Source organism: Eutrigla gurnardus, assembly GCF_963514095.1.
Source record: "Eutrigla gurnardus genome assembly, chromosome: 18".
NCBI classification, from domain to species: domain Eukaryota; kingdom Metazoa; phylum Chordata; class Actinopteri; order Perciformes; family Triglidae; genus Eutrigla; species Eutrigla gurnardus.
In genome coordinates, this window is record NC_139929.1 from 15,825,007 (window position 1) to 16,113,364 (window position 288,358).

General features: G+C 42.1%; 11 protein-coding genes across 14 annotated transcripts; 5 read left to right on the forward strand and 6 right to left on the reverse strand.

Annotated features, from left to right (window-relative positions):
- Positions 1-18,605: 18,605 nt before the first annotated feature.
- On the reverse strand, positions 18,606-103,427 carry vav3 (vav guanine nucleotide exchange factor 3). Of its 2 annotated transcripts, XM_084034079.1 has the most exons (28): positions 103,118-103,427; positions 89,666-89,782; positions 66,860-66,918; positions 66,656-66,721; positions 64,293-64,401; positions 63,381-63,482; positions 62,013-62,081; positions 60,754-60,857; positions 60,513-60,612; positions 60,112-60,207; positions 57,018-57,086; positions 56,152-56,238; positions 55,934-56,019; positions 53,898-54,030; positions 49,150-49,259; positions 46,234-46,335; positions 44,385-44,476; positions 42,331-42,353; positions 41,211-41,229; positions 37,991-38,121; positions 35,927-35,992; positions 35,218-35,252; positions 34,809-34,925; positions 31,690-31,777; positions 30,971-31,100; positions 25,628-25,708; positions 23,987-24,138; positions 18,606-22,445 (listed from the first exon to the last, which is right to left on the reverse strand). In XM_084034079.1, the coding sequence occupies exons 1-28, from the start codon at positions 103,322-103,324 to the stop codon at positions 22,401-22,403; spliced, it is 2,595 nt and encodes an 864-aa protein (XP_083890205.1). In that variant the 5' UTR covers positions 103,325-103,427; the 3' UTR covers positions 18,606-22,400. The 2 variants fall into 2 exon arrangements, with proteins under 2 accessions (XP_083890205.1, XP_083890206.1); XM_084034080.1 differs by lacking the exon at positions 25,628-25,708.
- A 6,104-nt stretch (positions 103,428-109,531) lies between these two features.
- LOC311029131 (crystallin J1B-like) lies at positions 109,532-114,829 on the forward strand. The gene is made up of 9 exons (XM_084034092.1): positions 109,532-109,618; positions 110,499-110,678; positions 111,438-111,536; positions 112,105-112,197; positions 112,283-112,439; positions 112,550-112,665; positions 113,449-113,526; positions 113,938-114,077; positions 114,442-114,829. The coding sequence occupies exons 1-9, from the start codon at positions 109,552-109,554 to the stop codon at positions 114,544-114,546; spliced, it is 1,035 nt and encodes a 344-aa protein (XP_083890218.1). The 5' UTR covers positions 109,532-109,551; the 3' UTR covers positions 114,547-114,829.
- Positions 114,830-116,524: 1,695 nt separating this feature from the next.
- On the forward strand, positions 116,525-125,551 carry sh3glb1a (SH3-domain GRB2-like endophilin B1a). The gene is made up of 9 exons (XM_084034091.1): positions 116,525-116,761; positions 117,202-117,343; positions 118,106-118,234; positions 118,525-118,658; positions 119,587-119,679; positions 122,409-122,498; positions 122,872-122,972; positions 123,388-123,622; positions 124,250-125,551. The coding sequence occupies exons 1-9, from the start codon at positions 116,699-116,701 to the stop codon at positions 124,355-124,357; spliced, it is 1,095 nt and encodes a 364-aa protein (XP_083890217.1). The 5' UTR covers positions 116,525-116,698; the 3' UTR covers positions 124,358-125,551.
- Positions 125,552-129,572: 4,021 nt separating this feature from the next.
- On the reverse strand, positions 129,573-135,679 carry nrros (negative regulator of reactive oxygen species). The gene is made up of 3 exons (XM_084034081.1): positions 135,333-135,679; positions 134,088-134,202; positions 129,573-133,179 (listed from the first exon to the last, which is right to left on the reverse strand). The coding sequence occupies exons 2-3, from the start codon at positions 134,187-134,189 to the stop codon at positions 131,227-131,229; spliced, it is 2,055 nt and encodes a 684-aa protein (XP_083890207.1). The 5' UTR covers positions 134,190-134,202; positions 135,333-135,679; the 3' UTR covers positions 129,573-131,226.
- A 4,372-nt stretch (positions 135,680-140,051) lies between these two features.
- On the reverse strand, positions 140,052-143,064 carry fbxo45 (F-box protein 45). Its single transcript, XM_084033541.1, has 3 exons — positions 142,580-143,064; positions 141,413-141,769; positions 140,052-141,233 (listed from the first exon to the last, which is right to left on the reverse strand). The coding sequence occupies exons 1-3, from the start codon at positions 142,904-142,906 to the stop codon at positions 141,048-141,050; spliced, it is 870 nt and encodes a 289-aa protein (XP_083889667.1). The 5' UTR covers positions 142,907-143,064; the 3' UTR covers positions 140,052-141,047.
- A 544-nt stretch (positions 143,065-143,608) lies between these two features.
- Positions 143,609-148,095, forward strand: fam168b (family with sequence similarity 168 member B). The gene is made up of 7 exons (XM_084034284.1): positions 143,609-143,744; positions 145,245-145,336; positions 145,457-145,534; positions 145,775-145,911; positions 146,127-146,325; positions 146,551-146,675; positions 146,819-148,095. Exons 2-6 carry the CDS (start codon positions 145,267-145,269, stop codon positions 146,661-146,663), a joined length of 597 nt encoding a protein of 198 aa, XP_083890410.1. The 5' UTR covers positions 143,609-143,744; positions 145,245-145,266; the 3' UTR covers positions 146,664-146,675; positions 146,819-148,095.
- Positions 148,096-148,769: 674 nt separating this feature from the next.
- rbbp8 (retinoblastoma binding protein 8) lies at positions 148,770-156,095 on the forward strand. The gene is made up of 19 exons (XM_084033160.1): positions 148,770-148,889; positions 149,310-149,430; positions 150,706-150,748; positions 150,877-150,972; positions 151,042-151,133; positions 151,807-151,879; positions 152,180-152,361; positions 152,448-152,543; positions 153,050-153,111; positions 153,249-153,316; positions 153,633-153,897; positions 153,984-154,134; positions 154,258-154,346; positions 154,575-154,692; positions 154,770-154,910; positions 155,030-155,075; positions 155,203-155,290; positions 155,369-155,510; positions 155,695-156,095. The coding sequence occupies exons 2-19, from the start codon at positions 149,331-149,333 to the stop codon at positions 155,790-155,792; spliced, it is 1,950 nt and encodes a 649-aa protein (XP_083889286.1). The 5' UTR covers positions 148,770-148,889; positions 149,310-149,330; the 3' UTR covers positions 155,793-156,095.
- Positions 156,096-156,209: 114 nt separating this feature from the next.
- tmem241 (transmembrane protein 241) lies at positions 156,210-159,811 on the reverse strand. 2 transcript variants are annotated; one of them, XM_084033162.1, is made up of 15 exons: positions 159,588-159,807; positions 159,115-159,161; positions 158,858-158,935; positions 158,704-158,785; positions 158,509-158,586; positions 158,341-158,366; positions 158,119-158,170; positions 157,938-157,986; positions 157,756-157,801; positions 157,614-157,649; positions 157,160-157,194; positions 156,993-157,062; positions 156,730-156,823; positions 156,519-156,583; positions 156,210-156,431 (listed from the first exon to the last, which is right to left on the reverse strand). In XM_084033162.1, the coding sequence occupies exons 1-15, from the start codon at positions 159,657-159,659 to the stop codon at positions 156,371-156,373; spliced, it is 891 nt and encodes a 296-aa protein (XP_083889288.1). In that variant the 5' UTR covers positions 159,660-159,807; the 3' UTR covers positions 156,210-156,370. The 2 variants fall into 2 exon arrangements, with proteins under 2 accessions (XP_083889288.1, XP_083889287.1); XM_084033161.1 differs by having other exon boundaries at positions 158,704-158,935; positions 159,588-159,811.
- A 732-nt stretch (positions 159,812-160,543) lies between these two features.
- On the forward strand, positions 160,544-173,613 carry nsmaf (neutral sphingomyelinase (N-SMase) activation associated factor). Its single transcript, XM_084033174.1, has 31 exons — positions 160,544-160,659; positions 162,331-162,417; positions 163,034-163,112; positions 163,355-163,416; positions 164,056-164,092; positions 164,234-164,284; positions 164,714-164,785; positions 164,951-164,998; positions 165,186-165,238; positions 165,341-165,470; positions 165,558-165,629; positions 165,727-165,835; positions 166,100-166,276; positions 166,404-166,483; positions 166,589-166,679; positions 167,257-167,320; positions 167,630-167,681; positions 168,101-168,221; positions 168,344-168,475; positions 168,555-168,597; positions 168,676-168,842; positions 169,309-169,414; positions 169,734-169,792; positions 170,183-170,250; positions 170,339-170,406; positions 170,489-170,612; positions 170,990-171,073; positions 171,187-171,337; positions 172,067-172,169; positions 172,804-172,913; positions 173,076-173,613. Exons 1-31 carry the CDS (start codon positions 160,622-160,624, stop codon positions 173,168-173,170), a joined length of 2,733 nt encoding a protein of 910 aa, XP_083889300.1. The 5' UTR covers positions 160,544-160,621; the 3' UTR covers positions 173,171-173,613.
- Positions 173,614-173,746: 133 nt separating this feature from the next.
- cngb3.1 (cyclic nucleotide gated channel subunit beta 3, tandem duplicate 1) lies at positions 173,747-187,671 on the reverse strand. Of its 2 annotated transcripts, none has more exons than XM_084033176.1 (19): positions 187,447-187,671; positions 186,736-186,829; positions 185,866-186,055; positions 184,881-185,041; positions 184,490-184,786; positions 184,202-184,410; positions 184,031-184,081; positions 182,721-182,807; positions 182,540-182,604; positions 182,062-182,184; positions 175,905-176,046; positions 175,631-175,790; positions 175,403-175,500; positions 175,247-175,330; positions 175,008-175,126; positions 174,530-174,682; positions 174,297-174,420; positions 174,062-174,124; positions 173,747-173,886 (listed from the first exon to the last, which is right to left on the reverse strand). In XM_084033176.1, exons 1-18 carry the CDS (start codon positions 187,537-187,539, stop codon positions 174,113-174,115), a joined length of 2,262 nt encoding a protein of 753 aa, XP_083889302.1. In that variant the 5' UTR covers positions 187,540-187,671; the 3' UTR covers positions 173,747-173,886; positions 174,062-174,112. The 2 variants fall into 2 exon arrangements, with proteins under 2 accessions (XP_083889302.1, XP_083889301.1); XM_084033175.1 differs by having other exon boundaries at positions 185,866-186,097.
- An 860-nt stretch (positions 187,672-188,531) lies between these two features.
- Positions 188,532-196,402, reverse strand: LOC311028548 (cyclic nucleotide-gated channel beta-3-like). Its single transcript, XM_084033177.1, has 17 exons — positions 196,295-196,402; positions 195,790-195,844; positions 194,835-195,012; positions 192,959-193,119; positions 192,281-192,804; positions 192,144-192,194; positions 191,981-192,067; positions 191,828-191,892; positions 191,523-191,645; positions 190,667-190,808; positions 190,196-190,355; positions 189,936-190,033; positions 189,763-189,846; positions 189,498-189,616; positions 189,198-189,350; positions 188,800-188,944; positions 188,532-188,707 (listed from the first exon to the last, which is right to left on the reverse strand). The coding sequence occupies exons 1-17, from the start codon at positions 196,373-196,375 to the stop codon at positions 188,687-188,689; spliced, it is 2,247 nt and encodes a 748-aa protein (XP_083889303.1). The 5' UTR covers positions 196,376-196,402; the 3' UTR covers positions 188,532-188,686.
- Positions 196,403-288,358: the final 91,956 nt, after the last annotated feature.

Consider the following 288,358-nt stretch of genomic DNA (forward strand, 5'->3'; position numbering starts at 1 on the left):
GCCAAAGGACAAATACTGATGAAACACATTGTAAAAGGAGAAGTCAATGCAATTCAAAGCGAGTAGTATAGTAATAGTAGTACTTATAATATCACAGACCTGTGAAATAATCCCTTTAGAGGACATCATATGGAAATATAGTGGAATAAACAATGTATTTGTTGTTAACTTCTTTTCATCCTACAGCTGCATGCTGAGGCTAAATTATGATTTAATGTGTTTGATGTTTTACGTACACATAATATAAAGTATTTTCTCTAGTTTGTTGTGCAGAGGAGGGTCAGCGTGGATCTGCTGCGGCAGCTCTTCAGAAACCTTATTTTATGGCTTTTAATAAAAAAACACTCCAGGTACTTGGAGAGCCTTTGCATTCTTTGACTAATTAAAAAGTGCACATATAATATGTGACAAACACTTGAGGTGCTGCTTAAGAAGTGCTGACACGTCGGATAACCTAACACGCAACCCGTGGAACAGAAGCCCCCAACAAGGCCCGGCTGACAAAACAACGGCATGGAAATCTGTGTATCAGCTTTGGTGATATTTCCGTGCTATTTATCTTGAATTCAATCTGGTAAAGATTTGTTTCAGTGGCATGCATTGTCGGGGGGCACCGAATTAAATATTTACAACTATCGATGTCTCCTGGAGAGCCTGTGTTCAAAGTTTATATAGTGGGTATCGTCAGACTCGACAGTTCATCCATAACCTGAAATATTCAAGTGGCTGCTTCGGCTAAACAGACTGCATTCTGTCTGGGGGTTTTATTAAGTTTGACTCAGAAAAAAAATTACGTATTTAGGACTATTTATTACACTAAAAGCTAATTTGTTCTAAACAGGACTGTATTAAGCTGCTGAGATCACCTTTTCCTTCCCCTAATGTACCCAGTTCTAGTGTCACAAAGAGAAGGCAATGAAACTTGATCTGGAAGATAAACACGTTCATGTAAGTTTGCTTCCTTCCCAGAACAGTTGACTAAATAAAATATATATTGTTGCAATTAGAACTGTCCTCATTATTATGTCATGGAATCAAATCTGGCAACCTGTTATCAAATGTCTTGAATAATTGTGCATATAGCTGCCCAAAATATGAAAATACCTCCACAGCTGATGACGCCCACAGGTTTGGCCCAAATTGATTGCTTTCCATTTTCCATATTTGTGTTTGTGTCTGATCCAGAGGCACCAAATCCCCAAATCCAAATACATTCAAAACATCAAAATCATCAGTGAGCTGCAGCACCTTTAATTGAAATCTGTTTTATTTCACTGGATTTAGAGATTGGCTTCTAAATGCTGGGATTTCTTTTCAAAAGTTATTTATTAAAAACAAGTTTCAAACATGTATTATCTATATTATTATATATAATCTTTATTCATATATTGTCAATATATGGTATTGACATAAAGATGACAATACTGATTATTCCATTGCATACAGTACTGAAGCAGATGGCTCACATCATTCTTCCGAAAACTGCTTTATAAATGCCACCATTGACCCTTTGCATTACATGCAACGACATTTAAAACAGACAACTCAAAGATAACACACACTAAAACAAAACTCCTGCACCATTGCTGTGTGACAAGTGTTTGACTCCAGAGACGTCCTGATACTTTCAGTTAAAGTCACTTGTTTGTCAAGGTCCCCTGCAGTGGCCCTAATTTTAACCATGTGTTCAGCCCAGGTGTCAACGCACCATGCTGCGTGGAGAATTAAAATAGAGTTGGTGCCGTTTGGGGAGAGGACTTCATCCCAGATATCTCACCTCCAGCAGCTGTTGACTGACCCAACCATGAAGCATCACTGAAATACCTCAGAGCAAACCCTCCGCCACCACGCGATTATCTCCCCCCACGTAATGTGCTTGGAAATGACTTTTTTTTATTTTTTTTATTCCTGCCCTTTGGCAAAAACAGTGTGGCGGGGGGGAATCAAAGACTCAACAAAGGCATTTCAGCGACGGAGGCAGTGAATGTTTCTTTGGCTCTACGCTGTAATTAGCTCAAATTCTCCAAAGCAACAACTGTTTGTGTCACTCACAAGCCACCGTAGCTTAAGGGGACAATGCAGACAAAAGGTGAGCGTCAAACCCAGGAGCACAACTTCTCTAGAAAACACGAACCTCACACGTCGAGGTGGACTTTGTTGTTGTTCGTTCTGTCGCCTAACATGCAAAGCACTCCGAGTTCTCGTGTATCTCCGTCGCTAGAGGAAACCTAATGCCTCACTCTTGCAGGGACTTGAGGCTATTTCCATTAGCTTGTGAGGAAAACTTCCATCTGATGCTTCCTTGGTTCTCAAGAATGAGAACGGCAGCCGTTATGCTAGCTCAGCTAGCCATCTGCCAGCCGTAGCAGCTGCGTAGAGAGGAGGAGGCCTGCAGGGTCGGGGCTGATTCTCTGCAGGTTCCTCAGTGCGCCCTTTCACAGATGTAGTCACGTGAAAGTTAAAAGAAGGATATTGATTATAGACGCTTTAAAGATATACAAACTCAATGTGACTCACCCTGGAATTTAATCAAGACTAACAGTACCTGACCTGGCAAGTCATCCTACCGTTTTGTAATTTTTTGTTTTTTTTACTTCAATTATTCTAAAAGCACTTGCGATGTTCTATGAAATGTGTTTTAAACTATTATTAGTATGTCCTTGTTTGGCAGAAGGAATGTCTTAACTTCTTAACGTCTGTTTTCTAACCCTGAGATAAAATAATATATAAAATACTGTTCAAATTCTATCATTCCTATCTAGGATGTGTCATCATGTGAATTAACAGAAAGTCATAATGTCACAGTGTGTCATGTGAAGCGTAAAGCTGTCGAAGAATACATCAAAATCAATTCATTGGACTTTTATCCTCAGTTGCTAAAACAAATAAAACCACTATAAACAGACATCAGACATGTGTCACATGTTGGACATTCTCTTCACATGGCTGCTCCTGGGATCGAGGGCAAGCCTGAAAACACTTCCATTTGCTCGGGTTGAGAGGTATTGACCTTGCCCAGCACTCTTATTCCCGCTACGGTTGTGATGTGTTTGTTTGTGTGATGATCAATGCACTTATTGAGCCGCACACAGCACTTATTGATCAGTGTTTCTTTTTCCTACAGTGGGCGCTGAGTGGTCTGTCCATACTAAAACCAGACGTACAGTATGTCCATTAATGGATACTAAAGCTGTGACTCAGCAAGACGCCTTCACAGAGCTGGACTGAATAAATGTTTGATTTCCCTTTGGAAGTGGTTCTTTTGAGGATGGAAAAGGTATTTTCTTTCTCATCTGTCCCACATCTTCCCCTTTTAAATCACACCAGCATTAGCAGGGTAATCTCAATGCTTGGCTTACTAATGAATACTTTCAAGGCTTCATTTTTCAAAGGTACAGATTCCTTTGGAGACCAGGACACGTGAGAGTTTCCACGGCGATGTTACCAGGGTAATATGTCTCCCTGCTGGTGATTAAGTATTTCACGTCCAGGATCCTTACCTGCTGGAACATATTGCTGTTATATCCCTTTTTCATGGAGGAAATGTCAAATAGTCCGTTCCGGTATAGCGTTTGGAAACACAGCTTATTCTTTAAGGTGGAGCGCCTTTATTATTGCCATGAAGAAGAAATATTCAGACGATGACATTAATGTTTTTTCCGCAAGTTTTACAATATCAAGTAGTCTTTTGGCTTCACGGATGAATTGTGTTATACTGTGTAGATGATATTGTTACTCTTACTAGAAAAAGAGTCTTTTTCTGTAAGAGGAACCATATCAGTGTCGACTCCTTCGCGATCTTGTGGTTCACGTCATATCAGCAGTGTGTTGCCTCGTCGCTGGGCTCAGTGAGACAACACATGGGAGACAAAGTGATTGAGAAGTGAGACTGAGGGCTGACATCTTGTTGTGGTATAGAGTTGAGCAATCGGGGCTCAAGCTTCTTCCCAGTGCTCACGATGACTCTCCGGCTGGGAGCGGGGAAAGTTTGAGATATAAAACGAGTGAAATTCCATCGAGCCGCCATCACATTGGTAGAGAAGGTTTGTTGTGACAGTTTCCTGGGCTGTGGCTTGATGTACCTGTAACTGGGATCCACAGTCAACAGTCACTGGTTATTCTGTGAATGGGATTACAATAGGATGGAAGATTAATTCTAGGAGGATAAACCAGAAACATTCTTAATAAATAGCAAAGATCATTTAATATTATTTGATATATTGATTTGTGCAGTCCCGAAATCTGGCGATATGAGACATAAATATTTTACTTTTTTAGGAGTAATCCTGATATAGATCATCTTCCCTATAGACTTTGATAAGAGACCAAACATTCTTGTGAAATTAAATTTGAAAACAGCGCTTCTTTAAGTGCACCAGTGTGGTTTTATGTTTATGTTTTATGTAGACTAGAACTATCGACTGTATGCAGTCTATGAGGAATATCTGTAATATATTTAGGCTACTTAATGTATTCAAAGTTTTGCACTCAGTTTGGCCCATTTGTAAATATATAAAATAAATAAATACATTGGCTCCAAGTGTTTTAGAGAGAGAATCACTGTTAGTGTTACGGGATTCAGAAAAAAGTTAATTGTGACTTTAAAGACTCTTAGAACATAAAGGTTTTACTGACAGGCATTTTAATGGATTTCTATTAGTGTAGTGATCAGTGTTTGGACCGTGGCCATCTCACTAATCAACCTCCTTCCTAATGACCTCCACCTGTGTGTCAGTCAACGAGGTCGGCGTGGGAAGAGGTCTAATCAGGTAAGAGTGGAAACACCTGTGTGGGCGGAGCATATGATTCAAACAGGAGGCGTTGTGGTGCACGGCCCTTTTCATGCGTGTCATGGTAATGCACACCTCTGTGAGGTGTGCTGGTTTCAGTCAGCCGTGACAAAGTCAAAAATCAAAGACTGAATATACATTAGAAGTTCTGAGATTGGAAGTAACAGATTGTGTTTGTTTTCCTGTGTCACTGCAGTGTGTGTGTGGCATCAACCTGAGTACACACTGGCCGTTTTCCACAGACTGTGTGCAGTGGACAAACGGCATGTGCGTCCGCAGTGTCAACACTCTGATGGGCTGATAGACTGAACAAATGCAGGGTCAAAGAAAAAGTCCTACAGCTTCCATGCCCCAAAAAGGATCCTGGGAAACCAGACTTAGTTTTCTATCTTTAGTTCGATGCATTCTCCCTCATCTGTCTTCTGGTCCGATCTAATCATAAGTTAAAGTAATCCTCTTATCTCCGATGTGGTTGTCATGCGCACTACACCGCTAATTAAATGAATCAAAGATGTAATGAAAGTCATCTCTGTCATCTTATTGTCTCTGAGGATGGATTTGTTTTGACAGTAATTTGTCAGCGCACAAGGTATTTATTCATATGTTCCCTTTTAAAGGCACTTTCATCAACGCTCACTGTTGTCTGTGTTGCACTAATCAGACCAGAGACAGCTGTCTCGTCAGAAATAGAATTGATTCAGTGCCATGCCCATGGCAAAACACCTGATGTGCAAAAACGCTTTCAGACATGTGAGACTTTGCAGCTTTGGCTTGTGTTAACCACGCGGGGAGAAGAAGACAACAGCGCCCGGACTGGTGGTTTGAGTGACACACGAGAAATCCGTCAGTGATGGAGTTCTTGATATGTGGGACCACGCTCGCTAAGTAATCCCCTCCTTTAGGCCCACTGTTTATTTTTCTCTCTTTTTATTTGTGAGAAAACTGAGGCCACACTTGACAGACAGTCATCCAGTTCATTTGATGTTTCTCTGGCTTTAAAGAGAAGGAGGTGGAGGTTAGAGATTTAGCATTGTTCACCTTCAAAGAGCCAGGCTAATTCCTGCTGTCTTTGATGGTCCTGCAGGTACACCATGTAGTGGGAGATGGGAGTAAAAGGGTGACGGTCTGAGGGAGAGAATGATGCTTCATGCTGCCTGCTTACTACAAATTAGGGCTAAGATGGCCACCTGTACCATCATTAGCCAATATTCCTGTATTTTCCCTTTTATTGGGAGAATAAAAGAGCATCTCTGGGTGGTGTAAATACAGTTCCCTCCACTGCTGGCATCCCTGCAGCTCTAATAAGGATGGGATAATCAGCCTTATTATGGTCCAGCCAAACGAATGGGAATATCTCAGCAAAGGCTCTGGCAGGCAATCAAGGAAAGGACTTTTATTGGATGGTAAAGAGACAAATATGGCTAAAAGTCCTGTTGGCCTGGCAACTTGACCACTGGGCAACCTCCAGGGTTTGGATAGCACATTGTGTCTGGTTGGCAGCTCAGTGGCGGCAACCAGAGAAAGTAAATAAAAACCTCCCTCTTTGCCTCTCATCTGCTGGAATTAAAGTGCCCTTGAGCAAGTCACATCCACGCTGCTTCATTGTGTCTGAGGGGGGGCATACTGAAAAAGATGCACAAGTAAAACGGTCTCATGTATGAGGATTAAACAATTTAAGAGAGGCTTGTCTTACTGACACAATGCAGGGTGTCTTGACACCGGGGTGACATTTTTTTATCTTTGAAGCCCAGAGAGAAACACGATAATGAGAGAATACGTGAGACATTTCAGAGAATCCCTCCTCCGTCTGGTTTGCTCTGATGAGTAAATACGGTCGGTAACCTAGATTGTTACCAAGGAAGACCTTCAATAAGGAGCCGTCTCCGAGCAGCAGAAAATACCTTTTTTTTGCTTTCGCGAATCCCCAAGGACACAAAACAGGTGTGTGAGCGGAATAATTATGCATGGGATGTTTGCTGTAAAGTCTCCTGTACGGCTTTGGTTTGCTGTGACTTAAGTGATGAAGATATAAATACATCTGCGCTAATCATGGTGTTATCATTTCCTGTTTAAGGCAGTGTCAAAATGAAGTATTCCAGCTTGTGTGCTAGAAACGATCTCAGTTCTGGCCAACCAATTAACAATGACTGGTATTATATGTATGTTGGTGGTAAAAAAAAATGGCCTCTTTTTTTGAGCTTTTTGACAAAGATCCAACCATCTTCATTGACCAGGTCAACATTCAAAATTTGCTATTTTAAATATAATTTTCAAGTTCTTATACAGCAAAATGAGAGGTTTTCTAAAGGGACCCTGGTGCTCAGAAACACTACCTTGTTACCAGGATTATACGATGTAATGTGTTCGTGACACCAGTGAAATGTGACTAACTTGGTAATGTTGCCTTTGAACAGCAGAAGTCAAACAGGAAAGAGGAAAGTTGGCCTCTCACTCAAATGTTATTGTAGTACAGAGCAGCAAAGCGGCAGGATTTAAGAAGAGTCAACTGACACGTTCCACATGCTTTCACATCCATTAAAGTGGCAGTCCATTACATTTCCATCTATTTAATCGTCTTTTAAGTTACTATCTACCAAAGAGTGAGTTAAAACAATGGTGATTGATCATGTGACCCACTAATGATAACGTTTGTTGCTGCTTTGCCCAGAAATAGGATCTCTGTGTCTGTGGCGACAATCCCACGCAAAATTCAAAATAAGTGACATTTTTTCTGTCAGTCAGCAGCGTTTGGTCTCCCAGGTGGAGCTACTCACGGAAGTATGCTGCGTTTCTTTGTAATCAGAAATCAGTAACTTCCAACTGCTGAGTCATGCTCCCTCTAGTCTAAAGTGTTTGACCAGGTACATTTCATTACTGCTGACTCACAATGGAGGATCAACAGGCATGAAAGAAGACAATTCAACTTCCAGTCCCAAGAAAAAGAAACAACAAACTAATGGAAGTGAAGAAGGAAAGTCATCAACAAAGCAAAACCACAGACCTCCTTTCAATGTGGAGCATTTGAAGGCATCACGCAGATGAGAGACAGTCGACACTATTGGGTGTGGAAGATGAGTCCCAGAGGCTCGCCTGCAGTTCCGTCTACCGCCAAAGAGGCCGCTAGCTCATCCAGCATCGGATCAAATGTGTCCAATACTTTGGTTTATGATCAAATACCTGCTGAACTAATGGCTTTCCCATCAGCCCCAGCTTTACCATGCTGACACGCTAAACTGAGCCGAACATAAACATTATATCAACATTATACAGTGGAAACGTCTTGGTGATCCAATGCAGATACCCATCCCATCCCATATTTCTCACATGAATACAAAGTAATGAAAGAGGCAGCTTCAATATTACAGATTTGTATTTACTGTTTCAAAATAGATTGCAGCTCTTTTAAATGCTTTCCAGATGCATTGTTACTCACCGAGGGCCTGCTCAAGGGCCGTTATGTGACCGCCCTTTAGCAATTAGCAACCGTTTCTGTTTCTCGTTGTTTGAGTAGACGACAAAAGGTAGCCTGAGGAACAGCGAGTTTTGCTGCTGCATCTCGTTGGCTGAGTTTTTGGCAGCTTGTCATAAGCCTCGAGGAGACTACAGTTTTCATTCCGAGAAAATTACTCTTTTTCCAGTGATTTCAATGTGCATGCAGCACCAGCCTCAGGAAGCAGACAGGTTACCGTGAGGTTGAGAATTACTGTAGCTTTATTTATTTTGTTGTTGAGTATGAAAATGCCCAGAATGAACAAGAAACTGCTAGTATATGTGAATTATTTGGGTAGAAATGATTCCTAATGAGCCCAGGGACCTTAACGCCAAGGGGCCCTCCACGATTGGAGGAAACTACCATGTTTTTGAGACACTGCCTAAACAACGGCTTGCAAATCATCGGACATCGCCCTTATGATCGCTGTGCACCTGTTTTGATTCGCTGCTCAGTTACATTGCATCACCACTTCGAGGCATCTGTGTGACACGGACCTGATACAGCCCTGCATGTGCTCAAAAGAATGGTTCTAGCCTGACCTGCCCCGTATAGACCTAGCCAGGCTCCAGCCCAACAAAGGCTCCAATCTAGTTTAGGCTCCCAGTGGCCCCTGGGGGTGCTAATCCAGTCTCAGTCCCAATCTTTTTCATCCATATTTGCAGGTAAACTGCTAAATGTGAGCATTGAGCTCAAATCACTGTTATCGCAGGTTCAGAGAGCCGGTATTATGAAACGCTTTTATTATGGAAACTATCACTAACTATATATTTGTATCAATGCACACTTCGCTTTGCCACGTGAATAAAAATGCAAAGCAAACAAATCGTTCACGGTCCTTTTTGTGGATCTCAAGAGCAGCGAGAAGTCAAACAAAAAGTACAGGGAAAATAGATCCTAAGAGACGGCAATGTAACAGTACAACACCGAGGGTGGAACTGAACCAACATGTGCATTGTTATCCTGATAATGGATCTATATTACCTGCCGCACCAAAAATGGTTCCATTAATTCACAATAACCTTGAACATGGAAAGCAATAGATGTTTAAAATAAAAACACATTTATCCTCTGGGAGCCACAGAGCAAAAACAACAATGACTGCCGAGCACCACGCATTATAAAAAATACATATAACTCACATTAACACTAGAAAGAGTTTTAGACGGCGGCGATGCCATTTGCATATGACCTTGTGGAGTGTTTGGTTGTAAGACAGAAAGGTGCTTCTCTGTGCACGCATCTAATCAGATGGCGTGATTAAACCCGTGCAGACCCCCCTGGTGCATGGCGGCCTTGCAGCTCACGCGTGTGAGCGTGCACTCATTTAGGAATCACTTGTAAATGAGTGTCAGTCCAGGTCTGAGATGAACTGCGTGGGGATCTGTCACACTGTCTCTTCACTGATCCGTCCTCAAGTTTCCACCAAGCATTTTCTGTGTCTGGGTGGATATCCGGGTTGAACATAAGGAGGAAAAAGAGTTTAGTGTTTAGTTTTATTATCAAGGTGACAAAAAAAAAGCTACTTTCAAGTTTTTTCCACAAAGAAAAAGTAAGGAAAAAGTAATAAACATGTCAAATATTTAGACTCCATTGTTGAATAGGTGTCTATGATGACATGAAGAATTAGCTAATGGGGTGAAAAAGTGTTTTTCCATTTCAGTGTGTCACTAATGCTCCAGATCAGCCCCTCAGTGTATACAATATCAGCTAATTAACTTCTTTTTCTGGCCTCACTCATGCTCCCACTCCTTGTCAGGCTCGTCTTTCTGCTCTCTCTCCTTTCTCCCAGCTCTCTCTCCCTCTCTCCCTCTCTCTCTCTCTCTCTCTGGCTTCCTGCTTCGCTCCCATTTTCCATTTTTGGTAATTTGGCCCAAGTTCATCTTGTCACCTAACAGATTCCTCTGCAAAGTGAAAAATGACATTTTGGGTCGGGGACTTCAAGGATGGTCAAGTTAATGAATGGCCACCAGATGGCCCTTATTAGGCTAATGTGTTCCCCCTCAGCTCTCGCCTGGGGACTTAACTCGCTGGCAGCCTGTGTGTGTGTGCGTGTATATATGTGTGTGTGTGTGTGTGTGTGCGCTCCCATGTGACGTGTAGTAAAAAGGAAGGGTTTAACATCGTAAGGAACTGTGTGTTTGTTTGTTGTTTCGGTCGTTGAGTTAAATCTTGTTAACCCGAGCGGATGGAAGGACGCTGCATGTCCACTTTAACTCAGCCGTCCTGTTTTGATGGGGTCAACTGTCCACCGCTGTCCCGGTGACTCCGGCAACCAGCTGACCCTCGGTACTCCCCCGCTGGCAGCCTGACACCAGCCGCCATCGCTGCACTCAAGTCTGAAGTTTACATGCAAAAATAAAAAAAACCTCAAAGGATGAGCAGTGAGGCTTTTTCCTCTCCTATCTGACAGTTTGTTAATTGCCTCATTTATAATCCCTACTCATCAAAATGAATAATTGTTGTAATCCATACTTCTACCACAAAGACCTTTGTTAAACTCCAGAAATATGCTAAACGTAGTAATTAATTGAGTTTTATTTATTAGCTCGTCATCAGTGTGTTGCGTAGGTGGATGTTGTAGCTACGAGCTGTCGAGGCTGTTTGAAATGAGGGCTGCTGTTTAACTGCTCAACAAGTTACTGGGGCCTCGACATCTTCTCTCATCAGCTGATGGGATTCTTCGTTTTTGGTCAGAATGTAATCGACAGAACAAAGACAACAATGTGATAATTTAACAATGCCTCTTTTTTGTTGTATATTGTAGGCTGTTCCCTTCCCACATGAATTACAGGCAGATGTGTTTAAGCATAAGGTAACGCTGCTCATGCACACACCTCTAATGAATGTTGGATGTGCTAATGCATGCAGTGTTGCTCCTCAGGTTCCTTCCTTTACGCATTTGTACAGCGAGCCACTTGTGTCAGGACAATGTGTAGAATAATGTCACGGCTTTGTCACCTCAGCATTTAAAAGTTCATGCTGTTAACCATTCCAAGCCATCTTGACAGTGCTGACCTTTGAAGGGACAGAAAGCCAAGGAGTGAAATAGAGGAAGCTATCATGGCTTATTAGCATATTAGTTGCTACATTCACTTTAATGTAACCCCTCTGTCGGAGTAGTAAACCCAGTGAAGTTATTGTACTGCAACGACCGAGCTAAGCTAACGATCTAAAAATCTAACAATCTCTTTAATTACTTTTTATTGAACAAAACGGTGTTCAAATGGAGAACAAACTGTCACAGGGAAGAGGATGAGTAAGCCTCCCGGTGCTGTTTAGAAAAGACAAAGGTAAAAGCGTAGTGACAGGTTCTGTCAGAAAGCCACAAACAGCCTTGAAAACTCATTTACACACAAACAAGTCAGTTTTGAATAGACCTGTGCTGTTTTTTTTTTTTTAAATATTGGGTGAAGTAAAAATGAGTGAGACAGAACATGATAATTGTGCTCAAAACAAGTTCATTATATGTTTTATTGTGTTGAAAACGAGGACAGTTTGGTTGTGAATGTATAGGACATTTTACTGATTTTCAGATATTTGAAGCTTGAAACAAAGCGAGGTGTCTGGTCAGCATATTTTAGACAATATTTGTCAATTTGACAAGCGAATGTTGGTGTCACTGCCTCCTTACTCAGTCAGTCGTTGTAGCTGGCTTACTGCTGTTACAGTTAATCAAGTCCTAATTATATAGAATATGCCAATTATCTTATTACAAGGAAGAGCTTACAAGTTTGATTCCTTTTCTTTTCTGTTTGGTTTTCTTAGTGTTTTGATTTTGGAACCAGAAGTGGGAAGTAACGAAGTACAAATACTTAGTTACTGTAGAATTTTCCGGTATCTGTAATTTACTTGAGTATTTAATTTTCTGACAACTTATTATGTAGCAAATATTAATGTATTGTTCAGTTTCAGCTGAAATCAGTTTCATGGTCTGGGTATTATGCGTGTTGTTTCTGTCACAAATTACAGGGACACAATAGAACAGATATTAATGTTTTTTCTACTATAAGAGTCATATTGTTGTGTGAAAGTCTCTTCTAGTCAAGCATTACACTTCACTCTTTCTCAGTTATGTTTTCATGCAGCAATCACTGATAATCTGTGCAGGAAATCCAGGTGTGGCATTGAATGTACGAGTGTAGCTAACAGATATATGAGAAGTGAGCCGGCGCATAAATGAAATGCAACCAAATGAGCAGTTGATGCGTGAGCGTGGTTGCCACGGTGGGCTAAATAGGGCAACAACATCATCATTATCCATCACGCTGAAGGTATAAAACTGTAATAAGGGAGTAGAGTGACCTCAGGCGGGGCTGAAACTCCTCGTAGTGGTGGTGTGGTGCCATCAGTGGAGGTTGGGACATAACTGCTGACGCAACCACATTCCCAGGAATGACAAATGGGAGCTGAATACATCTGGAGGTGCTTCGGGGGACACTGGGGAATGGGCACATTGCGAATGGCAGGATTGCCAGTTGAGGTGAGGAGGAAAAGAGAAGGGAAAGGAAAGAGTGAACCCAACTCAAAGACCCCGAAATAGAAGCTCTGCCTCCCACAACTCCATCATCCCGCTGCTACGCGGTAGGAAATAGGGGTCTGCATACTTAATAGAGAGAACTGGGTTCAGCTAAACAACCAACCAATAGCTTTTGGAAGAGCTACAGCTCTACAGTATGCTACAGTATGGAGGGAGAGTATAATCAAAGGCTGCAGCCATGCATTACATACAGCAAATAGTTGAGCTTGTGTTTCAGAGCAATTATTGCTTTTATACAGTATGTGTTGCACTTTCAGCAACGTCCAGGAAGCCAAAATGCTGGAAGTACATATTTGGTCAAAATGAGTTAAGACCAGAAAATGACGTGTGAAATAGTGAAGGAATGTAAAAACAGACACAGTTTTGCTGGTGAGTTAGCCCGAGCTACAGCTAATTTACTGACCTTTTTGTTTCCTGTAATTGAAATATTAATTTTGATGCCATCCTGCTCATCCTCTTTGTAATTGAGTTTGTTACCACTTAAAGTAAATAATATTGCAGTAACTCAATCACACGGAGAAAAACAACAACCCCAAATGAAGTAGTCCTGCATAGGACGTAGCTTAGCAGTAACTGCAGCCTCTGACTGACCTCTTCAATCACATGGTTTTCAATAAAGATTATTAAAATTGCTCAAATCCACAACAAAGCTTAAGAAGAAATAGACTAATTGTTTGGAGATGTGTTTACCCGTGTACAAGCATAGTCATGTTTTTAAGGTCTTATGTAGGGTTGTGATTATAATCAGCCTAAAAGGGGGAAAGAAAGTTGCACAGCTTCAATATCTGTGAAATAGTTTGACTTTAAAGCCTTTGCCTTGCACCAGAGATAAACACACATGAACACAAATGTACTGTAAACAGCAATTTCTATGCATTGCACAAAGAGTCTGGATAAATAATGGATGTGAAGCTTCCCAGCAGCACGTAAAATAAACTCAACTTAAAAAAGATGCACTGGGGAATGTGTTGAGCTCACACCGTACGAGCCCATATCAGAGGAGTTCACTTGGACAGGACCAAATGTTTATACAGGAGCAGACTTTCAGGCAGTTAACATAGTAAATTAGAGATTACATAGATCATTAATTTGGCAGGCAAACGGCATGGCAAATTGTCTGTCTGTGGTAGTTTTTTCACGAGTGACGATTCTGTAGGAGTTGAATCCTTCCAGTCCCACTTCAATAACACAAGGACTGATGAGCTTTTTGGAACAGAGGGGCAAATTAAATCTAACCGAGACAGTAGCTTACCACAGTGATGGTTTCCCTCATTTCCTCTTCTATACTGGAGTGGATCCGCATCCCGACTCCCGTACAAACCACAGCGGAGGGAAGACTTCCAGGATCTCCTGGACAGAGATTGTGGAAGCACCTCGACTGTGTTGAAATTCCACGTCAGAACAAATCAAAATACTAATCTAAAAATAAAAGGGCAGTTGAAGTTCATTTGCCCAATTTAAACTTAACGCGCCCAATTATTCAGTTAAATTTCAACTAAGGTTCCTTCAAAGTCAAATAACACATTTCCACATTGTTAACCATATGTCTGCCCATATGTTTATCCTGCTTAATACAGTTCTCCAAGCTACTATAGCTCTGTTCTGTCTTCTCAGTATGCATTTCTTTGTGATACAAACTACCAGTTATTAGCCTTTAATCAGTATTACTTATCTACGCTGAACAATCACTGTCTCCGTGGATGAACAAGCAAACTAGTAGCCTTAAAAGAACCTGAAGAAAAGTTGAACGCAGGTGAAAGTGCCATAAATTGCAGGTTCGATAGTATTATAAGTACTTAAACACGTTCCACATGCTTCATAGCACAAATTTGTTTAGCAAACCGGAATGTGGTTGTTTCTGTTGCAGAATTTACCTCACAAACTGCTCAGACCTAACATGGAATACCGCACGGATCAATCTTGGGACCTGTTCTGTTTACTTGTTCCCCTTGGGATGGATCATCACAACATCTCCTTCCAGCTATGTGGATGATACGCAGCTATACCTTAAACCTTCTGATACCAGTAAATTGGCTCAAATACATAACTGCCAATATTATATTAAAAGCTGGATGTCTCAAAACTTCTTAATATTTACATCTGACAAAAGGAGAAGAATGGCTTGGTCACTTGGCTTAACAATGGGGCAACAGAGCAGCTCCAAAAAGTTCTGCAGCTACACTATTGACCACAACAAAGTGATTCTCACATCACACAGTAGTACTCGAGTCTGGAACAACCTTCCCCTGATATCAGAGCAGCGGAATCTGTTGCTGCTTTTATATCTTGTCTCCAAAATAACAGGTATACATGTGATGTATAAGATTGTGTATGTACATCTATGATAAATATATATATATATGCATATATTTAACCATTTTCCTCTATTATTTACTTCCATTGCTTATGATTTATGCTCTTTAGAAAACACTTGAAAACGCTCTAAAAAAAAAGTTATCCTCTTGTAACTTTGGTCCTCTCTCTTATTATCCACAGATTGTTGTTTTTTGTTGTTGTTTTTTTTGCCTCCTTATAGCTCCACCTTCCACCCACACCCACACACAAACACACACAGACACACACACACACACACACACACACACACACACACACACACACACACACACACACACACACACACATATTGTCTTTCGAGAATAAATAAAGGTTATAATAATAATAATAATAATAATAATATTATTATTACATGAAACAATGTTGAACAAGGTCTGACAAGGCCGTGATTTTCTGTTTGTGTTTGTGTGTGTTTCGTGATTTACGTAAAAATTGCCAGGTGAATCGCTTACAGAAGTCATGGTACACGATTCCAGATCATTCCGCGCGTTTTGATGTATTTTTTGCGTTGGTGCTGGCAACGCTGCGGGACTAGATACGCATCAAACCTTCACGAAGAAGATGGAGAAAAAGACAAAGCCGATGAAGAGACGCATCAAATACTATACAGAGTGCTTTTCACAAGGTTTATCCTTGTTCCATCGACCGCACTGAATAATATCAAAAATGAACTTAATTTACAATGTGCATCACTGTAACTCCAGTATTACTAGGTCACAGGTAAATGTTATGCACACACCTACGATCTCCTGGTTTTTCCTCAATTCATTCACAGAGAAAAAGGAGTGTGGAACAAGGTGTCATCTCACCCAAGTATGTATTTTCAACAAGGGCTGAATATCGCAGCATCAACATGTGACTCCCTTCGGGGTGTTTTTGTCAAGCCTGTGGTGTTTTTCAGGAGGAAATGAACATGGTTCTGAGCTTCAGCAGGTTTGCAGCTGGCGACTGTTGACCTTGAAGGTGAATTGAAAGAACGAGACGGTAAAGTCTATATGTTCACTCTCAAGAAGATACGTGTTAAATATTGCAAGTACGATGTGACTAAATAAAACTTGGAGCGCATGAACGAATTCATATTTAAGTGTTTTATGATGCTGATTATTATTGAAGGCAATGTTTGTGCCGCCATCTGTCACCGATGTGTGCGAATGCTAAAGTGTGCGTGCGTGGATATTGTGTGCAGCTTGCGTGTGTTTGTGTAAATGTGTGATTTTTTTTTTTTTTTTTTTTCAAAAAAGTGGTTTCGACCGAGAACTGCACCTCCAGAAAAGTGCACTAGAGTATGCATGAGTGTATATGCCTTCATCTCATGCCGGTGCCAGTTGGAATAAATGCAATCATCCTGCACACACACTTTGCTGCTGAGAAATGCCAAGACATGTCAACATGCACGCAAGGATGCAGAGGACATGCGCTCCCTAGAATCAACACTTTGGGACTGCATCACTATGCATGAGAACAAACTAAAGGCGAGAATAATGTATCTCCAACCTGTAAAGAAGGACGCCGATGCAGGAGTGTGTGTGTGTGTGTTTTATGATGATGAGCTGTCTCGGTGTGTTCTGTAGACAGCACCTCAGTGTTTATGCAGTGCTGATCGTCTCCAGGAAAACAAGGGGGAACGAGTGCTGCTTGATATTTACACACAGCAACCATACCGTCTGGCAATGATGATGGCTCCCTCATGGCCCCAAAAGGCAGCAATAAACCCGGAGAAACCACGAGCGAGACTGGAGTGAGAAATAGACCAGAATATATGGAGTGCAGTCGAAGAAGTAAAAACATGACAGATTAGATGACAAGCGGGGGGTTCGTGAAGAGGGAGAGTTGCAGGGGCAAATAGACAAATGACGACAGGGTTTAACTGAAACAAGAGGTGTTGAGTTAACAGAGCAGGTCATTTAGTTTCAATGGTCCTCTGATGTTTCAGCACGTTCTGGATGGTTAACTACAGTATGAATCATATTTATACATCAGGATCAACAGTTCTGTATATGGTACCATGCACAAAATTACTTCATGTTGTGTCACTATAAGAACAACTGTTCTCATTGTGGATACTTTCAGAGTAATGTGCCGCATTTTCACACCATTTCATGTTTCCATCTGTAGCCAAGCACTTTTCAGAATTAACATAAATGATCGGATGTGATCTGAAATGACGACCTAAAGGGTGTAAAATCGGTATAAAAATGTCTCCTTTCTTATGTATTTATTTGTAGAGTTCAGTCGACAAAGTTCTCCATTTGAACTTGTATTTTGGTCTCAAATATCCATGTGAGTTGCGTAGGACACAATCAAAGACAAACATATTGAACTGACACTTTCACAGCTACTGGGAGATGGCGCTCATGAGCCACTAAACCGACACGACGCAATCCGTCACATAGGCAGAGTTTAAGTGTGTACTTTGAAGTGTGGGGCCACACTGAGGAGCTCTCTGTGATTTGGGAGCAACCTCCCTACAACTATCAGCCACCCCGGCTCTTATATTATCAGTGACAAGAGCTCCTCGTCCTATCGGCTTCACCAACGCAGAACTCTTTGCTCATCTTCAAAATCCATTTCATATCAGAGAGGACTGCAGCAGTCCAGAAAGTTATCTGTGAGTGCTGTGTAGAGGGCTGATGTCACCACTTCTCACCATCCATCTGTCACACTGGTGGTCCGCCCTCAGCTGGAAGTGGACTGGCGGTGGATCCAGACTTGTCGGGCCAAGGCGAAAAGCCCGCCTGGTGGTTATTTAGTGCAGCGTTTCGGTGTCCGAGCCTCAGTCCAGCTTCGGCAACGGCAGGTAACCGGGGGCAGCAGATGGCCGAGGAGACCACCACCCACACAAACACACACAAACACACACACACGACTTGCACATGCATGCGCAATTATTTTTTTTTATGAGAAACCAACAGTAAGCATCAACATATGGTATGCTGTTTTGCACACTCTTATACGCTCCTTCACACACCCACTGATAGCATTCACCTTTTTTTTGGGCTTCATTTGAACAGGCTATATTTAGAAGGATGGTTAACTTGGTCCATCATTATCAGCAAGATAACGGTGAAGAGACCCGCCGTTTATCCCCACATTCATTCACACCTATTAGCCAATAAGCTAGTGAGAAACAGCACCCCACTGGCTGCAGGTTATTTAGGTCCTGTGGAGGGAACAGCAACAAGAAAGACGGCAGTAACACCACGGCAGCCATTTAATGAGCACTACTATACTTCAAGGACTCCTAATTTTAGCCAGAGGGTCACTTCTGAGCATGCTGAGCGAACAGAGATGAGACGGACCACAAAAAAAGGCCAGAGACTGACTTACACTCTTTTGGATCGACTAACAAGAGTTGGCAACAATATGCAGCGCTCCCTTTAGCCACTTAGCTGTTACTTTGGTTGAACATATTATATGAAACGACGACACATTAGAAGAAGCAATGTATATCTTTATTATGTGCTATGTACATATTTTACAGTATGGTACAGCAACAATACACGGTAACGCTACACAGTCCAGATTGCACAGTTTTAGAGTTAGGCCACAGAGGTCGGGTACCGTGGTGATGAGACAAAACACTGTACAGTAAGTACAGCACACATCTTTGGCTTCGTGGGGACAACAGGAGCAGCCTTCAGTCGAGAGGGAGCGCTGATAGCGATGCAACGCAGAGAGCTGGGGGTTGATTTGTCAACGGATTAGGGGTTGCTTTTCAGCCCAGAGAGAAGCATTACATGACATGTTTTCTTCAGGTATGCGTGGTATTATGTTTCTGTCCGGGTGACTTCAGAATTGTCCTCTTATGTCCGTTAAGAAGATTGTATCCTGAGACCCCCTGCTGGGCTAAGACTTGCCCGGCCCCTAAATCCTGTCAAAATGTTTCCCAACACGTACGCGGTGTGTGCCTCTGCATATGGACATGATCTGTGCACACACGGCACATTACACCAGGAGATAACAGAGGTGATAATTGGCAGCGTTTCTCTCCTCGACTTAGTCCTCACTTTGCTGTGGTTGCTCTCTCTCTCTCTCTCTATTCTATCCTCCTCCCGCCAACATACAGCAGTTACAGCCTACAGAGCATCGCGTGAGGGACAGAATACAGAGAGGAACAGGGAAGACAGAGATTGGATGAAAGATAGATGGCGAGAGAGAGAGAGAGGGAGCAGTAGGGAGGGAGAAGGGAAGCGACAAGGTGAGAGAGGAACCGACAGAGAGATGGATGCAGCGAGGTCGCCGGGGTGAGGAGATGGTGTAATGATTAGATCACAGATACCCTTGAGCCTTCCTCCCGTCCCTCCTGCACACAAAAAAAACCCTGCAAGCGCGCTCGGAGTGGAGGAAGGCCTGCAGTTGTAAACGGCCCCGCTGTCAGAGTTCATCTGGGCGGAGGAGCAGCGCGGGAGTGGATTACCGGAGTCCGCGATTACAGAAAGCCTACTGTGCCTCTCCGGTTCTCCCAAGACGGGAGAGGCGCTTGTGCTGGATCGTCTTCACTGCCTCACCGCAGATTTCCTTAATACGTTACTTATAATATTTGACTGGTCAGAGACTGCAGACGTATTAGGAAGCAGGAAGGGAGGTTCCTCCCTGGAATATCAAGAGATTTTGAAAGAAAGGGAATCTGATAACATCTGGTAGAATTCGTAAGATACTTGACGAACATTACACCTGCATTAAACCTTGTGTGATGTATTCACACTTATATAGACGTATTTGTCTAAAAGGCCTCCCTCTCACTCACAGCAACAAGTGTGAGGCCTTAAATATTGTCCTCCTCCTAATCAGATGACATCATCTCCAAACTTGAGCAAGTCGGAGGTGAGCGGCTTGGAGAGGAGGAGATGTGTTTAGGATGCTTCCATCTAGTGGTCACTTAATGACAGTGTTGATCATTTGGATAAAGAGGGACGTCACAATGCAAAAAGTACAGGAATATGAGCATGTTTGACACATTTCCTCAGTCCAGTATCACACAGTTTGACTGAGAACTAACACATCTTTTGTCAAACATATAATAATGGTATGGAGTGGCGGGGCTGGCAGGGGACTATTGAGGATTTTTACACATAATGGTTCCATTAAGTGCACACAAAAGCATTGCAATAATTCTTTACTTAGATCCGTAATGGCGTGTGCACAATGAAGACATGACAGGGGAGGACAGGGGAAGCAATGCCCCGAGGGCTGCTCCCAGAGGCAGGATCCACGATGTAGTCACATGACGCCTTTCTGCTTATACTTCTCCATTAGCTCTTAAAGTTCCGTCTTTATTCAATGTCTGACACATGTTCTCACTTATGTTGTCACGGAGAGTAAACGGCCTCCATGCATGTTTCAGCGACGGATATTGCATTATTAGTTTCCCTTAACAGAAAAGAGATGGGCGGTTTTTAAGATGTCATGCTCCGGCGTGTGTGAAGGTTTGTATTTGAGGAGTGGGGGGGAATATATGACATATAGAACAGCTTTAAAGACAGAAGACTGGTTCAAAGAGTTTGCCTGCCTTATGCTCATGTGTGAACACAAATCAACTGTGATTTAAATAAAAGATCCCATATTTACATATACCAAACCCCTTTGGTTTGTTGTCTTGTTATTCTCCGTCTGTGAAAGACAAGAATCAACATCCTGTCTGAGATTAAAACATCGCTGCACAAAATCATGTGCTGGGGGTTTTCAGGTCTCACCTCCAGACAAAATGGATCATTCAGATTCTTTGTACGCCACCTTCTTTGTCCGTCTGAGACTCGGTGTTGGAGTTAACATTAGGAGTGTGTTGCATGGCATATTTTATTGTAAAGGTATTTATTCCCTCAAATGTGGGAAAATCCTCTTTCACTGTGGATTAAGGAGAGAAGGTGAGAGGGAGGATAGTGTGTGTTTTAATGTGTGTTTTAAAATAAATAAATCCACTAAATTGTAATTGTTTCTGCACATATTACATTCTCGAGTGAGGAAGGACAAACCTCTAAAAGCTCCAGTCTCAATGAACACTTGGTGAAAATGTTGCAGAAGTACAAACCTGGCTAGACAACTATCAGCACAGTATTACTGCATTCTGCTGAATGCAATCAACTGCATCCTATTCATCATGTCAGAAGATGACGACAAACCAATTCAAGACATGAACAAAGCGGAGACAATGAGAGGGAGAGAGGAACAAATTTGGGCTGTGTTCGCGTTGCGTCCAGGGGACGGGAGGCTTCTAGGTAGTGTGGCTCGTTCCCCGACAAGCTGCTAATGCCTCCGATAAGATAAACCCTCGGCGAATGGGCTCCTGTCGACAGAGCTGCCACCGATAAGAGCAGAGGATCGCTAACGGCCAAGACAACTAAAAACATGAGAGGCTGGAGATAAAGAATGTAGGAGGTGGGAGGAAAATAGGAACAACAGCGATCAATTGCTGGCACTGTGCAGCGATGCTATCCGACGCCATCCCTCTCTCTTACATCTCCTGTAAGAGCGAGCGTGAGGCGATCGTAATCTGAAGGGGAGGAGAGGTGGGTGGTGTGTGTGTGTGTGTGTGTGAATCTGGGTCATCAAGTCATCAATAACCACCTGCATTAGTGGAAGAAACTCACAGGCAAGGTCAAAACTAAGCGAAATCCTTTCACAGAGAGAGATTAAAGGATTTTTTTAAATAAAAAAAATAAAAAGAGAGAATCTAGTGTGGGTCTTTTTCCAGCTCAGATGACTCTATTCTCCCAGGCAGGATGGGTGGCTGCATGAATGGAGAAGTGGCATCACAGTATCTACTTTTGACGGACTGGCGGCGGCCGACTTGGCAAGCAGAGACAGGTGGGAGTTTGGGGGGCTGGCTGGTGCAGAGAGGGGAAGGGAGCACAGGGTGAATTATGGATGGACGCATGAAGGTGGGGAGGGAGGAGGGGATGTCTGGCGAGGGCTCGTGCCCCGCTGACAGGCAAGCTGCTACTTGCTGGAGTCACTTAGCCACACAGGGTCAACCAGAAATGATGGGGCGTCTTCGCATCTGCAATGTACTGTCACCCCTTTTCTCTCCCAAAGGATTCTGGGATGGTGTGTCGGCAACAGGACTCCACGGAGGAGAGTGACAACGCCTGCATCACTCTGAAAAGTAACACTCGGGGTAAGCAGCGGTGCAGAAGCTGGCTCTGGTGCTCACTGTTATGTTCACAGGTTGCTTCCTCCACTGCTGCCGTTCTTCCTTTATCTGAATCGTCTTCCCTTGTTGGACTTTTCACTCCTCACCCTCCTCTACGTATGTGGACGGGAACCAGCCCACCTGATGGGGGGACACATCAGTCATTAGTGGTGGACTCACAGGTTACAACGTGACAGTTACTGCAAATGTTTTCCATCTTTTCACACATTTATTTTGATAAATAAAGCATGGAGATTGATTTTTGGGAACACAAATTCAACGTTTCACATCGCCCAAATCTTTACCAACAGTGAAGTCTGATTAAATGTTTCACAGACTGTCATTCAATGTGTGAATAATTATGTTATGAAATATTATGTGTGAATAAAATAAAAATAATATGAATAATTCATTATTATCTTCACCAGGGGATTATGTTTGTGTGTGTGTGTGTCCAAGGCTAATCTCATATACTACTGGACCCATTAGCCTAATATGTTTGTGCTCATTTGAGCTCTCGTGGCTGCAGTGATTCATTTATTGATTGTTTTATGACGTCATTGATTGCTGACTTGACTGCGACTCTCAACTGGCCAGTAGGGGGCGCAAGTGATCAACTTCAGTTTGAACTCCTTTCTATTCGATTAGTCAAACATTACAGCAGTGGCCTATTGACATATATCATGATATTTCATGCATGCTGGCAGCCAGTTTGTGTGACTGCAATAAACCAACTTATGAAACACATATTTGGAGGCTAGGTTAAAGTGATAAAATCCTGTGTTTATCGTAATTGACAGTCAGACAGTTTTCTTTCCCCCAGCCAGCAGTAGTTTGTTTTTACTGGTTGAAGGCTCTAAAGAGAGTCTAACAGCTCTGGACAGACTCTAGGCGATACACACTTTAGTTTTCACCACAGCAGCATCAACAAACACATCAGGCTTAGTAGAAGAGAAAGGCTTCTTCATTTACAACAGCTGTTTGAGATGAAACACACTCGCGGCACAGACACATTACTGAGGGCTACACACACACACACACACACACACACACACACACACACACACACACACACACAGACTGAATTTGTCACTCAGTCTATCACTCCCCACCAAGCTAAAATGCAGTGCTTGTGAGTGGGAGTCAGAGCGTATATTTCGCTGCATTTAGAAGCAGGATTTTCTTAATTCTGCATGCCTGATCATGAAATGCTCTTGGTATTGGATGGGAAAATGTGTGCAATTAAGTAGCAAATTAACTCTTCCAAGCGACGATACTGGGGAAACAGAAATGTTGGAATGGTGTACATGTCACACTAAAGATGAAACAGGCTAAATCTGAATAGTCCCTTCCAGGTACCAGTAGACAAGGATATCTGCCAAATCTTCCTGAATCAAAGAGCCAGTTTTTAGCGCTACCTCAAATTGGATTTGAGGATTTAACAGCCAGAAAGAATAAACAAAACTATGAGTTACCACAGTCAATGTGGGTTCTGAAACTTCTCTGATATAGCAAAGCTATATATATCAAATGAAAAATACATTTCGGCAGAAAAAGTTTTTCAGGCTGTTGGCAGAAGTAGATAAACTGGAAGCCAGTATCAGCCCTCAGAAAAGCTTATTTTCCTGTGGATTTAGTCATGGCAGGCTGTGTTTTACTGGCGTCTTAAGGCTGCCACTTACCCTGCCATTGACCTCGCCCCTCCACCAGCCGTTGGCTCCCGACTTTGTGTAGATCTTAACCACGTCACCCTCCTGCAGCGAGAGCTCACGGGTGTCACGCGAGCTAAAGTCGTACCTAGCGATCGCCACACCAATCACCTTTGGAGTAAACACTAGAAAGAGAGAGAGGAAAGAGAGGTGGCGATTAAAAAAAAGAAGAAGACATTTAGTTTATTCAACGTTCTAGGAGATACACACACACACACACACACACACACACACACACACAGACACACACACACACACACACACATACAGATGATATGGGTGATATTTTTCCATTCATTCAAAAACCTCTCATTCTTTCTCTTCTCTTTTCTCTCTTTTTTAAAATAATCTAAACACGTCAACCTATTTATAGTTATAGAAGTTATGGAATTTAAAATGATTATTTTAGTATAGAAGTATTTCATTGGCATACTGTAAATTCACAAATAGTCGTATTTAAAGTATTTGAGTCAGTCACAGCTGCTCTGTGTAAGTTTGAATTAAGTACACACTAACTGCTTCATACATAGAAGCTGGTTCTTGCTAAATGTTTGCAGCCGGTAACATCCAGGTGTTACTGTTGCGTCGCCAATTGAACTGACAAAGATAACTTTAACTTGCTGACATATGAAATGTAAGAGTAGAGAATAAGAGATAATATGGAAAGCCTGTGGAATGTTGTTAAATATTGATATCATATTTTAAATTGCAAACATCTTGTCTCACCAAGAGGTTACAACTTTAATGATTGCTTTTATACAATTTTCTCAGAGAAACCTATTTACTATTTACTAACGGTGTAGCAAGATTTAGGAACTGGAATGAAACTAGAAAGGACGAATGTGAACGATGTGTGTCTGGACTACCAGTGGGTGATTCAAGGTACGTTGCCAAACTAAAAAAGAAGTGTGGCAAAGTCCTCGTAGTTGTGGAGTGCAGTTCTTTAGTTTCTTTAGAGTGGAAAGGGTTGGCAGCCGTGTGTGTGTGTGTCTGTGTGTGTGTGTCGGGGAGGCAGCAGGATGAGAGACAGCTGTGGAGACGGTTAGCTAGTTACCTCTGCTCCATCCCAACCTGCCGGCTTTCTACCTTCTCCAGACACTGACTGGTGGGTCAGACTGGGCTAAGCTGACAGGTGGAAATGGAATGTCAGACCTCTACAACCTGGCCGTGGGGAGAGAATATCTAATATAGAGGAGCTCTGTGTATTTGGACACCTCCACCTTTTCTTTGATGGACAGACGCACACGAGCAAACACACGCCAACTCAGCCACACATGCCTCTGAAAACACCTAAAACACTACTCCTGTCTGCCTCACGCACACGCACACACACACACACACACACACACACACACACACACAATGACATGCACAACTTTAACACTAGAACAGTCCCTCTCCTCCACACAGAATGGCATGTTTGTGCACACAACTATGGACGAGATGAAATGGTGCGATGGGAAGGTGGAAGGCAGACGTAAAGGCAGAGATTCAGACGATGATGTGAACGCACTGAGCAGCAGCCAGCATGCTCGGCAGCCTTCCACATGAAAGGCAAGAGAATGTAACAGTGTTAGAGGCGGACAGAGAGAGAGAGAGAAGCGATACCTGTACCTGACCAGAAGGGAGCAGAGGAAGGAGGTACAAAGCTGTAGCCGGCAGGAGTTACAAAAGAGAGGCCGCAGAGCAATGGGGCTATGGCGGGGCAGGCCAGGCAGGGAGCGGAGAGATGTGAGAGGGGAGGGGGGGAGAGGAGGGATGGTAGAAGGAGAGAGAAGCAAAGAAGAAAAAATAAAAGCCAACTCTGAGGTTCAAAGAACACAGTTGCAGTTTGATTAAAAAATAAATGACAACCGGCACAAGACGGGCTCTAGCGGCTGGTACTTTGTCTACACTGCCTCTGGGAACAGTTCTTTCTCTGATGGTTCATTTGTACCCCGAAACGTATGTTCAGTATTAATCACGGCTCTGTAATAAATAGAAAATGTTAACTCCAAGGGATCAGACTCTTGGTCTGAAATGTCAACACTCGTGACAGCAAAATAATTTTAAAGCTACAAAACCTGACTGATTATAAATGGACACTTGAAGGCATGACGTTCTGCTCTGATTTAACACACACGTTTTATAAAACACAAATTTTTTGCATTCTGGTTATGGAAAATGTAAAGATCACGCTGACTGAAACAAACAACGATCCAAAACAAACACACATCAGTGATGACACATGTTGTTTCCAGTTTGCCTGCATCATTCATGGGGGACGACAGCTTCACTGGTATTTACATGCGGTGTACTCACAATCGCAGCATAGGGGAATATATTTCTATTTGCATATTTATAAAGACAATCATCATGCAGATACACATTTTCACAAACAGGCAAGTTAAACTTGACGACTTATCAGACTATCATGTTGCTTTATTACTAGTACTTTCTTGTGGTATCCTGACAGGATTTATGTACTCTTTCTGAAGCCCACATGTCAACAATGGAGAATTCTCTAGGTTTGAAGGACTAAATGTGTCTTTATCTAGCAAGCAACTTGAACAATTACCCACCAGAGGCCCACTGCTTTTGGATTTCCAGACATTGATCTGATTCCAACACTTAGAGTTGGCAAGTATTAGTACCTTAGGCTTTATGGATAGATTTGAGTCCAATGGGTTATTTTGGAATATCAACATGCAGGTACAGTCAGGAGAAAGTTCTGATGTTTTTCTCAGTTAAAAAAGATTTTACAGTATAAATTCAATAAAAGTAGTTGGAAGCCAATGAATGATTTTGTCCAGAAAAGTTTAGGTGGGTTAAACAAAATATCTGATTCCTGATAGAGGAATCATTTGTACTGTCCGTGTAATGGAAAACTCTCATTCAAAATCCAATCCAGTATAGAGACAGAAGCCAGGAGGTACGAGGTAGAATGGATTACCAAATGAGCCTACTGGACACAGGCCCAGGGATCCACGGACCAGAACCTCTTTGTGAAGTGACTATTAACATCTCTGTTTGCAGATCAATCGAACAACTAGACAAGCCAAATTACTACAAAATGACAAGAAAGAGACACAAGACGACTATAAAGAGACACAAAAACAACCACAAAGACATTCAAAATGACCAAAAAGGGATGCCAAACAACTACAGAGACACAAAATGACCTCAAAATGGTGCAAAACGACTGCATATAGAAGCAACTACAACGAGACATTAAACAAGTCCAAAGTGAAAAAAGATGTAGGACTCCTTTTACATGTGTACAATCTCATTCTTTTACAACCTTTCTATAGGTGGAGACTATTTGGAGTTATAAATAGCAGCTTATATTTATTAGAGTAAATAAACCATGTGATTATTAATAATGTACAGTTTATTATTAAGAACCTTGGCTTCAAACCTAAGTCATAACACATTTTCCCTCCTTTTATAAATGTGCATGCCTTCTTTATTTCTGCGACCAGGAATAGAAACTCTAATCCCCATAATGCCTGACGAATGCCCAAACTTTATGAAAAATGTGCCGCTCGCAACCACACTGCTGGCAAGTTAACTGGCCTGGGTTATTGATATGCTGTAAGGAGAGCAGAGCTCCAGTGGTTTTTAAAATGAATACTAATCAGAGCACTGAGAGACAGCTCAGCAACCTCTAATGGTGTCTAGGTACAAGCAATATGAAGAGGGATCACCCTCCACTTCAAACAGTCACCACAACACCAGCTGCATTTCACATGCTTCATCTTTGCAATCTGATTTGAGGAACACACCGGAATACACAATACGGGCCGGTTGTCTAACAGCAGAGACGGAGAGTGAGAGTACACACACACACACACACACACACACACACACACACACACACACGCTGTATCACTTCACAAGAGAGTGAAGATGAGCTGAAATCCAATCAGCCGTCCAGAGTCCGACGCACGCTGCCAGCTGAGATAGTTCCATGGACGCATATTCATTTATATTTTGGATTAGCACTGCTATTGTTGCTGTAGTTAGCATATTGGTTAAAAAAAACAACAACAATCCATCAATCAGGTTGCCTTCTGTAAAGCTGTCAAAAAAAAAAACAAAAAAAAAACTCAAACAAAGCATTAACATTAATTAGCATTCTTCCGACAGTGCTCGAGGAGGATGGAAATCAAAACAAAAGTCATTTAGAAGTGAAAGAGAGGAAGATAATGAAGTCTGCACACCAGGAGGAGGCTGCTTACAAGATAGAAGACCACACCGGAGCAAAACTAATTTGGACTGAAGCTGTCTCGACTTGTGTTCTGAAGCGGAGTTTGAACAACAGGCCGTCTCCAGAACAACCAAACAGCTTTGTACAATCTGTTCACAATTCTCCCGCGTGGAACGTGATCGCAAGCAAGCCGTTGCATGCAGTGGCATTCGGGGTTCAAATGGAATCCCATTTTGCCACTGATTGTGATAAGTCATACATTTTCCATTAACCAACTGATGGGCAATGTTGCCTTGGCCGGCTCACACGCTGTTTAATACCTTATCTCCTGGCATTGCTTGAAACAATCAGCTCGTGTGGGGTGACCACGGATGTTTTACAGGGCGAACACCACTTTCTACTTCAGTGCCTACAGCTCTCTTGATGGTTTTTCAAACGTATTCCCACCTGGCGTTATCTGACAAGCCAGTAAAACCAAGGAAAAGGAGTCATGTTTACGTTTCTCCTCCCTCGCCAAAAAACCTCCAGTGTTTTTGCTCTTTGAAACACTTCTTTAAACATTCTTCATAACCAAACTACACTAGATAAACTAGGTTTTGTCACAGAAACGTCTATGTTAACTCTGCAGTTGGCACTTTGACAATGCTCTGAAGTTTCATCTGTTGCTTCATTTCAAACCCAAACATCGTCTCATTAAAATCCCTGTTCAAAGTTACACACCCTACATCTGTTACATTCCAAGTCAGAAAGGGAAAACATCACGATGGATGGCATGTTCTCTATTACTCAGCCCTGATAAATAACATATCTAACACCTGAATGCTGCAAGCTAGCGGGTTAGTGAGGGTAATGACTAACAAAGCAGCAGCCGCACGCTTAAATAATCATCAGTACAGCTTTGCTACAACAGCTGTTTTGTCATGATCTGTTTGTTCATACAGAACAAACAGCTCATTCTTACAGGGGTAGGCGGCAACACAACAAAAACAACTGCCAGACAGCACACCACTACATCCACAAGAGCAAAAGTTTGCCGACAACTTCTTGAGGCATCAATGAGGAACCTATTCTGAGCTGTCTGAAGTGTAAAACGATGTTTGCAGCATTGACAGCAGAAATACAACAATAATCTGCTGCTGAGCTTCCAATTTAATATCACAAATAACTATAACACATGCGTAGTAGATGTATTGGTTCAAGAAGAATATCATCAATCAGTGACTATCACTTAGTTTAGACGTATCTTCAGGTGGTGATGTAATAACTACGAGAATGTAGTTTTATTATGTTACAAATTCCTAATCTTGTTTTATTTTCAAATTATTTGAAACACTATTTCGATTAACAATTATTATTAAAAATTCATATATTTATAGAAGAAATATTATCTGATGTAAAAATGAATTAAAAACTGAGTAACCAGATATCTTTAAAATAAACTATATATCTATATAGTTTATTTTTTATATATATAATATATATTATATATATACACACGATATGCATAATTACTGTAGTTACTCTTAAAATAACCAATTTTACTTTCGCATTATCTGCATTCATCATATGTCCATGACATTATGACTTATAAATAAAACATGGAAAAGTAAAAAACATATTAAACAATTTAAATATGAATGGATGCTATTATAATTTGACTTTCCTGTAACAGCCATTAGGTATATAAGTCTTTAATAATAATAATAATTATTATTATTATTACATTAAATTATAAATGTTGCAGGCTCTCACTCGTTGGAGGTTCAACCGGATTCTCTCTCTCTCCGCTGACACTCAAAACGATTTGATCTTCAGTCAACGTCCAGAGAGTGTTATCAAATCTAATAACATGCTTAGTGGGTTCTCCAACCACCATTTGACAGTTGGGTCAAAAGCAATTAACGTCAGAACAAGGCCGGACTGGTGTTTTAACAACAAACAGCTCCCGAGCTCTTTTAAGTCTGTGGAGATGCTGCCAAGTGAATTAAAGCAGCGTGTGAGGGAGCTGAGACGGACTGGAGGAGCGGTGGAAGAAATCAGCAGAGCCAGTGGCAGCAGCATGTTACAGGTTGAAACAAAACGATTAACAATGAAAAGGAGCGTGGAAGATCAGCGGAGTGACGGCGTCAGATCACACAGACTGCTTTTACTGTTTAAAATGTGTCTCTCAGCATCTTACATGTAATGTCTGGGTTTTATATGATAATAAACTAAATATCTGTGGGTTTTAGACTGTTGGTCACACAAATAAATCAACACTACTTTGGCTTCTGGTAAGTTGTAACATGCATTTTTAAGAATGTTCAAAATTGAGTCAAAATAATAGTCAAACTTAGAATTTTTTTTTTTTTTTATCATTATCATCTAATGCTGAAATTAGTCATAGATTTTTTTTTTTTCAGAAACGTGTTTTCTACCATTAGCAAATCTTGCCCTCCTCGCCTTGGCCTACCCGCATAAACGGATGCTTTTGACACATGAAGTCTGATGAACAATAAAGTTTTCTGAATCACAATCTCACTATCAGAAAAACTTCACCGGGTGCCTTTAATGGCTGCAAGTCAATAACTGACATAACAAAGTCTGGTCTGGTATAAACATGAAATATCTGCACTTCAATTGTATATGTAGAAATAAATCTAATTTTAGAGGAACGTGTTTAATCATTTGTCGGTAGTTTTTACAGTTCTTGCATCATCAGTTGGAACCATTACTGTATACTGTTGATGTACTGTTTCTATTCTCAGTGACTCTACAGATCTACTCACTGTTGCTACCCGGCCGGTTGAAGCGGTGCATAGCAGCGTTCTCCGATTCCCGATAAGGAAACTTCAGTGTTGTGTCCAGACTCCTAAAACCTTCCCTCAGGGAGTGGTGCTTGTAGTACTCAATCAGCTCCTGGACACACACACACACACACACACACACACACACACACACACACACACACACACACACACACACACGCAATTAGTAAGCATACTAATGGATATGCAGTCATTTGCATTGGTGCTTACTGAATGCCACATATATCTTTTAAAGTCAGTTTGTAAAACCAGCTGAATCAACCGTGTTTTTTCAGCTCTTATTAGAAACATACATGTCGTTGTTCAAATGATTCTTATTATTTCCACAGTTCCTACTGCGTTTAACCTGCAGTAGAAGTGGAATACATTGGACTGATTGATCACGGTTTCTGAATCTATGAAATATGGTGAAATTTCAAATATTACACTCCAACACCTGTTATCAGCAAATCCCAGAAAATACAGTGCTGGCATAAAAAAAATCTTTCCAATATGCACTGGACTTCTCTTTAATACTGAAGCCCTCAGGCCAGTATAAACACTTCGCGAATCACCACTATTTTTGTGCACACTGCTAAAATAAAAATTCGGGTTTTGACACTTCATTAAGGGAACATGATGATTTATTTATGAATTGCAGTGGTGGAATTTAAAAAATAAGAGAGGCTGAAAAGACTCACTAATAGGCTCCTGAACTTCTTGTTCTCTGCGATGTGGAAGCAGCCCTCCTTGGTCAGGATCTTTATGTGCTTCACGTCGTTGTTGTACCTGTGGGCCATTGAATAAGTTATGAGTCTAATTTCCGTCTCTGATCACCGCCATCGATCGGCAGCCGGCCCCTGGCCTATGTGGAGAGCACGGCCGTCGCTGTAATGCATAGGGTCCCACAGGTTTGTGACACATGAATGATGGGTGGTCAGGAAAATGTGCGCATGTGTGTAACCGCACCCCCTTTCCCCACCGCCCGCATGCTTGTGTTGGCATTCACCGGGGGGCTGAGAGTCCTGATTCAGAAAGGCACCAGAGGACAATTAAACCCAATTCCAAACTCCAAGGCCAACAGACCCAACAGAAAGATCCCACTTACCCTCTCAAGAACCAACTTTTGCCATTAAGAATATATACTCGACTCTGGTCCTGGGTCAGGTCTCAGTTACGAGTTTTAATTTGCATGCATTTCTATTGCCTCTCAACCACAGACTGATAATTCCGTGATGTCACCCATTGGTTTCTGATGAATTCTGTAAAATTCAAAGTGGGCGGGTCCGGCAGTGGCCACCTTGATCGTGACAACACCTGTCAACCAAGGTGGCCACACCTTTAATTATGCCTAAATTTAATTTTTAATATCATTTAAATGGGTGAGTTATATAGAAAAGTGTGCTGTTGTGTGTTGTCATGAATGGGGAAATTAGCTATAGAGACAGTTTTTTTTGTTCCAGGTTGTAAACATGTTTATTACACTTTTGGAGGCATCCTCAAGTGTCCGTTGGTCAGGACGGTGTTATCACCTGGAACCGCTGTATGAGTGCAGAGGGGCGACCATGATCTCAGATGTGGGGCACGTCATATACACGAACATGCACTTTAGTGGCACTAGTTGCTTGCTGCTATATAAATGCCCTGAATCCCGTGTACTGCACCTTTTTAAATATAACACTACAGCCAGCAGCAGGCTAGCTTAGCAGAATGTCTGCAAACTGGCCTTCGTCCAAAGCCACAAAACCAGTCGACTGTCTTTTGTTTGTTTGAACTATTTAAAACTGACAAAACTGACAAATTACATTTAAACAACTTCTGAAACGTATTATTAGTGAGCATTATAGGTGTTTGTATTTGGCAGTCTTGTTTTCTCTCTCTCTCTCTCTCTCTTTCCTCCTGTTTCCAGCTTTATGCTAAGCTAAGCTATGCTAGCTAGATAGCCGCCTCCTGGATTTATATTGAGGCGCGATTCTAGGAACATTGCTTTAGGGTTGCTGAGCACCCATTGATCTAAAAAAAATGTCTTCTTTAAATGAAAAACTGTACATTTTAACGTTATTTTGGACTATCATTCCAACATTTGTGAATGAAGAACATTAGACTTTTGGGGTAGGGGAAATCACTGTGACTGGAAATCTTACTTTAATGCTGAGCTAAAAAGTCATCACTTGGTTTTACAAAGTACTACAAATGAAATCGTATTAAAATAAAAATATAATGAGGTATAACAGGATTGAATGGGGCAGGTGGGAGAAAAAGAAAGTGGATCCTACCATACCATGATGCGGTTGAGTGGGTCTGTTGTATTTCGTTGGTAAAATATTATAAGTAAATATAAAATAAGTTTAAAGTAAGCACTGTCTATGGTTTTTTGACCATGTGGAAGCTTCAAACACTGGCTTGCGTTTAAAAGACAACATGACTGTTATTTTAAAATTGCATTTATCTATGCAATATTTTTTAGGGGTGCTGGGACTCAATTTAGTGATGCTAACCCTAAAAATGGGATAAATACGCCTATGTATTGAGTTATCAATCTCACGTTCTGCAAGACACCAAATATAACATATTTCTCAAAAACGTTGAACGGTTCCTTGAACTCAACAAAACAATTTGAAAAGTAATTGGCGAATCTCAGCTAGTTCTCCATGTTGAAAGTAAACTTGTATTGACAATATTTCCTCAAGGTTTTATTGGTGCTCTAAAGAGCCAGAGGTGCTCTCTACTATGTGCGGCCAGTTTGCCCAGACACTTTGGGAATACAGTGATTTAAGAAGCTAGAGCTTAACTCATACAGAACTGGGGTCTCTTGGTTATTTGGAGACAAAATCAAAAAACTCTCTTGCCAGCACTACTTAGAGAAACAGACATTGAAAGAGTGCAGAGGGTATTTCCATTTGTGAGTAATTCTTTTTAAATGTCCTTCCCACAATGAAGGCTTCTCTGTCAGTTCTCTCTTTCACGGCGGAGGTTTTATAACCTTGAAGAGTCTCACACGCAGTACCACTGCCGTCTGTGTGCTCACAGGCAATTAAGACTTCAGCACAGACGGAAGTGGAAGGGACTGGAAGGTATCCATTCCAGAGAAAAGAAGGATGCTAAGAAAAAGTTCTCACAGAGGAGCATGCTGGCTCGTCTCTTCGTTGATGGCGTTTATCTTATGCAAAGAGTTTAGTTACAAACAATAGGGTCACTGACATCCCGCGGTTCTGAAATGCGCTTTGTTATTTTCTGATTACCCAGATGAACATGGCTCTGTGATTCTAATTATAAGCTAATAAGATTGTTTTTGTGGGTTATGAGGTCAAATCATAATGAATACTCCTACGTGCCTTCACTCCTTGGATGCTGCTCCATGATTAGCATCTGGTTTGGTCAGTTTCACACACCTCTCTGTGGTTAACCAAAGTCTCAAAGGACATCATCCTGCATCGTAGAACTATACATGGGTGCTTCAAATTGTGTTGTATAGCCGTGAGTTACATCTGGTCAGTACTGTGGTCATGCTTAAGGCATCTGATGGATCTAGCAGCCAGAACAGCAGCAGACACAGAAAACACTGTCGCCTTAAAGAGAAACAATAAAATATGATGATTGTTGGAAGCCAGACCCACGGCAAGGCCAGAAATATGATATTATAAATAGCAATCACAGATATTACTTTTTAAATGCACTCCAATTATGAGTACAAATTGTGCATAATTTTCATTTATTTTTAATTAAAGTCAATGAAATGCAAGAATCTAGTTTCAACTAGAGATGGTGACGCTTCCTGAATGTGAGGGTGTTGAACACTTGATAGGACCGTCACACTTACTTTATGCTGATGGCGTACTCCGTGTACTCTCTGCTGCGATGGCGGACCAAGTAGGTGCTGTTGACCCTGTTGATGAGTTCGGCCTCTGCCTGGAGCCTCTCCATGGGCCCCGCGAACCTACAACAGCCAAAAAGAGAAGAAGTTATCGACTCTCTGCATACCATTGGTTGACTGTGGATTGTCAGCTGGTTACATTTCGTACACATCCAGGTGAGAGCTGCATAGTGTAATTGCTTTGATTATTGTGGAAAAAAAGGTATAACATTTTGTCATTATCTGGGTTAAATGACGTATTACTTATCAGCCTGTGTACAGGTTTGGTTTGATCTTCCAACACATTTACATCTGTGTTGCAATGATTTTCACACTTTTATCCTTATTTGCGCATTACATTCAGAGTGAGACGTACCAAGCTTGAGAGGAATAATCGGCGGGCTTCGGGACCTGGAGCAAAGAGCAAAAGAGGACATTTGTTGTTGTGCATCGTATTGCGGTTGGATGAAAATAACACCTCTTCATAAAATACGTCACGCCAGTTCCACTGTTTTCAAGCTGATGCTTTACCCCTTCCATAAAACATTACAATCCCAATAAAACAGCATAATGCTCTTCTTATCTTCACAAAAGTGTAGACATGATGATAATGGTTTGTTATCTACAGGAAGGCTCATGTTCCTGAAGCAGCTGGAATGTTATATTATCAAATAGAATATGACTACCCAGTGGTGGAGAGATTTATAGACGGGAGCACAAAAACAACTGAAACACAGTTAAGTCAGTGATGGCAATGCAAACCATTTTTCCTCCCTCTCAGCTTTTCAAGCTTAGTTTCTACATATAAAGTATAGCTTGTTCCTTATAAGACACCAGCTTCTTTTTTGCTTCTTAATGATGAAGTGAATTAGACAGTAAACCGCATTTATCTCATAAGACAACACGAGTTCCTTGTGCTCAGAACATAAAAAACCCACGGGCAGGCTTGTCTTCTCATGCCAGGTAAAATAGCTTACCTCCCCTCACAAATCCCCAACCACCCTCACATCACTGCTAGTAAGCACACTTAGCAAGATGACCACGTCCCCCAATAGAGCGAAGGACTAGAAGGAAATGCTGCTTACACATGGGCAAGGCTTCACAGCGTCGCTTGGAAAGAAGCCAACCTCTTTCGTCGTCAGGATTTTGCCCTGAAACCACAAAGTGATAATTGTGTTATGTACATCTGGCTGACTCTGTCTCCATTATTCAGAAACAATTAGCCTGCAACACAGAGCGGTGTAGATTTACAGCCCTAGTTAACTATTGTAGAAATAATGGCTGGCAGGAAGAAGGAAAGAGGATGAGTTCCTTATTCCTCCCATGGTGATGACTCTTTAAGCTCAGTGCCTTGATTTATCAACACTGGGGAGGCTCCGTCTGTATAAATAGGGAGGCCGTGGTGCATCTTCTCCCGACTGACTCAGGCGCTGTGGGTTGATCGTGCTGCTTTTGTTCTGTTCACTGACAGAACATTTGATTTATGTGGGACAATAATCCAGTCATGGTTTCCATAGCTGAAAGGAAGTTGAGGCTCAAAAATGATTCCCATTAAGAGTGCGTATGCTTTCTGCTGTTGCAGTTCTGAACTGAGCCGGGGTCCACTCCCTTTCCTGCTGTTACCTGCAATTTAGCTCTAAATCACTTCTGGTCTTTGCCCTGTTAATTGATGTATTAAGAGACATGAGTCAGTCTTGCTGCCAATTTGTCCCAAATATTATTTTTTTATATTATAACCTTTTAATACATTTTCATAAACATTTGTACAATGTTTCCAAAGATATTTGTATTTACATTACATTATTACAGAGTAAAGTCTGCGGGCTGCGTGGACATTGCATCGCCAATTTCAAATATGAAGAAAAGTTTAAATATGATTTTGTTTATGTTTACTTTATAGTTGGCAGATCTCTAACCACAACAGTATCTGCAGCACCAATACACAATACAATACGCTGCCTGTTGACAGTGTATGTTGGTTTAGATTTTAGATAAAAATGCAAATTTTACATTTTCATTGATTATAGGGGTTCATTAGGGTACTGAGAGGATCATAATTGTGTTAACTTGGGTGTTACATCAGAGGGAATAGTGAATAAGGGATTGCTTTGTGCCATCATGCGAGAGGCAGCCCATCGGTCTATTTTGATGGGTTTGTGGCCGCCACCTGTCGCATCCCTGCTATAGCTCAGGACATGTTCTCAGTCCTTGTACAAAACCTTGCTTTCTACAGTGTGATCATGATTATAGCTGCTAACACTGACAGAGTAAACAGATGGTTGCTGCTGAATGAAATTACAGTGATCGATTCTATTTTTCCACGCATCCCAGAACAGAAATGATTACGGTCCACTGACTTCAAAGGTGATGGATATTGAATGTTTGCTGACTGTGGGGCTGTAGCTGCCTCCAGTTAAGCTTTCACACAGGGTTAATTGAATTCTTTATCAATTTCATCTGTTTTGTATTAAGTGCTATGAGATCGGTTGGTTTCCTCATTGCGTGTCTGATTATAAAACAATAGTACTGTAGTCCATGTCAATACACGGAGGCCTTTTCAGGACTTCTAATTATTACGATGACTTTGATTCTAAAAACACACTTGCAGTGAGTAAAGGTACACAACAATGTGTGGAGATTTCCAGAAACTAGCTCTTCTCCCCCTCCAGTGAAGTGTAAATGACATGTTTTGTCAACAACGGTAATTACATGCATGAAATGATTAAAACATTTTCCAGTGCGTGGGAGTTTGACTTCCTTATAGTAAGTGCTCTGCTGAATAGATAATTACCTCTGGGTAAATACACAAAGTAGATTTACACATGCAGCCTGTTCAGCCAAACTCAGTCCAAATGACCTGACTTGGCCCAGGTTAAAAGCGTCCGACCTACACGCCGATGTCGACATATCTTTAACCGATGAGGAAGTTGGTGCACAGGACATTAGTGGAAAATCCATTTCATAAAAACCGGTCCATGCTGTCTTTACCAGATCTAGCTAAAGGCAGAACTGACTGAAATCATTGGAAACCTATCACAGAATATGAGGTCAGTATGAGGGTTAGATGGTCTGACAGTGGAGGAAATTAGAGATTTAAATGCACTAGGTCTATTTTTCAGTGTGAAGTGATTAAGAGTGTGATCTCTGACCTGCCACCATGGACTGTGAAGGTCGGCGCAGATTAATTCGATGATGTCACCAGTCTGGATGCTGAGTGCTGGACCAGATGTCGGGCTCGGCACGCCAAAGTAGTTCCTGATTACCAGCATTTTAGGCAGACCTGGAAGAGGGGGACACAGTTAGTTCCTCCATACGGTTTGATTTCAAACAAATCTGCCTCATCAATGTTCACTGTAACAAAAACTACACAAAAGCAAAAAAATATACCACTTTTTATCCTTGTTTTCTTTAATTTATTGTTCATGAGAATGAATTTAATGTTCTTAAACTAAGAAGTGGTGCTGATGGTTTTATACGGATTAATTATTTGTTTTTGGTTTATTTTTAAGGGAGAAAATACATGCAATAGCATTGTATCCATGCACTGGTCAATTTTGAGCTATTTTGCTTCCATAACATGTCTTCGTTCAGACTAGTGGAAAGGAAACATTGGAAAATACAATTTGTTTTTAATCACTTGATGACAGTATTTTTGTGATACAAAGAGATTCGCAAAAACAGCACATACTTGATAAGCCAATGCCTCATTTGCATATTTCAACATAGAATCTCAGATAGTTTGCCACAGTTAGTGGCTTTATTTTTTTATTTATTTATTTGTATTTAGGTAATACAAAAAAATAATTGCCTGAGTGAGTAATCATCTGGGGAGGTTTCATGGTGATATCAATTGTTTACTTTATTTACATGGGGTGTCTGCCATACATATTTGCATTTTGTCTTTTTTAGGACCATAAAAATATGTAAAACTATGGACCACGAGTTTTAAAAAAAAGTGTATTTAATTGAACTGAAATTCTTCATATATTCCAATTCAACATGTGAACCATGGATGTATGGTGATTGTTTAACAGACAAACTAGGGCAGGATTTCTTTGGTCATCAATGCAAGGCTACATATGAGACTGCCTCTGTGTGTGTGTGTGTGTGTGTGTGCCTGCATGTACTATATGACCTCAGGTCTAAAAGGACATGTTTGCCATTCTAAAAGTGCATCTTTGCTCTACTAAACTATTCATGATCTCATTACAGGTGGTAATGAGAGGGAGTGTACAACTACACACACACACACACACACACACACACACACACACACACACACACACACACACACACACACACACACACCCCTTGTCACCAGTGTACTGCCCTTGCTAATCATTTGGACCCATTATCATATTACAGATAACCAACAGTGCACGGCTGGTTATCGGGCTCGTAGATAAGAGATAAGTGGGAGTGACGCTGTTTACTGTTGCACGATGTATTCTGGCCTCCTGAGGGACCATGATTTAAAAACATGTTACATATACTGTTTTCAGTATGCTTGGTAATGGTCATGTCTTGGAATGGACCACCATTTCCCTCCTTTTTCTTGGCTACATTCAAGCTCATATTATGCATAACTTTCCCTCACCTGATAGATTATTAACTGAAGCATACTAACCCGTAGATATTCCATAATATTATTGCAGTAAGTATTTGCACTGGCTGACCTGTTACTTGTTGAAATGACCTCAGTCACAGTCTGCACTGTTTGATTTTGCACAATGGCCCACTTTGATCCCATTATTCACCGAGATATCAGTGGAATTGAATGGTAACATGTCTGTTACAAAGCAGCCACCCATGCCAAACAAATCCCAAGTTCATATCGCACGCCAAATGAAGAGTGCATATCTGGCCCTGCATTGTGTGGCGATAAGTGTTGTGCAGGAATACAATGGGAGAAAAAGAAATTCAAGTGAGCGCATGGAGAAAAGGGTAAAGCTTAAGGCAAATAATAGAGACGTCAACAACATTGTATTGACAGCTCATATGTCTGTATCGGGCTTTCTTCTCTTTCAGGGTCGGTTCCAGTGTTGTAGCACTGAGGCTGGCAGCCTGACATGTACTAGCTCGCCTGAATAGGACTTCTAAAGACACCGGGCCATGGAGAATTGAGTCTTGGGGGCACGAATTGCATTCCTATCCACACAAGGACAGGCCAAGTGCTAGAGCACCTTTGAAAACAGACAAAGAGAGCAGCGTCGAAATATTATGAAACGCCAAGAGCTGGGGCAATCAAATGCCTATTGATTTTAATGCGTCTTCAGTCAGAAATGATTTTCTGCAGCATAATGGATGGAGGGGTGGAAAAATGAGTGTTGAAGCCAGGTTTATGAGAGATTAAAGGCCCTCGGTGCAGCGTAGGCACACACACACACACACACACACACACACACACACACACACACACACACACACACACGCACACGCACACACAGGATGCTGCATGTTATTCATTTTCTATTGGAGAGAGATTGAGGGACATAAAACCACAGAGGAGGGCAGCAGAAATGCAATGGCATGGAAATACAGTATTTACTTTTCCTTTACACATACTTCCAAGTGATTTTATTCTAGTTTGCTTTTATTCGACTTCAACTCTTTACATGAGCCGTTCGGTCATAGCTGCAATAATGAAATCAGTTAATAGCTACCAGGTACGCCTTCCTCTGTGTTTGAGCCAAGTTACCTCAATACCTCAGGTTCCCTCAGCTGAAAATTATTATTATGACATCATGCCAGTGGCACTTCATGCAAACCTGTTGCCCTTCCAGACAAACAGCCTGATGGAGACAAATTGTTCATGTTTGGTCTTGTTTATAAACTGCATGTTTCAGGGCTTGAGACCATAAAAAAACAGCTAAAGTGAATTACCACAAAAGGATTTGATAGTAATCCTAGTAACATGGAAAAGGTGTAGGACTGAAACATGTGTATGAAGAGATTTTTTGCCAATGTGAGAAGCAGGAAACTTTGAATTTTGGACTGATGTTCTGACAAAATAAGCAATGCAAAGAAGTCACCGGAACCTGTGAGGGACATTTATCAGATATTTCTAAAATCCATATAAAAATGAATTAGAACTATATTCAATAGATTGATCTATAATTAAAATAAGTGTTAATAATCCCTGAAATGGTGTACAACTTTAAAGTATTAGTTTTGAAAGCTGATACCAGCAGTAGTTCATATCAATAGGGGCCTGGATTACATTCCAAAATCTGGTTATTTGTTTATGGAGCAACTGTCTCTATGCACATAAACACGTCTCGGGAAGGAGAACGTTCCAGTGGAAGGAAGACAAGGCTGCGTGCGAGGTGGGAGGATGTCTGGCGTTGTGTTGTGCTCTGAATTTCTCACCTGGATCTCGATCTTTGCACTGAAAAAATACAAAGAGAGAATTACACAGTGAAACAGGCACAAGCACATTTAGACACATAGTTTTTCATCTTGTCCTCCACTGATCACAAGATAATTTACAAGCAGACACACCACCGCCATGTGAGTGTGAATATCTCAAGTCAACCAAGCGCAACCTGCATCCCTTTACTCCATTATTACCAGCTAAATCAATTATTAGCTACACTCAGTGAGGTTAACATGTTCATAGCTCCCAATACCCCTCTACTGCTGCACACACACAATTCATAATTCAACCCAGCCTGCTATCTCCCTTATGAGGGCCAAATGCATCGGGCCTGGCATGGGCGACTCCATAGTAAAACCCATATGCACTGACGGTGACTACTGTGTCTCACTGCAGCAGAAACATTTCAAAGTTAATATACACACAAAATACTACTACTGCTGCTACTACTACTACTGCTGCTACTGCTGCTACTACTACTACTACTACTACTACTACTACTACTACTACTTCTACAACAACAACAAACCAAAACCCTGCACTGATGCATTTTTGTGTGCAGTCGTTGGTGGGAAAGTTCCTGCTTAGTTAAAAAGTTTGGCCCTTTGCATTTGTGCTGAGCACCTTTTCTGCACAAAGCACACTTTTCATCACTACACATCTGACACCAGAAATAAAATCAACTAACAAGGACACTTCACCCCAGTACTATTATTATTTTTTTGTTGATGATGTTGGATTTCTCCTTTTTTTTTTCTTTTTTTTTTACATAAAAATCTTACCTGCACATTTTTTTTAGCCACAGTAATGTGCATGCTTGTTGTAAGCCCAGTCTAATGCCCTGCTTTGGGATACTTTGGAGCATTGAAGCAGTGAAGCACACAGCGGTTTCAGAAACAGCAGGGACAACGCGGATTAAAATCTGCAAAAAACATTCTCGTTTATGGCGTCAGGAAAGCTCCAGCAGGTAAAGTCAATTGGAGTCTCCTTGGGAAATAGCTGCAGGAGAGAGCAGTCTTCAAAGTGCAGCAAAGCTTCGGAGAGGGAGGCGAACGGCACACACAGACAGTATACACATCAACACACACACGCACACACACAGCGGAGGCTCACCTGAGTTCTGACGCAGCCGGGATCTGAAAGAAGTTTGAGAACAGGCATGGTGAATGACGGGTTAGCAGGTGCAAGCACCACACACTTGCACACACTCGTCGGTACAAGGCAACACTCCCTCATTAGTGGAGAAGGCGGACGCTCGTGTCTGACCGTGGTTCGCTTTGTTTTGCTGTGCTTCCACTACCTGACAGCAAGGATAGAGGAGGTAACGAGGTGGGGGTGGAGAGGAGGGATGGGAGGGGGGGGGGGGGGACCTGAGGTTTTTGCTCCACCAGTTTCTTTCATTGGCTCCCTGAGGGACGGGCTACACCCCCTAGACACACACCAACACACACCTTTGCACGCACACACTCCTGTACCTGTACAAACAGAGCAATTGCATAAACACACATGTAGCTTCGTAGACACAAACACACACACACACACACACAAGCTGGCAGAAAGCCACATATGGACTGTATACTAACACACATACACACACTTCTCACTAGACCTTTGACCTCTTACGCAAACACCTGGAGAGGCAGCTGATAACAGAGACAAATTCAGGTAAACAATGGCCTATCTTTGACGCACACACACACACACACACTATAACCCTGTACTGTGATGCCGTGAGTGTGTTTCTGCAGCCCTGCCTGTGTATTGACAATATTTGTGCATGCAGACATTGTGGTGGCTTTCTCGAGAGCAAGTTCAATAATGTGGTCAAATGCATATCAGTAAAAAGTGGTGCATACCACAGATTGAAAAGCCTCCCATCACTGCAACCGAGTAGCTTTTTTTATGTCCTTTCTACTTTTAGGAGTTTCAGACTTACTTTTTCTTACTTTTTCTATTAATATGTTCCTAAGGTATTGGTCGTCACCCCCTGTGCCAGCAGAGGGCGGGGATACTGTGTGGAGTAATGAGAGTGGGAATTCAAACCGACATCCCCGTCTTCACCAGCTCTCCTGCCGCCGGTGTTGCCCACATCGACACACTGTTGCAGTGCGGGCCTGGCAGTGGCGTTATTGCCTCTGCGACCTGCTGGCACCGTGACAGATGCCAAGTCCAACAGGAACGGGCAGCTTGCCACAGGGATTACAGACAGAAACACGCAACTGTGACACGCAGTGTTACGGGTTGTAACAGTAAGACCAGCGCGCTCACTTGGTTTAAAAAAACAAAACAAGATTGTGCAGAGTTTTGGTGCATTGAGAACACGTGTGCACTTTCAAAACCTGAAGAAAAAACTTCCACAAATACAGAAAGTGTGAATTTTTCACCTCTTCACACCCTCATGGAGAGAGAGAGAGAGAGAGAGAGAGAGAGAGAGAGAGAGAGAGAGAGAGAGAGAGAGAGAGAGAGAGAGGCATGCTAAGCTGGTTTCAGAAGGCCTTCTGTTCATTCCACGTGTCTGAAGTTTTCCCACCATTTCTTTCCGAGCTGTCAGCGCTCCTGCACAGGGAGCTGAGTGACAGATACACAACAGGGGCATAATAAAAAAGTCAAGAGTTTCATAAAACTCCACGGCAAAACTACTATTAAGCTTTGGGGATCGCTCCGACGTTACACGGTGACATTGCCTTTAAGGTGCTCTGAAGTGTCAAACCCGTCCAGGGATGCGGGGGAGCTTTTAAGTGAATGTCTGCAATTCTGATCCAATACTTGGCTGACCTTGCTTGGTAGAAATAAGGGCACTTATTTAGTTCCTAGTTATTTCGAGTAAACCCTCTAATTCCCACAATCCTTTTCAGAATGTCACGGTGTGGCTTTTTTTTAAAGTCGCCGTGCAACAGATCTCCCTCTTACCCATAATTAGCCTCATGAGGCACTCATACATCAGGTTTTATGTGTGTCAAGTGTCATTGTGCTCATGCTGCTACAGTATAAAGGTGCAGTTGTGTTCATGCGATTAAATTTAATGTGTCCCTTGGAATCATTTTGTGCAGTGACGGATTGTTAACTGGAGACTTATTGCAGAGGAGATGTGACCGATATATATGAGATTGCGCAACAAAGTGAGACACTTTGGTTTTATTTGCGTGTGTGAAGCCGTTGTGTCTTACCTGTTTTTCCACAGCAGCCAAAGCGGCCCAGACATTCCTTATGTGCACCTAGACCACATTTGGAGCACATGTAGCCCTGGTTGAAGATCCCCCTGCAGACAGGAGAACAGGACAAGGGAACGCATGGATAGCTTAATAGTACACTGGAATGAGGGGGTATCAATTCAAAGAATAACAACATTAATGTAATGTTTATAGAAACGTATGGGTCCAAGTTGCAGTCAGAAGATTTAATGTTATATTGAAATCTACGTTTTCTAACAATGGACAGGTCAAATGATCTTGTGTCTTCAGCCACTAGAGGCCACTCTCCCCTGAAACAGCTCTACCACTCATGAATCAATTCCCATGACATTTTCTACAGACATTCATGGTCCCAAGATGGTGAACCCTGATGACTTTGGTGATCTACTGACTCCCTCTTGTGCCACTATAAGGTTGAAATGTGTCGTTTTTATTGAATTTACCTCCAAAAATATTCTAGAAGAATTTTAACGACTTTAGTGACATTTGGTTATTTCAACCTAGCATGCTAAACTCAGAACTATTTATAGCATTGTCATTTTGAGCATGTTCGGATGCTGATGTTAACATTCAGGAAAAAGCACAGTTGTGCTTTCCTGCTTCAGGTAAGTAAGTCCGTGAGGTCTTCGAGGTCCTGGGCTGAATTCAAAATCCAGCCTGTTCCACTTTAGCCAACCCAGCAGCCGGAGGAGACCGGCCAGGGTCATTACTTTCTACCAAAGCCATAACCAGATGTGGTAGGGAGATGGTTTACAAGTGAATCAAATAAGTTTCACCTTAAACTATTTTTAAACTGCATGCACTCATATCAAATGAATAGTGAAAGGAAGACAGTGACATTCTTGGTGTAAACACACACACAGAGACTGTAGCAGCAGCAGTGTGTACTTCTGTTTCTATCAACCATCTCAGAGGCCCTAATTAAAATGATATGAAAGTAAAGGCTGCTTTGCTCTGCTCTCCAGCTAAGTGTCTGTTTAGCCTCTTTGAGAAAACTAGCATGGCGTTTATGTGCAGTTACACTATTAGTATTAGTATTTTGGTGCAGTTCAGAGCTGCAGGGTGTGTGCTGCTTTGCTTTTTAGTTGATTTTCATTTCAAATTCAAACGAAAAGTAAACTTTCTGATTAAACCTCGGCCTGTGCTCTTAATATAAATAATCCTAAAACATTATACGTCTTTTGAGTGCCGGTATGTTGCACTTCATCTCAGATTCATGAGAGTAACTCATTAGACTCATGATTGATGCCTGTTCATGATTTGATATTTGGTGCCTGTTAGATAAGATGTTATGCCTTGAGACCTTGCCTGCTTTTCTCAAACCATATCCTCAGAAAATGTTGGTGAATTCAGTGTCTGGCTCTGTATATTCAAAGCACAATAATCCTGTCCCCTTTCTCCGAATCCTCGCCTTGAAAAAGGTGCTGAAGTGTGACAGACATTTTTTTTTTCTTTGCCGGCCTCGGTAGGTGAAACCACTCAGTCGTCCCCGCTGCGAGAAAGACCATGAGGCGCAGTCCTCTTGGCGCCGATACCATTCAGCGAATTCAAAAGGCACTTTGTGTAACTAAGGCACATGTGCAGAGGAAGAGAGGAGTAAAAGGAAAAGAGACGGATAGATTGTTAGGGCACATTGGAGAGGAACAGGGGGAGTGGAGGTCTTTCAAAGGACTCCCAACGGTTGTTTGAAGGGAAAGGGTCCATGTCTCGCCCTCAGAATTTATGTCTGACTATAGCCTTGAAGAAGGTTTTGTGCTGCTTTCACTGTGTGTGTGTGTATGTGCGTGTGTGTGTGTGTCTGTGCGAATAACAAATGGTCTCTTACCTCAGCAGCATGTGGCAGGAGTTGCAGGAGGTGATCCTTTCAAAGGTGTGCATATTGAACTCATGGAGGTTGTTGGTGGCGTTCTCAGGACGAATGTTGGATCTGAACAAGTCACAACAAACGTTAGATATTGATGGGTTACTATGACGGATGCTGAACAATATTCCGCAAAAAGATGGTTGGACTGTTATGTTTTGTATTCATGGTGATTTACATTTCTCATGAATATGTATGCATTCATTAAGAGTAAATGTCATTTTGTGTAAAAACAAGTATCTAAAAAGAAAATAGGACCGGAGAAGAGGAGTGTGAGCTGTTTTGATTTTGATGGACTCGCACCAGTCTGTACCTCCCTGTGTTCAATCTCAAAAACGTTGTAAATCTAAATACACCATTCGTTTTTACACTGATTTCATAAAAAATAACTTCCAGGAGTTTGGAGCTCAGCAGACATAAGTAGTGCATCAGAGTTAAGCACCTTTAAGAAAATAACATGCAATTCAAGCAGGGACTTTTTCAAGGTGACTCCTTTTGATTTGATTGACTTGACATCAACAAATATAAATACACCTATATCACACACTGCAACAAATACATATTCATTGAAAATGTTGAGAATAACACAATGAAGTTAAAGGATAACTTCTTTCCATTGTGGTCTGACATCTGGGATTTGAGAGTGAGCTGCCAAAAACAATCGCGTTCATCGACTATGATGTCAGAAAATCAAACGCAGAGGACACAAGATTTTAAATGAATTATGCAAATCGGTTCGTTTCTTGCATTCAAAATGCAGTGTCAGTTCAATCTCAAGCGTTGGTGTCCATGAATGCACCGCTGAGTTTTCAATATAGTCTCCGCTCATGTGCCTGCCTTACATGGTGATAATGTATGACATACCTTGATAGGCATTACATTAAAACCTTGACAGGATGTCTGGATATCTCGGGTTCAGGTTAAATATGAAACATCTCTGTATCATATGTGACGCTGACGATATTGAACTTGCCAAATTACAGATGAGCCCACATTAATGAATCAAAAGTTTGTGCTTTTTGCCCGTTTTGACGGTTTTAAAACTGCTTTTTGTCTTTGATGAAAACGTGAATCTCAAAGCAAAAACAAAAAGAAAAGAATCTGTTCACTTATAATTGCAGTAAACATTCTTCCAAGGCAACAGTAACATTTCACTGACACGGCTCTTTGAAGTGGGAAGGAGAGAATTGCAAATAGACAGGCAAGGTCCGCTTGAAGTGAACACAGAAGTATTCTTGGCCCCTTGAGGCATGGACGGTGTGTGTGTGTGTGTGTGTGTGTGTGTGTGTGTGTGTGTGTGTGTGTGTGTGTGTGTTTGTGTGTGTGGTGGGGGACTGGATTTGGCCAAGTTTGCCTGTAGCAAAAATGCCTGTTTATTTCAAATGTAAGATGTCTCCCCTTTGTTTTGTCAGTGTTTTAATAGCTAGACATGATGGCATTGTTGCGTAAGCGTTTTATTTAACAGGCACAGGTGCTACTTTTGAAACACAACTAATTAGTCAAACTGAAGGATGCACCATGTTCTCTGAACAAAAAGGACAAACACAAAAGGTCTCTGTGTTCTAGAGGACACAGAGACCTTCGGTGGTGTCCTCTCCTCTGAGCTCGGACCATCCAGTAGATATATATACACTTTGTAGGGAAGATTGTAAACTATAAATTGCATACAGCTGACAAGAAAGAGTGCATTTTACCATAAAAATAATTGCACAAAAGATATTGAATATGTTGCAGTGGGATATGACTAAAAAAACAACTCATAAAACCCCCTAAGCTTTCTTTTTCCTTGCGACTTCTCTGTGTGTGGAAGCTTTTAAAGACCTCTGATGCAACTTTGTGCAGGCCGCTGGGAGGTAGCCGCTTGAATTTTAAAGGCTTCCCTCCTCTGTCTTCTTCTTCTGACTCTCTGGGATGGAGCACTCACTCACTGCTGTTTAAGTGAGTCTTAATTTGTGGCTTTGTGTCTGTGGAGCAGCGTGTCAGGCAGCCCCTCGTGGCTGCTGAATCTTAGTCAAGCTGCAAACAGTGGGATGTAAAAAGCGGCACATGAGAAAACAACTGTTCACAGATCAGCTATTAAGCATCGCTGTGGGAGCATGTGATTGTCTGGCAACGCCTTTCTGTTCTCGCAGTTAAATCGGCTCCAAAAGTTAATCAACCAGGTCCCCTGTTTCCTCCGTGTCACATGACACCATGCACTGACTTCCTCTTCTTCAGTTCCTGTTAAAGCCTGTTGCTTTCATGTGTTTCTTGGAACTGTTACTTCACAGATATTTCTTGTCATTACTCTTTATTTCTGCATTTTTTCAGTGAAACTGCTCTTAATTGTCACTCCTTCTGTTGTATGCATTGTGCTTTATACTTCAGTTAAACTATCTAGATATGTAGATACTGGTTTTGTACCCCTAATACAACTTGTCTGGCCTGCTAATGCTGAAAGACAAAACGGTTTGTCTTCTTGGCTCTACACGTGAAATGCCATGGTTCAGTTTGTCACTCTTGGCACCAGCTTGTGGGTCTTTTTAGGTGAATGTGGATCCGGTTCAAGTCAGGACTAGTTGATCCAGTTTAATTATGTACTCCTGCTACTGCGATTAAATGTAACAACTTGAGTTCTATGCTAAATGTTCATAAACTGGATTCAGAATTCTGCTCTCGTTTATGTTCAGTCAAGTTGTGCTTTTAAAGTTTGCGATTTATAACCAGCTCATCTTTTTTGTCACAGTGTCGCATGCCTCATAAATCATCAAGTAGCTAAACTTGAATAACAGGACGGGCTGCGTGTGCGTTTTGATGCGTCTGAGACAAAGACACTCTTATCACGCTGTGACGCGAACGCACACGCATTCACAGAAGAAGAAAGAAGAAAAGCACACTCACATGGCCATGCCAAACTGCTCCAGCCACTTCTTTTTCAGCTCTTTGGTCTTGAAGAAGAACTCAAAGCCGCTCTGACCCTGGTTATGAGTGAGGTAGAATCCGTAGGACCACTGTGACGGAAAAAGAAGGAGAAAAAAAAACACATTTCAGACAGAAAATGAGAGAACAGCGAATAAATAAATTGGGGGTTTCAAGTGAAAGACAAATGGAGCAGGAGGGGGCAGGAGCTGAAGGAGACAGATGGAGACAAAGAGATGCAAAATGAAAGAGGGATGCTTCAGGGAGAGCAAACACAAAGGCTGAAGGGTTGGAGGGTGGCAGAATTGACAGACAGAGAAAAAGGAAGCACATGAAGGAGAGATGGAGAGTTGATATAAAACCGTGCCATATAACTGCTGGGCATCCGACAGCATGCAGACCCAAGTCGTGAGTGTGCCTGCAGTCAGCCCCCATTACCTAATTCAAAAGCTAAATATAAGTCTATTGGCCTCTGTATTTGGGATGACATCACTAAACAGGTGCTTATGAGATGCACTTTTTATTGATCGTCGTGGGGTTCTGAACTTCTAGCACCGAACTCTGACAGCTAAAGCATGCCAAGCTCACGGTGCTGTCAGGGAAGCGCAAAGGCTCATCTTTTCTATTGAACGAACAGAGAAAAGGAAAGCAGCGCTCCACAGAGGCATTCCAAGTGGACACCAAGACTCACGCTCAGCAAAGATATCTCAACAACCAATTTGTGAAGAGAAGGCGAAGTCGTGTCTCTGCCAGTTTAGGTCTTTTTTGCTCGGTGTATCTTTGTAATGTAACAATGACACATCCAGGCTGAGAATGTAAAACATTTCTTCATTGATATTCCTCAAATAGAATTAATATGGTCTTTGCTCACGTCTTCACCATTTTGATTTATGTGCCTAAATTAACCCTGCAGTAACATGTCTTGGCCACACGAAGGAAGCGGGTGCATTTGTTAGCATTGAGCTGCCTATTTACTCACCCAGCAGACATTGAACAACATTAGCTATCATTTGTATTCGTCTAAATGGTGAATATTAGTCCCTCACTCTCCTCTTAGCTCTGTTTTGGTCTTCCACAATTGGGGGAAATATATCTGGCTCTTTAGGTGCTAAATGCTCTGCATGTTCACTAGCTAGTGGCTAACTAACATTTGGGGCTGTGCAGCATACTGTGACTTTTTTCTTTTGTTTGCTGTAAACAGCTGCCTCAATGAGATAAGAGTAAACCAAAACCGAAAGTATAGTTGCGGGCTGGATAACCAAAACAAAGAGCTGAAAGATGCTAAAAGGCTTTGTTTAGCTGAGGGCAACTTCAGATAAGATGATAGTTGTCATTATTACAGATTATACATGGCAATTTGATCTTTTGTTATTATTACAATAGCGATTATTGGAAAGCTGCAACAGGGCTGCACGGTGGTGTAGTGGGTAGCACTGTCGCCTCACAGCGAGAGGATCCCGGGTTCGATTCCCGGGTCGGTTTGGGTTCCTTCTGTGTGGAGTTTGCATGTTCTCCCCGTGTTAGCGTGGGTTCTCTCCGGGTTCTCCGGCTTCCTCCCACAGTCCAAAGACATGCAGGATGGAGATAGGTTCATTGGTGACTCTAAATTGCCCGTAGGTGTGAATGTGAGTGTGAATGGTTGTCTGTCTCTACATGTCGGCCCTGCGATCTGTCCGACCTGTCCAGAGTGTACCCTGCCTTCGCCCAATGACAGCTGGGATCGGCTCCAGCCCCCCCGCGACCCTAAATACAGGATAAGCGGTAGACAGTGGATGGATGGATGGATGGATGGATGGAAAGCTGCAACAACCCATCCCATCAGCTTTAGCACGGAAAATATCCAGTGGTCGTACAAAAGTGTCCTACTGCTGTGTACAATGATTAGACTTTAAAATTAAGAATGATTTGGTTTGAACAGATGACCTGCATTTAAATGTGATTATTTTGCTTCTATGATGAAGGTTTCTTATTGTTGCTCCCCTCCGACAGCCACTGTCATCTTTGGCATTCCCATAATGTAATCAAACAAACTGCATCATATCCATCATGTTAGAGGTGAGTGATAGTGAGGTAGCTGAATAAATAAAAATGTAAAGAACCCATATGGGTGTGAGCCACTAATGTATGCTATTTACAACATCATTATTACCCAAATTACTGTTTCCTGGCACGCCTTAGATGTCATCCCTCATTATGATTGGCAATATTTTTCACCACTTGGCACTTTGGAATTCACTGTGTGTGTGTGTGTGTGTGTGTGTGTGTGTGTGTGTGTGTGTGTGTGTGTGTGTGTGTGTGTGTGTGTGTGTGTGTGTGTGCGTGTGTGTGTGTGTTGTCAGGCTCACAGCGAGGTTTAATAATAATACCATCTGGGAGGAGGCAGACTGTTCTAGTCTGACACTTTCAGTATTCTGCTGGTGAATAAACAAGACAATGTAAAACATGTGCTGGAACAAGAACATATCAAATTATTTAAGACTCTTTTCTGGTGGCTATGTTGTTGTTGCTGTAATGAGCTGTACATATTTTTTCATGTAGTTCGTTTCAGCTGCACATTAGGCGATTCAGGGCACACAAGACAGCAGTGGTGTTGTCGATGTTGGCACAGGTGCTTATAAGATACTTTTTATTTTTACTCAATTTTATGTTTTTATCTGATACATTGTTATGGCTGCTCATTATGCTGAAGTAGCACTGTTAATTGGTTTGTCAGGGATCCAACATGGTTTCTGAGCTTTGCTGACTCAGTCATAAACAGGCAATAATGGACTTAACAGTGCAAGACTTCCCTCCATTATAGCTGATTTGTTGTTGTATGAGATGCTTGTTCGGTTCTTTTTATTTTACAGAACGTTAAGAAGTGTGAGCTGCTATTATTGTTTCACTTCTACATGCTGTATATTACAGTGAAGGAATGAAAATACGCTCACACTACATTGTCCTCGTCCTAATAGGATGGACATGGCATATAGACCGGGGGTGACATTACATTTCATAAAATGCTGCTCTAGCTGTTAAAAATATCCCTTTAAAGCATTGTGTAAAGTAGGTCATTTCTTTTTTTAAATGGTGATTACACCATGTTTAAAGCTTAATATGTAATTATACTGCCAGTTGCTGTTTGCAAACACAGCATTCAAACGTCCTCCCTCCTCTCCAGCTCAATGGGAGAGAGAGAGAGAGAGAGAGAGAGAGAGAGAGAGAGAGAGAGAGAGAGAGAGAGAGAGAGAATCAGAAGAAGGTAATGTTATTTCCGTGTTTATTTGTTGCCTTCTAAAGCACAAGTTAACACATTAAGACCTCCTCATAGACCTGCGGGAAGGTGCCGAACGCATGCTTCATCCTGCTGTAGCCTGCCTGCTCTCTCTGTGTCTGAGTCTTGGTGAGCCTTGTTACCCTGAGGAGCGTGACAGAGCGGCAGTGTTTGACCTGCCATTGAGAAGGGGCTGCATATCCTTCTTATTTCACATGTAAAAACAGTACAATTAGACTAGTGCTTCACACTTTGCTCTAGGCTGTGATGTATTTGGACTAACAAGTGTTAACTGTAGAATTAAATGATTTGGCTGATTTTTTCATTGGATTAAAATTCAAGAGCATGTTTCGTTGCTGAAATTCCTTATTTCAGTTTGAAGTAGAAAAATATGTTAGAATATTTTGTGCCAATGTGAGCAATACATATACAGATAGAAAAACGGCTTCTTTTTTACTTCAGCTTGATTTAATTGAGAGCAATATTTCTGCATGTCTGGTGAAACATCATCACTTTGGTCTCGCCAAAAGTGGGATTGAGTTACTTCTCTTGGAACTGAGAGTGAAAATGCTCACAAAGAGATGTGCTGGGAAGAAGAAAAGCTGAAAGGACTGAAAGATGTGCCGACATTTCTTCCCAGGTGAAGGCAAGAGCTGTAACATGACAAATAATAACCTTGGCATGTAAATGACGGAGGGGAAATTGATCGTATACTCATGTGCAGTCTGGGAAAATTCAAACCAAGATCTCCAGAAGTAGGAGGTACAAGAATCAACGTGGTTGAGCATCAACATGGGCTGTAACATACACTTGTGACGCATAGCGTCTTCTCAAAATCAACTTCTGTCTGTCTTCACTGGATAATTATTATATATCTCAGTCAATCTAATCTACCGAAAACAATAATTTTGTCAGTGTAGTCAAATTTATTTCTCATTAGATGTGATCATTATCTGATGGATAACGTAGGTTGAATTAAGCATTTCAAGCAACCAACCGAAATCAACCAGGCAAACCCAAACGTTGTGCATTTTACAGGACTGTGACAAGAAGTGAGACAAGAAGCATTAAGATGCAGTGTGTGTGTGTGTGTGTGAGAGAGAGAGAGTGTGAGAGAGTGTGTGTTTGAGACGCAGAGAGATCGATTGAGAGGGAGGAAGAGAAGGTGGAGGGTGACGGAAAATCAAGAGACATTTTGCCGACGTATAGTCTCGCCTTTTTTGTCAATGATACTGCATGTTTGATATCATGTCCGTTAGTTAGCTGGTACTGTCTACTCAGGGTCTTGTCTTGAAAAAGGGGTAGGGGTTGATGAACATATCCAACAATATCATCGCTGGCCAAACACAGGACGTTCACACAGGAGAGCGCTGTTCATGTTGTGGGCCGTTGTTGTTTAGACCGAGATGATGCCACAATAAGATAACTCAACAGGGCTGTGTCTCAATAGAATCCGTATCTGTGAGTGTGTGCGGACCTTTCGGTTCTCCTTGTCTGATGTGGGGTTGTTGGTGATCTTGAAGAGGTGCAGGTCGATCGCTTCTTTCATCTCGTAGTTGTCTCCTCGCCGCTTGCAAACGATCACTGCGGCGTCAAACAGGAAGATGTGCCTGTTCAAAGAGCATCATGTTTTATTAATGATGTTGAAACGATTCCAAGTGCTGTCAATGATAATTTTCTCTTTAGGAACTATCATCTAACTCTGATACTCCCTCATATCCCCCACCTGTTTCTTCTAATACATCCCATACGTTCTTTCTCTGAGATCTCACAGAATGATCTTTCAATCTTGTGATATGTGTGGTTTAAATCGGCAGTTTTTTAAAGACTCATGCTAACAGCCTTATGTCTCTTCTCCACCATCTGATCAATGTCCATATTAGAATTTCGATCTTTTCCTCTGGCCAGAAAACTTCTCAGATTTAAAAAAGATGGCTTTGTCTGTTTGTTTCAAACTACAGGCCATTATCCATTCCCCCAGCAATATCAAAATTACTGGCAAAAGCCTCTCTAACCAATTTAACATTCTCTTGAAAGCAATAACCTCCAATACGCTTTCCCGCTCTACCCAATCAACTATGTTTGCATTATTAATATTTACTGAAAAAATACAAACCTCAATCAACAAAAGTTGCATCACTGGAGCCATTTTTATTGATCTAAAAAAAGCCTTTGATCGAGTGAATCAGCAGATCCTGCTGAACAAATTTAGTTTATTTGAACTTTCCTCCTCTTTGATGATGACGTTCTCCTCAAATACACCTCACAGGTTTAAAGTGGTCAAAATCAGTGGTGTAACATCTTCCCCTATGACTTGTATCATGGGAGTTCCGCAAGGCAACATGTTGGGTCTTTTAATCTTTCCTGTGTATATTAATGATCTTCCTAATGTGTGTAAAAAATTAATTGTCTAATATATGCCGACGACACAGTACTTTTTCTTTCTGATTCAAACCCTGAAAATTCTCCACTGGTTGATGACATAACTGGTTGAAATGTAATCATCTAACTATCAATATGATGAAAATGAATGATAACAATGGGGATCCATGGTAACCTGTCTCCTGGGACTCACCCCTTTACTGCATTCATATTCAAACGCCTTTCAGAACTACACAAATAATATAACCATTCAATTTTACTTTCATATCAAATACAGTAACTCCCCTCAGGTACAGCTCTACGTCCAAGACACAACAAATGGCGGGAACATATTTGTAGATTAATGCCACATGCAATGACTCCAGTACCACACTATCAAGAAATTATGGTCAGAGCAAATTTTCATCACAAAAACATTATAACCTGGAATGAGATCCCATATCACATTAGAACAATAACCTCTACTACACATTTCAAACACGCATATAGATATAACTTTATGGAGAGGGACATACCGGCAAACACTGACTCAAATCTCATATACCATCTCGCTCACTCCACTTAGCTCCTCTCATCTGTAATGTCTGTTTATGACTGTTTATGTCTCGTTGCCTTGTTAGTGCTTCTATTTTGTATTGTAATCTGATTCTGGCTTTTATGTGCTGCAGAACAGGAACCTGCTGTGAACCAGTTTGAAGTGAATCAGGCCAGTGTAACTGTAACACATTCACTGTCATTCCTAACTGTTTCCTTTATAATAATATACGTGAAATGAATAAATAAGATGTCAAAATCATTGAAAGAATATAATCATGTTACTCTGCTGATTGCACTTTGGAAAATGATTGGGTCACTTACATTATTACAAACTTAAAGCTGCAATATATTTTAGTTTGACATATTAATAGCAATGGATAACATTTATTAATACTTATCAGTCGGTTTGACTAGAAGTCTGTGTGGTCATAACTGTATAGCCTTGGTTTCTTTGACATACGACACGCAGGTTCAGTTTCTAACAGCACTTTAAAGCGACACATTCTCTGGCAGTTTCCCAACCACAGCACCTGATTAAGCTTCAGTCAGTCAGTCAGTGTTTGAGCCAGCCAGCATGTCAACCTGACATCTCACCTGTCCTGTTTAGCTCGTTTGTCCACCGAGGCCACCCGTACCTCGCCGTCACCTTTGGGTCTCCCGTAGTTACTCAGAGGCTGATTCTACAAGCAAAAGGAGACAGAGAAAGATTGGGGATATGTTTTTTTATCTAACAGAAATAAAAGCCATTTCCAAAGAAAGCTCTGTGAAAATGAGATCAGTATCTAATTATATGGAAGATGCAGGTGGCTTACCAGGTTTTCGATGGATTTCTGATACTGATCTATTTCTCGCAACGTCTCATTGTCTCGCTTGACTTCGTTGACGTACTGAGCCAAGTCCTGTCAACAAATTATCAGAAAACAAAGTCTTTCCCTTTTCCATTTTCATTCCCCAGTATGTGCAGGATTTTCATTCTCTAGCTGTTTTTCCTCTCTTCAAATGAGACACTGTACATGACAATGGGGCAGCCTTAAGGGCTACAAAATGAGCAGGACTATATTATAAAGTACAGTTTGTGAGTCAACACAAGCTTTCATAGCAGGTTGAGAACAAGTCACTAGGTAGAGGAAATTATAATTTAACACACATAATGATGTTAATGATGCTGGTTATAATGGCTGATGATAATTAGAGCCTACATTTAAGGACTTCGGTAATTAGTTTCATTTTTTTTTCAATTAAATCTGAAGGCGGTTGTGGGGTTGTTGGCTTAAGTTTCCAGTCTGCTGTCAATCAAGTCGGATGACACCACACCCACACAGTCCTAATGAATCAAAGCCGTTTCCAAGAGGTTAAGGGAACACAACATAAACTGTGTACTCTAAATTGTTCATTCTGTTAGAGTGACTGGATAAGGTTGATGTAGCATTTGGATTGCTTGTAAGAAAATATAGATGTTTAAGTATCCCTATATGATATTTTGTAATACTGTATAGATTCTAAAAAAAAAACATTTAGATTTTATGAATATGGAAGTGTGTCCTATGACTGTTTTACTAAAATAATATAATATAACAATTAATGAATTGTAATCCCTGTATCATGATATATATCGTATAGCTGTGATTCTTGCCAATGCCCACAGTCCTAGTTGAAATAACATAAACTGATGATGTACCTTCATTGCATCCAATGCTGTCCGTAGATTACTTTTGTCAGTGCAATCATGAGTGTGTTTCACCAGCTCCTAGTGGACAGAAAAGGAATCACACAAACAAAATATCGGTAAGCAAATGATAACACCTCATTCATATCCTAAAAGTGATTTGAAGAATCTTAACCACTTGCTAATTTATTTTTAAAAACATTCCCAAAATAAGAAATGAAAGGAGAAAAACATGACTAGCTGTCAATCATCACAAAATTCATAATAAAAATGTGCTGCTTACATACATTACAGCCACATTCCACGCATGAGAGCGTAATGCTTTAGCTCTAGATAGGAAATGGAAGAGGTTACTGCGAAAAAGAATCCTTTCCTGAAATAAATCAGATATGGTGTGTGTGTGTGCATTCATCTATTGCAGGTGTGTGTGTGTGTGTGCGTGTGTGTGTGTGTGTGTGTGTGTGTGTGTGTGTGTGTGTGTGCGTGTAGGTGCAAGTGTGTATCTGAAATTGCTTGCCAGTGCCTGGCTGCAGTGTAAACAAGACATCTAGACCTCAGCCATGGAGGATAAGGAAGGTTGCCATGCATGTCCTTCATACAGACCCATACAAACTGTGTCCCATCTTATACACACATACACACACAATCACACGCACACACACACACACACACACACACACTGAGCCGCTAAGGGAGATATATATGTCTGCTTGGTACTGCTCAAATCCCTGGTGTCAGTCAAGCTCAACCTGGGCATTATTATCACTAGCAAGACGACAGAGTCCTATTTATCAAGCCTTGTTCCCACCTCCACACATCCACAGAGATACGGGGGAAGGGAGTGGTCACACTGATAGCCGGGACCCTACATGACGGACTCATTGAGGGAAAGTGCGGCGGGGTGTTCAGGGGGGAAGAGAAATGATGAGCGGGAGGCAGTGAGGGAGGAAGAAAGAAAGATTGATGACAAAAAGAGAGAAAGAAAGAAGCAGCAAGAGGGAGAAGCTCGAGGACATTTGTTGTAAAGATTTCTGGCTGTCCCCGTGTGGGGAAGTAACACAGGTTGCTGCACCTTTTTTCTTTTCTTTTGTTGGCAATTTGTGTGGCATGACAATGTGACACTAGGGTTTCAGAGAGTCAGAAAAGGTTTTAGATTTAAAACCCTGGTGGGATCAGCTCCTTTCTCACTGAACACAACAAAAAAGATGAGAAACTTTGGATCAACATTCTAGATACTATTGAACTTACACGTTTAAAATACTTTATTTTATTACACATTTATAGTCATTTTGACAAATTCTTGGTTTTCTCTTCTGAAGAATTGACTGTTTATAATCAGAGGTCCAAATGTTCAAGTTGGAATTTTTCATCTTGAATTTGTTAGATATGAAAATGGCAAATTCAACTTGAGCAACTCAACAATACTATTTGAGTGTTGGATAAGACTAAATACATAAAATTAAGTGTTGTAACATTGCACAACTTCAAACTAACCAGTGGAAATGCACAAGAGGGGAAACCACATTTAGTCAAATGGGTGTTTCTCCAAGTAAAATATTTTGCTAATTAAAATGTCAACATTAAGTATTCAGTAGTAAATGAAAAGTAGGCTTTCAGTTGCTTTAAAGTTTCAAATCCTTACTTGTTTTTTGTTTTTTTTGTTTGTTTTCCATATAAAGTCTCCCAAATCAGAGTGATTAAGTGCCCATTGCTCTGGCGAGGTTCAACATTAGCATAAGCAATAAATAAAAAAATAAATAAAATGGGAAGAAAACATATTCTGAGACCATATGGATGAAGAGGAGGAAGACGTGTTCCTTCACCTCCACACACCCACCTGCACACATGCAGTACATACACATCTATTCATCAGGACACAAGCTGCTGCTTGTCTTTTGTCATTAATGTACCATACATAACAACAAACCTGCATGGACATGATACACACACACACACACACACACACACACACACACACACACACACACACACACACACACACACACACACACACACACTACTATATAAGATATATGTCTACTGACACATATGTGTGTACACATGATGTACTTTGAGCAAATGGAGCTCCAGTTAAAGCTATATAATGTAGCTTTATTGCAAATGCATGTAAATCTTTCAATGTTTTAATCACAACAACATATCAATTCATTCATTTCATCATAGAATTTAAGGCCTCCGAGACATTTTGCTTCATTAAAATGTTCCAGTGACACGTTAATAACTTCTCCCTGACTTTGTTTTGAGTTTCCACAGCCTCAGCTCGGCTTCACATGCACATTCAGATTCTCACCTCTCCGTCTGTCTAGTTGTTTGTCTGGTTCTGTCTGCTGCTCTCTCTTTTCACTCATCACTTCACTCTATCTGTTTTCTCTCTTCTACTCCTTGATTGTCTCGATCAGATGACAATTATGTGCGGGTCATTTCAGACTGGGACTCACAAAGAAGCTACAGAAATAGACGCGAGGAGCCTGAAGGACGAAAGCAGGGGGCGGGAACCAAACATGGTCAACAGCACCACCTAGTGGCAGTGAGTCCTCTTGTCTATTAAATCAGATTGGCAATGATGAGTCTCTGATTAATCAAAAACTCTCCGATGGGATCTGTAACTATATTACAGTCATCTATAAAGTCAGTGAAGACTTTTGTCTTTAAGTTTCTGTCCAGCTTTGATCATGTTATAACAGTGAATGAAGAAAAATGACACAAATGCCATCAGAAATGTAATAATGACTCTAAATATATTGTTTGCCTTTTTATACACACAGCAGACAAATAAGGAATACAACTATAATACAGTTTTATCTACGTGTCAAGCTATTTCATCCAAATGTATCGTTGTTTCTATTTTAATTGAAAATCCATGTATGCCGGTATATCATATATTAATAATTCAACGTTTTAATACATTTTAAAAAGTTTTGCTATGCTCCTCAGATATAAATGAAATATGAATCGTGTGTGGAGGGCTTGAAACATTTGAACTATTCACAGCACTAATTGGAAGACCAGCACTTTACACCATGATGACATGATGATTTTTAGGACTCTATTAAGAAATGGTAACGTATAGATTAGAGGGTTGTACCTGCAGGAGGAGGGGATATTTCAAGACTCGCTGCATAGGAACCACCAGCAGATCCCTCAGTGTGAACTTGCCGTAGTTGGCTCTCTTTGAACATTCCTGGAAGAAGAAAACAAAGAAAAGATCATCTTATGTATATAAATATACATAAACCAGCCTGCGAATGCAGTGTTTCTCACATGTAACCTGAATGGGCCCAAACTCATAAAAGTAGTATAAAAGAGCAAGCTGTTCGAGCTGAAAACTTTACAAAAGGATCGTGTTATCAGCCGAGGTGTCGTCAGCTGCAGTGCCTCCGACTCACACTGGAGGGCATTCTCTGACCATTCTGAGGTGATGAGAAATCAACACTTGTCACTGTTCCTTTAAATAATCATTTACCGACACAAAAAAAAGGTTTTTACCTCCAGCTTCAAGCGCACGTCCTCTCTGTCTTTGCAAATGTCGTCCAGACTGGCGATGGCTGTTTCCACTTGGCTGCAGTATTTCCCGTAGATCAGCAACCTGGGACCGAGCAGACGCATGCAATGGGAGGCTTAGAGAGGAAGCTCTTAAAGGACACTTCAAAATGACTTGACAGAAAAGTGAACAGTTTGTGTAGACACCAGAAGATTAGAAATAGAGGAGACAAAGTCCACAGCGTACCGCTCTTTGAATGTGATGAAGATCTGGTAGAGATTCTGGGCACTTCTGTGGTGGACCGACTCTTGGATTTCCAGCAGTAAACATTTGTGAACTTTAACCAGTTCCTGAAACACAACATCCTTTCATGTTGATGTACATCACATTTCTGTTACTTTCATTTATGGCTGCAACTAATGACTATTATCATTAGTAATTATTCAACATATTCTTGATTAATCCATTTATCATTTGGTGTATTAAAGTAAGCATTTTTCAGAAACCAAAAGCAATGCTTTTAAATTGTATAAACAGCACCAAACCCAAATAGTTGGTTTTAATATCACATACGACAAAAAAGCATCATGTCCTCACAATTAAATTTGAATTAGGAAATGTTTGGATTATTCAAAAGTGTATGATAAAAATGGTTATTTCCTGCTAACCACCTCGTTGATGGAGCGTCGGGGTTCCGGAAGGGAACAAGGAGGGAAAAAAGATGTACTTTTGTGAGATCTGGCAAAAGTTTTACTTTTCATTTAGGTCAATATAAAAAATGTAAAAAGCTGGCAACATAAAAACAACCACAACAATGTAGTGTACAAACCCGTGGGAGAGAATAGATTATATTTGTGATTGGCCTAGAATTATCTAGCTACTCCATGTCGCAAGGAGACAACTTCACCGGGAGCTACAGCTCGCTCTCCTTTTAGCGGTCTGATAAACAGAACAAGTTCAATTAAATTCAGTAACAAATGCGGTGCCCCATATCACTGTTTTCTAAGGTACGAGCTTTCATAGGGACCCGGAATGAAAATCACAAACATTTCTCTTCCATCAATATGAATTCTCCCTCTCTGTCCTCTCAGGGTCTCCGTACATTCCAGCTCAACAATCTGAAACTACATTTTAACGGTGGCTGTAATCAAACTGTATTATGTGGCTTATTTTTTATTTAATTTGTGCTTCTCCTTTAACAGTAACTGCTCCTTTTACCAGGCAAACAATGTGCCCTGAGCATATCTGCCATCCCTTCCTCTCATCTTTTATTCTAAATGGATTTAATACACATTTAATGCCGTATGAACAGTTGCGTTTCAGTTTGGAAGATAAAACAGCCATTACAGTGTGAGAAATTGACTGTGGAATTTATTAACTGTGTTATTCACACCAGGGCCTTTCGTGCTGAGACGTGTCAACATGTGTTCAGTGAAAAAGGCCTCAGTAAAGAGTGTTGGTTGACCACCCAGTCGGATCATTACAGTGTAAAGACAAGGACTCACCGGGATATTCACGAACACCTTTTCCATCTCGACCGTGCACAGAAACATGGTGAGGGGCGTCATAAAGTGCTGCAGCAGAGAGAGGGAGAGAGAGAATGTGAGAGAATGCAGCTCGTCCCCTCCAGAGTAAGAGTGGGAAAGTCATTTTGCGAGGAGCTATTATATTATGGGGCCAAGTTGCAAAGAGCTGCAGTCAGCAGAAACAAGGAGGACTGTCTGGGTCACGACAATAATCTCATTTTCAGAGTTTGCAATTTAATGATTTCCTCTCAGAAAAAAAAAAAACTCCCGCCACATAGTCACCCCTGCATCTCAAAGGAGCGGGCGAGCACAAACTAACTTCCACTATCCACTTCACAATGAAAATCATCTACTCGGCGCTCCGCTGGGAACCGAACGGCAACGTCTTTTTCCAGACGTGAACGTACACGAGAGGGAGAAGACAAGTAGCCGTGGCCGGGGGGTTGAGAGACGACGGGCCTCCCACCCACAGGCCTGTGAAAGTGCAGGGTAAGGTGGAAAACATCCACGACAAAAGGGTTTGGTCTGAGCAGTGCTGGAAATACTTATTAATTTCAAAAATAGAAATATATTCTTTCCCTCATGCCTCTCTGGGAATACCGATTTGTTACACTACTCATTATTTTTTCCATTATACCCCAAATTACAGTCAGTCAGTTTCACAGTTTCTTATATCGCAAGTGATAAGGAGGGCAAATTTGATTTCTAGATTTCTGTCATGCTTTCACTGCATAAACTCAATGGAGTGGACTATTTCCACTCCATGGAAGTTTACTTTACTTACATTTTGGCCCTCTGTACTTAAGTTAGGGCTCATATTAACTTGAAGAATAATTTGATTTATGTCAGATATTAATATGTCCTCTATTCAGACATAGTTCATTTGGAGAGCTGGTAAAACAATTTGTGCAATCATACATTGTTATTTTTTCTCATTTGGAGTAGTTCTTGTATGTCTTCATGTTCGTAATTATCACTCTTTGCTAAGACCGGTTTAACATCTGCAGAGGGTCCACTTCAAATTACCTCAAGACTGATGATCTTGGACCGTGTTTCCCAGCCTGAGGGTAGAATCTCTTAAAGGGATTCATCTAACGGATGGATGGTTATTAATGCGACAGGGGAAAGGAGAAGTATTTTCCCACTTCTCTAATTTACATTATGTTGTTTTCTGTCTTTATTTTTTCTCTCTCAATGTGAAGTACTGAATAGTTTGCCTCTTCAGGCCTTTGAGTCACCAAAGCAGAACACGTATTTATACAAAGAAAAAAAAGAAACACGTTTTACACTTTTTAAGCAACAGTGTCACTATAACGTGACGCCAACAAGCCCTGGGTTAGTCACTACCTTCTCTATGGACTCCAGAGTCTCAGTGTATTTCTCCTCCGTCTGCTTGATCTCTGTTAAACAGCAACTCCTGATGTCAGTCTCTGCTTGCTTCTGGAACGCCTACACACACACACACACACACACACACACACACACACATACACACACACAGGACTGTTACTATGTGTCGGTGCTGTGGGCTGACACACTGTTGAGTCTTCAACCAGATGTGCTGTGTGCAACCCTTTGAGCAAGGTCAGAGTCACACATGTTGGCTAGATTGTCTGCCAAATATGATATTGGGACAACGTACCAACCTTTTTTTCACATTTTCAATAAACATACATAATAACTTTTGTATCTATACAATGATTCTGAGGGTGTTAAATGTGGAATGACTTTGAGTAAATAGCAATAGTTCATGAACTTGGTACCTGAGAGCTTCACAAGACAATTTCACACACAAGCAGTGTACGCTAATGTTAAATATGAGGCTACGGTCAGCATCTTAGCCTAGCTTAGCTTAGCACAAAGACTGGAAGGTAGGAGGAAAAAGATGAGACTATGATGACAAGACTTAGGAAGTCACTACGCCTGAACAAGAAAAAGTTCAGCTTAACTAAAAACCTATTTTCAGATTTGGTGTGGATTCAACAAACAATATATGATGTATTTTGTTAATTAGTGAGCTTTAGTGGGCAGATAATGTTACCTTTGTGCAGTTATGCTAGCTTCCAACTGTTATGCTAAGCTAAGCTAATTGGCTCTAGTTTCCCATTTGGTCAACGTAAGCTACAGTCATTTTTATCAAACAAGGAAGCAAATGAGCAAACTTCATGAAACATGAACTTCATGACATGAAATGTCAAATGCTTTCTTCAATGTGCCAAACTGAGAGGAATGGAAGTGAAGTTAGAGAGGAGGCCTGACCGGAGGAGGGATGGCTTCTGTCTTCATCAGGTCCTCATAGATCTCCCCCCCATCTTCATCATCGTACACGCAGTCATACAGATCCTCCTCGTCCTCCACGCCGTTCTCACTGAAGCACACACGACACAGAACATCACACAGCTGTTTGATCCCGGGGTTTAACTGTGAGCGGGTAATGGTTTTTACTTGAACACATGCTCATTCTGGTTTTACAGAAGTGGCTTTTAATACTATACTACAAATCTTGTAAGCCGGGGACAACACTTAATCCATGGCTGTGAAAGTGCTTCAGAAACACTCGCAGGCAAAGACTGTTATGTGTGACGCCACAGGCCTGTATGACTGCTCACATCTGAGCCAATTACAGCACCTTAGACAGCAGGACAACGTGACACGACTGTGTGTGTGTGTGTGTGTTCTTTTAGGTCTTTTAGTCCGAATCCGGCCTGTCAAGCACTTAGACTAAGTGGGCAGGTAGTCCTATATTAGGGTGAATAAATGAGGGTGAGGATGAAGTTTGGACTGTGGAGTGTAAAATGTTGTGCAGATTGATGACAATTTGTATTTGGTTATTGTTATTTGCATAGAAAGAACAAGTATACGACATAAGTTAACAGCAAATACCCCACAAATGAATACAAGAACAACCTTGACTACATTTTCTAAAATATAATGCTGTGTTAATTGTTAGATGAGGTAAATGTTACAGAAGATAAAGACGCTCTAAATGTTGAACTCTGAACTCTAAAGCTCTGGAAATTCACTTTGGAGTGTGAAGGTTCAACACAAATGCAAAGGCGTCAAAAACGGCTGTGGGTTATTTTACATGACACATTTCTGTTATATTAGTTCTGTTCCTCCTCTCGGAGTGGGCGTGGTTTCAGTTTCAAGGTGACGCTATCGGCACCGGTGGATTGTTGTTGATATTGTTACATAATACTAACGTTGCTTTAGCCATTAAGATGTTATCGAGAACGTTTTTAAAGGTTTTGTAGTACTTTTGTAGGTACTTTAACATGATATTATAATAACCACACCAAACAGTGCCAGCCAGGATAATTTCCCTGCATGTACAAAGAAAAAAGGTGAGGCAAGCATCGCTATATTTGTAAAATGCAGAATGTACTCCTTATTCTAACTTAAACTTTACTCTGTTATACACATAATGGGCCTAAATACGTATATGTTGGTCCTGACTTTTCTCCGTGTTGGTATTAGAGCTCAGCCAGTTGGCTCTTAATGGTCAGTGGTAGTGAAGCTCTCCTGCTGGTTGAGTCTGTATGTTTCTATGTCGTGTCCCTTCGCTGCTGAACACTGAGCAGATGGGAGTTGAGAGGTGAACGCGGCCTTGTTCAGTGTGATCCAGGCTGCCACTTCCACCTCCCATCCACTGCTGGCTGCTGTCAGACTGCTGTTTTCCTCTGTCACGACTGACTAGTGGGCTGTTTCCGACGCCAGGAGCTGTCAGCGCCGAACACAGACCAGAGCACCGAGTCAGTGTGAGCCTTCCCAACAGTTTGTACTGTAAGATTATCCGTCTCCACTGACTTACATTACGGCACAAGCTACGGTAGCTCTGCCCTTAAAACCCAACTTAAAGCCAAGCCCATATTTTTCCATATGTGTTAATGGTTTCTGCTTGGAACAGACATACGTCTTATTAATCAGAAGGCGACTACATTGGCAGGAAATATCATCAACTGGTTTACATTCAGGTTTTAATGCTGCATTGTATTTAAGTAAAGGGCTGAGTTCTGCTTGCAACGTGTATTATGTTTTATTTTATTCCTCATTCACTACTAAAAGTGAAAAAATATATATTATGTGTTGTTTATTATATAATCAAATGATCAGAAACATCAATCAGAAGATGGTTTAGTAGCTTTTTCTCTAGCTTCTTTTCCTCTCAATTGTTCAGATTCATTTGATGTCCCCTAAACAATTCCCTCAAGTTCAAACAGCTTTCAGGGTTTTTGTATACGTGCAAATCTGTCATATAAATCTGTGACATTTTCATAAGTGTGTGGGCAATAGAGTGCGAAAACAAGCTAAAAAAAACATGGCCGAGCCCACACGACCTGCGTTAAATTCATCTGAGAGGTGGGCGAGCACATGCAGAAAGTCTGGGAGGTGGTGGCTGCCTTCCAGTCACCACCCAGGGAACAAAAGTTGCCTGCGCCCACAAAACAGACTGTGTGTGTGGTAGGGACACTGGGGACTAAATTAACAAATTACTCATTTAAAAATGAGTTGTTGCGCCAATCCTCCCAAGAGGGTAGCTGATGGTATGTGTGTGTGTGTGTGTGTGTGTGTGTGTGTGTGTGTGTGTGTGTGTGTGGGTGTGTGTAGGAGAGGAGACGTACTCGATCAGGTCCTCCAGGTGGTTGTAGGTAACCTCGTCTTCAACGCTCTCCTCGGATGGAAAGGCCCTTTGAAGGGAAACAGAGCTTTCTCTTAAAATCTCATCGTTATATAACCTGGCATATAGCACGATTGCTTCATGTCATTCTGTATCATATTGCATCACATTAAACATTTTGGGTTTATGTCGTTTCACTTCAACATACCTGATTCCAGTTTGTTGTGCAATCGCTGTGTGGGAAAGTTTAGACAGTGTGTCCATAACCTGCAATGGAAATACAGATGAGTTTTTTTATCAGTATTATTAATATTATAAAGAATATTTACAGTCTGGAACGCAACACTTGTGACTGATGGGGTTTGTAGTTTGGGTCTTGTTGCTGCATTTCTAAGGGGAGACACATGAGGGCAGCATTCTCAAACCCTCCACTGACACATATTGCTGTAATGTATTTCTCTAGTGGAGAGCTGATTAAGTCGCACACACAAGTACTTCATATATAATCATACAGTATTACGTTGGTTGATAAATAGAATGGAAGTGGGACAATGAGAGAGAAGGAATGACACACAGTCGACAGTAACAAACTAGTCCCGTGGACAGATCAGTAGACGACGGTACTGTGAAGTTAACCGCCTGCTGTTGCCGGCTGACATGGCTGCTGTTAGTATGACATGTAATTTCACGCTGCTGTGCTCAATGCCGGTGCCCTTGACCCTCCGTGTGTGTGACCTGCTTGACTAATCACCGTTGAACTCACCCGCTTAATGAAAGATACAACTTTGAGTAGCCGAGTGGACGCTCGAGGCGGAGCTTACAGAAAATGCGGATGTACTGATGAAAACCGATCTAGCCTGCAGCATCAGCTCTCAGAGATCAATACTGATCACACAACTGGCCTTTACCCTTTACCCACATTACAATAGAAATACACAAAGCAGTAACATGTGTTCCTGTAACACTGTGTGTGCACCACGTGTCACAGATTTTAAATGAATGTTCGCCCGATGTAGGACACTGAAGACTGATGGACTGGAGCTGCTTTAGGATCAGTATTCGGTGACTTCAACCTCAAGGGTCTCTGAATTAAGGATCTCTAATAGATGAGCAGACAAGTGTTGATCAATTGCTCAATATGTGATCAATCAAAGTGTGTCACATCCATCAAACAGAAGGTGGGCGACACCGGCTGACGCTCCATATTCCATAAATCTGTCAAAGTGACTTTGACGAAGCGCTCCGTCACCACAGACATCAGAGGCAGTGGAGCGTTGATAACGCCATGAAACACAAACTCTGTCGTTGCTCTGATGAAACGGAAACATGAGCAGCGAGCAGCTGAACGGTGGGAGTGTTTGTGACAGAAGCACAGTGATCACGAGTGATTACGAGAGCAGCGCAAATGTGTCAGACCTGCAGTTATATACACTTAATTTGTTGATGTGCTTTCCAGAGCCATTCACTTTTGTTGTTTTGATGTTGGACATATACTTTGATGCATCATTCTGGATCATGGCTGACTGTAATTAGGACGCAGCATCAAAGTGATTATTTTCAACCCTAAGTGTGTGCAGTTACTGCTTTCTGGCTCCATACAGCCCCAACATCAGACCGTCCCTCATTCCATCCATTATCTGTAGAGAAGGAGGGGGAGTTAGAATGAAGACCTTCGTAGCCTCTGGACTACCAGCATCACACACCCACATCTCAGATTTGACTGTTTGAAGTCACGGTGCATTGTGGGTAGCCGCCATGTTTTGATATGAAGAAGAATGTGTAAATGCTGCATCACTTGAAGACCTTTCGTTAGGTTAGGTGTATTGCTCTGAGCCATCAGTAGGAAGGCAACAAACAGCTTTTTCTCAAAATGTTTAAGTGTTAAGTTGTGCTGTGCAATACAGAAACTTTTGCTCTACATGTTAGAAACAAAAACCAAAGCTTACAGGTACAATCTAAAGCCTATTCAGAGCCGTAGCTCTCTGCTAAGCTCCGATTGAAGTCCTGAAACAGCAGCTTACAACTCAGCATGTGCTCAGGAAAAAAGGACAATGTACACCCAAACAAAGACATGGACTGTGTGCATCCTCTAAAATCTTCATCCTTCCAGATATTAATCCCCACACGGTTATCAGACAGTCGATCGAGTTCTCCTCCCAATAATAAATGAAGGGCTTGACATCCGGAAGGTCAGCTGGCAGGTACAGCTTGTCCAAAAGCTGACTATCTGCTGTGTGCTGAGCAGAGCGTTGGAGCCTCTCCAGCTGTAGCTGGCAGGCGGTTTTTGAGGGGACGAGTCGTGTGCTTTTTGGCTTCGTTGAGTACATGAGTCACACATTCATTCGCAGCAGGACTGACCATCTGCAGACAACCGAGAGGAGTCTCTGAAGACTCACATCCATCAGCGGTCGCATCACTGTTAATAGAAATGTCATGAAAATGACCACAGAGGAAAAGTGGTTTTAATTCCAAGAGGCAATAACTTTAGCTGCAGAGCAAAAAGTACAGATGATTACATATTCTTCATAGAGCTGCAGAAACACATCGTGAGGATCAGTTCTGTTATATGAAATAGGAAAAAAGCAGCAGTAAGACGTCCTCTCAGATTTCATAATGCATTAGCTTGTGTGAATAAAGCAGAGGTCGCAGGTTCAGCAGCCATGAAGCAGATGAGTTGTTGACGGCGGGGCCACTGGTCCTGATGGAGGCTAATAAACCTGCACCGTCTGACCACGGCTGCACCGCTGGATCTAATGATTCACACCAGCAATTAAAGCAGGATGAGGGATGTGTCTGGCCAGAGGAAAGGGAGACGAGTGTGTGTGTGTGTGTGTACGTGTGCGTGTGTGTGTGTGTGTGTCCTGCCAGTAGCACTCGTCCATTTCTCAGCGAATTTTCTAAAACGATCACTTCTGCGTTTATGTCTCAATTGAAAAACACATGGCGGAGGCGGACTCGTCAGCGTGATGAAGTGTTGTCGTCTCATTTAGACGCTTGTTTGAAACCGCCTTTTACTTTTCAAGACACGTAAAACCTTCAACATCCAAGAGAGACGTAATTACTGACTAACCGAAAATACATTCAGAAGACACACATCCAGACGAGGGTCCTGGAAGTGCGAAAATGCTGACTCATTTCCAGATTCCTGTCCACGTAACATTTTATCCTCAGGAAGCAAACAAATACAGTTAGATCTGATCAGCTCGTCTGTCTATTCTGAGACTCAGTGTGTCATGACGCAAGGAAGAGAATGGGTGATGTGTTTAGATGTTCAACATGCCAACAGTTCTGTTGGTTTCACATAAAACCCAGCACGCTGTCCCAGTTCCCTGTACTCATTTCATTCCTCCTTTCTGCGGCTTTGCCTTCCAAAGCAAGAAAGAGAACACTTCCCTCCTGTTTACACATTGTAATTGAGGTCATATTCCCACTTCTGTAATCGGCGCCGAAAATGATTCTTAACTGCAGCGTTTCACAGAAAAGCAAACCGAGCGGCGGTGTCGAAATGACAGAGACCCACTCGGCTTTATTACTTTTTATCAGGGACGTTCTGTGAAACCTTAAATGAAAAGCAGTTTTGTCATTGACAACTGCAAAAAAAATGATTTGCCAAATATGATTTAGATTAAAGCTGCAGCCAATAATCAGTCATTGTCCATACCTGTGCTGTTGCAGATGATGACAATCCGCTGACCTGGGATCAGCTGTTTGCTTTAGGGTTTTTCTCACCACCACATATGAGACAAACCGGGTGGGCAACGCTCCAGGGTGTGCGTGGGTTGACCCGACCGCACCGGGCAAGCAGGTGTGAGAGCAGCTTCACAAAGCGTCAGCATCAGCGGCAGCCCTCGCCGACTGGCATTTCAGAGGGTTTTCCCACCTGATGCTTTAGAGGAGCACTTCCTCACGCTGGATCCACTTTTCAGTTTGTTAAAAATCTGGACAGATTTACTGATTTAGTTCCCTGCACGCGTCAACTCCAAGAATATGTGTTTTTTCACCAGTGAACGACTTAAACGCTCCAGCTGCGCTTTTGTAAGTCTATGTTCTTTGCCCTTTAAAAAAGGTACAGAAAATGAAACAGAAACATGAGGCTGATCATCTGTTTCTGTTCAATCAACAGCCTTTGAAAATATTCACACACCTTTTAACACCATTTTTCTGCCACAAAACCGTTCTGAAAAGCAGGAAAGGAAGTCAGGAAATATGTGTTTGTGTTTCAGGGAGAAAACCAAAAGGCTCTTCTCTCACATGTTTCACATCAGAATCGTTGCTGCTGAAACAGTTTGGAACGAAAGGACATGTGAACGTTTAACGGCTTCCTCGTTCTCTGTGCGCCTGGTGGCAACCGAGGGATGTTGACAACACGTTAAAAACACATCATTTACATAAGAACACCCAACGGAGAGAGAAGATACGATGCAGGTGGGTGTAAAATGTGCGTGGCCGTGATTTCATTTGTTTGGCACGTGCGGTTGATTATTGTTATTTGTGCTTACAGGCAAACAAAAGTGTGTGTGTGTGTGTGTGTGTGTGTGTGTGTGTGTGTGTGTGCTCTGACAGATGCAGCCGGTGTATAAAATTCAATCCACACACAGAGGAGCCAATAAAAGACTGATTGGCTCGGAGAGGGAGACTAGCTAATGTTTGGCAATCAGTGCCACGGCTCATTAACGACCATAATACATAATTAGTGTGTTTGGATTATAGAGACGTGGAGCTGATTGGGATGCGACGCACGCTTGCCATTTTCTCCTCGGTCTTCGTCGCCTGCATCATTTAGTCCACCGCTCTGCTCATTAAACACTGCTTTCCGTGCATTAACTCTACGTGCATATAGTGAAGACGGCAGAGCTTCCTCAAAAACCCTCTTCATCTCTGAAAGAAAAGATTTGAAAGGCCAGGATGTGTTTTCCTTGGCCCTGCGACCGCAAACAGAGCACACCCCAGAGAGAACTAAATCTGTAGACGCGGGCCTCGTGTCTTAGCGTGGATGAGAAGGACTTTTGGAAAATAATGAAACAAGCTCAGATACAGTCAGAAGCCAACTTTCTGTCACATCGAACTTTCTCTGTGATTACTCGTTTTTAACGTAAGTAGAGGGACAAGCTGTACATACACTACTCACAAAAAGTAAGGGATTTTTGGCTTTCAGGTGAAATTTATGGGACGTGTAAAGAGTTCACACTACAGTGATATTATATCATGAAAGTAGGGCATTTAAGTAGAAGCATGCAATGGTGATTTCCTCATCTCAAACAATTGGACCAAAAGCCAGCAACAGTGGAGGGTATACCACAACAAAACATGTCAATGTCTCCATAACTTGTCATGTGACCGAAGGACGTCCACGTCTCTGCCTTTCTGGGACTCTTCCAGTCTCTCTGTGTCTCCGTAGCAACCTGCTGACACTCTGTGACACTCTAAGCTCAGTGGTCACTTCCCTCTGACAACATCCTGTTTGAAGCCTCACAATGGTGATTTTGATCACGTGTTAGGTGTTCAACATGTGAAGAGGGATGAAGACAAATTTTAAATACAGATTCTTATTGAACCAGGACATTGATTGGTCGATTCAAGGATCAAACTGTCTGCATTTTGCCGTTCAGCTCTGTGTTAGAGAACAGCAAGTTGTGCAAAAAGTATTGAAACATTGAACAGTTGGACATGTGCATTCAAACGTTTAGAGAAGGTCAAATTAAGTTCACCTGTAATACCTAATACACTATAACCTTTATAGTGTATTAGGTTCATCCTGAAATTTCACCTGAAAGTCGAATATCCCCAACTTTTTGTGAGAAGTGAATGTTTGCGCTGTCATGTGACAAATTGGACATCGTCTGCTAGAAATGCGAGGCCAGTTTTAAGTCAAAGATCCTTTCTTCCAACCATTGTCATCATAAGTAACGTGGGATCAGCTATGGGGGTTTCTTGCAGTGTCTTGAAGATAACTAAACTAGAAGTACAAGTTTTTCTTCAAAAACACAAACTTTGGAACAGAATCTGCCCCAGATGGGAGACACTCCCGCTCCTCCTAACTACGTCACACTCTTACTCCATCGATTAAACTTCAGTTCATTTCGGTTCAATAATGGGCTCCCCTAGAAGGACAGCGTTTGTGTGTTTGAGTCCCAGAATGATCCTTTATCTCCCTCCCTCCTAATAACTCCATCTCAGCAGGGTGAGGTCAAAAGCAAGGACAGCATTGCTGTCCAGGTAAATCACATCAACCTCCACAGCGTACATCTCCTCGGGATAAACACACACACACACACACACAGAGAGAGAGACACATCCCCACTGTCCTCGAAGCAGATCCTTGAAGTCCATCCCTCCTGCGCCCCCTGAATGTGTCATGTCCACATTAACGGGGCAACACATCACCCAAGTGATCACACATTTGCCTGGTTTTTCACACCCAAACACACAAACACTCCGCAAGCGCACCGATGCTCCCACGCGGCCGGAGGCCTTGACGCACAAAGATCTGAAAGAATCCTCACTTTGCTGACAGGTGAGGTAACTCCGGCTGAATTTCCCACCGTGTGAATGAGCAGGCGGCTCACAGCTGAGCAGCAGCATCAACACACGCGTGAACAGACTCGGCTGCATGGACCAGATAAAACACAGCAGACATGCTTTTATTTTATTAGTGCTTATGAGCAAAAAGAATGCAACGTGAAGAGTGACAATTATCAAAATTACCCAAAACTATGGGTCAACAATAGATTAAAATGGATCCTACATTTCCCATAATGCAAATTAACAGCCTTTTCTCACCTCTCTGCCTCTTAAATGTCTACATCTTACAAACGCCACATCTTGCACTTCACACTTCGCAATGAAAGCTTTTAGAACCAATAAGAGGAAAAAAAGAGACATCTCAAGGCCGATGATGTCATACTGATGTCATCAGGGGCTACTTTCTCAGACTTGAGAAAAATCATTTCAGAACCACACAGGACATTATACAGCTATTTCACAATTTGAGACATTTATAATGCCCCATGAGGAGTTCATGGTCGAGAGTTGCCTCTCGACCATATTTTAAAGTAGAAATTACAGCAAACGATCTCCCAACGCAGCTTTAAGAGAGTCAAATAGAAAGACAAGAGAAAAAATCACGCACCTGTGTGTGTGTGTGTGTGTGTGGCTGGTAATAACTTCAGCGTTATATATCATCATCAGATAGGATCTATGATTTTGTTTTTCGATATCAGCCTGCTGATAACTCGGAGCCAGCATGAGGCTTCACCCAGCGCCGTGCTGTTGTGTTCACTGCTGTTATTATCGTTGAATTCATCGTGGCAGCCGCGCTAAAGACATAACCTCATCCCTCCACCCACTCCCAAACCAATCGACAATACAACCTCCATTGTTTCATCACGCTGACACGACGATCTCATTCCCTCGCTGCTGAAACACTATCCTGCAGTTAACTGAGGAGGAACTGAAGCAAACGGGGGGAAAGGAGACTCCCACGGGGGTCTTTCACTTCCAAAACATAAACTCTTTCTTTAAGAGTCCCTCAAACAACCGCTGTGGTGAAGTTATCAGGACGCCGTTTAAAAAGCTGCAGATTCCTGCTCCTCAGAGACTCATTTGGGGAGCCAGGAGTTGAAAGACTTGCCAAAAAAACGTAACCAAGTGTAAGAGTGAGTTTGAGTGGGCTGCCTGCGTTGTAAACGATGTCCTCGGGCGCTTAGTGAAAATCCATATGGACATTCCTCCGGATTTGTTTTTCCTCTTCCTTTGATGCTGCTGTCAGTCATGTTCCCTACACTTTTAGTTTCACTCGGCCCTGCCTCGGCCCCACAGGACCCGAGGATTCACAGAGGGGACACCTGAACGCTGAAATCAGTGATGAGGGATTTACAGCTCTGCAGTGTGGCGACACTGTGAGTGGTGGTGAGAGGGAAAAAATAAAAACAAGCATTACGTTTTTGGACACATTTCTAAATTCATCTTAGTTCAGTTTAATTGGGATTCACTGGCTGACGCTTGCCAGCGCATGTATGACATCATTTCCTTATTGTACTAAAAGTATGTTGGGGATTTTATAACTACTTATGATTGCTTAAAACAGCTGCATGATGACAGTGACACTGTTGGAATCACTCTAAATAAGGGACTATTTCTGCACAGCCCTAAAATACAATAATGTACATTTCAGTGAACAGATATTTAACTTTAAACTATTTATATGAAGTGATATCATAATAGTACCTTTTTTTTACTGCAGTGTTTTTGCAGCAGCCATCTAATCAGGAACTGCTTTACACCGCGGGCACCAGGTGAAGGAATCTTCTTTATGAAAGGAAAGGAGATTACGTCGACCCACAATTCCTTGCGTGAAGTGCCACACTGTTATGCGCTCCCTCTTTTTGTGTTAATGCTGTACTAACTTGTGTTTCTGCTCTATTAGTACCTCATGTTGCCTGGCTGTTTCTGGACCCTGATTGGCTGATTGAAGGCTCCTGGCCCAAGCTGGACCATGTTGGCCTAATGAGGCCTCAGATTATAAAAAGAGCTGTGCCCTGTTTCTCTCTCACTCCCCTCTAAGACTGGTGGCAGCACTCTGGTGTTTTGGTTTGGTTTGATACATTACATAGTTTTCTTTATGTAGTTTTTCATTTAATCTTACTTTGTTTGGGAAGGATGGGCAGGTATTACTGTTTTCGTGGCTTTGTTTCAAGTTTAGTTCATCATTTAGGTAGTTTAGAGTCTCTGGTCTGAAGGCCCACTGTGTGGTTGGCCAGAGCACCCGTTATTCTTATTTTCACCAGCCCATCTGACCCTTTTGTTGTTTTCGTCCAGGTTTAGTTTGAAGCTGGTTGTGTCCTTATGTTATTGGCCTTTGTGGAGTTTTGATTTGGTGGCCGTAACACGCACACCTCGGCCGTTCATGAAAACAAACCATATGCCTATTTGTATGTTTAACAATGCCTTTAATGCAGACATATAGTCAGAATAGTGTTGATAAATGTGTGTGGACAGTGATAATAATTTAATTGTATTATTTATTTCAATCATGTTACAAATGTTTGACAAAAGCTAAACTAAAACCACAAATGAAAATACAGCAAACGATCAAACAGGAAGGAGGAGCTGCTGGACCTGAAGCCGGTCAGTGAACCAGCTGCTTATAAAACCAACAACATGGGGAGAAGTGGACGATGTGCTTTTTGAAGTCCATTATTATAGTTTCTCCAGCGGAGACTCGCGTCATCAGCTGTCAATCATCAGCAGCAATTTCTTCCGGTCGTATTCTCTGAGCACCGCGGTCGTCTTTTCATAAATCCTTCCAAGTTCTCCTTCCAATTTTCCTTAACCCCGTGACGTTTTCCCCCCCGAAGTCAAGGAAAAGGAGTTAGGACCTGATTTTTTGACTATTCCACCGCAGCCACAGACAGAGTAGCAGAAGAGATGCTCCTCACGTAAACTAGATCCGTCAGTTAGACTTTGTTGCTTCAATTAGCGGGAAAAATAACACGTCTAATATATTTAGCCAAAACGCTAAAAGGGCCTCACGTTTATTATCCCCAGCAGCTCAAACACTGTAGATCTCTGTCCAACAGATGACACAGAGAGCATCTTTGGCTCGACTGTACTTACAGTATGATTTACCACCAGGCCGTCTGTAGGTAAACAAAGGCTGAAGCGGGGGTTATCCATCTTGTTGCACCTCGCGCCGCTATACATCACGGTAGTTTACATGTCAGAGGTTTTATTGCTTTCCTCCGTCGACTCTGTTGACCAGAGCCACAATAGGCAGACACTCTAAGACACGGTGCCATAAATCCAAATCTCCATGGGGGGGGAAAGTAAACATAACGTCGTCTGCATTATTGGCTCCAGACATTAAAAGCCTGGAAAGCCAATGAACAAGTCCAAGATTCCAATCCTGTGGATGCTGGCTGACAGTCCAGTGGTGCTCTTTTACATTTCAGGTCATCTAACATTTCATTTATAGTAGTTTGATTTATTATCTGGTTTCAAGATGCAATAGGCAGGATTAATATGTGAAAAGCTGTTCCTCTAATGACTAGATCAAGAAGTAGGGCAGCGACAGAGACGAGCGTCCACGTCTCATTGAAGTTCGTCCCATTTGTTAAAATTCTGATGTAAGTGTGGGAAATCATCTTGAGATACATAACGTGACATGTCAAAAGCAAGTGATGAAATCTCAAACTGGCTCCAAAAAACAGCAGGAACGAGCACAGAGAGAGAGAGAGACACTAACCACATAGGCTTCACTTCTGCTGTAACGCAACAAATGGGTTTCTCACTCCTGTGCTGTTGCAGCTCTGGCCACAAATAGCCGGCTTGTCACATCTCTATGGCGTAAGTGGGTTAGCATCGCTATGCATCCCCCCGAGGAGTTCCCATTCTAATCACGAACAATTAAATACGCACTGTTTCAATCTCACTGTGCAGATTCTTCACATTAGTCATGCGGCTGTGAGCAATCTGGTTGTAGTATTTCTCAGTGACTCTTCGCTTCAATTATTTAATATCTTAGAGTAAAAAATGGCACTTTGGAAACACTCTGTAACCATTGAAATAGCTAACATGAAGCAAAAGCATGGAACAGTGATTGATTCAGTTTCACCAATTCGGGAAAATGTTGAACTTAAGGCTACAATTTTATCATTTTTTGTTTTATCTTTCTGATAATTGCATGGACTCCACATGTTTTATATCTCATGGAAACTAACAATTAAGGAAGAATGTATTTCAATGTGTTATTCCAAAACGACATATCTATAATCTTTCTCTATGGTCTGGTCTCTCTACTTCCAGGATGACTTACAACCAGTGCAGTGCTTGTGTCACTTCTTTTTGGCCATTCTAGCAGCAAATTCCATTATCTTTAGGTAAAGACCTTCATAACCCCAGAGGATCAAGCCTAGACTTTGGTGGTCCCCTGAATCCTCCCTTGCGTCGCACCATACAATTGTGTTTTACTGAACTCACTAAACTACTTAGTGAACTATTGGATGGACTGCCATGAAATTTAGTTGACATATTCATTCATTCATGTATTCATGTTGCATTTTTGGTGATCTTCTGACTTCTAGCACCAAAGTTAGATTAAACTTTGCAGTTTAGTTTTTGACCTGAAATACCTGCAAAACTAATGATATTCCCGTCAGCCTCAGCTTTTTGAATAGAACTGAATGTTGGACATGTTAAATGTCATTGTAGGCATTTTTAGCGTGATTTATTGTCTATTTTGCTATAACTGGGACCACAATTTACTCAATGAACATGAAGCTGTAAAGACAACTTGAAACTAGGGATCATAAACTTGTGTTTACAATGTTTACTGAAGAAATCAATCATGTGCGAAGTGAGGTGATTTTCTTATTCTCACACTTCTTTCTGCAACCAGAGGAGTCGTGCCTTGATGGCCAGCAGAATGGAGGAAAGTTTAAGTCATTTCAGCGGTTGTCTGACTTTTCAGACCCCGGTGTCGCTGGCTGGGAGCAGCAGTGGATATCCAGGCCAGGAATTCCTTTACCATTCACTGCTTATTGTTTTCACTCTGGTTAGCAACTCAAGAATTAGCCAGTCAACAAATTTTAAAACAATAAACAGCTAAATAATTGTTAGATGATAGCTGGTGAGTTCCCAAACTGCATTTCGGCCCTACTATTGTTGCCTACAGAGTTGTCATGCATATGAATGCAGAATCTGTTCATAGAGATTTTGCATTAAATAATAATTATGCAAGGCAGCTCTGAATTTCAGATTTCTATTATTTAAAGGCAGAATGAGAAGAATTTTCCAAAAAAAAAAACAATAAATAGATTCACAGTTCCCTTAAATCCATGTCAGCACTCCAGTAAAAAGCAGACTGATCTCATTTTAGCTTGCTCTCTTGTTAAATCTTGTTACAGTGGCCATTTGTGAATTCATTGTCCTTGGACAACATACTGAACCCCCAGTCGCTCCCAAAGGCTGCATCACCGTGCATGAGATTAGATCCTGAAGGGCAGATGGCACCTTATACGGCAGCCTCGGTTATTAGTGTATGAATGTGTGTGTGAATGGGTGGAATAAAGCTCTCTGAGTGGTCGGAAGACGAGAAAGGCGCTATATATAGATGATCTACTGCATGAATCTAAAACTTTTGTTTCCCAGCAGCCCCATGTGATTCCAGCCAAACTGCTTCCAATCTTTTTGGGTATCACACAACACAGAGCAGTTGATACAGTGTCATGAGGGATCAGACTTTCAGAGTGTGGAGGACGGAGATTAGCTTTTAGAAACTCCCCCACTTTGAATGACAGCGCATCCGCCCACTCCACCTCCACCTCTGGAAAGCTATACAGAGAAGAAAAGACCCCCCCTCACTCATGGTTGGTGCCTGGAGCATCTGGAAAAAGCGTCGTTGACATACATACGGTCTTCTGCATGCATGGCTTCTGAAGGATTTTAATATTACAGAAAAACATCTCAGCGAGATCAGAAGAACATAAATGTCCCTGTGAAATCCCTTTCGTCGCCGTTAGCGCAGATAAGTTGGAGAGATGACAGATGCTGCCTCCAGCACCTCATGAAAGATTTAGAAAGTTTTTAAAGATGTGTAATTTTGCACTTGTTGAAAATGAAAACTCCTTCTTCCCTAGACTTTGAGATAAAGGGAGACTTACCTCTCAGTGGGGAGAGAGTGGACTGAAGAGAGTGAAATAAACTTGCTCTCAACACTGACCAATGGCAATTCATGTTCTGAATCGCAATGCACCTTATACAGTCATCAGTAAGCAGGATCAATTCAATCAATGTCATGTATTAGTGTTAGTCAGCTAAAAAACTGAAAGCTTGTGTAACTTTTCTGCTGTTTTAGAGGCTTTAACTCTTGGACTAGCCCTGATCCAGGGACTTCACAGATCCATAAATTTGACTTGCAAAATCAACATCACACACAAAACCATGATTTATTCCGCTTGAGTAAAGGAATAGTAAACTCCACTTGCATGGAGCATAGTATTATTATTATTATCCTTGGCCTGGTGCAGTAATCTTCTTCAGTAGGTCCATGCAACTGTCTGGTGCATAAGCCACGTAACACAGCAAAGTGTCGTTTTTACACGTGGATTTTACATGATTTGTATCGACTTTTATGAGGCCTTTCGCTAACTGAATAAATCATGTTGTTTTTGCTGGCTCTACGTCCACCTAAAGTTATTTACCAGCTTATAGTTACAGAAGATTCCCACCATCCAGTGAGCTTGTATGTTCAGCGCTCTTCCCGTAAAAAGACTTTTATGAGTTGATGACATGTGCAAGGTTCTGGATCAGGGTTATGAGCGAACCTCAGGGAAACAAACATTCAGTTGAGATTCTGAGGCCTTTTCAAGCCCCCAATGTTTTCTTCTGGTCAAGGTGGATAAACAACATCTAGACCAAAGAAGACAATAAAAAATGACAATAAATCTGTGATATATTGATACCTATTTCAGTGGAAACCAATTTGTTGACAAATTTGAAAGAGTTCAGTTTAAGGTCATCCCATAGACAGATATTGTAGAAGTAATAAATGATCTGCCATTTGATGATGAATTGCTGTGTTTTCTCTTAATCAAACAGCATCGTATCCATCAATGACAGGCCAACAACACTGATAAGATCCTCCCAATAAAAGGCTAGTATCCACTTTTAATAAATGAAGTTTATTTATGGATAACCTCTTGAGATGAACAGTCATCTCGTTTTCAAGGGGGTCCAACATACAATACAAGACAAGACATTGTTACAGCAACAGACATAACATACATAAATACATAGATACATAGAGGCTCTCATCAACCCACCTATCCAGACACCAATCCCAAAACTTTGCCAACCAATACATCAGTCTAACCCTATTCTGTATGATTAGTCACAGTGAGATGTAGGTCTGTAGTTCTAGGTAGCTCAGTATTGAAGCTTTGGGGGGGGGGGAGCTGACAGAAAGTAGGGCAGCGAGGGGAGGAGGGCTAGTTTGTAGACCTACACTCAAGACTTTGTCGTCTTTGATCCTGACCACGGTGGCTTAGCTTCACATGCTCTCCGGCTGGCCCAGAATCAGCAGTGGCCTATAAATACCTGGCATGTCTGAATGGCCAGGTAACCTCAATTTCCAGCAGCACACACTTAGGTCCCTGCAAGCAGAGTTAGCCTTGCACTATTTGTGACTACAGCTTTCAATCAATGAGAAAGTGGGACATGTTTTTAAACATGAAGCCCTTTATGGAATCAATGTTTAACTGAAACATATGTTTTCTGCTTTTTTTATTCTTCTTGGTTATTTGCAGTTGAAATATTCAAAATCCCTTTTACATTTTTAAAAGAGGCACATTTCGCTCTTGGCTCTTTTCACTTTAGGACTACCTGCAGTGTTTATGTGTTAACCACTCAATGGGAGGCTCCCTTTGAACTGGTATGGGGCAAGGATGTACACACTTGCTCGCTAAACGAGCTAAACTTTTAAAGTACTCTAATATGAGTGAATATTTAGCAACTTGATTGGCAATTTCTTGCCTCAAATTCAATCAGAAACCAATTTTGATGGAATGCTGAGGTGAAATAATGAAGGTTGACAAGCATATTTTCAAAGTGAGCATAGAATTGTGGGTGTTTTAGGAGTGCATCGGATATACACATGCATCCCTGAAAATCCTCTGAACGAAGGACTTGGTCCTTGGTAGGATTCGCTGATGCCCTTAAAATGTAGCAGTTTTAATGTTCCTTCCTTGACTTTGAGAAACACCCTCTGTGTTGCACATATTCACACACACTTCCAGGGGCCGAGGCCCGGTCACAGGAAGAGCGGGTGCTTGACAGAGCCTCTGACAGGACAACACGGGACTTTAGGGGAAGTCCAGTTGTGAAAGACACTTGCGCACACACAGAAAAATATATAGGTCTTGTTGGCCCCATGAGGACTCGAGTGGGAAATACAACCTACCAGGGGCGATAGTTTTGATTTTGACAGCATGAGGAGGAATGGAGCACATCTGCCAGTGTGTCCAATGAACGGATCCAGCTTACACGGGTCTAAATGCACCGTGACACCCGAAGCTGAATTAGAAGACAGCGTATCCACACACTCAAACTGAGAGGAACAACTCCAGAGGGGCTCTGTGGTGACCGTTTCCTCTTCCTGCTTCCTGCTGCTTACTGAGACTTTAGATGAGTCAGTCCTCAGGGGAGTCGCTGCTAGCTCTCAGCGCACACACATGAAAACACCCCCACGTAGCATTACGGACACTACTCATTTGCAAACCACATTTCCACATTTGTGTTTAAAAGGTCCGTGTGGCATTTTAAATGTCAGAGAATCCCTGTCACAAGTATTGTTATACCTTTTTGGTAAGACGTGTAAACACAAAGGGAAATTATTTGTAAGCTCTGTCTCACACCAGCCACACCGGTGCCAGTACTTCTCTAATTTCAACTAATTTCCCAGAATCTCTGTTACACTAGAGGGAGGTTGATGCAGAATGTTTCGATTTTTGCCTTAAGTCTTTTTTTCCAGTCCTGAAGTCCTCCTATTTGACATCACAAAGAAGATTGCATTTCTGCTTCTTCTTTTTTTTTTAAAGCTGGGTGCAACAGAGAACCCCTCCATGTAATCAAGGTGGTCTTAAAACAGATCCATGGGGAGTTGGACCACAATCTCAACTCCCACTGGAAGGAAATCCATGTGTGCGACCTCGTTAATTTAACTGGCATTGTTAGCAAGAAAACATGAGAGATAAAATGCCCCCCAGAACCATAGAGGTGATCCAAACACACATGCTAACACCTTTCCACTGCTCCTTATGCTATTCATTAAAATGGGCACATGGGATGAATGACTAATTGATGTCCTATTGAAAGTGCAGCTTTTTAAAGAGCTGTAGCAAGTAAATGTTTATGCCACAAACCGTTGATCTCATCACCAGCTTTGTCAGCAGATTTGACTGCAAAAAAAAAAAAAAACACAAGACTATTGTTGCTGAATATCACCTCTGTGAAGTAGTAAAGGTTATCTTTATAAAATACAATGTCGACGTCTGTGAAAGCAACAGATGTTGCCACAAAACAACATATTTTGTCTGCATGTCGCAATGTTGGATGGGAATTAGCTGTTATATTCATAACCAAACCCACATGTTCCCTTTGTAGAAGAGAGAGAGAGAGAGAGAGAGAGAGAGAGACCTTTGGTTTCCATATGAAATAGCTCTACAACCAGCAACCTATGTGATGATTGCCACAGCTAAGACATCCAGCGTGCTCACACAGGGAACAACCAGATGTCCAAAATCATCAAAGACGTTTCTCTCTGAAACCCTGAAACAATCAAAGACACAATCCATCTCAGCTGCAGCTGGAAAGCAGGGAAGCACAGAGCCCTCGGCCGAGCAATCTTCAGTCAGCGTGTGTGTGTGTGTGTGTGTGTGTGTTGTTGCACAGGTGCGCGTGCATTCACGCTCGAGTAAAGCCAGTTGATATGAGTGTGATTCCAGTGGAAGCTGATGTCATGCAGACAGTCACTGGGAGTCTATGGATTATACATAGAGCTTTCAGCACAATAGTTTTAAAGCAGGTTCCATCAAATTGCTTTGGACTCAACCATTCTTCCAAATGCATTGACTGGAAGTAAGCGAAGCATGGGGACTTTTTCAGACGCAGCACAGTCTTTGGAAGTCAAGGTAAAAGCACTGTGATGTTAAGGCAAACCTTTCTACAGCAACCACACATTGGAGATTTGCTGGTATGAAGCACATGGGTTTGACTCTGAGCTGTGAATCTTTCTTTTCACTGTCCAAGATGGACAGATGGATTACAGCCTCAGAGGTATGAATGTGAGCGTCCGCTAGCCTGACAAAACCCCTCTTGTGTGACTTCCTCCGTCAAGCTACACATGTTTACAGACGACACCTCAGTATTACTGATCAGAAATTCTACTTCAGCAACCAGAAATAATCAAGACTGCCAAGTACACAGGGCTTCGTCATGGCAGACAGTATACCTATGTTAGTGCTTAGCCTGCATTTGGTCAAATGCCGGTCAGAGAAAGGTCTGTTGAACAGCTGACATTTGTGTGTCAAAAACACCACATAATTTCAGTACTTCCTGTGTATTTGTACCTTTTTTTGTTCTCACGGAATAGAAAAGCAATTGCAATAGCATATAGACGATGGGACAGTAAGGCTCTGCGCTACAAAGCAGACAAAAGACTCTACAGTTCACAGCCTCTCTGAATGTTTAATTGCAGGTTTAATGGATTGACACCTATGACGTTATAATGTAAAACCTTCTCCATCCTACACTAGAAAGACTTCTCTGGTAAACCACTTGGGGATAGAGCTGGTCTGGAAAGAATATTTAAAGGTCACTATATGATTTTTAATTAAAGACCAATATCATCCCGATATATTGACCATCCACTGCACTGTTTGAGTCCTAATGGCAGCAGCTATCAAATCCTGTCTCCAAAGCCAATGTGGGCCACTGTTACTGCAGCTTAGTCATGCAGTACAAAGATACACAAGTATCTATTAGCATGTAGCAGACATTTGATATCTGACCGCACAGATCCGCTGGAGAGAACACAGCTGAAGGACAAAGGACAGACAAAGAGGGAGAGATGGTGAGAGGGCTGGTCGGGAGATGCATCGGCCTTTAGTGGGTTTCCGGGGTTAAATTTATCACAGTCAACTGAGGGAGAAGATACTAATCAATAAACCGCTGTGTCGGTCTTCCTTTGCTTTCCCCTCCCCCAGGGTCGCCATTTTCCACCCCCCGCCAAAATAATCAGTATATTCGTGCAAGTAAAAATGTTAGAGACCCAGTGAAAGAAGACGGTAGTAGAGAAGAGCCCACTGGGGCCGAGTTGACAGGGCCGTCCCACGGCATGGGAAGATGTGAAACATACTGGAATCACTTTTTTTTTTAAGAAATACATTTTTGTATTGCTTCACAGATTGCTTCACAAATAGGATTTTTTTTTGTTTGGCCTGAACATCCTTTTTAGTGAAAACAATCAAATAATCTTATAAATCATAAGGTCTCCCTTCATAAAGGATACATAAATACAATTTTTATCCTTTGAAAGATCTTATGATTTATAAGGTCTCCATTCATAAATAAAGGATACATAAATAAAAAGTGCATATTTTATTTTAAATCAGTCAAGCTAGAGCTAGCCATCTTTTTCAAGTCACTTGTGATGATATTTATGATTATCCCGATAATGTAAATTTACACAATACAATCCTATATCATCCCATCCCCAGTGGACACTGTTTTTTTTTATGTAATCAAGAGTAATGTGTGAGCTTTTTAAACATGCTTTGCCCTTCAGAGTGATTCTCTCAATAATACATAATTGTGTCAGCTGTCCCCTCATTGACTTGACTAAAAATGCTAATTGTTAACAACAGCAAAAGTCTCACACAAATATTAACAACATGGACCAAGGGTTTAGCTTACGGGAGTGTAGAGGTTTTACTGTGACAAACCTCCGGGAGGAACATTTACACCTTCATCTGTGTCTGGTTAATGAAACGTCCACACAGGATCGACAGTAAACGTGGGATGGATAGAACACAGCTGTAGAAACGAGAGCGGGCCAAGTCAATCTCTTATTGCCCGATTAGTTACGTTTGGCTGCTAAACACACGCAGGTGTGGCATCTCTTGGTCCATTCAAAGGAAGCTGCGGTGCAGAAAAAAGTTTGCATAGTCTCCACAGAATGCAATGCAGCAGATGATGTGAGGTTAATTCCCACATCAGCCATGTGGGCTGATTCAAGGAATCAGCCCACATGAAGCCCACGGGGTTCATTAATCATCCACATGTGCTCTTTAAGAATTTAAGTAGGGTCTGTAGATTTAAACATTTAAAACTGAAATATGATCCAAAAAGTGTGCAATCACAAAATCACAAAACAAATGTTGCTTCGCAACCAGCATGCTTGTTTGCTGAAAATTAGGACATATGAAGCTACAGTCAGTAGTCAGTTAGCTTAGCATAGCATAAAAACTATAACAAAACTAACAAAAGTCAACTGCCAGCACGTCTTAAACGCAATAATAATCATGGAATAGCGCTTTGATTAATAAAAATGTTTTGTAGTTTAATTATAGGATGGTATATGCATGCCTGTTTCCTAGTTGGGTGCAATAATGTTGATGTGAGGTTGGCAACCAACCAGTAGAGACTTCCACATGTTACTACTACTGTTATTTAGCATTAGATATATACGCACATATCCAGCTGCTTCCATCTTCTTCCAACCCTTATGCTAAGCTAAGCTAAGCTAAGCTAACCAGCTGCTATCAGAAGCTTCATTAAACCTTACAATCTTCTAGACAGGAAATAACCAAATGTTTTATCCAAAACATCGGTATATTGCTTTAATAAAAAGTAAGTCCAATATTGATATATTGTACACATGCTGTAGGCTATATAGCAGTCAGTTGAAATCAGAATTATTGTATTAATAAATACCAGGTTTAGTGGTGTAATGAGCATGCGTCAAACCTGAGACATGAAAAGAAATAGTCTGCTGTAAAACATTATGAATTCCTATGTGAGTTTGGTTTGCCGCACAGATACATGTGTGTAAGGTAATACAATGTTTGAGATAAAAATGTGTGTCTTGATGAATGAGATTCCAATATCACATCTTACAATCCGCCCAGTGAATGACGAGCACAACCCCAGAGATGATGTGCTACTGTTTTCGGTTCCACTGTGCTCCTAAATTTAAAGTATGCTGCATCATTTAGTAGGTCAGTCCACGACACTCACTTTTTCCAAGTACTAAGCGACTGTCCATCATGTGACCACAAGGACGGAAAGCTCCTGTCAGCACTTTGTTTCTATTTTGGAGAGGAGCTGATATAAAGCGACTGGAATTAGCAATAGAATAGAAGTGAGACGGTTAGTCATTCACTCTCAGGGAGGATGATGGCAGCATGTATTCTCAATCATGTCACAATCGAGGATACGTGACATTTTTACACGTGATCAGAGGGGAACTTGGAGTACGTCAGCAGACCTCGGTTTACCGTATGTAGACATTGTGTCTCCAGCCGTAAAGCTACTAATGCTTAAGCTGAAATCCTTCATCAAATCTCCCCGCCAAGACGATGTTTGAGCTCTCAGCTCATATCTTTAAATTCCTCATAACGCCGTCTCCTTTTCTTTCGCTGCCAGGTGTGTGCGAGAGTTGCCCCGTGTAACCAGGTTTCTGTTCTCCCTGCAGAGCCCACAAACCTCCATGTGTCTACAAGACAGATGTGCAAACCAGATGTTCCTGCACTGAGGGGAACGGCCTACAGACAGACCTTCTGTATGTGTCAGTTTTCCTACTATTTACAGCGTTGTACGGCCACAGTTCGAGTCTAAGAATAACAACAGGTCAAAAGCTGTTTGTCAGATGTAGCACTGTTATCACAGATTCAAAATGCACAATCTCCTTTTGCATCCGGTCATGTTTCCTAAGACCTGAATCTCATCGGGGACTCGTCCTTTACTGTTGGATTCCTTCCCAGCTGTTCAGGTGGAGGTGGAGGTTTGATCACGTGAGTTCAGCTATAACGGTAAACAGAGTCTTAGCAATGCAACCGTTGAGACATCCAGCATGCGTTTCCTCTATCAAGGCGACCACACAAACTTTCAAATAAACCGTTCATGTTTTATTCAGTAGCAGTCTGGCAGCTATTTTTAAAACAAAGTAGAAAAAAAAGAAAAAATGTTGAACTGCAGGTGAGTGGCAGCTTCTCCCATTCCCTCCTCTCACTCCATTAGCCTCCGCAGAGGCAGCCAAGCGAGGATTACAGGGCCTGCTTGCTGTCTAATTTCAGAGATGTTAAAATCCACTCTCTGGATTCAGAGAGAGTCATCAAAGTGCGTTGCGCTTGAGCAAACTGAAATCACCGAGGGAAAAGAGATCGGACATCGCAAAAAGTGGAAATCTGTGCTTGGAAAGAGTTTATCGTTTCATCTGAAACGGGTCAGGGAGAGTGAGAACATTGAGCCATACTAAATTATAATAAGAGCTATTGAGATGATACCACTCTCATATAATCTGAGTCATGTTAACAGATCTGGAAACAGCTATGGCTCTGTCAAATTCAAAGATCACTGATGAACACATTAAATGTATTTATTTTATCTGTGCAAGAAACAACCAGCCAAATAGTCTTGCAGAGAAGTCCCGTGTAAAATGGCTAATAGTTTGTTTTTTTTCGCACTTAGCTAAGCTAACCAGCTGGTTTACAGCCAGGAGACTGATATCTTCTAGTCTGTCTGTCTAAAAGAAATGTTAATTGGATTTAATGATTGTGAAGATGATCACACACATGGCGTTTTTGTGACTAACTATTATGTTTTTCATGGGCTTTTCCAGCCGCAGCTTCAGGCTATAATCCCCCCGTTTCATGTATGTCATTAAATACTTACAGGTGTAGAAATTTCAATAGAAAAGCATATGAATGCAAATCTAAATGAGCAAATCTAAATGAGCACATCTAAAAAGCCCCCTACGTTTTTTGGGTTCTGGGGTAAGGATGAAGATTTGTATTTGCATATCCTACAGTAATTCACCAAGCCACTGGTTGGTTCATCTGTAGATTTCTCTGTGAAAATATTTCCCTAAGGGTGAAGAGAGGAACTTGCCAGCGGTCCAAATGTGTTTTTTAATTATAGAAGACTTAACGTGTAGATGACTTAATTCTCGTGATTCAGCTCAGCACGCCAGCACAGATGAGGGGAAGATGTTGGGATAAAGCCTTTCTCATCTCCCTCCTTTGTTCATAGATATAGTTTTCATACCAACTGCAAAGTGTCCTTTTCATTAATATTACATCATTAAGAGTTTATCTGAGGGACTGTATTAACATATCATTAAGTCCAAGCCTCCAGGCCATTGATTAATATTAGCCGATTAGCTGTTCGACACATATTCAACAAACCAATCGGCCAATCGGGATTTTTGAGGCAATTCCAACGTCCCTCTGCAGTGTTGATCCCTAGCAATGATAGTAAGCTTTTCTCATAATCAAGGATGTGGTTTCATAGTGATGGTTTTACTCTGTCATAATGGCAACATTTAAAAAGAAAAATGTTCTTCTTCTTTCCATTAGAAATCAGCTATTACAGTCAACGTTTCACTTCTGATATTAACATATTAATTTGCATCACTGTGTGGGCGATGAAAAGCATACTGTGTGTTGTTTTTAATGTCAGCTGATTATAATATTAATCACTGATGTTATTATAACTGAGTATTTTTACCATCCTGGCGTGCTCTAGATGCCACTTCTTCACAGATTGGACGAGTCAATCATTACGTCTCTGTGTTTCTTCCACTGACACACAATTTAAACTAAGGTACATGACCCTGTCTTCCCATGAACGACCAGGGTCTGGCAGCAAGGTCTCTCTCGCTCTCTGTGATTTGGAAGTAAACCTCCTGTGACTCCACGAGGGCAGCAGCAGGGCTGTCAAAGAGCCGCAGCCAGTTTCACGACAAGCAGAGTCCTCCCAAAGTAATGAACGCAAGGCCAGACATTTAACCCCTCGTGAAGTCTGCCCGCTGAGGCGATTCGCTCTAAAGAGAGGAAGCGATTAAACTGCTGGGTCATGTTGCTGACTTCAGTGAGTTCAGGAGTGTGAGTGTGAGCTGCAGTACGGGTTTAGACCGTGTTGTATAACACTAGCAATGCCAGTAAAAACTCCTACTAATTAAACTGAAGGCCATCAAAATCACAGTTAGTGAGAGGATGATGTAAAAAAAAAATTTAAAAAGCTTCTAAAATACAGTTGGCACATGCACCAAGACCTTCATTATAATTTGACATAAAAGAGCTCTTTCACTAATAAATCAGTTGGACCAAGTCCCAAATCTTCCACACAAGGACGAGAGTAGGCGTAAAAGCACATTTGGCTGATTCCTTCCTGTCTTCGGGGACAGCTGGGAGACACAGTGAGGGATGCAGCATGTCGTCACCGAGCGACCGTGCCTTACCTTTCCGAAGTCCCTGACGTCGAAAAGGTCAAAGGCCTCGAACAGCTCGCTCTTCTTCATGCCGAATGCTTCATTACACGCTGCCAGGAAAGTCCTGATGTTCTTCAGGCACAGGAACTGTGTCGGGAAGAGAGAGAGGGTTAATATGTGAGAGTTATTATATTTCATTTACGTTAATTGCTGCTGCTTCTCTGTTCTGCCGGCTGCAGAAGCTTCACTCAACCAAGTCATTCGGTGATTGTTTGCGTTTCTGTTGGCATAACTATTTTCTTTCTTCACTGCTCATTCGTTTTAAAGTCGAGCTGAAATGGCAAATGAAGTATCTAGCTATTTTGTTTTCCAGGAAGAAACATATATTTTTGGTATTTTGTTAAATCTGTGCATAATTTGACCAGGGATGTGATCTAAAAGGGGAAAAATGAATTTTTTTTCAACAATTTGCAATTGTCATTGTATATCAATGTTAGCATTAAGTGAACAAACTATGCATGGCAAACAAAAGGATAGGCCCACACATACACAGGTATCTGTGATCAGTTTTTGGTTTGATTCCAAACAAAGTGTAAACTAAATATATTACTTGTGATATTTTCCCCCGGGAAAGAACAAAATGTAAAGCTTTGATAATAAAGGTCATTCTGCTGTCTGTCAGAGTGAATCATGTGTCTAAATCCATCATGGTATATGACTGTTCAATTTGAGTCTAATTTCCATAGAGGGTAACAAGGTTGTTGCCAACAATAAAGTAACACAATGCACCAAAGGTCAGAAAGCACAACCTCAGCTAGTTTTTATTCACTGTAAGCTTAATTAAAGGCTGAAACTGAGGGTCCACCTTGACCCAAGAAAATGTAATCAAACAATCCATAAGCAACTCCTCTAATAAACAAGGTCATTTACTGTGTGTTCTGCATCGTCTGCATCCTAAATCTACATCTTGCTAATGATGCTAATGGGCTTCATCCAGAAACGATTTATCCAAATTATGCAGCAGTTTGCACGCCATGCTGCCCAACATCACCAGGGAAACAGAGAAACGGGGGGAAGGAGGTCCTCTGTGGGTTCACACTGTCTTTATGAAGAGTGACAGTCAGAAATGACGGGTAAGGTGTCAACATAGGTGTAAAAGTATCGGTGACTTACGGCCATTAGCCTTCCTGTGGTTGATACGTGATGGAACAAGAGGGTGCTGGTGAAAGGGCATTTTCAGGGAAGGGTGTTTTCTGTGTCCGCCACAGTTAAACATGACCTCACCTGCATTATTTTTACCCTGAAAAATGTACACGATTGAACATTGTTGTGCTTTTTCAACGTCTGAAGTATTGGAAGCTGCTAAATTTGACCTTAACATACAAATTGCACCTTTTATTTGCAATATCTTGAACTGGCTTCATGCAGAGGGCGGCTCGCATGATGGAGTAACATCGGCGTCAGTGCCGACACGCCGAGTGCAAAGACAACAGCATATCACAGCCAACACAAAGGCGCACATTGCAAGACCAACCGGTGGCTTTTCGCATTTGAGCGGTGAGGCGTTATGGCTGCACCAGTACAACAGCCGGCGTCTCCAACCAACAAAGGCGACTGAAAACACTGGATTGCTGTACAAACAAAGGCAAGACAGTGCAAGAAAAAGGGTTTTGAAGCATCAAAGTTGCAGTTAAATTGGCAGCTCAGCGGGCAAGTTACCCTAATCATAAAGTGTCAGCTTTGAAAAACGGCATAATATTACTGAGTCCTAAAAAACGCTGAATAATTGAAGCTGTGAGTGAGTTTTGGTAGCGTGGAAGCTCCACAGGAGGAACGCAGCAGCTGTTCAAAAGGCAAAATCCCCCTGCCGTTACGTTGTTGTCATTCTGTCCACAACTTAAAAAGTCATAACTGCATCTACAACTATCTAACCTTCCTTCGAATTCCATATTATACTTTCCATATTACAATACTTCATCATCATCATCATCCTCGTCATCTTCTCCTTCCTTTTTTCTGCTTGGGTAACAGGTTTACAGGAAGTGGATTTCGTTAGCCCTTTCCTATTTCTCAAAAATAGCCTAACCCGGTGCCATACTGTTATCATGTGGAGTCCATACTCCTGACTGTGACCATGTTTGACAGCCTTCACTTAACACCCTTCAATAATGCAGTCAGTGTCATCTTTGAAAAGGAAACATCTCGCGAGAAGAAGCAGCCGCACTTATTCTGTTACCCGTAACATACCTTCGCCCTTGTTGAACAAGGGCGAAAATCTGATTTGTCTGCACGGTGCATGTCCATGCATCAAATATGAAATGCCTCTCCGCTCCGATTGAATTAGGCTTTACAGATGGCTTCACAACAGAGAGAAAAAGCCCCCAGCCAGTGAGCTCCAGAAAAGATTCAGCGGGAAGCAGCCAGCGAGCAGCGAGTGAATAATATTGAATGTTTACACTTGTACACATCACTTTCTTTTATCAGACAAGCACATCTTGTCTGCCTGGAGTCTCTGGAGAGTCCCAGAGGACCTTGATATATTATCTGAGGGAAGCAGCTTCACGGAGCACATATGAAAGACAGCGTCTCTGCTACACTGAGCTGACGACGGCAGAGGGGGATTGTATTAACAAGAGTGCAGCAGCATGAGGCAACTAGTAACTGTTCCACTGGCAGCTTTTCTTCTGCATTAATGACTCTCTGGAGCTCAGGAAGTGACTGGCCTTGTGTGTGTGTGTGTGTGTGTGTGTGTGTGTGTGTGTGTGTGTGTGTGTGTGTGTGTGTGTGTGTGTGTGTGTGTGTGTGTGTGTGTGTGTGCGTGTGTGTGATGGCACATCTGTATCTGCATGCATTTATTGTTGTAGTATTTTTTTGTCATAATAAATAAGAATTAATTTTTAATTAGCCAAACTCAGTTAGCTAACTGGCTGTAGATTTACACGCAGCGTACCGATAGCAGTAGTATCTCTATCTCTCCATCTCCATCGAACTCTCCTTAAGAGAGTTCACAAAATATCCATATAAACCCTTACTAATCAATGAAAGCTGAGACAAAACTTGAACACGTTGGGCATGAAAGCCCTCAAAAATATCCATCGACGAAGCAAGTACATGTGAAAAGCCCTGGGAAAAGCTAGTAAGTGGACCTTTAGTTTTAAAGCACATTTTAAAGCTTTATAGAAGTTCAACTTTTTCTAAAATCCCAAATTGTTTGTATTTGATGAATATGAGCTTAAATACACGTGTATATATAGTAGGGGTGAGTATTTGCAAGAACCTCACGATACGATGTGTATCACGATACTTTGGTCACGATACGATATATATCACGATATTGCGATATAAACAAAGATGAAAACACAAGTACCTGTATATGTACATCAGATGAGATTGATCAGAGGACAAATCGAGTCAACACTATTTAATTCAAAACAGCCTCTCCATTCTATTAATTCCCATGAAATTCACTGGAATAAATATTGAAAATAAAATGTAAAAGGAGAAAGTACTGCATTCACAATGCGTCTAAACATGAACCTTTTTTTTTAATCGATCTTTGAGGTTGAAAAATCGATATTGTATTGGGCGGCAAAGTATCACGATATATTGCCGTATCAATATTTTTACCCACCTCTAATATATAGAGGTGCCGAGATGTTTTAAGTCATTCAGAGACCTCATGATATAATTTGTTCACTCACAGTAAAATGTATATAACATATATATCACAAAAATTGATTTAGGTGGTCCTTTATTTCATGTGTTTATGAAAGAAATGACTTATCAGTCAATATATTCTTGAAGAATGAGCTACCAAAGCAGTATTGGTTGATTATAACCCTGGTATGTATATATAACCAACACTTGAGCATTTCAATCAAACTGTAAATCACCTCATTGTGTAGAATAAGGAATCAAGGAGAGATTATGTTGTGACATCTCAGCAGAAAGCTCCAAACAAACACACGACTCTGTTCGTATGAAGATACACAGCTTGCACACGACCACGGAGGCTTTTAAAATCCCACCAGACCAACCATCTGGAATATAAGGGGGAAAATATTCCTGTAAGACAAGCCATCTCACTGCTGTGCTATTGATATGAGCCAGGTCGTGCTCTGTATCCACAATAAGTATCCCGTTTCTGCTTATGTATTCCTTCATACAAGTCAAAGCTCCATAGCAACAAGCAGGAGCCTTTTATGGCCCCCTCACGCATTGTAGAGCTTAATGAAATCCCGCTCTTGTTCTCTCATAGATCTACGCAGTGAGACAGTTAGACCGTCTTACTGCTGAAACCTTGTTGGGCATCAATTAATGGTGATCAAAACGGATGAGCAGAGGAAAACAAGATGTAGAATCTGATTTGCTCGTTAACGGGAATGTTGTAGCGGCGTAGGAACGGACATCAAATTGGAAGATTATGAAGAGGAAACCTTCAGCAATTGGAGATAGATGTCTGTGAGCTTCAAACCCCCGCTGCATTACGTGGCTTATTGTTTCCAGAGATAGTGACATCATGTGCACAGGCCTGACGTATCACAATGCAAGCCGTCGGGTCACATCCATGTCATGTTGGAGCTTTGGTCAGCTGAGTGACCAGGAAGTGGGAGGTGGAATGTCAAAAAAAAGCTGCTGCTCTCTTTCAGACTTAGAGGTCGGGGGTCATCACAGCAGACAGCTCCGGACAGACAGACACACATTAGCTCACATATCTTAGTGGAATAATGTGAACATTGCCGTGATTAATAGCTTTTCATTTTAGCAGGAAGGGCAAGAAAAGATTCCACAGCTCGTCCTCCCTGGTTGAAGTCGTGCTACACTGTGAAATGAGCTGCTTGTTTGCCCATGACTGAAAAACGCTGACGTCGCATTCAGATGGTCTTTCCACTCACTTTTTCCGCTCACTTTTGTGAGTGTGAATATCTCCTGCCAGTTAGTGACAGCCTCTTTATCCTCTCACATTTCCGGTATTCTGTTTTGTCAGGGGGTTTGGCTCGACGGTCACGTCCCTCTTTAGGTGAGAAGAGGATTGGCATGAAAGTCATGTGTTTCCAGGAGATAGCTCTATGTGGGGCTCCTGCTAATCCTTCCCATTCAGTATGTTAAGTAATTGTGGGCGACAAACAATCATCGTAAAGAAAATGAGAACATGTGGCTTTTTGAGGGCTAAACGTTAAAGCTGCATAAATAGCAGTGTTTATATTAACAATGCATCACATGGTTTTGTGAAAGGGGTCATTCGTAATAATAACCACCCGAATCTTTTAGCGTCTTTCAGCTCATTGTATTGGTTTTTGCGGCTCACAGTTTTACTATTTTGGTTTGGCAGCTGGTTTCACCACATGCCCTGATAAACCCAATAAACATTAGGCGGAGCAAGCGATGACATCATGACAAAGATGCATTCATGCTGCTTACTGCTAGCTAGATCGACCCGCGTCTCCATCGGCTGATTCATCTGGAACGACAGCAGGATGTACGTGAGCTAGTGGACAGGAAGTAAAACAACCACATTGCCGATAATGGCATTGGAAACGTGTCAGCCTGTGTAGTCTAGTTAATATTCATAATAGGCTGAATTTGAGCATTAAATATTTGAATATAATTTGAATATTGAAAAAATATGGAATGAAATTCAAAGTATTGGAGTATTATAGAGGAAAACTGACAACTATAATGTACATATGCTGCCTCTACAGCAGTAAGCATTTAGCCATAAAGTGAATGGCCCTGTTTCCCTAAATGTCGAAAACATTTCATTTAAATTCTGTACAACAGACATGCCATGTCCACAGCTTCTTGTAAAGGCCACCACATTGCCTGAGCCAATACTGTACACTTCATGACTGCATCCTAGTCGCTGACATTGATACTGTGTTACAAGTACAGCCAAATCAGGCCAGGGGGGGGGGGAGTAGTGGCAGACAAGACCAGCATCACTACTAATAATTACTGAGCTGCTGCACTGACATCGCGTCTTCGTGTTCTCAACTCATTAACATATTAAAGAGTTACCCAAACGACGTGATCACGTAGAGCACCATTTAAAATGAACAATCACAGAAAAATGACGGTTTTGAAATCTTTGATTTCCCCCGACCCCAGTACAGGACCAGCCTTTTCACTCTGACGCTACACAAAGGCGTATAGTTCTTTCATGTAATGACAATAAGGCAATAAGGGAAAACCCAGCCCCCGTACCTCCCCCACAACACCAATGACTGTCTCAGAAGCCATTTTCCATTAAATCCAGGTTTTAACCCCAGTGACCCCGACTTCTACACAAAGCTTACGCCCTCCCCCCACCAGATAAGGGAATTGAATTAGTGTTTCTGCATACGATATGAACTCTCTTGGCTACAGAAACCCAGGTCAAATGGTAATATCTCAACTCTGTGTGATTGGCTCAAAAGAAGGTTTCTAAAGAGTAACGGTGTTGGAGATTGGAGGGTCGAATGTTGTATAAAGTGTGTGAGGCACTAAATGAAATGTACACACTGAAGCATGAATGGTGAGCAGACAGGATCCCGCCTCCTCTTCCATCTCCTCCCCGCTGATTTATTCCTCCCGGAATATTGTGTTGAAAAAGTGTGAATAATGTTCTGCTGTGTCAATTGAGAAAGCCTGGTCAACTGGTGCATGTGTGTGTGTGTGTGTGTGTGTGTGTGTGTGTGTGTGTGTGTGTGTGTGTGTGTGTGTCTATTCAAGTTTAGGGTTTGACCTCTGTGGCTGATGAACAATCAGTGCTGATATTTTTGGATTTAAGCTGGTAAAACTCAAACATTGCTGATAAAATTGGTGATTTTGTTGCCAAAAAGTATTCAAAGTTTCCACGTTTTCTTAAGTGGGCCTCCAAGGAAAGTGTGTATCATAAAATAGTATACTGCACTGTCCCGGTAATAGTAGCCATTCCTTTTCCTTCCCCTCTGTGCGTGCTCTGTCATACATGTACGACCGCTGCTATTTCTATTGGAATCTTTCCCCCTCTGTCTCCATTACACATATAAGGACATTCCTATTTCCAATAGACAACAGTCATCCATCACTTCCAACTCCAGTCGCTCAGAGCAGGACGCCTTATACATACAGTGAGTCTCCCTGCTGGAAAAGACGTGGGGTCAACGATCTGCAGCATACTGGCTCTACAAAACTGGCACAATGCACAAAATGCATGTTATAAACATAAAAGGTTTAGAGATCCATAGAGGTTTTGCATCAGGACTCCCTAGAGCTCCATCCAGTGCTCTCCACCTCGCTTGGCTCCAGGTTTCCACTACAGTGAACCTGACAGTGAAAGGTTGCAGACACACTGCTGCTGGCTCTGACCGTGGTTGTAGGTTGCTATCATCTGAGATTTATATCTACGATCTCTGACTGCCCATTGTCTGCCAGATAGCATCTTAACATTCCCATCAAGATAAAAAAAAAAATCATGGTATTATTTTTCAAATAACCTTTCATAAATATGCTGTTTGCTGAGAAGTCTCCTCTGCTGTGCGCTAGGCCCCGACTACACTTCAAACATTGCTTATGATGATGACTGTTTGCCAGTAAAGACAACAGACGGTATTGACGTACTCCGAGCTTTCAGAGCACTCAACAGTGATTAACTGGACCATCCACGGCTGAATTGAGTAACATAATAAACATTGATTGCAGGTACATTCTCCACCGCTGAATATCTCCTAATAAAATCAGCATATACATTATCCATACTTCAATGTGCACTAAACCATAGCCGTGGCTGTAGTGCAAGCTTGTTACCTTGGTGACGGAAATGAAAGGTCAGTGTGCTGTGTGCACGTGTGCACGTGTGCGCGCACAAGTCCGGCGCAACACAATCGTGTCTTTGCAACTGTCTGCATCCACGTCAGGGTGCATGAAGCAGCACATGAGAACACGCGTCGTCTCGGTGACGGGGCGGAGGAAGCTTAACGTGGTGCGACACACGCCGCTGTAAACAGGGGGGCGCTGCCTTGCTCCGACGTGCCGCACATGGCTGCAGTAACATGGGGTTTTAACACGCTGACAGGTACAATCCTTCCTTCACAACGAATCCAGCCACGGCAACTCAGAGGTAGTCTCTGCATACTAATAGCATACTATATGTAGCAATATCTGTATGCAAATTCTGTAGGTTGTGGGTGTGCATATCCAATATAGATGAGGATGATAAGTGTGAAGTAACTGGACCCATGAGTCTTCTTGTCTTCTTCTTCCTGGAGAAACAACCCAGAAACGGACAGATTCTACACAACAAGACGACGGACAAAGGAAGCGGAACAGAAGCAGATTCACGCTTGGATGCAAAGTTTTACATTTTTTTATGAAATAATCAAGTCTGACTGCATTCTGGGATGTGGGGGAGCTGAGCTGTAGAATAGACCAAAAGCTGCAGATGTTGCACTGTGGTTTGTCACCACCACAAAGAGGAAATTTAATTTCTTTTTTATTAGTTTCACTTTATTCTTAAACAAATCATAGAATAGTAATGGTTTGGATTAACGATTCCCCACCGAGATCTAATCCGGGACTGATTTACACTACTAAACCCTAAAAAAAGCATTCATAGTGCATCCGATGGAGTATGGATATTACTTAGAGACGAAGTAGAGCATGTGTGTGATAAGTCTGTGTTGTACACACATACACACACTCACATACAGAGATACATAAAGTATGATTGGGCTCTTTTAACGCTCCACGTGGTTACACCTCTCTTGACTCTGCTTCATTACGAACTGCCTTAAATTTCGGTTGTCATGACAATCCCACAATAGCCTTTAGTATCATGCCCACTAGGACGTTTGTGTCCGTGCGTGAGTGTGCATCTGTGTGTCTGTCCACGGCTAATCTCTCATTCTGCTGCAGCAAACTGCATCATATTTTGGGCAACCAGTTGCGGCTGCATGCTCAAGGGCCTCTCGTGGTTACGGTGACTCACATTTTCTCCAAAACACCTTCTATTTACACAGCCGAGAGCGTCGCCGAGCCCCCCAGCCGCTACAGTTTGCTCACTTTTAGTGTTTTGGATGGTGTGGATGGAATGGAACGACCAGTACACACACTGCCGAGTACATCGCCGCCACTCAGCCGCTGCTACGAGCAGCTTGATGAGTTCAGTTTAGTCTCTGGCAAAATTGGATGACGTTTCTTTTTAACAACAATTCTGTGCCAACAGCCTGCATACACCGTCGCTTGTTTTTGAGTTTGAATGAAGTGTGTTGTACGATGCCTTGCAGCACATCGGTGTCTCAAAGGGGGGCTCAGCTAGTATTCATTCAACCCGACACACCTGGGGGAGATCTGCACTCCACGGAGTGCCCCTTTCAACTTCCTATCTAATTACACTTCAATACCTCATCTCAACCCATAAAACGTGCACAGTACAATATTTTTATGTGCCAACATTTGGGACTTCTCCAAACTGTTTTTTATGCAGACTCACAATCTGTTACGTTTCCTGAGCCCATATGACTTGCAGGGTTGTTATTCTGCAAGAACCAAAGTAAAAATCACGACATTCTCCCCCTCTGTCTTTCTCATTCTCCCACGCTCTCTATCTCTCTCAAACTTTTGTCTTTTGTGAGTGAAGTCTGATCCTCTGAGCCTTTGAAGCCCGGCTGTACGCCGTGTTCCTGCGTCAAGCCGGCTTGTCTCTTCATTATTTGACATCACAGAAGTTTGGGCCAGGATTGACAGAAAATATACATAGAGTATATCCAATGTACACTGGTGTTCTCTGTGCTAGACTGTGCAAGCAAAGTATGCCTGGAAAAAGTCAAAATCAGATCAGTTTGTCAATTAAAACACTGCTGTATACCTTTTAAAAACAACTAATAAAAAGCAATGTCATATTATCACCACTGGTTCTCTATATGTAAACAATAACATCCTAACATATCTGTATTCTGTACCATTACAACAGAACTCCCAAATGTGTTAATTAAGCCTCATGGCATATCTGCGTTGGTTTTGAATCAGTCCTATGAAGCCTTTTCTCTCTTGTTTTTTGGTTCATGATGTATCTTTGTTGCTCCGTGAAACACTTTCTGATGCTGGAGGGTCATTAAAATTAGAATATCAAGTCTTTTTGCTGCTCAATGAAGAGTAAAGTGAGGTTTTTTTGTTTTTTGTTTTGGGTTTTTTTTGCTGCATGAAGAGAGGGGCGGCTTTTCTTTTCATTGTGTCTGACGTCTTAGTGCTTTGGTCTGAGCTCGATCGAGGGCATGTTTAGTTTCACTTCCTTCCTCTATTCCATTTCCTGATTTCCTGTGCATGTTGAGGCTCACGGCTGGTGTGTGTGAGAGGCGTTCAGGTGCCGGTGGGTTCGCGGCAGTGATCTCACTCTCAATCGGCAACTCATATTGCTGTATCATGGAGAATGAGGCAACAGCAGGATTTCAAGTTTCAAAAAGCTCATTTTATGTATGTTTGTTTGTGTTTGTACAGCTGAATGCATCAATGGCCGGCTCATTCTGCCAACCTGCTAGCTAGTTTATTGTTAGCACACGCCTTTGCCATACATACAAGAAAGTTAATGTGCTAGCCAGCAACTTATACGAGCAGTGTTTAGAATATGTTCACAGTCGTCTCTGTGAAAACTGAGATTCAGCAGATCTTCAACCCAAATGTTTCAAGAAACAGAAGGATGGAAAGAGATGGATTCTGCCGGTTTGACCGCACGGTCGGCTCCTTGCGCCACGACAAGCATTGCATAAATCCTCTTAACGCTAAACCGCTGATTTTCACTGAGTGAGACAAAAGACAACTACTGATTATGTGGCGTTTTCTCTGGTAGGAAAGCAAAAAGCAGCCGTTGCTGTGGCCGCGCTGCGTCTAGACTATGTAATTGGTTCATTACAGCCCTGTAAAACTGGGATCAAAGAGGGTGAACATTTTGCTTTACACTGACCTGAAGCCCTTAACTGGAGCGTTTCACTTTAAACAGTATAGTAAACATTGTCACACACACACACACACACACACACACACACCACTTTCACCACAGGAGCACAGATGATTTAATCAGTAAATAGAGGGATTTGACTTCTAGTTGGCTGGCTCTCTGCTGCCCTACTGGAGTGGGTCAGAACTGACAGTATATATCCAATGAAAATCTCAAAACACAATTAACGTTGCAGAACGTGAAGCAGCCCCGTCCTGATGCCAACATCACACATGTGAACCCTCCGGAGCATTGTGCCTTAATTACGCAGCTCACACCAGCACAGCGGGCCAGCCCTTCAGGGCCCTTTATGTCCTCTGAGATGCATCGACGGAGGCCAGGCAGACTCTTTGTAGCTCTGTCCCTTCACTGCCTTTGTCTTTCCATCGCATGGGTCCCATGGGTGAGTCCACAGTGGCGTCCTGTGTGTTATTATTGGCCAATGATAAAGTAGCTGCCACGGCTCTCATGAATTATGCAGGCTAAAAGAAAGCAGCTCCGCCCTCAGTTATGCAAATGTAACTTTGAGGAGACAGAGGGAGGAAAGTTGCTGGGGGGGGGGTGACTCCCATTTTCAGTTGAACTGTTCTCATGAGTTAAATACAAACTACAGGAAGTGGTTTTCATGAGTTATAGTTATAACCACCGTGGTCAATCATGCAAAGAAGCAAACACCCCCTAGACAACCTCAAACTTTAACAAGACAACAAATATTTCACACTAGACACGTTATGCATTTGGCAGATGACCTCTGGGAAACGCAGTTCAAAAACATTGTAGTAACAAGCCCATAGCGCTGAAAACCGTGCTACCACACACACAGACTTGCTTTGTAAATGTTTAGAACTGCCGAAACCCTAATGCTAATTTACCCCTAATTGTAGCTTCATCACTTGTGTGAGTAAGCCATCCAGCCATGCATAAAACACACTGCCTATAAATAACCACTCTACTCTGGGTCAGACCAGGCACTGAGCGTAAGCATGGTTCACAACCACTCCACGCACGGCGGCTCCGTTGCATGTCATTATGTCATGACTGACAGCAAACACTGACCTATCGACCACTCTCAGGCATTAACTGTATTGGTGCTTTCATAACTTTGAACAGTAAATGGACCAATCGGCTCCTCCTCTTACAGTCCCAATCTAGTTTTCTCTGAAACCTCCGAGTAAACAGATCCTTTGACAGTTGATTGCCGTGGATGACGTTAAAATCCAATTTTTTTCAAAATCGTGCACTCGACCAACGTGCTCAAGTCTTACATCGGATACCCAATTAGATTGTGAAAGAACAGTGGCTGCATGTCATATTGACCACCCCACTGTGACATTGAGTTTACGTGCTCTTTCGGGAAACGAGCCTAATCCCTCTATCTGCATCGCTTGTGCAGTACCATCAGCAGCACCGACATTCAAACCGTAATCACCTGTTTTGGATCAGAGGAGAGCATTAGGGCATCCATTACACAGTAATACTGTGGTCTGTGTGTGTTATACTGGTACAGCCTCATTTTTCCTTTTTTGCAGGTCTGCAGACTCAATAGGTGAGTGTCTACCTCGCTGTGTGTTGACACCGGGCCAGACACCCAGATTGACTGTTATGAAGGCGAATATTAATCTGGGGGCGGCTCCGGCTGTCCTGTTATTGAAACAGATGGTAACAGACAAACAGTAGCCACGTGGCCACAGCTCTCCATCTATCTATCTATCTATCTATCTATCTATCTATCTATCTATCTATCTATCTATCTATCTATCTATCTATTAGTTATTTTATTATGTATACATGTTGTTAACACTAAGAGAAACATCCAGTGGTCTGACTGGGATACCTCTATTCCCTGTGTATCTCTATCACCTATAGAGGGCAGCTTGAGGAGCTCTATACGTAGCCTCCACTGAGCCGTTATGTATAACTATAAGTTACTACAAGTAACTCCAGAGTAAAGTCAAAGAATGATAGAAAGTTGGCATTTTCGCTCACAGTGTTTTTATATATCGCACTAAGTTGGCCTCTATAGATGGCAACCAAATTCCGTTCAATTCTTTCTCAATTCGGTGTTTCCTTGCTCTCTATCAGAGGTACTCAAGTCATAAAGCAATGAAGCGCTCCTCACAGTGGCATGGATCACATTGTTTTACTTATAATATAATAAACACGCTATCGTGTACTGGAGTGAATATAATTCTGACTAATGTAATTTATTCACTACTTATTGTATCATTTTCTGAGACCGAAGTAGGCAGTGGGGGCGTTAGCGAGCGGTGTGACCAACATTTTTATTTTAAAAAAAAGTTGAATTTTTCTTTAAACCAAGTGCAGATGTATGGGTTGTATTATGCCGAATTTGACATAGAGCTATTTCCATTCTGAACGTGCCTCGCTGGTGTTGTAGTCGGCATGTTCTGTCTGCGAGGAGCTCGGGAAGTTTAAAGCAACATAATCCTGGTGATGTCTGGTTGCGCTCTCTCCAACGGAGCTCGCTCGTAGTTCAGCGGGTTCTCGGCTTGTCTGCAGCCGCTTCTTACCTGTGACATTTGCGGCCGGAGGTTGATCTCCTTCAGGTTGATGGACTGGGCTCTCAGGTTGTTGAGCAGATGGCAGAGGAGGACTCCATCCCGGAGGGTTTGCGCCAGGTCGAATACCTGTGCGGACTCCCATGTCACCCGGTGGTTAGCTGCAAGCACCTTGCAGTTGATCAACCACAGCGCGCATTGCCTCCAGTACTCCATCATTATTGTGACTTCAGACGGACGAGCAGGGCGAGAACGGCTCCTTGTGTAGCGGGGGAAACTGCTGGCGGCTCGGCGGTGCGTCTCACAGCGTCTCCATGCTACATCCGCCAACTGCGAGAGCCGATGAAAACAGAGCGGGGCCACAGCAGAGAGAGAGGGAGGGAAAGAGAGAGGGAGAGAGAGAGAGAGAGAGAGAGAGCTGCTGTAGGATGACAGTCCAATACTGAGGGAGGCTGTGGATGGAGCTCTCTCTCTCTCTCTCTCTCTCTCTCTCTCTCTCTCTCTCTCTCTCTCTCTCTCTCTCTCTCTCTCTGCACGAGCAACATAATGTTTATGATTCAGTTATGATTAAAAAACAAATAAGTGCTTTCTCCGAGGCACAGGCTAACTGTTAAGCTCTCCAAAAAATAGAATAGTTAATAGATGTGGTCATGGTTTATGACTTATAACCCCATTGACACTCTTTACATGACTATGAGACAGACTAAAATTATTCTCTGGATTTAGGGGCTATGGATGTCTACTTTATAATCAATAATGCATTCTATGAAATAACTGCAGATTTAATAAATCACAGCTAATGTGACACCTTTTGTTTGTATGTATTTGATGTTCTTTCATATATTTATGAATTATGATTTTATTTTTAATCAGAACTCTGAAGCTGCATGAGTGATTCTTTATGTTTGGGAGGACGTTTTGTGTCAAAAACAGCTGCTGTTCTTCTGATGTACTTCTCTATTTAGTTGTCATTTTGGGTTTGTGGTGTTCAAAGGTTATTTTCAGAGGCTTGCGCTTCCTTTTGTTTTGACACAGCAATTGGTTTAGGAGGGAAAGCTGTGTTTTATTGCATTTACTGACATTCCTGTAAACCTATACAATTCAATATAAGTCCTGTTTGCTGCTCCGCGTTCCTGCTCCAGCAGTTCCTCCTTCAAATAGAGATTATTACTTTCTAAGAAAGACCAATTATGTGTCTTTCCGCCAGCTAATAAAGCCGTTTCCAGATTACCGCCCCTGCAATTGTTTCCTCTGTTTTGCAGAAAGTAAACAGCAGCACTTCTGTTTTTACTACTTCCACTCATGTCATCACACATGTGACATTTAGAACACCAACAGCTGATGAATACATTACATACATCACCATGTATTATTACTGTAATAATATTACTCTATTGAATAGCATAATACTGTTTTTTTTTTGTAAATGACTCTTTTTAAATGTGCTGCAGGATTGCCCCAAGAAAGAAATGGTTGTTAAAACGTACTTTTTCTACAAAGCTTTAACATTTCTAACATAACCATCATGCAAATGCATAAGAGGCGAGATTGATTGGCATGACTGAGCCAATATATGTTCTAACTGAAGCTGGGGTTTATCTTTTATTGCTTCTGTATGAATAAATGAAGAACTCTCCTCAGATTCTGTATGCCGGCACTTTGGTTCGACTTAGCATCAAATTAAATGTTCTAAATTGCTCAGTAATGGGAACGGAAATGGATGTCGGGTTATTTCGGTATGCACAAGCTGCCTTTGCTTCATCTTCACAGGTGCCACTACCTCAAGCAGCCTTGTGGTTTGTGCTCAGGGGAGAATTTGACCAACAATATGAAATAGTGGCACTCTCTTCTCCGTCACTGTCAAGTTGATCTCGAGCCCCAACTGAGAAGAGCTGTGAAGTAAGAGTAGTGAGTAGCATCCAGGTGTGAAGAACGACTGCTCACCTGCAATGCAACACAGACTGATAAAAGCTTTTATTGATCCCAGGAGGACTATTTGGCACACAAAACAACAAGCTGCATTAAGGCTGTAGAGTGTATGTGATTGGATGAATAAACATCTGAATCAGGATGTGCAAAAGGGGACTTAAGCATCAGAGCAACATAACAGAAAGACGTGATAAATTTAGCATTCTAAATGTATTACCATGCATTATTTAACAAAGACAGGAATGTGAGAGGATGAGAAATCCAATATGTGAAAACATAACTCTCTATATAGCACGTGGGGGGGTAATCACATTAACAGTGCTACATGAGGCTGCGCTGATGCTTTGTGCACAAACGATGGAAGATCAGAAGAACACACCTACAGGATTAATTTCATTTTACAGATAGAAACTAGATTCATGAGACCCTCATAGTAAAACAGTGTCACGTATAAAAAGAAGAATGCATGTGAATGAATCATACTCAGTGCATTTACATATATGCAAACAACGCTGTGAAGATTACTCTCCAGCATTCACAGTTGCAAGTGTGAGTCGTGGGCATCCAGCTTTGTCTTCCACTGGCCCGCTGCACTGGATGCCATGGCTGGCATAGCACGGATGACAGGAGAGGTGGCTAGCGGCCGGATGCTGGCATACCTCTCGGCACCCTTCTCCTGTTTCAGCTTCCTCTCCCAGATGAGAAGGACGGCGACGCAGCCAGACAATTATCAGCATTCCTCTGATTAATGCTGCACAAGGACCGAGGGGACGCGCACAAACAAAAAGCGGTAACACAATTTATGCTTAACACATTTGGGTGGTTGCAACACTTCAAGTTAATTTCTTAAATTGCACTAACACACAAAAAAAAAAACTGTTTAAGATGTTTTTATGGCACCTTTATTCAAAACAAGTTATGGCTATAAAATGTTCAGATTTGATGATTTGCCTATTTCTGAGTTTCACCTGGAATATGACCAGAATTAGAAGGTAATGACTATCCGTGTGTGCTTCCAAGAAACAGCATGATTACGTCTGGGCACATATGGCAGATGTGATCCGACTGCCAGGCCTTTTTTTTCTCTTCACCATCGCAGCACATAATTAAAGCGCTTCAATAATCAAATAAGAGATAAAACGTTCATTGAAGATAAACAAAAACAAGAAGATGGCACACGATAAGAGAATAGGATATCAAACAGTAAAAAGATATAAAACATAAATCAAGTACAGTGTAAAATTAAATTGGAAGGAGAGTATACAACTGAGCGCTCTATGTTATAGGCCAGCAGCTTGGATGGCTTAACATTCTGAACAGAAGATGTTTGTTACTTTGCTCACCGTAATGTCAGAACGGCGATCTCCTATATTAAAGTCCCATGTTTGTTTGATCCATCATCCACCCCCACAGTGAATGGACGTCCAGAGCAGTTGCTCTAAACGTCTAATACTGCAGACGTCTACATTCGAGTTACTGGAAAGCCTGTTGCGTCTCATCCAGACACTTTAGGTTGCCTTTGCGTTGGTATCGGACATCAAGGGCCGTGACAAAATGCCTGTATTTGACGCCCTTTGAATGGCACCGGGCTTGATTGCTATGACATTTTGTCAGCCTACATACATTCATGGTCCTCCTAGGATGACTCCTCAAGACTTTGACGATCCCCGCCTTTTCATCAAGTGCCCTCCTCAGGTCAAAGATGAAATGTTTCCAATGCTTTATGACACTCCGATCAGCCTCAGCTGTACTTTGCATTTAGTGCTTCTTGGCTAACGTTAGGATACTGAATGGTGAGCACGGTAAATATGATAAGCTACCAGCTTAGCGTCAGCATGTTTGGACTGTCACTGTGAGCATCTTAGCATTTACTACAAAGCATCACTGTGCATTGCTGTAGAGTAATCATGCTCATCTTTTTCTGTTATTTGCTGCATGTTCCCCAAGTTGCAGCCTGAAAGAGAAATGAGAAAAAACATAAAGGGCTACGTGAGGTGTGTCACAGTGCAGGCCATAACCTCAACCACAGCATTGTGTCCAGGTCAACGTACATCCCCTCCATTCCCCACTGGAGGTGATGCCAGCCCCCCGAAGCTCAGCAGCCCCCGAACATGCAGGCACCGGCACATTGTCCACACTCCATCAATATCTTCGCGCAAATTCTGCCAGGCTGTAATTTATAGAGCTTCATCCGGCTCACTTGATCTGGTGACAGGGGGTGATCTATTTGTGCAGCTCCTTTATCCCCCCTGTGAAGGGCATGTTATCTCTCTGCCAGAGAAAGACAGTGCTCTCCATTTCCTGCAGATTTGCTCAATGAAGATTCATCTCTCAGCTGTACATTTGAATGTAAAATACCCTTATTTGTACTGTCTTTTCATACTCCCATTCCTTTTTTCTCCTATTAATGCAACATTTCAATAAGTAAATCCCTACAAGAGGTTAAATACATAAACGTAGTCAGTTAGAAGCCTGGATGAGAGGAGAAACGTCCTCAGAAACCTAAAGCAAGTCAAGTTGCCTACGATTAAGCTTTCAAAGATTCAGTAAGTACGTCGTGAGCAGGATTTGGGTACATAGCAAGTTTAAACATACAGTACCATCAGTTTTCTTCCAGAATGACATTCACAACCATACTGAAGGCAACTATGGCAGCTTTTGTTCATTGTTTTCGAACTGCTATTGATCACCTGACAGTAGTCTACCCATAGCACTCTATTTTGCTGCATGGCTTAGGAGTCCAGAAGAGAAATCAATGGCGTGGGATACCCATGAGAGGCCGGGGATAAGTGGAGCCTTGCCAGGGTTGGAACAGGAGGATCAGCTGGAGAACCGTTAGGATGGATAAACTCTGTCTCCAACCAATTTATGTTCCCATACAATCATACTGCACTCTAAATGACGTTTCGAGGAAAACGTATTTTCTCCCGGACTGATGGACACAATGGAGCGGAAGATATACACAAGAGAGCACGACAAATTCAAAAGACAAAGAGAGTCTCTGAAAGCTATTTTAAAATGTAATTTGCCTCTGGTTGTGCAGGAGAGTTCGTCAGGTGCAAATTAGCAGACAAATGAAGAGTTTAACCTTTTAAGGAATTTAAAAAAGACGTTCGTGGTTTTGTAAAAACTGAGTTCAGACACGGGGTCAGCTGCAGAAACAGTCCATATGACGGGAGACTCAAGCTCAGTGAGGTGGGTGACGCCCAGTGTTTTATCTGTAGAGGGCCAAATTGTTTCCATTAGCTTCAGACAGCATCTCCAAAAGCATTTTGATTGTACACTCAGTAGTGTGGCAACACGCAAAACAAGCTGAGTTTGATCAATAGACTTGCAACTTAGGTTTTATGTGTTTTGTCTATCCTGTTCCTTTAACCTTTTTCATCAGATATATTGCCATGACATTGAGTCACATTGATGTGAATCCTAATTACTATGGTGATCATCTGGCTTTTAATATGGCTCCACCAGCAGGTCAAAGTTATCTTTAATAGAAGAAATTCTCGTCTACTTGATGGATTGGCACAGAATGTGGTACTGAAAGGCAAGGATGAATCCAAATTCCTTTGGTGATCCCTTCACCTTTCTACAAGAGCCACCATGACGTTGACATTTACAGTCCTGATGGAAATGTCATCGAAATTAATCGAGTGCCATCGCCAGGTTACATTTAAGTTGTCCAATACTTTAGTTGAGACCAAATACCTGCGATAATTATAGCATCAGCTGTACTTTCTGTTTAATGCTGATTAGCAGATTATAGAATGCTAACATTTTACACCAAGACCATGGTAAACATTACTAAACATCAACATGTTAGCATTTGATGCCCCCCCCCCCCCCCAGAGCAATACTAGCACGGGTATACAGCTGCTGATAAACAGATAAACCGAATGTGTTATCTCCTGTTAACTTCCAAACATGGTGCTGCTTTCTGAATGTTAAAAGTAAAATGTCATAAAGTAGCTCATGACCAGAATCAGCAAAAACCCTCATCAACTATGGGCAACCTGTTTTCTGCATATTGATACAATCTTAATAAACAACTCCAGTCCTGTGTTTAAACCCTATCCTACAACCTATTAATTCTCCCCTCAGGACGATACAAAACCGTTTTTCTTGGGTTGTCATTGGTGTGTGCTTATCATCACCAGGCTGATGGTTCCCTCCCCCTCCAAAACTGATATAGAGACAACATTTTGAAGTGGCATTCTAAAAGACGAGTCTCTGAGGTAAGGAAGAACAAGTCTGTTATTGATATCAAATAGAATTTACATTTCATTATGAGGCAACATATTGTTTGAAGGACTTCTGGTTTATACGTAAGAAAACAAATATTCTAAGCAAATTATTATAAAAAATAACTGCACTAACTTACCAAGTGTGCTCTGATGCATAAGAATAATCATAATAGAGATCATTTCATAAAAATAGTGAGCTGTATTTCTGTTTCATTGTTTAAAATTACACGCCCTCACATTATTTCTCATGTTTGCTGTACTCTGAAATGTACATAGATGGCCTTGACTTTGTCAGACAGAGCCATTGGGGCCATTATTGGGGCAGCAGTAGCAGATGCAGCAGGTAAGATAATAAGGTATGAATGAGTTCATTAGAGCAGCAGGACTCTCCTTATTACAACTCCAATAAACAATTACTAAATCTTCCTATACTTCCCATATCTCAGTAATTCATACTTCTACTGCATGTTGTGATCCTTCTTTTATGTTTCTTTCTAACATTGCAAATGTGACATGAGAGTTTATAGATCAAACTATTTGTGTTAAATATCTTTAAAACCGTTCTAGTGTTTGTAATGTATAGTAAATTTCATACATGGTTTCGAGGTTTTCTGACTTGTTGCACAGATGCAGAAGCAACGTCTGTACATGCTGATAAAGTACATGGGCGGTTCCTTCCAGTCAGTTTGACTTGACACATAATGTTTATGCAATAGCACAGTTTATGCAATAGCCGCAGTGCTAAACCTAAACTGGCCAAATAATATAATTGATTGTTGATATTAACTGTTTTTAATCCTATCTTTTTTTTTTGGCATGTTTGTTTTGCACTTTGTCTCTATGCTTTAATGCTTTATGTAAAGCACTTTGATTCCTTGATGCTGATTTGTGCTATATAAATAAACTTCCCTCGCTCTATTTTTACGACCAAGTCATTCTCAACTCATCATATAATGCTGCATTCTAAAGGAAGTACAGTAATATCAAATGTTAGTTCCTGCTTGGTGACTGATTTACATTCCATTCTGGTCTATAGATTCAGGATCTTCTTGCTCCAATATAACACAAATCTATTTCCCTTTCCATGCTGTCTGTCATCGACAGACTGTATGTACGCTAGGTCATGTCAAAAATCATACTATTGAATGTTCCACTATCCCCCCCCCCCCCCCTGTTTTGTGTGTGTGTGTGTGTGTGTGTGTGTGTTTTCCCCACCCATACAGCCCAGCCCATGCATTGGATCTACAATCCAGACAGGCTCAAAGAAGTCCTCTCAGATCTGGAACCTTGTCCCGAGTTTCGGCCTGAGTCAGTGAATCCTTTTTACCGCAGGACGACTGGCGAGCAGACCTGCTATGGAGACCAGGCATACGTGCTGCTGGAGTCACTGAGCCAGTGTGGAGGTACTGGAACAGGCCGGAACGATGCTAACATGGCCTGTGGCCATAGTGCCTGCCAATGTGTATCAGTAGAATGATCTGATTGATTGATTGATTCAAAGCTTCTCCTGTCACAATTCAGATTTTATTAGGCTATTTCCCATAAATAATCTTCAAATTGTACCTTTTGTTCCTGAGACATTTTTGGAAAAGATCAGCCAAGAGATGATTAGTTTAGCTTAGCACAACGACAAAGTGTGGTTTTATCGGGTGTTGTTTGCTGGACTATTTTTCTCCAAGTGCGCTGACTTCCTGAAGTCCCTTGTACCTTCCTGACTCCAGAAAACCCAGCCCAAAAATGCTCCATCATCTATATACACACTTCAGAGGTGCTGGTTGACTGATGGTTTGACTTTTTCCAACAGAGCAGAGCTGTTCCCAGTTTTTATGCTAAGCTAAGCTAAGCTAACAGTCTCTTGGGTGTTGCATCGTATTCAACAAACAGAAATGAGAGCAGCATCGATCTTCTAATCTTACTCTCAGCGAGGAAGCGAATAAACTCATGCTAAGCTAAGCTAATAGCTTAGTTAGCTAACACGCGAGTGTCAAAAAAATAAAAAAGTATATTTCTAAGATGACACAATACCTTGTTAACAGATCGCTTGGTTTTTATTTGTAGAGTATTCAAGAGATTATGTTACCACCAGTTTGTTTAAGCGTGAACTAACAGACTAACAATTATACAAAATGTACACTTTGATACCGTTTGACGTGTGTTGGCAGATGTTAATGTGGAAGACTTGACCAAGCGCCTCTACAAGTTCTTTGGCCCAGGAACAGTGTACGACCTGCCTCTCAACGATCCTTACAGGAAGAAGGGAGGTACTGTACCTGCTCTGCTTTTATGTATCTATCGATATTGTCGGGTCCGTATGAATCAATCATCAACTTAACAAGCCCCAACGGATGTGAGAGCCTCTGTTACCTTCTGATAACACTGTGCATAATGGTTTTCCTACCAGCTGAAGGGTAATTCCCTCTCCATGAAAATATTCCATACAGTCAGACTTCTCTGTTCCCAGCTGGCGCTCAGAGCTGTGGATATTTTTCATATTTTACTGTCAGGATAACATATAAATACAGTGCTGCGTTAAATCACCTTAACAGCACAGGGCACCTTGGGTACAGTAAACCATAGACAGCTTTATGACTTAGAATAATATGAGAAGAGCTGTGTCATCATCATGGGCAGTGATAGCTGTGACTGAGTAGACAAAGAAAAGGGCTCCACCTACAGAGAGTTAACAAGCATCAACAGAGAGTTCAAAGAAATGTGTCTTTTCCTCTCTTGCTCCTTTTGTCCCCTTAGCCATACTTCTTATATAAATGAGGATAAAGCTGTCAAATAGTCATGTCCATATATAAAATAGCTGTTTGTTGCATTTGTTAGGTCCCAAAGCCATCCTCCCCATAGATGGCCCATGGAGAAATGCAAGCCTGAAGGCTTTCATGAAAAATGTGGACGCTGGAAAAGAAGAAACTGGTAAAGATCACAGATCATAAGTGTATGAAATCCCCCTCTGGGTTTTTTGGAGGTTGTAATTCCTGTGAGTGTATTTGTCTTGGAGGCTGTGATGTGGACTGTCAGATGGACGGCATCACTAAACTGGCTCCAGTGGTGGCCATGTTCGCTGGCCGACCTGAGATGCTGGAGAAAGTGGAGAAAGCCATAAGGGTGACCCAGAACGATGACATGTGTGTGGCTGGGACGCTGGCGGCAGCAAGGTCAGAGACAAACCTGGAGAAGATGATACACTTTTGGTCATGCACCCTAGATATGAAAGTATTTTAGCAAAGGGAGCCTTGACCTTTGTTTGTCTGTCTAACCTTGCTAGGTTTTTGGAACATTTCATTCTGAACGGTCCAGATCCCAATGCTCTGGATGCAGTTCTGGCTCAACTGAATGACCCAAAGAGACAGAACCCTCAGGAGCTGGATCGGTCTGTCATTGGTAAGACAACATAAATCCTGGTACTTTTGAGATTCAAAGGAACAGAATTAATAGGTTATAAGTATAATTTAGGCATTTGTTTTCAACATGTGGAGACAGCATACCGCTATGCACTCGTTATATACATACTGTCTTTTCAAAATGAACTTCTGTCTTCACAGGAAGTTAGGCTTCCGGAAACAAAACCACTTTTATGAAAAGTACATTGTTGAACTTAACTTTCTAGCGAGTCACGCCACTAGCGATAAATGAGTCATGTGACTCCCAACTCATGTGACTTACAGCCGGTAGTGAGAACCACTTTAATACTGTTAAATATGAAGCTAACCAGGGGTTGATCTCAAAATGTCAAACTTTGAATTAAGTGTTATTGATGTGAGCAAAGAAGACATTTTCTGTTAAACCCTGCAGCTACTATCAATCTACACATTACATTTTACAACATATCGAACAGGGTGGCTTTGGTTTGAAATCTGCTGTATTGTTTGATGGTTCAGTAAGGCAGAAGATTTTCAGTATAAAGCAGGAACTATTTTTATTTTACTCTTCTCTCATCCTCCCGGATGGCGGAATAATCAGAACGCAGCACAGAACCAAGAAACAAAATGCTACATGCAGGAACATGACCATCTTGATTTGTCTTTCCAAATACAGCATTACAGAAAAGATGTTTAAGATACGTTATGTGTGTTGTAACAATACGCAGCTGCAGCCAAAGAATAGGCTTCTGTGTTTGAACACTAAATAAAAGATTTGATCTGTCTTCCTGTGTCCCTGCTGAAGCTCAAATCCACCAGGTGAAGGACAACCTAGCCAAGACATCCCAACAGCTCATACCTGCCGTGTTCACAAACACATGAGGTAAGCCGGTCGGTAGCAGCAGGCTCCAGGTCTGTTGACTTGGCACAGCTTGCGTACCCTCCCTGTCAGTTTATCCGCTGGAAGGGTCCTCCAGCCTTTGATCTCCTGACTAATGGTCTCCCTCCTCCTCCCTGTCCATTCCCCCCTTCCTGCTGAGTTGAGTGTCTCAGGTTTTAGAGGGCTAATAGGTTGAAATGCTTTAATGTGTACGTGAAGTCCTGCGGGCCGGGTCTGTTCAAATTTCAAGCCTACTCGTAATGATATTGCAAAAGACAAAATCAAATTATGCACAGTGAAGTAACTTGGGGGCAATATAAATCCTCACTTAAAATCACTTAAAAAGAGTGGATCCTCTATATTTAGTGACTGAGTTGACGATGTCTCATCTGCTAAATCTGGGTTTGTGTCTAGTTTTGCCGGATGCGTTCCAGGGAGCGCTTCATGGAGTCCTGACGCTGAAACAGCTGGATACGGCAGTCAGGGACACCATGCGCTGCGGGGGATGCACCGCCAGCCGAGCCTCCTTCATAGGAGCCTGTTTTGGAGCGCAGGTACTGTCAGTGTGTTGCTCACAGGCATTTCAAAAAGTCATTAGTCACTGATGCTGTTTTGAGTAGGAAATGCAATCAGAAATGTGTTTTTTAATAGCATTCATTTATTTATTTTTTATTTACTATCAGTATTTAATATGAAAAGATGCATAATGAAATAACACTTGCAATATTGACCTTGAATGCACCTAATATTCACCTATTATCATTATTATTATTATTATTATTATTATTATTATTATTATTATTATTATTATTATTATTATTGTGGTACTCTTGTGATGGGTTTGGCAGTGAGCACAGCTAGTCAGAGATCTTTGTGCTGCCATTGTGATGCTTTCAGTTGTCATCTTGATGCTTTCAGACTGGTCTCCAGGGAGTCCCAGAGTCTTGGAGGAAGAGGACACTGAGATATCCTCTGCTGCTGGAGCTATCGGAAAATGTGGTCCAAAAAAGTCAGCAATTGTAGTTCAGCTCTGATTTTGCCCTAAATGCAGCTGTTTTATCCACCATCAAGTATTTATGGAGAGGGGATAATCACAGCTAGACTTTCTCACGTTGCAGATGTACTTTGGCATAACGATCCATGACAGTCGCATTCTAAAGTCTTGCACTGAATGAAACTTGAATCCAACTGCTCTGTCAAAGCTGCATCATGTAAGAAAGTGAAAGTCTGAGGCATTTGTGTTGTGTAAAGGCCATGGAATACATCCATCCTCAATGTCACAAATAAAAAAACATGTATATTCTTCCATTACTTATTTCTTGCGGACAATCATTTTTCTCAGGGAAACAGGATCTGCCTTGATGAGAAAGTCATTTTGCTGAATTTTCAGCAGGTTTTGGTCTTCTCTTTACCTTGAGTGTGTTCTGTTATTGTGAAGTGAAAGAGCAGATACACACAGATTTACTGGAAGAACCAAACTGCTACCGATTACTCCCTCAAAGGAGCTGTTCTGCCTTCCTGAAAGTGCTGACCTCCGTATTCACGTGTTTAAAGCACCCGCCCCAACAATTCTGAAAGGTAGCCAAGCATAAGGCAAAGCCAAAGCCTTAATATCTTTGACATAGTGTATAAAAAAATGCAGTGTGTAGGCTACTGTTGGAGTCCATTCGTGGTTTTGCAGCTTATACTTGTTCAAAAATGATAAATAGGCGACAGTTTCAGTTGCTGAAATCTGAAACATTGTATATCAACACCTTTTATGTAAATGGTATTATATGACATCTTGGCTGTGCAGTAAGAAATGAATGCATTTGTGTGATGGGAAAACCAAAGCATATTCACTTATGAAGCCTGAACCCGACATAAGAACAAATGTGTGGATGAAAAAAAACCTTGGAGCCATCGTTGAGCTGAAGGGTTGTAGCTGACGGTGCGTTGGTAGCCTAGAGAGGGGAAGTCATTTCTCTCTCTGCCTGACTTCCTCCCACACAGCAGGTAGCAGCCTCTTTTTGGCATAATTACATCCAGACCCGAAGAGTGTTTTTGTTTTTCCAAAATCGGCCAAAGTCCACTTCCTCAAGACATTTTCAAAGAAAGTTGAGAGGATTGCAGAAGACATTATGTTGCAGAAACATTATCCTCATTGCAAATGAGCTGCATGCACCGAACCTGCGTCATAAAACAGACAATATTCTAAAGGGGGAGCTAAATCATCTCTGCCTGTCGTCCATAACAGCCTCACTTGCGGCGCACACCGATTTGTCCTTTACTTTCATTAGAATTGCAAAGTTTGGAGTCCAGCCATGACTGCCGCTAATAGGAAAATGCATAACGTATGAGAGGACAGATGAGCCTCCCTCCCTCTCCCATTTCTCCTCCTCCTCCCCCTCCACCACATAAGTAATGCGTAATGAAATTAAATCTTGTGATGTTCCTGTTTATGGTGGGAGGGATGATAGTCAGTAAAAAAAATTTAAAAAAATGTTCTATTATATCAGAATCAGGATATCTGATGGGATGGTTGTTTACATCTGGATCTATGCCACTTGACAATAAAAACAGTGGTAAAAGGGTCAATGAGGGGTGACTGGCAAAGGGTCCAGAGGAAATAAATGTGTTTAACACATTAATTTGTATAGTTTTTGTGTGGTTTATATGCTGAACACCCGTTTTTATATTTAGTATTAGGCATTGTGTTAAACGTGATTTTGAGTCTGCAGGTACCGGTATGTAAAGTATCTGACAAGTAGCCTATGACTTTTTCCAATAAAAAAAGAAGACAGGTAGGCTACTGGTGCAACAGGGTGTATTGCTCCTTTTCTTTCAAGCAAACACCAGCCGGGGCTGTCGACCAAAAATCAACAGCAACACGTTTTACTAATTCAAACTTCATTCGTCTCGTTTCGCTGTGTTTGCATTCATTTGTCATTATTAACTTTCCCGTTTTGCCGTGTGACGATATGCGCATTGCGCAAGCGCGATATTTTCTCACAGCTGTCGGGATCGGGTGGAGATGTGAACTATCTTGCCCATATACTATCTTTGTCAGGACCAACAGCTGGGTGGAACTCCGACAAAAAAAAAAGTTGCTTCAATGACATTTTCTACAGGGATGTCAGTTTGAACGTGAGACAAGCTAGCTGTTGTATTACGTGTTTATTTCCCCCGCGGTGCCATGGATTTTAATGTTAAGCGGTTAGCTGCAGACGCCGGTACTTTCCTGAGCCGTGCGGTACAAGTAAGTTTGGCCATCTTTTTCGTGGAAGTTGTTGCTAACCAACGTTAGCTGCTAGCTTAATCAGTCAGGTAGCTAGCGTTAGCTCGCATGACAAACGGCTAATGATTTTGGGGTTGTCAAGTAGCCGGCTATCATCTGAGAGATAATGTTACCTCCTTTAAAGTTGGCTGTAGTTACAGGAGTGTTTTTTTTATATCTGTGCCCGCCACAACCGACTCTATTACAGCTAACACTAACCTCACAGTTATTCAACATAACCATCAAAGCAGGCCTCGGAGACTAGATAGCGCTATCAACATTAGCGTTAGCAGTTACAAAAAGTGTAAGTTTGTCCGTCTAGTTCGCTGACATTAGATGGCGTTTCCTATCAAACACGTCTCGCATGACACCCCAAGGCAAGAGTTTACGTGCCCGCTGTAACCGGATGTTTTCTTTTTCAGTTTACAGAAGAGAAACTTGGCCAGGCTGAAAAGACAGAATTGGATGCTCATTTGGAGAACCTTTTGGTCAGAGCTGAGAACACGAAGGCATGGACAGAAAGGATTATGAAGCAGACGGAAGTCTTACTACAGCCCAACCCAAGTAAGACCAATATTGACTCTGCGATGAACTGGACTCACAAACAAAACGCTGACACACAACCCCTTTTCCAGAGCAGCCTAGGGAAGGTACCCAATCTATGTTCCTCCTCCAGGAGGAAAAATCACCAAACCCCATTCATAAGTCTTTCAACTTAATGTCAGTGTTCTGCTATATTCACCATAGATGTGATCCACTCAAAGGTGTACATTTCAACACAACTAGGATTGGTTTACATGTGTTAACAAATCCTACCAGATGCACTGAAGATGAGCTCAAGGGTTAAAAAAGGCCCGCATTAAGGATCTGTACATGTTTGCCAGTAAGAAGTGCTTTGCTGTTATACCTCTGAGATGGTGTTTGACATACATCAGTAGGTAGGATGTCTGTGAAGTCTGTAAGCTCAGCTGTGCATCCTCCTCTGTTCACACCACAATGCCATATTGCTATAGCAATATGGCAAACAAGCACAGGGGGACCAGCTGCAGGTTAGTCTTGTGTAATGGTTAGATATGTAAACTGGATTTTCTTCTACTTTTTCCTCTGTACATCTGTACAGCATACCACCGATATGCTGAATGTGATGGTCAGTGTCCACGTGATAACTTTTTTTTGTCATGGTTGCCGTTAGGGGAGCTTCTATTTTAATCTACAAATGTAAGGCAGGCTGTTTGGACTCACTGTCCTCTTGTCAACTGCCTAGATTTGGCTCCCTCACTGTAGTCTTATGACTTTGTAATTACATTTTCTTGTTGCAACCTGCAGATGTCCGGCTAGAAGAGTTTGTGTATGAGAAACTGGAGAAAAAAGCCCCTACGCGAATGAACAACCATGAGCTGCTGGGCCAGTCCATGATTGAGTCAGGAAGTGAATTTGGTCCTGGCACTGCCTATGGTGAGTGATTACCCTAAACTGCCTGACAAACTTGAGATAAACCTTTATTAGCCCCACAGTGGGAGCATTTACAGGGTTAAATCAGCAAGAGAGGATAGTGCAAATAACAAAAACCCATGCAATATTCTGCTAAACTGTAGTTTATAGCATCTTTTCAAAAGAAAATCTGATTCAAGTCGATGGTTGACGAACACAAGGTACACAAACACAAAGTATTTAGGCCTTTGTTGAGACTGGAGCCACATTGTTTTTCGAGTGAATCTGTGTTTGTGTGCTGCGGACCATTACAGGAAATGCTCTCATAAAATGTGGGGAAACGGAGAAGCAAATTGGCGGGGCAGAACGGGAGTTAATCCAAAGTGCCGCCATCAACTTCCTGACACCTTTCAGAAACTTTCTAGAGGGTGACTTCAAAACCATCCTGGTGAGTTGGACTGGGTTCTACAGGTCTTGAATCACTTTCACTATCACTTTTCACTGAACTTTGCACTTTTATCTGGAACTGAGTCACAGCACTAACGGCTGTAAAGTGCAGAGGAGTTTAGTCTTGATGACGGTCCCTTTCTATTTTGCAGCCTCTCTAATCAGAAATCATATTGAACTTAAAAGATAATTAACTCTACGTTGTCCAAAGTTTATTATTATTGTGTGAAGGAAAATTACAAAAGGGCGAAACAGGTTCAGATCTATTTGAATAAATTATAGAAACCGGTTCAGACAGTACTACGATAGGATTTCCTTTAACAGGTGAACTACAACACTTGGCATTTTAAGAACACTGTTTTTTTCCTCATTCATTCCTTCTAAAATCAATTTGCTGTTCACAATGTGGATTTGGTGACTTGAAGGCATTAAAGCCGATCTTCAGATTGCATATCTACTAATTGTCAGCCGTTACCGCAAAGCAGATTTGAAGCAAACCACACTCAGACCACCTCCTCCGAGTATGGGGTCTGAGTTTGTTTGGAGGTCTGAAAGGGACAAGTGAGCCTTAGTTATGCAGCCATAGCACTTCTTAAATCTTTTCTCTGGCTGACCATTGTGAGGCATCTGTAGAGCAGCAGCCACTGCAGATATTATTGTATCTTCGGCTACAGCGTCGTTTAGTGAGTGGCGATGGCCTACTTCAACATATGGGCATTCAGAGTTTGATGCTCATGTAACTTGCACCACTAGACCTTTTATCAAATGCCTCCAGACAGTCTGCACATTTAACGTGCAGTGCTAAGAATCTTCTAAAATACTTTATCTATCATAAAATGAGTCAGGACAGAGAATGCACGGAAATTACGATGATACATGGTGCGCAAAGAATTTGATTTTCTGAAGGGTTTATTGTTTTATGTGTCCAGAAAGAAAGGAAGCTACTGCAGGTCAAACGTTTGGATTTGGATGCAGCTAAAACCAGGCTAAAGAAAGCCAGGATGAGTGATGCCAGAGCTGCGGTAAGACTCACACACCGACACACACACACACACACACACACACCATCACAATCATGATTTTTGTCATGCATCTGGATGTCTTTCGGTCATTTTAATGCTGATTAATGAACAGCGTTAATGCATTCTGCTTTCTATAAAATCATTAGCCAATTTCCTTTCAGAGCAAGAAAAGCTGTGTGGGTGTAGGCTGCTGTCTGTCTGTCTGAAATCACACAAGTCATAACCCACACCGAGTTACACAACATGTAGCGGGTCATTTCATCTCCTGTGACTTACATGCAATCACATGAGCAGCTATGGGAACGTTAGACTTCCCCTTTCCTGCACAGTTGTTTTCTTTCTGTGATGTACCCTTTTTCATCTGCCATCTGGGCCGAATTTCTCTTTTTCTTTGCTTCTACATGCTTACATGTGTATAAAGGCTGCTAGTGTGCTCAAATGAAAAAATGTAGAAAGAAATCATGTTATGTCATGTCTTTAAGAAAAATGAACACTTGACATACAGTGTGATACTAAAGATTACTAAAGCATTTTGAAACATATGGTTTTCAACTTTGTAAAGTTAGCCAAATTCCAAATAACTAAAACCAAAATGATCCAGTTTAAGTGTGGAGGTCGAAAGGCAGAAACTGTTCGACTTGTTAAAATGCTAAACGTAACTGCAGAATTAAACATATTAATAGCCTGGTACAAAAAATGGTTTTGGTTCTCTATGCCTCATGTCCCTGTTCATGAGAACTGTACCGGGGTGAGTTTTTGTTGAACTCTCCTGTTTAAAATTATATTAAGGCTTAAATTTAGGCATAATTAAGAGCGTGACCACAGGTGGGTGCTGTCTCAGGTCTTCTCTGCTGCGTCACCTGGGCCATCAGGGTGGTCAGAAGTGACTACTTTTTACAGTGACCTCTGCTACTGGTATTATTGTACTATGAAGCACAACATGTCAACCAAAGTAACCTAAATGAGCATATATAGACATATCTAGATAAAGAGATGCAAAAAAAAAAAAAAAAATGAAGCCTACAATCCATGTAACTGGAACTTGAAGCTTCTTAACTGTTTGATTTTGTTTAAAGTTGCAGATTGTCTGTCGTGACTCTGCCAGGCAATTCTCCCATTGATCAATGTCTAAAGATGCAATCTCTCGTACGTCTCCTTTATGTAAGAGTGGATGATGGATGTACTTGTAAGACAGTTGATGAGACGAAAACTCAAATAAGCTGCTGATATTCCACAACTACTCGAAGCAATATCACTAAACGATACAAGGTCAGACTCATAGATGGACAATAAAACGCAGGGCAACAACCCAGCAATGCAATTTGGCTGCAGTCTTCAGAGCAACTTGAGCACATTTTCCACAAATGCTTAAAGAAACTCTAGAAGAGACCCAGTCAGCCTAATTTCCATCTATGACTTTATTCCCCTTGGCAAGTTATCCCTCTAGCTTCTTAACATGCCCATTCAAGCATTTGGCTTTTCCAAATAGCAGGGTTGTCTAGTGGTCTAATACTTTGTTTAATCCACAAACAGACATGTGTCCTGTCAACAATATCGGAGTGAACTTATTGACTCGTGGGAAATGAAGAGTGTTGCCTAAATACAGGAGGTGTAAATGGTAGTTTCGGCTGGTTAGCGTCCCCTTTAATCTTGGTTTGATGGCGGGTACACAGATCACAGGCGGCCTGGGGTGGTTTTGTTGCGTGGAAGCCGAGGGATGAGAAACACGTACGCGCTGCATGGTCACAGTCCTGCTGCCTTTCTACAGAGTGTGGTTTTGTGGAAGCATGCCGCCGCCTCGTCCTCCCACAAACACAGAGTGTAAGGATGTGTTGTGTTGGCTGCGGCAGCAGCTGTAGCTCTAACTACTGTGTCACTGTTTTTAAAACGCAAAGCAGCAGATGTGAGCAGAGGAAGTGACAGAGGTGAGTGGAATGTTGGAGCCATCTTTTGAATTGAACACACACACAAACACACAGCAAACCCCCTGGTAGCGGTGTCAACAGCTGCTGTCTGTAGTTTTCTCTGTCTCCTCCATGACACTGCTGTCGTCCCTCGTGGAAAATCCTCAGTCCTTATAGACCTGAGTCCCACAAGAACCAAACCTGGTAGATGTTCCCTCTTTGGCTATAATGTAAGCTGTTCAGAGCTCAGGACAGTAACACCATTGTCCCTGTCAGTCTCAACTCAGGGCCTGTGTTTATTGGACTCTTTTAGGAAGTCTCAACAAGCCATTGTTCCACAGGTCTCTTCTTGAATATGTTGGCTCAACATGAGGAAAGGGAAGCATTTCCCTCAGGACAGAAAAACAAAAACTTGTCCTGATGTGCCTCTGATTTCCCTGGTCTTGACCCACTGAAGTCACGTCAAATGCACATAAACAGGCTACCATCACTTGTGGTTGATTGAAGTGTTATTTTATTGTTTTGTGTAACTCTTTAAGTACAGTTTAAAACATTGTAATTGATTGTTGTTTTTACCACATGACACAAAGACTTGACTCAAATACAGATAATAATAGCATCAGAGGTGGCAATACATATTGGTCTCCTTTTCAAAAAGGAGATATCTGCAAACTGCTTTTAAAACATTGATGTCATTTTGTCTGTAAAACACTAAGACATTTAAACCTGATTCTGCTCTCCTTGGATCATCGTCATTTTTGCAACGCAGGCATGTTTGGTGATGTTGTTCTATAAAAAAACTAGGTTTGGTTCTGTCATTCTCAGGCAGAGCAAGAGTTGAGGATGACCCAGAGCGAGTTCGACCGGCAGGCAGAGATCACCCGACTGCTGCTCGAAGGCGTCAGCAGCACCCACGTATGTAGTCCAGCTCAGCACCACACAGCACACCCTCCAGGTTTCAACACATGGGTGTTGAAAGGCCTTTCCTCTTTCATGCTTCTGCTTTAATAAACATTCACTCACTGACCAAAATAACAATGGATTTGAGTTCTAATGGTTTTTAGAAGCTAAAACTTGGATCAAAAACGGATTTTTGTGTGTAAAGTGGATAGAGCTACCATTTATGATGACAAAAAAGCAAATCTAACCTTAAAAGTAGTAAAATAGTTAGGCCAAGAAATCTATTGAATTGTCATTTTGTAAAACGTACGTGTTTAAAGTGTGATTAGAGAGCAGTGATGCTTGCAGGGTTCTCCTCTTCAGTATTCGTCTCCTCGTGTGTCCACAGGCACACCACCTACGCTGTCTGAATGACTTTGTGGAGGCCCAGACTACGTACTACGCACAGTGTTACCAATACATGGTGGATCTCCAAAAGCAGCTGGGAAGGTGAAATCCCACCGTCACCTTTTTATTGGTTTTGTTCCGGATAGCTCCATATTATTATATATAAAATATTTTATTTGTATTTATGATAATCTTTATTTCAAGAAAGGAGGGCAATGTAGAATGAATCCAGAATGTTGTTCTGTGTAATTAAAATCAAAGCAGTGCAGAGTCCATGTAGGGTTGTGTAAACGTATCACTTTTCTGTTGAAAGAGGAAAATGACTCATACTTGCTCCATCAGTGGTGAGGTCACACAGAAGACAACTTTATCTAATTCTTACAGAGAGGGAGAGAATATTGGACTGGTAAATAATCTCCTGCATGAGTGAAGAGCACTGAATCACCAGCTCTGCTCCGGGGTGGCACAGCAGTGTGTGCAGTTGCCGGTGTTTATCATCTCCGCTTCCTCCCTCCAGTTTCCCAACGTCATTCTCCAACAACAACCAATCGTCAGCGTCGGGCGGCGCCAGCATCTCGGTGCCCACCATCCCGGTGTCGGCCTCCCTGCCCAGCGTGTCTGGGGGCCACAGCAGCGCCGCGGCATCGGGCGGATTCAACGAATTACGGAGCTCCAACGGCAGCCGCAAAGCCCGAGTGCTCTACGACTACGATGCTGCCAGCAGCAGCGAGCTTTCCCTGCTGGCTGATGAGGTGAGCCTGAAGAAATCATTGCTTCATTCTGTCTCATCACTGTGGATAAAAACTTCAGATTTTGAGATGATATTATATATAAATAATATACTATGATTAAGTATTACTTTGTATATTGACTGCAGTGCACATTTTTTGATATTGCTCAAACCATTTTTTGTAGTTTATTATCCAATTTCATTTTAATATAAGAATCAACATTTTACCTTCCAAAATGATGTAGCAGAGTCTGAACCCAAGCTGCGGTGGGGAACTTCCTGTATAGTAACGGAACATGTAACCCCTCCTTTTCCTGGAAAAGCACCGAACTGTCCACTACGAGCCTGTGGTTGACTTAACAATGAACCAGCATTACCTCATTTATTCTAATACTCACATTCAGGAACATTTTTCCAGTCTGCCCTCGCTTTTGGTGAGCCAACTGTGTGGTCTGAACCGCCTTTGATAATAACGGGATTTATATCCAAGCACTTCATACATTTGGTGTCTTTGACAAGTGGAAAGAGTTTAATGAGCGCTACATAATGGACTGACATGTAAGCGTTTGCTGAGTGGGTTACATTGGCAGTGACAACGGAGCTTAGAGTGTACAGTTTGTTTTTTAATAGAAACTGAATCCCTCTGCAGGTGATCGTAGTCAGCAGCGTCGCAGGAATGGATTCAGACTGGCTGATGGGCGAGCGTGGCAACCAGAAGGGCAAAGTGCCAATCACCTACCTGGAGTTGCTTAACTGAGACCCCCTCCCCCATCCCCCATTCCCCAGCCCTCTGTAACCAGCTGTGATCTCATATTTATATTGTGTTGCAGGTACAGGCCTCACTTCCTCTTCCATTCAGTCATTTTACAATGAGTTATATTTCTATGAAAAGGAGTCTCAGTTTTAGCAGACTTGAGCTGGAGAAAAGAAACGGATCCGCTGATGTGTTTGTATGCAACTGCAGTACATTTCTAAAAACCTGCTTCCATGCCTTTGTGTTTGATGCCATGCAACGTGTGCCAGAACATCTCCCTACATGTAACTTTAAAAAAAAAGAAAAAAACGTTTTGGTTTGTTTACAATATATATCTCAGATGGTGACCTAAATGCTTTTAATGGGAGGGTTTAATCATCTTCCTCGATGCAAGCTTTTTCAAGTAGTGAGACAGTAGACACATTTTTTTTTTAAATACAAAAATGCACTTCAGTTGAAAGTGCAGAGTGATGCTGATTATTCAGTCTTATTTTTTGGTAATCTTACAGTGCAGTAGCTGTTATGGTTGTCCAAAGTATGAATTGTTCTTTTATATAATTAAGTATTTTACGTCAGCCTTATTCACATGTAGCCAACTGGACAGACTGTAAGCCATTGTTCCAATACATTTGAGTGACGTGAGAGGAGTAACCTGCTGATAGCCAAGCAGTTACAAAACTCAGATGCCAGACATCATTAAGTGCCTATCACAGAGAATCTGACTTTCTAAATTTGTCTTTTTTGCAGCTACACCAGCAGTATTGAGACCGTTAATTCAGTCTCCTCTCTAAGTATTGAGCCACAATACTTATATGTACATTATCGACAATTGGAAACCAACATTTCCACGTTTCTTTAACCAGAAGACGGATGTTATCTCTGATTAAATTATTCATTTCTGTATTGTTCAGAAATACAAAATTTGTGACATGTTTATTGTCTCTTGCGTTAGTCGACTTTGTGTTTACTATGAAAGCGCCTTTTAAGTAAAAAATATTTTTCATTTTTTTATATTACTAACACCAGTTTCCCCTAAACCTTCATATTAACTCATTTTGAGAGAAAAAAAAAACATATTGTTCCATTCTGGGAGATAAAAGTATATTATTCCATGCTTGCTTATTGTTTTGTGTGTAACTGATAAGAAGCATAAACTTGTAAAATAAATACACCATTAAATAAGAACATATCCCTGTTTTCTTTCCCTCTTTTTTTTTTTTAATTACGTATCTACTTTTTTTTGTTAAAGCACATGTTTGCTCGTTGGGGAGTAAAATGTGACGTTCACAGCTGGCTTCATTGTTGATTGTTCTTGATTTCTGGTCGAACCACTAGAGGGCAGCACAGGTAACATCATTGTCTACTGTGAAATGTAAACGTTGCACACACACATTCTACTGAAGAAATGCTTTTAATTTGGTGGAAACGTGAGAATGAGATATTACAGAGGTGAAGATCATATCTGATGCACGAACACTTTTGAAAGCTGCCATTTTAGACCCAGTAGTAGTAGCGCTGGTTAAAAAAAAACCAGTACATTACATAACTAAATAGTGTGCAATCAAAAACAGGAAACTGGAATTAAACATTTTCCAGAAAGAAATTGCATTTGATACTCCTACAAATATATTTCCAAAACCATTTTCTCAGTAAAACACTTGCATGTCGACCTACATAAATACTTTAGGACTACAAAAATCGATAGGGTTGCTTCTGTAGTGGAATGACACAATTCACATTAAAGAAATCAAATTAGTTCCTTTTTTTTCACCAAATCATTGTTAAGTCACTCCTGAAATCTTAATGTTGGCACATTCAACAAGAGTTTGGTGAGTGTATAAGAGTATGTAGCCTCTGGCCTGACCTATCTTTGGCTCTCTCCTCACCCATCCCCCAGTGATTCCACAACTCCTAGTGGAGCTTCATGCTGCAGTGCAGCTGTGGACCAGAAACCCAACAAATCCCCAGAAAATAACTAAACGCTGACCCAGTTTGACAGAATTTCTTCATTTACAGAAGATGTAAATGGTAGGGACACCCATGGGATCCTGTTCTGGGTCGAGTCTCCACGGTTATATTGGCCTCGCTTCTCTCTGACCACAGCTTCAGAAAATGAGTAAAACCTACGGCGAAATTTGTTCTTCTGCATTCTGCCATTAATCACTTTCAGCAGTGTTGAGGCAGCTGCACAGTTAACTCATGGTGAGCCCTTCCTGGCTAAACTTAAAGTCCAGTGCCTCATCCTCGCCTGGTGTTAGAGCAGGAAGGGTTAAGAGGAAGTGGAGTATTTCAAACCGCCTGTTGACTAAGACGCTGCCTGTACGTCAGTTTACATGGGACAATATTATCTTTTCCTGCACGTACCCTGCGTCAGAGACATCAACCACTAACTCTTTGACCTTACCTCTGTTAGCGTTTACCCAAAGAGTTACGAGGAGTGCAATAATGACAGAAAAGTCAAATATTTGAGGGTGATATTGGCGTGAGTGTCACTTATCAGCTGTACATTATTCTGCGTTCTGAAACCTGACTGACTTTTCTAATCTTTCACGTCTTAAAATAACCTGCTTTGATAAAGCAACCCTTAAACCGGTTCACACAACAGATGAGTGATCCTGAGAGAAAAAACACTTCCTCTTTTATCAGTCCTTATTTTTCTTTCATACATGGCACGGAGACAACATGTTGACATCTGCCATTTTAGGCGTCCTTAAGCTCATCTGAAAATTTCAACTTCCACATTCCTTTTGACAGTACTGAAAGTGATGCGACTGTTTGAAGACAAAATGACTGTGGGTGCAAAAAACGATTTTCTAGCGGCTGTCATCGACAAAAGATAAACTGCTGCTTATCTGATGTGCTGAAAGGCCAGTTCAAACTGTAATTGGGTAACAGGTTGCCACCATATTCTCAATATCAAAGACATTTTGTAACGATTGAGAAGGCTGTGTGGGTTGTTTTTTTTCAACCATACGAGCAGCTAGGCTCTATGGATGCCAACGCTGGTTGGGCAGTATGCCCAAATACTTGGTATACCGAATGGTAGCCATCATTGGAAGCCATTTGGAAATGGGCAACACTTTAAAAAAATACTGGGCATGTGATTGGATGAACCGACTGTCAATCAAATTCTTACTGAACCCAGTTGGGAGAAGAAGGAGAACACCTTTTCCCTCAAAAGGCCTTTGCTTTCAGTGAAGAAATACTCTCCAGTTCTAGTACTTGCTGTCCTCTATATTTATCATGAAACACACTATGTATGCCTGCTGCACTCATACATACAGTGGTGTGAAAAAGTATTTGCCCCCTTCCTGCTTTCTTCTTTTTTGCATGTTTGTCACACTTAAATGTTTCAGATCATCAAACAAATTTTAATATAAGGCAAGGATAACTCAAGTAAACACAAAATGCAGTTTTTAAATGAAGGTTTGTATTATAAAGGGAGAAAAAAATCCAAACCTACATGGCCCTGTGTGAAAAAGTATTTGCCCCTCCAGTTAAAACATAACTTAACTAAGATTTATCACTTCAAGGTTCAATTTCTCTAGCCACCCCCAGGCCTGATTACTGCCACACCAGTTCCCAATCAAGAATTCACTTAAATTGGACCTGCCTGACAAAGTGAAGCTCCTCAAAAGCAAGACATCATGGTGAAAACCAAAGAAATTCAGGAACAAATGAGAAAGAAAGCAATTGAGATCTATCAGTCTGGAAAAGGTTATAAAGCCATTTCTAAAGCTTTGAGACTCAAGAGAACCACAGTGAGAGCCATAATCCACAAATGGCGAATACATGACACCGTGATGAGCCTTCCCAGGAGTGGCCGGCCGACCAAAATGACGCCAAGAGTGCAGCGACGACTCATCCAAGAGGTGACAAAAGACCCCAGAACAACATCAAAAGAACTGCAGGCCTCACTTGCATCAATTAAGGTCAATGTTCATGACTCTACCATAAGAAAGACACTGGGCAAAAATGGCCTACATGGCCGAGTTCCAAGACGGAAACCACTGCTGAGCCAAAAAAATATTAAAGCTCGTCTAATGTTTGCCAGGAAACATCTTGATGATCCCCAACACTTTTGGGAGAATACTTTGTGGACTGACGAGACAAAAGTTGAACTTTATGGAAGGTGTGTGTCCCAATACATCTGGCGTAAAAGTAACGCAGCTTTTCAGAAAAAGAACATCATACCAACAGTAAAATATGGTGGTGGTAGTGTATGGGGCTGTTTTGCTGCTTCAGGGCCTGGAAGACTTGCTGTGATAAATGGAGCCATGAATTCTGCTGTCTACCAACAAATCCTGAAGGAGAATGTCTGTCCATCTGTTCGCGACCTCAAGCTGAAGCGAACTTGGGTTCTGCAGCAGGATACTGATCCAAAACACACCAGCAAGTCCACCTCTGAATGGCTAAAGAAGAACAAAATTAAGACTTTGGAGTGGCCTAGTCAAAGTCCTGACCTGAATCCTATTGAGATGCTGTGGCATGACCTCAAAAAGGCGGTTCATGCTCGAAAACCCTCCAATAAGGTTGAATTACAACGACTGTGCAAAGAGGAGTGGGCCAAAATTCCTCCACAGCGCTGTCAAAGACTCATTGCAAGTTATCGCAAATGCTTGATGGCTGTTGCTGCTGCTAAGGGTGGCCAAACCAGTTATTGGGTTTAGGGGGCAAATACTTTTTCACATAGGGCAATGTACATTTGGATTTTTTTTCCCCTTTAATAAAAGAAAACTTCATTTAAAAACTGCATTTTGTGTTTAATTGTGTTGTCCTTGCCTTATATTAAAATGTGTTTGATGATCTGAAACATTTAAGTGTGACAAACATGCAAAAAAAGAAGAAAGCAGGAAGGGGGCAAATACTTTTTCACACCACTGTACATGCATACCTTTTGTGCAGATCAAAGAAGAAGAATCAACACTAGCATTGGTTGACATTTCCACGTTCACTCTCTTCTGGTATCATGGATCCAGAAATGATGTCACTGGATTATCCATAGTTTTAGCGAGCTGTACCATGGTTAACAGTCAGAGTGCAGAAGAATCTCATTTGGCCACTTAAGCTCAAATTTCACTTCTCCATTCACGTTTGCATTTATTCTTGAGAAACTGCAACCATGACACTGTTTTCGCTCAGCCGCTTTGAGTATTTTGTATCTTTGGAAAATCACTTCAAGTGACGGACCCCGTAACCACAGCTGCATCGATGTGTGTTTGGCAGATTCACTGTGTCAACGCATTCTCACCCCAATTCATAAAATACCCCAGCCTGCTTGGGCAGTGCTCCTAAGCTAGCGTGCGCTGTGGACGTGTCAGGGACGGCATGTGTTTCTTCAAAATAAAGTTAGGTTTAGGCAGCAAAATGCCTTAGGTCGAGTGAGGCAAAGAAAACGGTAGGCCTAAGTTAGTTGTTGGTGCGGGTATAGTTTGTATGAGGTCACATCAAATCAATCTATTGCTTTTTTACACCCCGTTAAGTTAACTAGAATGTTTGGCTGCAGGTTTGTGTGAATGTCCTCGAACCCATTTCATATAATTGACTTCTGAAGGAAGAAACTTTTTGCCCACCTGTAGGTCAGCAGGCGTGTTGGAGAAAACCTATTGTCCAAAAGTAACCTGGTCACGGTCTATCTTGTGAAATGTTGTCACTATGTAAATGAAGAAGACCGTTTTGTTTCGTTCTTTATCATTGCCTTCTAACTTCTGACCTAATTCAGCTGAGTAATCAAATAAAAATCCTCTTGGTCAACAATCTGTGACCGGAGGCAACGTGCCTTCCGCAAATGCTGATTTTTCGTGACGGCAAATCTTTCCCAATGTGATCAGACTCTTAAGTTCAGTTAGAACAGTAGCAGCATTTTATCACTCCAGGTCAAATTTGGCTTCCATTAAATTATCCAGACATCTTTATTTTACATCGCCTGCTGTTAACGTGCTCCTTATAGAAACTCTTTGCACACCTCAGCACAGTAGTTGCTGGTACTTTCACTTCAACGTAGACTCACGCTCGTTTCATGTTGCCAGTCAATATGGACGATTGGCAATGAAACTTCTTTCTGGTTAAAGATACTCAAACGGAAAGCTTCATGTCCCAGCGCTGTTTCTGTATCTGTAGTGAGCAGTTACCCTGAGGTGAACCCATGTGCATCCTTACCAGTCCTGCCTGCTCTGCAGATGAACAAACACAGTTTTGACTCCGATGACTTTGCCATAAAAGATATGTTAAAACGATGGTGTTTCTTGGTGTTGACACAGCTTCGCTCTGGTTTCTCTTTTTATGTTCCAACCACCATGACCCTGAGCATCACCACAGTGGTATTCTGGTTACTTTCTGGTTAGGCCTCCGGCACTGTGCACTGCTCCGCACTGATCTACCAGCCTCCCCCACCTCTGAGCAACAACGCACATTGCACAATGGCAGAACAACGGTATTTGTGTTATTTTTGCACCGACACTGGAATTTCATGCCGATGGTGCATCTGTTTCTCCCTGATGGGAAGGAAACCTCATACCCCTCCTCTTTGTCATACTGAACGGGGCAGTTCCTGCACATCTTAGCAAAACAGGAAATTTCATGTTTCCTCTGATGCTTATAGCAACAGCTTGCATCACACTACTTCTGCATATGTTCGCACACACACACACACACACACACACACATACACAGTCACATTTTGACATCAGGGTAGCATGCGTACGGTCCGGTTCAGAATGGTGTTTCAACACAGCTTGAATACATCTTAAACAATTGTTCCTTCATTATTGTAGGCCATTTTACAATTAATTGACTTTAATGCCAACATACATTCAGTTATATTTCTCCTTCATATACTGTACAAACATGTTTTGTTCAAGGAGTATAAAGTATCAGTAAGATGTAGGCTTCAAACACTTCTTCTTGATTGACTTTTTTAGAATTTTAGGCTTGAAGGTGAGGAGGAAAATAATCAAGATGCCCACAAAAAAAAGACAGAAGGGTACAAAGAGCAGAATGTACCAGAGTTTAGACTCCCCCTCCAAACAAAAAAATGACTCAAAGTTTTCCACTGTGTGTGTCATTTGGATGAGATCTTCACATTCGATGTCTGATGCTCCGAACATATTCATTGTCTTTGTCGTTTGAAATATCCCAAACCATTCAGTTTGGCAGCAGTTGAACGGATTTCCTGTGAGGAAAACGGTGTGCAATTTGGAGGCTAATGTGTTGGCCTGATTAGAGGGAATGGTGGACAGTCTGTTGTCCCTCAAATCCAGCATTTTCAGATCGAGATTTAGAAGTGAAGGGGGAACATGGCCGAGAAGGTTTCTTGAAATGTTTAAAGACTTAAGAGTTTGGAAATGGGAGAAGTCAAAGTCTAGCATGTGAGTGTTTGCTAAACCTAGATGCTGTAATGTTCTGCTGAGACTTTGTATTGATTGCTGGATAACAAGTCCAGGGTTGTCGGAGAGGTCCAAGTGAGTTAGAGACAACCCAGTGAATGCAGATGTTGGGATTCTTTTAAGGTTGCATCCCTTAAGATGAAGCTGCCTCAGGGATTGAATGTCTTTCCAATCGGCGCAGGCTGTGCTAGTGTCTTCACTGGTGACCGCTTCCTCGGGAAGGCAAATGTCAATGTTGTTATAACTGAGATCCACTGACCTGAGGCTTGGCAATGAGGAAAATAATCTTGAAGGTAACCTCTCAAGTACATTCAAACTGAGGTTAAGATACGTCAGATTTCCAAGAGCGCTCAGTGTGCCTCCATCTGCTACGACCTGGTACAGCCTGTTGTTGCTAACGTCCAGCTCGTACAAGCTGCCAGAGAACTGTTCCGACGTTAGGTTCAAGGTTTCCAGACAGTTTGTGCACATTTGAAGTCTAGACAGCACAGGCATTTTCTGGATGAATCCTTCAGGAAAGTACTCCACCTGGTTTGCTCTTAGATCCAAAATCTCCAGAGAGGAGAAGTCTCCGTGGAGACCCTCGTCCCACAGCTGAGCCGTCACGTTGCCAGTGAGATTCTTCATATTGTAGAACTCCACAGTCGTCGTCGCGTTCGGGAACGTGCTGTTGTCTCCCAGGTGTTCGTAAAAGCTAACCCTGTTGTGGGAGAGGTACAGATTCCGCAAGCGGCTGTGGTTGGGCAAGAAGGGAAAGAAGAGCAGTTTGTTATCTGACAGATCGAGTGTTTCTAGCTGGAAAGTGTCACTGAGGTCCTGTCTGGAGCTGAACCACTCGATAAAGTTGTGGCTGACGTTGAGGACCACCAGCTCGGTCATGTGGAAGTCTGTCAGACAAAGCAGATCGTTGAAGGCCAAGTTTAGCCTCTGGAGCTTGGGGTTGCCGTCAAAGGCATTATCAAGTTCGAACATGATGTTCCTCTGGAGGTCAAGTTCTTTGAGTTGGTGGAGATCCCTGAACGAGGTCTCATCCAGTCTCTGCAATAGGTTTCCAGAAAGATTGAGGTACTCCAGGGATGTGAGGTTTTGGAGTAGCGTGGCCACCATCTCATCTTCAAGGTGATTCTCTGAGAGATCCAGAGCCCTAAGCCTGGGTAGATTCTTTAATGCATGGCTGGTTGCCTGGTAGCCAATTTGGAGATTGTTATTTGCTAAATTGAGGCTCTCTAACAACTTTGAGCCTTGAAAAGTGTTTGGTTCTATCTTTTCCAAATTATTACAAGCTAAGCTCAGCGTGTTTAATGAGGGGTAACGGAGGAGGGAGTCATCCTGTAGTGTTTGAAGGAGGTTGTAGTTGAGCTGAAGCTCCTCTAAGTTGTCTGGTAGTCCTATCGGGACAGAGGAGAGCTCGCCATTGTTGCAGAGAGCCGTTCGTTGTATCTGCAGAGAACAGAAGAGTACATACCTTTTAAGTTTGAGTATTGAATGTCTCTTAGCAGGAGTGAAATAATTGGACTTTTCGGAAATGATGCAAGGTTCAGGAACCAAAATCACAATACAGAATTCGCTGTTTTTGTGGGTTTTTATCAACAAGCTTCCTTTTTGGATGGATTTTTTTAACCTCTCTAGCACTTTATCTAACATCGCAATTTTATCATGGGCTGTATTTTCTTAGTTTCTAGCCACAAGCAGTCAGTCGGTTGGTCCACCACTTAATAAATCAACAACTGATGGATTGAGATACAGTCTGCGTCACATACTCAACCCACTGAGCACGAGTTGTTGTCAACCTCACTTCTGTGCTTGACCTGTCATATAGACCAGGATTTAGTACTGTTGTAAATGTGAAGTTGTTAAATGACAGATGACAGGATGAGTAAAGTCGATAGTTTTCGTGTGAAAATGACTAATAATTCCAACATTGAATACAGCGGAATTACCAACTAGGTAAATAAGTTAATGAATCACTCAATTTGTCTTCCTGATGAGGCAAAGTGGGTAATTTGAGAGCACACAAAATGCCCCCTCAAAATATGTCATTTCCTGCAGGATGTTCTGATAAACATTTTTAGTGTCACTTATCATGTTTACACAACATCTGATAGGCACAGAATGCAACATCAGAGCGGAGTGTTGTAATGATGACATAAGAAATAAAAAAGGTTATCTTTATCTTCTATCTGTGTTTATCAAAGTGGTACATCTGACTTTTGTATACACTTTTCTTCACAAAACCCGATTCTAAGAGCAATGTTTTCGTAAAAACATATATCAGACTTATGTTCCTGGGATCTCAGGGAATGTTTGGGATTGAACAGTCGAGCAGAGTAAAAAAAGAGACATTTTACCAGCTGGCATTGGCTGTGTTGTGGATGACTTGAGACCGGCGTCGGGATTCTCCACATGTGCAACAAGCAGAGCAGGATGGGAGTGAGCTTGTGGACTGGCATTTTAACATCCTCACTGTTGACAAAGGTGAGAGAGGATGCTGATTGAGCAACACGGACAATAGTTGGTTGGGATTACGGTACAGCCGTCCATGAAGACCTGCATTAGCATTACTCTTAGTTATTAAAAACCGTAGTTCTTAATTAGTGGTGTCATGACATAGCCTGCGTTCACCCCCCAAAACGTTTATTTACATCATTTCACCTGTTGTATCCAAACCTTAAATGCTCGTTATAAATATGGAAACACGTTAAACACGTTATGGCGGAGGAGTCACATGTGCATATCATTTACATTATCATTCTCTGTGTCTGGTTGAGCCTACACAGTAACATAAGTAGGCGTTAAATAATACATGAGTCGATGTCTTCTCTATACTTTTTTTCTAAGAACAGAGTTTTTTATTTTTTATTTTAATTCAAACTACTGAATTTATAATTCTTTATTTTAGCAGACTTATGAAGTATGTGGTTTTAGGTGGTGGTGTTATTTAACTGTGTTTGTTTTCTATGATAACATTTTTAAAACACTGGCAATAACACTACTCAGTCTCTAAACTATAAACTGCGTTCTGGAGAGAGACGCGCACAGAAGAAAAGATTTTTGGAGAATACCACTACCTTTTTTGATAGTGGCCGTGATACAGCCAGTTGGGGAGAAAACCACAGTGTTTAACTGTGACATAATATCGCATACAGTTGCATTCATTAGAATAATGATAAAATGTGCGATGTATTAAATTTACATGTATAAACCGAAATTAAAAATGTGCACTTTTACATTGAGATGACTCATGAGACTTGAATGTGCCATTTGATTTTTTCAAACTTGTAGCAGTGGTGCCATGGTGCAGGGGACTTTACTCAAATGCAATACCAAGCAATTTAATAAAAATGAATAAAGACTCATTATGCAACACAAATAAGTATATAATATTGTTTTATGCTGACATTTTCCCGTAACATGACTCTTTAGCATTAGCAGGATTTTTACTTCGCGCAAAAGCAGGTGATCAATACGATATCTTGTTCAAATACACCCAAGACAAAACCGTTCAAATTCAAATTTAAAATTTTAGACAAAGCATGCTTCTCTTAGCATACTCTATAGTCCAGTACTAGATCGATGCACATGTGTTTACTCACGCTGGTGGTTAGGTGTGGATTTCCCAAGCCACTGACGGTTGATGCCCTGACCATATCGCAGGCTGCCTCGCCGCTGCAGTGTGTCTTCTCGCGTGTGTGAGGTTCAGCTGCCTTGATCCGCTCTGACTGAAGTGCCGATGCCTCTTTTTTACTATTCGCGGAAGCAGGCGAGCAACGGAAACCAAAGTCACATGGATGAACTGCAATCAGAAAGAGGTTCTCAAGACCGGGGCCACAGGAAGGCGAGTGCAGGCTCAACAGCTTTCAACTAGCACAGCAGAAGTCGGGGGGGGAGGAGGGCAGATTTGTTGTTATTTTCTTTTTCCAGTACGCAAACGCCACGACAATTATTAGGTTGTGCAGGCAACTAGGGTTGACAGCACAACTGCAACCGCAGAAACCTAACGAGAACACACCCTTCACACCCTCGACTTGCTCTGATCAGCCAACCTACAAGAGAGGAAACCACTCTACTCACACACCCTTCCTGCCTGCTATTTGGCCTGTCACAGCAACAGCCATTACAAAACATGCCAAAGCAGACACACTCAAGTCTGTGAAGTGCATAATGTTTTCCATTTTCAATGCCTATATTTTGCAACATGGCTAGCTTCAGTAACAAAGTGCCTTCCCTCAACACTGCATGTGTTTCGTGATGTCCAAATACACACCAGCTCTCTTTCGTCTTTTTGTCACTCTTTTGTCAGTTGCTTAAATGCGGCTGTTGACTTGTTTCTCCTTAGTCGTCACCGTTGGGTGAGAGAATAGGGAATTGGAAACCAGGAAGTCATGGTGCCGTCCTTGGAGAGGTGATTTGTTAGTGATTCCTTCCCGTTTTCATACAAGACATCTCCAGCTCTCATTTCTGACTCTGGTGTGAAGTTTGTGTGGCTACAGGATTTCTTTCTAAATTGACTTGGTTGTGGGACGATTTTAACACTTTATAGGTAAAAGCCTGTCAACTGCTTATACAAAGTTTAAAAATTCAAACATGTTACAGTTAAATTTAGCTGTTGTGTGCAAACATGAGGTTGAGGGTGGGCCCACAAGAGCTGCAGGGTATAGGATTTAACGTGCCACATGAACCATAGTGACCATGGTTTGGGTCTGGGGAGGGACCCCTGTTGCATGTCCTTCATCTGTCAAAAGAGAATTGTCTTTAAGTTGCTATACCAAAATCAGAGCATTATCTATGATCAAGGGATTGCCTCGCCACAGCTCTCAACATGGCTGAGCCGGCAGCTAGCAGCTAATGGTGCATACCGTGCAAACAATGTCAACAGTGCTGTCAGAGCTAACGGTGTTTACCTGAGGGGGTCACCATAAGGTGGGTGCTACTCGTGTGAGCGCAGTGTAGAGTGATGGCGATAAGCTAGCCAGACACACAAACAGGCTCTCACGTGCACTTCCATTAATGTGTGGCCCGACTGGCTACGTAAACAAAGCACAGAGAAGCTGGGATTACAACACACACAGAGGGAGAGTGACGTAAATCGATGGGTAGCAAATAGTTGTTTGCTCGATAGTAATGCTCTTAATTTATAATTTAGCACCTATAAAGGTTCCCAGTGATATTTCTTTGACCTCTAGTAGTGCTACGGAGCATCGGTTTTCTGTAACCTTGATTGATATTTTCACTGGCTGCTAGCTCGTACCGTTAGCAGGTAGCCTACAACGACCTGACGAAAATACATACTTTGTAGTTGTTGTGTATTATTGTATTTCGATAAAGCAAACAGAAATTAGTGCTATTTATTTTTATTTAATGCTGCTCATGATACGGGCTGCTAGCTCGTAGGCCTACTGTATGTTAGCTTGTAGTGCACCGCAGCATAAACAGTAAATGGTGTACAAATGGTTATGTTGCAAAGACTTTCAAAACCAGTTAAAAATTAAATGGTGAAGTCGATGAAAAAGTGTACATTTTTTTAATCAATTTCTTCAATGGAAAAATGCTCATTGGATCAAATCAAAGAGAAGAAAAGATTTGAGAACAGGGTGCAGACAGACTTGCAGTCCTGCCAGGGGTTTACTGATACCGGTGGTGGTTACATGTCAAGAAAGGTTGCGTTGCACCAGAAGTTGCAGGGAAGATTCCTGCGAATAAGTAAACATGAATGTAATCAATGCAGGTTACAAACATTTAATTAAGAAGAAAAAAAAGGTCCTTAAATGTGTTTTGTAAAAGAAAAAGCAACATGTTGGACCTAATGATACACACAATGAGTTTTGGTGAGAGACACTTGAAGGTACCTCTAATTCTCACCAACCCTGCAGACATGATTGAATTTTAAAATTAATTTAGCAGTTTGATTACTATAAATCCCCCACCATACACCTCTGGTTGATCGCTGACTTTTTAAACACAAAAACACCTTTACAGTGGAGATACAATGCCGTATATTTCAGATGTGCTACAGCAGGAAGGTAACCTTTAGTGGTGTAACTTCACATTTAGATACATATCTGTATAAATCAGCATGACCACTTTCAGTTGTAACTCAGCATGCACTGTTACTTTTTTTTAATTTTAAGCAGACAGATGGAAAGCGAGTGTGGAATCCCTGTTATTTGTCTGTTTCAGGACAAATTAAGACACGGTACAGAGAGCAAATGTGCGTTCTATTTTAAAGAGCTGAGGAAGTGATTTGGCAGTTGGGGGTGTAAAGTCCCATGGGGATGTGTGCAGCTCACACCTCGGTAGTAAATAAATATAACATGAGGATAAAAACTACAATACTGAGTATTCTCAGTGTCCCGGGTTTACATTTTCTTGACTATAGTAAACCACCAGTAAGCAATATATAATAATATTTAACATATACTTAAAATAATTCACTCAACTGCTGCAGGTAAATGTAAAGGAATTTAAATGAGAAGTTTAATTCACAATGTAAAGTAAGCTGGAGAACCTCCACGCTGATACTTCATACTACACATGGGCAGAATCGTCTGGTGTAAGGCTAGCTGCATTAACATGCACAAGAGGATTACCGCTCTCTTGTGGAAACAGGATATATTGCATATTTTTAAACATGCAGAGCCCATGGATCATAGTTATAGAACAGATGAGTAATTCTAGATTACACCCATCTAAGGTGTTGTAATGTATCATCATCTGTTGTGCTCACCTATACATACACATTGTAAGACAGGTATGCAGATAGACAGTGAGAAACACAGTGAAAAGAAAAGCAGGTTTAGTGAGTGACGGACAGGAAGTTTAAACAAGCAAGGATGGAGGGACGGACATTGGTAGATAGTCAGGCAAGCTCTGAGCATCGCCAGCATATTCATATATGATATTAATTCATTTACTGAAGTGGTAATCCTCTGGGTTCTCACCACAGCAGGACAGTGTGTCCAGCGTTTTACCCTTCTGTTTCCTGTTGATTAAGGCTGAGCTTCTGTGGGTGGCGTGTTGCATTTTTCTCTGTTAATCCACAATTATGAGTCACGCTGATCTAGTTAATTTCAAAAGAAACTGCTTCTTCTCTCATGTACCTATGGATTTTTTTGCCGAACAGATCTTTCAAACGTTCTATAGCCTACCACATGAAAGTGAATTCATCTGAATGAACGGTACATTGAGTCACAGTAAATCTTTATTCTCAATTTAGCTCAGCTGTAAGTGTTTGCCATTAATGCCAGGGTTTCCGTTTTTGAGGAGGCGTTGATTCAGGTTATTTTTAGGCCCAACATTGAAAAGGAAATATCCTGACGTAATCTTTCAGGTAGTGTTGCCGAGGGCAACACTACTGTTGCTATGCTCATGCAGATCATCTATTTTTGGCATATCCTTTTGGGAGCATTTTCCTGTGATTTTACAGTTGTGTATGATACTCCAGCAGCAGTAAAGGCATTCAGGCCTCTTATGATGCCTTGAAAACTCATAAATGTGCTGATTGGTGAAAACTATTAAATATTACCCGTTGGTATTCAATGTGACTGTATTTCTCTTTGTAATTTACTCTAGATAAACATGACTATGAGCCATGTACTTGAGCTAAGGGCTAATAGCATGCTAACATGCTGATGTTTAGCAGGAAACCAGTGTTTACCATATTTGCCATTTTGTTTGTTTGTTAGCATGCTAACGTTTGTAATTAGCGGGGAACGGTACAGCTGGGGCTCATGGGAATGCCATTTGTTTTTTAAAGCATTTGGTCATAGACCAAAGTATTGGACGCTATGGACACGTCCGTATACAAATCAGTCATCTAAATATGTCAACCTCATGATGATAAATGTGATAGATGGATGATAGTTCGAGCCATAACAGTAATACGTTTCCATTTATACACTTCTGTTATATATATTTTGGCATATCGCTGATCCACATATAGTAAATGAATGCAATTAAACCCAGTCAGAGCGGAATATTCAGTCTTGACTTGATATGCTGGTCGTGTCACTCTGCTTGGTGAATAGAGTGAGCTGCTTATGTTATTGTGCAATTCACTTATACCACATTAGCAAACCGTCCCGATGATGTATGGTTGGTCTTGTACATTGGATAATGTGTTTTCTGCTTTCTTTACTGTATACAGAGCAATTACCTACAATAGGAATACATAGCTGTCTTGAGAAAACCATGTACTGGACATCCTGAACTGCCCCGTTTCCAGCTTTAGAAACAGTTAATAAATTCCAAATTCAGGAGACATACGTGGTTTTTCATTGGACGGCAACAATATGCATCATCTAAACCTGCGTTCATATTATCCAGAGGTTTTATTTAAACAAGTCAATCCTGCAGCCTTGTGTTTATAGCCTCCAAAAATATAAATAGTGTGGCTAGTCAATATAACATGGGCTGGAAGCAGGGAGTCTAATAGAACAGCCGTGCCTAAGCAGACATCAAACATCTTTATTCTAAGAGTGGCACCATGTAGACTTTATTTTCAGGCCTTATTACAATACAGTATAGTACCATAGATAAAACCAAGAAATAAATAGTGTGTAATACTACGGTAGCACATTAAAAAGGACATACATTAACATGATACAGCTATAGTTGCCACCATCACTGGGTAGGTATATTCAAAAGTTGGATGTTACAGTCTCTATGCCAGCATCCATGCACATGCATGATAGTTGGTCCGCATGTCCCCAATGTTTGCTGAAAGTAAAAACATGTAACATCAGGTCACATTTGATTTTGGCATATAATTATTATAATCCAGTCATCCATTAAAGTTAAACTGCGCTAATCCACGAGGAGCTGTTTCCATACAATAGATAGCCATTGATGACAACTACTGTTCCACTTGTTAAAATGATGCCTTAAAGTATTTGCCACGGTTAAGAATAGTTTTGGCCTCATTAAAGCAGACATAAACTCTCAAGTAAATGTTCGAACCACATTAAATAACGTTGTGCTGTCCTGTAAATAAAACAGTCCAGCAGCTCAACTGTAAAAGTGGACGTTTCCACGCTGATACAGAAGCACATTGATGACAGCTCTCACGCGGTCCTTCTCCCTGTAGTTTGTCCAGTCCAGAAAAAAAAAGACTCTGCATGTCGAGCTGTAGTAGGAATGCCAACAGTTCTTTTTGTGTATGTGAATAGTTATTCTGCCTGGAAGGAACATGACTCCTTGGACTCCAAAACCTTTTGAAACGGTGCAACAAAACAGAGTCGGCAGTCTGTTGACAGAAAAAGTCCTGCACTTGCCAGTGGCCTGTTGCTTTTAATGGTGAGGTGAGTTTGCGTCTAGCCATCCAGGGGTTTCCCCAGGTACACCATGGTGACTTCAGTGTTGCCGTACACTGCAGAGACGGCCGGGAACAGGCAGGCTTTGGGCAGTCCACGAAACGCTATTCCAAGAAACTCAAAACCCCTCTCGAAGGCTAATGTCTTGTCATCCATGTCTAGAATCACTCGTATTCTCTCCCCAATCTGTGGACAAACACAATTACACATTGTTAGGTTACAATAAACTACCAAGTAATAAAGATCTTTAAAAAGGACAACACTTCACGTAACTGATTGCACAATTCATTCCACACATTCTTTCTTGCATGATCTAAAATCTGATGAGGGCACAAAAAACATGCAGACGTGGCTCCAGCTCCTACCTGATATTTTGGTGCGTTGTTACACTGGGGGAAATTTCCATTGACCTCCCCATTATGAAGAAGGTTGTTGTCGACCAGGTTCCAGCCCCAGCTCTGGTCGTCACTGCCCAGCAGGGCCACGTAGCCCTGGCACTGCATGGACGCCCGCTTGGTGGCGAGGCCTATCACTGCCACGGTGCCGAGAGGGCCTTCCCACCAGATCTCCCAGGCGTGCCTCCCTTCCGAAAAGCCAATCTTGGCACGTGCGCCGTCCGTGCTCTGAGCAATAGGGTTGCGGTGCAGGGTGAAGCCGTTCTTCTTCACGTAAACATTGCGGGAGCAGTCGTGGGAGCTCAGAGCGTGTTGAAAGGCCTTGAGCTGGAGAGAACATTTAGACAAGGACGACTGATATAGTGAACAGGCATTGATGAAAGATCCTGTTGCTAAAGCCTTCTCATGTTTTGTTCGTTATTTTTCAACCATCTTGGACAATCAGGGTTCAGTACTTCTGTAAGGTCTTTTACACTTAGTTTTATGAGTAAATTATTATAGCTGCTATTAGAATCTTAGATGAAAAGTCATAATAATAAAGTCAATGCTTTACAATGAAAGGCTGACTTTCTATCTACAGCTGGATTAATGCTTCTCAAAATGATGTCTAGGACCCTCCAATGTTCCTTGGGAAAGTTCAATAGGGGCCCCTGAAAAATCCAGAATACTTTTATGACATTGATTTTCCTGAATGCATTCTCCTGAGACAGCACTTAAGATTAAGCTTTCACGTGGTCCATTATTTCTTTGCACATGGTGTGCAGTTTTGCAAAAATACACAACAACAATAACATCTTCATTAGACCCTGTAATAAAATATGGCTCAATGACCTAAGGTGAGCTAATGACCACAAAACACATGATTTAAATGATGTAAGTATTACACCAAACCCCATATAAGAATCTACCAATTTAGTTTAGTTCTGGTTTTCAGAAAACGTGCTCATTTGTTTTGTACGCCACTTCGTATTCATTAAATAAACTACATGGTCATATCCTGAAGACCAATTAACCAGATTAGCAGTCACGTTACGTGAATGTGTTCGCAGAGTGAAGGTAGCACAAAACAGGCAGATTTTTCAATGGAGTTCGTCATGAATCACGGTTCTCACTACAGCGGTATATTGGTAGACCTACTTTTCCCCTGTAGGTGGGCAGGTTGCACAGTATGTCAGAACGCAGAGCTTCATCGCTCAGAGACCGGCCGCAGAGGCTGCGCCACACCTCGCTGTTCTCATCCGCCAGGATATTGTTCCAGTGCCAGCAGACCAATGCGCACCGAATCAAGTCGGAGAGCTCCAAATAGGAGAAAATATGTTCCAGGACACGGGCTGGTAACCTCCCGGCCACCCCTGCGCCTCCTCCGGCTGCAGCAGCGTAGGGAGAGCCGGCGGAGCTGCAACTGGCTGCCGCTGCTGCGCCCTGACAGGAGGAGCCTCCTCCCCCACCGGCCGCTCCAGACATTATACCCCTGCTGTTTACCGACGACACCAGTCGAGCGAATAGTTTCACCTTCTGCCGTAGAATGATCCCTAATATACGTTAAATAGCAACATTTTACCCATAGAATCACATATAGGTCGCACTAAATCCACAACAGTATGGACCCTGGTCTTCCCAGTTCAATGGCTGAATGGAAACGATGCGTCAAGGTCCTGGAAGAGAAAAACACACTTATTGTATTACCTGATAAACAAACACGGAGATTAATGCGTAGAAGTATTGCTTACATTATATGTTCAGAAAAATCGCACAAATCCAGCATTTATGAAATTTCAGATAAAGGGAGGTCCTTGCAAAAATCTAATATATTTTATCATCTGCAAGGACCGTAGAGTAAACATTAATAATGAGCTCACGGAGAATTGCAAAGGCAATTTTAAGATAATATATTTTTGCGATGTCAACTTGAAGCAAACACATAATAAAAAGAAACAACATAAATGAACTATACTGAATAAGAACAACATTGTTTACAAATAAATAATATTATCTGATCTGCTCGTTTTAGAGACTGTGCTAGTATTGAGGACAATTCCCGAGAAAAAAAACTTAAGTGTGTAAAGCCTAAAAAAATACAATAAGATTTCTTATTACAAAAAGAAAAAAGGTTACGGTATGATGAAGCAAAGTGTGATATTTTACATTCGCAGACCACGTGACGCCCTACACGGAAGTGACGCGATTGCTCAAAAACAGAGTTCATCAAAGCATCTTGGAGCAAAACACCAGCTAGCTTTAATACATTTTTACACCTGAAGACCACGGGAGAGGACTAACGCACCGTCTGAATTTGTCACGAGTAAGTTCTTGTTGCTTTTTATCTAGAAAAGAAGATGTGTGTGATCTGTGTTATTGGGCCGGACGTTACTGCAGAGCACAGCTGTCTGCCTGTCTCGCTGCTGTGCTATGCGGCCTGTTGACAAGCTGTCCCCCGATCTGGCTGCCGTCCGGGGACAGTCCGCTGGATTGCGCGGTCAGACAGGTGATTAGGAGGTCAGTCTGTACCTCGGAACCAACCCGCAATGGCAAACCTGCTTAGCTAACTGCGTGCTGCGCGGCTAACACGGCTTTCGAGCTAGGCTAGCTGAGGATAACAAAGCCCCGCGACGTTCACCTTTTCGAAATTCTTCTACTTAAAGGTTGCCATCTTTATTTTTTGCGGACATGTCTAACGTCACCTGAAAATACATCTCTTTACACCTCTTTAGTATCGAGGCCTTGTGGGAACACGGTTTATATGCAAACCAGCAAGCAGCATTTAGTGATAAAAAAAAAAAAAAAAAATAGCAACTTAGTGAATTGCGTCACACTCGTCGCTCCTATGTGTTTTGGATGGAAGAAGAGAATCAGCGCTAAAATATTTAATGTAGCTGAATTATTGATGGTCACAGTTTGGGATGTGCTTTAAATTTGCAAATGAGGTAATGCAGATTTGTCAAAGACAAAGGAGGTTATGTTGTGCCCTGTGGTTTTCCGTAGTCAAACACATTTATTTGGTCTGTAGTCCATAACGGCACACAGTGCATATATTCTGCTGAGTCGAAATAGTGGTGTCCATGTTTTAGCTTTACCTCAAATAACGTGTTGAAGTAGAGCGTTTAAATTGTCCTTGAATCAGCACAGTTATAAAAGTGATGTAATGGTAGTTGCACCACCGCTAGAGGGCGTCACATAATATAAATATATAGTTATGAATATGCAGTATTATAAATAAATAATTACATATTTTTGTGTGTAAAACTGCGAATCTGTAAAATGAATGAATAAATGTATGAGATGATGTTTTACAAAATGTTTCAAAATGCAAGCGTGTTGTCATAGGGGATATATTTAAATGTTTAACATACTAGTACATAATGACAGATCCATTACAATGGAAGTGAAGTGAGAGAATGTAAAAACAGTAAGTACAATTTGAAAGTGGTGCATAAACCACACCATGTTAAATTATGCATATTATGTACAACAACTCCCACAATAATGTTGGGATTCCAGTTGTGAGTATGTGTGGACGGCACTTGAAAGATGAAGAAAGCTGTTGTGATTATGACCTAACAAGGTAATTTCAAGCCAGAATATCACATCATATCTACAATATAACATTACTGTTGCCAAAAAATATTTTTTGGACTGAAATGTCCAAGTGTTGCTATGATGCATTTTTTGTCCTTATATGGACCAAGAACTATTATCCTGTAAAATAGGACGGTGGTTGTTGGACAGTTGTCAGCTGACTCATGATTCTGAGCTAAATTTGTTTATGAAATATTCTGAAATTTACATTTGTCTTCCATTGCAGCATCTGTGAGTAGGCATCCATTATGAATCCGGTCTACAGCCCTGCAGCAACAGGGGTCCCCTTTACCAATACTAAGGGCATGGGCTACCCAGGTAAATTCATGTGTTGACGTGTCATACTTTAAGCAAATATATTCACTGCAAAAAAAATACCCTGAAATAAAGGAAAATGAAAATTACTAATTTTTTGTTGTATTTTTTTGGTCATGATAGCTGGATTCCCTGTTGGCTATGCAGCTCCAGCATATGCTCACAATATCTATGCAGGAGCTAACGCAGCCTTCCCCAGTGGTAAGAATATGTTAGGCTGAACGTGTTTGCACTGTGTATGCCATATACCCAATGCAGATTGTTCTAGACCGTGCTGTAGCAAGGATTTCAACACCTCCTCAGGTCGTTTGTAGGTCATTTCAGTCTGCAGACCTTTGTTACGGTGTAATAATGCATTCTTCATCCACACCCACTGACTGAAAGTGAATGTACATTGTGTAATCAGCAGCACTAACGCAAAGTGTCCTCCCTCCCACCCAGGCTATGCTCCAGGCACTCCTTTCAAAATGGCTTGCTCTCCCAACACTGGGACTGTCCCCCCATACTCCTCCTCACCCAACCCCTACCCTGTTTACCCGGTCAGGAGCACCTACCCCCAACAGAACCCCTATGCACAGGTCAGTTGAAGGATGACAGATTTTGGCTTTTGGTTCTGGTATTAAAGTGTCATCAAGACTGGCCTGAGGACGGCGCCACAACCGAAGGTCCATATGTCAAACTTTGATGCCATAATGTGTTTTTAATTCCCTTCCTTTCTGCCAGGTTTCACTAAATTCCTGTTTAGCTTCATGTTTCCAACTGTAACAATGGGGTTTGTTCTTCTGTGATCCAGGCACTAATACCTTCACAACAACAAGGCACCTACTACACACAGCCACTGTATGCTGCGCCGCCTCACGTTATCCATCACACCACGGTGGTCCAGCCCAACGGGATGCCTGCAGCCATGTATGCTCCACAGATGCCTCCTCAACGTCACAACAGTGTCGCCATGGGGATGGTAGCTGGCACCACCATGGCCATGTCAGCTGGTAAGCATCGGTTTCTGTTTTATTATGCATCTTTATTTCACTAGAGAGGCTACATTTGAAGCTATATGTCATTGTGTTGAATAAACCAATATATAAATGTTAGAATACATGCCCAGTTTGCTTTGGCAGTCTCAGTAAATCTGGGCCCCATGTATATTATATCATGCAGTACATTGCATCATAGTTGTGCACTAGTGTTTAATCTCTGGTCACTTTGCCTCTCAGGAACTTTATTGACGACTCAATCACCAGCGTCCGTTGCTCAGCACCAAGTCACGATGCCCACGTATCGGCATCCTGGCACGCCCGGCTACAGCTACGTGCCCCCACAGTGGTGAAGAGAGGGAAGTGTGAGTATGATGTTTTGGTATCTGTAGGCTGTATATCAGCCTTATATGGGCTCCAGGTTATATTATATAATCACATCACCCCTCTCGCTTTATATTTGACCAAAACCTAAAGTTTATACTTCTACATGTTGTTTTCTCTGCAGGTCAGAAGATGGTAGATATGCATTCACACTCTATTCAAGTGTTTTTTGCTATTGGGGAAGACCTGCCCCGTCAGCGTCTGCAACCAGTTACTCTTCTTCCAGCATAATGTGAATCTAAAACCTAACTACATAGAAAGAGGCCCATTTGGATAAGAGGGGGGAAAGAATAGGCCCATCCCCATGACCCCTCTCAATGGAATAAGGCTGCATTCCATGTCACACCCCAGCGCCAGCACCTCTACAACCTGCTGCATATCTCGCATCAAACAGCAATGCCTCCATGCAAACTCTATTTGTGGAATGTCATGCAGGTTTTCATAGCTTAATCTCTTTTAAGTGGTGAAAAGGGAGTTTGGAATCTTTTTTTTGTTGTCGTTTCTTTTTCATTTTGGGAATACATATGATATCGAATGCATGTGTATATATAGATATATGAAGTAATGCTAGCGCAATCTACCTGCTGTGACAGATGCAAAATCAACAAAAGGCACACGTCCAAAGGAACTAAAAAAAAATAAAAAATAAAAAAACGTAATAATCTGCAATGCTGAATCACCAGTGACCATGTCTTACATGTGAAAGAAGAAAAGACGAGAAATGTTTATTCATGCAAAAACATACCTGCACAAACAAGTGCAGACCAACTGTACTATTCTCACTGCTTTGTGTTTTGGTAAATGGAGCTAGGTTTTTTATTATTTCTCTCAGTGATGCAATGTATGCATTTCGTCTTACCATTTTTGTATTTTTAGGAAAGATGGGACTATGAGTTTGTGCCTCTGACTGATGGCCATTCCAACACTTAATCAATATGTTTTGTGAGTGTTTTATTTTCCCTGCGCTGTCGAACCTTTTTAGGAAAGGAGGACCAACTTTTCCAAAAGTATGAAGCAGCTTTTGTTTCCTGCTTTTATTTTTTATTATTTTTTTTGGGTGACGTCGATGTTAAAACTATTCACTTATTTTAGCCGGAAGCATTCTTTGTGGTGAACAAGTTGAGGAAGTTGTTGGAAACCATTTGCACCCATTTAAGCGATAAGAGAGTGGATGAGTAGGAACAGTGTCGTGTGTGTGTGTGTTTGTAAGAAACAGGATTAAAATAGAAACCATTAAAATTGGTGCCATATAGTGCAACACGCTGAGAATATTCAACCTGCATCTCACAATAATCAATTTGTTCTTAGGTAGATCTGAAGCACTACATCATTAAATCACTGCTAACTGTGGACATGTTAAACATAATAAGTTAAATTCCATTTGTGAATAGCACTACTGAAGGAAGGCACTAATTCAAAACGTTAAAGATATCTGACCTTTTGCATTGCTCGCTGTTTTACCTCAAGGTTCCAGGCTAACCCACAAATATCATTGTTTCAGACATGCTTTTCTATGTTGCCTCGGTCACCTCAGTTTAATAATCTGTTTTGTAAATGTTATTTTTGTGATTTTGGTTCTTGTTTTATATTCTTAAGAGAGACCAAAAATAAAACAAATATAAGAATAATCTTTGTTTCCCCCCTTTTTTGTGTCATTTTTGTACTTCTTGGCCCTAAACTGTAGGCCGACCCAGTGAGATAATTATGTAGTGTTAAGAGCTTGACTCTAAAGCATCATTCTCTAAAGTCAATTGTCGGCCAGACAAATTATATGTAATCAAGTAGACAATTTTAAAATGACGGCTAATGCATTCTGGTAAGGTAGACTGGGCAAACCAATTAAAATGTGGTTTCTGTTTTCCCGTACAGCTAGAACGATAAACGCCCTCGATGCTCCACTGTGCAGTAAACGGCTATAAAACCTCTGCATACTGTAAAACTGTATTAATATGCCCAAAATCTTTAGAACCACTATTTATAGTTGTAATGGTAACTTTGACCAGGAGAGGGCAGTGATGAATCAGGAATAGCATAAACGACGACGACGAAGAAGAAGAGCTCCCAGCATGCATTTCGTCGCGCGAATTTGGATGGAGTTACAAACATGGGAGTACTCGTACGGCACAAATTAACGTTAATAAGTTAGCCTAACAGCACCAACCGTGTAAACTTCTACGTGTTTTTCACTCATTGGTGTAAGTGTTGCTGTTTTCTTAAAGACTGCGGTGATTGAACGTTTTCTATGCGTGAATGATGTATTGTTATTGTTTTACTGTCAAGCAACGCGGTCGACGTTAAATGTGCATATGTCGTTACGTGTGCTGTTACCGCGATTATGAAGCTGTTTTCAGCCATTTCGCTATATCTTTAAATATTAGACAGTTAGCTATGAGTTGTACTTCTTCTCCATATACTGCAACCATAATAGTATTGGACCTATAACTCAGGACAGGTGCAGACTGTAGATAACGTTAAATATAGTTAATGTCCAATATAAGCAGTTGAAATAAGACTGAGCTTGTAGCCTACTGTGGTAGTTGGTGTTTAACGAGACCCACGTCTTCATGCTTTAAATCATTCATTAATATAATTAATATATAGACATATGTTGGCAGTATCTTAGCAGTGAATGGAGGATGAGCAGCTCGGGACCGAGCAGCGGAACGTCCAACCCAACTCACCTCTTTGAAGATTTGTTAGGGCAGCTGGGCGAGTATCATCACAATGCACTTAAAGGTAACTGACCCATGATGCGTTCTATGTATACATGACGTTCATGTAGGCTCCACTAAAGTCCCATACTAACAATACATGTGTTTAAGTCCCATACTAACATTACATGTGTTTTAAGTCCCATACTAACATTAATGTGTTTAAGTCCCATACTAACATTACATGTGTTTAAGTCCCATACTAACATTACATGTGTTTTAAGTCCCATACTAACATTAATGTGTTTAAGTCCCATACTAACATTACATGTGTTTAAGTCCCATACTAACATTACATGTGTTTAAATCCCATACTAACATTACATGTGTTTAAATCCCATACTAACATTACATGTGTTTAAATCCCATACTAACATTACATGTGTTTAAGTCCCATACTAACATTACATGTGTTTAAATCCCATACTAACATTACATGTGTTTAAGTCCCATATTAACAATACATGTGTTTAAGTCCCATACTAACATTACATGTGTTTAAGTCCCATACTAACATTACATGTGTTTAAGTCCCATACTAACATTACATGTGTTTAAGTCCCATACTAACATTACATGTGTTTTAAGTCCCATACTAACATTAAATGTGTTTAAATCCCATACTAACATTACATGTGTTTAAGTCCCATACTAACATTACATGTGTTTAAGTCCCATACTAACATTACATGTGTTTTAAGTCCCATACTAACATTACATGTGTTTAAGTCCCATACTAACATTACATGTGTTTAAGTCCCATACTAACATTACATGTGTTTAAATCCCATACTAACATTACATGTGTTTAAATCCCATACTAACATTACATGTGTTTAAATCCCATACTAACATTACATGTGTTTAAATCCCATACTAACATTACATGTGTTTTAAGTCCCATACTAACATTAAATGTGTTTAAATCCCATACTAACATTACATGTGTTTAAATCCCATACTAACATTACATGTGTTTAAATCCCATACTAACATTACACGTGTTTAAATCCCATACTAACAATACATGTGTTTAAATCCCATACTAACATTACATGTGTTTAAATCCCATACTAACATTACATGTGTTTAAATCCCATACTAACATTACATGTGTTTAAGTCCCATACTAACAATACATGTGTTTAAGTCCCATACTAACATTACATGTGTTTAAATCCCATACTAACAATACATGTGTTTAAGTCCCATACTAACATTACATGTGTTTAAATCCCATACTAACATTAAATGTGTTTTGCATTGCATTTCACACTCTTCAACATTGCATTTGCTTTAGAACTGGAGGGGAAAGTGACCAAGTTGAAAAAGGAGCGCTATTTGTGAGTATATTGTGTCACTACATTTTAAATATAATAAAGATGATAATAAGTGTTTTCACCCTGCCTTTAGAACCTTTTTTGTGAATGGTTGACTACAGTCTACCTGTCATTGCATTTGTTTTCTGCAGAGATGCTCAGAGGCTGGAGGTGTATCACACTCGCACCCAGCAGCTGAAAGACCAAAACAAAAGCCTGCAGGATGTCGTCAGTCGCCTGGAGGAAAGGTAATTTCCTCCACAACGGGTCAAAAACAATATGTAACAAAGACCAGTAACTTGTTTCACTGTTTGCAGGCTCTGTGCAGGAGAGTGTAATCGATGTGCCAGCATGGAGGAGAACCTAAAACATAGCCAGGATCAGAACTTGCGCCTCATCGCCAAACTGAGTGAGTTCACTCATTATTCTTATTATTCTCCTTTCAGATAGAGATGTGATGAACTGCAGCTCAGCTCTCTAAACGGATTTATGTTCTGCTTACACACCATGTCCGATGCTTGAAGCACTTTGAGAATAATCCATGAGCTGCTAAAAGAGAAAAGAAAACGCCCATATCAACAATTGCTTAGACAGTATCCTGTTACTGAAGTGGAATAATAGCATGCTGAGACTGAATTTCTAACATGACTTTAAAACAACGGGAGATGAAAAAAGTGTGTCTACCTATAACAACAAAAATAAATCTGTGTTTACACTTTTTTTTTTTTTTTGCCTATGCATTTATTTTGGATGTAAAGTAGCCTACTCAAATTGTGGATAACCTTGTTTGTAAATGTTCAGGTAATCAGAGAACTCTTCTCTTATGTTTATTTTTGCAGAAGATATTCTTGATTCTTGACTTCTTGATTTTCTATTAAGTTTCCTCCTGGCTGGAGACTAATAGTCTTGTTTGCATAAAGACACGCCTGTGTTTATTTGAATCCATGGCATGTCCTGCTGTATTTTATGGGTTTATATTGAGTATGCTAGTGTAACACAAGATATGTCTATTGGCAGGTTGAAGAGGTTATTAATTATTATAGTGGAGCGTGTGTGAAACACTTGTGTCGTTTGTACCCCAGAGAATGAAAGAGACGGCGTTAATGAAGAAAACAGAAAACTACATGCTGAAGTACAAAAGTTAAAGATGTCTCGGTAAGCTCTTGTTTGTCAACATTTTTCCTCTGCCATTGTAAAAATGTTGAAATAAATTAAATACATCTTCTTTCTTTATCAGCTGACAAAATAACTATAAATATTGTAGGTCTCGCAGACAAAACGTACTTCAAAGTGGTTTTATTTCTACTTGGATAGAAGATTTCAAGTGTCTCCTTGCAACGCTATGGGGAAAAAAACAGGTTTTTAGCTCCAGTTTAGTGAGTGGAAGCTGTGGTGTTCTGTAAACGAATAGAGTCAACAGTTCCCAGTTAATGTGGCAGGTGTTGTTTTTATCAGCTGGGAGCCCCAGCAGGCCTCATCCCCGGAACAGGAAGAAGGCTTCATCCCAGACTCTCCGATCATGCCGAGCTCGCTGCCTGTGGCAAACAAACTGAAGAAACTAAAAGATATCAACAAAATGAAGTTTGTTCGTTACGCAGAGATGCCTCTACCAAGGTCTAACAATTCACTCTTCAGTGGTCAGTCTGCTTTAAAGTAGCTTTCATACCTTTTAATGCCTGTTTCTGTTCACCGAGTCTTCTAACATGTGGTCCTGTTTTTAAAGTGCTGGACAACGAGCCTGTTGAAGCTGCAAAGAATCCTGGGAGAGTTCAGGTGCTCGTACCAAACACATGTGAATTGGACACATCCCAAATCTTAAGTATGATTCATCTACTGTTTTTTTAAATTATTATCATCCAATATTCCTCTAAAATATTGGTGATACAGATTTTTTTATTTTTTTTTACAGAAATATTAAAATGGCAAGACTTCTGGTTTTTAGGAATTGGAAAACATATTTATTTCCTTCTTTTAGAACCTCTCTGTAACTTAAAGTGGTAGATGAGCACTGGGCAGCATTTATCTCCACAAACACACCCATCATATCAGCCTGATTCACACACGGGGCTGCATGGAAGAGGCGTTGCTGTAAATTCACCCTAAAGTGTCGGATTAAGTCCTCTAATCTGACTGATTAACGACAACTCAAGCAAACAAACAAACTGCTTCTTACAAAGTAACCCATATGACATGAAGCATCTTACATTGCCAGTGTTGGTAGACATGATCACGGTCAAAAGTATTAGTTGTCATAATCAGCTGCCATGTGCAAAGTGCTGATTGCAACTCTGAGATGTGTAAAGACGTTGTTGGGTTTCATTTCAGATGATCTGGAAGAACCGATAGCAGAAACTTGTGGCCTTGAACTTATTCAGAGGCCTCACAAAGTAAGTAGGCTAAGTTCTGCTACAAAGACTGTATGAAAGAGATTTTGTGTTAAAAGGATAATTATATTTAAGCGTAGGCATTCGATTAGATTTAGTTCTTTGGATTGTGTCTGTATTTCACTGTTGTCTTTCCTTAGATAACTCAGATGACTGCAGGCCAGCAGAGCAGCTCAAAGCCTCCCTGGAAGTACAGCTTCAGTTTAAAGTGAGGACCACAACAGTTGGGGCGTTACTATTATTCATCTGTATGACAGTATCATGAGTTGTACATTCAAATAAACTGTGACTGACAGCAATGAATGCGGCTAGGCGCTCCCTGTCAACACCAATTAATCGTCTTAAAGCAACACATGGGCTCCTTTAAGTCCACTTTCAAAACTACAGTAAAATACCACCATGCTTTCCATGGTTTACTTCAATTTCTCTACTGCTTCCTGATTTTGAATCATAGTTTTAAGAATGCAGTCAAGCAACAATAACGTTCCAATAACACAACCATATTTGTTTTGCCTTCCCTGAAGACCGCACCGCTCATCCACCTCCGGCACGCCGCTCCACAGTCCAGACTCGACAACAGAAAAGTCTCCATCGCTTCTCCCAGGCGCCAAAAGGTTTGCAGTAGATGGCTCCGTTAACAAAGCAAAACGGAAGAAGGATGAAGGTGAGGCGGAGGTGCGAGAGGAGGACAAACAAAACGAAGGCCAACGCGTGCAGCCAGAGCCGATCAAACGAAGCTCCACACCTTTAAGCAATCGAAGCTTGAAGAAGTGTCTTTCTGGCAGCGAGGTTAGAGATGTGTCCTAAACACTTGCAGCATTAGGATAGAATCATTTTGAAATGTTTTAAAATGTGATTCTTTGAACATTTCACAGGTTCAGTCACCACAAAATGACATTTCCAACCCAATGCCAGTTATGTCCTGTATAAGTCCTGCCTTTAAGAAGCCCCAAGTTAGAGAAGGGAAGAAGGGAAACCAGCGACAGGATGTCGGTGTCTCACATGAGCAACATAAAAGAAAAGATGGTGAGTGTTCTGTCCTGTTGCTGGCATACCGTGTTGTCTGATGGCCGATGTGATCGTAGGCTGAGTGTCTCTTTACAACCAGTTGACTTGAAAGTGACCGTGCTTGTAACTGTCCTCTCCCAGCTGAAAGGAGAGTCAAAGTGGAGCCCATGTGGAGCATTGACCCAGCGCTGGCCCTGTCCATGTATGACAGCGAGTTAAGAGGAGATGAGGTACAGTCATGTGACGTCGCTGGGTTCCTGTGTATCCTGGTTAAACCCTTTATACCTGTTCTAAAGTCAGAGAAAACAATGTAGATCAGATGCACACTTTATTTCATTCAACTTGATCATTTTCAACAATTAAGCAAATATGTAGCCAGTCCAAGTATCTACCTATGACTGCTGTTGCTGTTCTGTATCTTACAACTTCCTGTTCTTCTGTTTCTGTTTTATCAAAAGGAAGAAGAAGAAGAAGAGGAGTGTCATGGAGAGTTGGTAGATTCCGACTGCACTTGGGTCAGTCACAGCTTGCTCCAGTGTCGGGGAGAACCGAACGAAAGGAAGGACAGCGTGTCTGGTAAATATGAACCTTTTAGAGTAACTGTTGACTGAAATGATGAAGCCATATGATATCGTATCGCTCTGCATGTCTAGGACTGGGCGGGAAGGCAAACGACAGTTTGGATATGATGTTTGACACAACGGCTCACGGGGAGTACGATTCCCACCAGAGCCAGACGTTCGTTGGTGATGATAATTATCGTGATGATGACCGTGATGATGAAGAGCACAATGGTAAGCTTTTACATTTAATTACTGTGTCATCATGTAATGTGACCAGTGTTTCTGTGTTTGACATTGGATGTCAGTTCTTGAATTTAACTTGTGTTCATGTTCTTGTTTTAATCAACAAGATCCTCATGAAAACACCATGAGTGAAAGTCACGGGCACAAAGCACGGTGAGAGACACCCCTTCACTTCTTTTAGGGATCAGTGTTGTCGTCTTTTCTGAAATTTTATGCATAAAAATGTGGACAGAAAAATAAAGACGGTTCATTCAATCTATGTTTTCTTTTGTCGGCTTAGATGTCCGACATTTGCACACGTGGCTGTGGTCCGCAAGAAAGACGAGAGAAGAAAACTGAAGGGCACGACCTGCAAGGAGTGTGACATTGTAAGTGTTTTGATCATAAACCCAAGAAACACAGTCATGTTTTATGGCTGATGATTATGTGATGTTTATTTCCAACAGTATTACGCCCACCTCCCAGAGGACGACAAGCAGAAAAAGCTGTCTGCCTGCTCGAGGCACCGGTTTCTGTATATTCCTCCGTGTACTCCTGAAAACTTCTGGGAAGTTGGATTCCCGTCGACTCAAACATGCATTGACAGAGGTAATTAACGTATCTTTACTTTTTAGTTCAACTCTCCATTTAACAATGTTGTTAAAGCATTAGCAGAACATCTGGGCACTTTGCCCTTCAGGGATCAATAAACAGTCATTCATACAATGTCTTCAGTGTTAACAGCATCCCATAATTCTGTAAAAATACATATACTGCTATAATTTCCTTGTAGGTTACATCAGGGAAGAGAAGATTCCCCAGGCGCGTACTCGGAGAAGACAACCATTCAATGCTTTATTCTCCCCGAAGCAAAACCAGCAGGAGAGCTAAGAAAAGAGTATGTTTTCCTCTATAGGACAATTGTTTGAATTGGTCCTGTTCCAGAGAAGAGATACAGCTCGTCACTGTGAAAATGTCACTGGGATTACAAAGAAATCTGTTCTATACAGTGATCTTATTGTGAAGGTTGAGCCCTTTTTTCAGTTTTGTGTCTATAATGTTCAGTGTTCTGTCTGTAAGTCCCACTGGTTTGTGTTTGGTTAAGGTTTCCTAGATGGTGGGTGTGTTTGAGGTGTGTTTATTAATACATTAATAAAAAAGACTACATGTCCATGGAGTGATGTAATTGTTCATTCCATCAACAACAAAAAACCTCTACTTTTCCTCATCAAAGCTGCAGCTCATCATTCAGAGTGATTTTATAGGGTCAAAGTGATCATTGGGGTCTGCTCAATTACAGCACACATGTACACAAATCTCATTTTATTTGTTCAGCAGATTGTCAGCGCATAGATGAGAAATTACAAAAATAATGGGTAAAAATATATTTTTTTCTCTTGGTGGGAAAAAAACAACAAATCTCTTTAGAGTGCAAGCTGTGGGTTAATCCAGAGAGCTGCTTTGTGTCGTCACTGGGAGTCTCTTTGACAGTAGACCAGCAGGGCCTCTCCAACATGGCTGACGACCACACTGGAACAGAAATACCACATCAATAACGGGTTGATGAGAACCCGTCTACATATGTAAGGGGCTAAAGCAGGCAGGTGATGTGCTTACCAGATAAGAGACGCAGCATTAATGTCCATGTAGAAAATAAACGGGGAGAGGGACATGGCTGTAATCTGGAAGGAACAAAATAATAATTTCTTTACTTAGAGATCACTCAGTGAATTATGATATGAGTTTCTGTAAAAGGCTCCATGCTACCAGATCAACCATAAAACACTGCTGAACTTAAATATACAAACATAGAAACATGTAAAAGCACCTTAGCCAAAAAAATCCAGACCCCAAAGTGTTCGAGGGACAATCCACTTTTTAGTTTGACCGTTGCCAGCAGCAACAAAAACCCCAGCAGTGCACTGAAATGAGACGGAGAGTTATCACTCAACACATTTGTTTCCTTATTAAACAGGGAAATGCACATTTAAATAAAGCCTGCCAAAGGAACTTTTATGGTTTATGGTTGATAGAGTAGTGCTGTTTGGGTAGTTCTGTTTAATATACAGCCCTTACAAAAGAACCTCTCACCTGGCACAGCAGCCACAGTGAAACGTGTGGGATTGAAGAGACGGGAACTCCAAGGCCCCCATGAGGTCGCCTGAAGGGGACAAACATCGGTTTGTCTGCTACAAAATCTACATGTTTTCACTTTTATCATTTGCCAAAATAAGAAACACGCTCAGGGTGGTGCATACCTGTTGGGTGAGCGGCGATGGCTAGCAGCAGTACACTGTTACATAAAGTCAGAATAAGAAATGAAATGAGTTCCTGAGAACATGTGAAGCTGAACTTAAATGATCTTATCTGGTGTTTCACTGCAGCCTTTCTGGAAACACAAGCAAATAACTGAGCTGTAAGTATTTTAAGCTACTCGGCTATGAATCTTCTGGAGTGGAAAATTGCTTTTTTCTGCTTTTTAACTCGCCCTTTAGCTCCACTCTTACTTGAGTAACTGTCTCTTCCTTTCCAACTTTGACTCATCAGACTCCTTCTAAGCTTGCAGCTTCGTAAACGTCTGAAAGGCAGATAGTCACTCAACTGGGAGATAACGATGAATACGGATATCGAGTAAGAAATCATAGTTTAGATCATTGAAGACGTTATGAAACCGCCGTCCTTAACTGACTGACTGCTTAGAATGATCGTTACCTGAACAAGTAGTTGATGCACTGCTGTTCAAGGTCACTGCAATGAAAACATCACAAAGAAAGGTGTCTTCAGTGAACCGAGTAGTTTATAAAGTACGGAGGCACTAATGAGAGACACAGCGAGTCATTGTGCTTCCACTTACCTCAGATTGCTGGATTTGTAGTGAACTTGAAACGCCCTGTAGGCACCTGGAAGATATAAGAGATGATGTTCAGTTATCTATGGTGTCCCCGAAGGCTCAGAACTCAAGCTGTTGTTCCCTTTATGTAACCCCTTAGCTACAAATGTTAGCAGCGTGGCATCTTTGCACATTCTCAGACTCACCAACACAGATCAGATGAGCAACAGCCCAGAGGTAACCACTGTAGTCGAACTGCAACAGAAGCAAACGCGTAAACGTGATTTGTTGTGCCAAAGGGCCCCGAAACACATTTCTTCTTCCTCATAAGTACAACTGTTAGTGTTGTAATGAGAGATTCCCCCTTTGCTGAGAATGAATGATTACCTGAGGATCGTGGCGGGGGAGGTTGATGGCTGAGAGCAGCATGAAGCAGATGCTGCAAGAAGAAGATAAAGCAATTACACTACTTTCATGGGAGAAGTAAATGCAAAGCAAAAATATATTTCCTCATCGTCACATCACCTGCATACTTTGTGTACGTGCCTTTTGGAAAATGAGGGGTTGATATTGCATTGAGTTGAATGAAAAGTGGGAAAAAGCACAAACCTGATCAATTTCAGCCGCGGCGTCTTCTGTTGATGGAAAGAGATGAATTCACAGAGTGAGGTGTATCGTAGTGGAGGTTAGAGCTTGGACAGGATAGCGTGTGGGGCCAAGGTTTTACATCTATAAATCTCACATAATCCACATACTGTAGGCAGTGCAGGATCTTACCTCTCTGTGGACAACCTTCAAGATGACGTAACTAACGACGTGAGAAGAATTCTGAAGTGTGAAGAAAAAAGGAATGTCCTGAAGAGAAAAGAGAAGGATTTCAGGTGCATCCCGAGGCAGCAATCTACACGACTATATCGAATGAGTGTAATTGAAGAGATGCTACATGTAAGGTTGGTAGCTGATGTAACGTACTATACGGGATAAGGCCCTGGAACCAGCATATATGTTTCCCACAAACAGGAGGGAGGCTGGGAGCCAGGACAGAGCTGCTGACCTGTAAAGACACGACAAACAAGTGTGTGTAGGAGCAGGGACTGAGAACACACTGTAGGATATGAAACCATACCTGGTGATGCGGCTCATTTCCACCCATCCAAACCTCCCAGAGAGTAGAAGCAGGACAGCCCCGATAAACGTCTGCCATCTGGAAATATTTTACTTTGAGTGAACAGAAGCAGTTTTCTTTCTTTTCTTTATTCAAGATTCGATGTTGATATTAATATAGGGTGCACACAAGAGGCCATTTAATTTACATTATTTCTTTACACTAAAGGATAAAACCTGAAGAGGAATCACATGAAGTATTTACCTTCAGCTACTCACCCTTGAAATAAGGTCGGATAGGTGAATTTTAACACTGACAGCACAAACTGGACCCCCCAAAAAAAGAAAGAGAGACATATCATTCAAGTCATGGTCTGAAGCAAACCCAGTGTTGTAACTTTGATACTGGCACCAAAATACTTTCAAAAAGTCTGCCCTTTTAGTGTAACCGGAAGTGTGTGCACACAGGCGCGTCTCTGGTAATTCTGACAACTCTTATTATCATGGGTGGGATTCACTCTTCCATTCGGCACATTACACATCCAACAAAATGTCATGTTTACATGTCCTACAGCTGTTTTCTGCATATAAAGGGTGAGAATTCAACAGTTCTCGGTGGACTAGTTGGTTCATAGCTGCATTATCACTATCAGCAGCAATCCGAGAAGACTATCTTCACTTGGTTGTTGTTGGTGCTGATGAGCAACTTTTAACTTGGGAGTCAACGTCAAAGCGCGTCGTCTCACACTCACCTTATTGGTGAAATAAGTCACAACGAACACGACACTGAAAGCGAAGCCAGTGGCGTGTTTCCTCCACTGCATGTTGGCCTCCGACGCGCCGCAGCGAGGACATGGTCCCCGAACACAACTACACTCGGTCCTGCGTTAATACGCGCAGCCTGTTTCAAACTGGAGACACTTCGAGATCGGAAACTTCCCTCACGGTCCGCGGTGACACGTCAAGACGCTGGGGAACAAAGATCGTCTATGTTCGGGGTGATTATTCGCCGGCCCGAATCAGCGTCACGCTCATTTCACGCAGGCGTCTTTTCTCATTTTCCGCAGGACATTTTGGTATGAAGAGAGATATACAAATAATGTATGTATCAGTGTGATATGTCGGACTTTGCATCTCAAATTAATGACTTAACATCTCAAAATAGTGACTTAGCATATTAAAATAATGGCATAGTATCTCAAAATTGTGCATTTTCCCCCACATAATATTGCTTTATATCTCAAAATAATGAGACATTTTCTCTCAAAATAATGACTTAAAGTCTCAAAAAAGTTAGTGTAATATGTCATTATTCTAAGACACTACGTCATTCATTTGGAATACTTTAACATTAGTTTTAGATACTAAGTCAATATTTTGAGAGATTGTAATTATTTGATTTATTATCTTTTTTCTGACAGTGGCAGTCATAGCGATAACAAAGAGATTATTGTAGTTTGATATAAATCCTATAGCCTATATTTCATGATACAGAATACAAGCAACAACCGAAAGCCATTCTTATTATTTTGAATATCTTAAATCATTAATAAATGTTGTTGTGTTGTTATTGATAAAAGGAATCAGGGTACCCCCGATATTTGTCATTTCGTCATGGTATCCCGAAACCGAGTGGGAGTGACGCCTCATTTATTTCCTTTGTTAGTGGATCTTTTGTCTCGGGGCCAGTCACGTGGTGTCCAGCAAGTTTCCGTGTTTACAGAGACGTGATGAGAGCAGACTGCGGCGGGTCGCTCTTCGCTTCGCAGGAGGATGGTGCGCAGTCATGGCCTTTTTAAAGACGCAAGAGCGGACCAAAGAAAGGTTTGTGCCGCTTCTCTCGTAGTGAACACACCGGGAGTGACGTGAAGCCGAGCTCCGGCAGCAGCAGCAGTGTGTGTGCTGTTTTTCTCTCTGTGTGTGTGGTTGAGGAGTCCCATTCCAGTGTAACGTCAGACTGGGCCACTCGGCTAATGAGGTCTTCACCGTCCGCTGTGATGCTCTCCTGTTTACTGAAGGCACACTGAGCGGCCTGTGCGTCAGTCATAACGCGGTGAAGCGCAGTCTGTTCACACTAAACCGTTATGAAAGGTCCACATGGCTCCTCTCCCAACTGTCACGTATTATTTCCAAAGTGCATTATGGACCAGACCGCAACCTTTGGGAACAAATGGAAAAGGCAGTATCCTGTTGAATGTTGTACATTTACAGCAAACACGCTTTTAAATGAGGCTTCCCAAACATACACTCTACTGCATGCTGCATGTAAGTCATTAGGATCATTGTTATGGTAACATGACGCCAGGTATTGCTGTGGTACTAAAAACTTCCACTGAATGAATGTACCCTGAATGTGTCATGTTCACCTACATTGTACAGATTGGGTTAAACATTCAGTAGTTCCCTCAGGTTTCCCAAATCAACCTAAAGTCGCCTCCACTCAATGATGGGTTGTACTTATTGTCTGTTCTCTTGGACGCTTGACCTTCACTCTGCAGAGTGATGGATGTGCTCATGTTCATGCTCATCTGCTGGAGGGGGAAAGTTTCAATCCTGACTCTGAGATGCGTAAACACAGCCGTGAACCAGCGTGGAAACTACATGGTCCAATATGCAACTCACACCAGTGTGATGTGGAGGCTTAGCCCGACCTTTTAGGAGACATGTTGGATCCAGAAGTTGTTCTCGTTGTTCATATCCCGATTATAATGAGATGCAGCAGAGTATATCATTTTAAGTGAACTTTTTTTATGGGGGGCGTCTTTAAGTTATACACAGATGACTGTCCAAAAAAAAGGAAAAAGCAAATATTTGCCTCCTGAATTAGTTGCTGTATGACATCATAGGGATGTACTTCCTGGGCAACTTGGCGACTAACTAGACAGCTGAATGTTCACCTGTTTACATGCGAGTAAACAGGAAGGGTGTTGAGTGCAAAGGCAGCATTACCCAATAGGCAAAAGTCAAGTATCAAAACAGCAATTTAGCATATTTCATTACCTCTACTGCAATGTGGGAAATGTGCTAGTACACACAGCAAAAAATGTTCATGGGAAATGTAGTCTCAGTATTGAGAAATGCTAGGGCTTTTGGCCTCATAATAATATCTAAATGAATATGCAGAATTCAAGACTTTGTGAATAATAATTTCCAGTTTAATTGGGACTTTTTACTGTTTTAACCCTGTATGAACCAAATCACTGATGGAAATCGATGCAGCAGAGCCAGGGATGCAGTCCCACAATGCACCTGGAATAAAGTTGGGCAACTGATCTGATTTCATGCAGTTTATCCTGGAGAAGACTTCATGCACTTCTTGTTTCACATACATTTTTACTCCCCAGGACCTGGAAGCTGACGTTGCTGTGTTGAACCAATAGTGTTCCCCTTTAATAACTTACTTGTTGCCTAGTGTTGACCCTGTTGTTGCTGACAACACACTGCAGCTCCCGTTTCACAGGACGTTCTCTCACTCTCCTCGATTGTCTTTTCCAGATTTTCTCTGCTGCTGCTGGATTTGGAGGAATATTATTTTGAACAGCACACTGCATCCCATGTGACGACCGGTTCAAAAAAGGAGAGGTAATGTAAAGTGTCCATGACGACGCTCCTCTACAACTATCACCTCTGATCATCCTGATCACCATGTTGGGGCCTCCGCCAAATCTCCATAGTGATTAGAAACCAAATTAAGTTGGGCACTCCTGGATATGCTTGTATACGGTTATTGTATTTATCAGGGATTTTCAGCTTCTGATATTTAGGGAAAGCCTTAAAAGCTTTTGGCAGCTGTTCAAACATGACCTGTTACGGGCCTTGTGCAAACTAAAAACAGTCACAAGCCTCTCAGAACAAGATTATTGAGACAATTTAGCAGACATGTGTGTCCAATGAGGAGAAGGGACATATTAAAAGTTGTGTTTTACCGGTTGTGATATGAACTGTACAGTGATAATAAGTGTTTTTTTCCTCTTTACTTTGTGTCATTAGTGTAATTCTGCCAGTCAGCACGCGGTGTGTTTCATTTCTTTTATATTACATCTATTTCCTTGTTGTCCTTGTTGTAAAAAGTATTCATTCACGTATCAGGTTATACTTTTATTATTCTCTATTGAAGTCTTAATCTTATCAAAGTTACATTGAACTAGAGCGGTCCGTGGCAGTGCTAGGAAGCTAACGTTAGCTTGTTTCCTTCCAGGAAAGTCCGAGGCTCATTCAAGGTCTGTTCCAGATCTGTTATTTTTGATCCAGAGGATCTCGCAGAGCCAATTCTAAAGGTTTGTTTTCATATTATTTGCACAGTGGGGTTAACTCTTGCTACCAGATAGAATTTTTAATTAATTAAAAAGTTGCCATAAATTGTAAATATTAGTTTGAACTACTAATCTTCTTATATTCTAAGATACTAAGATTCAAGCTCTATTGATATCAAAACAATTGCATGGATGTCCTGTTGTGTGTCTGTTGGAAGATGCAGTTATACATCATGGTGAATAATAATGTGTCTCTGTTGTTGCAGATTCCTCTTCGAGACTGTAAGAAGATAGAGTTTGTGGAGGGAGAGAAAAACCCCTTCAATGAGTGAGCATGCTTTCATCTCCAGCTCACTTCACACGCAAATGTTTGCTCAGTTGGCCAAACTGGTCTGGCAACTGAAAAATGGCAGAACAACGTCAACCCCAGATTCTCGCCTCGCTATAGTGACATTTCTTTCTTGGCGCTGCTTCCTCTTGGATGTGTGTTAACGATCTGGCACCTGGTCGCTACCTTTTCCAAAGCTTCATGCACAGAAATGTCCCAAAACACAGCAAAATAATAAAATCCAGGCCGAGGGCCGGATCTCTGCAGATACAGACGCAGCCTCACAGTCATACGTCATACGTGACGATGGAGAGGGATGCTTCTGTACGACTGCATATCATTGTTTAGGAGACTACTTCTACTCATTCTGGCTTGAACTCTACTTAAGAACCAACATCTACAAATACTTCAGAATTCTGTATTGAATTACTTAAAACAAACTGGTTTCTGGATGACACACCCATCCAGTTTACTTTGGGACTCATGGATGTGGGTTATTCTGTGTTCATAAGCACATTTTCAAAATTCAATATCCGTATTTAAATGTTGGATGAAGTGTTGGCTAGGACGTTCTCTTTAAAAAGTAATGCAAGTAAAGTTATGAACTACTACTGATATTTTAACTTGTTTTCCTCACAGGCCGAGGCCTCCTGCCATCTGTATTTCATGTGTACAGGTGAGTCCTCATGCTTCATTACATTGTAATCAATGGGAATAGTTAGTTGTTTCATTTGTTTTGATATTCCAGATGGATTATTTTTAAAGGTTCCAGCAGTGCATTTTTTGTCATTATATTTCATTTTTACTCTATTTTCAGGTTATTTACATCAAAGAGAGCAACGTCATCGCTCCTTATAGGAATGAAAGGGTGAGTCCAGTTAAACTCTGCTCCTCATGTGTCTGTTGTTTGTGATTTATGAAAATCTGTTCCATCAAGTCTCTGCATTTATCATGCTTCCTTTTCAATTTCTCTGGAGCATAAAGTTCAAATAGTGTGTGAAATACAATCACTCACACTAGAGAGGTCAAAGATCATTTGTAGAGTTGAGCCATTGGGAGACTTTGCTGCTGTGTTTCCCAGACATCACATTTGTTTACAAGCTTGTGTCTTCTGTGCTGGAATCCTATCATCATCATGCTAATTCTCACACTAAAACAGCAAGGTTTCAGCTTTATGTCATTAAGATCTCTAACGGACTGAAACCATACACAAGTGCAGAAGGAGTTGTGCAGAGAACTCTATCTAACAATATGTGTAATTTATTGAAATGAAACGCTTCTCTCACCACTTTAACAGGGGCCAAAGAAAGTCACTTTTCAGTTGGAAAGTTGGAGTAAAACAGAAGATGTTGTTCAAACATTACTTCAGGTACGTAGCTTCTCCCAAACCATCGAGTCACAGCAACTTGGCAGAGTGTGTTTGTTTAAACAAACAGCTGTTAGATTGTTCTCCACTCTGGAATACATGGGAATGGGTATTTCCAGCTGTGGCGTGTGTTGCTCTGCTTAATTTAGTCTCTGGTGAATTTTGCAGCTCCACAGAGCGTCCTGTCTGGAGAAGCTTGGAGATCAGACCGCCATGGTGAGTCCATCGATACTTCTAAGTCAGCCCAGTCGGCCTCCAAAGCCTGAAACCAGCATGAATGGTCCACTCTGCTTCTTGTTCTTTATTTCAAATGATCTTACTTCCCTCCATACATGCATGGCCATTGTTTGTTGTCCACCATCATGTTATGGTGATCAAGCATTCTGCTCTTGTTTATTTCCAGATTGCAGCCAATTTACAATCACGACTTGCGAGGACCTCTTTTGACAAACGCTGGTATGTCTGTTATGCCCCCATTTGTAATGCAACACAATGATTCAGACATTGCTGGTTTTAGTAGTAATATGCAGCTGGTTAAGACAATGTTGGGACTCTCAGCTTTCAGAGTGTCGCTGAGAAGCCTCACATGGAGTGTGCGGTGGAGGCGGTCATGCCTCTGGTGTCCAATCCTGGCCACGTCTGCATAACAGACGAAAGCCTCTACTTCCAGCCTCTCAATGGATACCCGGTGAGCCGCACACATCTGAGTGGACACACAGAGCTGTGTTATTGAGCCGAGGTTACAATGTCATGTTTGTGTGCCTCGTCATTTCAGGAGCAGGTGATTCAGTTCAAACTCCACAGAGTCAGGAGAATCTACAAAAGACGGCATGGACTCAGACCTCTGGTGAGTCCAGCCAGCCAGAGTAAATACATCAGGAATAATGTGGTGAGGAAGGCTCAGAGAATGTAATATGTTCGTGTGCTGGTCTCTCCTCGTCCAGGGTCTTGAAGTGTTCTGTACTGAGAATGACTTCTGCTCTGACATCTACCTGAAGTTTTACACGACGGCTGAACGGGATGAATTCTACTACTACATCGCTACTTTCCTGGGTGAGAAAACAGCAGTGAACGTGTTCAAAAGTATCTCAAGTTCCTAAATCATTTTGTGTCTTAAAAATAAGTTAATAAATGACTGGCCTTCGAAAGGTCACTACAAACTGCAGATGTAGAGTGATGAACCCTGGCTTCCAGATGAGGGGGTTTCACTCTCTGGATAGCCTAAATGTGGATCGGCTCTTAGAAACCAACATTGGTGAATCCCCATCACACACGACGTGACTCAAACCTGCTGGTTTCCTCCTCCTTCCTCCTCAGAGAACCACATAACGGAGCACACAGCCGAGAGCTACATGCTGCAGTGGCAGCGCGGCCATCTGAGCAACTACCAGTATCTTCTTCACCTCAACAACCTGGCTGACCGCAGCTGCAACGACCTCTCCCAGTACCCCGTCTTCCCCTGGGTCATCGCCGACTACACCAGTGCTCAGTTGGGTGGGTACGCAGAGCAGAAATACACGCTGGTTCATTTAATTACTGTACTTTCCATCCACTTATAACTGATCATTTACAGGGCTATGATTCATATTAAACACAACCAGTAGCATAATTGTTTTCCCAGATATGACAAACGCCGCCACGTTCAGGGACCTGAGCAGACCTGTAGGAGCCCTCAACAAAGAGAGACTAGACCGACTGCTGGTGAGACTCTGCTGCGTTTGATGGCAACACTGTAATCATCTTTTTACGACGGCTACGTCTGAAGCTACATATAGTTTCAGTCCTGTGTTGTTGTCATGGTTACAGGCTCGCTACAGAGGCATGCCCGAGCCTCGTTTCATGTACGGCAGCCACTACTCATCTCCAGGCTACGTGCTCTTCTACCTGGTCCGAGTCGGTACGTCACACGTCATCACACACCTGCAGCATGTATGGAAGCACATAATCATATTAATAATAATAACTGATATTTATAAAGCGCCTTTCAAGGAGCCCAGTACACTCATCATGCACCCGGGTTGTTAATGCATGTTTGTGTTCATTACCACGACTCAACCACGGTGTCGGTGCTGGAATAAGGATGTCTCTGTAAACCGGTCGAGGTTTATCGGGTGTAAAGCCCGTCAGTTCATTCACGACCACTAAACTGAGATTCAAAACTTACTCCAAACTTTTATTTTAGATTTAATACTGTAGGTATTAAAATGAATCGTGCAGCCTCATTATCAACCTGAGTGTATCTGTGACTAGTTTCACAGATATCCAGACCAAAGTAAACACAATTATTCAAACATTTTCCTTGAATTTGTTTTCTATCTCTGTGAAGCACATTTCACAGCTTTTACATGTTACATGTTGAAAATAAAAGGCTATTTCTATTCTAAATGTGTTCTGTTGATTTGTGGCTGCCGTCTTTGCTTCTACTGAAAATGGAGCTAATGTTTTGCTGATGCTTCCTGTCTCCTCCCCTGCAGCTCCGGAGCACATGCTCTGTCTCCAGAATGGCCGCTACGACCACGCAGATCGCATGTTTAATAGGTAAATGATCTTCTTCAAAGATAATATCGTCTTATTCAGATGTGATGCCCCATTAAATGTAGGATATCGTCACAAATCAGCATCGCAGAGACACTTTGGAACAACTTCACCCTGAATTTAGTGCCGAAGAGATTTCTTGATACTGTACACAGTTTAAGGATATTATGAAAATCCCTGAAAAAGTGTTTATTACTACAGTTTATATTAAATCTGTATAACACATTGTTGCATAAATGAAGTATTTATTAATGTAGTATTGTGATATTTAAAGAAACATATGATTTACTGACCTGCACTGATTGCTTACAGCATAGGTGATACATGGAAGAACTGCTTAGAGGGGGCAACTGACTTCAAAGAGGTAAAATATGACTCTACTGTGTTTTCTGTCAACACGAACACGGCACGTTGGGTAAAAATCACCAAATAGTTCTGATCAGACACCTTCTAGCTGTCCTGGATGTAACGAGGCTTAGTCCTTCAAGCATGTCGCTCCTTAAAGTCTATAAGATGCAGACATCAGAGAAACAAGTCAGGGGAGGAAGATGGAGCGTTGTTTGAGAATGTCGAAGCAGAAATACTCCAACCATAACCGGCCATTAGCAAGCAATTCATCCGTTCATTTATTGATGAAGGCACTACAGTATCTGCTTGCCCTTTTTAAGGTGCAAGAACAACCACATCCTCTAGTTCCCTGGCAAAGCATAGTATCAGTCTGGGTGTGGTTTCTGTGTGAGAATGTGTTTCATCGCTTTGTCTGTGTGTCTTTCTTTAATGCAGTTGATTCCAGAGTTTTATGGGAACGACTGCAGCTTCCTGGAAAACAAACTGAGACTTGGTTTGGGGAGAAGGCAGAACGGAAGCTTAGTCGGTGATGTTGTTCTGCCTCCCTGGGCATCAGGTAACTTCCTGCTATTCTTGGACCCAGGTGTCATATACTCCCTCCGTTTTCATTCATACTGCTATGACTTCTGTCTGTAATCAAGCTTCACACTTTCCGTGTCCTGTTTGCCTCGACTCCAGATATCGGTGATTTCCTTCAGAAGCACAAGGCGGCTCTGGAGAGTCGCTACGTGTCGGAGCACCTTCATGAGTGGATCGACCTGGTGTTTGGCTTTAAGCAGAGAGGCAGTGAAGCTCTGGCAGCACATAATGGTAAAATACAGTCGCTGTTCTTCAACATCCAGCCCAACAAAACTGGACAAAGACTCATATCCATCTCGTTCCCTTTCAGTGTTTCACCCACTGACCTATGAAGGAGGCATCGACTGCGATAGGTAACGATGAAAGGCACATTTAGTAATAAAGATGGTTATTATTACGCCAGGGAACTAACTTTCTGTGTCTCTGAGAAGCATCGAGGACCCTGACCAGAGAATCGCCATGCTGACACAGATCCTGGAGTTTGGCCAGACACCCAAACAGCTGTTCACCACCCCTCACCCTCAGAGGATCACACCCAGGTTTCAGAACATGACCCGAAGCCCCAGCAGCAACTCGCCTGTCAGTGAGCTGTCTCCAGGTAGAATTACAGGAGAGAAGAATCAAAGAAACCACATAGTCATGTTGATCAATAGTGCCAAAGATGATTCATACTTCTCAGAGATTTTTCATCTGAGATTTATGTGAATGCAGCGCTTGCTTTGTGCAGTTTGGGAGGATGTTTGTATGTCAGATCATGACTCACCCTTCTTCAGAAAGTGGGTGTGTTTCCATGCAATCCGTGAACTATTTCAGAGGGTTTGTTGTTTCAGAGAGGCTTTATTTACAGACAAGTGTGTCCAATCATAAAATATATTAACCAAAGCATTAGCATTCATATATATTTATATATTATTTTTTCAACTGACCGAGATCGTTTCATGCAGTCAGAAATAATCCATAACTGCTGATTGGCATAAGCAGCATCCAGCACTGTTTAAGGCTGTCGTTTTTGTTCACCACATGTTTACTGCAGTTGTGTGTTTTTTTTTTTGTTTTTTTTGCAGCCAGTGAGGACTCATCCTTCGAAGACCTGACCGAGGAGAGCCGGAAGTTAGCCTGGGCAAACATGGGGAATCTGAAACCCATCTCCAGCCACAAGATCCATAAAGAGTAAGTCAGCATGCATCCCGTTGTCTACAGTAATGACAGAGTACACATTTAATGGCATCGCCTGTCCAAATATAACTGGAATGAAAGCTGTGGTTCACATATGAGGAAGTGCAAGTAAAACTAGAAGGCGGCAGGCAGCTGAAGAGCAAATACTTAGTGACAGAGTTTATTTACATTTCTAAGCATTTCCCCTTGCAACACTATTTTTGTCATTTTGTCTTTACTACTCATACGAGTGTGACTGCTACGTTAACCCAGGTTTTCTTCTACATTCATGCACATGCTCAGTTTTGTGTGACCGAGTGTTTTGGATGTGCAGGGCTGTGACGGGCATCGCTGTGACTCAAGATGGAGCAGCTATTTTCTCCACATCCCAAGGTCTGGAAATGTCTTTGTCTCTGGTTTGATGTGTAAACATTGAATAATGTAGAAGTGTTAAATGGACCAAAAGCATCGACTCCGCAAGTAACTACAATTGAATGTTCGTTCCATGATGGTTACAGATTTCATCCACTAACGATAACCCTTTTGTGTCATATGTGTATATGTATGTGTGTGTATATATATGTATACACACACACACACACACACACACACACACACATACACATATATGTATACAAAGGTGTTACACTTTCAACAACAAAGGGCGAGTAACATTGCAGATTGGTTCCAAAGCCACTGATTCCAGTTCAGTTGAAGCTGCAATGTTTTCTCATTGGTGGGTTTTTACCCTGTAAAGCTCATCTGTATCACTCTTCATTCCAGACTCAACACTTAAAATGTTTTCCAAAGAGCTGAAGGACTTCCAGAGGAGCATGTCCTTCTCTAACATGGTATGCAGCTGTATTTACTTTCCACTTCACAGCCTCTCTAATCATTTCAAACTTTCTCTAAACACTTCACTGCTTGTCTATTTTTCAGGCGTTATCCTCCTGTTTGATGCTGAGAGATGCTAAAACCGTGGTGTGTTCTTCCTGGGACAACAACGTGTACGTACAGTGATTGTGAACACGCGGTTTTCAGATCGATCTTCATGACGTCACACCGATCCTCATGTTTCTCCCCCCTTAGGTATTTCTACTCCATCCCGTTCGGCCGGCGGCAGGACACGCTGATGGGTCACGATGACGCCGTCAGTGAGATGTGTTGGTTTGATGAGCGGCTGTACACAGCATCCTGGGATTCCACCATAAAGGTACAACCTAAAGTACTTTAATGAGGTGATGCTGTTATTGTTCTTTAGCCATTTTATCATCTGGTAGTGATGTCCAAATGAAGCTTCGTGAAGCATTTTCTTTATTTTCTGAGCCCAATAGATGGCGCTCTCTGTTCAACAAAGGGTTGAAGGCCGATATATTTCCATTGCTTTCAACCCTTTGTTGAACAGAGAGCGCCATCTATTGGGCTCAGAAAATAAAGAAAATGCTTCACGAAGCTTCATTTGGACATCACTATCATCTGGACATGATGGCTAACATCACTGTGACAGTACTAGTTTTTATTTGTTTCATGGGGTATGCTGTTGTCTAAGTGAGAGGCTGACAGTTGCAGATGATGTTGTTTATTTCCCAGGTCTGGCAGTGCACTTCTGATAGCTCCTCCAAACACAAGAGATCCCAGTTTGAGTTACTGGCTGAGTTGGAACATGATGCCGGGGTGAGTGGGAAGGCTAACTGCATGTACAGAGATCTGAGTCTTTCGTAGCAGCACTCGAAACACACAGACTTGTTTTCCCTCTGTGACGTGGCCCCTCTTCCACCCGTGTAAAGGTGAACACCATCGGTCTGAATCCAGCGGGGACCCTGCTGGTGTCGGGCTGTAAAGATGGGGCCGTAACCATCTGGGACACGAGCAGCTACGGGACTCTGCAACAAGTCCACTGCCACACTGGAACCATCCACCACCTGGCCTTTAGTCCTGGTACGGAGTAAAGCAGCCACTTTCAGTCAGAGTTTAGTGGCACAACGTTCTGAAAAACCTTCATATAGTCCAACCTCATATTCGTAATCTACATGACATCATCTGCCCTCAGGGTTTTAAAGGAGCAGTGCTTTATTAGATACTAAGGCTTAGAGACTGTTTTACATTTGGTGCGATATACATTTTACCTTAAACTTAAACGTCTAAACCTTTAAGGCTTAAAGGATCCGTACAGAGCAACAGTATTAACTCTGCCTTGCTCCTTAACGCCTCATTGTTTTGCCCCTACAAATGAACTTAATCACAGTGCATTGAAGTGGCCACAAGCTGTTTTATTTGTGTTGCAGGAGAGTAACTCTGTTATGAATGCCAACTTTACAGATGTAGGCATTTTCATGCAGCACTGTGTACTCCATTAAACATTTATTGTTTTTTTTTATCATATAACGTTGTCTCTAAGCACTACAACCTGGATGTATGATAAGGAAACAGCACTATTTCTGTTATTATTTTCATCTCACTGAGCAGCATTAGTTGCTTCAAAGCTGAGGTTGAGAAATGACATTACCATGATGACAATCTATGGCTCTTAAAGTGTATATTAGAGATCTGAACAAACTCATAGATGAATGTTGTTTTGGGAGAGCAAAGATCGGCTCCTCTACATCCCAGAGCTGAGTCACACAGAAGCCATGACGATAGTAAGTGCTCTGATTTTGACATCCTCAGACAGCCGTCACGTCCTCAGTGTTGGTGCCGACTCCTGTATGAAGGTCATCGACGTCCAGACGGGCATGGTGATCTCCTCTGTGAAAGCTGAGGAGGAGCAGAGGTAAGATCACATCATGTTATCTTTTGTTGATCTGAAACGTGTTAGGAATCTCTGCATTCTTAAAACAGACTTTTTTTTCTTCAATTCTGTGCTTTAAATGCTCCGTGCGGTAGGAAATACAATGTTGTCTTTTGTTATGCCTCCATGCCGGCGACAGCTGTAGCTGGAGACATTATGTATCTGGTAAACGTGATATCTCAGGAATGTTCCTTTTAGCACAAACGTCCACTTGGACTCAACGAGGAACTGAATGGGTTTTAGATCACTTAGATCACTGTGAGCTCACAAAACAGGTTTGTGGCCATAACTCAAGAAATCATAGGCTAATTATGACAATTTGACACATTTACATTAACATTGAGGGCATTTAGCAGACGCTTTTGTCTAAAGCGACTTACAATCAGTACATTTGTCAAAAGAAAGAATCCACAACATATCGTTGCTGATAAATTAAGAGCGAAAAATACACAATGTCGAATCGGATAAAAGTTAAAGTGATGACGTTGACTGCAACATGACCGGTTGGTGGAGTCGTTTCTATATGCTGTTGTTTTGAATTGACTTCCTGCTGAGCAATGCCATTAAAATACATGCATTCACCTCCCTGACTGGTGCTGCTGGTCTGTGGGTCCAGGTGTTTCTGCTGGGATGGGAGCTCGGTGCTGTGTGGGGGTCAGTCTGGTGACCTCCTGCTGTGGGACCTGCTCAGCAATACAGTCACCCAGAGGATGCCTGCACATTCAGGTACGGCTCATTTCCCCACATTCAACAGCTCGCATTACATTTAGCAACACTATTGTGTTACCTTGTGCATCAGTTTCTCTAGCTGATAATGCTACATGGTTTTATTCATCAGATCATTGCAGTATTGTAAATAATATATGTTCATCTGGTGTCTTGGCACAGGTGCTGTCTCAGCCATGTGGATGAGTGAACTGTGCTCCACGGTGATCACAGGTGGAGAGGACGGACAGATGATCCTCTGGAAGCTGCACATTTAAAAGGAATGTTTCCGCACAATCCATCTCCTGGGGAGACTCCCGGTGTAATCTACTGGACAATACTGGCCAAGTACAGAGACTCATTCTACAGTATCAGGGAGCAGGTGGAGGGAGATGACTAGTTACACTGCTCTCAACCCAAAACAAAAGGTCAAATGCAGTCATGTCCGTTCATAGCTATCTGCAAATTGAGAGAAAATGTCCAAATGCAGTTTTGTGCATGAGAGCAGGAACCTGCTATAGTGTTTGCGCCTTAATTAGTTCACTTCATGTATATTCAACATGTTTTTCTTTCAAATGAATACTTTTTTATGTTTCATGTTACACACTGCTTTTTTAATTATGTGTCTATAGCTGTATGTGCATTTTATTCTGTGAAGTGGATTTAAAAGCTTCAGGCTGCTCAGGTGTTGTCATTATCCTAATAACACTCTAAAAATATCTTCCCCGTCTCTTGTTTGTTACTGTTGTTTACGCCTCATTGATTTCTAGAAAGCTTGTTTTGCTGAGCTGCACAGGTTGCAACCAGTTTCAACAGTGGAGAACAAAAAACTATCAGTGTTCGCAAGAACTTCATAAACCGTTTATTTGAAGTCACAGGTTCAGCATGTTTCAAACACACTGCTTCAGTGCTCCCATGTTTGCACATTCCCAGCACCACACTTTAATGCCTTAGGTTGTCATTTACTAGGATGAAGAACTAACTGTCAGGCGATCTGTGGAAAGCAGTGAGAGCTGTTATCATCATCAGTTAGCATTCTAATGTCAACGGGTCGGTGGTAAACATCTTAATCTTGTATATTGTAAGTGGGTCATTTTTCATATAAACAAACTTTAAATGTAACTATTAAGGAGTATAAGAATATCATTAGATTAGAATTACAGATGAACCTTTCAGTAGTCGATGAAGCGGTGGAGTTAAGCAGCAGTCATTTCTGCTCATCAGTTGTCTTTCTGTGGACAAAAACAAGACAACATTGTGTCAAAGTCTTTAACCTGTGGTGTGTATCTACCAGTTCTCTCGTCGTAAATACTTTCAATGCTCGTAAACATTAACAATAGCTATCCGGTGCTACCAATCAAACCACCCCAGTTATCTCTGCGTGAATCACTGTCAAGGTTTTACCTTCTTCTTGAAACCAGCAATTAGTTTCAACAGTTTGGGTGTTTGTGGTCTTGGTCCAAGCAGAGCCAAACCTTTCGGCTTCTCCTCAGCTTTAGCTGGAGGGCCTTTGCCTTTCTGCAGTTTCCTAAAACACACAGACACAATCCTTAATGGGCTGCATTTAATTCACACATACGTATTATCACATGGATTTGATTGGAACTTGTGCAGGTTGAGGCTGATAAATGACTCACTTTCCCTTCCTGGCCAACACTTTCTGAGACTCTGGGTAGTGGACCAAGATGTCAAACAGGTCCTTCTTCTCCAGGACGAACAGGTTAGCAAAGCCATGCGCTTTCACGTTGGCTGTGCGTCTGTTTCCTCCATCTTTGGCCGACTGCAGTAAACTGTGAAGGGAGGCAAACGTATAGCTTGTGTCCATTTCAAACAACATTGGTCTCTTTAGAAATGTGTTGAGGAAACGGCCGACGGACTGTAAGATGTAATACATTGCACTGCTATGTCCTTTACTATAAGTCTGCAATGTTCAAAAGGTAAGAATACCGCACCAGATTGAATTGAAGCAAATTTAGTCTCCTTGTGTCTACGACGGTGTACTTATTATTACCATGCCAACCAGTGTCATCAAGACACTGAAGGATGAATATGTGACTTCTTGAATTTCTTTTCACTCTTTATTATGATGTCACAGATCACTAAATGTACACAAACCTGATTTCTCCAAACACACTGCCAGCCTTCAGCGTGACAAACACAATGCTGTTGTCAGGTCCTCCCACCACCTGCACCGCTCCACTTTTGATGATGTACATCTCTTTACCGATGTCCCCCTGCAGAGGAGAGCGCAGGACGTGAAAGCATGTACACGAAACCTTGGATGTGTTCTTGGTTATTTGCTGCATGAGGATCAACAAGGTTTATGATTTAAGCACACACAAACACATACTCACTTTCTTCACAACAAAGTCTCCAGGTAAGTAGATGATAGACTTGAGCCTCAGCAACATGTCCACCAACATCTGCTGGTCGCAGCCCTGGAAGAGACGATGTCAGGTTAACGCTGCAAAACTCAATTTGATTTTCTCAAATGGTGACTGCCGAGCCACCTGAAACAGTGCGATCTTCTGGAAAGTTGCCAGGTTGACGTCGACGGCGATGGCAGTTTTCATCACCAGAGGCATCTTGTCCAGCAGCTCGGACTCGTCTTGAGAGGACATGGATGTGGACACGTCAACATAGAGTAAGCTGGTAAAAGAAGTTCTTAACATCTCTGAAAAATTGCTCATGTCGTTTCAACGTTACTCTGGTTTTCAGTAGAGGTTGCTGAGACTCACCCAGCATGCCCTGAGCTGTCCAGGTGTAGTTGTACCAGGTCCGGACTCTGTTTTGGACAGGTTTGGGGATCCCATAGGTGTTCATGTAGTCAACACAGCCGTCCATAGATGCCCGAAAATATGTCTCACCTGCTGTTGCTGCTCCAATGACGTCTCTCATCTGAGAGAGAGAAAGACAGACAGATAGTAGAGTGTTGAATAACAACGTCTATTGTGAAGAGAATCTTTTGGTAAGATGTGCAATATGATAGTTATGAATAAAACTCCAACCCACCTGTCCAATCAAACTGGAGAACACAAAGACACCAATGAAAAAGTTGCCCATCTGAAAGGAAATCTCAAAGGTGGTAACAGGCTCGGGAAGACCTCCGATGTTGATGAGACTGCGGACAGCGTAGTAGTAACAACGCAGGTACCTGTGGAGGGACAGAGTCCATCTTCATCTCGAAAACTAACGTTTGTACGCTTCTGCCAACTAGTGCAGTGTGTATCTATGTCTTTCCAAAATGTCATCACTTCAAAATCATATTTTGTGAGGTGAGAGTGACTTATAGTGATACTATAGCACAGTGATCCTCACTGTTTTTCCAGTAGAGCCGCACTTACAAGACAAAGTCCACAGGAGAGCCACCTCGACTGCAAAATACCAAAAGCCATCCCCAACAAAGCATATCTGCTTACTTATTTGTCACCCCACTTAATATACAGTATATGTAATGCATCTATTATTTAGGACCCTATGAGACCTGTTTTAAGGTTTTTTTTTGTGCAATTTTAGAGCATTTTCTTCCATCAAATGGTGTCTAATCATGTGGTTGATGAATCAAAATTAAGACATTTACTACTAAGAAACATTCCAGTAGTTCTTCTGCTAGTGTGTGTGTGTGTGTGTGTGTGTGTGTGTGTGTGTGTGTGTTTGTCTCAGTGAAACGGAGAGGAGAGACTCTGGATGAAGCGGTGTGTACACTCATAGGGCCCTATATTATTTTATCACTGATAAGAGCTACACATTGAGGCTAGCTGGGCGAGCTGAGCAATGAGTAACGCTGCTAAAGCATGTCGAAAAAAGTCATAGTATAGTATATTGCAAAAAGTCATAGTATAGTATGTCGAAAAAAGTCATAGTATAGTATGTCGAAAAAAGTCATAGTATAGTATGTCGAAAAAAGTCATAGTATAGGATGTCGCAAAAAGTCATAGTATAGCATGTCGAAAAAAGTCATAGTATAGTATGTCGAAAAAAGTCATAGTATAGTATGTCGAAAAAAGTCATAGTATAGTATGTCGAAAAAAGTCATACTATAGTATATCGCAAAAAGTCATAGTATAGCATGTCGAAAAAAGTCATAGTATAGTATGTTGAAAAAAGTCATAGTATAGTATGTCGAAAAAAGTCATAGTATAGGATGTCGCAAAAAGTCATAGTATAGCATGTCGAAAAAAGTCATAGTATAGTATGTCGAAAAAAGTCATATAGTATGTCGAAAAAAGTCATAGTATAGCATGTCGAAAAAAGTCATAGTATAGTATGTTGAAAAAAGTCATAGTATAGTATGTCGAAAAAAGTCATAGTATAGTATGTCGAAAAAAGTCATATAGTATGTCGAAAAAAGTCATACTATAGTATATCGCAAAAAGTCATAGTATAGTATGTCGAAAAAAGTCATAGTATAGGATGTCGCAAAAAGTCATAGTATAGCATGTCGAAAAAAGTCATAGTATAGTATGTCGAAAAAAGTCATAGTATAGTATGTCGAAAAAAGTCATAGTATAGTATGTCGAAAAAAGTCATACTATAGTATATCGCAAAAAGTCATAGTATAGTATGTCGAAAAAAGTCATAGTATAGTATGTCGAAAAAAGTCAGTTGGTCACATTTGATGTTTCAGACAGATTTATCTCTCTCTTCTCAGTTTGCTCATGTGTGTAAGGCAGATAAAAAACAGGCAGCAGCGTCTGCTAAATGACCTAAATGTAAATGTGGCGGCGGCGAAGAGGCGGAGGCTCCGCTTTTATGTCCGCGTCATAACGCTTTTGGTGCGTGTTTAAAACAGTAGGTTTACTTCGAAACGCGAGCATCAGACGCTGTCAGAGCGTTTATGAACACTTTTTTAGAGCTCCCCCTAAATGTCTCAATGTAGGCTTTCAGGTAATTTCGCGGCATAACAGCGCCTTCTGGGTAAAAAAAGACGTAGCCTACGGCAAAATCTGGAATGAAAAATGGCACTGTTATTTAACCCCGAATCCCATTCATTAACACAATATCTAATATCAGTTAACGAGTCGTTTTCCGTGTCTCCGTTTTTAAAACGAATAACGGGATACGAGTCATTTTTCCGTTTTTCGTTCTTTTATTTTGAAGCGAAAAACGGGAAACGACTCGTTATCCTTTTGCGATTGTTGACTTCAAAACGAAAGTCGGATGTCCGCAACGTAGCCTAGACGGACCGTTTATCCACTTAATCATTGTGTGCGTCTCTCCCCCGACCCTCCCAACAAAAATCCCGCTCCCCCCCTCTCAGAAAATAGTTCCGACGTCCATGAACAACGTTATTCATTTCGATCATAGAAACAAACGTTATCAGCACAGCTAACGCTAGCATCATTAACACTGTCCTGTTACGGGCATCCGGCTGTCCGGCCGCCGTCCAGCTTGCTGACGGAGGATACGCCAACAGCTCTGGCAACCTCGAGTCTGGAGGGGAGGGGGTGGAGGGGGAGGCGGATACGACTCGCCGCAGTGTTTTGAATTTGAGTGTCGTACCGTTTTTGGCCACATTCTTACATATGGCGCCTTTAATTTGAAATTGAACGCATTCATGTCCACACACTACATAACAAGGCTACACAACGACTCGTTCAACTTTTTAATAAATTGATTTATGCATTTTAGTTTGTTTGGGCATGGCTCCGCTCTGAAACATTTTAATAAACTGCTGTCTATTTGCAATGATTGTCCTGTTGCCCTGTCCTTGCCTTTCTTGAGTCACAAAAAAGTAATTGTTTAGCATGTCAAAAAAGTCATAAGCATAGAATAATGTTGGGGAAATAGTCATAGTATAGTATGTCATCAAACAATCATAGTATACTATGTCCATCCATCCATCCATTTTCTACCGCTTATCCTGTATTCAGGGTCGCGGGGGGGCTGGAGCCGATCCCAGCTGTCATTGGGCGAAGGCAGGGTACACCCTGGACAGGACGCCAGTCTATCGCAGGGCCGACATGTAGAGACAGACAACCATTCAGTATACTATGTCGATTTTTAAATTATTTTTTTATTACTTTTTCTGACATATTAGGCTACGCTATGACTTTTCCACCAACATATTATTCTATGATTATAATTTTTTCCGAGAGGCTGACTTTTTATTTCTTATTTCGACAGGCTATACTATTACTTTTTTCAACAGAATATACGATTCTACGAACATGCTATATTATGACTTTTCGGCAGGCTGTACGATGATTTTTATTAACATACTGTATCTTTATGAATTTTTATGATTTTTTTCCACAGGCTACACAATGATGTTTTTTGACATGCTATACTATCACCTTTTTTCTTTAATATGTATTATGACTTTTTTCAACATACTATTATGACTTTTCAACAGGTTGTACAATGACTTTTTTCGACAGGCTATACTATATATATTTTTTTGGGGAAAGTCATAGTATAGTATGTTGAACAAAGATACATTCTGTCACTTTTACCCGTTCACACACTGATGGCAGAGGAGCCACCTGCACATCATGAGATAACTCATTCATACACATTCACACGCTGATGGCACAGCATCGGGACAATTGCGGGTTCAGTATCTTGCTCAAGGACACTTTGGCATGTAGACTGGAGGTGGAATTCGTACCAGCCAATCTTCTGATTGGAGAACGACGACTTGATCTACCTTTGAGCCGCCCCAAAAAGTCAAAGGGCCCTAGTTCCGTGGCGCAGCGCAGGGCGGCGCAGGGTGGCGGAGCCGGCGTAATGCAAGTTTCGACCAGTTTGGCAGTTTGGTGGATCGCCTGCGCCAAGATGGGTGTGACGGCACAGCAGGGGGAGGCGTCACAGATTCAGATTCAAGTTTCGTGGCAAAAAGCCTCGCTGGGACTTCACCGAAAGCCCGCCAGCTCCAACCTAGTCTACTCTTGGCGTAAGGCGCAAGGCGCAAATAAAGTCCATTCATTCAAGGCGAATCACAAGGAAGTTTGGCTGCAGTGCGTAGCCTACACGTCGCCAAGACCTCACAGGCAGGTTTCCACAGTTCCAGGCACATTTAAATGCAATAAATAATCACAACAAACACTATTTAATGCAACTAATTGAATCAACACGTGAATTTATATCTATATAGATTGTCCCGTCACATCTGACGTCAGATCAAAGGCGGATTGCACGCGGAAACTCAGCCTCTCGGACCAAAACATCTCCCTCTCTCTCTCCTGTTTTTTATAATATGGGCATTGTTATTATTATGATACGCGCGCACAGCGCGTGATGCGCGTGGTGGGAGCGGCGGCGCTGCTTCTGTCATTGGGTTGTCAAGTGACGGAACTTGCACTGAACCTCCCCTAATGCATTAAAGGTGAGGAGAGGAGCTCATTTGATTGGTGAAGATCTGAATCGGCTGTATTAATCCCAGTCCAAGCCTCGTCTCCTCCTCGTCTCCCACTCACGCCTTCTTCTCCTCCCTCTTTCCCATTTGCGCGGGTGGGAGTGACGGGAGGCGTGCCTGCGCTTGCCTGCGCGGTGCACGAAACTTGCAAAGTCCAGGCGGACACACCCCGTCGGCGTGGCGTGGCGCAGGTGCGCTGCGCGCTGACTGCCTAGTCTACGAAACTAGGGCCCAAAGCAATAAAATGTCATAGTATAGTATGTTGACTCAATAGTACACTATGTCAAACGAAGTAAAAATAAAGTATGTCAAATACATTCTCGAAGAAGGCATGATATGTCAAAAAAATGGATATTTGATATTTAAAAAAAGTAGAAAAGTTGTAGAAGAGAGTTGCGATTATAGCATGGAAAAAAGGTGTACAATAATAGATTAATAAAAGTAAAGCATAGATGAGAATGTTTAAAAACAAAGTTGGAAGAAGTAGTAAAATTACATCATATAGTTTATCCAAAAAATGTATATTGTACCATGTCATATAAATAAGTCAAAATATAGTACGTCAAAAAAGATCCCATTAAAGTATGAAGAAATATGTCAGTGTATAGTATGTAAAAAAAGTCATAGTATAGTGTGTTGAAAAAAAAGTAATGAAAAGTAGTAAAGTAGGTTGAAATAAAAAAAGTCATAGTACAGTGTGGACAAGAAAAGTTTCACAGTTCAACGTCAACATTGCACATATAACATGTCAAAATTTGACAGTATTAGTGAAAAGTTACAGAAAACAATATAGAAAAGAGAAAAGCTATATTATACCATGAAGCAAACTGCCATGTAAAGGCACAGTATAGTACAAAAAATACTATAGAAAGCCATAAAAAGTAATTTAAAAAAAGATTACAGTCCAAAAGTAATCCTACATAAATAAAAAAAAGTAATAATATATTCAGCCAAAAAATGATAAAAACCATTGTAGTATAGCATAAATAAAAATAAAGTATGGCATGTCAGAATAAGTCTAGTCAATTGTGCAAGTCATAAAAATGGCATACTAGTATGTTCTTAAAAATAAGTAGTAGTCATAGTGTTTGCAGAAAGGCAAAGTCATAGTATAGCATGTTTTAAAAAGACATATATACCTATCATGGCTTTTTGTGACGTATCCCATATCATTAAAATGCCACGATATAGAATTTTATTTTAATTAATAAATATCATATTACAACAGGTCATAGTCATAGTATAGTACAGAGGTCTTCAACGTTTTCAGGCCAAGGAACCCAGAGGCTGATAAAGACCCGGTGGAGGGACCCCCTATTATGTCATATGTTCTTTATTAAACCGGGCCATTAATAATGTGTAGTGCAGCCTATAGTGCCATGTATAACAGTACTTTGTATGTCTGTATACTATTCTAAGCCATTAAAATAATAATTGTTGACGAGTCATAATTAATTATATTTTGGCATTTCTACATCAAAATTTCACAATATAATATTAAACAAACAGGAAGATGTACTTTATATTTGCTTATTAAAGGTTGTATTCATGTTAAGGTGTATTTTTGGACATATTACAATTTTTTAAGGGAATAAAGTTTGGGATCAAATAATTTCGGGGATCCCCTGCAGTAACTCTGCGGACACCCTAGGGGTCCCAGACCCCTGTTGAAGACTGTGATAAAGTTTGTAAATAAAGTAAAAAATAGTCCTAGAAGTGGTATTAACAGAAAGTTATGAAAAAATGATAGAATCAACAACAACACTAACTTCTATTATTAAAACAAAAACAGACAAAACAAAAAGCACGTACGCGGAGCCCTGTCCGTTGTACACCCATGTGGTGGACGCGATACCCTGGTGGAGTGAGGCCAAGTAGTATGCACAGCTGTTGATATGGAGGGCGTAGAGCAGGTAACCTGTAGTGCGAATCACTCTGCGTTAGAAAGAGAGCGGGGGGAAAGGATTGGAAACCTATGGTCATTGTAGTTGCAAACAATGTACAATACAGTAGTGGAAAAACTATCAACCAAATATATGACAGCATGTATGCAGGCTGGCAAAGAGCAGAAGATTCACAACAGAACATTACTTTGAATTGGACAAAGTCAAATCTGTAACTACTCAGTTACAAATACTAAATGTGAAGTAATTGAATACTTTGTTGAGAATATCGGAAACTGTCAATTGCCAACAGTACGTTCATCTAATGGCAGAAGTTTACAAACAGTTTACTAAGAATTGGATACAAATTGGATTAGTTTGCTCCTCATTGTTCCAGAAGCATTTACCTCCAGATGTAGGCCTTGGCCATGATGCTCTCAAGACGGTCGCTGAACTCAAAGAAGGATAGAACCTACAACACACAAGAAAACAAACTCGTGAGGGACTGCACAGGAAATAAGAATCAAATAAAAATGCATTTCTTTTTCCATTTACATCATTAGTAATAATGATCAGCTGGCAGCTCACCCTGATGAAGCGGTTGATTCTGTAAAGGCATGAGAATTCAAAGTACAGGCAGAGAAGGTCAAAGGGGAGGACGCTGAAGACATCCATCTATAAAGAGAGGAACAATACATGAACACTAACTTCATTTTGTTTCACAGTAGGTTTGTTAAATTCCATGATTTGTTCTGTTGTTTCTGGGCTCTCTTCCTCAATGATCGGTGTGAAGTTTGATTGATAAATGAATCCGCTGAGACAGGCTGGGTAGGATTGATAGAATTGAAACAGAATTCTCAAGCCTGCATCAGACCAGGTTGGCCAACACCTAGTTTCTCCAAACTTGGGCAAAGTTCATAATGAACTTATGCCTGCTCTACCTGGAAATCCTACTGAGCATTCGATTAGGAAATCCACATGAAAACCACCCTTCACTTTCTGCATGCGCGTGCCTTTTTGAAGGGTTGAAAGCAATGGAAATATATCGGCCTTCAACCCTTTGTTGAACAGAGAGCGCCATCTATTGGGCTCAGAAAATAAAGAAAATGCTTCACGAAGCTTCATTTGGACATCACTAACTTCAAGTATTGTAGGGGTAATAATACTACTATAATATTTTATTATATGCCATTATTTGACTGTTAACACATTTACAGTTGCAGCTGGTTGGAGCTCATTTTAAATCACTTCATATGTTGTTGAGAGGTTTAGTTCTGAGGTTCCCAACATAGGGCTGGTGTCCTTTCAGAAGGTCACAAGATACATGTGAAGGGTCACCAGATGATGAGTAAGAAAAAATAATAAGATCTGCTGCACAAGTTTGTAATAATGTAATAATCATTTCACCTCTCTGTGCCATGAAAGGTTATTGAAATGAAATCACACGAGCAGGGGAAATGAATGGTACCAACAATGTCATGCCAGCTTGTCAGGAAGGGATGAATAACACTAAATGTTTAGTTGGGCTCAATTTTGTCGAGGGAAAAACTGCCATGGTTATTCTCAAAGGGGGCCCTTGACTCTCGTGGATTTGATGAGCCCAATTGTATCAATGCGTGATTATGTTCCCATAGTAACCATTTCATTGTTGTGAGACCATTTTTGGAACTCATTTCATACAGTGATGTCACTGTATTTTATAATGTTATCATCGGTTTACTCATGAAAGGAAATCTTAGCCAGTAACTACAGCCGTTCAAATGTAGTAGAGACAAAATAACCCTAAAAAATGTCGCGGAGCAGAAACATTACAAGGCAAACAATGTAAACTACAGGTTTCTCAAAGCTATTTCAATATTAGTTACTTTCCACCACTGCACACAGAATTATAATCTCACCTTAAATCGTTGTGATTTCCGATAATATATCTTAGACATCGAGCCGACTTTCTGCAGGGGAACGACACATCGAATTACAGTTCAGCTGAGTGTAAGAATATGAAAAATATCAGAGTAACAGATGTCACACAAGTGAGCAATAGTGATGCTTCATGGTGTTTTGTGACTTACAATAACGTCTCCGGCTTTGACAAACTGTATTCGGGGCTGCCAAATCAGGATGTCCGTAACATTCACAAGGTCAGCGAGAATGTCAAAAAACACCCAGTAGCGGTTGGTGTGCTCATTATGGTAAGGGAAGACCATCCGGGCCGTGCAGAACCACACGTTGTAATTGAAGGCCAGCCCTACCAAGCCCAACCAGGCGATGTACCGCCGGTCTGGAGAGAGACGGACACAGATGTGTGTTCATGTTCATTTCATCTAAGCCGTCCTGCTCCCTGCATGCACCATACCTACCTAAACCGTCTAAGGTCTCTCCCAGCAAGGTATCCATCTTGCTCTCGATTGGACGGAAGAGGACGTCCAAGAAGGCGAAGCTGATGTCTGGGAGGATCTTCGCTTTCTTCCTCGCCTCCTCCGCCAGCCTCTCCTCCTCTGCTTTCGTCTCCGCCTCAAGCTTTTTCTCCTCGTCCTTCTTCTTCTTCTCCTCTGCCTTTTTGGCGGCATCCTCGGCCTTCTTTCTATCCGCTTCTTCTTTTGCGATGCGCTCCTCTTCCTTCAATTTGGTGTAGTCATCTTTCCTCAGAATAGGCGCTGAGTAGGCACAGAGAATACCATTAGAGCTATACAGCCATGTTTGTGAGCTTGTCTTCTGTCGGGATGTTGGCGTGTTCACGTCCATACTTACTGACAGGTGGGCTGATTTCTGGTGAGGTGGCATAAGGGTCTATGGTTTTCTCTTTGAGCATCAGTTTGTGCTCCCTTGAATTCTTAATTATACTTCTGAGCATGTCATCTGTGTAACGGAAGTAGACAACCGGTGGAGGAGGAGGAGGAGGAGCTTCCTCACTAAAACCATGGAGCAAAGGCAAAAGAAGAAGATACAACATAGCAAAGGTGACAATGAATCAGGTAGGAGGGTAGTGAGGGGCCGGATTGGAGAAATATTACGTGGGACCATATTGTGGAGTTATTATTGTTGTTAATCTGCAGAGAGACTAAACAGCAGACCATCCATGCCATTATCTCTACTACAAAATGAATTCTTTGGAACCAATTCCCACGTGCATGTGGACACTGATCGTTCTGAGGCACAGACACCACTAAGCTTCTAATCTCCTTTCCTACTTTTGGAGTCACAGTCTGCGAGTCACAGTGTGACACACAACACGTCCACTCTACTTACTGGGAGGAAAGCTGGAACGACAGGTGCGGCTACGCAGACCTCATAGCCTCTCATCTGCTCAGTTCAATTGATTTACATTTTTATATTTAAATGGCTGATTACATCGTCAATTTGGGAATTATGGCAATACTGAACTAATGCTAAAAAGTCAAATAAATCACTGAACTTACAGCGCTATTATTGTTTACTGATCAGCTGATACACTGGACACAAACTGAAAGTAGTTGACTACTGATCACTATGAGAGTCTCAAAATTTTATTTTTAAAAAACTCATTGCTTAATGGATCTATTAAATGTTCATCTTCTCAATGATCTCATGAACCAGACAACACAACAGACCTTAATTTGCTCCAGGGAGCATCACATATCAACATTTCACTTATACATGACCACAACACGTACAACACTGTAAGATAAGTTAATCCTCTATAAGTCCCACAACGGGGACATTTGCGGTGTTTACAGCATGACAGATGGATTCTTACCCATCAGCCCCCTCTGGATTGGCAGGAGCAGCAGCAGCAGGAGCAGGAGCAGCAGCAGCAGGAGCAGGAGCAGCAGCAGCAGCAGGAGCAGCAGGAGCAGGAGCAGCAGCAGCAGGAGCAGCAGCAGGAGCAGGAGCAGCAGCAGCAGGAGCAGGAGCAGGAGCAGGAGCAGCAGCAGCAGGAGCAGGAGCTGGAGCAGCAGCAGCAGCAGGAGCAGCAGCAGGAGCAGGAGCTGAAATCAAAATACAGTAGCACTCTTAAGTTAGTTTCTCACAATAGAATACAAACCCTACAATCAAACGGTGATCGGGTCCAGGACAAAAGAGGAAGGACACCAAAAAATGTCTTCACTTAAAATGGGAAAATATTCAGATTTATTTTTTTGCTGATTTTTAACCTCACCACCATCTTATCTGAGTTCGGGTTTAGTTTAAAAACACCTACAATTCTTGCCTCTGGCTGCAACATCGTTGTATTCCTGCATCTGGGGATGTTAAAGTGTCAAAAACGTCCTCGTTCTGCTCGCTAGAAATGTTTCCAACAACGAGAACAGCATCTCAAAATATGACTGCAGGTGGTTTTACAGGAAGAATATTTTCCAGTCTATATTTTACAGTTGTTTGTATGACTGATGTTCAGCAGGAGAGAGGCGAGGACATGGCCGGCGGCTCCCCTCCAGAATCTGAGCTGCCAGGAGAAAACACTGACTGAAGAGAGGATATTGTACCACTAGAATCAAATGTCACCCAGAAGTAAGACCGGTCACTTCCACACATGTGGAAAACAAAAAACCATCTATCACTATGATATAGGGAGATGGAAATCATAGCACGCGATCACGTCACCATGAGGTGAAAAACAACGTCTCACCTGGTGTTGACTCTTCCTTCTTGGGCTCCTCTTCTTTCTTTTCCTCCTCTTTCTTTGGCTGCTCCTTTTCATCTTTTTCAGGAGGCTTTTCTTCCTGTAAATATACAAAAAATAAATGTTTTGTTTTAAGTGCATTAAGCATACTATGGATCCATAAAAGTTCAAATGTAAAATACTTCTCAGTTCTGGTATTAAACACTCTAATTGGAATCAGTAACTCCAAGAAATGTCTGGAAGCTAGAAGCTGAGCTACTAAGACAAACTGGCAACAGACAGCATTAAGTGGAGGTGAGGATAACAAGACAAGGTGAAATGAAAAATACAGGGCAGGCAATCACACACACAGGGACCGGACGTGGAGACTCCACAACAAGCAGAGGGGAGTAACAAAATGTAACTTTTCAGGGACATATTTCAGGGCCACCCTCCCTGCTGAAGCTTCATCGGTGCCAAGCTGCTTCAAAGGCTTTCGTGATCTGAGTCACCTGCCATGGTTTACCTTACAGGCACCTCATATGTGCTCATTGAGACGAGCACAGAAGTTTGGTTTAAATGGCACATGGAAACAGCTGTTTTTGAGCAGTTAATCCAAATGAACATTACTCTAAAATAATACAGTAAAATTATGCAATCACAAAGGTAAAGCAATGTTCCAAACCAGCTTTTGAGCTTGTTTTATATTTAAGATATGAAAAGGAGGCCGGGTCTTACCTTAGCTGGTGGAGGCGGGGCGGCAGGTGTGGCAGCAGCCTGGGCAGGGGGGGGCTCGGGAGCCCCTATCAACTTTTTCAGCCTGTTAAACATGGCGGGGCTTGGCGTGGGCTACAGCAAACAGACCTGCCAGACCACTTCTCCTCCTGAAGACACTTTTTAATGTGGTTTAGATCCTTAAAAAGAGTCCCGGGTCACTCCGTAGTCCTTGTTGTCACATCCGAGCAACAGACTTCAATTTATTAGAGCCATTAATTCCCTCTGGGCACTCCCCTTTCTCCTGAAGGCAACACCAGATCAGCTGTCACAGGCAACACTGTCCACTCGCAGTGTTGACTCCAGTCCAGAGAGCTTTAAGTTTATTCAATATTCTATATTTGTTGGCGAAGACGCGTCATAATGAGTAATGTGTGTCTTCTTAATAATCAATGATCAAATGGTAAGTCAAAGTAAGTAGGGGGATGGGACATATCTTCATTATTACAATCTGGTTACACTTCTATTAATTATGTTTATTGAAATAAATAAGCTCTCACTGGTTTCTCTGCATTTCACCCAGAACTGAGTGCGTTTCTCAATAAATCAAGAACTTTAAGGTAGAACCTCAAAAGTAGCTGCTGTAGAATTAGACTGCTCGGGTTATTTCAGTCCACGAACACAGAGAGCTCTTAGTTAATTAACCCTCACAATGTTCCTGTGGCTAACAGGATTAGTTAGCTTCTCTCTCTCTCTCTCTCTCTGAACAAACACACAGACACCCGAGAAGCAAACAAACAGGACAGGATGCTATTATAAGTAAACCATATGAAGAATTATTTATTTAAGAGGATATTAACAGAGATCAAATCAATCAAATATTATATCATGAGCATAATCGATACCAGTGGTTGTGACAGATAATCTCTGTTCGGCTTTCATACCTACTGTGCAATGGCAAATAAATAAAAGCAGAAAAACAAAACAAGTGAAATGGACGGATATATAAATATACGACAAGCAGTATCCACTAGAGGCAGCGGTCCAGGTTCACAGACGGATACAAATATTGCACATCTCATCAAAACAGTTTGAAAATATGTGTTTATTTACATTTTTTTTGGTGTTTGAATCAGAAGCATCCATTTATAACAATACCTTAAAATGACAGGAAATACACACTCGGCACAAAAGAGTAGTAAGAGGTTGACGACAAAACTTCACTCCCAAAAAGGAGTTATAAAAAATAAGCTCACTACATTCCTCACCGGCCACTAGCAGCATTCTGGGGGGAAAAGCACACAAAAGATGGTTTAGCAGTTAGCATAGGTGCAGTGGCGTTCATATGACCACATATAGAAATGTAAGCGCTGTTACCTTCATTCTATCAACAAAGTTCCTCTTTCCACCCATAGCACGCAGCAGTTTGGGTGTGGGGGGTCTGGGTCCGAACAGCGCCAGGCCTGTCTTCTTTTCCACATCTGCTTTAGCTGCTGCTGGACCTTTCGACTTCATCAGCTTCCTGCACGCAGAGAAGCAGAGACGCTAACGGAACAAATGTCCTCTGATCTCATGTAACCGGCAAATCTTGCTTGGTTGTTAGAGGGGGGATAATCACTTGCAGCCTATACGTCATTAATGTTAGTCAATAAATAACGTGTTTGCACTGGGAAAGTATCGCATTATCGCATCACTTCTCGACTTCTCGCCGGTGTGCAGTAGCTCACCCCAGTGTGGGCATGAGTCAGCTGTTTGTGTTCAGGCCACGGACTCACCTTCCCTTCCTGGCCAACACTTTCTGAGACTCTGGGTAGTGGACCAGGATGTCAAACAGGTCCTTCTTCTCCAGGACGAACAGGTTAGCAAAGCCGAAGGCTTTGACATTAGCCGTGCGCCTGTTTCCTCCATCTTTGGATGACTGCAACAGACTAAGAAAGACAAAATCAAACTGGAAATTCACCAACTGTTCTTTGTCTGTTGAATTATCACGTTAAAGATCTCTGCGGATGTTTATCACATTGCTTCCTGCAGACTGTATATTTTCGGTCTGACAATGACAAAAGGTGAACTTATACCTGATTTCTCCAAACACACAGCCAGCCTTCAGTGTGACAAACACAATGCTGTTGTCAGGTCCTCCCACCACCTGCACCGCTCCACTTTTGATGATGTACATCTCTTTACCGATGTCCCCCTGCAGAGAGGGAAGCGTCATACACATGAGACTTAATAAATACAGACGAATAGACGGTAGATATTTATAGAGGGTTTCGAAGGAAGACACAGATTCACATACAAAAGAATCAAATCCATGATGGCGATGATATGATAAGAACTTACTTTTTTTACGACAAAGTCTCCAGGTAAGTAGATGATAGACTTGAGCCTCAGTAACATGTCCACTAACATCTGCTGGTCGCAGCCCTGTGGAGAGGAAATTATATTTCATTGACTTCATGTCCAGGCTAAATCACTGCCTGTTTTACTGTGTTTATGGTGTTTTGTAAAGCCACCTTGAAAAGATCAATCTTCTGAAAGGTGGCCAGGTTAATGTCAATAGCGATGGCGGTTCTCATCACCAGAGGCATCTTATCCAGCAGCTCGGACTCATCTGAAAGCATCAAGACAAACAGCAAAACTTTATTCTGGGGTCAAACGAGGGAAGAAGTATCACTTGTTTCAGGGACATACTGTCCACTTTATTTGAAAAGCAAGTGATTTCTTAGAATTCAAGACTTTCTACGCTTTCAACGCTTGGTCCCGTGTTACTGACCCAGCATGCCCTGAGCATCCCACGTGTAGGTGTACCAGGTGCGGACTCGGTTCTGCACCAAAGCGGGGATGTGGTTGTTCACCATGTAGTCCACGGTGCCGTCCATGGAGGATCGGAAGTAGGTCTGCCCTGCTGTGGCTGCACCGATGACGTCTCTCATCTGAGGCAAGACGAGGTGAGAATAAACATATGAACTGAGGAAAACTTTTTGTTGTTAAAATGCTACATTGAGGACGTTCAACAAGCTTTTTGACAGTCAAGACTCCACAGGGAACCAGTGAAATACAGTTGGAGTGACGGGTGACGGGGTGTTTGTGAAAATAGTCACACAGGTTTCATTCATCTGAAGAGACTAGCGGAAATAAAAGACTAATGCTAATTTGGAGGTGCTAATTTCTATCAGGTTTCCTGAGGAACTGAGCATGCTGGGACTTCAACTCATTCTACGGGCGGAACGTGGCTCTTTGTTACCTGTCCAATCAAACTGGAGAACACAAAGACGCCCACGAAAAAGTTAGTCATCTGAAAGGAAATCTCAAAGACGGTATGGGGCTCGCTAAGACCCCCGATGTTGATGAGACTGCGGACAGCATGGTAGTAACAACGCAGGTACCTGTGGAGAGGTTGGCGTGGCGTTAGAGGGCTGTCACAAACCACACGATGTCATATGGATGTTTTATATGAAGGACAGGTGGATGGGTGTGCATGTGCGATTGATTCCCTTGACGTCTTGCTGCAAAATCTTCCCAGCAAACAAAAAGTAATCGTATCTTAAAACATTTCAAAATGAAAAATAACACTAATGAAAAACAATAAAGCAATAAATATATATATATAAATATATATATATAAACACAAATAAACTACCTGGCCAAGAATGATGGACATAAAGAACGCCCCAAAAAGGTAGTTTGTCATCTGAAAGATCTGTCCGAACATGGTGTCTGGAAATGGCAACTCAGCGATCATCAGCAGGGATTTCTCCGCATAGAAGAAGCAGCTGAGGTAACTGCAGCAGCATCAGCAGCAGACATTGTGTCGTAAACACAAAATAATGTCAAATCAAATTCTTTTGAACTCTTTCAATAATCAATCAATTTAAATAACAGTGTTGTAATTACATTTACAAAAGCTCTGCTGGTTACGGATGTTTGTCTTGTCGACCTGGAAGTCAAGTGTAAAAGTCATTAAACTGTGCTTCACTAATATGTTGACGCTCAGCACGTCTTCTTGAGACAGATACATTTTCACTAGTGATAAAATAAGTATTCTTCTGGTAAATCCTAAACAGAAATATAACAGGCAGGAATATAAAGGGTTTACTTACGCGCTGCCCATACCGGAGTAGACCCACTTTGTTTCCCCGATGCCCTGGTAGTCTGAAGCCACGTAGTAGAAGCAGGCGTTGAGGTGGAGCATGAAGAGAAGATATCCGATGGTCCGAATCACTCTGATGGAAAAATAAACACTCGTTTGTCTCTTTCTCTGTTGTCTTTTTCCACATCTTAATCTAGTAAAAGGTGAGTTTCTGTCAAACACACACTGGCCTCCCCCTTTTCACATCTCTAAGTGATCCTTAAACTGCATTATTTATACTTATGGTTGGTTCATTCATCCCATGATGTGACTCACCTCCAGATGTAAGCCTTGGCCATGAGGCTCTCAAGACGATCGCTGAACTCAAAAAATGTGTCTGCCTTGAGAATAAGCATGGAAATGTCAGCCTCGGCAAGAAGGCAACGTCACTCGTCAATTGGCCCGACCTTAACACATGATTGAATTCACCTTCAGAAGACGATTGGCTCTGAAAATGGATTTGAATCCAAACTGGAGGTACAGCAAGTCGAATGGAATGAGGCACACCGTGTCCATCTGTTGAGGAGAGACAGAAGTGTGAGGCGCCATGCGTTCATCCTGTTTCAAGTTCAGTGAAGTCAGGTTACAGTACCATGAATCTCCCTGATTCTCTGTAGTTCTTCTTTGCCACCGTTCTGTCTAACTAAAAGGAAGAGGATAAACTCAAGTCACACGGTTGTATCAGAAATCCTTCTGGGGCTCCACAGGCCAGGATCGTATTGGACTTACTATGACGTCTCCTCCTTTGACAAACTGTTTGCGAGCTTGGAAGATGAAGGAGTCTGTGAAGTAGATGAGGTCGGCCAGCGTATCCAGGGCCAACCAGTAAGGGATGGTGTTCTCATGGTGGTACGGGAAACACAGGCGGGCCGTAATGAACCAGGTGTTGTAGTTGAAGGCCAGAGTCACCAAGCTCAGCCAGGCGATGTAGCCGCGGTCTGCAAAAGGGTCGATGGTATTCCCCAGCACCAAGTCCATCTTGTCCTCAACTGGCTTCAGCACGACGTCCAACGTGAAGCAGGCAGCGTCTACAAGCCTCGTCTTCATGCTCCTCTCATCCTTTATCTCATCTTTAACCTCCGCTTTCTTTTTCTCCTCCTCCTCTTTCTTCTTCTGCTCAGCCTCCTCCTTTTTCTTCTTCTGCTCCTCTTTCTTCTTCTTCTCAGCTTCTTCCTTCTTGATCCGGTCCTCCTCCGCTTGCCTTTTCCTCTCCTCTATGACTTTCGTGTAGTCGTCTTTGCGCAGCACAGGTGCTGAAAGGACAACATGATGGCAGAGTGTGCTGAGACATGCAAAGCAAGTGAAATATTCAGAATTTGTGACTTAGAAATCACCAATGGTAATCATAAATAAGTAGCTCTTGGTGCTCTGACTCATCCAGATGAAAAGTTCTGTGTCTGCACTCACTGACAGGAGGGCTGATGTCTGGGGATGAAGCATACTGATCCGTCACTTTCTCCTTGTAAATCTCCAGTCTCTCTTTCATGCGTTTGGCTATGCATCTGAGCTGGGCGTCTGAATACTTGTTGACGATGATGGGAGGCGTGGGAGGAGATGCCGCCTCTTGTCTGTAGAAAAAAATACCATCAGAAGAACACTCACACATTTTTTTTTTTCATTTTGATGGAATAATAGATCTCTAAAACCAAAGACCAAAAACTGGACATGGTGCCAGGAACATAACTGGAGCTGTGGAGCTCGCAGAGCAATCAGTAGAACCAGCAACGGCCGTGTTACAGTTATTTCATGTCTACAGGCTACAGGAAGGAGGTTTCACACATGCTTAGCATAGCAATTATGATTTGTTATGTCAAATAAGGACATTTATGCTGTGAAATGGCAATTTAGGTGGAAAGGCTCAACTGACAATGACATGTGCACAGAAATACAGAGAGAAGAAGGGCTGTTCTCAGATGCCGCCCCTAGTGGACACAATTAAACATTACATCTGGTTCACACCATTCTACATTCATATTTTATATGTCCCATTACTATATATGTTCACATCCACCTATCACTCCCCCGCAGACCAAATATGGTCACACAAAGTTCCAAAATGGCGACGGAAGAAGAGACTTTTGTCCGCAAACCAATAAGTGTCGTCACGATGGCTCCTTCCACTTCTTCATTACAGTCAGGGCAGTTGCTAGGAATTCTGGGCCCCCTGAAAGAATATCAGTGTGGGCCCCTCTACCCATTCATTGCCACCTACTGGGGGCTGTGTGTGGGCCCTAGCGGGCTGTGGGCCCTTAGAATTGTCATCACCTTTCCCCCCTATACGACGGCGCTGATTACAGTCTATGGTTATGATGAAGTACCAATTGAATGTATACTGCATGCAACTGTATGAGGAGCCTGCTATATTTGTGTCAAGTCATCATTAAAAATCCCCACTGCCTGAAAGTTGATATCACTTGGATCAAATCAAAGAGAATAAAATATTGTTATGACACTTATTCCTGTTAATCTACATATACTAGGATGTAGTCTTACAATGACTACTATTGTGATGGGATGGGGAAGAAAGTGATTTTGGGGGCTGTTATCACTCAACACATAGATGAGTGAGATGCTTCTCTCCTTTGTCCATAAGTGCAGCTGAGGCTGCCCTCTGCTGGCAAAGAGTTGCAGTACTGATGGGAAACCTCCCCCATGTAATGCATGGCTCTTCAAGCAGAGGGCCATAAAATTGTGGTAGATTGTGGTGCTGTTGGAATGAAAATACTGCATTATGTTCATTGGAGGGGCAAGCTCCCTTTATACCATGCCAATAATCCACCAATACCAGTCCAGCCCTGCTGCGGCATCCAGCATGTTAGAGGGGTCACATGGGATAAATAGCTTGTGGGCATCAAAAGTTCAAAGATGGTGCTAATACACTCCACATACAGCTCCTTCTTCTGGACACCACTTCTTTAAGATGTGTCGGTGAAACATTTCAAACACGTCTTCTCATTTGGTATAGTATGTCTGGATCAGCTGGACCTGTTACGTGCACGGTTTTCAGTGCTGGGCCAGAAGCAGACCTTCTTAAAAGCTGAAAAGCTTCTAATCCACTTTCAGGTCATCCACCTTATGCATGCTACAGGGGATAAAGATCACACACTCTGTTCATCTCTGACAGCTTTTTCTCTCTCTGCCATCCTGCTAGGGCATCTGATTAATTAGTACCCAACAGGAGATTAATCTGATACTGGCTTGTGGTGTCAGTGTTTTGGAAGGTGTTTCGAGAAGCTAAAGTGGAGTTTGGAGACTTGATGAGGAAGTTGTTTCCAGGTCTTACCCCTCAGGACCAACTTGGTCGGGGTTAGCTGGAGCTGCTGTAGGGGCCGCCGCTGCTGTAGGGGCCGGTGCTGGTGCTGGTGTTGGTGCTGGTGCTGGTGCTGGTGCTGGTGTTGGTGCTGGTGCTGGTGCCGGTGCTGGTGCTGGGGATACTGCTGGAGCCGTGGCCGGAGTTGATTCTGAAAAAGCACAGTTCATTTCATCTCCTCCAGACTTGATTTTTTTCATGCTTGGTTTTAAAGATGTGCATTTTTTCCTTTTAAATTTTACCATTTCAATTTCATTTATTTATCTGCTTTGTTTTATTTTATCAATATTGATTTCCCTTTGTTTTCTTTGTTGTTTTTGCTGTAAAAATAACATCATCATTGCTAAATAAGAGTTTGAGTTCCTTGAAAAACAATTCCCTCAGAATGACATATGGCAAAAAGTATCTGAAGTCAATATTCATTGTTTTGGAAGGAATTTGGAAGTTCTTTTATCCTTTTTTTTCATCTGTGTGGTTAAATAAGACATGTTGTCTGGGAGAAAGACACAACGTGGATAGACTGAACAGAAGTTATACATGCTATTCATAAAGTCCATAAGGACCAATTGTTTGTGGTGCGTATGTTATAGTTTGAGGCTTTTTGTAAGAGATAACTTCTCCTCCAATAAACCATATTGGGTGACAGGACCTGTATTATTAATTTATTGAAATGATGTTTGGATATGAAACAAGCTCAAGAAAAGTTGAACAACATGAACTTATCCTACTGTTGTAATCCATTTCTTTAAAAAAACTATAGAATGAAAGTGACAACATATTCCTGAGTTGTAGTTAAAACCACAGGCTTCGGTGTAACGGCAGTGGACTCATTTTATAGAAATCTGACAGAAATCACAACCAAAAGCAGCGCAGAATAATTCACGTTAGTAAATGTAACGTTTCAGCCCCTCAGCTGAATGCGACTCACCCTGCGGTTTGTCCACTTTCTTGGCCTCATTCTCCTTATCGACTGGCTTCTCGTCCTGCAAGACAAACATTTTCCACAAAGTCAGACACTCGGCTTCATTAGTCAAAGCCCGATCATTAAAGAGTCAATTTTCTTCAGAGAGCCTTTTTAAAGAAAAGTGAATTCAGCATTTGACAGATCTCTGATAGTGTGTTTTAAAAACAAGCTGTGTTTGTTAAATTAATGTTCAAAGTGCCTGTTGGGTAATGGCCGATTTCAATAGCGTTCGTGTAATGAAACAATTTCATTTGATTCTTTGTTGGCAAGGGTACTGAGCAATTGAACGGATGGGGAATTAGATAAGAGGCTACTCCTGCAATCTTGGGGGAAACAAAGAATAAAAAGGAATTCAGTACCCTTTGAGACTCTAGATACGAATGAACATACCCTCATTCACGTTCATTAAAAAAAACTGTTGTATTTACTCACTGAATATACAGATTTTTCTACTTTTAACAAATCTTACCTTTGCCGGAGCTGGAGCCGGGGTCCCTGAAGCCGCTGGCACCTGCGGGCCACTGAGGAGACCCTTCAATTTGCCAAACATGTCTAGAAACCTAAAGGTGCATCTGCTTTGCAGTCTCTGAGTGACTATGAAGTCTACTGATTCCAAAGGCGTTGACAAATCCGCCCCCTGGATTAACCCTCTCTCTTCTCTCTGTCTTCCTTTTCTTGTCCTCCTCCTCTCATAACTAAGTTGGCTCTGATGGTATTACTGCTTTTAGCAACACTAATACTCTTGCACTGAGAGTAGTCCCACTACTCCAGTGACATCTCATATAAGGTCCCAATAGGCTTATGGGTGAACACTAAACCAGGTCTTAGACCCACTTAGTAAATGGAATGCTGCTACTCATGTTGTGAGAACTAATGTGTTGTTAAATCCAAAGTTCATACTTAATGCTACCTTTTTTCCAAGCTTAGACAGTAGCCTATATCTAGGGATGGAACCATAGGATTTTATCACAGATCACAATACAATAAAACCTCAGAATTAGTTGATCAAGGCTAATTGACATTATTGGGATGAGGGTAAATATCATGAGTGACTTGAAAACACTGTCGAGTTTGCAATCATGGTAGGCAAGTGAAAAATAGAACGGGATTTTAACAGATTAAGGATTAAAAAAATGTTTTTGTATTTATTTATCATTTTTTATTCAGTGAAAAAATGATTAGAATCATCTTATTTAAGATTATTCGATTGTTTTCAGTGTAAAGAGATGTGTATCTACCTTCCGCACCTTGACGTATATCCACGGGAAACAACATCGCCAACGTTGGGAGAAACTTGATTCGATCATTCAAAAGATGAGCTGACAACCTTCTCTAGCTCTGTGCAGAGCCGTGGATGCAGATTGATATAAAATACCTAACATTTTTGTTTTATGTATTGTCAAATAGGTGCATATGATTCGGGATGTGACCTAAAAGGATTAAAAAGGCATTTTTCCTTTCCTCTCGACTTTAAAGGGATAGCTCAGATATGTTGGAGTGGGGTTGTAAGACATACTTATCTATTGTCTGCGTATCTATAGTAGATGGAGGTCGGTTTGGAGAAACAAACAAGAGTAAGGGCACAGGAGCAAAGCAATGCAAACAAAAACAGTGAGCCGGTCTATCACTGCCTCGGTTGCTGAGTTTGTTTGCATTAAGGTAGACCAGCAGCTCAGGGTGTTCTTCAAGATAAAAAATCACACTTTTTTTCATTGGAGTCTGGTCGCTTTGAAGAGAACATCAGTGGCCAAAACGGCTTCAGATCGCTGTCTATAAGGGCCGTCTGCTGGCAAGGTAAAGTGGTGAAAATATTTTTTTAACATAGCTTTGTTACAATATAGCATGTCTTTTTAGGTGAGGCTTTTCTGAAGGTGTCTAGGTTCCACAGCAGTACATTGGTTTGCTGCCATGCTGATACTCGAGAGAGAGACGGTAATGTATGAGAGTCCTGCTTTCCTGTTTGATTTCCTCATAGCAGCTGATGGGTTCCTATTCATGGCTGTAGCATTTCACTTTAAAATGTGCCGTTCCCTGTGACATTATGGATCATATTTGTAGTTAATATACTCTGTGGCTCACTGCAATTTCAGATGATACAACAGTTCACTGACTGACAACACTCATCCGTCCTCGTTCCACTATGGAGAGCCATGGAGCAAAATTCTTTTTGCATTTTCAGACATTAGTGAGCAGACACTTTCCTTGCCTTTTTATAACAGTAACACTCTCTGCTACGGTGGCCCTGAGAGCTCCACACACTGCAAATTAGAAAAGTACATGCAAATGAAAAAAAGGCTTCACCAACTTGACCACGCAGCATTTCAAAAAACATTCACCTACTTGACGACTCACTAAAGCATCAACTTGACGACACATGCGCAGCATTATAAGAAAAGGCTGCAAGATGGTCACAACACAATGGAACCCATTTTGTGGGGGACAGCAAAAAGTGTTTACTTTTACCTGGACTTATTTGTTGTTTGTACGAGATAGAAACCAAATGGAGACGTGTACGCTCATTAAACACTGCTCTATAGCAACACTAGTGATGCACATTAGATCGACTCCACATCATGAATACTTTAAGCTGGTTTCATAATCAGCATGATACACGTCGGGGGGGAAACCATAAGTATATCCATTTCCATCCATAAATCTCTCTCCATTGTCATTTTCATGTCTTTGCATATTTCCCTGTGTTCATTCAGCCCATATCTCAGTAAGACACTCACGCTGGCTTGTCATTAAGAATAAAATTACACCACTATGGCCCACCCACTCTGCCCTAATCCTGCTGTTCCATTCCTCTTGTCAAGCCGGGGACAGCCAATGAAATGCCACAGCAGTGCAGCTGTGGGCTTCGTGTAATGCATCTCTGAGCGTTCTCAAGGACCATTGACTTGTCTGGGGCAGAGAGGAGAGGATGAGTGGAGGAGGATGCACTTTCTCATGCCTCTCCATCTTTCCTGTGTCCAGTGATGCAGGGAGATAAGTCGTTAGATCCTCCCCATCTCTTCCATTAATCTAATTAGGCCTCGGGGGCCGGGCCTAGCCTCTGACGTTGCTGTGAAAGAGCTCGGTATTTATTAAAGAGCAAATCATTTGTGTGGTTTTTTGTATGACCTAATGTGCACTTAGGGAAAGATAAAAAAAAAAAACTTCAATGTTCTTGTTTTGTGCTGGAGTCTTCCGGATGTGACTCATGCAAAACAGAAGACAAAAGGGACTTACGGAGATGAATGAACGCAATTGCAATATAACATTGGATTAAACCACAACCTTTTACGTCCACACGCACACACACACATACACACATGCACGCACACACACACTCCTGACAGCAGAATGCAGACAAGCTGTCAGTCAGCAGTGGAGTGACAAGAGGCCTCGACAGTGCAATAGCTATAAAGCTAGCACAAAGTGGAGGAGGCGGAATTCTCCGGTGGCCACTGACATATGACTCACCGCTCTAATTGGTGTAATACCGAGCCGCTCTCAACCAGGGGTCCGGAAATTATTAGAAGGTCTAACACAGGGAGGCCGATTCACAGAATAATCATTGTGGCAAATGCCACAGTGATTACTCTTTTAACAATGCCATACAAATGAAGCACTGTTCAGTTCCTCTGTAAGACCCTCGTCTTGCTTCGGAGAAGAGAAGTAGGAGGGAAAGTGGCAGTGATTTGTTTTGCAGAAAAAAGGCTTTATGAAAGACTATTTCAGTTTCCTGAAGGAGAACATGTATTCCTTTTGTGAACTACCGGTATTCAAGAGTTTTCTTGTTGAGTTGTTCATTGTCTAGTGCTCTTGTAACCCAACGGGTCTAAATAACTTTGTATAGAGAAAAGGTCTAGACTATTTAAGGACAGGGAGCATTGACTTTGACTGGTTTGTCTAAAGGATTAAATACATTGTGAGATGCAACCTCACATATTGTTAGTTGTATAGTTTCTTGTTTGATGTATTATTTGGATATGAGCAAAATCAGAGGCCCTGAACACCTCTTCAGGTTTCTGCACCTCACATGCTTGGGTTAGGGTTAGTGTACAATTGGTTCATCTGAGCTTTGTTTTAGTTGAATGGGACCAGTGAGGATGAAAAACAACAGTACATTTGTGGGTAGGAAAACCAAAACATTGAGCTGAAATACATTAAAATACTTTGGGAAAATGTTGAGTTGGTGATATTGTGCTAGTGCCAGTGATCATTGTATACTCATTTGACCACAGACGGCACCAACAGCTGGCTGCATTCAAAACATCAGGAGACGGATCACCAACGATGTGAACCAAGTCCACCAAAATGAAACTTCACTGCTTGCCTATCAGTTTGGCTTTTTGGGGTACTAGAATACATCTGGCATCTGATTCAGCAGAGTTGTAAGTTGTTAAATTGTTATAAATTGAACATTATAATTCCCCTTTTTCACCAGTGCTGGACAAGTATTAGGTGGTAAAGCTCAAAGCAGGTCCACAAGGATTAAAGCAATAATCCTTGAAATCCTTGTAGGGGTGTTTTGGCAATGTTGTTGCTGGGCATTCTGGTATTTTGTAGCATTTTTACTTTTCTGTTGAGAAAGTTTGACTTCCATAGGTACAGTATAATCTTATCAGCCACGGTGGTTCTTGCTGTGCATGCCCAATATCAAGTTCTTCCCCATTTCATTTAGCTATTTAATGGAAAACCCTGTTTAAAAAAAATGCACGTCTGTTAACCACAAGTTGTTTGTAATCCTATTTGTTAAGGAAATACACATATATGTCTGCATAGTATGGTTCATTATACAGTCTTTGAGTGATAATCTACCTGGAATCCCAAACATGAAAGCTGGTGAAATTATGTGCTGCCTGTGATATATATATTACAGGCAGCACATAATTTCAAGACATATAAATACGATTTGGGTGATCAAACACTTTGCACATGTGCAGTGTTTAGCATATCTTGGGAATGGTACTAAATATATCTTCAAAGGGAATATTTGGAAAAGTTGAAAAGGACCGATTGTCGGTGCTATATGAGGTCCCAGTCCTGAATGTGCAGTGCTGCCTTTCTGGCAGCTACCAAAAGGGGGCAGAGTATCCTTTCAAATCTCTCCTCTGGTCCCCTACATATGATGTTTTCTTCTGAATTAACCAGATGCTGTTGAGAATGACTCCGAGTTCGGAGAGAGCGAACAAGAGTCGACACCAGTGTGACTTATGAGCATTTTTAAAGACAGCCACATCTGGTGACTATAGAACTTGTCCCAAGGAAATAAAAAGAGCCACTAATTCATCGTTAAACCCAAGAATGAATCATTAACATCTGATTCTTTGGGATGAGGCATTTTGGGAACAATGGCTGTTGATACTCCGGGCGTGAAAAGCCTGTTTTGAAAATGTATTTTTGACTAAATGAGGATTATGTTAAAGTGTAGAGGCTAAACAAAGGGGGTATTATTGAGGGAAGTATCCACTTTAATGCTTCCTTAACTATTTTAAATAATGTTTAAAATGTTAATTTGACATTTGTAGGGGCCAAAATCCATATTTGGTCTGTTTGTTTATTGTTTATTTTGAAAGGTCACTCATACTGTTTTTTGGTCATGTCACTCCCGTTTTGATTGACACATGGGTGTGGTTTAATCTATACACTAGGGCACTCGGAGCGGCTGGGGGTAAGAGAGAAAGGGGGTTAGTGGCGCTCCTTATTCATATTTTCTGTTTACCGTCAAATTGTCAAATAACCAATAATAAATCGTCAAACAATAAACATCACTGGACTTGGATTCATTTGAACGACGCGTAACTGCCTGGAGCCCACCTAAGCCTCTTAGCGACCTTTTATAGGAAAACTGTCGCTACAACATTAAAACCTTTGCACTTTTTGACAGTATATCCATGGTGTAACGCTTCTAGTGAATGTTTGTATTCTTGGACAGCTTCCTCCTCCTTTATTTTTTACCGAAGCTTGTAAAAACACCTGAATCACATAGTTTTGTCTCTTGTCAAAGATTCACTTTAAATTTCCTGGACACAATGCAATAATATTCATCATGAAGAGTTGATCCTCCATCTTAAAGTGCGTTTCAAGTAAAGGTGCTGAGACGAGTGTGAGCGAGGCCATAGCTGTGTTTTCGTTGGAGAACTCCCCAGTTGAGATGCATCTAACTCCCGAACATTCCCATTGTTTCACTCTTTCCACTTCATCTCTCCTCCCAGGGTTGCAGAGTGCTGCTTTAGTGGCTTTTCCTGGTGAAGACGTGTGTGTTTTTGAGTCCATGTGCTCCTCAGTGAGAGCATGACGAGCCTCGGTGTGTGTTTGCGGTGTGTGTGTTTGTGGCAGGTGCGCAGCAGAGAGCCACAGAGCACTGAGGTGTGTCATTGAGAGGGCCGGTGGGGCTTAATGCCCGGCCAGTCGGTGTGCACATTAATCTGAATGAAGGCACAACGTGACAGGGCTGTGATTTACACTAGCCAGTAAAGTTTAAAGTCACGTTTCACAGTCACCATGGTGTTGTTTCGAGCTGGGGAGTATGGGATAAGCATGGACATGCTAACACTTAGCATTACACATCAGGTCGTGATGCTAAACTAAAATCTCTAAAATGATTCATATCTTACCGCATTATTTTTTCCACTGATTTCTCGTGCGTGCATTGCAGCCTGATTCAGACTGACTGACTGCAAAAATTGTTGAGAAAAGTTGAGAAAGGAGGATGATGATGCTATGAATGATTGGAAAGTTTAAAAGGAAGACAAGGGAAGGCAGAGGAAGGAAATGGAGGGATGGAGGGAAGAGAAGAGAAGGAACAGGAAGGGATGAAAGGAAAAGGGAAGGTGCAAGTGAAATAAGGAAGGAAGGAAGGGTTTTAGGGTATGAAGGAAGGGAGGGAGGGACAGAGGGAGGAAGGAAAGGAAGGAAGATAAGGAAAGGAATAGGAAGTGTAGTAATGGTAAAGGGAGGGAGCGAGGAAGGGAAGGAAGGAAGGAAAGGACGAGAACACGTAAAAGAAGGGAAAAAGGGAGGAATGGAGAGAGGGAACGGAGGAAATAAGAAAGCAAGTAAGGAAGGAGGGGTGGAAAGGAGGGAGAGAGTAAAGGAAGGGAGGATAGGAGGGGGGGTGGAAATCAAGAAAGAGAAAAAAAATGAAAGAAATAGGTTGAGCAGATAAGATAGATCCACACATCACAGGGCTGAATGGAAGAGAGACGGCCAGTCAAATAGCTCAGCGCTGTCTGCAGACATGACAATATGATGCTCTCCCTTTGACACCCTGATCATTTCTCATGAATGTTAACAACCCAATTTCTTTTTTCTTTTTTTTTCATGTCGGTGTGTGACACACCCCCGGGGACCAATCAAATCCTACATAACAAGGCTGTCAGCCGGCGTTAAGCTGCAGGTCTCCTCATCATCACACTTCCAGCCTGACAAAGGTCACCCGTGGATGAAAAATATTACTGCCTGGGTCACAGTTTCCTGAATTAGTTACATTGACTGAGGCGGACGTGAGGGGCTGTGACTTTAATGATCGGCGTGGGGAAGTGGACATTACAGCAGGAAACAGCTATAGGGTGCAGAAGATAGATATTGTGTCTTTGCTTTTGTTCTGAACTGAATGTGACATTGGAGCAGCGACACATACTGAACTGAGAGCAGTGAATGTCATAGTGCCTATTCGGGTCCATTTAGTCATCAATCACAACTTGCCACAACCAACAGTAGTCAATGCATGAATTATACCTTTTTCACAGCAGACATGTATGATGTCATAGCAGGAACAGCACATTACGATCCATTTGGGTGAGCTAGTCCCAGGGACTGGTATTGTGCACTCACTGGTGGGACTTACTGGGACCCTTAATGGGACTGAGCTGTCATTAAAACAAGTATGTTTCACCTGAACGTTTCCTGCAATGAGTCAAAACGTCGGCTGTGAAGAAGGTCTGTAGGAAGCTCTCACAGCGCTGGGTGCTGGACTTAGTGGCCACAGTAGGAATTGCAGGTCCCAAAAATACCTTCATACACAATCATTATAAACGAAATGGCCCTTTATTACAATACTTAGAGGTCAAATGAAAAAAAAGGCGAATAAATGGTTTTCATGTCATCCACAGAGAGCACATGGAAGCATGAGGAGACACAAAGCTCCCAGCCGCACCTACTTGATCATTTTTGTTGTTGTTTTGTTTCAAATTGATCTCAAGTAAGATTTAAATGTAAATTAACTCAACACGTAGTACGTGTGATAAATCACCCAAGATGGAACATATGGAAAAACTGAAAACATATCAATATAAATGAGCAGGATGTGATGGATGCAGATGAGTTAAGATAACATCTTGCACGTCTGTATGACTAAGAGGAGGGTTGACACACATACTTCCCGCTCCCAGTAACTTTCCACACGCTGCCCTGCCAGCGTTTTATCTGCCACGCCACCGTATAAACACAAAGACACGCACACGGGAGGACAAGAGGAGGAAGGTGAAGGTTAATGGAAGGTGTGTCTCTCATCTTGTCTTGTGCCACCGTCCACAGATGGAGACACTGATAACAGCCTCCCTTTTCCTCTCCTGGCTGCATTCTGGCCTCCGGCTGCCTCCCCGCTGAGCTCCACTTCCTCTGGATAAGAGCAGCGACTATCTCATATCTAGGCTACAGATGCCAACTGTAATCTGTCAGGTGTGTGTGTTTGATATGTGAGGAATATAGGACAGCGTTTCACTTTTGAGACGGTATGTGCATGAAATCCAAGTAAGGGTTATTTTTTATGTAAAAATGATCTCCGTAAGATAAAGCAGCTGTGTAAGAATAACAAAGGGAAGTTGACCTCAGCTTAAAGATACATATTCTGCTTCCAATTGGTGTTTTCGAAGTGATAAAATGCTGTTTTGCTTGTGATAGCATTATCATGGTGGACGTGCACATGAGCAAACACTTCAGTAGTACTATTATTTCCTCTGACTGTCAGTATCTTACTACTGTACTACCACTGCACTCAGGGGTGTTGGCAGCAATTTATATGGAAAATTCTGAATTAAGTAGATACAATTTCTTGCATTCTGGTGCATTCTAACATGTTTTTAGTACGTACGAATGTCTCTTCCCTATCTAATGTCTCTTGTTCCTAGAAATGAAAATGAGAATGAAATAGGCCTATCATTGTTATACTGACATTGTTATAATGCCTTTGCAATAGTAGTTATACAACTGACTGCAGAATCAAAACAAGCTTTTGCACAGTGTATATGGCAAAGTGGCATATACAAGCCTAAATATTGATCTGAGAGTGCAGTGTTAATTTGCACACGTTTTTTTCAGCTGCTTAAATCACCCATTTCTTTCTCATCTCCACCACCTTTCTTTCATTTCAACATTTTTTTGGTTTTCTCTGGCTGCAGTCAAATAGTCCTTTAGCTTAGGAAGGTTTCTTACGGGAAGAAGTGACCCGGAAGTAAACAAGTGGTGTGTGGACGGTGGTCATAATTAAATGGTATTTTTTTATTTATTTCAATCATGTTATAAATTTGACAAAAAACGAAACTAAAACCACAAATGAAATGTAAATACAGGAAACGGTCAAACAGGAAAGAGGAGCTGCTGGACTGAAGCTGGTGAACCAGCTGCTTATAAAACCAACTTTTTGTTGTCCAATATTGCAGTTTCTGCAGCACAGACGCACGTCACTCACCTGTGAAGATCATCTGCTGTCAATCATCAGCAGCGTTATAATGACGTAGCTTAGTGAAAGTCCGGTTGGATTCTCTGAGCACCGCGGTCGTCTTCCTAAATCCTTTTGAGCTCTCCCTCCACCTTTCCTTAACCTTGTGACGTTTCCCCAGAGGTCAAGGAATAGGAGTTAGGACCTAATTTTTGGACTATTCCACCGCAGTCCTGGCTTCCTCAAAAACGGGTCTAAATCATGTGGCAAAACATTATCACCCAATTCTAATCCAATAGTAATAATAACAACAATAATAATAATACATTTTATTGATCAGATTATTGAGAGCTTTGTAAATGATGAGGAGGATCTTGAAGTGGATATGCTGCTTTATTGGGAGCCAGTGAAGGTGTTGCAGGATGGGTGTAACGCATTTCTTGGAGTAACTTAGACTTTGACTTCTAAAGAAGTCTCTTATGTCCACAAACAGGCTTCAGCTTGAGCGGCCGTTTTGGTGGCTGAGGAGCGGTTGCCACGTCCCTTCTTCTTCTTCTTCTTCTTCTGCTGTGCCCAGCCGGGCTCTGTGGCATTGCGGCCACCAGGCGCTCGCTGACGGGCCCTCCCTCCGGGCCTGGCTCCAGACGGGGGCCCTGGGCTTCCTCCGGGCCGGGTCACTCCTCTTCTTCCTAGATTATTATGGGGTCTTTTGAACCATTCTTAGTCTGGCCCCTCACCTGAGAGCAATTTGCCAAGGGAAACCCCACCAGGAGCACAAAGCTCCAGACAAAACAGCCCTCAGGGTCATAGGGACACGCAAACCTCTCCACCGCGTTAAGGTGATGGTTCTCGGAAAGGTTTTTTTTTTTAGTTGTGGGAAACCGGAGCACCCGGAGGAAAACCCACATGGGAGGGGATAATAGGGGAGAGGGGAGGGGATGAGGAGATTTTTAATTTGGGGCCAAATTGTTTTTTTTCTAGTGGGGGGAAACCGGAGCTCCCGGGGGAAACCCACACGACACAGTACAATTCACTTTGCCGCCCTTTTTTTTATAATAATATATAGCTGTATTTTTTTTTTTTACAGCATATATTATTTTCCAATTATAAATTTAGGGCCAAATTGGGACACAGCACCAGTTCAACGCCTTTTGCGCAGACCGATAAAGTGTCTGAACCTCTTGAAGAGAGATTTCTTCTTCTTGGGGAGCTGCACCTCCTCTGGCAGCTCCACGCAAGGAAGACTATGCTCGAGGCTTTCGACCTGGAGCTCACTCACCAGCTGGTCGGGTGAGATCTGGTGCAGCTCCTCAGCTCCCTGAAGAGCACCACCATTCACAACCTCGATGTCTTCTGATGCCTTCTCCAGCTCCTGGTCAAGGGTCCTCTGCTGGAGTTCTACCTTTAGCTGAACTAATTCAGCTCGGAGGTCCTTGTTGTCCTCCTCGGCAGTCTGGAGGTCATTTGAGAGCTGCTGGTTGGTGGAGACCTGTTTTATCAGGGCCTCCTTCGCCAGCTCCTGGTCCAGGGTCTTTTGAGATACTACAGCTCGGAGGTCCTTGTTGTCCTCCGTGGCGGTCTGGAGTTCATTTACCAACTGCTGGTTGGCGGAGGCTTGTTTTGTCAGGGCCTCTTTAGCAATGTCCTGGCGCAGAGTACTCTGTTCGAGCTCTTCTTGGAGTTGAACTAATTCAGCTCTGACGCCTTGGGGGACCTTCACCTTAGCCTGGAGCCTGGTTGAGGCCTGTACTTTCACTTTCTCCAATTCCTCATCCTTTTCAAAGTTCTCCTGCCGGAGGGTCTGGATCGCCTTCTCCATCTGTTCCATATTTTGCTGAAGGATGGCATAAGACACCTTGAGGTCCTCATGTTTCCTCCGAAGAGCTTTCTTCCCCTTGATCTTGACGGGGCTATGGACTGCAGAGGCGATCTCTACTTTGTTCAGGGTCTCTGGCTCAATTGATCTCTTGAGCCTCTCCAGTTTGCAACGGACGGCCTTCTCCCGGTTAATGTAAAATTTCTTCAGGATCTTTTGCCGTACGAGTTCCTTAGTGAGCCCCTTCCTAATGCTGTACTCATCAGCATTGATTTGCGTCAGCTCACTCAGCATTGAGTGCAGCAAGTTGTGGGTCATGGGGGTCAGTGTGGCACAAGGCCTGTCGCTGTTTCCCTGCTGCATCTTGGCTGCAGGGGTGATGGTTTACAAGATGTTAAAATGTAAACTGGCTTTCGCCTAGGAACAGATGGACGAGAAGAGCAGACTGGTGGAGACAGCCCGCTCCAGATGTAAAAGTTCTGTCACTATCTGTTTGAACGTAGTTGAAATTTCGTTCCTCTCACAAAGTTGTAAAAAGTTCAAAAATTCACTCAATTCACTCTCAATTACTATCTCTCAAAAGGTCTCTCTGTCTCCAAACTCCAATAACTCCACGCTGAGTTCTGGTCGCTGCTTGTATTTATACACTCCAGTGTCACGTGATGTCACCAGTCATCAAAGACATCAAAGACATTAAGACATCAAAGCACATTGTACATTCCAAAATTGAAAAAAAAGAAAAGAACTTTCAGGTTGCCATGGTAACCACTGCTCTTAAAAATGTTTACATTGGTTTTTCATTGACTTCAGCATCCCAAAAGTTTGCCATACTTTAACTTCCAAACGTGATTAAAAGTTTAAAACGTTCACAAGACTGTGGACTTTATTGGGTCAAACATCCATGTCGATGGTCCATACGGTTTTCCCGATATCGCAGTTTGAGTTTGGTGAAGTTTCAGATGTTATAATGGGTGTGAATGGCACGGAGTCTTCAGCTCGTCTATAATATCCAACTCGCTCCCGATGCCAAAATTGTATATATACAGTATATATTAAAAAAATGTGTGAAATATTAACATAAAACAAATACAATTCTGGTAATTACTAAATCTCCTTTGGGTTAGAGATATACAGATACTTGATTAACTGGCATACAGACAATCTTATTTCCCAGTGAAACAGGAAACAAGGAAACACAGGCAGGACATAAGGTCGGGAGGAATTAGCTCACCACCTTCTCTCTCTCGTTGGTACTAGCTGATTTAAGTACGTGCAGTTAAAATTAGGGATGGGACGATACACTTAAACTCATGATACGATGCACCTCGATATGCCAGGGTCACGAAACGATACGTCACGATACGATATCAAAAAACAAACTAACAAAACAAAATATTACTGCGTAATTACAACTTATTTATTTTTGTTTCAGTTGCACACAAGGAAACACACGGCCCAACAGTTCAAACACAAACAAGAACAATCCCTTAGTGCTCTAACCCTAGTTTAAGTTATCTCAGCCTCTCTTAAAGGCACTATATGTAAGAATGTGGCCAAAAACGATACTACACTCAAATTCAAAACACTGTGGCGAGTCGTATCCGTCTCCCCCTCCACCCCCTCCCCTCCAGACTCAAGGTTGCCGGAGCTGATGGCGTATCGAAACGCGCCGAAGGCGGCCGGACAGCGGAGTAACAACGTAATTCATTTAGATCGTAGAAACAAACGTTAGCAGCACAGCTCGTAACAGGACAGTGCTAATGCTGCTAGCGTCCAGCCGATGTCCGGCCGGCCACCGTCCAGCCGCTGGACAGCCGGATGCCCGTAACAGGACAGTGCAAATGCTGCTAGCGTTAGCTGTGCTGCTAACGTTTGTTTCTATGATCGAAATGAATAACGTTGTTACTCGAGCCAATTATTTTTTAATGAGAAAATACTGCCAGACAAATGACCTGTATCCAGCGGAGCGTCCTCAATTTCGACCTCATTCGACTCCATTGTTCGGCGGTTTGAGGGCAAGGTAGTTGGTGCTAATGTTTGTTAGCTTGCTGTACAGTGTTGTAACAACACTGTTGTTGCAGCATGCGCTGTGACCTGCACCGTTCCTCGGATGTAATTTATTTTTCATTTAGTTTTCTGCTGCTTAACCAGCAGATGGTGCTGCCAGCCTCCCACAATAGACTGTATAGCCTGCCGCACACATATACACACAAACACACACTAAATGATTTATATACTACACAAATCATGTGGCAGTGCCATCTAGTCTTCCCATCCCTAGTTAAAATCACATTTTTCATTTCAGCTTGACTTTAAAGGGCGGGTCCACGATTAGTATTACGATGTTTTTAAATCATATGTTTTTAAATCAATCATTCAATCATCATAGCTTCCCACTGCTGTTCCCATATACTCATACACTACAGTTCTCAATGGGTCGGTTCAGGTCTAAAACATAAGCAAGTGACTCGGGTCGGGTCGGACCTCGGGCTTAATTTTTTCCACACAGTGAAAATATCATGTATTATTCATCGCTGCTGTTCACCGTTAAGAAAGTCTGGCTGCTGCGTGTAACGTGCATCATGGAGAGGGGCGGGGGCAGACCTGAGTTGGTGAAAAGTAAACTTGCCGCAGGTGAATTCACCGTCGCCGTTTTCTTGTCATGATAATATGTGTATGAGAAAAAAAAAGAAGGGGGGGGCGGCGGCGTCGGGCTGCGGGCCGGGTTCAGGCAGATAATCCATGTTGATGTGTCGGGTTACATCGGGTCCGGGCTTTAAAAGCCACGGGTCAGGTCGGGTAGGGTCATGATTTTCAGGCCCGTTGAGAACTCTATCATATACCTCATGTAACCTGGTTGGCAATCTTCTGCCCCCACTCCGTTGTGTAATCCTACACAAGATCCTGAAAATGGTGCAGTTTTCTGAGAATGAACCTGAATCTACAGAATTTCTTTCATATATATTGGAGGGGGGCGTGTCCCAGAGTCCCTCATGGCTATTAGGCACATGGTGTATGACGGTCAATAAGCAAGCGCAAGTAAGGAAATAAATGTGTAACCCAGAGGTAACTACAGTTACTTGCTGCATGTAATCGCTTCAGGTCTGTTTTTGGTGCATTGCCCTTTAAGCACTGCATTACGGCAGTTTTACGCAGTGTTGGCCAAGTTATTCTAAAAAAGTAACTAGTTAAAGTACTGGTTACTTCTCCCAGAAAATAACTAAAGTAGTTACTGAGTTACAAATTCTAAAAGTACCTAGTTACTTTGGAAAGTAACTATTGTGTTACTTTCAAATAATTTTTAAATACTGACGTGTCAAATAATTTGGACCCCATCTCCATCCCTCTTTGACGGAACTTAAAATACATGTGCGTGTTCAATTATTTATGATAAATCTGAATATTATAATGGAATGGATACTCAATACATTACAAACAGAAATCCACAGTGCACAAATCTAAACAATTTTATTGGAGATATTATAATTACTATGCTTATAGAGTGGATTGGTAAAAATCACACAATATATCTTTTGGAACTTTTGATATTTATTGCACCTCAACAGGTCACAACTAAGCAAAATGAAACTATGCTTGTTAAGCAATGTACCAAAAATAAATAATAAATATATTTACTCTTTGTAGTGTAAATTAGGGGGAAAAAACAGTACTGTATGTATGTTTTTACGTAATGTGTGCAAGGAGGAAATTTTGATTTCAGAGGTGTGGGGGGACAAAAGTATTTTTAATAAAACTCTAACTCTTTCAGTTCACTGTGTTTTCTGGTAGTTCTTCTAGTTTTCTATTGCTACGTTTAAGTTGACTGTTCCCTTTTTTGGTTTGAGTGGTTGTAAATCATGTAGCAAAACATTATCACCCAATTCTAATCCAATAGTAATAATAACAACAATAATAATCATATATTTGCTTGGTCCTAGTGCTTGACGCGTCTTTGTTTACTATAGCGTAACATTGTTTTTGCAGAAATGATCTCATGAAGTGGCGTATGTATGACACGCCAACTCGTATGCCATTATGGCGTGTTATCACAAACGAAAGTCATGATGCCACGTTGGTTTTTGGATGGTAAAAAGTGCAGGGGACCAGTTGGGGGAAACTGGAACTTCCGGAGAAAACCCACACGACACAGTACAATTCACTGTGCCGCCCTTTTTTTTATAATAATATATAGCTGTATTTGTTTTTTTTTACAGCATATATTATTTTCCAATTATAAATTTAGGGCCAAATTGGGACACAGCACCAGTTCAACGCCTTTTGCGCAGACCGATAATGTGTCTGAACATCTTGAAGAGAGATTTCTTCTTCTTGGGGAGCTGCACCTCCTCTTGCAGCTCCACACAAGCAAGACTCTGCTCCAGGCTTTCGACCAGGAGATCAGTCACCAGCTGGTCGGGTGAGATCTGGTGCAGCTCCTCAGCTCCCTGAAGAGCACCACCATTCACAACCTCAACGTCTGCTGGTGCCTTCTCCAGCTCCTGGTCAAGGGTCTTTTGCTGGAGTTCTACCTTAAGCTGAGCTAATTCAGCTCGGAGGTCCTTGTTGTCCTCCTCAGCAGTCTGGAGGTCATTTGAGAGCTGCTGGTTGGTTGAGACCTGTTTTCTCAGGGCCTCCTTCGCCAGCTCCTGGTCCAGGGTCTTCTGAGCTAATTCAGCTCGGAGGTCCTTGTTGTCCTCTTTGGCGGTCTGGAGTTCATTTCCCAACTGCTGGTTAGCGGAGGCTTGTTTTGTCAGGGCCTCTTTCGCGATGTCCTGGCGCAGAGTACTCTGCTCGAGCTCTTCATGGAGTTGAACTAATTCAGCTCTGAGGCCTTGGGCGACCTTCACTTCAGCCTGGAGATTAAGGGTTTTCTCCAGTGGTAATAAAAAAAAGTGATAATCTGGGGGTTCGTGTTCTCATCAATGCTCTTCCAAGAGATCACCTCGGTGAAACAATGTAATCAGTGTCCGCTTTGGGGAATTTATTAAGATGCATTTTGGTGGCGGTCTATCTTTTGCCCGGTTTAGTGACTGTAATATCATGGTAACCACCAGTGATGGGAATAACGGCGTTGAAATAAACGGCGTTACTAACGCCGTTACTTTTTTCAGTAACGAGTAATCTAACTAATTACTTTGACTGTCACTATAACGCCGTTATCATTGCCGACACCCCGTTACTGCACGTTACTCAAGTCGCACAATGAACTTTTTTTTAACTTCATGATAGGACTCGTGCACGTGTTGTCATGAGAGAAGGGAGGATGAGATAACCTCTCAGCAATTATTGGCTGATGTATAGTAAGATTACGTCTTCAGGTCGTGCCTGGTCTCGGCAGCCTGTTGTCCGTGGAGAAACGTGCAAACTTGCCGCGAGCTGAAGCCGGAGTTGGGGCTGCTGCTGGTCTGAGCGGCGCGCGAGGGCCACGCGGGCCCCGGTGTCCCGCCGTTCTGGTGTTGGACGGGAATCCGGTATAGCTGTGGAGCGCGGATGGTGAAGACGGTGGTGATGATGATGATGATGAACGGCGCAGCGGCTCGAGGCACCGGGGTCATTATGTCTACTGCTGTGCGCTCTGACCCTGTTTTGTGATATATGACAGACACAGCGTCTCCCACTGTATAATTTCTCCTCAAGTTTGAATTATTCCCGCATGCGAGGTGCGGAGAATGCGATCTCAATTATTATACACAAGACAACACGCTACGCGACTATAGGAGTAGACTACAAGACTACAGTTTGCCATCTCATTACAAGAAAAATCCAAATTCTTTGACATAAAGCAACTTTTTTTTTTACAGTAACGCAAATAGTTACTTTCCCTGGTAACTAGTTACTTTTATTATAAAGTAATTCAGTTACTAACTCAGTTACTTTTTGGAACAAGTAGTGAGTAACTATAACTAATTACTTTTTTAGCATGACCCACTAACACCCTCCCTCGACCCCCCCCCCACCCGCAAAAAAAAAAAAAAAAAAAAAAAAAAAAAAAAAAAAAAAAAAAAAAATCGTAGCACTGTTACTCTTGAAGTACTACTTTACTCAGATGAGGACCTAACACTTGTTCTATTTTTAGCTCTTACTGCATCGGCAATGATACGTCGTGGTTTCTTTGTTTCCTTCTTTTGACAAATGTACTTATTGTAAGTCGCTTTGGACAAAAGCGTCTGCTAAATGACCTAAATGTAAATGTTAAAGTAACGTTCCCAACACTGGTAACCACTGACTGCAGGTTTCTGTTGATTCCAAAAACAAACGCAGAAACGTCCCATCCTGTGAATTAAAGGTCTTTTGTCACAGAAATCAATGCTTCGAGCGACAGATGCAAACACTTTTATGAGGTTAAATCGCTGTTACTGTGCATTGTTTAGAATCATTTCATGAAATAAGTCAAACATGCAACTTAAGAAATGTAACTTCATGTAAATGTAAACGGAGGTGATAGATGCAACAATGCATGCTGGGACTAAGAATGCATTTTTTTTAAATACATTGTATGATAAAATGTTCATCAGGCAACATTATTATGATCAAATGATATTGAATTATAATAGTTATACATATTTTCATCTTGTTACATTCTTGTAAAAGAAATGCAATCAACTTTCTAGCAGGAACGATGACGATCCGGCTCGGTGTTGAAATGTTGTAGCTGCAAAGGTACGATTAAACCCACAGTGGATGAATTAGATATCCTTCGGGATGAAGTCGGTCTGTCATTAACTGTCAGAGTTTTATTCAATCCGGCCCACAGGACCTCCAGTAGCCTCAACACAGCCTCCTCCTGCTCTCAGTGATTGCACCTTGTTTGGCCCCGTGCTGCTCACTTCCTCCACCTTCAGCACCACAGAGATCATGTTTAACTCACGTCTTGGCTTCGCTCCCACTCATTTGTTTGGACTGGGAATGCCAAGACTGTGGTGTTACAGAAGGTTTGAACTGTGCACCTGCAGTACTGAGGGGAAGGTACAAAATATCAGATTATAGATTCAAGTGAAAGAATTCAATGGTGGTATCTTCTTTTCAAATCTGGGAACTGTAATGTGCCAAATGATTTGAGTCCTGGATAATGAGAGCCAGAGCTGGAAGGCACTGTGAGGTAATCTAAAACCAACAGTAATATTGTGATACTTATTAACTACATTAAAAAAAAAAAAAAAATGAATAAAATACTTAAACACCTATGGGCAATTTAAAGTCTCCAATTCACCTGCATGTCTGTGGACTAGGGGAGGAGATCCCTGAGGAAACCCACAGACATGGGAAAATATGCTAACTCCACACAGGACCGCCCAGCCAGCTGGAGGATTAGAACTCAGAACAAGAAGATTTATATACATACATATATATATATATATATATATATATATATATACACACACACACACAGTCTGTGACTTCCCAATGTGTGTGTGTGTGTGTGTGTGTGTGTACAAAAGTGTGGAGTTGCCTTTTGCAACTTTAATATGTGACTTCATATAGCAACAGTGACTTTGTGATAAAACACAAGACGGATCGCTTGACTTTTAGACATTTATGCTGTGTTTGTGTGTGTGTGTGTGTGTATATATATAAAAAAAACTGCAATGCACTTGGACGTGATATAAGGTCAGCAGTACTGTGTGTATATATATACACACACACACACACACACACACACACACAGTACTGCTGACCTTATATCACGTCCAAGTGCATTGCAGTTTTTTTTTCACTTATGCCTGCTGCTTCACCAGATTTTCACTTTCAGTAGGCAGGGAGCACACACACACACACACACACACAGGCGCATACACACACAGACAGACACACACACACACTTCCTGTGCCTTGTTCCCGTGAGACCTCGACTGTGTGCCAGACAGGAATTGCATACATTGTCCATCCTCCACGTCATCCTGCTGGGACACAGCACCTGCCGATCCACCCCACTACGTTAGACGATGCGTTTCTCTGGGACAGGATGGGATGGGAGTCCAGCCCCGGGGCTTCTGGGTAACGGCCATGAACAGGGGCCGTTTATGCATGAGTTCAGAGGAACTCACAACCTGTTTTCTGAAGGAAGAAAGGACTCCAAGAAAAAACTTAGACTTCAGTTTTTCTTTCTGATTTCATCTCTCTCTCTCTCTCTCTCTCTCTCTCTCTCTCTCTCTCTCTCTCTCATATATATATATATATATATATATATATATATATATATATATATATATATATATATATATATATATATATCTTCTAGTCTCCTTGTTTCAGTTCTGTTTCATCTTTCTTCTCCAACTGACTTCCACAAAAAATACATAGATAAAAAGAGTGATTTTGCCCTGATTTTGTGTCCCCATGCCACCAATCAAGTTAACAATAATCAAAGTCCTGTGATCAGAGAAAAGCGCAAGAAATGTGTGACAAAATTATGTAAAATCAAAAGGTGCCTAAACTCACTTTGAACCACATCACAGTCTTAAGTGAGCCAGCTCCATCCACTAGTGAAGACTGGGAGATGTGGTTGAAATCTATAAAAAGAAGCTAGTGGGAGAACCTTGAGTTGGGATTATTTTGTTACACATCCCTAAAGTCATTAATGAGCCTCCTGCTCAGTTTAGAAAATAGAAACTCCAAACTAACTGCTGATGCACCAGAAGGAGGACGGAAAGGAAAAAAGCGTTTAAAATATTTTCACCTAATTTTTTTTAATTTGTTAGCATAATCTTTTTTTTTTTAATTCAAATGAACTCAATCCAATGTGTTAAATGAAAAATCTCAATTATGAACCCATATCTACTTAAGCTGTGTACAGTGATGACTGCTGCCCTGCTATCCTAGCACATTCCATGCAATATGAATACAAGAATAAAAAAGAATAGAGAGACGATAAAACTAGAAAACAATCTTTTATCCATCATCAGCAATTATGACATATACATATTGATAGTTGAGCCTCCTCGACGTCGCTGCTTTGAGAGCTACTGAGAGAACAGGGAGGTGAGCAGCTCAGTAGAATGTCAGTCACTCGGCTGTCTGGAAGCTGCTGCTACAAAATGTCACAACACTGTGAATGAATGAAGACCTGTCAGCTGGAGAGAGAAAAAATTATTACACAAATGGAAGCCTGCCAGACAGTCGTCTCCGATTTGTAGACTGCAAGTACTGCCAGGAAAGACAAGCATAAACACACACACACACAGACACACACACACACACACACACACACACACACAATTAATGCAGCTATTCGTTTCCTGATGTTCTCCCTACAGTAGCTGATGCCTCTGCTCTTCTTAATGCCATCTATTATCATTATCCAATCTATTCGCCTTGACACCATTATCCAGAGCTTACATATTATATATTTAATCTTTATTAGAGAGTAATGGCAGGTGGTCCCACTTAGAGCAAATGGGTAATTCACGCAGTAATGGGGATCCATATTGGAGAGATGCAAGCTCAGGGAAAAACTGCAGCAGCTGAAGCAACAAGGTATTTATTAGCAGCTATTGGGATGAGCGCAATCAATAGGCACCATCATGTTGGAGTGGATATGGAAATGTGATAGCCTGCTCTGGCTTTGTATCTGTGTTTGTTCACTGAACTGGAAGCTGGGATCAATATGCGGCAAGTCCTGAGGCATCAGACATAGCGACTCACGATCTAAAAGCTAAGCTCATCGATGTGCCCGCGTAACCTGGTTGCTGCATCGTTACTGTGAAAAAGAGCATTAGGGCCTCACTTGGGCCCTAATTAATTTAAAGAACAACTCTGGTCTAATACAACGTGAAGTTTTGCTTTCTAGCACATTATAACGATGCGGATGAATTAGCCTTAAATGTGTAAAGTTAGTGATTCTAATGTGATTCTAATGGTGGTTGGTTTGTTTGCATGTATTCTGGGCAGCTCTCCCCCTATAGAAATGTAGCATCGCTAGATCTCAGCAAAAAAAACTCTGTGAGCATGTTATTATGTTCGAAAAATAATTGATCTAATTATCCATCCTTATACAAAGAGTCCAGCTTCTGTGTTTTGCCTCTAAACCCCGATCCGATGCTGGTTTTCCCAGAAACCAGAGAGCTACAGGACTACGGGTATGTTGAAGTATTTTATAGAGACTGTAAACATCCGAGGAAGTGATGCCAGAACTCTGGCTCTGTCTCATGAGCAAATGCTTTAACCGCCCCTCTCTCTGCTCAACCTCAGCCCTGTTAATGTGCGCCGTGTGCTAGATAAATCAAACCAAGGCACTGCGGCATGTTTTCCTAGCGTGATATACATCTAGTCTGATGAGTAGATTATGCTTTTTCACGCCGTACAGCCGTCGTTGCCAGACTTGTGTGCAGCAGAAAAATGGTTTTCTGCGGCAGTGTATGCATAGGTGAAGACGCATGTCGCTGCCAGCCTCGGAGATGGAAAAGATAGCTGTGAAATCTCTGCCAGCGCGTTGCCTGCCACAGCGATGATGGAGTGAACAACACAGAGAGGCAGAGCGTCACCCTCCAATATGAGACAGCACTAGCGGCGCCAGGATTTTGATTGTGGGTGGGCCACAAGAAAAGTGGATGGGCCAATTAAAATAAGCCAAAAAAAAAAAAAAAAAAACGGGGTCTGTTCTGTCTGAAGGTGCGTGTCCACAGGCAGCGGTGTTTCCCCGCGTCCCATTCATTGTCTATGTGAAAAGCCGTGCAATGCATTCTGGTAGCGTTGCGGCGAATGTCGAGAGACGGCGCGCGAGTTGGCCGCACCTCATTTGCCTAAAGTTGAGGTCGAATCTACTTTATGCTAATCAGAGGCGCCGGGCTCGACTCGCCTCCTCGGGAACGCTCGCGAACGCTCGCAAAAATGTGTTGTTTAAAGGAGAGCGCCTGTCAATCATCCTCTAGTGGCAGCCCACCAAGCGTGCGATACTGGGAAGCGGCGCGTCCACACGCGTTTAAAATCGCCCCTGTGGACACGCACCTTCATTTCTCATCTCAAAGCTTGCGCGCCAAAGTCATTCATTTTATTGGATCACTTGCTGGTGACGATGCAGCCTGTGGGCGGGCTTAGTAGTCCACACGGGGTAGAAGATTGGCTGAGAAGCCTTCACTCAAAGCTTTCCTCAGGCTGCTTATTGGATGAACAGCTATAAAGAAAATCACTCACTAATCAGTAGGCATGAGTCAAAATGGGCGGGCCCAGGCCTAAAATGGGTGGGCCCAGGCCCACCAGGCCCAATAGTAGCGCCGCGCCTGCGAGACAGGTGCTTGGAAGCAGCTTTGTAGCACCGAGGCCCGTCCAGCTATAAAACCATCCTGCAGCCAGTGGAAATACAATATCCCTCCAGATTACTTCCACCCCCATCATTTTCAGCCTCTGGCTCTTACCTCATTTTATGCCCATCTCTCTATTTTTTTTTTGTATTTAAATGTGTCTGACACTGTGCCGGGAGGAAGAAGCAGGACATAAATATCATCCGGAGCGCTCATCATGCGGTGGAAACGTCGACGATGAGAGACTGGAGAGACGGGAGTTGCTGAAGGAGGAAAGAAGGGAAGTTCCCCTCTCATCTGGCTCTGGCGGAGGAGGAGGAGTGAGTCATCCTGTGGAGCGCCACAATGCTAAATGACTTTTCCTTCCCCATTCTGCTCCGAGGGTCAACCGAGGTAGAGGCGTCTTTCAGGACTAGTCAGGTGCACAGAAGTCCGACACAGCTCACCGTCAGGCGAGAAAGGCTGCTGCGTCTTATTTCACTTTTCAAGGCGAGGCAGTCATTTCAGGACTGAGTGAAAGGCCAAAGGAGGCAGCGGCGTCATACATTACGAGCGCATGAACTCCTCACTCTGCAATTGCCTATGGAGTGCCTCCAGTCTGGTGGTGAAACATGAGAGACTGAAAGTTCCCTGGGAAATAAGAAATTACAGAGTGCAGCAGCTCAGTCACCTAACGAAAGAGAGAAATGGGACGTTTCAGGACAAGTGAAATAAAACCCAACGTTGATGAAATCTGAAGCTAAATGTGATCACCTGCCTCTACAGCTGAATCCATCCCCTGCATTACATTACATTACCCTGAGTATCAAGCAAATCTATACTGAAAAAAAAAGCAGGCAATCTCAATCTAGAGACAGCTTTGGCCAATGAGAAACCTCTTATTATTCGATCCTGAGCAGCGTTGCTCGGCGTTAGATGCATTACTACAAGACAACGGGAGCTCATCTCGAATGAATGTTTGACTCAAAGATATAAGCCAGGAATGGAAATGAACTCTGTGTCTTTAATAGTCACAGACAGCTGAGGGTAGAAATGGTCCCGAAGTCAATCATATGAAGGCATGGTGGTTGAATACTGGAAAACCACTTAATTTAATATTCATAGCACACTGTGTCTCAGGTGTCCTTTGCAAAAAAAAAAAAAAAGTGAAATAGAACTATTTTTGTACGAACATAAGCATTTTTACATCATGGTCACAGCTGCATCTCATTTCTTAACAGCCAGCATCATATAACATTTTCATACATCCTGCAGTTCTATGAGCAGCAGATTAGCTTCTTCCTCAACATGTCACACCCAGACAGCCAGAGAGAAATCCATCAAGACACTAATGTCTCCACCAACACTCAGCCTGCACACACCTTATTGAAATGGGATCTGCTGGGACCTGTGGTCTGTGCCTTGGGAAAAAAACCAAACAAAAAAAAAACCTGCAATCCTGTTTAATTTTTTGTAAATTCAAAATCTAGCACCACCTCACCATGCTACCGTGGCTCTGGGCATCTATTTTTTTCTTGGCTGGAAAATGTTACCAGGCCTTTCCCAGTATTTGATCCAGAACCACCACAGAAAGAGTCCCAACACAATCCAATTTTGAGTTTGATGTATCACTGTGTAAGAATATTCAAGGGTGGATCGAGGTGACATCCAACTTTCAAAGTCCAAGTTGGACACAGGCACTTACTGTAGGCCAACATGTGCACATCACACCAAATGAGAAATGAGAAAAACGAAGGCTAATAATGCAAAGTTGAAATCGGGTACGCTGGGACCGCATTCCTGATTATCATTGTGTCCACGATGGTCTGGACTCAAACACTCGATGCCAAGCTAACAGCGGTAGCGAGCGGCTGTTGTGTTTGCGGCTGTATGACAAGGGCACATTTACTGTCATATTTTTAGATTCAGTCTTGGCGATGTGTAGTTTTGACAATTTCATGCTTGGTCAAAAGCATTGATGTTAATGTTTGCTCTCAGAAAGAGCGCCGATGTGTTGTATTATTTCGATTGGTGAAGGTTATCTCCCATTTTCTGGTGTCAGCGGACCCCGGTGCTGAAAATGAAACTATGTGATTTCTCTGCGAACACAATAGAGAACAGCTATCTGATACACTTTTAATAAAAAGGCTTGTTTTTTGTGGGGGTATCTTTCATCGTACTGTATGGGGCACATGTTATTGCCAATAATAACAATATATACTCTGGCTGTTAGGTAATATAATAGACGTGATCCACCTCATATTGGATTATCTTCTGCTTTTTACCCCTCCCTCCTCTCTGATCTCTCACTGGCTTTCAGATTGGCCGCCGCAGAGCCTCATTTCATCTGAAATATTATCACTGTAATCTCTGTGGCGGATTTCTCTTTGTCGAGACTCAATTTCTTCCTGGCAGAGGTGGGACATAACCTCACATCCCACTGCCAGGTCTCTCTTCCAGCTTAAAGACAGCTGTTGCTGCTGCTGCTGCTGCTGTTGCCGGGAAAAAACCTCATGAGAAAAAGAGTTCTTCTAAACACCCATTCGCTGCTCATTTATTTCCCCACTGTTCGGGTTGTCCTCTGGCTCTCTATTTCTCTCACTTGTTAACAGTTAGAGGAGTCGGGGCATTAATCAAACCCAGTGTTCCAGTGGCTGAGTGTTGGGATTTGCTCCAGACCGGGTGATGGTGGTGGACATTGAGCCCCCTGGCTCTCAGTGCTCAGGCCTTGCTGGTGCTGCTGGCGTTTGGCTGAGGCTTCTAGAAAAACATGGGTTGTTAGAGTGTGGGAAGAGTTTGAAGTTTCTGGGTAAGTTTCACTTTGTCTCTGTCTTTGCAAGTCACGCCTCTAGTCAGAGACTACAGCCGACTGAAATAAGACGGGTCAGTGGAGGACATTCACCCTCCTCTTGAGATATTTTCCCCTCGTCTCTCTTCACAATGCATTATCTAGTGACATAGGCGTCCCAGGCCCCGCTCTCTGTGCCGTGATGGATGGTCCCCGGCGCTCCGCAGTGATTGGCTAGTGCTGATAAAGCTCTAAATGGCTTTAGTGGGAATCTCATTGCCCCACAATCCCCCAAAGACACGACTAGGCCACGGCTTCCTCTGCAATCCCCTACTGCCGCTGAGATTGAAACCGAACCAGCCTGCTTATTTCCTCAGGACCGACCTTTGACCCTTTCAAGTTCTTTCTGAAGAAAAGAACAGCAATGGCAAGAAAAGAAACCCGCACACAAAAGGCCAGTTGAGGCCATCACAGAAGCAATCAAAGTCTTCCAGAGCCCACTGATCAAGCCTTCCTCTGCTGTTATCACAGAGGGAAAGTTCCACTTTGACTTAGAATGAAGTTCATCACCGTCCTCCTTTCAACCCTTATCCCACTTTACCCAGTGTCTAGTCAGTGGAGCTCTTCGCTCCTTAACTAGGCTTAACTAGAGCTCCGTGTCGTGTCGGGTCACTAACAGCCGGTCTCCTTCTCACACTGATACCCTGACAGCTACACAGCCCGGTTTGGTCATCGTTGGACCAGGAACTAATCTGATCCAACACCTCGACACCCGTGGTGTTGCCTGTTAAAGCCTTTGACGTGATGACGCTGGAGTGGCAGGATGTGTGGAGGTGGAATCAGCGTCCGTGTGATTATTAATGATGACATATTGATGACGGAGGAAGGTGAAAGGTCACACAGCTAGAGACTCCAGAGAGTCATCCTCAGTCATATAGCATCCAGTCTGCTGCCGAGACGCATTCCAACACACTGATCCTTCTCATGAAAGCACATGTGGCTATCTGTCACTCCGCCAACTTCTATGACAACGAGGCAACAATTTAGAGCTTTCCCTGCGTTTGCTTTTATCTTCTATTAGCATGTTTCTAATCAGCTTTGAAGAGAATAAGATTTTTATGAGAAAGCCACACATGTTAGAGTATGTTATTACATACATATATATGCACTGAGTTAAAAAACACAAAGCCAACACAACTATGACTCAAGACAGGACATGTGTTTTATTGTTACTTTATGACTGAAATCAACCTTTTTGTGTTAATTAAAATACAATGATTTTCAACGGGTAGACATTTTACACACCATCCAAGAAGGAGAGGCTGCATCACAGTTACACCAATAATTATGGCACATCATTTTTGGTGTTTGATTCTGCAGCTACTGTAGCAAAACTCCCCAAAAAACAGAAACTCCAGCTTGGTTAGAATTATGCACGCTACACAAAGATGGAAGTGGAAAAAGAAGGATCAGCAGAGGATGACTGAAACAGAAAGCTGAAACAGAGCGTCAAAGAAAGGGAGCGCAAGATGAAGACAAATGACAAAATGAAAGCGGATGGACTGTGTCAGCACGAGTTGGTGCAGGGGTTTTAGATCATCCTCTCTTTTTGTGTCTCTCCCTCTTCACTGCCATGTTTTTCCTGAGAGACAAACTCTCTGGAGTACAGCATCAACAGAAGCGGTGCAGCAGCAGCTCTCCGCTCAGCACCACACTGATGCTTCCCCCCAGGACAGTCAGTCTGTATGTCTCTCTATAACTCTCTCTCTCTCTCTCTCTCTCTCTCTCTCTCTCTCTCTCTCTCTCTCTCTCACCCATGCACCCCTGGCCACGCACACACACCCCACAAATTAATCTGCCATTCTGCTTACACAATTCTCCATTTTCTGACTGCTCAGCTCCTTGTTGTGTATGTGTGTGTGTATGTTTGTGTGTGTGTGTGTGTGTCAAGGAGCTACAAAACCTTGACACTGCAGAATTTTTTTTCTCCCTCCAATAATAATTCAAGTCCTTCCTGTACTCGCAATGATAAACTTTTCCACCAGTTAATTACAAATATATGGAGGGATTAGAGAGGAGTAATTATTATTATCACTGGAAAATGTATGATTAGTGTCACCAAGTGTTGTATGAAAATAGCGGTTGAAACCTGAATTAATTAGAGATGTTTGTTTACTGTGAAAGCAGGATGAAGACCAAGCACTCCTCGTGGCCTAACCTTGAGGTTTTTTCCCAGAAATGCATAGCGTTGCTATTTTAAGGTTTTTAATTATCATCTGAGCTGTGGAGTACTTTCACTGAAATATCTTCTAACACAAATGTAGGGCTAGAGAAGGTAGCTTTGCTTTAGCTTAGAATTCCTAAAATCAAAAGGAATCGCTAATGTAAATCCACTGTTGCTTTTGAAGTAGTGAATAGAAAAACTGGAGTAAAAAGTTAAGTTTGACAAAATGATGCTACATGAAACAACAAGACTAATATGCTGATAGCAGCTCTGCGAGGCTGTGCCGTGACACAGCGGTGCTTTGAGCTAAGTGCTAACGTGCTCACAACATGCTAATGTGTTGACGTTTAGCAGGAATCGCGCTAACTGTGCTCATTATCTTAGTTTAGCGTTTAGCATGCTAACATCACCTAATTAGCACTAAATGCAAAAGTCAGCTGAGTTATTTTAGTCATCACAAACTTTGTCAATTTTAACGTTTGCTATACGGAACGTTAAAGGACCGCTTAAGTTATTACAATCCATCCCAGCGCCGACAACTGATGAGAATGTGTCTGAAAACACTTTGGTTTATTACGAGAGAGATCTCGTTACGTCAATTGTGACCTAAAGTATAAATCAGATGTTCAAGCTACAAACAGCTGCCAGCTGTATTTAGATGCTTCGCAGAGACTATTTCAGCATTTCATCACTGCATCAATCTTCAGTTTTTGTAAATGTTTTTCTTGGCTGCAGTCGGACTGAAGTATCAGTCATGTACAAAAAAAAGTCAGATGACCAAATCTCCTTTTGAAGGCAACACGGTATCACGCGGTTCGTGACGCCTGTAACGGTCAGACAGGAAGTACATTTAATTATGTGCAGGTCGGGAGTCAAGCCTAAAGACGGGAGCAGTGAAAGGTCTGGTAGGGAGCGGGGAATCAAGGCTGGCGGTCGCAGAGATCTAATTAGCGAAGAGTCCTCATTCAGTACAGGGAGCACGGCAGAACATTCCTGTTGTGTAGTTTGATGACTGAGTTTATTGTTTGTCACATAAAAATCTTCTCTTCCTTCCATTCCATGCACATAGTGAAGGTACTGTACATACGCACACTGCCTGCTATGCTTCCCATCTGTTTTGATTGCTATGCAGGGAAGAAAACTAAACCCATGGTGTACTTCTAATTTCCATTTTGTTGGTCAGAAAAAAAACACATGCGGTCCCTCTGGGACTGCAGAAGAAAGGGAAACCAAACCCCATCCATAGTCCAATGCATATTGTTAAAGCAGATTCAAACTGTGCAGCTCAGCATAATGCTGCTGACTTTGGCTCCAGTATAACTGACAAACTGAGCTCATCCTGTCTCTTATGAGGTGCAGTAATCATAAACTAATTATTACGTTATGCTTACAAATGCAACAGCGCCATAAGAAGGAAATCAAATGCAGACACACAGGCTGTTCCCTGTCCGCCTCGGTGTGACTATATGTAGGAGCATTGAGCATTAGCATGCAGGCTCTTTGAACTCGGCTCGCAGTGAAACCTTTGAAATAAGCTGGGAGCTATACGAGGCAGAGCTCAGCAAAAGACATGCATGGCTCGGTCAGAGAGGACAGAGGTCCTCGGTGTTGGCGGATTCATCAGCGACGAGCAATGCTCGGCTTGGCAGGTGGGTAAGCTGCAGGGCGGAGGAAGGAGCTCACCGTCTGACTTTTAAAATGTCGATGTGAAACTGCAGCACTGAAGTCGCATGTTGGATTCTCTTCTTTACAAAAATCATTGCCCTCCTGTCGCATGACTTTGTCGAAAACTTGTTCTATCTTTGAGATAGATGAATCATTGCTTTCTGCAACAAACATTACCGTTACAGCGAGGAAAAGATCATGGTTATGACAAATACGCTACTTCCTGTGTTGGCAAATAATGTTGCCATTGGACATCACATTACAAATTTTATTTTTGCACCACAAAGTAAATTACTTTGAAGCCTTCCGGTCAACGTTGGATAGATCTTATTGTTTCCGTTCAACAACGGTTTCAGTCTCCAACTGTGAGCAGGACCTGAATAGAGCTGGCAGAAAAGCAGAGACAGGAAGTGATTCATGCGCTAGATGATATGCTTGTCCTGTCAAATAGCTGCTTGCAGCCATCGTCTGTTTTCATCTGTGGTGTGCGATAATAGTCTGAGATTCTGACATCTCCATCTTCAGTGTTGACAGCATTGTGACTCTCCATCAGTAACTTGCTAAACGACTTGAGTCACGCCAAAGGCTGACTGCACAATGCCACGGCAGCTAGCAGAAAATGGGGGTGTCATGGTAACGGATTTGTAACCACTAAAGTGCATTTATTTAGGTGTTTTGCTCAAGATACCCAAATGTGTTTTCATATTCAAAAGGAAAACAAAAGGATGAACTTATAGAATATACTAATAAGTCCTCGTAAACGGAACTTATTAGTTAGAACTTATTATTGCAGAAATGAAATGAAATACAAAAGTACAAAATGTTGCCGTGTGATGCAGCTTCTTTGTAACACCGTGAATGCATCTTCAGAGTGGACAAACAATTTGCTGCAATCACACAGCACCCGCCTGTGTAAATGATAGCGCACACAATAACATCTCCCTCCGTTTCCCCTCAGACTGACATGTTCAAACACACAGCGTCTGCCGTCTCCCAGCAGGGCCGGCGTCGTGGAGGTTTCTGTGATTGATGTCTCTGACCTATTCTGCGAGCAGGCAGCCACATCGGCAACCTAATTACCCTATCATCATCATCATCGTGATCTAGCTGGTGGAGCGAAATAAATAACACGCACATATAAACGTACACATTCACAAACAAAATCACAGCACAGCAGCGAGTTCCTGGTGACTTTTCCCAGAAACGTTAAAAGCACAAGTTGCAGGTTGCCATATGATCAAAGACATCTGACCTCAGAAAACAAAGGGTTTTACTTTACTGGAGAACAAAAGGCTGTTTTCTGCCAGACTGCCTTTTGGATCAGAGTAAACTGTTTTACAGAAACATGCCTTTACTCTCTGTCTTTGTACCATCTACACTCGTCTTGTGCTCTGGTTGGATTCCCTGAAAGTCACTGTGAAGTACCTTTAGCAGAACTATTTCACCCAAATGAATGCAGAGGAAGCACACTAGCAGCACATATTGTTTTTCAATCTGAGTATGCTGCAGAAATGCTGTTTCCTAGTGAGTTAAAAGGCACTTGAAAACCCTCCAAATAAAGCAATGTGTACTTGCTCATTCAATTTCAATTCATTTTATTTCTATAGCCCAAAATCACAAATTTGCCTCAGAGGGCTTTACAATCTCTTAAGCATAGAGCATGCTCTGTCCCACCACCCTCCATCCAAGGAAAAACTCCCTCAAAAGGAAGCAGGGAACCCTCTTCCAGGATGGACAGAAGTGCATAGATGTTGTGTTTACAGAATATAGGACAAAAAATTACAACATAGTTAATCCATTTGACAGAAATGATACCTGTCATCAAAGTCGACCATCTAACCAAAGGGTTGTTTTACCCTTCTTTTAGTCAGTAATTCACAAATAATAACTTCTATTCTCCGTTATCCTCCGACCCCTTTAAGACTTGTCTCATGACTCTTTGTGCTGACCCCAACTCCTAATTTCCGATCCACAGATTTAAATGCTGTAATAAACTGTATACGAGAGTTGTTATCCTCACAGGGTTTCTATACATCCATCATTTCACACTGCAAACTGACACAGTCACTCAAAGATGTCATAGACGAGGAATATCATGTTAGAGGTAAGTATGAAATCTGAACGTACTGTCGAAGAACACACAAGAATCCAAACAGCAATTAGAGGACCTGCTCACAGCTGGAAAATATTTAAAGTAATTTCGGCAGGGGTGAAAAAAAACTCCAGAGACTACTTGGAAAACAAAAACATTAAATATTAAAGGGTTTACTTCCTCTTTGTTGGCCTTCCAAATGCATATTAGCAGCAGCTTCCCAAAGCTGTAGACTGATTGATGTCGTCTCATTTCCTTTTAGTACAAAACATAGTACAAAAGCCAATGTATTACTTGTGTACCACCTGCCAAACAGTATACCATGAAGATTAGTTTGTAGTTACTCTTTAATAGTATCCAGTATAGATTTGGTGACACAACTTATATTTGTATTTTTTTCTATTAATCTACCACTCTAGACTGTACACACACCGAACTGATATATTCAAAGCCATAGCGTTCCTGCTAACTTCATACTCGTACTCGCCAAGCTTGCTGATGGAAACCCAACCTTGCAGCTAAACTAATTGATGTGGCAGAGACTCACTGGTGGAGGACTGTGTGTGCCTGCTGGGGCTGCTAACTCCCAGAAGCGTGAACTTGGGACTCGGTTGCATGTTTTGTGCATACGCTGCAGCTGGAAATGAATGATGGATTAACCTGCATCGGTTGTCGTTGGAGCTGGGCTGCACTTCAACCACAGCAACCTGCATGCAAGGTGGTAAATGATCCGGCGGCTATCATTAAAAAAAAAGGATACAAAATTGAAATCTAAATTAGCATCCCTTATCTACATACTCCTTTAAATTCTTATTTTCCTCTATAAAACATTTGGTTTCTAGTCTCATGTGAATGTAAGTTCCCAGAGGCAGAAGACATGAGAAGACAGACAAGTAGGCCAACAGACATGTGCGCTGGTCATACAGACAGGCCGTCAGGTTGACAGCCGGTTAAACTCCTCTGCTCTTTGTTTTCTCAACTGCTGTACAGTCAAAGAAAGCTTTGATGTTATTGCTTTCGACAGGCCCATTCCCCGCCAGCGCGCTCTATCACACTGAAGACACAAAAACACATACAATCACCATCTATTATTCATTCTTTTCACCAAAGCCATTTGAATACATCAAGCATGTAGACGGTTCTGTCTGTGTGTCTATTAGATTTAGCTGCAGGGAGGCAGGAGGCAAAACAAACAAGGAGAGTCTGCTCATGCCTGGACAGTCATTAGATGGGGACGTTTGAGCGCATGCATGTGACTAACACACACATATACCGTCGTTCCAAGCCGGATTCATTTTCTATACGATGATTGAACATGAATATCAGGAGAGCTGTCTGGCTGCCCCAAAGCACTCCCATCTGCCTCTGTTTAATAATTCAGTCTCCATCCACCCATCTATAATTCACTACGCTCCTCAGCTGAAGGGCTCGTTCTCCGCGTAGCGTCGGCCAAATTAAACATATTTGGAAACCTCCTTCCATGTGGTAAGAGGAGGACGTGGACAGAAAACCTGAAGAAAACACACCAGAGGAATGGAAGAGGAGAGAGGGGTGGGAGAGGGAGAGGACTGACTGGAGATGAGAAGCGCCACGGGAATTTCACTTGTAAAAAGCTGTCAGCCATTTAGCCTCTGAAACAACTCGCCTTTACTGAAGCAGCAACAAATGAAAGCATCCTGTCTTTTCAATCAGCTGCTTGAGGCTCTCAGCAACTGAAGTTTACATTCAATTAGGGATGCGACAAACAATTTGTTTATTATTAATGTATCTGTTGATCATTACTTTTTGATTAATCAATTATTTCTTTTCGTATTTCTACGAAATGTCAGACATTATCAAAAATGCTTACTTCATGGAGTATTTAAATTCCATTGCATGTTCATGATAAAACATTGACTAATGAACCAAATATGTCTTTCACACACTCCACTCCCTGGTACACTCCAGATGACCATAAGCGACAGCTGGAAAGACTCTGAAAGAGAACTGGCTCAGACTCTGGTCATCTCAACATCCTTATCCTCCTCGACGTCACTGCAGCCTTCGACAGGATCAGCCACAACATCCTTCTCTCCAGCCTCAGCATGACCAGTTCTGCCTTCTCCGGGTTAAGGTCATATCTCACCAACAGACATCAGTTCATTATCATATACAGATTAAATTCTTCCACAGCTCCTCTATCCCAAGGCGCCCCCCAGGGTACAGGCCTTGGTCCTCTCCTGTTCATCCTCTAGATGCTGCTTCTCGGTAACCTCATATGTCCGTCATGTTCTCCGTTTTCACTGCTACGCCAATGACGTCCAGCTCTACGTCTCCACCAAAGCCATCACCACTGTCACTCATTCCACCCTAACTAACTGCCTCACTGACATCAAATCTTGGAAACAAACACATTTCCTCTAACTTACAAAATGATCATCATCCTCACCACAACCAACCACAACTTCAGCCTCACCATCAACTATTCATCTCTGTCTCTCTCCCCACACATCCGCAACCTTCAGATTCATTTTAGACAGCAGCCTCTCCTTTCAACACCACATAAATCAAATCACCAGAACTGGCCTTTTCCACTTGTCCATCACTCTTTCCCTGCCGCAGAAACACTGATTCATGCTTTCATCACCTCCAGACGGGACTACTGTAACAGTATTTTGTATGGCACATCATTCAACTCCTCAGTAAACTCCACTACATTGGCTCCCGGTCCCACAATGCATCCACTTCAAACTCCCCCTCCTTACTCACAAAGCCCTCCGCAACCACACCAACCTGCGCCATCACCACATTCCTTCACGTAGCCTCCGTTCAACGGATGCTAACCTCCTCTCATCAGGACCAAGCACCACACCTGGTTGGACAGAGCCTCCTCCATATCCCCCTCCCTCTGGAACTCTCTCCCAAAACACACCAACATGCCAACACTACTTAAAAACTCACCTCAAAGCAGTGCTATGAATTGGATTTGGGTTGAAGAAAAATGTCCAGGACTTCGGATACTGGTTCTGGTCCTGGAGCCAGGCATATTGGGAGATAACTGGCTTGTGACTGGAATTCAGGCCTAAATATATATGGGTTCCTGCCAGGCATTAAAAGTTGCAATGTGGACTCTGAGTGGACTCTGGTGTGCAGGACTATATCTATGTAAACTAGCATCTGCTGTCGCCAAGGTTAGACAAGAATTAGATGGATGGATTATAATGCATTGCATACGATTAGATCATTGATTAGAATGTAATAGTACTTCTGTTTTTTACCCTTTGCATATTCATGCAGTGCTTTCTAACATGTCCTTGTCCAAACACTAGATGCAGTAATATCATAGCGTGTGATAGAGGGGAATAGGTTGAGTAGAGAGGAGTTAATGAAAACAGGAACGTTTGATATTTTAAATCAGGTGAGGCATGAGAAGGAGGCAGGGATGTGACTTGATGTTTATAAGAGAGTAATGGGCAGTGGGATCTGAAGGTTTTCTTAAATAGATGTGTTTTTCAGTTCCCAAAATGACTGGCTGCCTCTGAGGTAATGATTGAGCTGGGAAGGTCATTTCTCCATTGGGGAGTCATTGTTCTATAAGCTATGATTACATTTGCTGATTAAATTATGGGCTACGGGTCTTGGGAAACCACTGAGCTAAATCAGCAACACATTTAGCCTATAATTAATGAGTGCCACATGATCCATTGGTCAGATTGAACTGCTCATATAACCGTATAGCAGACGAATAGAAGGACAAAAAAAATCCTTCTGGGACTTTGTCTCCCCCAACACCTACATCATTGCATCTGATTGTGATGCCCTGGTGCCAAATAGCCCTCAAATTGAATGTATTGCTTTTCTAGTCTGTTATCATGTGCCAATATGACATAAGTGTGCCACTTTAAATAGGATTGTTTTAAGATGCTTTGAATAAACCACTGCGTAGGGTACAAAAGGTCAAACAATTTCCAGTTCCGCAAAGTGCTAACTAATAATGTGAAATGCAATAATGCAACATAGAGCAAACACTGCTTCTGGCTGCCTTTGTGAGTTTGCACAATTTGCTTTAGCTTCCGCAGGATTGAGTATAAAACGCTGTTTGAGTCCATTTCATTGGACTTTAAACTGGTTTTCTACCGTTGCCTGTCGAGTGAAGCTGCTGATTTTAGTGCTGAGTCAAAAGAGAGCTTTATGGGCACAATCCATACAGTTTTTTTCATGTGGTACAGAAAAGGCTGTGACAGGCAAAGGGGAATTATAGAAAGAGAGCAGATTTGTGGCAGTGAAAGTCTGTGCAGGCGCAAACAACTTCTCCCAGAGATTTCATGCCCTACAATGTGTGGTTTAATAGGAAGGAATCTATTTTGAGATAGGAGGCTTCCAACCAGATATAAGATCAGACTCGTTCTTTTATTCTAACTTAACTCACTTGGTTTCAAGTGTTAACTCCAGTGTTAGCTTACATACTTGGACAAGCAGGACACTGGATAGGTTTTTGCTTTATTGTTCATATTCTGAAATAATGGGTTAAGGGTACAACAGAAAAGGCTTTTAGGAGAAGGACTAACATCGTGGCAGCTGTGGCTCAGAAGAAAGAGGAGGTCGGAAGGTCGGCTGTTTGATCTCCGGCTCGTCCAGTCCACATGTCAAAGTGCCCTCAAGCGAGATACTGAACCCCAAATTGCTCCTGAAAGCTGTGCCATCGTTGAATGAGCATTCGTTTATAACCCGATGAGCAGGTGTATGACAGCCTCTGCCATCATGTTTGAATGGGGAAATGTTGGTAGTATAGTGTAAAGTGGAGACTACAATGGCGCTATATTAATGCATGTCTATTCCATCGGCCAACACTAAAAATAAGTCGGATCATGAGTTACTAAAGAGCAGGACAGAGGTGCTAACCTGAACCTGACGGCATCAAGGCTTTGCTTCTATACAGAGGAGAAACATTACAAAGTGCATTCTTTATGTAACCTGGCAACACAACCCCTGGTTCTTTTGTTGGAAGCCCAAGGATAAACCGTAGAATTCTTCAGTTCACAGATATAGTATTATTCAGGTAAAGTATGGCAGCGCTGGGCTCAGAATGGCAGAGCTCCCACAGGATCTAAGTCAGACCAAGCCCGGTTTCCTGGTTCTGGTGACATTTTATCTTCTTGGGCTGAGACTTCCCCGTACAGAGGTTGAACTTTCACGCAACCAAGTCTCACTGGTCAGCTATCTCTGACGTGAACTTACAGAAATGTAATATGGAACATGTATGGGTGTTGTCCTTGAGGCGTGTATCTATTGTAGCAAACCTAACTAACAAATCAAAGTAGGCCTTGAAGATTCAACGGGTTCCTGCTTATCACAGTTAAAGGTCACACTGCTCTAATGAACACATCCAGTGATTTATATGAGTTCAGTGAAAAAGTACAAATCTAAAGTGAACAAAGTAGAAGCCAATTCTAACAGTCTGACAGCAGTCGGGAATAGTCATGAAATTAAAAACTTACTGATCATGTACAGGGACACATGTAACATGCCCACTTCAAAACAAATATGTTTCAATTAGAAGTTCCGTGGTGCTTGCAGCAAGTCAGGTTTAGGCAAGAAAACCACTTTGGCTGAGGACAGATGTCATGGTTAGGCTTGAATGACTATTCCAGTTAGGTTTAGGCAACAAAAATGAATATTGGGTTCACCTTGGGACACATAGTCCTGAACACTTGTCTTGTGGTTGACAGTCCTGTTATTTTTAGACTGTTGCATAGTCATGTGGATAGTCAACCATGAAAAAGGATCCCAACACTTTCCATTGGTGATGTTTTATTTCTGTGTGGCTTGAGAACAAAAGAGTGTCCCTGTACACAAAACCAGTAGATTGTATTTCAAGACTTTTACACAACGATCTGTGAGACAGGGATGAACCTATAACCCCAGAAAACAAAAGAGCATGACAACGCTCCTTGGACTTGGGAGAAACTCTAGGTCAGGTTGCTTCTCTGGGTAGGGAGGTAGTTATCCAGACATGCTAAAAATGTGACGCACATTAAAGCAGAAAAACACACATTGTCCGTTTCTGCTTTTTACCTCTTTAACCCTCTTTATACACACAGTATCAGTGTTGCTAAAGGCCTGCTGTACCTAGTTATGGTTGCTAAGTTATGATTGAACAATCGCTGTCACTTTGGGGCCAAATTTGAACTTAAAGCCCTGAACTTTGATCGTTGTGCAGTGTCTAACAATCGCTTTTCCTGGTTCAGTGCACATGGCCGAAATCATGACTATTTCTCCTGCCACAAAAAAACCCCACTCCTCCTGTTTTATGAATAGTATCCACCTGTGGTGAAAATCACATGACCTGCTGAGACATTCTGCAGCGCTGCTGCAAATGAAAATACATTGTAGAAAACTAAGTTCGATTTATGAATCAATTTGTCATTATCAAAAGACAGTCAAAGCAGAGGCGACAACGCTTAGTGCATTTTCATTTGTCATCTCAGGACCGTCTCGGCTTTGATATGAGCCATTCTCTCTTTCTCACATTCACAAAATTGCCTTCCATTTGTCAGACTTGATAATCACTTGTATATTGTCGCTGATTCATGATTGGGGGGGGGGGGGAGTCTGACATAAGAACCATTCTGAAGAAAGAAAAGTCCCCCTGCCTAGTCTTAAAGTGCCAACGGATTGTAGACAGAGAATAATGACTGAATATGTCAGGAGTATTCATGTCAATACGTTATATTTTATTAAATTCATAACGGTAAACGTGAAATTTGCAATATCAGAAATGTGCTTTTTTTTTCTGCTTTTGTGTATTTGTCGTTTGAGACAAAGACTCGTAATTGTTTTTCTCTGAGAGATAAGCCGCCGCCGTGGTTTGATGTCAGCCTTTTATCTTGGTGAGGCTGCTTCATTAATTGCCTGGAGAAGAATAACAAAAGCTGAATGGGAATGTGTTGAAATTAAACTTGAAATGATTGTCTGATGTTGTCGATGATGGTTCACGCCATAAAATCCCCGAGTGTCGACATTCAGACAGAAGGTAGCTGCAGAATGACTCACTCTCTCTTGACAGTATTTGCCAAACTTTGGATTTCATGTGTTTCTAAACGTGATGCGGGCCTACAATCTGGACTCAGCGGATGTCTTTGACCCAGCGGACCCGGTAACGAGATGTTAAAACACAAGGGCTTGTATTAATCATCCTTTGAATGATGGCCCAATCAAAACATCTGCTTCATTGGCTTGAGCCAATGACACGCCATTAAAATAAATAATCTGTAAAAAGAAATAAAAATGGGTGACATCACATGTTTTTCTGTCTTTTTCTGCCTGCTCATATATGTGCGGAAAAATTTGGGTTCTCCTGGTGAAGCCAACACGGCCATCGCTGGCGTGATCTGACCAAAGAACCACAGTTCAGCCCTACAACATCTAAATGGATGCCTGACAAAAAATTTTTGGTGATACTTTTTGTCCAAAGCTGCATGCAGCCGTCTTCGGGTGCAACTGGTAGTGATTATTACTTAATGACCCCGACCCGTTCTGTTTTAGCAAATAATAGTCTATAAAAAATCATAATTAACCTTGTGGTCTCAAGTTCATTGAGCATCATTATTATTTTTTAATATAGGTCATGATAATTATACAAAAAACATGTTGTGATATCATTTTTGGTCATATCATCCACCCTAATACTGTTCATCTGTGGTCATTTCTCAACTCTCTTAAAATTGGCTTTAAGCCTTTTCTTTCCTTGAACTCTGTCTTGGAACTTTAATTTTGTCACTGAAAGCAAAGAGCATGTTTATCAGCCGCCGCTGCACTTAATCATTCTGTTTCTTTCCCTCATTAAACAGCCAAATTGAACAGCTTGTTGACAGATATTTACATGAAAAGGTTACAGTTTTCATCTAAGGCTGTTTTTCAAACTCAAACATGCAGCGAAGCATAAGTCAGAAGTTTTGTCAGTTTTCATCTTTCCTCCATCATGGATGTTCACACCTGCCAACTCTCATGATTGAACTCCTCTGCTTCTGTTTTGTGAAGAGATAAGAGATGGGAGTGACGGGGGAAAACTGAAAGGTGAAGGAGGCAGAAGGCTGTGAAGAAATTAACAGGGAGAAAGGAAGGGAGATGAAATGAAGGAGAGATAGACTGATAGAGTGAAGAGAGAGAGAGATAACAGCTAAGAAGGCCGACAGAGGGAAGGTGGATTGATTGCGTCTTATCAGCGTCAGCGCCCGACAGCAAGATGCACGCGGCTTCAGACACACACACACACACACACACACACACCTTCATTATCCCTCACACGCCAAACAAAGCCGTCTCCGAGAGAAGAAATATGGTGCAACTCATAAACATAGTACACTACAATAAGATGAATGGTCTTTGGTGTTATATTAAAGGAGGTAGTGATGGATAAGGAATATTTCTAGATACTGCTGCTGGAGAATGGAGTTGGTTCATACTGAAATGACAACTAATAGCAACAATATGATTGGCTTCAGGAGATTGTTGCAAAATGTGGTTGGTTTAACTTTCCCCCTCCTTTATTTAATAGATTGTACAAAAATCAAGACAGGGAATAAAGTAAACAAAGATGAATAATTGTTGTAAACAGTAAAGTTCGAGATGAAGCTTAAAGACGTTCATACATGGTAAGGAGAATACTAGGAAAATAAAAGAGAAAAGAGATTTTTCAAATTTAAAAATCAAAGAAAAAAAAGTTGAGGTGCACAAAGATAGAGAGACAATACAATAGTAAGGACTGAGAAATGGCTGTGAATGGGAATGTCAGTGATATAGAGCAAAACATACACAAACCCTGTAGGAGTGATTAGTGCCATTGACGCTCACAAGTATGAATGTCACATTTACCCAAAACAATCACAAGATTACAGTATGTGAAATACAGACTAAATTACACCAACACAAGTAAAAGATGGAATATTTTCAATGACAGCGAAAATCAATCCAAATCAAGTTAGTATCAGAACAATTAAAACAATAAACAGCCAATGGTTTCAGCCTTGAAGAATAAAAGATGGAGGGGTTCACCTCAAACTTAAATCACTAACAGGTGATACCGACACTATTTAAAAGAGGATCCTTTGACTTTAGGAGTAATATGATATGATCAATAAAAAGAAAAGGACCGTCGTCCTAAAGCACCCTCTGTAATCCAAACCGGACCTTACACTGTATAAATGTCTAAAACGAACACACACACACACGCGCTGCAGTGATGGTTTGTTCTCCAAACTGTGATAATTAGAAGATGTCATGTTTATAGGTTTCCCACAGCAGAGGATTGTCTGGCTTGTAATGAAGTTTACACTTTATGAGGGCTTGTGAACGGGACTCAGAAAGCTTTTCTTACTAACAGGCTTTAAGTCAGTGGGCACAAAGACTTTAAAAGTCGAACAATGATCTCATCTACAAAGCCCTCTATAATGACACACACTCACACACACACACACTTCACAGGTCCTCCTCCCAGCCTGAGCAGCTTTGCTTTCCCACACTTTCAAACTGGAGCAGAGCGTCCTGGAATGAGATACCGTGGAATATTCACTGGACACACTATCGGAATATTGTATCTCATGTCCAGACATTAATATTAGTCTACTGGGCCCTTTTGTTTCATTTTCATTTACAACACACTCACTCACACACGCAAACACACATTCTCTCCCACACACAAACACACCTCCACACACCTACACGGAGGCCTGTTTTGTACTGAGGATCAAATTTGCTGTACATGCAGGCATTTTAATCCACCCTGCCTGATGGATTACATGCAAAACGTGGCGTTCCATTCACGGCGCTGCGCAGTGAGAGACCTGATCGATTCGCCATGCCTCCCGCCTTAATCCTGCAAAGACCCGGTCCCGGCTCAAGCTTCCCGTCCCGTTTGCAATGTCTTTTAATTGAGTGGGACGGCTCGGCACTATGGCATCACGCTGACGCGATCACGGAATGCAGGTGGTGAAGCTTAAGAAAAAATGTGGCTACATGTTGGCGTCCCGGTTTGCGTTGGGGAATCGTTCCCACTGAGCCATCGGCAGTTGAGCGGTGGTGTGTGTACACTGATGTTACGTGATACATCCTCTGGGAATGAATTCATTTCCTCCTAAAGCTTGCGTTGTTGACACCTGGACTCGTATGAGATTTCTCAGCTGTCTTTTTCTTCTCCATCTTATTTTCTCCCCCGACTGTTGCTGTACATGCCAGAGCTCTGCACTACATTATGAACTGATTATAGCTCCACTGGCCTCATTACTGTCAATGAAGGGCTCAAACGGGGTAATAGCTACCGATTACCGGGCTATTAGAGAAGATGATTTGCCCCTTATTAGCCTTCTCTGCTTGGTAGCCAGACAATCAAAGAGCCCAACTCCGGTGGGTTTGTTTTTTGGGGCGGTGAGACATAAAATATACCAAAAAGTACAGCACTGCGATGGACAAATGTTTAAACTCGGACACATGTTCAGACAGTCATTACGTCAGCTGTCTCCACGAAGCGGTAAAAGCAGTGGTGTTAGCGTCACCCCATTACCCCGGCGTCAATCACAGGCGCCGCTTTCTGGGTCCCAGAGTATAAATCACACTTAAGCCTTCAATTTGCAGCTGATTAATGAACAGCCCCGCTGCTAGCCCACCATGCCGTCTGCACTGTTGTCACATAGAAGCCGTATGGATATTTCAATCCAATTAAATGGAGAAGTGACTGTTAGCTGATTCACTTTGATGCTACCGTGTTTAATGGTGAGCTTTCTGAGGGGCTCTTCTTGTGGTTTTTCCTTTGGGCCCTTCAGGCTAACTAGCATCTCTTCATCTCCGCAGCGATGCGAGACGGAGGAGAAGACAGGTTTTGTCGTGTTGTGAAAATGTCCCGTGATGTGTAGAAATTCAGGTCTCCTTTAGTTTTTGTTTCAGAGTGTTTTCTGCAGCAAATCTGTTAGATTGGTGATTCTGAATTCATTATCATGAATCAGAACGACGTTCCGATCCACATTCAATCCTAAAATGTCTTAGCATAAATCCCTGGCTGCATGTTCCCTTCCATAAATAGGAGCCCGATGAGACCCATGGATTCAGGTTTTAAATGTGGAGGATTATTACTGAAAGAGCAGAGCAGACATCGGAGGGCAAGAACAGCTAAAAATGCCTCGCTCTTACATGTTTTCAACTGGCAGCCTCTCGCTTTCCTTTAAGCCTGCAGGTGTGTTTAGATTTGAGTCATTTTAAACACATTTTCTCCACGATACAAGCACACAAACAAAGTAGTTCACTTCCTGCTTGATGGGTTTCCGTGCATGTTTTTGTCGTTTAGCTTGTTGAAATCATATCAGAGAGACCTGGAAACCTGTTGACCGCGTCCTGAGTGGCAGAGAGAGGCGGCGGTGTGTTATTTCCAGCATCAATTTGCAATAAATGGCAACCCTGTCGTGTCTTTTGAGTCTGTAAGGGATGTTTGATGAGCCATGATGCACTTGGATATAAGAGAAGAAAAGCAAAATAAAGAAGAGTGCTTCCATGTTCCAAACACTGATCTCCTTCGTACCTTTTCATCTCTGAGACGCACTTAGTGGAACGTCCTCAACGCTGGAGGACCTCGCTCAATTTTCCAGTCATCAGATGGAGGACAAAGAAATAACCGATGGAGGAAGGGCAGCTTCGTAAACCGAAAGCGAACAGCGAAATAAGACTTGGAGGGACAGAACGATATTCTGGTGCCAATTTGTCTGACAGAGACACCTGCCACGGCACGGTGAGGGAGGACAGGAGCATCTGGCCTAGTTAGCCCTGTGAGAACACACAGACGGACAGACACACACATAAACACAGACTCAACCTGCAGGCCAGACTGATGCTTCCTGTTTGTGACACCCCACAACACCCGGAGATAAGGTTTTCAGAAAACAGCTAACAGCAACCAACACACCATCTCCCCAAACTAAACCACTGCAACTCTTCACCAACACAACAGCACACAGCTGTCGTCCAAAAGGAGAAATAAGATCTCTCCCTCTCTCTCCATCTTTTTGCCTTTGTGTCCTTATCAGCTGAGAACCATTTGACTGCATTTGCACCGAGATGCATTTTAGTGTGCCAGGATTTAGTGGGAGAGTCTTGACAGAACTCAATGGAAAAATGGTCAATGGAAAAATAGAAATGAACTAATCTAAATTCCTGGCAAGTATGTTGTTACGTTACTAGCTCTAGAAAGTATAGTCTGAGTTTGAAAAGAGACACTACACACCAACAATGTGGGTCTAGTTTCAGTTTTGTGTGGTAAACGAGTTATGCTGCTCTTTTCTGTGAATTGATGGACGTTTGGGAATGATGCATGACCAGCAGCACCCCAGCATTGTCCATTATATCTGCTGATATATCAACATCCAGAGAGTCCTGTTGCTACAAAAACATCTCCCCTTTTATCTATAAACACACTTCAAACTTTGATATGTGCTGCTTCATTCCCAGGAAGTTGTGTTGTTCCTCGGCCGTCGACAGCCGCGTTGCTGTTTTCTTCTTCCTCTCGCGTGCAGCTGAAGCAGATTGGAACAGATGATGGAGTCCGAGTCTCAGGCTCATTAGCTCGTAGAGGATGTAGACTGGAAAAACAGAACCAGGGCAGAGCAGATGGGTGGCAACCATGGAAAACAGGCTTTAACTGAGGAGACACCAGTTCCAAAAGCAATTAAAGAGAAAGGTGCAAAAATGCACATGAGGCCATGCAAAGCCATAGACTCTGTTTAAAGCTCGAGTTCGGCATTTTAGCATTCACCATCTTGGATTTTTGCAACCAGTGGACACAAAAGTGATGCTATCTGGACTGCGGAGGAGGGATGGCTGGATCTGATGGCACCCTTACCAAGTGTGGCTCCATCTGGCTTCTGATGTGAAGCTGTTGACATTACAGTTAAAGTTAGCTGTAAGTTAACTCAAATTATGGAAGTTTAAGTCATGTTAGTAGCTAATTGCATTGGTAGCATGGTAAGCGAAAAGTTATCTTTACAATGTTTACTACAATAGTAAGTCAAGTGAGTATTAGGGTCATTTTCTCATAGACTTCCATGCAATTAGATTTCTGCAGTCACCCCGATGGCCAGTACAGAGAATGCAAATTAAAGGCACTTTAGTTTCGGCTTCACTTTTAAAAACCAGAGATTGCCACCTTTGAAAAACCTAGAAAATGGCGTGGCCGTGTTGTAACTGCGTTAATGAAATTGTAAAGTCAGAATGTGCTTGTGTCAGCTTATATCCCAAGATAAAGCTGCATGAGTGGAATGGGTCCCATCCCAAATTACTGTCACATAGACCGAGCCTGTTGGCCTTTGAAGTCGACCAGGCCCACTGGTGAGAAGCACTTCTCACTTGTCAGGAAGCAGTAAATTGAAAATTAAGCATGACATGCAAACAGTCTGTTAACAGCAGTGAGCATCCGTTGGTAATAAAGCACACACTTTATCAGAAAAGGTTAGTCTGTGACCTATTTTATACACGCGTTTGCATATTTTAAACACATGCTAATAAATGTAGGTCAGGGGAGTTCTGCATTACACTCAGAAATGCATTGAATAACCATGCGTAACCAAATTAAGCAGTGGCCCACAGCAGAAGAGCTTCCTCTCTTTCTTGCAGAGGTGTTGAGGCATGTCACACGGCAATATATTCTAAGTCTGAGTGGTTCAAATGGATGTATGCAGGAGGAAGAGAACAGAGGATTAGGAGGAGCAGGCAGCACTAAACAAGTGACTGTTTAGCCAGGACTGAAATGCTCAGACTGTCAGTGATGCTCTGTATAATGGAGCCTCGCTGCCTGCAGGCCTCTTTACATTTACATTCGCTGGGTGCAGAGTGGCTAATTTACTGTAAGTAAGCAGCCTTTTTCAGGCTGGGGTTATTACATATGAAAAAATATAAAGATAAACAGATGAATACTGTAAAACATGTTTGATATTTGCATGATCTGGATGCCCAAAGCAACTAATGTAGTAGAAGAAGGAAAGAGAGGATCTCAGGATTTAAAAAAAAATCCAAGCTAAGCTAAATATTACGTAGTAACAGAGTGGCAGAACCTGTTCAAAAAGTCCCTGTTGGTAACGGGCCGATTGCTTGGCCTGTGGCATTGCAGCTTTCTACAGAACCGCTTATCCAAACAACTTCACACATGGCCCTACTTTTTAGTGATGTCCGGATCAAGTTTCTTTCCCTCATATCCTGATCAGAGTCATTTAATTTTGAGTATCTGCAGATACAGGTCTGATCTGATCCTAGATGATACAGCTGCACAGTGCACAGCTCAAGGACATCCATCCATCCATTTTCCTTCCGCTTATCTGGAGCCGGGTCGCGGGGCCAGCAGGCTTGGAAGTTCATTCCAGATGTTCCTCTCCACACCGATGCTTTCCAGCTCTTCCCAGGGAACCCAGAGGCACTCCCAGGATATATAATCCCTCCAGCATGTTCTCGGTCTCTCCAGGGACCTCTTACCAGATAGACAGGCCCGGGAAAACCTCTAAAAATGGAAAAACTTCCAAATGGCACCCTGATCAGGAAGTGAAGGAACTGCGGCTTTACTCTGAGCTCCCTCTGGATGTCAGAGCTCATCACCCTATCTCCAAAGCAGAGCCCAGTCAATATACAGTCAAGTATATTAAAGTTATTAAAGTCAGTCCAACGTTTATGCTTAACAACTGAACCGCGTTGACATTGCCTGCATCCAACCTGTTCCTTAATGGGTTTTTTATTATTATTTTTTACAAAGTAAAGTCTAATATAACATGCCCTCTATAATCGTGTTGGCCTTGTCCCTGTCTCAAGGGAATGTAGCTGTCCCTTTTAAAAAGGGTCGTCGAGTGACCTGATTGAACTGTATGAAATGTTGTTTGAAAGCTATGTGTGACAGCTGACGTAAAATGATTGGATTGGGCTCAATATCACTGATACTGATTAGTAAAAAAATGCCTTGATCGGCCCAATATGATCTTTGGAATCAGATCGGGACATCCCTACTGCGCTTCCTTGGATCCAGAAAAATCTGTTCTCAATTATAATACAGCGTGCAACAGTAGAATTGTAACAACTGACGGTGAGTGCGCTGTAGCCAGATTTTACATAATGCAGCACTAATTATGTCACAATCTGATGCTTTTTTTCCCAGCTACACTTTTTTTTCAGCTGGTAAGAGAAAGAATGATCAAAACCCGTTGTGTGAGTTCAAAACGACACAAACATCGTAGCTTCAGAGAGAGACGTCACTTGTGCAACTTTTTGGTGTGACGTCTTTCTAATTATGTAATTTGACAGTTTTACACTTCAGCTGTTATACTAAGACTTTCAATACAGAGAGACAGGCAGCCAGACAGTCATTCCTCACGAGTTCTTTCCTGAATATGATATGTGTCTCATTCTAACAAGAAGGGAGCGAGACACTGGATCTGTATGTATTCCCACATCACAACACAATCAAACAACAGTTCAGGTTCAACAGATTATTGGGCTAAATTAATTGTTGCTCGAGATGGTGCTGTGATAGTAGAATTTAAATATTTTCCCAGTGCTGCCTAATATTAGCATCACTATCCATGCAAAGACTAAATAGAGTGTTATGTATCAATACTGTGGAGGAAACCCTGAGGGAGAAGCATTCTTTGTGTGTTCCTGGTGACCATTTTAACATCATTACTGCCCACTCTATCCTGTTATCTTTGCTATAACACCATCATTTCAGTTAAACGATTCACAGTTTATCATGTCAGTTCCTGTTGCAGATATCAGGAGTCTGTTGATTTGCTCAGATCCGAGTCATGATAACCACACTGCCCCGGCTGCACTTGACAATTCTTGAAATCCTGCCATGATGGACAAATTGGAGCTACAAATTACGGCTTGACCCTGGTGTTTGGATTGGATAAAAGCCTTGAAGGATTTTCCCCAAACAGGATAAACGATGTAGAGCTCCTGCGGTTTCTATAAAGTCTGAAAATGTGTTTTTTTTTTTGTTATCATAGTTGATTGATTGAAACTTTCATTGACAATTATTTCTGGGTTTAGGTGTGTGTTTGAGTGAGTATACGAGTATGACGTGTGGATCCAGAGTGACATGCAGGTGTTTAGCCACATCATGAAGGACAACACTGCTGGCTGGATTAAACGAGGACATACAAGAGAAATGTTTGTACGTTTGGGGTCTCAGCGGGATCAGGATGTCTGCCTCCACACAGTTTTGTTGGCAGGCGTTCTCTGCAGCTGGGATTTGTCATCATCTACATTCAAAAACAGTACCGAAGCTGCAAAAACAGCATATAAACATTCATATCAGCAAAGCTGAACTCTGGTGAATGTCATGTTTGAAGGTAGGGTGTAGAGTAACATAAATAATTATACACTTAACATGTCCAACAAGGAACGATTTATTTATTCCTAATAATCTACAACACTGCAGTGATAACAACAACAGTAGGATGTGATCTGATGTCCATACTTTTAGTTGGGGCTCTATATTCCCAATAAAAGAAAGAAAAGCTACAATTATCCGTACATCTCAGGTTACAGAGGATGAATGCACCTCTGGCAACAAATTATGTTGCATTGTATTTGTTGGCCAGATTAATTAAAGCTGAATATGGCCTTTTCAAACAATTGGCAATCAGTGGATGTCGGTGCCAATTATGCTCAATTGTGCTGAATAAATATGGTGTTCACTGAAACAGTTAGTGGTCTCAAGCATAATTGCTGCAGAACCATGGTGAGATGATTGGGTTCATATAGACGCCAGCTATATTCTCTATTGGATATGTATGTTAGTTACGTGTTGCAAAAAGAACAGAAAAGATAATAAAGCTTGTAATGTTCTAAACGTTTCCCATCATCATATTCCATGAACAGGTCCGTGTCCTTCAACAGAGGCCCTCCATATGAGTCATATCAGTGAGAACCGGTTAAGTTGAAAGAATAACTTTTCACTTTCTAATTCATGCTTATAAGTTTTTGGTCCTGCAGGTCATTATGCTTCATCCCTCGATCAATACGAGTCACAAACTGGGACAAAGCTGTTTTTTTCAGGGTGAGACAGAAAAAGAACAGAAAAAAAAAAAACGGCCAGAGAGTTTGACCCAACACAGCCTTTAACATCATCAACTGATCATTAGCAAGATGGTGCTCAAGTGTCTGAGCTCGAGTCCAAGTAGGGTCAACAGGGAAGGTCCGCTTGGATCGGCTTTTGTCGAAATCTGAACGGCCATTAGAAATAATGACAAGGCGGAAGTCTTTGGAGAGGTTTAATGTGAGCATGAGGTCAAACGGCTCTTGAGGGTCAGTGATTAAGGTAGACAAGGAATACAAATTCTATATGATCATTCAATTCTTGAATGCAGAAAAAGGTGGAAATCCTTCATATGGAAACTTGAGAATAATATGGGGTCAGTTCAGTCTCATTAATAATGAATGCACAGAGAAGGATTCACAAATGTATTTTGTGATTTATATATAAATGACTCTCTTCTCACAAATACATTTCATTTTAAATAAATGTAATATAAATCCATAAATATATGAATTAAAAAAATATTTGCAATTTTCATCAAAAATGTATTTGTATGTTGTTACATTTATATACAAACTGTTAAACTTGAATTTAAAAGACGCTTTTCATTTGTGAACTTGTTTGCATTTGTTCGTGAACTGGTCTGTATTTATTTGTGGATTTTTGAGACTCTCCTGACGTGGCTGGATTCACAAATGCATTTTTTTCAACAAGGAACTCTCTGTAGCCAATCAGATGCCTCCCTCGTTTTCAGCCAATCACATGACTGCATTCCCACGAGGGGTACCTCACCATGGCCAGAGCACAGCTTTTTCTCTGTGCATTTTGCGCATTTGCGTTAGCTAACTAGTTAGCCATAATGCTTTTAGACAACGGATCATAAGCTAACATTAGCTAGCTAATGAATTTAGCTAGCTACAAACAAGCTAACGTTGGCTAGAGAGAGAATAAAATCACTTTTTAAAATACTTTTTGTTCTCATTTCTTTTACCGAAAAGGAACGCAAAATGCACAGAGAAAAAGCTGTGCTCTGGCCCATAGAATAAGGTCATTCAGGGGAAAGTGTTTAGCCATGTTAGGCTCTGACTAAACTCTTAATGCTATGGTCAGCAAGCTAGCATTCTCACAATAACAATACTAACATGCTAATATTTGGAAAATGTATATTTTCAGTTTAAAATTAGCAGAAAAAACAACCAGTCTATTGAGAATCACTTCATGATTTAGCAAATTTGCCTCAACAAGCCTCTGAGCGTGTGCTCAAATAATAATGTGCTCGAGGGCTGGACAAGAAAACATTTCTTTTCTTCCACAACACAATACAATTATGTTTGGTAAAGTCATCTTTTGATCCGTTTTGCTCTGCCTACAAAAACAACTAAGCAACCACCGTATTCTTTTCCGTCGCCTCTGTTGTGGCTGTAAAATAGTGGAAAAATGGTTTTGAACATCACAACCCGGCGACATGAGTCATTATAGTTCTGATAACATTTGGAAAGTCTTATTCCTATTTAAGTTACGATAGAGGTAAACGGAAGTAAGCCAGCTTGGCGAGTGCATTCTCAAAAGTATGGCAAAACAGTGATTTAGCCAATCAGAACATATTATTCAATACATTTTTTGTAAACATCGGGCCAGGGCTAGCCAAGGACATTCCTGACTTACTCCCACTACACTGGGACCACTTTGATAAGGATGGAGACAGAAATCCCAGCTCAATGTTTCTCACACCAGTGAAGGACACAGAGATTAGACACCTGGTCAACAAATGCGTAGCCAAAACTTCTACTGATGCTGACGACCTGGACATAAGGCTAATTAAGAAAGTATTAGATGGAATCATTTCACCCCTGACATACATTTTCAATCTGTCATTTCAAACCAGGACGTTTCCCACCAAAATGAAAGTTGCCACGGTTGTGCCACTGTTTAAGAATGGTGACACACACGAGTTTACCAATTACAGACCAATTTCAATAATGCCACAAGTGTCAAAAATCCTAGAGAAGCTATTCAACAATAGGCTAGACAACTTCATCAACAAACACAAATTGTTATATGACAGCCAATATGGCTTCAGAAGGAACCATTCGACTGCCCTAGCTTTAACTGAGTCTGTGGAAATCATTACTGACGCTATTGACCAAAAACAATATTCCATAGGAATTTTCATAGACCTGAAAAAAGCATTTGACACCGTTAACCATGATATTTTAATAGCTAAACTGGAGAGATATGGCATTAGAGGTGTAGCAATGCAGTGGGTCAAGAGCTATCTACACAAGAGATCCCAATATGTCAAAATAAATGATAACACATCGACTAGCTTGGACATAGTCTGTGGGGTCCCACAGGGGTCAGTTCTGGGTCCACAGCTGTTTATACTATACATAAATGATATATGCAAAGTGTCAAATACTCTGAAATTAATATTATTCGCGGATGACACAAATATTTTCTGTTCGGGGAGTGACTTGAACCAACTTGTGGAAACAGTAAATCAGGAAATGGCCAAACTTCAAGTGTGGTTTAATATAAATAAATTATCACTAAATCTTGGAAAAACTAAATACATGCTATATGGGAAAAGAGGCTGCAACAACAGTCCTAACATTCAAGTAAACAGAGTTAATATTGAGAGGGTCCGTGAGAATAAAGTACTGGGACTGATTATCGATGACATGTTAAGTTGGAAGCCACACATAAGACAATTAAAAAGGAAGTTGGCCAGGAGTGTGTCCATACTTTGGAAAGTACAAAAAATACTAAATCAAAAAGCACTTCATCTGTTATACTGCGCACTAGTCTCTCCGCACCTGCAATACTGTGCAGAGGTGTGGGGACACACATATAAAGGCTCCAAACAGCCCTTGTTAATTCTCCAAAAAAGAGCCTTGAGAATCTTACACTACACCAACTACAGGGCACACACCAATCACTTATTTATCGAATCAAGAATACTCAAAATATATGACTTAATAAACTATCGCACAGTACAAATGATGTACCAAGCTTCTAACAGAACTCTCCCCCAGAACCTGCAAATACTTTTCCTAGACAGAGAGAGACACAATCTTAGAGGGAACATGATTTTCAGGCAAAGGAAGGTACCAACTACGTTAAAATCCTTTTCCTTATCGGTCACAGGTGTTAGACAATGGAATGTGTTAGAAGAAGAAGTAAAAAAATCAGCAACACTAAGTGGCTTTAAGAAAAAGTATGTAAATTCAACCGTTGACCGGTACAGATTATTGCATGAGAGTTGATAAAGGTCTGAGGCACGAATCAGCAGACACGGTGTTGTGACTGATGGGCATAACAAATGACGGATGAATAAAATAAAAATGGCATAAAATGGGCTCCATCCCAACAAATAATAACTACACTGGACTTTTTTGTTCTGTCGATTGGACCCCCTTCAGACTTTGTTACATGCTATAAGATGAGACTGTTGTTCACTCATGATGAACAAATATGGACACGTGTGCAGACACACGTAATCTGTATGCACTGGACTTCAGCTCTCTGTACCACCTACTGCTGACATGACATGTTGGGCCCTAGTTTCGTAGACTAGGCGTAGTCCGCGCGCAGCGCACGTGCGCCACGCCGACGGGGTGTGTCCGCCTGGACTTTGCAAGTTTCGTGCACCGCGCAGGCTCGCGCAGGCACACCTCCCGTCTCGCCCACTCGCCCTTGGTCCGAGAGGCTGAGTTTCCGTTACGCGTGCCATCCGCCTTTGATCTGACATCAGATGTGACGGGACAATCTATATAGATATAAATTCACGTGTTGATTCAATCAGTTGCATTAAATAGTGTTTGTTGTGATTATTTATTGCATTTAAATGTGCCTGGAACTGTGGAAACCTGCCTGTGAGGTCTCGGTGACGTGTGCGCACTGCGCGCTGTCAGCCAAACTTCCACTCCGCCAGCTGTAATTCGCCTTGAATGAATGGACTTTATTTGCGCCTTGCACCTTACGCCGAGAGTAGACTAGGTTGGAGCTGGCGGGCTTTCGGCGAAGTCTCGGCGAGGCTTTTTGCCACGAAACTTCTGCTACGCCAAGCTGAATCTGTGACGCCTCCCCCTGCTGCGCCGCCACACCCATCTTGGCGCAGGCGATCCACCAAACTGCCAAACTGACCGTGCGCAAGGCTGCGCGGGTCGAAACTTGCATTACGTCGGCTCCGCCACCCTGCGCCGCCCTGCGCTGCGCCACAAAACTAGGGCCCGTTATGTCAAATGTCACAAGTAAAAGAAAATGTTATGTCAAATGAAAAATGCAAAAGATAAGATAATATTATGATGACGATTTTATCCTGTGGGTAATGGGGGCGGGACTAGATAAGCCTTGGCTTCTCCCGCTTTCCCTTTCGGCCATGTTGTATTGTATTATTTGAACAAAGATGTGTGATGATGATGATTTAACTGACATGCCCGGAATAAATAAATAAATAAAATGTATAAACAACCATCAATAACAATTGTACATTATAACACAATTAACTTTCTGGTTCCTCTCCGTTCTTTAGGATTCTGTCTGGAGAACAAAAATGTACCCCACCATTTATTTATGTACTTCATCCAATGCAAATGTAAAATGATGTACATTTATTATTAATTTGTGGTTACCTTGAATAGAGGCAGACGTGTTATGAAATATCAACATAACGTTTCCTCCATAATAAAGGCAAAGGGGGAAAAAATCTCAACCAATAAAAATGTCACAAAGGAATAATTATTATTCTATGAAATACATACTGTGACAATCATCAACATCGTTCTATATTTAAAAAGAGAACATATCGTGCAGCCCTGGTGTGCTCTAGTTTAAAGTCTCACAGCAGGAGAGGATCACTGGGAGGATTTGAGTCAAGTAGCGGGAACGTACCGAGGTACCAACAAACCTCCAGCTGTCGAAAATGATAAAAATGAATTTGTGATATTATTAGCATCAACTGTCAGGGACTCATTTAAATACACTTTGTCTAACATTAAATTTGATGTGACAGGGAAAATCCTTAAGGACTTAACTGTGAATGATTCATTTGAATGATTTGGCCTTGGTAGCTCACCTAGCTGCTCCGTGGATGTGTGAGACCTGGATCACGACTTACTCTGATACTCAGCAGAGCTAGCTAATTCCCTGCCAGCACCTCCAGTGGATTCTCCTTGTTTTCTACCAAACCCCCTCTCTCTCTCTCTCCTTCCGTTACACTCCCCCTCCCCCCTCTGTTTGTGTTGTGTCATGTTAGACCTGTGCTGGGATTAGACGATTACGCCGGCATGCGCTGTGCTCCATCATTGCCACGACTCAAATCCTCACATAGAGAAGAAAATTCAGAACGGCTTGAGTGTAATCGTGTCGGACTAACGGACGGATATGTAAACAGGTAGGACAGGATGACAGACGTTAAGCCAAGGCAGACACAGGGCAAGCAGGCAGTACACAGGTACAGGGATGCACGAGTCCCAACACTGAATCAAACGTGCAAACCCGTTCCTCTTTCAGGTGACAAACTATGGCTGCCTCAAAAACCAGTCTTTACTCTTCGTCTTATTGTATACTTTTGTGGATTTTGCTTTGTTGTTATTGTTGAATAAGAGATTAGGACAAAAATCAAACATCAAGTATTTTTTCTTTAAATTTGCTCATATGAAGGCCTATTAATAAATCATTAATTAATAAATAGACTTTAGCCTATGCCAACAACTAGAATAAGAGACCCGGTTCAGTTCCATTTCATGCATAGCCTAAATTAAAAAAAACAATGCACTCAAATACTGATTCCGACATTGATTACCACAGCAATGGTTTAAGCTTGGAAGTATTCAGCTCAGCCTATAAGTAACTCACTTTTCCTGGTGATCCACGTCTCTTATGTAGAATGACTCTTGGCGAAAAGCGTCGGGTTGATTTTCTCTTTTGGCCGCTGAGCCTGCCAGAGGACGCTGAGCCCAGCTGTTTGACTTCATCACTGCCTGCTGCCTGTGGTCTCAGAGTCCCATCCAGTTCCCTCATTTCAGGGTTCACTGGAATCGGTCAAATTAATCTGTAGTGTCGCGGTTTTGTATTCCAGAGTGATCTTTAGATAGAAAAACTCATTCTTTGAGGGTAAAGGAATGCTAAAGTGTCTGAACTCTGGCTCCATGTAGCAGCGATGACTATTTTAGCTGGATCATTACCTGTGAGATGTGTACTTGTCAAGGAGGTTGCACCTGATCTTACTGTGAATTAACAAGACAGTAAGGAAAGGACAATGTTGGTTAGTGTTTTGAGATCTTTTCATAGTTGTGCAGGTGGCAATTAGTCCTCGGCATCCTTCGTCAGTCTGATCTGACATGTGCTTTTTGTATTTAAAACAATTGGCCCATTTAGAAATAAATATGTTTCATTCTGTAGAGAATCGACTCTGAAAATAAACACGACATGATCTCTATTTTGCCCAAAAATCTTTGACATTTTTTCTTGACTGTTGTTTCTTATACATGACTTTCTGTCAATGTGACTACTTTCTGATTTTAACAATACATGTGCACACGCACTTTAACAAGCACCAGTTGCTTAATTAGTGTCTTCATGCTTTACATCCAGCTTAAGAGCCGTGGCTTTACCCAACATGACTCGTACACAGGGAATGTGCCTTAATATCTATTTTTGGGAAAAGCCAGAACTGTTGTCTGGCAACTATAAAGACAAGACTGAATGTAGGATTCTTGGGAGAAAAGTGTGGAAACCTGTCCTATAAATTACAGCTAGTCGTTGCTGCTCAGTAATCAGGCCTGTAATTTTGGGACATAAGCACTTGCGTCATCGACAACCTAAACTTAGATTGCCTGGGTTCTTTTTGGTGTGTGTGTGTGTGTGTGTGTTTGTATGGTCCCTGTCAATGGAATAAGTTACATGCAGGGATGTGGATGTGGAGAAGGCTGCGGATGAATTGGAAGGGAGCAGAAAAGCAAAAGCAGAGTGAAGTGACTCAGCTTCCTTCCAATAATAATAACTTTTACCAGGTTTGCAAGGCGACCACCAAAAAGACTTTCTAATCATAAGACATGAATGACATTTCTAACCTAGTCCATCTCAAAGGTTGGTCTGATTTCTATGGTGTGTCTCACTGTTTGCTCTTCAGTTGATGCTGCATGACTGCATGAGTATTTTATTACAATTGTAGAATGAGACATTTTTTTAAAAGATTAGCTTATTTTATAGGCTTTGATGGAAGTGTGGCACGCCTTACTGACTCATTGAAAACCATCAAATTATTTCATGACGATTTATTTTGAGAAACTCTGGCCGGAGGTTGGATCCGATGAACCACTCCAATTCCCTCTATATTAAATTGTGTGTTTAAGTGCGTCCACACTGTCTATGCTTCCGTCCGCTGATGTGTGTGTGTGTGCAGGTGCCTTTACTTGCGTGTGAGCATACGTCTTGTCTGCAGATAATGAGCGGGCTGCATGCATCCTCTGGTTTCAATCCACAGCCGCTCGACTGGCCCGACAGAGTGCAGCGGTTTGTATTCATAAACATAATGCACATCGATCCCTTGATTCGTTTCCGCAGCCAAATCAGTCAGGGTGTCTGTCTGTCTCTAATTCACTCTATGATTGGTTATCTGCTTCCTATAATTTTGATCCAAACTGCGTGCCCATGAGATAGTTGAAATAATTGCGTTGCATTGATTTACATCCATTCCCCTGCTGTAGGACTTAGATGAGTCTACTTCTTGACTTGTATTCTTTGTTCTTTCCTGTCTAGAGACTCTTGGCAGAGCTGGATAAACTTGTGTTAAGATATTACTGAAGATGTTCATTTATCTCTTTCATCTCATATATTCACATTCCAGTCTCTTCAAATGTTGAGTTTAAACAGAAAAAAAAATTATATTACATGTCTTCTCTTCAGAGAAGTCAAAATGCACTGTATGTAATTAAGCATGGGACGTTATGAAAATATGTTTATCCAGGCCAAAATAATTGTGGTTCACAATATAATCCTGATAATCATTAACATATGGTTAATAATGGCCCTCAAACCTACTGGAATCCTTTTCCATTTTGTTCAGGAGAAAAAATATTTTTATTGCATTAAGATGATTATAAATCGTAAGGTTTCCCTGCATAACAGAATACATTTAAAATAAAATGTATTTTTGCATCCTGCATGAAATAAATCAGGCTCTGTTTGTCACTTCTCTACCATGGTAGCAAGCTAGACAGCATTTTCAAGTCACGATATTTATGAGCGTTTTTAATCGCAATCCAGTAAAGTTTAATTCAAACAAGATGGCCGTTCTCACAAAACTTGAGAAAAACAGAAAGCCAGTATTCTTAGTGACACTGCTGTTCTGCTCCAACTTAACGTCAAATGACATCTGATTTATGTCAGAAATAAGGCCCAATTCTAACATCAGTCGGGGTTACCAGGGGCGACCAATTTTGGGGTTAAATTCTTGGTTGAACCCGTAGAGCATCTGCTCAGCTTTACATGAGTGGAAATGAGACATGATTCTTTGTGGGCGGAAACTTTGGTGGTAAAGCTTTACATTAATCATCATTAATTACGCTGGAAATAAGCTGCTTGATCCCTGGAAACCAGGTTTTGCAGATGCTGGGTTGCACACAGACACGTGGACTTTGTAAAGTGGATTTTTACAGTTTCAACACTATTTTATATTCAAAAAGTTCCAAGCGAAGCGCTTCATATTAATCTTATAGTAGGAAAATAGTAATTGAGTCAATTTTTAGCCATGGAACAAAGCGTCACTCACGCTCTCAGACATGCTGCCTTTGACTCAGGAGGAGGCCAGATGTTGCAATATTCAAATGAACACTGGAACTTTCCCTGCCAAACCCTAATATGCTGTTTACAGGATGACTTCATTCTAACAGATGCCACTTCAGACAACAACACTCACCATATATTACCCAGAGTGAAACCATCCATCACCGCTCCGAGCTGCTGGAGCATCAGGGAAACTACATATCTGCACTCAGCTTTTTGTACTTCTATAAAAGCTGCATGCACAATGCCAGATTTCAATCGGGTTTGTACTTTCAACACCAGCTCATCCCAAGAAATAGTAAGTGAAATGTTTCCTGCGGTGGATTTCTGTGGTTTTACAGGGTTAATCATCGAGGTCACTCCCTCTACAGACACTTCAATGTGACAGACAGCACAAAGGAGAAAACAAAAACACATGGGACATCATTTGTTTTCCTTTCAGATCAGAATGTCGCAAAAGGACATCTCTATATTCCAAACTCTGCACAGAATAACACAGACCTTAAATAACACTATGTTCAGAGACCTAGACTGACCCTCTTCAAGAATTTGGTCTGTCTCATATTCCCAGTAGAAAAAACACAACAGTTCATCCTGAACTGAAACGACCCCTCAGTCTGAGTAAATTGATTCTAAAAGGAGACCAGAGACTGAGACCATCACACCAAATGACCTGCTTTGTTTTTCATTTGATCATATCTGAGCGCTCCCCTTCACACACCATACATCCCATCTGACTGGAAGAACAACAGACTCTTGCTGTGTCGGTATAGACCCACCGTGTGGGATGTGATGAAAATAGTGCTGGATTCAGATTGCATCAGGTAATTACTGCCTCGGTCGTTACTTTTATGTTGAAGTTTATCTGCCAAGGTGGGGAAATATTCTATCAGCGGAGATGGATGAAAGGCCGTCATTAGGGGCGAGCTGCGCCGACGCTGACGTACGGTATGCATTTGGAGATACGCGTCTGCTGTCGCTGCCGTTTCTGTGACTGACTTAATTCATCTCAATGAGAATGATGAGAATCCCCCCCCCCCCCAGTGATAATTGCTAACTCATTTGTCCTGATGACATTGGTGCGGAATAATATCAGCTGAAAGGAAGAAACATCACTGCTCGCCCCATGTTTTTTTATTGGTTAGATTGGTTAACCAATCGACCAACGTGACCTTTCTTTCACGGCAGATTTCATTAGGTACGCTTCCTCGTTTATGTGTATAAATGGCTTACTCACCCAGACTGTGACTCATGTTTAAATATAGCACAATTATAGAGCATTCAGTCAACATTGAGAGGTTTGGCGATTGTTAAACCAAACAGTAGAAAGGGGAGGATATGTCATTAAGGAGACTTTGCACAGAAAATTATTGTTGTGCCAGACATGCTGGTTCCAGCATCGGCCATCCTGACACTACAGTGTTTATGGAAAAAACGCTAAAATAGTTCATAGCATCATCCAGAGTTGCTCACTCTTCACTGTATTCACTGTGAATAGCAGGGCACACATTGGCTGGTTTACTACTGCAGCATGAACCCGAAACAAACTATTTTGTTGTGATTTCATTGCAATAAACGGATAAAAATGATGCCAATGACGATAACAATTTGTAAAAAAGTCATGGTTCGGTTTGTCTGTAAATTAAAACAACTTTTAAAATGCTTGTTTTCTGAATGGAGTTTGGATCAATCAGAGGTAGGCTATGTTAACACTGTAGCTGCTCCATCAACACTTAAAATAAATGTATTCTAGGCATAAATATGGCAGCGAGCTTGTTGTTTGTACCATAGACAGTCTGTGGTTTTTATACACATAGTTTTGTTTGGTCTCTGTATGAAATGTGAGGTTCTATCATAGAGCTCTGGGAGACCACAGACCACTACAATGTCTGTTGAGGAAGTGATCTTTAAATAGGTTGTGTCTCTGCCATTAGACATCATAAATTGCAGCTAATTTAAAGTCTAATAATACTAAGAAAGCTTTTAATTCATTATTAATCAAATAACATAAATATACACATCAGAAGCATTCAAGTTCTTTGTAGCCTTCTGTCATTTACCAATGTGGGTCCTGATGATTTTAGACGTCATTTGTCACTGTCCAATCAGTGAGTGACCTGTTAGCTCTACAACTTATATGTACTCCTCTCGGTTTGTTGTAAAGATTCAGTGAAAACAGGAACCAGACCAGAAGTAAAATGCAACAATGAATCCTTTTTTTACCCTTGTCTGGAACAAAGGTGTAAACCACCCTAAGTGGTAAGGTGGCGACTCAAGCTGCTTCTTAATAAAAGGGGAAGGGACAGTTGTCCTCGAAAATCGCAGGGAGTAAGTTTGAAAAAGCTTTTTAAATCGGCTGGCAGGTCTTCTTTTTTTTTTACAACATTCACAAAACTTCTTCAGAAACTGTTATTCCAATATGAGAAAACACATTTCTGTCCTCAGCTTCTGAAATGTGTGCAGCCTCCTGTTTGCCCCAGCGAGGTACAAGGCAGGAGGGTCAGAGCCAAGTAAATTCCGCTATTTGGACTTAACCCTGTGAAAGCATCCCAGGTGGCCAGCGGACTCATTAGGTGTGGTGACACTATTGCAGCCGGAGGTGTCACCAGGAAACCAGCTGACCGGTCCTTAAATGCAACACACATTTCCTATGACCTCACATCCGGATAAGCCGCTGGAGCGTGATCGCTCGCCCTGCCTCCGATGCCAACACGTCTTCAGTCATTGTTTAAAATGAAGAGGAAACACAAAAGCAGCACCTACAGCACAAACACACGTATTAAATATCTGCAGCGCAACCTTGGGCGTCTCCAAAAGTCAGCGCCACGTCACTTAATACGTCAATACCCAGAAATCCTGTGACATGGTGCGTTTACTGACTCATGTGAGGTTCCAACAACCACACAGGTCATCGATGCTTCAAACCAGTCGACAACAAAAGGAACAAGAGAGACGATGTGGGCTTTATTTCCCCGTTGCATTTGATTCCAACACTTCCTGCGAAAAACAAACAATAGGCCAAATGTTTCACTTCTCAATTCACTGTCAGGGGAACAAGCTGCTCCACTTCGCCTGCCATTGTTGTTCTCTGAATGATATCGAGCTCCACACACAACGTTGCCTCAGAAAATCTGTTTCACTCCACAGCTGATTTGTGTTTGTGGCTGCTACGGGTGAAGCAGAGGTATAATGTGCTGCCAAAGTACCTTGTTGCTCACCAAGCAGAGACCAGAAAGAAACCAACGTCTATTCTTGGAAAAAGGGACATTTTTCTTTCTTCTTGTAATGAAATACATCCATCCCCTCATACTGCTACTGCAAACTGGGCTCACATAAGCACGTTGTAGTTCTAGAAAGTCTGATGAAATGTAGGTTACCGGCTTGCGGCAGAATTCCTCTGCCAACCAGTCCAGGGGCTTTTCACATCCGTGACCGTCTTCACTTCATCGTTTGATCCTATTAAGACATTTGTCTGAAATTGTCAAAATTAGCATAGGAGTTCTTCCGTTATGGCCAAAAAATGTGATTTGTGAGATCACAGTGATCTTCCACCACCAAAATCACTTAATCCTCGAGTTCAAGTGGACGCCAAGAAGAAATTCCCGCCGTGCGTTACTGAGATATCACATTCGAGAAAATGGACGGACGAACCAAATCATCTATTTATGTCTAGATGATGTGACTTCAAATGTTTATGGAGCAGCTACAGTGTTAGCATAGCCTACCTTCGATCAATCCAAAAAGCATTTTAAGTCATTTGCTCATCAACCATGACTTCAGACTTTTTTTTTTACAAATTGTCATCATTATGTAGTTACTTTGGCATCCTTTTGATCAGTTTATTGCACAAAAAAAAAAAAAAATATATATATATATATATATATATATTTAGTATTCATACCGCTGTAGTAAACTAGCCGATGTGTCTTGCTATTCACACCGACTACAGCTCAGTGAAATCCACCGATCACCTCTGGGTGGTGTTATGAACTCGGACAGGACGGCGTTTGAATAATCAATAGTGATTATTTCAGCCATGATAAATTAAACATTGAGTGATACATTATTAAGTAATGGAACGTACCTTTAGAAAGACTTCATGGATTCCAAACAATCTGCGACCTCTGCATCAATGTTATGACCTCTTATCTCATGATGTTGGTCACATACTGACCTGGTACACAGCTGCTATATTTCCTCCACACAGTCTTCATAATAATACAACAATACTCCCCCGATGTGGCTGATTAATCAAACATAAGCGGTGCAGGTTGGGTGAATCAGGTCTGCTGACAGACGACTCCACACGCTGCCCAATAATAAACATGGGAGGAAACACGAGCGCCGGCTTCACTTCCAGTCCTTCCAGATAATCCATCACTGCAGTGCTGACCGGCTAACTTTCAGGCACCCATGTGGACAACATACAATACATTAAAAAGGCAAGAGAGAGTCACGGATGTGTTATGCCCCCCCTGTTGACACTGAGCATTGTTTCCCACTGTCTCGGCTGGCTCATTGGAGACCACAAAGGATCAACAGAGCACTGAGCTGGGCACAAAGTTTGTCCTCCGCTCTAATGAAGTGCAACCTTCCCAGCTCAAACATCATCCATCATACCGCCGAATGTCTGTCCGTATCCCCATCCCTGCGTTTTCATATTACGCCCTGCAGACTGCAAGCACCCACATAGAGCTTAGAAAGTAAGAGACGAGATGAAAACAAACAGCTCGGTCTGAGCCACTTGCTTTTTGGCTCTTGCTTTGTTTGGCACAGAACTCAAACATCCAATTTCCTGTCTATTAGGTGGCTATCCCGAATCTTAGCGATATCTGATTTTCATGTTACACTATGCAGGGAAAGTTTCCACTGTTGATTTACGTAGCCTTATGAGACAACTTCCCAGTTATTCATATTAGAAGTAGCTTTTTCAATTTTTGCAGCTGCGCATAATATTTACGTGATGAATCGTTTGCTTGTGTTTAGTCTGCGCTCAGATGTATATCTCAATGTAATGTGTTTCCCTCCCATCACCGTTTGGTAAGTATGAGTTATGAATGTCTACAGTAAAAGTCAAATACGGATATGCGTGTCCTGGAGATCAGGGTCAGAGAATTTGTTTCAGGCTTCAAAACTGTAAAATGATCCAGGAAATTCTAATGAATCAGAGTGAAATAATTAAAAGGGATTGTTTGATCAAAGACAGTGTTGATGCAATATGTCTCACAGCAGGGTAAAGAGCAATGGGAAATTATGCTTGGAGATAATACTGAGAAAATCAAATCTGGCTTTGGATATTTGATATCTTCCATATGGACCTGTGCTGTTTTACAGCTGTAGCATAACAAAAGAAGTTGAGCATATCCAGACAGAGCATAATATACGAAGGCCAGTATGGCTGCTTTGTGTCTTATTTTTGCTGGGATATATACTGCAGTGGCTATAACTCTGCGTCTGTTCCGTTATGCCTCGGATTCTTAACATAACAACTTACATCAGTGGTCGGGTCACGAAAAGTTTCGACGCAACACATTTGAACCTTTGAGTTGGACCTCCTGAAAGTTGGTGAAATGAACACCGTGTTTTTAGATACGACAGCTCTTCTCAGTTTTCCAAACACAACGGATTACGTTCGCGGTGGCCGATGATGAATGTGTTTCCCTTTAACAACTACTCGCTACACATCAGAGCCTCATTTTAAACTCACTTCTCATTTACTACCTACTACATTATATAGGGTTTATTTACAGACCACACTGACTAGCTGTGGTTGGCAATGAGTCAAAACATGACCAAAACTTCCCGAGTCTTGAACGCAGATTGGCCAATCATAGCATAGCGTGGGCTCCGCTCCAGACTTTCTCTTTATTTTCAGGCTGGTTTTGTGGATTTTGAGCTATTCGCGGTTAAATATTGTGTAATTGTGGTCAACACCTGTCCGATACATTTAGCGACCCCTCCAGAGACCAAGAGCTGGGCCAGTGTGATGCCTTGATAACACAACAAGCCCTCCAACTCATACGACCAAATAGGTCGTGTGTCACGTCCTCAAATATACGACCTCTGGGAGCGTATTGCGGAGATTCTTCCGCAACGATAGTAGTGGTTAAGGTTAGGGTTAGGTCGACGTGTGGAGGGGGTCTCTGCCGATGATTGACGAGGGGCAATCGTCCGTGCACGCGCGGGGGGGGGGTAGGTTTCGGTCGACGTGTGGGGGGGGTCTCTGCCGATGATTGACGGGGGGCGATCGTCCGCGCACGCGCGGGGGGGGGGGGTAGGTTTAGGTCGACGTGTGGGGGGGGTCTCTGCCGATGATTGACGGGGGGCGATCGTCTGAGACACCGGAGTGTCGATATTTACTTGACCGCTAGAGGGCGCGCTATTTTGAAACGTAACATATGGTCGTAATTCCATGTGGTCGTTTTCTCGAGGAGGACAGTCTGTGATAACACCACCAGAACCTGTAGAGTTGTTCGATCAGAGGGAGCCACTTCTGAAAGAGGTCCAGGAAGTGGTAAGGAAGGCAAGGTGTAGATCAGCAGCAGGACCTAGTGGAACATCCTCTGGAGAGGCACCATGTTCCTGCCACAGTGTGGCCTCTGCTCCTGTACGAGTTTCCGATTTCCACCATCTCAGAGCTGGAAAGGAGAGTCAGCCGCTATCTAAGAAGATGGCTGGGACTCCCAAGGAGCTTAAGCAGCATCGCCCTCTATGGAAACACCTGCAAGTTACAGCTCCCACTAAAATCCATCGAAGAGGAGTTCAAGGTCTTGCGTGCAAGGGAGGTGCTGCAGTTCCGTGAGTCTAAGGACCCCAAGGTCTCTGGGGCAGGGGTAGAGGTCAAGACTGGAAGGAAATGGAAGGCAGAGGCTGCAGTAGACCAGGCAGAGTCACGTCTGCGCCATGGTGTACTGGTGGGAGCAGTGGCCAGAGGAAGGGCCAGGCTAGGTACCTTTCAAAGCCCCCAGTTTGACAAGGCCCGGGGGAAGCAGCGGAGGCAGCTAGTCCAAGGCGAGGTGAGGGCGGCGGTGGAGGAGGAGAGGTCCAGCAAAGCAGTGGGAATGGCTCAGCAGGGTGCCTGGACTAGATGGGAACAAGCTGTGGAGAGGAAGATCACGTCGGCTGACCTCTGGCAGGCAGAGCCACACCGCATCAAGTTCCTCGTACAGGCAGTCTATGATGTCCTACCCAGCCCGTCTAACCTGCACACCTGGGGTCTAGTCGATACACCAGGATGTGCCCTCTGCCGGAGAAAGGGAACCCTTGAGCACATCTTGAGCTGTTGCCCAAGAGCTTTGGGGGAAGGCCGGTATCGCTGGCGGCATGACCAGGTGCTCAAAACAGTAGCAGAGAGCATCCAGGTCACCATCAGTAGCTGCAGGCAGTCAAAGCCCTCCAAGAAAACCATCAGCTTCATCAGAGCCGGAAAGAGGCCAGTAAAATCATCCAGGGTAACATCAGGGCTCCTAAACACCGCACAGGATTGGCAGCTGATTGTGGACTTGGGCAAACAGCTGAAGTTCCCCCCAGCATGTAGTCAAGACCACCCTGAGACCTTACAATGTCCTGGTGTCCGAGGCAACAAGGAACCTGGTCATGTGGGAGCTCACTGTGCCATGGGAAGATCGACTGGAGGAAGCTTTCGAGAGGAAAAGGGAGAAGTACGATGGCCTTGTCAGCGACTGCCACAACCAAGGCTGGAAGGCAAGGTGCTTACCTGTGGAGGTGGGGTGCAGAGGCTTTGCGGGGCAGTCCCTCTACAAGGCCTATACTGCACTTGGCATCAAAGGTGAGAGAAGGAGAAGGGCCATTCGCAACAGCACAGAGGCTGCAGAGAAGGCTTCGAGGTTCTGGATCAAAAGAGCAGATCCGTGGACAAATGCTGCTAGGGCACAAGCTGAGGCTTGGTCAACCTCAGCTGGGTCGCCTGATGGAGGGTGTCTGATGTTTCGAAAGACCCGAAACACCCAATGAAATCAGGAACATCACTGATGATGTGCCCTAGCTTAGCATCAGTAGATGTATCATTACAAACTGGTTCTTCTATGCCAGCTATAGAAGTATACTGCATGACTACACATGCTGCTTTTGCTTTTAACGGTTTCCAACAATGGATAAAGACCCACCCGGCTTGACAGGTGATCTGGAAGCTTTAGCTTCTATTGTTATGATTTTAACCTGCTTTCACTGTTGAGTCTGCTGGTCTGACGAGCTGGCACTTTGTTGTAAAATGTGTAATATGTAGCATTTTCCTAAAAGCAATGTAGAGACTCCAGGCATGGGACGAGAAAATATCACGATATTATCCAGAAAATCATTAAAATATACTTAAAACTTGCAGTAATGCAATACACAGTGGTGGTATTTGAGCAGCAACTGGTGGTTACATTGCTGTGTGTTTTTATGTGCTGCAGTGTTTTCCCTCAAACACTCGTCATCTCCATCCTCTGCTGCGTGCAGAGTGTGCTGCCATCAGTGTGAAGGGCCTTCTCCAAGAGTACTGTAAATTATGGCTTTACAGCTGCATTTAACATGTTTTTATTCCAACACTGCATCAAATTACAATAAGTAAAATGTGGCTCCCACAGAGTTATCCCCTGACCCTGCAGTGTCTTAAAGTTAAATGTGGTTTAGATGTTGCTGTGTTATTGGTCCTGTTGTTTTTGTTCAGGTCCTCTACTTCCCTTCATGATGGAAAGACACATTTGGTCTCAAACATTGTGTGCTGCTCTGTTCTGCTTCTTTGTTAATTCAAATTCATGACAACAGCATCAACAAGAACACTTCACCTCAGCTGCCCCACCATCGCACAGACAGAAGATAAGAATCTATCATAACACAGGGTAACATAAGGAGAAATAGGTCACATTAAGGATATGAACCTCTGCTTGGCTGTGTGTGTGTGTGTGTGTGTGTGTGTGTGTGTGTGTGCTCTCAGCAGTCTCCACAGATAACGCTCCCTCTATCTCGACTCCATTTAGTGCCGCCATGCCTCTGTCTGGGTTCCACCGACTGCCGCCTCGGGGGAAATAAGGATACGGCTCTCAGGTTCCCAGCAGGCTCAACATATGGGAGCTGCTCTCTCATCCAGTAGAGATGAATTCATCCCAAACTCATCTCCTCGCACAGATTAATTTGGCCGACACGGCGAGGCAGGTGGAGAGTGTTGAGTAGCATCTGTGTGTGCGCACAAGATTGATGTGGATACTTTGCGTTTGTGTATCTCACTTCTGTCGCGCTGAAGGTGATGGGAAATGGAATGAGGTGTCAGCCTATTGTTATTTATTGTCATCCGTGTGTTATTATTATTCTCAGAAGTGAAGGAAGGCAGATCCATTATTTGTTGTGACAGTATAGACCTGTGAATTGAAGCTGAGGATGTCATTATAGCACTTTTAAGTGGAGGAAGAAAAGTATAAGATAAATACTGATCCATGCGTGAGGAAGTAGAGTTCAAATTAAAGGCAAATGTAGATTAGTACCCCAATCTTGGGTGGTATTAAGGTATTATGCTCCATCAGGGTATTTACAAACCCCAAAGGTAAGATTTTCAGTTATCGGTGTCTACATTGACGTTCACACAACTTTTTCAACTCATCAAGACCCAAACCAAGTTGTCTTGTTCGCCATCAGCTGATTAAAGTGAAGGAGGTCCGGGACAAGCAAAAGTTTGCCTTTTTGAAAAAATACATACCGCCCAGGCATGTCTGTAAAACACCATACATGTTGGGATTAGCTATTCTTTTATATCAACAGTCAACTATCAACTGACAATTTCTAGCTTTCATTTTCAGAGCCATTTAAATCCCTCCAATTTGATGGATCATGACCTTGATGTGTTATTTGAATGACTGAATGCTTCTCAGGCAGAAAGGGGATGTTTTTCATTTGAACGAGCGTACAGTGTGTTGGCTTCAGTACAAGATGTATCAAAGGAGAGGAAACCCTGACCCTTTAATATTGAATCTCATCTTTTGCAAGGAGGTCGCATTGTGATGCTACAGCCTCGAAACCCGTAAGTAGTAGACTGATTTACACCTCTGAACATAAAACTGACTTGAACACAAACAGATGTCAGGAGGGTCAAGTGCACCTTCTGGGCTCTGTTCGGGCCTACTTCTAAATTCACAACTAATGGCAGATTGACTGCAGACAATAATAATGATAATAACAACAGGGAAACTAGTTCAGCCTTCAGGGGATTGGCTCAGCTGAAAAATAAAAACCATGTGTTTGGATTCACAATCCACCGTGATCATCCAAACCAACCAATGCAGTCATTTATTGGTGTTGTGGCTTCCATCAGACAGACGTCAAACGCTTCAGTGGAAAATGTCCTGGTTTTGGGCGGGCTGATGGCTAAAGTTAATGGATTTGAGGTTTGGGGGTTGGCTCCAGCTAATGGGCGGCAAGCTGCTCTTTTTAATTAGAAGAGCATGATGAATAATAGGCTTTTAAATTGCAATCAGGATAAAGTAAAAACATCATAAGGGAAGCAAACATAATCTTATTTTGAACTTTGAATATAATATAGTGACTCACAACTCACCTCAAAAACATTGTTACTACATCACCCTTTGACATGTTTGCTTTTTTGTTATTTTTATTGAAACAGAGAGTCAGAGCAGGTTAGTTACTGTCAGCCCCATGATATAACAGAAGATGCACATGAATAATGCAATATGCTTGCAGAACCTATTCTGAATATGACCTTCAACCCCTCACCATGCTGCAGAAAGTAGTGCCTCCATCACTATAGTTGGTAAACAATTAAAAATGAGAAAATAGCAATAAAATACTTTTTCCCTCCTTTGTCTGCAGTGTTTGTTTTATCGCCGGCTAATGACTGCTCATGGAAGAGTACAGTACATAAGACGCAATATTCAGGATAATTGGAGATGCAAATGGGAAAACAAACACACTGAAAAACGATTAACTGCTGCAGCATGATGTAGCTGTCCAAAGATTCAGTGTTTTCGTCTGTGCAGAGAACCAGGAGCCTGAAAACCTCATCAAAGACTCAGCGGCACTTTACACCGGCTGCCAACACGTTGGTCTACGGATTGTGGCCGAGGTTAATAACCACTGTGGTTGCTATCTGATGGTTTTCCAAGGGTGATGGGAATCTGTGCGTGTGCAAAAGGACAGAGGACAACATGTCACTGGCCCTGGTTCACCGTCTGACTGCTGGTTTTCCCTTTAAACACTGTTGCTTTGCACTAAACACCAAACTGAAATTACAGTATTGTTCTACTGGGTTTAAAACTTGAGCCCACATGTAATCGCCTAGTTTGCTAGGCCTATTAAGGCAGTTTTTTCTCGCCACTGTCACTGTAACTCTGCCCCTGGGTGATGTTGGGACTTTGAAATTGTATTGACTCTGGAAATTTGGAGCGTATTCTAGTCCTGCTCAATGTGTTAAGTATCCTGAGATGACTTCTGTTGTGATATAACACTATAAATAAAATTTAATTCCACAAGTTAACTATTAGCACGCTGGCGGGCTAATCTAACTCATTCATGCACATTCACACGCCGATGGTGCAGCATCGGGGGGTTCAGTAGGAACCCCAAGGGTACTTCAGCCTGCAGACTGGAGGAGGCCACGATTCGAACCGCCGATCTTCCCATTGGAGGAGAACTCGCTCTACCTCCGAGCCACAGTCGATGTCCCATGTTATCAGGACATCGACTCCATTTCTCATAGCGCTCTGCAAACCAAGTTTCTTTCTTGGAGCGATTTACACTCATAAGCTAGGATAACCACTTTGCACACTCTGTTCCCATAAAAGGTCAGCGCGGTCAAGACGGCTTCCCGTTGGTCAACGGCATTAATGAACTTGACACAAAAAAATAAAAATCAGGCTATTTTACAAAAAGGTTGCGAGCAGCTGTTAACACACATCTGTAAGGCGGCTGAGGAAGCCTTTCTGCTGCAGATGGATCCAGGTGTCCCGCCTGCAGCAGCACTGCCAGTGTTTGCTGCCACTGGAGTCTCATGACTCATTCATCAAAGGTCCCCGCTGACAGATTTGCTCTTAAATCCTTTCACTGTACATTTGAATGTATTTACATTTTTGCACAACACAGTAATTTAGGAGCTAATGTGACATAAATATGGCACCTTTTATGAGCAAAACCTGCTAAACGCTGATTATGAAGGTTTTTTTTTCAAAAGCAATAATAAAAAAAACGAGTAATGAATGAATTCCATGTCGTCTTTCCCAGAACGGCTTTGGAAACATTAAATATATTAAATAACCCACGGCGTTGTGCAAGGCCCTGCTCCTACTGCTGAGACCCAAATTGGCCCGCTGTGCGAGTCCTTTGTAGCTTTAGGTGGCTGTTGTTGTCTTTAGCCCAATGTGGACAGGATTAGTTATACAGCGAACGGTGCGGTAATGTTGTCATTACTGGAGCAGGTCTATAAATCAAGCTAAATTTGCCTCATCAGTTTCCTTTTTCCGCTTTAACTTTGTTGCGTTTCCGTGACAAAGCGATTCCCGTCTCCCACGCTGAGCCGCCAGAGACATGATTGTTGAAACGCAGTATGAGAAAATGCATAGAAGTAACGACTAATGCGTGATGAACGTCGTGAGGTCATCGCTACAGGTTAAAATGGGCCATCGTCGCTGCAGATGTTGAATGAGCTGCTGATTTGTGCTGAAAGCTCGTCTTGTTTGACTCCCAGGATGCATCCTGGGAGATCAGACTGTAATGAAATACAGCAAAGTGCATCAAATCCTGAATTTAATGCACTCAAGTGAAATTAAGGAGCCAAAAACCACATGAACAACAATCGGCATATCAGCGTACATGGATCCAATAACAAAGCCTGAATCAATCAGCCGCGATGCAACTCTGTTATATCAGACTACAAACGCTATGATTCAGTTTTGAACCTTCATTGGTTGATGTCTGGGGAACGGGGGGGAGAGTTCAAACTTAACTGAAAATGAATTTGTGAGAAAGGACGCAGATTACAGAATGAAGACACAATTATCCATCACATTGTGCTTCAGAACTGTAGTGTAACAAGAATCCAACCAACGCCTCCTTGGCCTATAAACTTCAAACCACAACAAGTTGACTTACAGCAAAATTACTTCAAAGTTGTTGCGTTGGGACTAAGATGAGGCGGAGGCTTGGAGGAGAAGGGAGCTTCACCTCTCATTCCTCCTCCTGACATTCCTCCTCATTTCCTCAATGGTCTGCCCGTCCTCCTGAGGCTCTGTCACTTTCTTCTGCTAGATTGTCGTCTCCTTCTCCGTGCCTCCTCCTTAAACGTTGAGTCTCTCCGTCCTCCGCTCATCTATCTGTCACTTAACCACCAAGCTGAGAGGCAGATAAAGACACGGGATGTTCCAAAGGCACGCGCAGGAAAGGAAGGGGGACTTGTGTTAATAGAACCTCTCGGTATCTGATCGCTGAGGCTAACATTCCAGATTTAGTATATTTTATTTCATCCTGTAGCCTTCGACCACAATTTAGTCATGAACACATTGCTTTGTGAACTATGAATAGTTGTGACTGTGTAAAAAACTCCATGTTTGAAGACGGTTCGAGTGGAGTACCAACATCGCCACAGAATGAACGCTGAGGAAAGCCCAGACAGGGGGCGCCGCGAGCACTTAATCCATGGGCCCAGGAAGTGGCGTTTCTGGATGTGGAAAAGCTCACGGCCGGAGCTGAGGGCCACCTTGACCGTGGTCCGTTCCAAGCCGCCACAGAGGGAATACGTCCTGTGATGGACCTACCTCGATTATAGGTGATCAATATAAAACACTGGACTCTTAGAACGGAAATGTTTCCGTTTGTATCAAGCAGCGTTTTTAGTTCCCATGATGTGACATCACAATGTTGATGCCGAAATATTGTGCAGCCTGGATGTAAATGTGGTGAAACTAGCTGTGCAAATTATAAATATAGACAACCATGCCATAAAACCCAGCATGTTAATGTTTATGGTAAAAGGGACATTTATGATTGGATATGATTTGGAATAAAGGTTTCAAGGGTATGCTGTCATCAAGCTCTTCAGTTTCAAAGGGAATGAGAGAAACAACACTGTGTCCTAGAAATTATGTTTAATATACATCTAATTTGCCACCGCAAATATGTTTGGAAGGAAATGCCCCCCTGATTACGTTCTTTAACTTTACGAGAGTTAATCACAAACACATCAGGCATCTGCTGTAACCAGTGCTGTTCTCCTGACTTTTAGATCCGTCAACCTTCATGTGTTGAGCTGAATGGGATTGTTCTAATGAAAGGTAACATGAGGCCAGGGATGGTATTAAACGTTGAGTCAGCAGGCTGTTATTACCTAATGGATGTAAATGAGAGTGGAGAAGCTTAATTGTATAATGACACTATTTGATGTGGATTGGTCACATCTGTTGGATCCGTGGTCTGCTTTATAAGGCCGGCGTCGCCCCGAGAGTGAAAACACTGCATGTGCTTTCTTACTGCAGAAATACTGAGGCCTCATACAGCAGACAGCAGAAGAGCACAGCTGATAACTGGTGGTGAGTCCAAATAAAAAAAAAAAATAAGAATAAAAACACAGTTTCATTCTATCTTATTCAACTCTCTGAACCCGACAGCCATTAAATGCCACCACACTGCAGCAGTTTTTAAAAGGGATTTCTAGGACAGTTTCCATTAATCTTCACCATATGCAGCCCGACTGTCACAAACAAAAAGCCACCTCGCAAACCAATTACATGTCGGCGTGCGGAAGAAAACACACGGGCGCAGCGACTCGATTAGATGGATGACAAAATGAAACAACAGAAAGGAAACAAATTACACCGTGTCAGTGAACGGCGTCAAAAAACACCCAAAGGGACGACGGTGGAGCCTCCTCGGACAGCTCACCGTGCCTCCCAAGCCCCCCGGTACGTCCTCACAGCTGCTTCTCACTGAGTGAGTCAAGTATATCATAAAGCACACATATTTGCCGTCTCATTTTCAGCTCTTTTTGCCATGTCGTCATCAGAGGAAGAATAGGGATGAGCCTTAAGTTATTTCCATATTTGAGTACTCGCACTAAATTACTGTAGAGTACTCCTCTGTGGCACCAAAGTACTAACACATAATAATGTTAATAAGTATCCTATAAGGACTTACGAGGGCTTCATAGCCAATTACGTAACACTTATTACAAGAGCTGAATATAAAGCATACCTGACACCTGACGTGCAAAAAGGGGAAAAAAACGAAAAACATCTAATTTAAATACCTAAAATCAGAAACCTGCAACTGTGTAAAACTTAACGCCTCATGCAGACAATTTGCATTTTAATACCAGACTGAATGATCCTCGCACAAGAGCTCCAGCATAGACTTATTCTCATAAAGATTTTATTAGAAAGCCATGCATTATCTTGTCTTATTATCATCTGCAGTCGAGGGAATGGCCCATTTTTACGGCCCCTTTTAGCCTGCCGGTCTGACATTACATCAGTTACCTTGCCATGGCCGTGCACTCCTCTGTCACCAAGACGGATCTTTTTCTCCCCGTTCTGTTTAATTCTTTATTCCTCCCTCTCCAGTGTTTTAACCCAAACACACACACACAGCCACACACACAGACTTACACTCTTATCAATTTGAGCTCCAGATGTGAAAGCAAGAGTGGTGGACTGGCTACAAATTATTCATGATGTAATTAGCCAGTTGGGAAATCATATTAGAGAATCTTGATTTAGGCCTCGGGGAAACTTTAAGCACTTCGTCAAATAATGGGCCAGGCATCCAAATAATATCTCTGACCCATTTCTGTTCTCCCATGGGTGAGGCCGACTCTACCACTTCTGAGAAACGGGGGGAGAAAAAAGATGTGTGATCCTCCAGTCAGCCAGGTTCAGTCTCTAAAGAAGCTTACTGTAAATGATGATGCAAGAGGATAATACGTTCACTCTGCCTCATCTTCCTCTCTTTTGATGCACGAGTACCTCATACCTCCAAACATACATGAGCTATGCACGTTCTATACATCCAACCCAATGAGAGGACAGGATCTCAGTTTACTGTGGCGATACCGAGCACGGACCCAATAGCACTACTGTTTTTCCTCCAAATAAAGGGTTTCTAGTGATTTGGTCTTATTATTATAATGTTATAGTAATAGCTTTATAGGATATATAGTATTGCCATAGAATTGGGCTCATTAGAGAGTCCAGTTTCAAATCAAAGGCAGCAGGACTTTCAGCTTCTTTCTACTAGCTCAAGCTCCAAAAACAATGGCTTCCATTTCCCATAATGCAACTCATTAGTATCTTTCATTAGACCCCCACCTGAAGTCTCGTAAGCCCACTTCTGTCGAACCTCACAACTCCACAGTCACAGAAGATATTTTTAAAAAAGGTGCAGACTTTTCCTCATCCGTGTCTCTTCCTCAAACTTTTTTCTATTTTTTCAGTATAATGTGATACCGAAGGTGGCAATTTGAAATTTTGGAAAGTGTAATTTCACATTGTGTCTATATCTCAAGCTTCACCGAGACTCAAACCTCCCCGGGGGCGTCTTCCTGACAACCTGTCATTGTACTTTGTGAGATTTCCACTCCACACTGCTACTCCTACCGGTGTATTTACGCTTCATCCTGTAATCCACATTGATTCTCTACACCCGTCACTTCAACACCGCTCTGAGCAATTTCCCCAGGCAGCTGACCAAAAGTACAAAAATGTTTAAGGGAGTGAGAGTTCAGCAAACATTTCGACTCAATCATTAGAGCACGATTACATTTTCAAAAGCCTCAAGAGAGCCGTTGAAGACAGCTGTGCCGGCGGCGAACGCGATGCTTGCTCACATGCTGGGAAGAGCACAGGAAGGGGTGAAAGGGATGATGGTGATCAGGTGAATAATGACTGGAGGGGAAAGGCGAATTGAAACAGGACAGAGGTCACTGTTTCAGGTTATTGCAAGGTAAATCCCTGCATCGATCGGATTAGGAGGAATGAGGAGGAAGGTTTGTTTAGTGTAAAAGCATGACGGACTGTTCCAGATCCACCTTGAGGGCTTCAGAGCCCCTGATGACAAGCCCCTTTAGTCTGGGGCATACAAAGGCCTACTGTGCTGCGTTTGGGTATATATGTTCATCCTAACTGGATAATACTGTGAATATTGGTTTTGTATTAAACCAACTTTCACATCTGGTGTGAAATAAAAGTCCTTGGAACGGCTCCTGGCGGGGAAATGAATGTTCCTCTTCCTATACGCTGTCCTATCAGTTTGAATGACACACTATTAAAAAGTCCCCTCTTACACCCCATATTTTATTGCCAATTGTTCCTTCCTGCTTGCTGTATCACTCAACGCCTCCTCAAAGCTAGCTCTGGTATTTCAGGAGGCCTTTTGGATGCATCGATGGAAGAACATTTACAACACTTGCCAGGTGCTTTTTGTGCTTTGTGTTTTTCCCCCTTTAAAATAATGAAAGGAAAAAGGTATATCCCTCTTCTTGTGACTTCCGTTGTTTACCCGGAGCCGATGGCTGCCTTTATTTCACTCATAAATCTCGTTGTCAGCCTTTGACTGGTAGATTGAGCAGACAAAATGGGCTGCTACTCTGAGGCTGGAAGGAGTTTGTTCCACGACATTACACCGCTGTTTGGAGGATGCCTCCATCCTGAGAGAAGTGGTCCCGTTTCAGCAGGGGACAGGAAGAGGGAAACATATCTGGGGATGCGAGGCCTTGCTCCGCGCAGTTGTAGGACATCAGTCGTCACTTTAATGACGCGGCTGAGGTCAGTCGTTCCTGGAATTGCGACCTCGTCTCTGTGCAGTTTCCCGACTTTGGAAACTATAACGTTGGGATGAGAAATGTTGATCTGTTGAGAATTCTGCCGTTTCCAAAGCACTGATGTGGAAACGCTGGCACACCGGTGGTGATACAACTCTATTCCAAGAGAGAGCATACAGAGTTTTATCAACAGCTGCCAAGTCTTCAAGATTATTTAACCTCCTGTTAGTATTGTTTGTTCAATGCTCATGATGTATGGTATATTTGTGAAAAACACCCTTCTAGGCTTTTTGCCTTTGCTCTCCACCTTTCCGTCACGTCTTCAGCCCTGACAGCTTTGGGAATAGAGGTGCACCTCGGGACCGAACGGGCAATTAAATGAGCGCCAGCTGGTGTTCTGGCGCCGACGTTACAAAGCGCCTGGCGATGTTCAAATCAACTCCGTCTTGCATGGTTGCTTCGAAAGCCAATTCTTCTGAAAACACTTTTTTTTTGTAATAGGAAGGCATCTGGATATATGAGCATCTTCTGATGACACTCCTGTGATGATCCCAGGCAGATGGAGCAGCAGGGAGGAGGACAGGGAGAAAGCGATGAAAAGAGCTAAAAGAGAAATGGCCTGTTGGAGGCTAAATCGGAGAGATTGAGGAAGAGCATGTGGATGAGGGAAGCAATGTAGGAGATATGAGCGATAGAGGTTGCAGGGAAGGGGTTTGTTTTGCCTTGGGATGTTTCCATCCTCAAAGCCCACAGCTGGCTCCACATTCAGCCGGTGGTAGCCTCAAACTCAGGTTAAAAACGATGCGTTTTTAAATCAAATCAAATAAACATTATGCTGGGGAGGGCGTGAATGATACTTTCCCTTGCAGAAAAACATCTGACAAGGTGCCTTTGAGCAATGTGAGTTCCTCCAGCAAATGTGGTTGAGAGCCACCTGAGGAGTTACGTGTTTTTTTTAAGTACGACACAATTAGAAGACGAAGAAAATGAAACTAAATTCGACAAAATTGTATTGTAGAAAGTTGACAGTGCGAGTGATGTGGTGATGAGTCAGGAAACCACCAAAGAAAGAATCCAATCACACCAAACAAATCTACTGTTGTTGCTACAGAAGAAGGTGCACATTGTGAACATATTATGTCCCATAAGCTCCCCCTACATCTGCTTCTTTCCCTTTCTGCGTCTCCCTTCAATCTGTCCTCACGTCACCTCATCATAGCTTATTAATGACAGAGGGCTGTCAGCACTGCATCATTTCAGGCCATTATGATCTCCATGAAGGTCGTTCCCCATCGTTCTGCAGCTCAAGAGAATCAGGGCGCCCCTTCTCACCTTGTCCCCTTCATCCTTTCACTGCTATATCTTTTACAAGTAACAAAGGCTACAGAAATGGATTCATGGAAAGAGCACTTCCTTTAACTATTGAGACGTATCCAAAGAAAAGAGAAGCAAAACAGCCTCTCAGCAGCTCCCCTCTCTCGTCCCTCCGGACGTCTGAACTGTGGCCTCCTCCCCTGCTTTGATACGGGCCCGGAGTACGGAGGAGGCCCCTCAGGTAACCGGAGCTGGCTCTCTGGACTGGAGGGCCAGGCTTTCAGAGGGAGAGAGGAGAGAGAGACAGATGTGTCATTGAAGACAGCCAACCATGACCTACGGGCAGGCCAGCCGGCCTGGGAGGGTCTGACAAACAACTACCAGATCTCTGCATGAGAACACACACAGCCACCTGTTTTTATGCGCCTACAATAATCCTGTTGAGAGAAGGTTCATTTTCAGCCTGGGAACTTCGAGAGGGAACTTCTTTTCCTCTTTTCACGAGCTGGTTTCAATCTTCGCCCTCTGAAATGAAGCATGTAGCGTTTTCATGTGGGAATAAAGGGGGAGGTTAGTGTATTCAGCTTATTTTCCAAAGTTTGTCCACGGTTATAACTGTTTTGGTATTGGCTACGTGAGAAATGTGTTGTTTTCTCAGTGGACTGGAGTGATGTCTCACTCATTTGGCAATATTGGAATGAAAACATTATGCTGGTTTGTGAGTTACATGCTTGTTGCTCCCCGTCTTTACTTCGGTGTGGTTAAACCAATGGTACTTCAACTTCTACGTGGAAGCGCCATAAATAGAAGCTGGGCAAGCTGAGAGCATGTCTGGCTCAACCAAAAGTGGAGACTACCGATCCTGTTGAAAACAAATTGGGATGAAGAAAATTATAGTTTCTTGGTTAACTTAACTTCAGTGCCATTTATAGAGAGGGTGATCACAGCAACACACGCTGTAAATCAAACTACTGAACCAAGACAGCAATCAAAATAGTCATTCATTTTTCTGGAAAATGCAATAGTAATACCCCCATATGTTTTCTACTATCCAACAGCAATGAGAGTGATGAAGCCCCGGCTGCACTGCAGAGGATCAGCACACTGAGCCTACACTACACCTACAGATTTGCAGGACAGTTTGGCATGCTGACTTGCATGTGGAAGGGTGATTCGATAACCGGGCCTTCACACATTATAGTCAAACAGGGTCATTTGGCAGCCTGCGTCTGCTCTCCCACCGTGCATCCCCGATGGAGATCAATGGGACTCATTCTATTCCATTGACTTTCAATCACGTTTCTCAGAGTTTCCCACCAGCTAGCAACCACTGACTCATTACAGGGCTGGGTGAAGGTAACCAGGCCTCTGCAGCCAATGCATTACGGGCTGAATGCCTGGGGGCGAAACGATCTCGTCTTGTTCATGGTGCTGTAATGACAGGGTGCTGGTGTTTATGCTGTGAATTTGCCTGCCTCGTTCTCAGCCGTAACTTTCTTGTCAGACGCTATCGACTCACTGAAAACAAAAAAAGAAAAGCGTTGATGCGATGGATGAAACAACCACAGCAGCGCGTGTGTGTGTGGCGCATCACTGTTCTGCTCGGTAGGCTATTGAGCGATTAAAGTCCACGTCCCCGGCTTCAAGTTCATCCATGTTTCCCACCGCAACAGAAACACCGTGGCTACTACTGTAACGTCAGTTCTGTGTGTGTGAACTGCATGGAGGGGAAGAAGGACATGTGATGTGACATGAGACCAGATTATCATTTTGTTTTCCAAAATACAGCACAGTGATCATAAGTAACCTTGAATGGAAGGTATTATTATGACCTGGATCACTGAGAACCTTCACAGTAATAGTTGCTCAAAATAAGATGAGATTGTTCCGTTGACGTGGCGTGTAAGTGCCAAATGATCTAATAGCAGAAATACTTTTGATTACATTGACACAATATTTAAATAGTATGTCTAAATACATTTTAATTTAAAAAACTAATTTGAATAAATCATAAATACATAAACATCCTACACCATTGAAAGTGATCCGTATTGTGTAATTGGACAAACACAACCCACTATTGGCTAACCCCCGTCTGGACACCAATGGGCTGTAAGTTGTCATATAACAAACTTCATCCAAACAAACAAAAAAAAGTAGCGATATATGCAATTGGCTCAAATTCGTTTTATGAGACAGTTCATACAATCTTGTAAAAAAAACTTTAAATCATCAAGCGGCATGGTGGCGTTGCACAGCTGTGGACAGCATGGTGCAAAGTCGTGGCTGGGGTCGGTTAAGAGTAGTGAGTCAGCATACAAACGGGAAAATAGTAAAAATAAACAATAAAAGGCCTTTTGGGAATATTATGCAATTTGCTGCAGCAAAACATGAGGTTAGCTGTGGACAGACACAGACATGGAGATAACAATAATATAGAACATCATTAAAATGTATTACATTAGCTCTCATTAACTGCAGGAGGAACGCTTCACAAGTACAAATCCTGCTGTTTTATCAGACTGCATCACAGCCCTGTGATGTTGTGGATTCACCCCACAGTAGGTGCCTTAAAGAAATTCTGATGCCTGCACTCATTACAAGGAAATCCTTTGGAGCACAGTAAGAGACGGAATTAAACTTAATAGAAACATACTGAAGAACTTTAAAAAACAGCAGTAAGCAAACATCCCAAAAAAAGCTGATCTCTACAATAGCTGAAAACTTTTTTTTCCATTTATTCGATTGCGTGTGTGACTTCACTTAACCCGTATATACTTTCCACGCAATAAAAAAATGTATTTGATGTATCCCTCCATCAGTCCTGTGAGGCCAAGTAGCCTGTAAGTAGGACGAGGAACACGGTGCAAACCTGCTGTTGGGAGCCAGCGTTAACGACACACATCCCATCTGTTCCACTAGTTCAGCAAAAAAGATTTGAGGTCCATATGAGCAACCAGAAAAAGAAAAACAGATTCATCTCCTTTGGAAAATATTATTAGGCCTCCATGGCGGTGTGTACACAAGGTCTGCCCGCTGCCAAGCACACAAACACAGATGACTTTTTACTGTCTCTTTGGCTTAAAGTGAGGTCAGCTGGGACCACTTCCTCCTCCTCCTCCTCCTGCTGCTGCTGCTCTTCTCTCTCGTTCTCTGTCTGTTGCACTGCAAAAAGTGAAAGCTCCACCTGAGTAGTTAAAATCAAGTTTAAACTAACTCGAATCAATACAAGATTTGATCAAATTAATTCACAGCCACCCTGCCTAATCCTGAAATATGTTGGAGAATAATCCTTCTGTTCATTCTGGGTGTTGTTGTCTCTCCAGAGCAACAAGCCAACGTTACTGTGAGGAGATGATCACACTGACCATTGTTTTCCGATGGTACTGGTGCTCCTCTTGCCATGTTTATCTGGTGGTTTTCAGACGGGCATAAAAGTTTATATATTCTCAACTTCTCATCAAATTGAGATGCAAGCTTTACGAACTAAACAGCTTCCTTTTCCAGTTATGGCGCTGGTAGATGTGGTAGGAACGGAAAATGGCAAATGCAGACCAAAAGTTGATATTTGCAGCTTTTAGTATGTCGTGAACCCAAAACCTCCAAAAACACTCATCAGAGAAAACAGCAAGAGTTCAACGTCTGCTGTTACGAAGAGCAATGAAATGTGATGGGTCAGATAGGAAATGAAAAAAATTATATCATTCACTTAACGATGTTCATGTCGAATGCTAAATCACATTTTAATATCAGTCTAAACCATCCTAAAGATCAAGGATAATTTCCTTTATCCTGGTAATAACCCTTGGTACAAGGTCCTGGCACTCATGTTGCAGACTAATGGAATTATTTAATTTGTATTTCAGAATTTTTAGTCATTGGCAAATTTCCATTAGATGCCCTGAGTCATGGGACCTTGAGACGATTACTGCCCAGAACCGAACACTCAGACCTGCAGGACCGAAGGCGAGCAGGAGGGGGGGGATCTGGCATCCCAGGTCAAGAGCCACTTGACAGGCGGGCTGCAGGACAGGGCTCAGGATCCGGTGGGCCGAGAGGAGGCGACCTCTTTGTTTACTGTAATGTTTGATGTCTTTTCCAAATGCATCCAGTTAAGTGAAACTGGACCTTATCACAAAACGTAAACGTCTATAACGCAAGAGCTCTGATGCAAAGCTGTGACATGTCTCCAGCTGTGTGTTACTCACACTGTTGTGTGGCAAAAACCTGATTAAAAACTCTTAATTAACCAGTTTGGGCACATGCATGCAAAAACTGCTACAATTCAAATAAAAGGGATAAATATGAAACATGATAACAGAATCTGAATAGCAGACATTTTGCAGTGTTCTCTCTCCCTCAGCCTGCTGCCCGAACATTTGCTCATCTATAAGATTTTCCTTTCATACTGCTTTCAGAAACGTAGGCCGTACGACAGGACAGGTTTCGTTAAGGCGGACTTGGCATCAAAAGATGGCGTGGAACAAAAAGTGGACGAGAAGAAAGAGATGAGGAGCAGCACAGATTATCTGAAGGTAGGAGGAAGGAAGGGCGGATGTGGGAATGGCGGCATATGAGGCCAGACAGTAATTGTGACGTGTCTCGGCATGTGATGCTCATGAAGTTGACGGAGATTGAGCCATTAAAGGCATTATCACCGTTCTGCTCAGGGGAACAACTGATGCAGACGCAAACAAAGACAAAAGCACCTCAACCTGTCTCTTTGCTATTTATCATTGTTAGGACGACAGCTGTAGCACTCCCAGTATCCCCACAAAATCCCCCAAGTGTGTGTGTGTGTGTGTGTGCGTGTGTGTGTGTTTTCGAAGAATCCCTCCGTCTCACTGTATATTTCACAAAGGGAGGCAATTTACGATGATGGGAGGGAGATAAAGCTCGGGGAGAGCGAGGCGAACACAAGACGCTGTTGGAAGGAAGCAAATTTTATCTTGGCAGAGGACGGGTGGCCAGAGGGTCGATGTGTTTTTGTATTCCAGATGCTCGCTGGAAAATGGGCTGTCGTCTGGATTTCTATGTGAACACAAGAGGAGACAGTGGAGGGACCGGGGTGTCCTACTGCACAGCCCAGCCTTTGTGTATATATATATATATATATGTGTGTGTGTGTGTGTGTGTGCATGTGTATATGCATGTGTAACATTTAGGAATCTTCAGAGATCTATCCAAACAAACTGCCATTGTGCACTTGTTTATGCAACCACACAATGTTTGTCTGCACACTTGATTTCCTGTGTGTGTGTGTGTGTGTGTGTGTGTGTGTGTGTGTGTATCCGGACCCCTCAGGGGCCTGTCCGGGCCTCAGTGTTGAGCACTGAGCGCTGAGTCAGTGCATTACTGTCATGGCAGATGTATCCTCCAGCCGGTCCCCTGGCCCCCGCTGCTCGCCCATAGAGATGCATTCAGCTCCAGCCAGCGGCACTTTGCGTGATGAGCCCGGGTAATGGCCTCAATAAGGACTGATGGCACCATTTGGAGGAAAAAGTGGGAAGGAGGAGATCGAGGAGGGGATGGACAGAGGAAAAGGTAGGAGGAGCGAGAAAGTGGAAGGATTACTGAAAGGTGGAGCTGTACGGTGGGGAGTAATAGTGCGGCGAGGTGGCTAAAAGTCTGGTAATGTTGGTGTATTCTCTCACTCTGTGGGCACTCAAATGGGAACACTGCTGGCCATTAGAGATAAACAGTAATGTTCTCCGACTACAGCCAGCTCAGACACCTATCATTACCCTGGTGAATCTATTATGAGACAGTGGGGGGAAAAATTGAATCCATTTCCCAGTCACATTGATTCAGTGACCGGAGCCTCGTTGGCAGCCGAGTGCGTGGCACGTGTTCGGCCGATGGCACGCGTTTAAAACCCTCGCTGAGGCCTGGCACGGCTGCTGGTGGGAGGGGGGCCAAAGCAGGGGGTGCCATCTCATTAGCACTTCAGATCCATATAGCTGGGACTTATAAATAATTAGCAACAAAAGCACTATAGGGAGCCAGGCATGCTGCCATCGCAAAAGTTAATCAGCAGAAGGGCAATTTGTTTACATGGCATCGTCATTGACACTCAGTTCAGTCGACGCGTGTTGGTTAGCCCGATAATATTTCGTTACAAACCTTTAATTTTAAAGCGACGGGGTTTAACCCGACAACTACCTAGTCCTGACCTTTAAGGGTGACTGACCTTTAAGGTGGAGCAGTTATTTCATTTTAGTTACAAGCACTCCTCTGAGTTTTGCTCAGCTTTTTCTTTCCCGACTAACTGAAGCATTAATTGGTCAAAATGAAAATTATTAACATCCCAAGTTTAAGCACTCATTTTAACCAAATGTCAGATGACTTGGCAAAGGCCACCTCCTGCATTTTGCAGCACAGCAGCAGCATCCTCACATGAGTTTCAGTCCTCGGTTATCGTCGACTACGTCTACCTCTCAAAGCTCATCACTCTTCGCAGATCGCAATACAAATGTGTAGGCTGCGCTGCTCACGGCAGCTTTCTGGCTGTTCTCACCTGTAAACATGGCGCTGCAATGAAAAGCAACAATGGCGGTGGCCTGTAAATAATCACTGATGGTGTAAACTGTGTGGGACGTAGTTATTTTAGTGTCCTTTGGTGTGAGATGAAACCAAGTCATGCATGTGTCTATCACAGTAAAGCAATGCCAACTCCATGACACCGGCTACAGGGATGAACCACCCACCCCTGATTCAGGACCAGTACTTTACTCCAGGTATTTGCGTAAAACAGAAAAATATTGACTGAAGCTTACAAAGAACCCTCGGGTCGCATTTACATGCATAACACTAGCCGTCGCACAGCCTGGAAATAGCTTTATTGATCAAAATAAAAGGGTGTTTGTTCTGGCAGACGCACGTCAAGACTGAAATGTGTTATGTAGCCACAATGTTAAACAGAAAGCAATGGAAACAAGCTGCAATGTGCAGAGAATGCAACAGATCTTTAACTAGAGCTCCACTTTACACATTTTTCTGTTCTCCAAACGCTAAAAAAAATTGGCAACAGCTTTCCCCTTTGCCAATCCCTTTTGAATGGGTGGAGAAAGGGAAAAATATCTGAGGAGGAATGCTGTATATAAAACGCCGTATCGTCGGCTAAGCGCTGCAATCATATGCAGCTGAGTAGCACAACACACTGCATGACTTTTGCAGTTTTGCATTTATTGCAATTAACCAAATAAATCTGATAATTTGGTGAACATTCCTGTTTGAATTTCATACAGTTCTCAATTACAATGTGTTTCGGTAATAGGATTGGTGAGTGTTACAATTTTACATCATTCTTCTGACTTATGGGGACAATAATGGGATGGCTGGACGACACTACAACTTCAAATTTCTTACCTGCTCTTCCTTTACTTTTCTTCTTTTTTTTTTTTTTTTTTTACAAAAAACAACAACATTTAAGTCTTTAATACAAATGTAATATGTGAATAGTGTTGTTTGCATCTGAGATTTATGTTGGGTTTGAATCAAAAGTTTAAAAAAAAAATCAATGAAGTATCCAAATTAGAAAGTAAATTGGTTTTGTTTGTTTGTAATGCAACATAATCAATAACACAGCCTTATGAACTTCCTCCCTAGCATTTATGGCACTGGGGGGGAAGACAGAAAGATGAATTAATGGATGGTTACATGGCATCCCAGCGTAAACGTTTCATTGTGTGGAGCCGCATGTTGTATCTGTTGGAGCTTCCTCCTCCTGTGACAGAGTGTTCTCCAGTCCACCGGACCAATCCCACCTCCCAGCAAACACACTCACAGTCATTATGCCCCCATTAGCTCCTGCTAACTGTGCAGCACCGAACATTATCACGCCTAGACGCTAATGTTATGACTATGATTATCATTATGTGCTCCTGCTACTGGAAACGCACACGCACACGCACACACACATACACACACACACACACACACACACACACACACAGGAGCTGGAGACCTCATTCCATTTCCCTCCCTGCCGTGAAACAAATCAAAAACTAGTTACGCCGGCGTCTCTGAATACCATCTCTGCTACCTAAAGGCGACATTAATATCAACTATCGATAGGAACCGGCCGGGAAAGTGTCCACCGGGGCCCTCTTCTAAGCCGGAGTCAATTAGCGTGGAGGACGACCTCTTTGGATCTCTCAATTATTATCATCTCTCTAAAAGCCCTCCGGTTGATGCTAGTCTGCTGTAATAGCATCGTAGCTGTGCTGCTTAGCAGAACGTATTCACGTTTGCCAAAGAGAAATGTTGCAAAGCCTTTTAGATGCTCGATGGGGATTTTCATCAGCGCCTACACGCCGAGATAAAACTGTTGTTTTTCACCTGTTGAAATGTTTTCTTGACATCTTTCAATATTGTAAACCGAAGACAACATAATTGCATTGCAATTTGCTCTCGGTGCTGCAGCCTGAACAATGACATTAACAAACAGAACGAACACAACTTTCCTCATTATTCTTTACGTTTTGGATCCTGATCCTACAAAACTACTGACTGTTTGCTCCTTCCTAAACCAGAAATACAAGAGCAAACGTGAAAGACTGTAATAGATTGTATGTGTTTTGACAAATGTTCACATGTCACACATCAAAGTGTGTTTACAGGTCGTGTGGAGTATGACTGCATGTATGTGAAAGAAGAACGTGTGGGCTTAAAGAAAAACATATCTATAGCTCTACCGCATCGGCTTTGACACATTCTTTCTTTGATTAACTTCTGCCCGGCGAGGAGCCACATTTTTATATATATATATGTATACAGTATAGGCGTACAAACAGAAAGAAGCAGCTCAATCAATACATACAGTCTGAATTGAGTCCAACAATGTTAAAGAAGTGTAATGCTAAACCAGTAAAGTACCTTTTAAAAGATTCTCAGTCAGCTGGAAAGATTACAAGTCATCCGGAGACTTAATAGGGTAGGTATCTACAGCTGATCTAATCCAGCGTCAGCGCCAACTACAAATGAGGAGCCAGCTTTTGTCTGCTTCCGTCTGAAAGAGCTTAGCCAAAGTTCAATCGGAAGAATCTCCAGATCTGTTATTTTACACCATAAGCACGTCCAGTCGTCGGTAATTCCCCCTTTCAGCATCTCTGCTCACCTCTTCTATCCCTCCGTAACCTCACATCTTGTTCTTTCCCCTCTTTCATCTCACACGGACAGATCTGCTCTGCTGACTTCACCCTTATTTTGTTAACAGTAATTGGAGAGGCATGATGTAAGTCAAATGCAGCTGGACTCGATTTGTAAAACAAATGCAAATTTGATTTGCTTAGGTACAGGGTGCACCGCTCGCTCTTTGGCATCAAAGCTTTCTCATCTTAGTTTTAGCCGATGGATACAAGCTTGACTGTGTGATTTCTTTGAGGAGAGCAAACTCGTTCAGTAGGCCAGAGTTCACCATTCAGCCCAATGAACCCTTAAACGTGATCAATTGTCATCCGTTCTCAGATCAATCCTCCCTACTTTACCCAAGCAGCTAAAGGTCCGTTCTTATAGAGTTTTTCTTTAAATGCCCCTGAATACGTGGTCGTGGAGAGACTGTTCTCATTTAGACTCATTAAATCATCCCTTATACTTCAGGCTTTCCAATGAAGCACAAAATGCTGCAGCCTGTGAACAACATGCAAAACAAACAATTAAAACAGAAACATCTCCAAAACCTTCCCCGTCCTCCTCTGCATTCTCAATTTTCTCTTCACCTTCAGCTCTCTAATAAACGTCTAGAGTTGACATTCAGTCTTTCCCAGGGCAAAACACTTCTGCCGGGGCTTTTTGCTTCCTAATTGTAATAATAATTGTGGTTCCGACTAATCTCAGCCGGGGCAGTGACCCCGGCCCGCTGCTGGCGGATTTCAGATAATGAAATAATTGCCCCAAATGCTTTTTTCCCCAAGCAGCCGCTGAAACCTGAACCCTCAGACGAAGAAGCATCAACATTCATTGGGTCTCTATCAGCGGCATTTTCCACTTTAATTGAAATTTAGATTGTTGTTGACCCCCTGGGTGAGGTTTGGTGGGCCTCGCTGAGGAAAGGGAGGATAGCATGCAACTCTAATGGGGTGGGTTGGCCAGAGAATCCCATCTATTTATCATTGTACGTGTGTGTGTGTGTGTGTGTGTGTGTGTGTGTGTGTGTGTGTGTGTGTGTGTGTGTGTGTGTGTGTCTTTATTAAAAGAGTAGGTCCAGATCATCCATTTGTCTGGATATCACCATGCCTGCTTCATTTGCCGTGCAGGAGGCTGGTCCAGGATCCGATGTGAGCAAATGTGAAGATAATTTCGGACTCATTTGTGAGCGTCCTACATGATGGTGCAGCGTGGTCTGGTTATACGGGCTTCTCCACTCAACGGGACCTCATGAACAGCTATCCTGCTATTAAACCATTACTCCATCCGCCTCCATTTCACTGCATCTGCCTCACTAAATAATGAGAGTGGAAATATGCCTCCGGCAATAAATACATAAATTGACTTACAACTCACCATATGTCTCGTTTAGAAGCCCGTTCTGAGCAGCTTAAAGATGTCAAGTCAGTTATCACAGCAGAAGTGTTTGCCACAGCGTTCGCTGTTGGAGCACAATGCATCATTTAATAGGAGTGCTCTAAGGACGTCTGCAGTGTAACTGAAAGAGACATTATAGGCTTTTATCAGCTGTTTGGCACTTTACAACACAAGCTTGAACATTCAAACTGTGGAAAGTCAATCCAGGTAATAGTTAATGCCCTGCTATAATGATTCCATTGCAGTACCGGTTTCAAGCAGTGAAGACTTTGGGTTTGTGTGTATGAATATGCAACTCAATCTTCAGCATCTACCATGGATACATGTGTTATCATGTATAGAGTTCATAGGCTGCCTCAAGGCACATCATGGAGGTTTGGAATGGAAAAGTGGAATATTTTGTCATAAACAGAATATCTTGCCTCATTTTTTTTTTCATTTTTGTGACGCTTCATAAACTTGTTTTTCCACAAGTGTTTCCACATTGTAGCCAGCTGGGGACCCGGCGGAGGGACACAGAAATGTGCTCCAAACTTCTTCTTTTTTTTTACTCTTTTGTGGCTTTGGTTTGGGGAAGTAAACTCTGTAAATGTGCATGTGTGATGTCTGACCCCTCTGAAAAGTCATAATATATCAAGAAAAAAATTATTAAATTATTCAAATTCAACCCGGAAAAGTCTATTTCGTTCTGCCGTTTCATAATGAACCAAATACATGTCGCTAAATACAATTTAAAATGTAAAACTGACGTGTGTGTGATACATCAGAACTACACAACGTTCCCATTAATCTCATGAGGAAACATCATGTTTACATTATTGGTTACAATATAAGGTCAGATGTCACTGAGGGGAATCATTGAAACTTGAAACCAATAGGAGAATTCCTCAGAAGTGGAAACCATTACGGAGAAGCTGGGATAATATGGAAATGACTCCAGTGGCTGCGGTTGGATCAATATTTCTAGAGAAACGAGGAAATAAGATGTATTTCACTTGTTCTCACACACACACACACACACACACACACACACACACACACACACACACACACACACACACACACACACACAGTGCTTAGGCTTGTACCAGAGTAATAAAAGCCTGATACAAGAGCATGAATAGTGGTAGTTATGAGTCCACTTCAGGGCTACAGTAAGCACAACCTCAGGAGTCCCTGAATCTGAATTATTCAGGCCAGAGAGAGAGAGAGAGAGAGAGAGACTGGAAGTGAACACGCTGTTCAGGGATGCGACGTCTAAAGACAACATACTCCAGGATTCAAACAGAACAATATAAATACAAGTCGATTGTGTTGTCTGTATCTTCTTTTCCTGATCGCCTGATTCTCAGTACAGTTATTCCTGTCTATAGGAGCATGACTTTGTAGTGCATGCAAGTGATGAATATGTTTAATACCGGGCCTCTCTGGGCTGCTTTTAGAGGAAGTCCTCCTCCACAGCGCCTGAGCAAAGTATCACCAAACAGCCTTTTGCAGTGTTTTAAATAACGGGCGAAGACAAAGCTTTTTTTTCCCAAACTGCATAAAACACACTTTGTCCTCTGAGTTGTGTGCTGAATGGCATTTTAGATCCTGGTTCTTACACTATTCATCACACTAATTAAACTGACTGGGGAACAAAAGCCAACTTCACCCAGCCAGTTTTCTTAATTGCTTTTGACGCAACGCAGAGATCCTCAAAGATAAGATCCACAGTCGGTGTTAGAATTAGTACAATTTTTAATTAGCCTCTTTTAGAGAAGTCATTTTCATGAAGGCAATAAGAGGGAGACGGGAACTTTTTGTGACCACGGAAAGCACTCAAGTGAAGGAATGACCTGATTAAGATAAAAGAAACATTTTCTTTTTTAGGATTCTCAAAAATATTTATTTTATTTATTTATTCAGGGGCATCTACTGGCAGAAATGGAATATAATATTATTACGTTTATTGACTTCAGTGTATAAATAAGAATCACATTTTCGTAGCCTTAGAATAAGCCGTTTGATGTCAACGGAGCCGGATGCCATGTTTCTACCGTAGCCCTGAATGGACAAACCAAACACTGGCTCTCAGCCCATTTGCATTTTCATGACAGCAACATCAGGGAAAGTTTCAGTTGGTTGCAATCTGCAACTTCACCACTAGATGTCACCAGATCCTACACCCGACCCTTTATGAGCATTTTCTCTCATGTTTGGACTTAACGTTGGCTGTGCTGCGACACTGAAGCGGTGTATGATGTCATCACTCTACTTTAGGTTATTTTTATGTCAAGACGTACGAATCCTTTCACACACTAGGTCAATTATAAAACGAGGTCAAGCTTAAGATATTTAATTTGTTTAAAAAAAACTTAAGTGTTTTCATTAAACAACGATAATTTGTATTTAGATGTAAATTAAGGCCAATCATTAGCTTACGTTTTATAATAAAATCCTGTTGCATAATGACCTGCATATTTAAATGTCACATTCACACATTTAGAAGTGTAGTGTACACTGTTTGTAATCCACTTTCTTGACATCGCTGAAGCATTCATTCCCAAGCAGACCAAAAATGAATAAGAGAAATGGCGGGATAATCATGTCATGAATTTGGGAGGTCAAAGTGTCTGCATGCAGTGGGATTAGGAGAGAGATTAAAATCAGATCCTGAGATGCCTTCAGTTATCAAAGAAGAAGTAATGTCTGAGGCTTTAACTCGCCGTACCGGTTGAATTAATATAGCTTAGTGTGTCCACTGAGAAATACATCTTACACTGAGTGCAAATTTATGTTTCATATTTGGAATAAGCTTTGCCCCGAGAATTTTAATCCAAATGTTTCAGTGTGCGTTCCTGAGAGGTTTGGAAATGAGATTCTGCTGTCGTGTATAATCCACTTCTATAATGACTTCCCTGTAAAAGGGATAGATGGTCCGAGCCCACGGGGGTTCGCTAAGTAACTCTGTCAGAGAGCCCAGCTACTCACCACTAACACAGGCGCTCGCTATAAATACACACCGTCTTCTGAGCGCCACATTTCCACGGCTCACACTGTAAATAGACATCTTTCTGCGTCCTCCTCGCCATACAGGTGACAACGCTGAGCTGCAGCCAGCTCACAGTGGAGGCTCCATGAATGGCCGTTTTGTGCTACTTTAACGTTTCCCCCACAAAGGCCCATCTGTGGTGCGCTGCCAGTTTTATCATGCAACAGATTCATTAATTATGAAAATGACATTATGAAGTCTTAGTCCTACAAAGGGGCGCACAAGTTGAGTTTTTAAGCAGGTATATTACCGTTGATAACGTCCCCTCTAACGAGTGTTAACAAGCCTTATCGAGTGTAATTAACAAGAGCCGTGAGAGTGAAGATCCCCGTTACCTACCCTCATGTTCCATTCATATTTCACCCTGAGCTTAATAACACCAGGTGGTTTATCATAGACGGCACATTCTCCAGGTTATTAGACCACACGTCACGTCGTATACAAACAGCAGACAGGCTACGATGTGAAAACTAGTAAACTATTTCACAATCCTACCTAGGATCCACAACCCATTAAACATCCAAATGCTACCATGTACACAAACTATTTATAAATCATAATGGTGCCTATTATAAATGAGAAGCAAAATTATAATTTACAGGATGACACCAATGTGAAGAAATCCACCATCAGCTGTCAGAGATTATGAGGTGACTGTTCAAGTCCGAGGGATAGAAATTATAATAATTGTTGCTCTTTCAGAAATTCACACAAGTGAAAATAGTATTGCTTGACTGCAGTAATGACAGTTCCTTATGAATAAACACTGGTTGCCAGTTGCCCAGAGAAAAAGGATTTCTAAAGCTAAATTTAGGGAAAAAATAGAGCCTGATTTTAAAAAGACAGCGTAGAATTTTTTTTATTTGTATATCTTTATTTATGCAGGGAGATCCTTATGATCTTATATAATTAGTTGGGTTTTTTTCCACTAAAAAAGGATGCTCACTGTTAAACGATGTATTATCTGTGACACAATTTATTTGTGCCTTAAAACTATGTAAAGTGATTCCAATAAGTTTTAAGCATACTTCAATGATTATCGGGATAATATTGTATTAGCAAATTTATTTTGAAATGTCATGTCAACCGTGAGATGAAATGTTCATATGGTCCAATGCCTGCTGGGACAGGAGAGAAAGGAGCCTCCAAAGAACAGGAGCTCAGCAGTATACATTGTATGAAGAATAGAAGATGAAGCCGATACATGACCTCACAGCTTTGGACTGAAATATCCTCCTGAATATTAAGTATGAATCATCTTGAATGGGACAGAAAGGTCGCAGCCATGTTAACCTCCCAATAAAGTCAATATTATGGGCAAACAATGTGTGCTTGACAAAATGTTTACATTCACATGAACAACACAATCCTGTCACCATTAACGTTATTATGGACCGTGAACGCACCACATGCAGTAGGTTAATGCGCATGTCAACAACGACCTAAAGAAAGTGAGCTCAGAAACAGCTGGACAACAACAACAGCGACAGTCTCACGCTGTGAAGCAAACAAGCGACTCAAACAGTGACGTCACGCGTTAACACGAGCAGCTAGCACTTAGCTTGTTGAGGTGGTGCAGGAGGGCCGTCGTCGCCAGGTGTGTCCCCCCTTTGGTCAGCTGTGGCGAGGCAGCAGCGGGACAAAACCTCCCGACGTGCCAGCTCCCGACTGTTAGCGCGCTGACATGACGATACTGTGACGATAACAGCAGCCACAACAAGCCCTGTGGGCAGTGGCGGTTCTACACGGGGGCCCTACAGGGGCCAGTGCCCCTGTAAAAATGTCCCAGGCCCCCCCTGTGGCCCCCCCAGAGCTGACTGAATAAGCTGACTGAATGATAAAATGAAAATGAAATAAATTGATCAAGTTATTACGATTTTATGCGCTAGCGCCAAAAGCGGAACTAATGTGACTCAGCGCTCTACACGGAATAATTAGAGCGACGCACCCAAACACTGCCTTGCCGGATGCGAGATGAGAGTGAGAACGGCACTTTCCATTTTTTAATGTGCCCCTCTGATCAAACATTGGCCCCACCTTGGCCCCCCCAGTAAAATTTGTCTAGAACCGCCACTGCCTGTGGGCGTTACAGTCGCAGGTTCACCGTGCCGTAGAAATACAGCGCGCTGTCGCGAAGTGTGCGTTCAATTAACGTCTCCGAGTCCGTTGAGTCACGTGTCAGCGAATGTATGCTAATTAAGTATACTTACTCAAGGACTCAATTTAACGTTACGTCACAGATTCCAATTACTAATCTGATATTAATTACTAATCAACAAATAAATGATAATGTAGCCTATTATTATAGGTTAAAATGAGTCCTGATCCCAGGAACTACCCAGTAGTACAGAAAACACAGTAGTAGAAAGTAATTTAAATGAGCTCTTCTATATCTAAACTGATGGAGCCTACACACGGATGCATTCATAATTAGAATCAAATAATTTAACACAATGCCCCATTTTAAATCGGCCTATGTGAGTAGTATTTGCTGTCCTTTTTACTTTTTACTGAAGTGAAAAAGCCTTCACCACCACAAACAGCTCTCATGAATCTTCTTCTCCCAGTTTCACGCACCATGTAACCCTCCCGGTGTTTGTTGACGGTACGACTGATCTGCTGTCTGTGAGTTGA

What these genes read in the sequence shown, in the direction of transcription:
- tmem241 (XM_084033161.1), bottom strand. Translation starts at nt 159,659, where the DNA reads ATGCAGTGGAGGAAACACGCCACTGGCTTCGCTTTCAGTGTCGTGTTC. An exon ending in TGACTTATTTCACCAATAAG is followed by an intron (nt 159,162 to 159,587) that starts GTGAGTGTGAGA and finishes TGGGGGGTCCAG; the next exon opens with TTTGTGCTGTCAGTGTTAAA. An exon ending in CACTGTGGCTGCTGTGCCAG is followed by an intron (nt 156,824 to 156,992) that starts GTGAGAGGTTCT and finishes GTCTCATTTCAG; the next exon opens with TGCACTGCTGGGGTTTTTGT.
- nsmaf (XM_084033174.1), top strand. Translation starts at nt 160,622, where the DNA reads ATGGCCTTTTTAAAGACGCAAGAGCGGACCAAAGAAAG. An exon ending in AGCCACAAGATCCATAAAGA is followed by an intron (nt 169,415 to 169,733) that starts GTAAGTCAGCAT and finishes TTGGATGTGCAG; the next exon opens with GGCTGTGACGGGCATCGCTG. An exon ending in AAAGCTGAGGAGGAGCAGAG is followed by an intron (nt 172,170 to 172,803) that starts GTAAGATCACAT and finishes CTGTGGGTCCAG; the next exon opens with GTGTTTCTGCTGGGATGGGA.
- cngb3.1 (XM_084033175.1), bottom strand. Translation starts at nt 187,539, where the DNA reads ATGTTTAACAGGCTGAAAAAGTTGATAGGGGCTCCCGAGCCCCCCCCT. An exon ending in TCAAAGCCGGAGACGTTATT is followed by an intron (nt 184,082 to 184,201) that starts GTAAGTCACAAA and finishes GTTCCCCTGCAG; the next exon opens with AAAGTCGGCTCGATGTCTAA. An exon ending in GACAGCTCAGGGCATGCTGG is followed by an intron (nt 175,501 to 175,630) that starts GTGAGTCTCAGC and finishes TGTCCTCTCAAG; the next exon opens with ACGAGTCCGAGCTGCTGGAC.
- nrros (XM_084034081.1), bottom strand. Translation starts at nt 134,189, where the DNA reads ATGCCAGTCCACAAGCTCACTCCCATCCTGCTCTGCTTGTTGCACATG. An exon ending in AACACAGCCAATGCCAGCTG is followed by an intron (nt 133,180 to 134,087) that starts GTAAAATGTCTC and finishes TGTTCTCTGCAG; the next exon opens with ATACAACGAACGGCTCTCTG.
- fbxo45 (XM_084033541.1), bottom strand. Translation starts at nt 142,906, where the DNA reads ATGTCTGGAGCGGCCGGTGGGGGAGGAGGCTCCTCCTGTCAGGGCGCA. An exon ending in TGCCCACCTACAGGGGAAAA is followed by an intron (nt 141,770 to 142,579) that starts GTAGGTCTACCA and finishes TGTTCTCTCCAG; the next exon opens with CTCAAGGCCTTTCAACACGC. An exon ending in ACAACGCACCAAAATATCAG is followed by an intron (nt 141,234 to 141,412) that starts GTAGGAGCTGGA and finishes GTTTGTCCACAG; the next exon opens with ATTGGGGAGAGAATACGAGT.
- vav3 (XM_084034079.1), bottom strand. Translation starts at nt 103,324, where the DNA reads ATGATGGAGTACTGGAGGCAATGCGCGCTGTGGTTGATCAACTGCAAG. An exon ending in CAGACAAGGAGAACCGAAAG is followed by an intron (nt 49,260 to 53,897) that starts GTCCGCACACAC and finishes TTTCCGTCACAG; the next exon opens with TGGTCCTACGGATTCTACCT. An exon ending in GAGTACGCCATCAGCATAAA is followed by an intron (nt 31,778 to 34,808) that starts GTAAGTGTGACG and finishes AATGGCCCACAG; the next exon opens with GTACAACAACGACGTGAAGC.
- LOC311028548 (XM_084033177.1), bottom strand. Translation starts at nt 196,375, where the DNA reads ATGTTTGGCAAATTGAAGGGTCTCCTCAGTGGCCCGCAGGTGCCAGCG. An exon ending in GAAAGTGGACAAACCGCAGG is followed by an intron (nt 195,013 to 195,789) that starts GTGAGTCGCATT and finishes GTGCTTTTTCAG; the next exon opens with AATCAACTCCGGCCACGGCT. An exon ending in TCAAAGGAGGAGACGTCATA is followed by an intron (nt 192,195 to 192,280) that starts GTAAGTCCAATA and finishes TCTTCCTTTTAG; the next exon opens with TTAGACAGAACGGTGGCAAA.
- fam168b (XM_084034284.1), top strand. Translation starts at nt 145,267, where the DNA reads ATGAATCCGGTCTACAGCCCTGCAGCAACAGGGGTCCCCTTTACCAAT. An exon ending in TAACGCAGCCTTCCCCAGTG is followed by an intron (nt 145,535 to 145,774) that starts GTAAGAATATGT and finishes CCTCCCACCCAG; the next exon opens with GCTATGCTCCAGGCACTCCT. An exon ending in AACAGAACCCCTATGCACAG is followed by an intron (nt 145,912 to 146,126) that starts GTCAGTTGAAGG and finishes TCTGTGATCCAG; the next exon opens with GCACTAATACCTTCACAACA.
- rbbp8 (XM_084033160.1), top strand. Translation starts at nt 149,331, where the DNA reads ATGAGCAGCTCGGGACCGAGCAGCGGAACGTCCAACCCAACTCACCTC. An exon ending in GCGCCTCATCGCCAAACTGA is followed by an intron (nt 151,134 to 151,806) that starts GTGAGTTCACTC and finishes TTTGTACCCCAG; the next exon opens with AGAATGAAAGAGACGGCGTT. An exon ending in AGTGTCTTTCTGGCAGCGAG is followed by an intron (nt 153,898 to 153,983) that starts GTTAGAGATGTG and finishes AACATTTCACAG; the next exon opens with GTTCAGTCACCACAAAATGA.
- sh3glb1a (XM_084034091.1), top strand. Translation starts at nt 116,699, where the DNA reads ATGGATTTTAATGTTAAGCGGTTAGCTGCAGACGCCGGTACTTTCCTG. An exon ending in CTTACTACAGCCCAACCCAA is followed by an intron (nt 117,344 to 118,105) that starts GTAAGACCAATA and finishes TGCAACCTGCAG; the next exon opens with ATGTCCGGCTAGAAGAGTTT. An exon ending in TTTCCCTGCTGGCTGATGAG is followed by an intron (nt 123,623 to 124,249) that starts GTGAGCCTGAAG and finishes ATCCCTCTGCAG; the next exon opens with GTGATCGTAGTCAGCAGCGT.